Below are 288,358 nucleotides of genomic sequence, written 5' to 3' on the forward strand. Positions count from 1 at the left end.
GGAAACAGGCTGGAGCAGGGGTGGGGTGAGTAGGAGGATGGGGTAACTGGGTGATGGGTATTAAGGAGGGCACGTGATGTAATGAGCACTGGGTGTTACATGCATCTGATGAATCACTAAATTCTACCCCTGAAACTAATAATATATATGTCAACTAAACTGAATTTAAATTAAAAAGCAAAATAAAACGTCTGCCTTCAAGAAAGGGAAGTGCTATGAACTTATTAAACTCAACACCAAAGAAACAAACAATCCAATCATGAAATGGGCAAAAGACATGAACAGAAATCTCACAGAGGAAGACATAGACATGGCCAACATGCACATGAGAAAATGCTCTGCATCACTTGCCATCCAGGAAATACAAATCAAAACCACAATGAGATACCACCTCACACCAGTGAGAATGGGGAAAATTAACAAGGCAGGAAACAACAAATGTTGGAGAGGATGCGGAGAAAAGGGAACCCTCATACACTGTTGGTGGGAATGTGAACTGGTGCAGCCACTCTGGAAAACTGTGTGGAGGTTCCTCAAACAGTTAAAAATATACCTGCCCTACGACCCAGCAATTGCACTGTTGGGGATTTACCCCAAAGATACAAATGCAATGAAACGCCGGGACACCTGCACCCCGATGTTTATAGCAGCAATGGCCACAATAGCCAAACTGTGGAAGGAGCCTCGGTGTCCATCGAAAGATGAATGGATAAAGAAGCTGTGGTTTATGTATACAATGGAATATTACTCAGCTATTAGAAATGACAAATACCCACCATTTGCTTCAACGTGGATGGAACTGGAGGGTATTATGCTGAGTGAAGTAAGTCAGTCGGAGAAGGACAAACATTATATGTTCTCATTCATTTGGGGAATATAAATAATAGTGAAAGGGAATAGAAGGGAAGGGAGAAGAAATGTGTATGAAATATCAGAAAGGGAGACAGAATGTAAAGACTCCTAACTCTGGGAAACGAACTAGGAGTGGTAGAAGGGGAGGAGGGCGGGTGGTGGGAGTGAATAGGTGATGGGCACTAGGGGTTATTCTGTATGTTGGTAAATGGAACACCAATAAAAAATTAACTTTAAAAAAAAAATAAAATAAAATAAAAAAAAAGAAAGGGAAGTGCTGCCTTATGGGGGAAGTGCTGCCTTATGGGGAAAGACTGAATAGTTCCTTCTGGGCCAGTGGACTGGAGCCTCATTGTCTTGCTTGATGTAGGTGAGAGGCGGACCTCAGTTGCTGGTCTTTCCCACACTACTCCTTGCTTTAGCAAAACTTGCAAGTGGAGAAGAAGCTGGCAAGATGGAAGTCATAATCTTATATGATCCAGCATCACCACTGCCACATTTTATTGGTTGGAATATACTCCAAATCCTGCCCACACTCAGTAGGAGGAGATTCTACAAGGCCATGTGGACCAGGAGGTGGAGACCATAGGGTCTTATTATAGATCCATCTGCATGGGATGTTCTAGGTGACAGATGGCAGGAATGGAGGGTACAAGGTCTTTACACTGGATGTGTTTATACATCATCTGCACAGTCACTGAACAAGATAATTATCACTCTGGGCTCCTTGTTGGACAAGATAGTCTGCAGGCTGAGCTGTGTTATCAAAGCAGGGTCCTAGATATGAGAATCATGGCTGTCATTTGCAGAGGTCTGTCTCAACTTTGTGGAACCTGAGAGGTCGTCCTCCCTGAATATTTCCCCCCTTACTTGTTAGACCTTCTAAATATCTAGGAAAGCACGATCACTAAACTAAACCTTTTTTTTTTTTTAACTTAACTGTGTTAGGCTGCCAGGGAAATCCTGGTCTCCCACTATTCCAGCTTGCCTCAGATGGGATCCCACAAAGTCACTTCTTGTGATTCTACTTTGTTGTTTTTTTTCCCTTCATCCAGATGATTTCTTAGTAATTTTCTCTTGTATTGATGAATCAATTACATTAGGAAGTCCATATTCTCTAACTACACCTTTCCACTAAGTTTTGGACCAAATGGGCAAAAGTTCTCTTTCCAAGTCTCAGCTCCTTCCCACTGAGGACAAGTAGGGTTTCTGGAAAGTCATGGATTGGCATGGAACCTCAACAGCATGAGACAGATCACAAAGATGTGTCTGCATCTTCTTTATGTCCTTAGCAGGTGGCACAACACCTGGCACACAGTAGGTACTCAGTAAGTGCCTCAATAAACATCTGGAGGATGTTTCCTCAAAAACAGTTGTACAAAAAAAAAAAACCAAAACAGTTGTACAATTTGTGTGTGTGTGTGTGTGTTTTTTTAAGATTTTATTTATTGGAATCCCTGGGTGGCACAGCGGTTTAGCGCCTGCCTTTGGCCCAGGGCGCGATCCTGGAGACCCGGGATCGAATCCCACGTCGGGCTCCCGGTGCATGGAGCCTGCTTCTCCCTCTGCCTGTGTCTCTGCCTCTCTCTCTCTGTGACTATCATAAATAAATAAAAATTAAAAAAAATACTAAAAAAAAAGATTAAAAAAAAGATTTTATTTATTTATTCATGAGACAGAAAGAGGCAGAGACACAGGCAGAGGGAGAAGCAGGCTCCACGCAGGGAGCCCAACATGGGACTCGATCCCGGGTCTCCAGGATCACACCCTGGGCTGAAGGCGGTGCTAAACCGCTAAGCCACCCAGACTGCACTGTACAATTTATGTTTAGCAAATTATTCACCCCGTGGTGAATTCCTTTATGTTTCTCTCACTAGCAGAGAGCCTGATGTCTACTACTGCTTAATACGTGTCTGTTAAATGGAGGTGGGGCTTGCTATGGCAATTCAAAATTTTCTTCAACTGCTTTGTTCCCAATTAACAAGTTGTTGTGGGATCATCTCACTATTTACATACAAATCTGGTCCAAGTTTGATATTGACGATGACAATTCTGTCGCTGGTGATTTTTTAAACTTTAAGTGAAGCAGAAGTCATCCTTATTCCGTAGTGACAATTTCATGGGAGCACAGTCACTTAGATTAAAAATAGCCTCATTCATTAGCCTCCCTTGAGGCTCCTTTTGTCGGTGTGAATACATTTTGGTCATTCTGGTGTCTGTCGACTGAGGTAGTAGCTGTTGCCCTTAAAGGAGGGAAACTTTTTCTGTTTTCCCTGCCCTGCTCATGGACCACAGACATAGTCTTAAGTCCTCTGGGTCATGCTCATGAGGGCAAGCAACTTCCCAGAGTTATCGTGACCATTGTGTCTGGATAGCCTGTGGTGTAGAGCTGCCCTAGAGCCCCAGACGGCTTGCCTCACACATGGGACACACACACAAGCTGCTGTCCCACTGACACCACCGTTAGCTGGGTTTCTGTTGCACACAACTGAACTACTGCATAGAAAGAGGAAAGGACTTTTGGGATAGGGTGGCCGTAGTGGTCTCTTCTCATGATGAGCAGAGATAGGTATACAGGGGGGACCGCTGTGGGCTCCCTGGGACACTGTTGGAATAAAGGAGAGCTGGGCCCCAGGGGCAGCACAGGGAGACTGGAGACTTCTCTCTGGAACCACGGGGCTACCCTGGGGGCATACATGGGCTCACTAGCTGTTACATTTGGGAGTCTGGATTTCTTCCCTTCTCTTCCCGGCCTTTTCCCAGAATTTCCCTGTTCATTGCAGCCACAATCAGAATCCCTGTTGGTGACCTCTCATCCTTCTGTCCGATGGTGGTGGTAGTGGAAGTTGAGATCTGGAGAACAAATCTCTCAGATGGTAAAGGAATGCAGCATCACTTGGCATGGGGTTCCATCAGAAACCTGCACTTGCCCAACCTGGCTTAGATGGCCCACCTTGAGATAATTGGCCTCAGGCCCCTCATATCTTGTCTCCTGGTGATCCCAGATATTCACTGCATGACTTCACCCTATTTTATTTGTTACCAGCAAGTCCAGCTTCTGTTCCCAAAGTGGGTATCACACAAGGGCATGAATACCAGAGGATGGGAACACTGGAGCCATCTTAGAGTCTGCCTACAACAGGGGTGACTTTGGGAATCACTGGAATGCATGGCCTCTCAATCCTGTGGCTAGAAATGCAGAGACTAGAATAAATGAGTTCAAGTGCAAGGGTGTTGGTGATTACTCCTGAGGAATCCAGATCAAAGCCATGATGTCGAACATCATTGTAGTTCAACACAGGCTGAGGCTCCACCAGTCTGGTGACCACGTGCCAGACTCTGGCTTAGGACCTGGTGACACAGAAGCTGGGACAGTGCTGCATGCATCTGACACAGGTGGGGTGAGTGGCCACAGTGTCATCCAGCTGCAAGGAGCAGCAGCGACAGTAGTCTTGGCCTCAGAGTCCAGTGATGTGAGCTGTGGCATCTGTGCCCAGCAGCAGGGGCAGTGGTTCCTATTTGGCCTTGACCTAGGGTGGGATTGTGTATTCAGTTACTGGTTGTGTAGCCTCAGGCCTGTTCTGTGGCTTTCTCTGAAATAAAATGAGGCCCAATACTCTCTAACTATCTCTATGTGTCTATGTAATCTATCTATAGTATATATTTCCCTATATATATAATTTACATATATTTCATATATTTTAAAATATGCTTTAATATTTATATTTGTTATGGATATTTTATATTTTATGTGTTTATATGTTTATATATAAGAATATATAGTTATATATAGTTCTCTATATATAGTTTTGTGTGTGTGTATATATATATATATATATATATATATATATATATATATATATATAGTTTCAATTAAAACAACTTGGAATCTGTTGTTCAAAATAAGGAACAAGAAATCCATGAGGGAATACTTGCAGAGATCAGGAATTCAGAATTTTTTCCCACTTTCATTGAGAAATAATTGACATATTGTCAGTTTAAGTGTACAGTCTGTTGATTCGATACATTTATATACTGCAAAATGATTACCACCATAACCTTGGCTAACACATGCATCATGATACATAGTTCTTTTTCTTTTTGTGGTGGGAACATTGAAAGTCTACTCTTTTAGCAATGAGAGCTTTTCTTTATGTTGAGCTAATAACCACTTCCTAAATCTTTCATCTAGTTGTATCCCATGGAAGAGAAAATGTTTCTCCCAGCATATCTTGAATTTTTTTCCTACAAAAAAACAATTTAAGTTTGCATGTAAGGGCAGCCTGGGTGGCTCAGTGGTTTGGCGCCGCCTTCGGCCCAGGGCGTGGTCCTGGGGACCTGGGATTGGTCCTGCTTCCGGCTCCCTGCGTGAAGCCTGCTTTTCCCTCTGCCTGTGTCTCTGCCTCTCTGTGTCTCTCATGAATAAGTAAATAAAATCTTAAAAAATGTTCATGTAAGACCCCTTCCCACAATGAGTACTCTCTTCAATGCTTCCCTATCTGGCAAAGCCCCAGGATTGCTTGTGCTTTTGTTACCAAATACTCAGGTCTCTCTGCAGACCTACCATCTTGGAATGTTGGGCATGGGCCCAGGAATCACTTAATAAACCCTACAGAGGAGACTGACGCACAGCCATATGTGCGTAATCCTGCTCTATGTGTTTGTTGCCAAATTTGTGATCTGGAGACCAGCAGCAGCAGCACCTACTTTGTTATCAATCCAGAATCTCATGCTCTACTCCAGCCTGTCTAGGTCTTTGTAAGTCCAGGAAATTCCTGTGCACACTAAAGGTGGGCTTCCCTGGTCTACGTGCTTTCTAGACACAGAACCAGACTGCAGTATGCTCTAGGTGTGCATTCTGATCAGCTTGCTTAGCTCTGAGGAGTCGAGGGTTTGGTTCTGTTTCCTTTTCTTCTATGGGCCTCACCCCCTTAGGGACCTCACCTCTGCTGAAATCTTTTTTTTTTTTTTTTTTCTGCTGAAGGCTTTAAACACAGTTTAAAACACATCACCTCCCACATCTATTTCTCCAACTTAGATATTTCTCCTACCCTGCATTCTATATGTACCTGCCAACCTCACTTGCATTTCCTTATTTTAAAAAGATTTAGGGGCACCTGGGTGGCTCAGTGGTTGAGTGTCTGCCTTGGGCTCAGGTCATGATTCCAGGGTCTTGGGACTGAGTCCCACATTGGGCTCCCCATGGGGAGCTTGGGTCTCCCTCTGCCTATGTTTCTTTCTTTTTTTTTTTTTTAATTTTCTTTTTATTTATTTTTTTAAAATACAGTCTTCATTTTTTTTTTTTTTTAATTTATGATAGTCACAGAGAGAGAGAGAGAGAGAGAGGCAGAGACATAGGCAGAGGGAGAAGCAGGCTCCATGCACCGGGAGCCCGATGTGGGATTCGATCCCGGGTCTCCAGGATCGCACCCTCGGCCAAAGGCAGGCGCTAAACCGCTGCGCCACCCAGGGATCCCCTGTTTCTTTTATATATATATATTTATATATATTTATTTAGTGAAGTTTGATTTGCCAACATATAATACCCAGTGCTCATCCCATCAAGTGCCCCCCTCAGTGCCCATCACCCAGTCACCCCATCCCCCTGCCCACCTCCCCCACCCACTTCCCCTCCACTACCCCTTGTTTGTTTCCCAGAGTTAGGAGTCTCTCATGTTTTGTCACCCTCTCTGATTTTTCCAACTTATTTTCTCTCCTTTCCCCTATAATCCCTTTCACTATTTTTTATATTCCCTGTATGAGTGAAACCATACAATGATTGTCCTTCTCTGATTGACTTACTTCACTCAGCATAATACCCTCCAGTTCCATCCATGTTGAAGCACATGGTGAGTATTTGTCATTTCTAATGGCTGAGTAATATTCCACTATATCTATAGACCACATCTTCTTTATCCATTCATCTTTTGATGGACACTGAGGCTCCTTCCACAGTTTGGCTATTGTGGACATTGCTGCTATAAACATTGGGGTTCTGCCTATGTTTCTGCCTCTCTCTCTGTAGCTCTCATGAAAAAATAAATAAAATCTTAAAGAAGATTTATTTAGTTACTTTTTGGGAGGAAGGGCAAATGGAGAGAGAGAATCCCAAGCAACTCCCCACTGAGCAGGGAGTCTGATACAGGGCTCGATCTCATGGCCCTGAGATCATGACTTGAGCCGAAGTCAGTAGTTGGACACTTAACCGACTGAGCCACCCTGGCACTCCTCACTTGCATTTCTTTTCTTTTCTTTTTTTTTTCATCAATCGACTTTTAATGTCCAAAAGAGGCATGGATGCAGCTCACTTGCATTTCTAATAGACATCTCAGATTAATCATTTCCTAAATTGGATGCTTGTGATGCTGCTTACTCAAATGTGCTACTTCCAGAGTCTTCCCCATTTCCACTGAAGGTACTCCACATTTCTACTTTCTATTTCAAACTTTGAACTAATATGTTAAATGCCTACCTAATTATCGATTATTTCTTAGAACACCCGGAGTAAATGATGAATGTTAGGAAAGCTTGACAGCCTATGCTTTTGAATGTGGTTAATTGTATGTGTAGACAATTACTGACTACAGTAAATGAAAATTTATATACCCAGGAATGTAATTAAAGCATTATTAGTGAATTCAAGTGTAAAATTTTGAGGCTCCTGCTTTAAAGAAATAGCAAGAGAAATCTCAGACATAGCTACTTAGTTCAGATACAGTAAAAGAAAAAATAATGTATTCTCTTCACTTTAGGTGATGGCAGAGGGGTGGGAAATGCAATATAGAGGGAATTTAGGGAATTTTTCCTTTTAGGAGAACTTTAGGAATGTGGTATGTCCATGGATGGTTTAAACAAGTGTAATCTTTTTTTGGAAATGAAAGACTAGGTATTGGATGGCGTCTTCCACTGGCTTATATTGCCACTGCACCTATGGCCAATCTCCATCCCAGCACTTAACACTGTTGTAATTAATAGAGATCCTCCTTTATATTTGCATTGCCAGTGATAAGTAGAGTGTGTTTCATGGTTTGTGTTTGTAATGATTGATGCATGAATATTTGCTTTATATCTGAATTTTCTTGGATTTGACTCTAAATAGGAATACAGAATGTGGTATATATTTTAATGTGGTTTACAGATCTGTAAATGAATGAATAACTTAATGAGTACCGGATTAGATGTGGGAAGGCTACTTGGAAGACTTGTGTAATAGTTTAGATTAAAAAGTGATAGGTGGTAGGCCTAAGTGGAAATGTCTAGTAAGTAGTTGCATATCTGGGGTTCAGGGGAGAGGCCCAAACTAGAGATAGAAATTTCATATTGCATTTAAAATTCTGAGGCTGGGCAGTCCAGGTGGCTCAGCGGTTTAGCGCCGCCTTCAGCCCAGGGCATGATCCTGTAGACCCAGGATCGAGTCCCACATCAGGCTCCCTGCATGGAGCTTGCTTCTCTCTCTGCCTGGGTCTCTGCCTCTCTCCCTCTCTCTTTCTCTTTCTGTGTGTGTGTGTGTGTGTCTCGTGAATGAAAAATAAATAAATAAATAACTCTGAAGCTGAGGGCAATCACCCAGAGAGGGTGAGTCAGTGGAAGGGATCCAGGAGCATGCCCTGAAACCCTCACTGTGTGGAGGTCCAGGAGATGAGGAACTAGACAAAGAGAAGGAAAGAAGTAGCTTGGGTGAGGTTGGAGAAACTAGACATCTGTGTCTTGGGAACCAGTGAAGAAAGTAGCTCGTTGGGGAAAGAGTACAAATCCCATATTGTTAGGACAAAGAAAATGGGACTGAAAATTGACTGTGGGATTATGGAGTTTGGCAACAGGGAGCTCAGTGGTGATGGTGACAAGCATTTTGATGGGGTGGTGGGACAAGAGCCGGCCTGGAGTGGGTCCAGGAGATGACAGGAGTGTAAGATACCTGTAGTGATTCCTTTTGGAGGAGTATGTGGTAAAGAGAGTGCAGAGAGAGCTGCCGGGGGGCAACAGGGTATGAGAGGGGGAGGGCTTTTTTAAAAGATGGGGAACTAACTGCATGCTGGTGGGAATGACTGCACAGAGATTTGACAACAGTTAGGAGGAGGGCCAGTTGCTCGAATGGATGTCACTGCGTTGGTGACAGGGGTGGAGAAGTGAGCTTCCCACAGGAGCATGGATATTTCACAGTCACATTTTCTACTCTATAGAGTAATTAAGTTAACCCAGTTCCCCCAAAACCTATACTTGCAAGCCTCTGTCATTGGCCCCAGCATAGTCCGTCATTGTCTATCTCACCAATTGTGGTAGCTCTTTGATTATCCTTCCAGGTTTTAGGCTCGCTCCCCTTCTCTGCTGGGATTAGTCCTTCCCTGGCTGCAGAATACAGGTACTTCCTAATACACCTTTTAAGGTCTTTAGAATCAGACTCCATGGTGTCATTCACCGTGTTATTTTGTACACCTAAACACATTGCCAAAACACATTGAAGCACTTAGCTATTGCCATCACACACTTAGTGCTTTGAGTGGATTTTGGAGTCAGACCTGGGTTTGAATTTTCCTAATTGTGCAATCTTGGGTAAATTTAGCTAATTTAGTCTCAGTTTGTTTCTTCTTTTATAAAATTGGATAAATGAGTTAAGGTAGTGGGGTAGTGGGTATGCAATAAAGCTGAATTCTCTTCCACCTTTGCTTGTTTACTTGTCATCATTAAAAGCCCCCTGATGTCATACTTGGTTCTGCTCATTTTTCAAGGCATAGGGCCAATACTCTCTCATTTATTGAGCCTTTTGTGATTAAATTTTTGTTAGTGAATTCCATATAGCCCTTACATGATAAACACTCTGAAATATTTCAGAGATAACATCTCCTAAGTACTGTGAGCAGGGTTAAGTAGAACCAATGTGGACTGGAGAATCTCTCCAGAATAATACAGATTCTGTGTCAGGGTTTTCCAGAGTTAGTCCTTTGTATACATGTTGACGGTTCTTGCCTTGTATATGTGCCAGCTATGCTTTAACTTAGATTTTTCCTTTAGTGGACTTCCTTTTTGAATTAACATTTACTTATCCTTAACAGTAATTTCTGAAATCAGGGGTTAGATTTTGCTGGTTCAGTTTTTTTTTCTATTCCATGTTAGAATGAGTACCTAACTCATTCTAGGTAGACTTTAAGTACATCCTGAAATCATCTGTGTGTTCCTTCAGTGTTGGGTCTTTGCTTCTTTACTACATAAGTGTGGCAATTGCTATTCTTTTTTTTAAAAAATTTTTATTGGAGTTCAATTTGCCAACATATAGCGTAACACCCAGTGCTCATCCTGCCAAGTGCCCCCCTCAGTGCCCATCACCCAGTCACCCCAACTCCCCGCCCACCTCCCCTTCCACTACCCCGTGTTCATTTTCCAGAGTTAGGTGTCTCTCATGTTTTGTCACCCTCACTGATATTTTCACTCATTTTTTCCCCTTTCCCTTTATTCCCTTTCACTATTTTTTATATTCTCCAAATGAATGAGACCATATAATGTTTGTCCTTTTGCGATTGACTTATTTTGCTCAGCATAATACCCTCCAGGTCCATCCATGTCGAAGCAAATGGTGGGTATTTGTCGTTTCTAATGGGTGAGTAATATTCCATTGTATACATAGACCACATCTTCTGCTGTTCTTTACTATTGCAAACCTGGAGTAAATTAAGCTGTATTGTATTTTGTTATTATGTTTATTTTAATTATAAAAAGATAGTTTGACATTTATAGTCTCTGCTATGAAGTAGCAAAATATTATGAAAATTACCTCTCAATGCTTGCTGATTTTATCTCCTTTGTGCTACTCCAGAAAATTATTTTTCCCTAAGATTTATTAGTTTTCTAAGATTTGTGAGGCTTTTAATTATTTTAAAAATTTGTAGTAATATTTGATTAAAAAAAACTTACTATTGCAGTGAGATGGAAAATTTTTTTTTAATTTTTTTTAATTGGAGTTCAATTTGCCAACATATAGCCTAACACCAAATGCTCATCCCATCAAGTGCCCTCCTCAGTGCCCGTCACCCAGTCACCCCCACCCCCTGCCCACCTCCCTTTCCACCACCCCTTGTTCGTTTCCCAGAGTTAAGAGTCTCTCATGTTCTATCACCCTCTCTTGATTTTTCCGACTTATTTTCTCTTCTCTCCTCTTTATTCCCTTTCACTATTTTTATATTCCCCAAATGAATGAGACCATATAATGTTTGTCCTTCTCTGATTGACTTATTTCACTCAGCATAATACCCTCCAGTTCCATCCACGTTGAAGCAAATGGTGGGTATTTGTCGTTTCTAATGGCTGAGTAATATTCCATTGTATACATAGACCACATCTTCTTTATCCATTCATCTTTTGATGGACACTGAGGCTCCTTCCACAGTTTGGCTATTGTGGACATTGCTGCTATAAACATCAGGGTGCAGGTGTCCCGGCGTTTCACTGTGAGATGGAAAATTTTTGAGGGGTAACTGAAAAATCATTTCCAAGCTTTTTAAACTATTCATTACTTGGTAATAATGAGATTTTTGAAAATATCACTCCTTGTTCAAGTCTTGGCTTGCCTGTTGCTGTTTCAACACTTGCTAGAAATAGTTCTGGTATTGACAACAGGAAAGAATTGCTTGAACAGATGATTTTTTTGGTAAGATCTAGAAAGCCTGCAATACACACTGATACTTCCTGTAAACATTTCTTGGCCAAAGGGCACCTGGGTGCCTCAATCAGTTAAGAGTCTGACTTTTGGTTTTGGCTCAGGTCATGATCTCAGGATCCTGGGATTGAGCCCCGTGTTGGGCTCTACACTCAGTGGGGAGTTGGCTTGGGAATTCTCTCCCTCACCCCTGCTCACTTGCACGGGTACATGTGCACATTTTCTTTTTCTCTCTCTCTCCCAAATAAATGAATTAAAAAAAATTTCTCAGCCAAGCTTGAGCTTTTGCTTTACATATATTGTATATATAAACATATGATCTGTATGTATATGTCTATTATATATATATTCATATATATAATTATTATAAAACATTTATGTGTTTCCCGCCCGGTTCCATTGCCTTAATCAGTAGTGGGTGGGTGGATTTGGAACTGAGTACCAGTGACCTTTTGGTCTACTAATTGTTTTCTCTGTTCACAGTGTTTTGGATTTGTGTTAGTTCAGTCTTACTGGTGGCTGGTAATTTGAGTTGCATCTCCATATGTAATGTGTACAGTTCATCCATCTTGTATGATGATCTGGAAAGTTTGCCCATGCTTAAATATCTAACTCCTTTCCTGTCTTCCTCCCAACCTAAACATTTGGTGAGAAGCTTTATCTTTATCTTTGGAATGAAGGAGTTAATTCTAAAAACTTTTAGCTTTAAGATTTCTGTGACTTGTTTAATACATATACACATCATTCCTGATACATAGATTTTCAGTGCTTTGCACATGAGATGATGGTTTTGAACATCAGGGGACCTATTTGTTTTTATCCCCTAGCAGTTGGTTTTATAGTCATGAGGCCCTAATGTCATGGTGAATTTTAAATATGCTTAATTTAATTATTAACAAAACAAAATGTTTTTGTGTAGGTATCCTGATAATGAGGCTTCTTATTTAGTAGAAGGGAGGTTTTCCCTTCCATCTGCGTCATCTTCTAGTAGCCAGAGTGAAGCTGAACCAAGAGAGAAGTTACAACTTAGCCTTCAGGATGATAAGTAAGCTCATATCTTTGTTTTGTTTTTGCTATGTAAAAAGCAGGTCTTAGTCTTGTGGGAAATGAAAGTGTGCCTGGGTCTCTGAATAATTCTAAGAATCTCGAAGGGTTTTCTTTATATGATCTTAATCACAAACATTTTTAGTTTTTCAAAATACTTTGTCTCATCCAAAAGTAATATAAGCTCATTTTAAGAAGTAGAAAATACAGTGAACTATAAGGAAGACATTAAGTCTGTTATCTTACTAACTAGAGAATAGTCTTCAGGGAGATTCAGGCAAGATGGCACAGGGGTAGGGTCCTCACCTCACCCGGCCCCACCCACTTACCTGGATAACTTTCAAACCATCCTGAGCACCCCTGAATCCTATCTGAGATTTAAAGAGACAAAAGCCTCAATGCTACAGAGAGAAGGGTTTTCGGTTCTAACAAGGTAGGAAGGTGGAATAAATAAAATAAAAAAGAATCCAGTGGGGGAGGGGCCCTGCCAGGAGCTGGGCTAAAGCCTGCGGGAGCCTGGGGAGGGGGACAGGAAAGCCCAGCTCCTGAGAAGCGGACTTTAGCTCCGCTCTGGATTCTTCCCCGATGGAAAGGCGCTCATCAGGGATACTGGGCAGAAGCACAGGGGTGCAGTGGAGCCTCCAGTCTCCCAGGGTCACTAGCAGAGGAGGGGCACCCGGGGAGAGTGCACCCACACTGCGGCCGAGCTCGGTAAAGGGCTGGAGCTGCACCCGGTGGGGCCTCGGGGAGAAGCCGGTCGGTCAGGTGGGGGCTCTGGGCGGAGAGTGTTTTGCCCTGCTGCCTTCCCAGGGAGCCGCAGCCCAGGGAGCATGATTCTAGCAGCGCAGGCCCCAGATCCTAGAGCGCCGGGGGGAAACAGCCCAGGATCCGGTGCTCCCCCCAGGACAGGTGGAGGCGGGGAGGGCATAGACCCCAAGGACCCTCCTGCCTTCGGGCACCCCCAAGCTGTGCAGGTCAGCACCCCCTGCCCCAGGAGCATCCAGGCCAGTGTGGACTGGGAGACTGTGGGAGTTACTGTGGGAGCTGACTCCAGGGCTGGAGAGCTGGCCGCGGCCAGTGTGGTTGTTCTTCCTGGTGTCACCCTGTGCCTGGGACGGAGCGGGGCCGCCAGGGGACAGAGGCCTCACAGGATAAACAGCTCCCACTGAGCTCAGCACCTGGCAGGAGGCGGGGGATCTTCCCCAGGTGCGGACACCTGAGAATCAGCACAGCAGGCCCCTCTCCCAGAAGACCAGCTGGAAGAACAGGGGAAGAGCAAGCTCTGGACAGAGCAGCACTGGAAAACTCCAGGGAAATTGAAGGATTTACAGTATATAGAACCAGAGGGTCCGCCCCCCTTTTCCCCCTTCTTCCAGTACAACTCACTTTTATATCACACTAAAAATTTCCAATATTTTTTCTCTTTTCCCACCTTAACTACAATATTTTACAACCTCTTCATTTTTAAGTTTTGTCATTGGGGGAATTCCTGGGTGGCTCAGCGGTTTAGCGTCTGCCTTTGGCCCAGGGTGCGATCCTGGAGTCCCGGGATCAAGTCCCACGTCAGGCTCCCTGCATGGAGCCTGCTTCTCCCTCTGCCTGGGTCTCTGCCTCTCTCTCCCCCTATGTCTATCATGAATGAATAAATAAAATCTTAAAAAAAAAGTTTTGTCCTTTTTGACTTTCATGTTTCTACAATTATATATCTTAGATATATTTTCCACTTCTAGATTTCCTTCAACATACTCAATTTGATTTTCGTAGATATACGAGATATATTTTTTTGTTTTGTGTTTTTTGTTTTCTCTGCCTCGTTTTGTTCTACAGTGGTAGAAGTTAATACCTTCTAAAACATGACCAGCATGCACCCAGAACCCAGTGGTATACCGTGCTGGTTCATGCTGTGAGATTATATTCTCTCTTCATTCCCATTCTGCCCCTTTTATCTTGTTTATGTTTTGGTGGTCAGTGTTGGGGCTCTCTACAAGTATTGCTGGGTTATATAAATGTGGGACTGAGCATCTTCTAATCTACAGAATTTAATACACTCAGAACCAAGAGGGTCCCTAGGATCCCTCAGGTAGACTACATTCTCACTCCACTATGACTTCATCACCACCACCATCCCCCAGACCCCCTTATCTTTTATTTTTACTCTTTTCTATTCTTTTCTTTTTTCTTCTTCTTTGTGGTTTTTGGCCTTTTATTTTTACTACTTTGTTTTAAAATTTGTTTTTCACTTTAGGGGTCCTTTTGTTTTATTTTGTTTTGATCTTCTTTTTCATTTTCTGCTCTCTGACCTCTTGGAATCATGTAGGGTATATTTTACTTAGGTCATGGTTGATGTGTTTGACTCAGCCCACTCATACAACCACTCTGCACTGGACAAAATGACTAGAAGGAAGAATTCACCACAAAAGAAAATAAAAAACAGCACTCTCTGCCACAGAGTTATAGGATTTGGATTACAATTTGATGTCAGAAAGCCAATTCAGAAGTACAATTATAAAGCTACTGGTGGCTCTGGAAAAAAAGCATAAAGGATTCTAGAGACTTCATTAGCGCATAATTGAGATCTAATCAGGCTGAAATTAAAAATACTTTAACTAAGATGCAATCCAAGCTGGATGCTCTAACTGCTAAGGTTAATGAGGTGGAAGAGACAGTGAGTGACATAGAAGATAAGTTGATGGAAAGGAAGGAAGCTGAGGAAAAAAGAAAACACAATTAAGAGCCCCTGAGGAAATGCTTAGGAAAATAAATGATAGCCTCAGAAGGAAGAATATGCATCTAATTGGGGTTCTAGAAGAGGCTGAAAGAGAGGACCACAAAGTATATATATATATATATATATATATATATATATATTTTTTTTTTTTTTTTTACAAAGTATATATAAACAAATCATAGCTGAGAAGTTCCCTAATCTGGGGAGGAAAACAGGCATTCAGATCCAGGAGATAGATAAGTCCCCTGCAAAATCAATAGAAAATGTTCAACACCTCGACATTTAATGGTGAAACTTGCAAGTTTCAAAGATAAAGAGAAAATCCTTAAAGCAATGAGAGACAAGATATTCTTTTTTTTTTTTTTTTTTGAGACAAGATATTCTTAACTTATGTGGGGAGAAAGATTAACAGCAGACCTCTCCACAGAGACCTGGCAGGCCAAAAAGGACTGGCAGGATATATTCAGGGTCCTAAATGAGAAGAACATGCAGCCAAGAATCCTTTATCCAGCAAGGCTCTCATTCAGAATAGAAGGAGAGATAAAGAGCTTCCAAGATAGGCAGAAACTGAAAGAATATATGACCACCAAACCAGCTCTGCAAGAAATATTAAGGGGGACCATGTAAAAGAAAGAGGAAGCACAAAGAAATCCACAAAACAGGGACTGAATAGGTATTATGATGACACTAAATTCATATTTTTCAATAGTAACTCTGAACATGAATGGGCATAATGATCCCATCAAAAGATGCAGGGTTTCAGACGGGATAAAAAAGCAAGACCCATCTATTTGCTGTCTACAAGAGACTCATTTTAGACCTAAGGACACCTCCAGCCTGAAAATGAAGGGGTGGAGGACCATTTACCATTCAAATGGTCCTCAAAAGAAAGCAGGGGTAGCAATCCTCATATCAGATAAAGTTTATCCCAAAAACTGTAGTAAGAGATGAAGAGGGACACTATATCATACTTAAAGAATCTATCCAAGAAGAGGACCTAACAATCATGAATATTTATGCCCCTAATGTGAGAGCTGCCAATTATATCAACTAACCAAAGTAAAGAGATACTTAGATAATAATACACTAATAGTAGGAGACTTCAACACGGCACTTACTGCAAATGACAGATAATAAACACAACATCAAAGAAACAAGGGCTTTAAATGATACACTGGACCAGATGGAATTCACAGATATATACAGAACTGTCCAACCAAATGCAACTAAATACACATTCTTCTCAAATGCACATGGAACTTTCACCAGAATAGACCACATCCTGGTCACAAATCAGATTTCAACTGATACCAAAGGATTGGGATTGTCCTCTGCATATTTTAAGACCACAATGCTTTGAAACTGGAACTCAATCAGAAGAGGAAATATGGAAGGAACTCAAACATGTGGAGGTTAAAGAGCATCCTGCTAAAAGATGAATGGGTCAACCAGGAAATTAGAGAAGAATTAAAAACATTCATGGAAACTAATGAAAATGAAGATACAACCATTCAAAATCTTAGGGATGGAGCAAAAGTGGTCCTAAGAGGGAAATACATCGCAAGACAATCATCCCTCAAAAAATTGGTAAAAAAAAAAAAAAAAAAAATTGGTAAAAACTCAAATACACAAGCTAACCTCACACCTAAAGGAACTGGAGAAAGAACAGAGTAAAACCTACACCAAGCAGAAGGAGAGAGATAATAAAGATTCAAGAAGAATTCAATGAAATAGGGATGCCTGGGTGTCTCAGTGGTTTAGCACCTGCCTTTGGCCCAGGCTGTGATTCTGGAGTCCTGGGAATCGAGTCCCGTGTCAGGCTCCTTGTGTGGAGCCTGCTTCTCTCTGCCTATGTCTCTGCCTCTCTCTCTCTCTCTCTCTCTCTCCCTTTCTGTCTCTCATGAATAAATATAAAATCCTAAAAAAAAAAAAAAAAAAAAAGAACTCCATGAAATAGAGACCAGAAGAACTGTAAAACAGTTCAACAAAACCAAGAGCTGGTTCTTTGAAAAAATTAATAAGATAGATAAACCATTAGCCAGCCTTATCAAAAGAGAGAAAAGACTCAAATTAATAAAATCATGAATGAAAAAGGAGAGATAATCACCAATACCAAGGAAATACAAATGATTTTAAAAACATATTATGAGCAGCTTTATGTCAATAAATTAGCAATCTAGAAGTGGATGCATTTCTGGAAACCACAAATTACCAAAACCGGAACAGGAAGAAATAGAAAATCTGAACAGGCCAATAACCAGGGAGGACATTGAAGCAGTCATTAAAAACCTCCCAAGACACAAGAGTCCAGGGCTAGACGGCTTCCCAAGGGAATTCTATCAAACATTTAACGAAGAAATAATACCTATTCTACTAAAGCTGTTCCAAAAGATAGAAAGGGATGGAATATATCCAAACTCATTTTATGGGACCAGCATCACCTTAATTCCAAAAACAAAGACCCCACCAAAAAGAATTATAGACCAATATCCCTGATGAACACAGATGCAAAAATTCTCAACAAGATACTAACCAATAGGATCCAACAGTACAGTGAGAAGATTCTTCACCATGACCAAGTGGGATTTATCCCAGGAATGCAAGGTTGGTTCAACACTCGTAAAACAAGCAGTGTGATAGATCACATCAACAAGATAAAAAACAAGAACCATATGATCCTCTCAATAGATGCAGAGAAAGCATTTGACAAAATACAGCATCCATTCCTGATCAACACTCTTCAGAGTGTAGGTATAGAAGGAACATTCCTCAGCATCCTAAAAGACATCTATGAGAACCCACAGCAAATATCATTCTCAATGGGAAAACACTGGGAGCCTTTCCCCTAAGATCAGGAACAAGACAGGGATGTCCACTCTCACCACTGCTATTCAACATAGTACTAGAAGTCCTAGCCTCAGCAACCAGGCAACAAAAAGAAATAAAAGGCATTCCAATTGGCAAAGAAGTCAAACTCTCCCTCTTTGCAGATGATACCGTACATAGATGTACCATACATACATACCCAACAGCCTCCCCCCCAAGATTGCTAGAACTCATAACGCAATTCAACCATGTGGCAGGATACAAAATCAATGCCCAGAAATCAGTGGCATTTCTATACACTAACAATGAGACTGAAGAAAGAAATTAAGGAATCAATTCCATTTACAATTGCACCCAAAAGCATAAGATACCTAGGAATAAACCTAACCAAAGAGGTAAAGGATCTATACCCTAAAAATTGCAGAACACTTCTGAAAGAAACTGAGGAGAATACAAAGAGATGGAAAAATATTCCATGCTCATGGGTTGGAGGAATTAATGTGGAGAAATTGTCTATGTTACCCAGGGCAATGTACATGTTCAAGGCAATCCCTATCAAAATACTATGGGCTTTCTTCAGAGAGTTGGAACAAACAATCTTAAGATTTGTGTGGAATCAGAAGAGACCCTGAATAGCCAGGGGAATATTGAAAAAGCAAACCAGAGCCGGGGGCATCACAATGCCAGATTTCAGGTTGTACTACAAAGCTGTGATCATGAAGACAATGTGGTACTTGCACAAAGCAGACACATATATCAATGGAACAGAATAGAGAACCCAGAAAATCGGCCCTCAACTCTAGGGTCAACTAATATTTGACAAAGCAGGAAAGACTATCCATTGGAAAAAGGAAAGTCTCTTCAATAAGTGGTGCTGGGAAAATTGGACAGCCACGTGCAGAAGAATGAAACCTGACCATTCTCTTACACCATACACAAAGATAAACTCAAAATGGATGAAAGATCTAAATGTGAGACAAGAATCCATCAAAATCCTAGAGGAGAACACACACAGGCAACACCCTTTTTGAACTTGGCGACAGCAACTTCTTGCAAGATACATCTATGAAGGCAAAGGAAACAAAAGCAAAAATGAATTATTGGGACTTCAAGATAAAAAGCTTCTGCACAGCAAAAGAAACAGTCAACAAAACTAAAAGACAACCTACAGAATGGGAGAAGATATTTGCAAATGACATGTCAGATAAAGGGCTAGTATCCAAGGTCCATAAAGAACTTATTAAACTCAACACTCAAGAAACAAGCAATCCAATCATGAAATGGGCAGAAGACATGAACTGGCATTTCACCAAAGAAGACCTACACAGGGCCAAGAAGCACATGAAAAAATGCTCCGCATCACTGGCCATCAGGGAAATACAAATCAAAATCACAGTGAGATACCACCTCACACCAGTGAGAATGGGGAAAATTAACAAGACATGAAAACACAAATGTTGGAGAGGATGTGGAGAAAGAGGAACCCTCTTACACTGTTGGTGGGAATGTGAACTGGTACAGCCGCTCTGGAAAACTGTGGAGATTCCTCAAAGAGTTAAAAATAGAGCTACCCTACGACCCAGCAATTGCACTGCTAGGGATTTACCCCAAAGATACAGATGCAGTGAAACACCGGGACACCTCACCTCGATGTTTATAGCAGCAATGTCCACAATAGCCAAAGTGTGGAAGGAGCCTCAGTGTCCATCGACAGATGAATGGATAAAGAAGATGTGGTCTATGTATACAATATTCCATTATTAGCAACGACTAATAACGAAGTTCCACATTAGCAACGACTGGAATATTACTCAGCCATTAGAAACAACAAATACCCACAATTTGCTTCAATGTGGATGGAACTGGAGGGTATTATGCTGAGTGAAGCAAGTCAATCGGAGAAGGACAATCATTATATGGTTTCACTCATATGGGGAATATAAAAATTAGTGAAAGGGAATAAAGGGAAAGGAGAGAAACTGAGTGAAAATATCAGGGTGACAGAACATGAGAGACTCCTAACTCTGGAAATGAACAAGGGGCAATGGAAGGGGAGGTGGGCGAGGGATGGGGTGACAGGGTGACAGGCACTGAGGGGGGCCCTGGACAGCTTGAGCACTGGGTGTTATACTATATTTTGGCAAATTGAACTTCAATAAAAAAATTAAATAAAATAACCTCTCACATAAGGAAGTTAGAACCTATCTCAACAGTAGCTGTGTAAGCACAATGGAAATGTGGTATATGAACTGTGAGAAACAAGCATCCATGAAAGCTGTCAGTACTCAGCTCCCAATTCATATATGTGTTAGAAACTATCTCAAAAAAAGGGTGGAGGCTCTACAGAAAAGGGTTGTCCTTCTCTCCATGGAAACAAGCATTCCTCTATGGCAGGTAACAGCTGGCCTCTGACATAAGGGAGTTAGAACCCCTATCAATAATAAATGTGGAGGCTCAATGGAAATGGAATATACTTAACTCTGAGACACAAGAGTTCCTTGAATGCATCTTTTTACAAGCCTGTCACTTAACTCATTTGTATCTATCTCAACAGTAGTTTTGGAAGGGTGATGAAAATCCACTGTATATATCTCCGAGAACGAAGCGTTCCTTGAATGCAATTTCAACTAGCCTCTCACATGTGGGAGTTTGTACGTACGTATCTTCTTACCTGGGGAGGTGCAGTGGAAAAACCATATAACCTTTGAAACACACATAAATATAGTTGATTCCCTTAATCTGCACCAGATACTCTGCAATGTGCTTACAGTACACCCCCCAAGTATATTCCCATGTGAGTTTTTTTAAAATTTTTTAATTTTTAATTATTTTCCTTGGAGTTCAATTTGCCAACATATAGCATAACACCCAGTGCTCATCCCGCCAAGTGCCCCCCTCAGTGCCCATCACCTATTCACCCCAACCCCCCGCCCACCTCCCCTTTCACCACCCCCTGTTCATTTCCCAGAGTTAGGTGTCTCTCATGTTTTGTCCCCATGTGAGTTTTTAAATACAAGTGTGGGTATGAGGTGACTAAGGATGGTGCAAGAAGAGGTTAACAGAGAACAATCAAATAATATTTACCATGGTGGTAGAAGCTACATATAAAGCTTGCCACTCTTTGAAGCCTTTTGAAATCAGGGATTTTAGGAGAGAACAAAGGAGGAGACAGGAAGGAAGAAAGGAAGAAGGGAATGGAAAAAAGGAAAGAGGAAAAATATCTTACACTTTATAAATATTAATTTGACCTTCAGGATGTACAAACATTATCTTATTTAAAATGTTACCAATGTTACAGCAAATGCATTGAGAATAGTGAGGCCATTTTGGAAGTGAAAAACCAATGCTCAGAATCGGGTTTAATGACATGTACACCTATCTCCAGACCCCACTTTGTTTTTAACTTAGTGTATGTGATGGGGGCGGGTGGGAAGAGACTTAGTGAAATTTCTGGTTATCTTTACAAAGTTATTAATTGAATAGCCAGTCTGTAGAATGACATTTAGAATTGTGAGCACTTTTTGGACTTTTAATTTGGAGCACTTTTTGGAGTGTGATGATTTTCTTCTGTTATGTAAAGTCAAAATTTTGTACTTTGGGCATTTCCTGGAGAAATCTGAAATGAGAACATGAATGTTTCCAGATAATTCTTCTCACTTCTGAAAATTTTGCTGATTTGGCCAGATGGTAGTTTCTATAAATAACTCTGTGGGATGGGTAAGTGGACAGTTAGGAGGAACCAGCCTGCTAGAATGACCTGTCATTCGTGACAACACGTAATTCCCTTATAGATTTAAACTAAGCAACCATGTTAGTGAACAACCTTTTCAAGGATATGCTGGATCATCAATGGAGTTTACTTAATTTATTTTGACAACTGTTTCTAATTACTTAATATAACACACTACATGGGTAAGAGAAGTGTGTAATAATTTAACATCTCATTGCTATTTCAGATCAAGCGAGAGGTATGTGCATGTATTTGCCAGGCACTTGTGGGTGTGTCTGCGTAAATGTGTGTGAGTCTTTGTGTGTTTGGAAGGTTCATTCAAAGAAACTTGGTATTTCAGCAGTAAAGAGAGATTAAATTCTATGTTGAATGTGAAAAGACTCTTTAATTAGTAAATACTGCCAATTTTCCGCTTTGAAAAATGATGATGATAGCTAAAATTCATTTAGGTTAAATTATATAATAAAGCTAACTTAAATGTAAATCCTTTTGTCACACATTCTGTTATATGTTAATAAATTTTAATAACAAACTTCGGAAGTCTATATACTATCTTTTGATTTCTAATTCTAAAGGAATATAGCCATTGGATTGTGTCATTATTTTATCTTCTTTCTGTGTGTTGTTGTTCTTTTACACCTCCAAAGGCACACATAATAAAAACTATAGAAAGCAGCAAGACTGAAATTTGCAGGTTTTGTGTTATGCCTATGATGGTCAGTGAACAAAAAACACTTATGAGTCAGGATATTTCTTAAGAAAACCAGATATACTATCAGGAGACAAAGGAAAAATAATTTTGTAATAGAGGACAATTATTTCTCATAGATTCTTGGAGTTTTAGGGAGGAAGAAAATGTAGAGATCTAGTGAGGGACAGAATGTGGTCAGCATTTGCTTTTCCTGTGTAAATGCTGCTGTCACTGTGTGAGGCTGGCAAGGCTGGCGGTGGTGTTGGTGCTTCACACAGAGCAGTCTTCTGACAAATTGCTTTTTAAAAATATCATAAAAAGCATGTAGCATAAAATAAACCATCCTAACCATTTTTAAGTGTGCAGTAGCATTAAATACATGAGCTTTGTTGGGCAATAGATTTCTAGAATTTTCTTATCTTGTGAAACGAAAGCTCTATACCCCCAGAACACCAACCTCTCCTTTGCCCTTCCTGACACTTTTTCTTTTTTCAGAGAATCTCATGTGCCCTTCAGTATGTGGAAAGGGACAAACAGTCTGCACTGATCAGAGGGAAGGTGGGTGGTATCCTGTGTACTGGACCTTCCTCTGGGGAGCTGCTCAGGCTGTGTCCTCTGTGAATTCTTAAACTTCTCAGAACCATGGTTTGATAGCACGGTAACAGATTCTGCTCTTCCCCCCCATGAAGGGTTTAATTGTGCCTTCCCCTGTGCATATATTGAAGCTCTAATCCCAAGTTCTTCAAAGTGTGACTTATTCAGAGATAGGGTCTTCACAGAAATCATCAGGTTGACTTAAGTTCATTGCACTGGGCTCTAATCCAACACAACTGTTGTTCTCATAAAAAGGGGCAATTTGTGAAGATGAAGGCAGAGACTGGGGTGACATACTTGCAAGCCAGGGAACCCCAGAGGTAGCTGGTAAACCACCAGAAGCTAGGGGAGACCTAGAGCAGATTTGTCACAACTGTCAAAAGAACTAACCCTGCTGACACCTTTGGCTTGGACTTCTAGCCTCCAGATGAATCCATTTCTGTTGTGTAAGCCACCTGTTCGTTACTGTAGCCCTAATAAGCTAATGCCTTGAATTAGCTGTGGATTGTTAATGCTGCCCCATGTAGCTCTGCCAGACACAGAGTTCATGAATAGCTTGAGCAACTCAAAATCCGCCTGATGCAGGCAGGCCAGCTCTGAACACTCGGAGGGTGTCTTGCCAGAGCAGCCCAGAGAGTCCTTTGCTTTGCACAGGATGGAAGTTAAAGGCTCAAATGCAAACTGGCAGGAAGTGAGGGCAGAGTTTATGGAAGATATAGAGAGAACAGATACAGACAGAGCATCTGGGAGACTCAGAAACGAAAAGGAGAATGAGTTTTGTCTTTGTTGGCTGTCTGGAGTTGTTACTGAGGACAGTGGTCTGGTGGATGTGTCCTCTCTGGCATCCAGGAACTCATCAAAGATTACTGCTCAGGTGTCCTTCATAAGTCACGTCCTGGAGCCAAGGGTCTTGGCATCAAGATATTTGGAGTCAGTGGTCTTGGAAAATGTTCATGACTACTTCACCTTACTTACTTCATGACACTCCTTAGATGTCATCTAGTGTGATGGAAGACTCCAAAGAAATCATTAACTTCTTGACTTTTACAAGGTGGACATACATTAAGTCATTTGTAAGGTGGGGGTGCAGGTCCTACCAAGGATAGATACAGGAAAAGAAGGATGCAGTCCCTTTGGGTTCCCTGTCTTACTCAGAGATATGACAACTTTGAAATACAGTGCAATTAAATATTCTATTATAGACTGTCATTAGCTCAGTGAAAAACGTGTTTTCAAATTGTCCCTGAAGGGGAGCAGAATATTCCACCCCCAAATATGCCTCTTTGGCATAAGGATTATTTTGAGCTGGTTATTTTGAAGAAACAGACACAGGGAAGCTCTGGAAATGGAGTAGAAGTCACCCTTTTGTAAGGAACACTTACATTATAAAGGAAATTTCCATTTGCAAGGGTGTTTCCCTCTTTGTACCAGAAAAACCATGACTACATTTCTACAAATTCTCATCCAGGCAGAAGGCAAGAACTTAAATCAACAACCATACCCTGTTTACTGTGCTTTGCCCAATAACTTCCCATACACTAGACCCAGAAGCTTTCTGAATATTTATTTTTACATGTAATTGGTTTTTTATTTTTGTTTTTATTTACATTCTAGTTACTTAACATACAATGTAATGTTAGTTTCAGTTGTACAATAGAGTGATTCAGTGCTTCCATACAACACAGGGTGCTCATCACTGCCTAGACATCAAGACATTTTACCGTAAGTACATGAGTTGCATCTTTTAAAAATAAAAGCACTTTCCTGCATAGCTAAAATAACACTTCTTCACTTAAAAACATTGTTTTAAAATCTTGGTACTCAAATAAATAAATAAATAAATAAATAAATAAATAAATAAAATCTTGGTACTCTCTAACAACTAGTCTACATTTTAATTTCCCTACATGTTCCCCAAATCATATATAACTCCGAAACAGGATCCAGTTTGAGACCACGTATTGCATCTGATTGCTAGTTCTTTAAATCTCTTAATCTGGCCAGTCATATATATATTTTTTTTGCCTCCATGTACTTTATTTTATTTTTATTTTTATTTTTTAAAATATTTTTATTTATTTATGATAGTCAGAGAGAGAGAGAGAGAGAGAGAGAGCTGGCCAGTCATATTTTAATGGAATTGTCTTTGACAATTCCAATTCTTAAGACAATGGCTTACAGTGAAGAAAATACCTTGAATTCTGAATTATCTGATTGTTTCCTTGCTGTATCATTTCTTGTTTTCTATTAGTTGTATTTAAATATAAAGGCTCAGTTAGATTCAAACCTTTTTAGCAACAATACATCCTGGATGGTGTGTTTTGCTTTATATTTAATCTCATGAGGGGACTCATGACATCGGACTGTCCACCCATGGGATGCTGAGTAAGACCACTAGGCGTGGCAGCAACATCTTGATCCTTCCATGGCAACCAGAACTAATATCTATGTTATTTTTGTGACCCCATACAGGTGTCCAGTTCTCCACCAATCATTCTTCTAGTGGGGTCAACAAAAGTTCTTGAATCAGTGATTGGATTAAGTGTTGCAAAATGATGATTTCCTACTTTTATCATTTCCTATATATTCTGCTTGTCTTTCTCCTATAAATCTGTTTTTTATTACTGATGGGTGGGCGTGTTTCAGCCAAGAATTGAGAAGGACAGAGGGAAAATTATTTTTTCTCACCTGTAAGAGTTAGTTTAAAAACGGTCTCAAGTGGTAGTGGAAGATTTTTTTAAAGATTTTATTATTTATTTGACACAGAGAGAGCATAAGCAGGGTGAGCAGCAGGCAGATGGAGAGAGAGAAGCAGGCTTCCAGTTGAGCAGGGAGCCCAATGCCGGGCTTGATCCCAGGACCCTGGGATAATGACTAGAGCTGAAGGCAGATGCTTAATTGACTGAGTCACTCAGGGGCCCCTGAAGATTTTTTTTTTTTTTTTACTTTTCTTTTTTTAGGATCAATATGGACTCATGAATTTTTATGTTATTTGGTGAATTTTAGTCAATTACAATCGGAGGAGGGGTGTTCAAATTATCACAAGTATGATTAGTGGAAGACACTTGAAGCTGGCTCCTGGGTCTTTTTTGACATGACTCTCTTAATCTGTGAGTTTTCTTGCTTGCTTTTGGGTACTAAATCTGTGTCCTTGGTGTGAGAGACCAAAATCACTGCTCTGTGAGGGCAAAAGCAGTAACATTACATTTTGGCTATTTCAGTAGAAAAAGTTGGAAAACATATACATACTTAAAATGTGAGTTCACACTGATATTTCCAATTCAATCTGAGCACTACAGCATTTTTACCTAATTTCTTCACCTCTTCTCCCTTATGTTTTATCCTAACAATATAAAGAAATTGCTTTTAAAAACAATACCAGTTTTACTACTAAAAGAAGTTTTAAAAAACTTAAAGTCTTTTTTTTCCCTTAGAATACATCCCAGTAAGAATGTATATAGTTTAGGTACATTGTTTTAAAGTTACTTAAAGTACGTCTTTGCTCTATGTGGAGTGACCCTAGTAATCTAATATACAGCTAGTTCATTTGTTTTGTTTGGCTTTCCATTTCAGCCATTGAGATTGAAACGAAATGCGATTTTTAGTACGTAATGACTCAGAAATCAGATCCAGATGAGAAGTCTCTGTCTTGTTCCTCATTTCTCCCTACCCGAGGCGATCATTTTTTTTACAATAAATTTATTTTTTATTGGTGTTCAATTTACCAACATACAGAATAACACCCAGTGCTCATCCCGTCAAGTGCCCCCCTCAGTGCCCATCACCCATTCACCCCCACCCCCCCACCCTCTTCCCCTTCCACCCCCCCCAGTTCGTTTCCCAGAGTTAGGAGTCTTTATGTTCTGTCTCCCTTTCTGATATTTCCTACCCATTTCTTCTCCCTTCCCTTCTATTCCCTTTCACTATTATTTATATTCCCCAAATGAATGAGAACATATAATGTTTGTCCTTCTCTGATTGACTTACTTCACTCAGCATCATACCCTTCAGTTCCATCCAGTCGAAGCAAATGGTGGGTATTTGTTTTTTCTAATGGCTGAATAATATTCCATTGTATACATAAACCACATCTTCTCCGATTGACTTACTTCACTCAGCATAATACCCTCCAGTTCCGAGGTGATCATTTTTAATGGTTTCTTTATCATCCTCCCAATGTTGATTGTTGCAAGTGCATATTTTTTTTCTTATTGCACTTCTTTCCTGCACAAAGGGTTGCATATTATTTATTTTTCCCCCTTTTTTATTTTTTATTTTTCTCCCTTGCTTTTATACATAACTGTATCCTGGGGATCTCCCCACAGTGGTGTATTTCTACCTTTTTCTAGCTGCAAAGAGTATTGAGTCCCCTAATCCACGATCTTTTGAATAGTCTCATTGTATTTTAGTGAGTATGTAGCCTCATAAGGGTAGATAGAGCCAGAAAAATTGATTCACATGCCCCCATCCCCTTGCAAAATGGCATTTGCATATTTTCTGGGTACTAGTAATGAAGCTGAAGTGGCAGGGAGCACTTGGGAAGAAGATCTGCACAATATCCCTTTGGATGACGTTGGTGGCAGCAGGAGCATGAGACTTTTGAGTGTTTCCAAGATCAGTTTGTGGTGCAGAAGTGGCATGGGTGACTATGTTATTTGCAGATTTGATTAAGTCCACTTGGTGGCAACAGGGCAAACAGCAGCATCTGGTATTCTGTGGGCAGCAATCGCAGTGAGGATCCCTTTGTCAGGCCCCCTCTGCTGTGATGTTTGGAGCCTTGTTCCCAGAGCCTTGAGTCAGTTTTTCCAGCCCATCCAACATTTCTCTGAGCTGCCTGGGATTCTTTAATAAATTCCTTTACTGCTTAATTGGCCAGAGTATGCTTTTTATGCTTACAGCTAGGAACTCTGACCTAAATACTCTTTATGAAAAAGTAGTGATTAAATATAAAGAGTGAGGAAAAAGAATGTACTATCTGTCCTTACTTCATCTGTAATAAATTATCTTGACCCACTCGCTCTCTCTCTCAGCCTGTCCTTGACATTTCTTTTATCCTCATTAGTTTGCTTAAAAAAAAAGAAGATGAAAAGAAAAAGCAACCAAATTTTGAATTCCACATTTTGTTTCTCCCTTGTGCACCAGGATGATAATTGGAGATATTAAATTGAAGTAGTCTTCAACCCAATGCCAGCATTTCCCAGTATCTATATAACTTCTTGCCTGTTCTGGCAGCAAAGACGGCTTTGGGTATGACTGCTCTCAAGACAGGAATGGTACAAAGAGTCATATTGTTGACTTTTGGGTTCCTCTCAATAAGGATGTGTTAAACTTAAGACATGATTTTCAATTCAATTTCAATTCAGATATTTGAGGGTACCCAGAAATTTGATTAGTTGCTTGTTAGAAGTCCCTAAATCTTCTCTTTGAATATCAAGAGCAAACTGGGAGAATTCACACACTAATGTTTATACTAGAAGAGAACATAGAAGATGTCATAAGCAGAGATGTGAGTTTTATCCCACTCTAAAGGAGATGTGGCTGAGGAGGCAGTGGACCTGGAGAAGCCTTAGGATGATACAGAAAGATGGATGAGCTTTGTGGAACTGGCTGCCCAAGAGCAGAGGCAGCCAACAAAAAAACTAAAGAATAATGAATATCAGTGGAAGTGACCACATGACAGACCCTTGCCTGCTCCTGATACCACGATCCTTGTCACATATCACCTAGCTTACTGCCCAGAATATGTGAGTTGGGCACTAATATTGTTCCTGTTGTTATCACCATTAATATGAATAGGAAGGAGTGCTCCTCGGTCACCACTGGAATCAAGCCCCTGACTGAAAAGAGGCACAGGTGGACTTCCAAGAGAAAATCAGTGCACAGTGGCTTCCAGGGCACACTTGGACTTCTGGGGAAGGTCAGAGTTAGGAAGGAAGTGGAAGGCTGGGAAGCCACCTCGCTGGTGCCTCTGATAGGCTCTGGAGTTGAAGGATCTACAGTCTAGCTGCATAGATTCAGGAAGAAGGAATAGGAAGGGGGTGGGTCCTATAAGGCCCATGGTGCAGAGAGAGGATATCACTGAATCCCCAGAGACAGATCTGGGGGATTAAAGCCTAATGTGACTGGGACAAGTCTGGTAACCAGGAACTTACTTTTCCCCTCTTTCTTTTGTGCTCTTTTGTAGCAGAGGTGATCTCAGATGCTCCTCATGATTCCTTACTTTATGCCTAACAAGGAGGGGATCCTCCTTGAGGCTGGGGCCCCTTCTAACTGGCTCCATGAACCTCATTACCTTTGTTTTTCATCTCTGGGTTCCTGCCCACCAGGCCACTTTTTAGGGTTACTATACAAGCTCAAAAATAAAATTGTTTGGGAATGAACACTCTTTCCCCCTGCATAGATTGTAAGCTCCTTTGAGACAGGGAACACACCTTCTACAAGATGCCTTATATCATGAACTATGCAAACAGTGTAGTCAAATCTTAACTGATTGGCATCTTTTCCCTTCACTTTGATGGAAATGTTGACAGTCCTGTCCTCAGCGTCACTGAGGCCAATGCCAAACAGCACTAGATGTTCCTATTGTGTTTGTTTTTCTTTCCCAAGAGGACTACCTTGTCCTTCTTGGAGCAGTTCACCAACTGGCTTACCAAACTACAGCCTTGTCCAATAAAGTTGTCTGGCAAATGACACCATAGATACAGAAGCTAATAATCTTTAGGACAAACCAGGATTCCTGGCTTCACCTGCTGGCTTGAAGTATCTGGAGCCCCCATTCATGTTTTCTTAACTTTGTTCCACATTTACTTTTATTAACAACATTGTATTGATTAGCAAATTAATGAGGTTTAATAAGATACTATATGTAAATACTTAACCCAGCTTCGACACCAATGGAACTCTCCCAATGTGAGCTACTCTGGTTACCTATAATCTTCAGAGAAGTAATTTTATTCATCATTCTTTGACATAGCCATTTACCACACGATATGAGAAGGAATGTCTAAGTTGTTGAACTTTGCTTGATTTGATTTTTTTGTTTGTTTTGCTTGATATATTTTTAGTGTACTCTCCCTCTTATTTCCCTGGCATTTTCTATTTCTAAAATGGTCAGAAATATTAGCACAGTAAGAACTATATGAAAAGAAACTACATTCTCTGTGCCTTATTCATGGCCTTCATTACTCAGAAAGGACTGGCCTAATTTCCTATTTACACAGGGACATTTTGCACAGCCCACAGTCAGAGTGACTGTTAGCAGTCATGGCAGGTAGTACTCTATTCAGACAGATCTAGACAGACACTCTAAAACTTAATAAAAAGCTGAAACCCCTCCTGGGAAATTGATTTACAAGAAATTTACTGTCTGTTTGGGTATGCCTATTCTATGATGGCTCTCTAAAGACCCTGTGAAGGGATCCCTGGGTGGCGCAGCGGTTTGGCGCCTGCCTTTGGCCCAGGGCGTGATCCTGGAGACCCAGGATCGAATCCCACATCAGGCTCCCGGTGCATGGAGCCTGCTTCTCCCTCTGCCTGTGTCTCTGCCTCTCTCTCTCTCTGTGACTATCATAAATAAATAAAAATTAAAAAAAAAAATAAAGACCCTGTGAAGGGATTTAAGTCAGTAAAACATGTAGAGGACATTTCCCTGGATTGAACTTGCTTCTCCTTCCCCGAAAGAGCTAGCATGACCCTTTCCTACCAGGGAGCTCTAAATGATCACTGGTGAGGACAGTGTTAGCCTGGTCCAATGGTTCTCAAATATTCTTCTCTATCCAAGTCACCTGGGAAGTTGATAAAAGTCAGAATCCAGGATCTCTCTACTCCTACCCTAACCATTATGCACAGATTCTAACTCAGTAGGTCAGGGAAATGGTCCCCAAAAATAGCACACCAGGTGACTTGTTGGCAGACAGTGCATAGACCACAATCTGAGAAATGCGAGTAGAGGCCATTCACAGTCTTTTCATTCAATGAGTGTTTACTGAGTGTTCAGGATAAAACTGAGCCTCATGAACAAAAGCAAGGCATTCAGTATATGAGAAAGGGAATACAAAACACTGATGGAATAGAGAGTTTTCTTTTTTTTTTTTTAATTTTTTATTGATTTATTTATGATAGGCACACAGTGAGAGAGAGAGAGGCAGAGACACAGGCAGAGGGAGAAGCAGGCTCCATGCACCGGGAGCCCAATGTGAGATTCGGTCCCGGGTCTCCAGGATCGCGCCCTGGGCCAAAGGCAGGCGCCAAACCGCTTCGCCACCCAGGGATCCCCGCTGCGCCACCCAGGGATCCCGAGAGTTTTCAAAGCATATTCACATCCATTGTTTCCTCTCCATGTCAACTATGTGTGGGGCAGTGATTGGTGTTTCCATTCCACACAAAAAATAATGGAAGCAATTTCCCCAAGTTTCTATGGCTGCTAGATGATGGGCATGGATAATATCCAGGACTTCTGACTATAGGGCCTGGAAGGAAGAAAACACTAATGATAAGTACACTAATCCCCTGAAAGACAAGGACATAAAGGTGTGTTTACACAAAGGTCCATTGCTATGTTTACCACAGGGAAAAATTGGAAATAATTTAAATGTTCATAAATAGGGATTGGTTAAAAAAACCCAAAATATTATGAATCCACACAATGGAATACTGTGTGGATTGCATATATATGGAATATTCTGCAGTTTTTCAAAAGGAAAAGGCAAATCTTTATTAATGGAAATAATATTTGTGATGCATTGTGAAGTTTTAAAAGTAATCACAGAACTCTAAGTAGAGAATGGTTACTTTTATGGAAAAAATGTGCATGAATTTAAAATTCTTTGACGCCATTTCCTTTTACATATCTATACAGAGAGAGAGAGGGCACTGTCAGAGTGCAGATTAAGGTTACATTTTTTGGCACCTTGGTAATCAGGTGCCATTGGAACATCACTAGTCAATAGAGCCTTCACGGGACCCTTAATGGAACAGAGCGCACAAGAGATAATTTCTCTAAATTAAGTTGTAGGTGAATTTGAGATGTATTTGGCATAGAAAGAACTGCATGAGAGGTGGTGGCCTTTGGTTGGGGGCTCTTCTCAGAATCACAACTCTGTTCTTAACTATAATATTATTCCATTTCATCTGACATAACAGTGTAACATTAGTGTATGTACCCAAAAGAGTAATATAATGAAGGTACTAGTTTATAAGAGCCAAACATTATAAAAATAAACTTTAATATTAAAAAATTGTTATACACTTTGCAAAGGGAAATGTGTTTAGCAAGAAGAACTTCTCTTGGAGAAGGTGCATCTTTGAGTCTTGAAGGGCAAGAACAGGCTGGGAGAAAGAAAAAAAAAACATATTTGAAAAATAGCCAAAAAATTTTTCCAATTCACAACTATGGAGTGCCATAAGATCATACTTTATTAATATTTCTTATATGCTTTTCCAGAATTGGGTAGTATGTATCATTATTATTACACTCTCATTCTGCTTAGGGCCAATCATGGTGTGCCTCCCTTGGGCAGGTCCTAGGGGGACAAAGATGACAAGGTCTCTGCCTTGGAGAGTCAACAGTCTTACCTTTTGTTTTTCAACCTGCAGTAAATTCTGTTCAAAGTAAAATAAGCATTGGTAGAACCAAAGATCGGCAAAAGGCTCTTAGGTCAAGAGGTTCATGTCCGTAGTGACTTATTTATTATTTTTAACAAGGTGAAATGCTTTTTATTCTTGTCAATACGGAAATGTATTTTTTTAAACAAAAGATTACTTAAAGAAAAACACAAAACTCTATTCATGGGCACCTGAGCATCTGCCTTTGGTTCAGGTCGTGATCCTAGGATCCTGGGATCAAGTTCCATGTTGGGCTCCCAATGGGGAGCCTCTTTCTCTCTCTGCCTGTGTCTCTGCCTCTCTCTGCGTCTCTAATGAATAAATAAATAAAATCTAAAAAAAACAAAAACAAAAACAAAAAACAAAACAAAAAAAACCCTCAAAACCCTCTATTCACGAGGACTAAGCCTAAAAGGAAATAACACTTAATTCTCATTGTGGTGGCTTGTAACATTTGTAGATCATGGATTCCCCATTCCTGCCCACAGAAGAATCTGATGAAGATAAGGATCTGCCCTTGGAATGCACATAACCCATATGCCCATGAAATACTGCAGATAGTTTCAGGAGCTCAAGAACAACCAAACTCATCCACAGGCACCAGGTAATCCACCCTGTTCTAGAAGTCTGTTCTAGATTTTCAAATGCAAATCTGACACTATTTATTCAGCAAAATATATATTTTTTAAAGATTTTATTATTTATTCATGAGAGACAGAGAGAGAGAGAGAGAGAGGCGGAGACACAGGTAGAGGGAGAAGCAGGTTCCATGCAGGGAGCCCGACATGGGACTGGATTCCAGGTCTCCCGGATCAGGCCCTGGACCCAAGGTGGTGCTAAACTGCTGAGCCAGCAGCAAATATTTTTAGAGCACCTATACTATGAAAAAGCACTATGTTAGATGTAGGGTAGCAATCTAACAAGCTCTCCAGGTCATTCTGATGCATTCTGAAGTTTGATATACACCAGCCATAACCAAAATGTGCCATATGCAGGCCCTACCCCTGGAGGTTTTATTTGGTCTGGTATGGGGGGGCCACTCACTGGTGTTCTTAAAACATGTCCAGGAGAAAGGGGAACCCTCTTGCACTGTTGGTGGGAATGTGAACTGGTGCAGCCACTCTGGAAAACGGTGTGGAGGTTCCTCAAAGAGTTAAAAATAGATCTGCCCTGGACCCAGCAATTGCACTGCTGGGGATTTACCCCAAAGATACAGATGCAGTGAAATGCCAGGACACCTGCACCCCAATGTTTCTAGCAGCAATGTCCACAACAGCCAAACTGTGGAAGGAGCCTTGGTGTCCATCGAAAGATGAATGGATAAAGAAGCTGTGGTCTATGTATACAATGGAATATTCCTCAGCCATTAGAAATGACAAATACCCACCATTTGCTTCAACGTGGATGGAACTGGAGGGTATTATGCTGAGTGAAATAAGTCAATCAGAGAAGGACAAACATTATATGGTCTCATTCATTTGGGGAATATAAAAATTGGTGAAATGGAATAAAGGGGAAAGGAGAAAAAATGAGTGGGAAATATCAGAGAGGGAGACAGAACATGAGAGACTCCTAACTCTGGGAAACGAACAAGGGGTGGTGGAAAGGGAGGTGGGCAGGGGGTTGGGGTGACTGGGTGATGGGCACCGAGGGGAGCACTTGATGGGATGAGCACTGGGTGTTATGCTATATGTTGGCAAATTGAACTCCAATAAAAAAATAAAAAATAAAAAATAAACATGTCCAAGAAACCTGCATATGCAAACATAATTAAGGTTTATTGGTTTAAACCCTGGAAATGTACTTTCTGGTTTCTGATAAACATCTGTATCCCTAAAAGGAAGAAAATCCATTGTCTACACTTGTGCATCTATGGCTCCCAGAATGCACTGTGACTGGGAGCTTTAAAGGACCAGGCAGTCCTGCTTCCATCACCAGGGCACTTTGGAGGCTATGTCCCAATGCTCTGCCTCCCCCCAACTATTCAAAAGCAGAAACTCCAAATCCTCCTTTCTAGTTAATTAATAAATATTAATTTTTCTTTTAGTTTTTTTTTAATGAAAAAAGAATAAAATCTCTGAATTGTTTGGATGAAACTAGAAGATAGGAAATCCATTTTGGAGGTGGAGGCTCTTAACTTCCAATTGCTGTCCCTAGCGACAAATAGATCAATCTTTGTTACTGATCAGCCTCTCTGCTAACACTTTCTGTTAAGATATCTATTTCACAATAAATGGAGAAATCTTTGCTTTGAAGAGATTGTAGGCTTTTGGTTCACAGGAGAAGCAATTTTTGCAAGTCACTGCCCTCTGGAATATCTGCATGGGGTCACAAAAGTCAGATAAAAGACACAGCCCTTCACACTAAATTTAATAAAAACTTAGTGATTTTTTAAATGAAATACATTTATTTAAAAAATAATAATAGTCATATTGAGCATTTAATATAGATAGACATTGTAATGGATATATTACATACATTACTTAATATATTCTTCACAAGAATCATTCAAAGTTATGGTCATCCCCATTTTGTACTTGTTCAAAGTCAAATACTCAGTATTCAGGCCCATACCTATCTGATTCCAGAATCTATGGACTTCTTACCACACTGCACAATCTTCTAACCTGTAATGATGCAGAGAGTGCTAACAGTCATATATTCCACAAACGACTCTGGTGGAAGACTCACAGGATGGAGCTCCAAGCTCCCCTTGCAATGGCACCTTTAAGTTGTTTGAGAAACTAGTTACACACTGCTAACCATCCCCCAACTCTAGCTGCTGAGAGAGCTGCCTCTGTTTTAAGCTGGGAAAACATTCTTATTTGATATTAGATTTATCTTGGCATTTAAAAAAAGATTTTATTTACTTATTCATGAGAGAGAGAGAGAGAGAGAGAGAGAGAGGCAGAGACACAGGCAGGGGGAGAGGCAGGCTCCATGCAGGGAGCTCGACATGGGACTTGATCCCAGGACTCTGGGATCATGCCCTGGGCCGAAGGCGGCGCTAAACCACTGAGCCACCTGGGCTGCCCTATCTTGGCATTTGTATGAGAGCCTGTAGAATGGATGGACTCACACATTCATCTGGACTGCACTGAAGTCACATAGAATAACATGCTACTCTAAGAATTATCTGCTTTCTTTGGTAAGTTGAAGAAAAGTTAACCATATTGTTTAAGCAACAATCTATCCATCTAGGGCCTGTTGAATGCAGTATGTCTTTATATTAATGAAGATAAACAGACATTTGCCCAATCGTCACTTGGCTCAGTTACATGATCCTGACATGACAATGACACATGGGAAGAATTTTAGGTGAGACAGAATTTTGGCACACACTTGCTAATTAACAACCCCATGATTCTTCCAAGTATTAGAAACCATAATGGCTTATTTGGTTTACAACAAAATAGTCATACTGTGTTCTTTAGGCAAAAGCAATAGATGCAAAGTCTTTCTTTTTTTTTTTTTTTTTTTTTTTTTTTAATTTATGATAGTCACAGAGAGAGAGAGAGAGAGAGAGAGAGAGAGGCAGAGACACAGGCAGAGGGAGAAGCAGGCTCCATGCACCGGGAGCCCGATGTGGGATTCGATCCTGGGTCTCCAGGATCACGCCCTAGGCCAAAGGCAGGCGCCAAACCGCTGCGCCACCTAGGGATCCCCAAAGTCTTTCTTTTATAGAACTTCAGATCTATCCATCTATCCTCTCGGAAGCCAGAAGGGCCGCTTGTCAGGCCCCCAAAGAAAGACAGTAGAAGCGCTTTGGTGCCAACAAGTTAATTACTTGTTCAAGTTCACATGTGGTAGACACACAATTATATAGTTCTGCATTCTATCATAAGTCTATTTCATCCCCTAATGTTGCAAATTTGATTTATGAATAATTTTTAACCTTCAGCTTTATCATGTTGGATTACAGAGGTACATTCCACCAGAAGAAAAAATAGAAAATAATAAAATGATCATCTTAGGGAGAAGGGAGTTTTCAAGCAAAAATAATAAAAATAACTTTGGCTCACGTTACTTTTTTTCTCATCATGACCATGGCCTCTAAATACTCATACCTCATGCTGACCTGGAAATGCCAGTTGTTTAAGAAAGAGATGATGTGGGGATCCCTGGGTGGCGCAGTGGTTTGGCGCCTGCCTTTGGCCCAGGGCGCGATCCTGGAGACCTGGGATCAAATCCCACATCAGGCTCCTGGTGCATGGAGCCTGCTTCTCCCTCTGCTTATGTCTCTGCCTCTCTCTCTCTCTGTGACTATCATAAATAAATAAATAAAAATTAAAAAAAATTAAAAAAAAAAGAAAGAGATGATGTTGTGCTTGTTAGGAACATATTGCTTTCTTCAACCACAAATGAATGCTGATTTATTATATCAACATACATTTTCAGAAAATTAGAGTTGTTAATCCATAAAATACTTACTCAGTCAGGAACCAAAGTTCTTGATACAAGTAAAAAGAGAAATGCCCACATTTAGCAGTTATATCAAATACCACTATCATTCATTTATATATTGTTTATAGAAAATCAGATGTTGAAATAACTTAAATTCTCACAGTATTTTTAACAGTAGTGAAGAGTGATACAATCTAAATATTCATCATTCAAATTAATTGTGGTATTTGATAGATTTTTCTTGATAGAATATTGATATCTTTTTAGAAGTATTCTTTGAAGAATTTTTAATAATAAGGGAAATGTTCAGAAAATAATTCCAAGAGAAAAAAGTAAGGTATGAAATTGTTCCCAAAGAACAAAATTGTTCTTTGGTAATATAACAGAATATAAGTAGTATTTACATGAGAGGTAGGATTTTGGGTAATGTTAATTTTCTTCTTTATTTTTTCAGTATTATAGATATTTTGCAATGAACACATATCCATTTTTTAATAAGTAGAAATATTATTTTGGTCCATCACAGTAGGAAGAAAATTAAAATTCTGAAGAATCTCAGAAATCATCTGATGAATAACTAGGAGTTGACTTACTGAAATGATAAATATCCCCAGTTAGTCTCATTAAAAATATTCATGTTTAGATATAAAACTTTTATGAAACCACAAGTTTCTATACAACAGATCTAATGCCTTCCTTGGGAGTTTAGTCTTATGCTGGTTTGTAAATATCCACTGTTTTGATGCTAGAAAGAGTAGAGGTGCCTTGCACAGAGTGTTGTCCATAAGTTTGGACGAAAGGAGGAGTAGGAATGATTACTCAGGTTGTAATGAGTGAAGTGATCACCATTTTCCCACTCCCTTTTACCAATGCAATCTTGGATTCTCTTTTTTTAAAGATTTATTTATTTATTTGAGAGAGAGTAAGTGCATGATCATGTGTGGGCACACTAGTGGCAGGGTGAGTGGAGGGTAGAGGAAGAGGGAGAAAGAAAGAATCCTCAAGCAGACTCTGCTGAGTGTGGAGCTGGGGCAATGACCCAGGGTCTTGACATCATGACCTGAGTTGAAATCGAGAGCTGGCTGCCTAACAGACTGGGCCACCCAGGGGCCCTGGATTCTTCTTTTTTTTTCATTAAGATTTTATTTATTTATTCATGAGAGATATAGAGAGGCAGAGGCACAGGCAGAGGGAGAAGCAGGCCCCCTGCAGGGACCCCAACATGGGACTAGATTCCAGGACCTCAGGATCATGACCTGAGTCAAAGGCAGACGCTCAACCACTGAGTCACCCAGGTGCTCCAACTGGATTCTTTTTTTTTTTTTTTTAATCAGTCATCAAGTATGTTTGTAAGCATTTATTCTATAGATTTTTTAATTGTAGTTTTCTCTAAGTCTTCTTTAGAAGGATTAGCTTTTGTATGCTTATAACAGCAATAGGAATTCAACTAATACTAGAACTACATGTGTCTTAATGAGGGTGTGATTTCTTTTTGTCAATATGAAAGAAAGCATCAGATCTTGAATTTGCATACAATCGTCTTGGGTAGAAACTCCTCCCAGTTTCACAAACTCTCCTACGTGTTCACTTGTAATAGAATTTGGCAACCAAGTCCATGCACGTGGACATGACACAGTAAAGAGCACTCATAGTCCTCCTGCCAACTGCCTTGTTGGCATAAATTTTGTAATTCTGGAGGTACCATGCACAGAAGCTAGACCTCAGTGGGAGTGGAAAGCAATGGATTATTCCTAAATCTGAGAAAAGAGATTAAATTCACCCAATTGAGAAACTACTTATCAAACAAAAGTTGTTTTATTATACTCTTGGCTCTCTGTGGCTATTCATAACTCTCACAAACAATTTAGGGTCTTTTTCTTTTTGTTTCAAAAGATACAATAAATCAACCAATGGCATTTTAAGAAAAAAGTCTATCAAAACGTTTAACATTTAAAATATAATTGCTTTTGTGCGTGTGTGTGTGTGTGTGTTATTTTTTCATGCCTGAGACTATTAAGAATCTGAAGGTGCTTTTAGGCAACACATAAAATATAATAGTCAAAAATAAATTAAAAACCAGGACCAGATAAAATGAAAGTAAAGTGCAAACTTTACATAACATCCCCATGACTTTTGCAAATAGGTAATACTGTTCAACATAATTGGCTACAGGTAGGACACAAGTTTGGCTATGAGCTTCCTGGAAAACACAGCCTGAAAGAAAAGTCAGTTGCATAGTATTTATTTCCCCCATAATAGTTTCTCAGGCCAAGCAAAGACTTTATAGAACTCAGTTCTGAAAGAAATCATCCAGTGGACTGCACGTAAGGAACAGTTCGAGTACATGACGACCTCAGTAATATTCCTGTAGCAAATATAGATAGCAATTTCATAAGGCTGCTTATTGTTATGTCTTCCCCTCAAAGTCAATTTTGTGATAGTAAAAAGCAACTCAGGCAGACTAGTCTCCTGTGAATCAAAGTGGTGACCAAGGTTGTTAGTTTCAGAGATTTTAGTTCAAACTCTGAATAAAACTTGCATCAAAAAATCAGAATTAATGAATTACTTCACCTTAGATCCTTCTCTCTCAACAGGTACAGATATAAAGTTATGTTAATTGACAGAGTTTCCAGCCGAATACATTAAGATCAACCAAGTAGTTGGTGTTAATACTCTTTAATAAAATCAAGGGTTAAACCAATCTATCCTGATGAGCCATTCCACTACAACCCCAGGCCGCACATGTTACAATGTAGGGACTCCATTTGAACCAACTGGTTTAAAATACAGTATTTTAAGAGTGTCAACTTGTAACATCTGGCAATTGCATAAGGTAAATCTGTACCAAATGGGAGAAAATATTTCAAAATTATCTAGTGAGTGATAGCATTTGCTTTGACGTGGATGGGGTATTATGCTGAGTGAAATAAGTCAATCGGAGAAAGACAAACATTATATGGTCTCATTCATTTGGGGAATATAAAAAATAGTGAAAGGGAATAAAGGGGAAAGGAGAAAAAATGAGTGGGAAATATCAGAGAGGGAGATAGAACATAAGAGACTCCTAACTCTGGGAAATGAACTGGGGGTGGTGGAAGGGAGGTGGGCAGGGGGTGGGGGTGACTGGGTGACGGGCATTGAGGGGGGCACTTGACGGGATGAGCACTGGGTGTTATTCTGTATGTTGGTAAATTGAACACCAATAAAAAATAAATTTATAAAAAAAGAAATCTTTTATTAAATCACACAACAGATGGAGTACCATAAAAAAAAAAAAGCATTTAAAGATGTTAACTAATCTCATTTATTGAGAACAAAAGTTGTAATTGGGAAGACATCAAAATTTCTCCTTATAAAAGCACAGGAGAAACTGAATCAATTCAATGATGACAACTGAAAAGTGCACAGAATTTGTTTTTGAAATTTTATAATTTCTCTTTGGAGTATCTTGACATGGGAGAAATATTTTGATACAGTTTCCATATTTACTTGGATATATGTATATTCTTATGATTTTGTAGAAAAATAAAAAAATTTGGCAGAAAATAAAAAAGATTATAAAAAAAAGCATTTGGATTAAAAATAAGTCTGCTTCAAGTTAGCTTCCACCAGTGACAGTAAGGCCTTGGATAAGTTAACCAGTATCTCTGAGTTTATTTCCATTTGGAAAAACAGGAATATATAAACAAAGATCAACGATCAAATGACATAACTAACTTGAAAAGGCACTGTATATTGTAAAACACCAAGGAGATATCTAAGATATTATTACATGTGTTAACGTTTTATTAAGGACCATTAGAACTTTGTTTGGACTAAATGTTCTGATTATAGCCCTAATAGTTTTCCCTTAAAATTCTTTACCTATTCAGTTTAACAAGTATTTATTTGACTACCTATCAAATGCTCTTGGTGGGACAAAATGAAAACATGGTCCCTTAATACACAGGGGGTTAGAATACAATCTCTAGAACATTGTGCTATTTAATGATGCACTAATGTCCCTGCCATGAACTCTGCTAGTTGAGATCTGTCAGAGCTGAGAGCATTCCGGGTTGCCCCAGGGAGCCTCTCAAAGCAAGATACCAGGGAGTGTTTCTCCTTCTCTTCTTTATCAAGCCCTTTGTGATCTTGTCATATAGTTCCCACTAATAAGTACTTAACAACTGATAAAATGTTTTTTTTTTTAATTTATTTTTTTATTGGTGTTCAATTTACTAACATACAGAATAACACCCAGTGCCCGTCACCCATTCACTCCCACCCCCCGCCCTCCTCCCCTTCTACCACCCCTAGTACAACTGATAAAATGTTGAAAGAATTTTTAAAAATTGCCCCTGGGTTGAGAGCTGTATTCCAGTTTCTGTGTGAGATTAAATTTTATTGCCTGAGGCTCAGATCTTAAAAGATAATAAGGTTTAGTTCAGATGTTACATCTATTCAAGAATGATCTTTTCAAGTGTTTTCCAAAAGCAAACATGCACAGCATAGATCATTTTAGGACTCTCTTAGCTCCTTTGCTGTCCCCATTGGCCTCTACAATCCTTCTAATGCAAAGGGCACTTCAAACCAGTTATTTACAGTATAAATTGCTTAATGCTTATTTATGTGTTTCACAGTCATTCCTTAATTGTTAACATCAAATAAATTTAGTTCTAGTGTGTCATGGCCTTACTACAAAAATATGTTTTTACATTTTTCTTTCTGCAACCAGCTCTCACCTAAACAGCACTGAAGGAATAAACCACTAACTCACATAGGTGAAGACCAGATGATAATTATAATGAATGTTTATATGAAGTCCTTCACAACATTATGTCAAGCTATTGATTATTAAAAACAAAAAGTGATGTTCAGTAAGATGCTTTGAAAAATCCAACTAGTACAACTAAATAAATATATAGGTCATAAATCAGTGCATATAATAAATACATATGTAAAATATTTTATTTATGTCTCACTTGATATTTGTAATAATTTTCTGGGCTTATTTGTAGTTGAATAGAAGGTAGGAAAAAAGGAGCTGGCCAAACGTGTGAATACTGTAAATAACATGGTATTTATTAGAATATCTTAATCTAGTTAAGATAATTTAAGGCACAACACTCTAGTAGCATCATCTGATTGTATTCACTTGTGTTTAATGTATCAATTATGTAGGAATTATTTTTAAAAGTTCAACATTTTTTGCATGATTTCATAATTCACACATTTCACTCAGACTGCCCTTTCTCCACGTTAGTGTGGACTGGTGGGCTGTTACCGCATGTGGATTTTTCCATTTATATGGCAGTTGCTAGTCCTAAACCAAAGGGAGTCACTGGGCTTACATGGAAAGTGAAAACCTGCTAAATTCAGCTATTCACCTACAAGAGACATTTAGGTAAAGCTGGTCAGTGCACATTCTTTTCTTCCCCTTTCTCAAGTATATACTTATTTGTAAGAAAGTGAACACCAGTTAATGAATTTAACTTCTTAGAGAAAAGTATTTTTAACTACTATAATGCAAAAACAAAGAAGTAAAGAAAAATATATACATTTGCAACACGATTGAGCAACAAAGGACCAATAGTCTTAATATATAAAAGGAACTTTTGAAAATCGTTGAGGAGAAAAAAAAGAAGGGGTGCCTGGGGGGCTCAGTCAGTTAAGCACTGACTCTTGATTTCAACTCAGGTCACAATCTCAGGGTCATGAGATCGAGCCCTGCATTTGGCTCCATGCTGGGCATGAAGCCTGCCTTAGATTCTCTCTGCCTTTCTCTTCCCCTTCCATTGTCCCCCACCCCCTATCTCCACTCACGTGCATGCATGCTCTCTCTCTCTCTGAAAAAAGAGAGAGAGAAAGGAAAAAGAAGAGATCAAAAGATGGACAAAGAACTTGATGAACTTAAAGAATAAATACATACAGCAAATGAACAAACTGTGGGTAATGAAAGCTAGATTTCTTGCTGTCAGAAAAGGGAGTTACAAATATGGAAAAATAGGTTAGAATGCTTGAAATCTATGGGATTGAATTGGAGCATCAGTACAATCCAGTATATGTCAATTGGTAAACACTTGTGATTTTTTACAGTATTTTCAGCTGGACAGATACAGGAATAGTGTGTGTGTGTGTGTGTGTGTGTGTGTGTGCGCAAGTATATACAGATACTTATTTCTTAGCTCAACGAGCTGAAAGAACACAGAGGAGCAATGATTTCTCAGTACCAATGGGTACTCCTAGCACACATCTTGGTTTTCATATGCCATTCTAAAATAAAAGGACCTGGGGCTCCTTGGATAAATGAGTAGCAGGATAATAGGAAAATACAAAATGAAGTACAAGATAAGCCTGGAATATCTTGTGGTGCCAGAAAGGAAATGCTCAATAAATGTGGGAGTCATGTAAACAAAGGTACAGAAGTCAACTTAAAATGTTGGCTAAATCTGGGGTAATCTGAGCAACAAAATAAATAATAACATCTTAGCTCAGGCAGGTATAACAAAATATCATAGTTTGAGTGGTTTAAACAATATAAATTTATTTCTCACATTCTGAAGTCCAAGGACAAGTAAGGTAGTTTTCATTCTGAGGTTTCTCTTGGCTTTTAGGTGGTTGCCATCTCACTGTGGAGTTACATGACCTCTTTGTGAATGTGTGGCGAGAGAGCAAGCTTTCTGATCTCTCTACTTATAAGGGAAATAATCCACTTATGAGGGCCCCATCCTCATGATCTCATCTAAACCTAGTTACTTCCCTTTTATTTTTTAAAAAAAAACCTTGTTACTTCCAAAGGCTTCTGCCTCCAAATACTATTATATTGGAGAAGAGAATGTCAAAATATGAATTTGGGGGGTACTGCAAACATTCAGCCCATAATCGATAATGGATTATAATCCGTAGAGTAAAATAAGAATCCACGAGTCCATGGTGATATATATAATTGAATAACTGAACAAGTGGGAGATAAATAAAAGCTCTTCCTTAGAGTAGAATTCCAACTAATACATGTAACAAATATGGAAATAAACAATCACCATTTGGCATATCACAGTAATAATTGTTTTAGTCAAGAATCACCAATGGATACTAAACTCTAGTGGGTCAAAGTATGAGAAACAGGATAATTCCATAGTAGCAAAGTTTCATTCCATAAGATTCTTACTAATTACAAAGAGAAAAACAGCAACTTTGCTGTGGAGAGACCTGGCAGATTGCACTTTAACGACTTGGTTAAAGTCAACATCAGTAGTAACAGGACAAATTAACATCACATGTTTTCTACTATGATATATTGGGAAGTACACAATACTACTTTTGTGGTGTTCTTACAAAAATAGACAACTTGAATTTAATCAGAGGAAATCTCAGGCAAAGCTAAAATGAGAGACCCTAAAAGTATGAGGTTCATGAGAGACAAAAACTGAAGAACTTGGGGCAACTGGGTGGCTCAGCAGTTTAGCACCTGCCTTCAGCCCAGGGTATGATCCTGGAGTCCTGGGACGGAGTCCCACATCGGGCTCCCTGAGTGGAGCCTGCTTCTCCCTCTGCCTATGCCTCTGCCTCTCTCTCTCTAGGTGTCTCTCATGAATAAATAACTAAGATCTTAAAAAAAAAAATGACCTGAAGAACTATACCAAATTAAAGGAGATTAAAGACATATGACAAATTCATGCAATCTGTGATCCTAGATTCATCCAGAGTTAAGGGTAGTGTTTATATATTTTACTTGTGGGTCCCAAATAATAAAAAGCATAGAAGCAAGCAATGGTTTTTAGTAAATACTTACAGATTACCATGGAACCTAGATGACTAGAGTCCTCTGCCTTCCTCAGCTCCCCTCTCTCTGAGTAGAAATATGTGCTCTGAACCATCCATAGAGTGTAAGTGTGCATTTAAGACATGTCAGAGGAGATCTGACCTTCACCAGAGAATTTATAGTACATAGGCTTAAAAAAATTGAATAGTTGTCTTGAAACTGCCTAGACTCTGCTAAGTAAAAATGTGACATGATCTCAGGGGTGACTCTGACTCATTTGTTCTTGACTCTAGAGAGCCAGGCCTCCTTGCATGGGTCCTTAGTCCACATATTAGAATGTCTACTGTTCTGTGAAGGAAAGTATATGCAAAACAACCTCCAAAAGTTGAAGAAGCTGTAAGAATGAAGGAAAAGGCCCTTAAGTCCAGCTTGCCAGGAAATAGTTTACTAAAGGGACTTATGGACAGAAGCAGGTCATGGGTGGCTTCAAGATGAGTAGATTTCCATTACCCCAGCTCCTGTAAGATCTTTTTTCAGAGCTGGGAGACCACTGAGGAAATATTTGAGAATCATTGTCGTAACTCCAGATTAGATCAAAGAGCCTGTGCCCCAAAGGTGTTCTTAAGAGTAAACAAAAAGAAATAATGGAATGTGTTCAAGAAGATTTCAGGTCACAGAGTGGTCACCATGGCAGGTTTGTCCAAGATGGCATTAGTTTGTCATACCAGTCTGACTTCCTCGTCAAAGGTAATGAACTGAGCCTGACATCCACACATCTGTCCAGAGAGTGGATAACTTTTCTATTTCCCCTTTTGGAAAATGTCATTGGAAAGATCAAAAATCAAAATTCCCACTTTAATTTGCTTGAGGGCTCTCAAAAAACCACCTGTAGACTTTGTTTTCAAGAATAGTAGGTGAAGTTACTGAGATCATGCCTCTTGATGAAAACAATGAAAAATACTGGGCAAAGCTCACTTAGGAGCAGTGATGACCTAATATGACAGTAAAGAACTATGAGGCTAAAATTCAAAAGGAAAATGGAACCTCCAGGGAGTGAGCTAGAACAGAAGCTGCTTTTGTTCTGGGGCCTTTGACAATTCTGATAAATTTTAACTTTTGTTTTGACAGCCTTGTACAGTGAAGTAGACAGAAATCAAAGCTCAGGTCATATAAAAAGTTCAGAATTGAAGAGGAGAGCTAAAAACAAATAAATCTGTGACCTAAGAAGCTACATCTTTAGAGTAAGATGAACATAAGTTAACCAGCTTTCACAAAGTTTTGCATCCAAGTTTCAATTCACCTGGGTGGTACAGGGAACCTCAGGTTCTAAATTTGATTTATGTTGGTCCATGACTTGTTTTGCCATCACATACCTGGAAACTATGCCCAGAAACAATCTCTGGAGGAAGATACCTTCATTATACCCTTGCATTATTCCTTAAAATATTTTCATGAACAATGACCAGCATAGAAACAAAGATGATTTGGCAACAAAAAAAAGTCACCATAAGAAAGAAACAATAAGAACAAAGAAAAGTCCACAAAGATTTCAAATACTAAAATCACCAGATCCAGGCTACAATCTGACTATGTTAAGTATGCTTAAGGACATAAAAGAGGACTTGAAAATAAGTATAGAAAGAAAGAAATCATACTAAAAAGAAAGAAAGAGAAAAGAATAAAATAACTGAAAAAAAATTTTTAAAAAGGAATAAAATAATTGAAAATGAGAATTCATTGAACAGATTTAGCTGTGGAAAGAATTCTTGAACCAGGGAACAGCTTAGAAGATAGGTCCCAAAAGCAACACAAGAAGACAAAAAGAGCAAGAGATAAGAGAATAAATGGATTATAGGTATTAAGGAGGGCACTTGTGATGAGCACTGAGTGTTGTAAGGGATAAATCACTGAATTCTACTTATGAAACTACTATTACACTATATGTTAACTAAAATTCAAATAAAAACTTGAAATATTAAAAAATGAAAAAAAAAAAAGAGAGAACAAAGTTTAAAAGCCTAACATACTTTTGACTTTAATCTCAGAAGGAGAAAGATACATAAAAATCCACAGTTAGATACAGGACACTGAAATTACAGAAAGCCAAAGTCAAAGAGAAAAGAACCTTGAAAATGACTACATAAACCCACTTTCTTTTTTTTTTAATTTTTTTTTAAATTTATTTATGATAGTCACAGAGAGAGAGAGAGAGAGGCAGAGACATAGGCAGAGGGAAAAGCAGGCTCCATGCACCGGGAGCCCGACGTGGGATTCGATCCCAGGTCTCCAGGATCGTGCCCTGGGCCAAAGGCATGCGCCAAACTGCTGCGCCACCCAGGGATCCCTAAACCCACTTTCCTCCAGAAATGCCTCAATGGATATTTACGTGAGTTAGTTCCCAGAGCTTCAACCCAGATATTTTATTAAACAAAACCCAGATAAAACAAGACAAAAAACCCTTGCCATCTCTTAAATTAGCACATTTTTGGTTTCCTTGAACAATAATAAGAAATTGCTATCCAGTGTCAATTAATATGCAAACATACTAAACTCTTCAGCAGAAAATAAAATTTTGCTTCTGATTTATGTTCAATTTCCAGAGAAGTTAGACTTTGAGGGTATTCATCATTTAAGAGAACAAATAAAAAGAAAGCAAATGCTAAAACATAACATAAAAACTTGAATTGACTCTCTGGATTTGGGTAGAGAACATGATGAATTTTTCTGGAGATTCTTTGTCAATTCTCTGAGACTGTGTTTCACCACTCATTGGATTTAGTGTCTGGAAGAAGCTGAAAATCCCTTTGATACTTTAAAAGCTATAGGGTGACTATCTCATTTACAAGAATGAATAAGTCTTATAGGTGAAGAGAGGTGGCACAGGAGGCAGGAATAGCATTAGAAGAATTTTAAAAATGTGGATTCTAATCTCAGTTTAGACTTAACTAGTTGTGTGGTTTGGACAAGCAACTCTATCTCAAGAGCCACAGTTATTTTATATGTCTGTCATTCTATGTTCTGAATTGTATTTCCCCAAAAGATACGTGAAAGTCTCAACCTCTAGTATCTCACAATGTGGCCCTATTTGGAATACTGTCATTGCAGTTGTAATTAGTGAAGATGATTACCCCATCCTGGAGTAGGAGGAGCCCTTAACCCAGTATGACCTGTGCTCTTATAAAAAGATAGGCATGTGAAAACACAGAGATGCAAGGAGAATGCCATGTCAAGATGGAGGATTAGTGTGATGCATCTACAAAACAAGGAATGGCAAAGATTGCTGGAACACCACCCGAAGCTAGGAAGAGGCAAAGAAGACCTCCCGTATAGGGAAGGAGTATGGTACTGCAACAGCCAGATTGCAGACTTCTAGCTTCCAGAATTGAGACAAGAGATTTCTGCCATCCTTTTTTTTTTTTTTTTATGATAGTCACGCAGAGAGAGAGAGAGAGAGAGAGAGAGAGGCAGAGACACAGGCAGAGGGAGAAGCAGGCTCCATGCACCGGGAGCCCGACGTGGGATTCGATCCCGGGTCTCCAGGATCACGCCCTGGGCCAAAGGCAGGCGCCAAACCGCTGCGCCACCCAGGGATCCCAATTTCTGTCATCTTAAGTCATCCAGTTTGTGGTATTTTATAGCCCTAAGAGACTAAGACGAGTGCACAATGTGCCAAATCTCATCCTAGTGGCTCTGGATCATAGTCAAATAAAATGTGGTCCCACCGTCAGGGAAATACCAGATATGATTTTTTAAAAGAGACAGAAAGAGGTTGTTTAAGAGTTTGTATTGTTAGGAAAAGGGCTTTAACAACACTATATACATAGTGTTGATAAATAAATAAATAAATAATTAAATAAATAATTAAATAATTAAATAAGTAAGTAAGTAAGTAAGTTGGCCTGGAAAAAGTAGAGCTTTGATGGGATGATATACATAAAAGGGCTTCTGTCTTCTTCCTTTAGAGGTCCTGAGATGACAACTTTGGAGACTGAAAAGATCGTTTGTGTTTATAGCAAGAAGGAAGCAGCGATCGCCAGAAGTCGGTCTGTTTTTCAAGAATTGTATCTGTCAGGCTCAGTTCATTACCTTTGACAAGGAAGTCAGACTGGTATGACAAAAGGTAGCAAAGTGTAGCAAGAATTTGTGGACACACTCAGTAATCTTCCTTTTGGTGCCCTTATAGACAAGATGAAGTGGCTGAATGAGCTGAGTAAACAGCTGTACCTATGGATTGATGATTAATTAATGGAGCTATGTCAATCTGAGCTGAGTTTTCTAGTGGAGTGCCAAGGAGCTCTTACATAGGTGCTGTGCCATTCAACATTTTTATCAGTAGCCTGGAAAAGCCAAGCCTTACCAGTTTTGTCTTTGATGGGCCAGATTGATTCTAGATGCCTAGATGTATATATGCACTTGGTTGTAGATGGAACTACATACCAGGAGGGCAGAGGAAGGTCAGAAGACATTTTGAAGTGAGTGACCAGGTGGTAACCTGAAGGAGAATAGTAGTCATGTAACACAAAAAAGCCAAGTAAAGTATTTGGGATATTCAGGGTAACCAACAGAGGACCCAAGAAAGACATGACAGTCAAGAGATAGTATGTTTTACCTGGTTTGAAGCGTTGTGATCAATGGATCAAATAATAGGAAGGTAATCTCAGCTTGATATAAGAGGAACTTTCAGGATGTTAGAGTATAAAAAAAAGCTGACAATGAAATTTGAAAGAAAGCAAATCACTATGGATTAACCTATAAGTTTAGTAAAAATTCTGGCAGAATTCTTTTTTAGGACTCTAATAACTTAATCTAAATATATAGGGGAATAGAAGCCTATAAGTAGCTGAATCAGTTTTGAAAAAGAAGAACAAAAATGTTATTCTTGCCCCCAAAATGGTTAGATGTACCACATACCCATGATAACAAAACAGTGCAGACCTGGTACAGCCACAGGGAAATAAGCCAAAGGAATAGACAAAAGAACTTGGTGACAGATTCATGCTTTCAGGGGAACCTAGTACATGATGGAGATACAATTCAGTGGTGAACCAATGGACCGCACAGCAGAAACTGATGGACTTCATGGGGAAAAATATAGTTGGAGGACTTAAACAGCATAAATGGATGTAGAACTAGGTATGAAAGAAACTCTATAGCAAACAGAAAAAAATATAGAAATACATATTTTTGATATTGGAATAGGAAGGATTTACATGAAATTGCCAAAGACAAAGCATAAGGGGAAATATAGAATTCTCTATTTCAAAATGAAAGATTTTGAGTGATAACATATACAAATTTATCAGATTAAATACTGACAGGTTGGAAAGTTATTTGCAACATGAACACCCTAAGAGGTTAAAAATACCACAAGTAAATATCTATACAGACAAATTCACAAGTGAGAAAAAGGAAGGCTAGTTAGAAAATGGTCCTATGAAAATGGATCTGTGAGTCCTTGGTTTCCTCATTGACTCATTCAATGACTATGTACTGAGTGGGATCATGCACCAGCACTGTTCTCAGCCCTGGGGATAATATAGCAGACACAATTCCCTGCCCTTATGGCATTTAAGTACTCCATCATATTCTCTTCCATCAATAGGAAAAAGACATTAGTTTCTACTAAATGAATTTTCCTTTTTAAATGCCAGTCACTTGAAAGCTGGAGGAATTTTTCAGATGCCTTTCTTTAAAATCCATACTTTTGCATGACAATAAACAACTTCCAGGGACACCCAGTTTTAACAGGCACAGAGAGCTGACATTTCACCTGTGTTAAGGCTGTAGAGCCTACTGGTTAGGCGGATCCAGAAAGCCTAAGACTGAGTCATGGCTTTTCCTCTATAATCCGTGCATGGCATCTGGCAACTTCCCTGAGCTTCAGTTTCTTTACCAGTAAGATAGAACAAATGGGAAGACTTGCTGTACAATTGGTATAGGATTAAATGAGAACAACATCTGGCACATAAAAACTTAATGTTGGCTATTTTTATTGCTATATCTTGATTATATTATGATTCCAAGAATTGTTATCCCTCCACGCCCCCACACACCATATTTCAAAATTTGTATGGTGACATCTTTGGGTTATTAATCAGATACTGCATTATTTTTTTAAGTAATAAGGAGAAAAGGAAATCATATGCTTCCCTTGACACTGTACCATGGTGCTGCATGAGGCGTGTCTCATGGATTAACCATTAATCCTAGTGTGTGAAACCTGTACTCAGGGTTGCAGGGCTGGAAGGCATGCGAGCGACCAACTCTCTAGATCCAGCCCTGTTCCACACAGGAGGATTCAGAGGCCTAAAGGAGGTTAAGTGCCCTGCCCTGCATTTCCACAGCTAGAACCATGACACTACATATGTGGTTATGATTAATTGATTATGATTTGAAATGATTATCATGCTTAGGAAATCGAAGCTGTGGTTAGAAAAGATTCAAGTCATCCAGCTGACTGTAAAATGGGAGTGAACTGGTGTCATGAATAGTCTCATTTAATTAGAGACCTAGACTCAAAGGACTCATGGTTGTTTCTGGTATGAAGAACTTGTGAGACTTCCACTTGACTGTTCTTTGGTGCAGTGGGTGGAGCTAGCCTTCCTCATTAGAATAAGGTAAACAGATTCAACCCAGTTATAAATGGAAAAAATATGTGTCCTCAGTCACTGAGGGTTGTAGAGAGTGGTGCCTGGCTGGAGAACTCAGTGCAGTGGAGAGAAGGGAGCAGAGCATGAGTTCCACGGCAAAATCCATTGGGATCATCGGAGCGCCTTTCTCAAAGGGCCAGGTGAGTAAAAAGTGTGGCCTTGCATAATGAATTCATTACAAAGTTTCAGACTTTAGAATTAGTAAGCTGTTAATGTCTTTTTAGTTCAGTTCCCTGGTACGACGGGCCTGAAATATGGATTTTAAAGTCCTCTTAACCATTTTGCAACATTGGAGAACTGTGGTCACAAACTCAGTTATTCTTGGGACTCCTAATCTCAGCTGCAGCCAATTTTACTTGAATCTACTAAATTTTTCTTTGTATTGTTCAAGAGAATGTATTTTTATTTGAATGGAAATGGGCTATTTCTGTATTATAGCTTTGGGTTTTAGAGTGCCTGTGTAAAGGTGAGAGGATTCTATGAAAACACATTGGTCAGGTCATGTATTCATGCCTAGAAACATTTCATAGATTGGTAGCAATTTTCAGACTTCTTTTATTCTGCAAAACCTAAATGCGATTGCTTTATGTAACTTTGTGAATCATATTATTTGAGAGCTTTAATGATTCTATGAAAGTGTTAGTTCATAGGCTAGGTAGAACGCTTTGTGTATCTCTCTTTGAGGGAAGAAAAAAGAAAAAGGAAAGAAAAGAGAATCCAACTGGAGGTTGGCAACGATGAAAGGACTAATGCATTTATGAAATTCCCAGATAGCCAATACACGCCAGCAACATTGCCCTTTGCAATGTCTTTTCTTCTGCCCAAACACACTCGTCCTGGCAAAGACGGTGTGATTATAGACCTCAGATGTCAGCGTGTGTCTGTGCTTAAAGCAGGGAAAATCAAGAACAAAAACACAAGCCACAAGACAAAGTGTGAGTTGGATCTCCTAGGGTTGGTATGGTGGTCGTTTCAAACAGGGCTTCATTTTCGACATTCTCTTTGCCCACCTGGGCCGCGTTTCTTTGATCTCATGCTTGGCACTCTGGCGTTTTATTGCAAAACAGATTGGGAGAGGTCGAGGGTAGAGACCCGAACTGCATCTGGACTGTCAGTAAACACTGCTGCACTTCCCCCGTCCTCCTTCAAAGTTCTCTCCCAGAACACGGGGACATTTTGCTGACATAGAAGTGTTTCTTCTAGTGCTCGCGTTAATCGCAAAACTGCAATATACTCCCTTATTCTTGGGATGGGCTTTGATGAAGACAGAATTAAAATAACTGAACAAAAGGAAGAAAAGGCGGGAGGGAAAACAAAAAATTTGAGGGAGAGGAGGAGGAAGCGGACAGACAACAGCCTGAACATACTCTGGCCCTTGGATCTCAGCAGATTCAATGCTATGAGAATAATAGCCTTTTGAAGGGATAGTATTTTTGAAATACAGCCTGATGCATTTTCTTTTCTTAGTACTTTTTTTCTTTACTGCTACAGCTCTTCCCCTATTAAAATTTGGCCCCATGAGAATGAAGCTCATTGTCTCCTGATAGTAAGGACTCAGAGAGAGATGTTTCTACACCAAGTCATAGCATAGGAGGAAAATAGTGGCCAGCATATTAGCATCTCTCCTCACCGAAAGGCAATAGAAGTTTACAAATAGACAAAGGAGATTAAGGGTAGATGACTAGAAGGTTGAGTCTAAGAAGACTTCATCCCATCTCACTCCCTTGCAAGGCAGTGAGCAGTGGGGGAGAGTTGATGGCAAAAAATGAGATAAGTATTATACTTAATATACTGTTCACTAAGGCTCAGAGACGTTTAGTAATTTGCTAAATTACTAGCCTTGACTGTGTGATTCCAGACAGGATCATATAATCCCAAAGACTATGTACCTGACTTGTGCCTGTGGATCCACAGCAGACTTGACACTTGTGACCAGTTAGGGCTTGGGGCCCAGCCTCAAAGTCAGTAGAGCTAAAGAGGTGATTCCCAAAGTGAGCAGATAAACCAAGAAATAAGAAGAAAGCAATCGTGAGAAGCAGTTAGAATCAAACAACTAAAAAAGAATCATGGAAAGTATCACTCTGGGAAATTTAACCATGGTGTTAGAGCAAATATAGTGTCAACTAAGAGGTTTTTGAGACTTGTTCTAAAGCTTGAAAGGAAAAGGGAATTGTCCAGGGAGTTTTCTCAAGGTGACAGTTTTTGAGCATCTACTAAGCACTACACCACATATCTCCCTAAGCTGAAAGAACACTGGGCTATAATCTAATAATGGAGGAAAGACCAAGCAAACAAACACAAAATGAAAGGCAAAATTTGAGCCAAGCAGCACTGGATTGAGGGTTTCTTTTCTTTTTTATTTAAAGATTTAATTTATTTATTCATGAAAGACATACATACACAGAGGCAGAGACATGGGCAGAGGGAGAAGCAGGCTCCATGCAGGGAGCCCGATGTGGGACTCGATCCTGGGACTCCAGGATTACACCCTGAGCCAAAGGCAGACACTCAACCACTGAACCACCCAGGGGTCCCTGGATTGAGGTTTAAAGAAGGGGCAATTATATCTGCTCAATGAAGACGGTGTGTGGGGCGGTCATGCAAGAAGGGAACGAAGGAAGAGAGCAGAATGTGTCAGGCAGAGGGGTGGTGGGTGCTTGTTGCCAAGAATGGGAATTTGACATCCAGGATTGGACTGGCAGCCAGGGCAAGTCATCTGTAATTGGAATTAGGTAGAAATATTTGCTTCGTTTGGGGCCACAGCTCCAACCCTAGGGACAGACACATGTGTCTTTTGGTGCATCTTGTCGTTGGGTAATGCAAAATAACTTTCTGTGTGTACAAGCCTAGTTGGAAATTAGAATCAGAGAGGTACATAAAAGAACTGTTTCTTCAGATTTCTATTCTGCCAGGAAATTAGAGAGGATTTATTGCAAGGAAGAAGTGTGCTCACTTCTCTGACATAAAAACAGCAGGGGGAGAATTCTTGTTAGTTGTGCTTAAGCAGGTCAAAACCTGAAATACTGGGTTGATCTTGGATTCAGGTCCCAGGTGATGATGCATTTCTGTTGCCTGTTTCCTTCCTGGGAGCTTGCTAACTCAGCTAATTCACTGCTGTGAGGACCTGCACGTAGGGCTCTCTTATGCCAGGCTCTTTTTTTCTTAGGCTTTTATCCAAGTCATTCCAGGGTTAGCCAAGTTGCTCTACCACTCAATCTGTTTTCCTGAAAACCTGCTCATGTTGCAAGACTCAGCTGAAATGACATCTACTCCATGCAGCCTTGCTTGACACGCTCTGTCCCCAGCAGAATCAGGAGCATCCTGTTTTTGTTACTATGATATCTTGTGTCTACACTGAAGCATATCTCCAAAGTACTGTAATTGGGGTTAAGTATACAAATTCCCTATTAGCTTATGAGTTCCTCAAAAACAGAAGCCCTCTCTTTTTAGTGACTGTATCTCTATCAGAGTGGTTTTGAACAAAATACATGTTCACCATGTTGACAGTGTGGTGTCTGTCATGGGAAGAGGAGATGCAGGTTCTGGAATCCAAAGAACCTGTTATGAACAAAGGCTCTTCCGCTTGTTAGCTGTGTGTCTACAGGAAAATTATATAACCTTTCTGATTCTAGATCCTCATATTTGGCATAGGACTAACTCAATCTAACTCAATCTGCCTTTCTGGGATGCTTCAAGGAGATGGTATAAATTCCTGGCTCTGCCTCGGTGTCCATCGAAAGATGAATGGATAAAGAAGATGTGGTCTATGTATACAATGGAATGGAATGGAATATTACTCAGCCCTTAGAAATGACAAATACCCACCATTTGCTTCAACGTGGATGGAACTGGAGGGTATTATGCTGAGTGAAATAAGTCAATCGGAGAAGGACAAACATTATAGGTCTCATTCATTTGGGGAATATAAATAATAGTGGAAGGGAATGGAAGGGAAGGGAGAAGAAATGGGTAGGAAATATCAGAAAGGGAGACAGAACATGAAGACTCTTAACTCTGGGAAACGAACTAGGGGTGGTGGAAGGGGAGGAGGGCGGGGGGGTGGGGGTGAATGGGTGATGGGCACTAAGGGGGGCACTTGACGGGATGAGCACTGGGTGTTATTCTGTATGTTGGCAAATTGAACACCAATAAAAAATAAATTTATTATTTAAAAAAATTCCTGGCTCTGTAGGAACTAAAAAAATGATAGTTACTATTCACTTGGTTAAAGAATGAAGAGATTTTCTATTGTGGACATCTGATCACGTCTGAATTATTTTATTTCTTTTAATCATTCAGCCACGAGGAGGGGTGGAAAAAGGCCCCACAGCACTGAGGAAGGCTGGCCTGCTGGAGAAACTTAAGGAACAAGGTAATTTTTCCATTGAAAGATGACCAGATGGGATGCCTGGGTGGCTCAGCAGTTGAGCCTCTGCATTTGGACACTGGGGCTGCCCAGTTTGGAAGTTTCTTAAATAAATATACATTTGCCTTTTGGCCCAGAAAATCTACTCCTAGGTATTTACCCGAGAAAAGTGAAAACATATCTATACAAAGACTTGTACTTGAATGCTTCTAGCAGCATTATTTATAATAACCAAAAGAAGGGAAACAACAACATACCTATCAGCTGGTGAAGGGATCCATGACAAGTGGTACGTCCAGACTATGGAACAGTAACCAACAGTAAAAAGGAATAGACCACTGACACAGGCAAAAACATGGATGAACCCCAAAGACAACATGCTAAGCGGAAGAGCCCAGACACAAAAGACTACCTACTGCATGATTGCTTTTACATGAAATTCTAGAAAAGACAGAAGCATAGCAGCAGAAAGCTCATCAGCAGTTGCCTTGGTGTGGGCGCAGGGAATGACCGCAAAGGGGCATTAGGGAATTTTGGGGGGGTAATGAAAGTGTTCTAATCTTGATTATGGTGGCAGTTACAAGACTGTAGATATTTCTAAAACTTACTGACCTGTACACTTAAAATGAATTTTAGTAAGTAAGAATTATGTCATGAAGCTGAAAAAAGGAGGGGGGATAGAGAACAGAAGGGTTGTAGAAATGACTGATCTCATGTCACAGTTTTACATGAAGTCTGTATCTTGAAGCCTCCTAATGCAAGGCCTTCTAGGAAGTCCACCCAGGTCCTTAGGAACTTCAAGTTACCTGTGATTTCTCCTTATTAAAAAGGTATAATAATTAAGCCTTTATTTCCTGAGCTCCCTGACGTGTGATGCTTGTTGCTAATCACACTCTTACTGAATTCTGACAATACTACCATGAGATAGGTGCAGTGCACAGTGGAGGGAGCTGAACTGCTTCAGCAGGTGGCAGATTGGATTGAAACCAAGAATTGTTAATTATAGTCAGAAAATTTAGAAAATACTGGTGTATTTTCTTCTTTAAAAAAATGATTTCTTTATTACAAATAGAAAAACTTGCTTACTGGAGAAGAGTAGAAAGCATATAAGCAGAGAGGGCCATATAGAGATAAAGACAGTGAGGCCACTCGTTAAGCCCAAACCAGAAGATTAGTGCTCTTAGGCTTTGGTGTCCAGCCTCACTGGATTGATTCCAGAAGTATTTACCATGAGCCCAATTTACAGCTGAGATGATGATGTCAGGCAAAAACAGACATGGTTTCTACGTTTGCAACTTTTACAGTCCTTCCAGGTATTTTCTTTGCTTCTACTTATAAAAGTACACTGTTTTGTGAATTTGGAATCTTCCTACATGGACTGTTTTGCAATCTTTGTGTAGTAACCTGAAACTTTTGGTCTTTTTTTTTTTTTTTGGTCTTAATTATAGACTGTGATGTGAAAGATTATGGGGACGTGCCCTTTGTTGATGTCCCTAGTGATCCTCCCTTTCAAATTGTGAAGAATCCAAGGTCTGTGGGCAAGGCGAATGAGCAGCTGGCTGGTGTGGTGGCAGAAGTCAAGAAGAACGGAAGGACTAGCCTGGTGCTGGGTGGAGACCACAGGTCTTGTTTAATGATTCTCTCTGCGAAATCTGGCACAAATGGCATAACCAAAACCGTAAGAAGAGAGAAAATATGAATGGGAAAGCATTGATCAATACTCTGTACCTAATTTTCTGACTTTTTAAATTGTTTTGGTTATTACTTTCTTCTGGAAATAGAGACTTAGCTCTATTTGAAGTCTTGCACTATCTTTATTACAGCAGAAAATATACAACATGAGTGGATTTCAGTAAAATATTCAGTACAAATTCACATTCCTAAATAATTAAGCATGAGGAAGTTCATAGCCATCTTATTGCACTTGATTCCTGATAACAAGAATAACTCATTTAAGTCAACCTTTACAAGTATGTCTCCCGTTATAAAAGTAATAATTTCAAACTTCTGAAATGCACACACAAACACATAAATAAAATAGTAGTAATTGCAGTTTCCTAACCACCATTTCAAGTGAAATTGCAAATTTGGCATATTTCCTTCCTACCGTACTGTTTTCCTTGTACCTGATTTTGTTTAACAATGGTGTTATCCTATGCTTTGTTCTTAATCTAAAGTATAAATTTCCCTGTTACTTCATGATATATACAATATATATATTTTTCGTATGTATACATATATACAATATACAATTCCTGTTGTGTAATTTTTCATCAAGGTGTTAAATCACTATACATGTCCATATTGCTACATATTCAGGTAATTTTCAAATTTTCATGATTATAAATAATGTGGTAAAGACCAGTTTTGTGCATGAGCCTTTTTGATGTCTACTCTCAAGGTCCCTGAATACATTATCAGAAGTCTGATCAGATCAAAAAGTACAAGCATGACAATGGCTCTTGATGCAAGAGTCAATCACTTCAGCTCCCTGTTTGCCTCTAAAGCAGAACATTAGGAGGGCTTCTAGGGCAGCCCCGGTGGCACAGCGGTTTATTGCCGCCTGCAGCCCGGGGCGTGATCCTGGAGACCCTAGAGACCCTAGATCGAGTCCCATGTAGGGCTCCCTGCATGGAGCCTGCTTTTCCCTCTCCCTCTCTCTCTCTGGCTCTATGAATAAATAAATAAAATCTTAAAAAAAAAAAAAAAAGGAGGGCTTCTGTATGATGAAACTGCAGTTGAGAAACCGGGGCTCGGGATCCCTGGGTGGCGCAGCGGTTTGGCGCCTGCCTTTGGCCCAGGGCGCGATCCTGGAGATCCGGGATCGAATCCCACATCGGGCTCCCGGTGCATGGAGCCTGCTTCTCCCTCTGCCTCTCTCTCTCTCTTTCTCTCTCTGTGTGACTATCATAAATAAATAAAGAAAAAAATATTAAAAAAAAAATCTAGAGAAACCGGGGCTCACTTTCTATTTTAAGTGGAAAAAAATTTTTTTTAATATTTTGTGATGTCGAAGATCACTTCTTTTTTTTTTTAATTTTTATTTATTTATGATAGTCACAGAGAGAGAGAGAGAGAGAGAGAGAGACAGAGACACAGGCAGAGGGAGAAGCAGGCTCCATGCACCGGGAGCCCGACGTGGGACTAGATCCCGGGTCTCCAGGATCGCGCCCTGGGCCAAAGGCAGGCGCTAAACCGCTGCGCCACCCAGGGATCCCTAAGTGGAAAAATCTTAAGTGGAAATTTTGAGTGGCAAATAGCCCCAAGACAAAAAATATGAAGGGAAAACAAATATCAAGCTGGATAATCAAGAACTAAACTTCAAGGCAGAGTGCCATCTCTTTGAGAATCTATAAGTTCCACAATTCTCTGAATGATATTTGATCATCTGCAGGTGGGAGAACATGGGCGCTGTATGACAAATCCTAATCTTTGAAATTTTGTGTAAAATACCACTTAGCTCTTCCATTCTGGAAAATTTTCTGGAGCTTGGAGTGTTTGAGCTGAATTTTGAAAGTTCTGGACCTGGCTAAGAGCAGGTCTTTATTTATTTATTTTTTAAAAGATTTATTTATTCATTCATGATAGACATAGAGAGAGAGAGAGAGAGGCAGAGACACAGGCAGAGGGAGAAGCAGGCTCCATGCTGGGAGCCCGACACGGGACTCGATCCTGGGACTCCAGGATCATGCCCTGGGCCAAAGGCAGGCGCCAAACCACGAGCCACCCAGGGATCCCCAAGAGAAGGTCTTTAAATGTATGGCAGGTAGAAAGTTCAAGCAGAGCACCTGAGCGTTGAACAGCAAGTGAGCACCCAGGGTATGTTGGCTGAAGTGGATGCAGGGATTTCTGAGTGATGCTCCCTAATTGTAAAATAATTGGATTTTAAGAAAAATGAGCTCTGTGGTAACTCATTTGAGAGAATGAAGTATTTACCAAGAGAGATGAGAGTACAGAAAATGAGTCTGATTTAGTCTTGAGAATTAAACAGTGTCTCATGCTAAGGAATTTCTTGTGTGGCTACTGTGTTTATACAGATTTAATTTTTGGCTAAAACAATAATTTGCAATTTTATTAGAAGGCGGTTTTCCCCCTAAAATCACATTTAGTAAGGCCATTGATGCAAACTTAACTTATTAGTAATTAAGCATAAGCTGTGCTTTTCTACTGTTGTAATTGCTTAATTGGCATCTCCAATTAAAAACCTATCAGAAATATCAGCCATTTTGACTTAAAGGAAAACCAAGTGAGAGCACTGAGTTCATAATATGATGGATGTAATAATATTGCAAACCTGATGTTCACACAAACTTTTTTTCCTCTAAAGCATGGCTATTGGAAGCATCTCTGGCCATGCCAGGGTCCACCCAGATCTCTGTGTCATTTGGGTGGATGCTCACACTGATATCAACACTCCACTGACAACCACAAGTGGGAACTTGCACGGACAACCTGTGTCTTTCCTCCTGAAGGAACTAAAAGGAAAGGTAAAAGGCTGGTTGGTATTCTATTAGGAAAGAATCAGCTCTTTAGAAGAGGTTCAGGAGTTACAAGGGAAGAACCCTATGCCATCTTATTTTTGGTGTAATCTCAAACCATTTTCTCAGCAGCCAATAAGCTTAAGGGTTGGTGCATGAAGGTAGTGAGGCTCTGTGCCTCTACCTTACATGACAGTTTGCAAACTGACTTTACATCGATCTTTCCTTTTGATTCTTAAACTACACTTTTTAGTGTGTAGGGCAGAGAGTAATCCTTTATAAGCAAGTCAGTAGAGATTCAGAAGTTAACTTGCTCAAGATACATGTCAAGCACATAGCAAGGCAAGGGCCAGAACTGGTCTCCTATAACCTACCTCTTTCTGCTGCCTGCCACACAGGCTCTCATTCTTACCAATCGTCTCCTCCACATCATGGGATCTTTTTCAAAAATGGAGGTTTTTTTTTTAATTTTATTTTTTTTCAAAAATGGAGTTTTAAATGTGAATTACAGTGGTTTATTATTTAACATCTTTACTATGAGAAGTTTGTATCTACATAAGAGGAAGAACTCCTTGCTCCTTAGAAATTTTTCTAAAAGATGTGAGCTGACATTCCGGATTAAGATTTAACATTGTGGTTCATATTCATTGATATTCTGTAGCCTATCAATAAAACAATTTTTACTGATGTAGCTGTAGAATATGGGTCTTTACAATAATACTTGGGGATTCAAATCCCCTTGTTAAATGCTCAGAAGTAACTTTTAAAATTTATTTTATTTTATTTTTATTTATTTTTTTAGTAACTTTTTTAAAAAAAGATTTTATTTACTTATTCATAGAGACACAGAGAGAGAGAGAGATAGAGAGGCAGAGACACAGAGGTAGAAGCAGGCTCCAGGCAGGGAGCCCGACGTGGGACTCGATCCCGGGTCTCCAGGATCACACCCCAGGCTGCAGGTGGCACTAAACCATTGTGCCACCGGGGCTGCCCCAATTTTTTTTTTTTAAGATTATTTATTTATTCGAGAGAGAGAGAGAGAGACAGAGAGAGAGAGAGAGGCAGAGACAAGCAGAGGGAGAAGCAGGCTCCATGCAGGGAGCCCAATGTGGGACTTGATCCCAGGATTCCAGGATCATGCCCTGGGCTGAAGGCAGGCTCTAAACCACTGAGCCACCCAGGCATCCCTGAAGTAACACTTTCTGAACTGATGACCAAGTGATAGGTTTATAAAATTGCAGTGTAGTTAGCACATGGCAATAGCCACTCTTGGCTCTAGGACATTTGGAGAGCCACCAAAGGTCTACTTCAAAATTTCCCCTAGTCACTCTAAACCATCCTTGGGATTAAGTCCTTACTGAGAAGAGAAATAAAGAAGCTATGAAAAATTATAAAAGCACACTGAGTTCTTTATAGCAGAGTTTTGGAAAAGCAGGGCCCAGTGGAATGGGGGCACAGAGCAGGCAAATGCTGACAAATGATTCAGGTCGGGTCTGAGTCACAGGCTGAAGGTAGCCCTATACATGTCATCTATAGAGTACCACAAGCAGAGGTAGGCAGTGTCTTCTCAATTTTGTATCTTCTTTTAATGATTGCCTTGAAATTTATGTTCTAAATATAAGATATGTGCAACTTAACTTTAAATGTAAGATTTGCTCAAGAATCACATGTATTAACCAAATGGAAATACTGCAATTTTAGATACCCGATGTACCAGGATTCTCTTGGGTGACTCCTTGCCTATCTGCCAAAGATATTGTGTATATTGGCCTAAGAGATGTGGACCCTGGGGAACAGTAAGTTTATTCCTTGATGTGAATTATCTTCATTTTCTCTTTTGCATGCTAGGCATGCTGGTCAAAGCTATGAGAAAAAAATGATTATAAGCACCAGGTATATATGTCAATATCTATATACCCATATAAATATTTATGTATATAAATCAGGTGATTTTTTACATTAATTGACCTGCTATTAAAAATACATTTATATATACATATAGTTCATAGAATTTAAATATTTTGTGAATCTTACCACAATGATCTTTTTTTAAAAGAATGGGAAAGGAAATGAGGGCATAGAGTTATACTCTTTATTAATTGTAGGATTATCTTACTATCTCCTCTTTCATAGCTACATTTTGAAAACTCTGGGTATTAAATATTTTTCAATGACTGAAGTGGATAAACTGGGAATTGGCAAGGTGATGGAAGAAGCACTCAGCTATCTACTAGGAAGGTATGATTCTTGTGTGGGTGTAATGTAAATATTATTAAAAGGATTTCCTACTGATGCTAATCAATGTAAATTATTAATAAAGCCCTCATGTAAAATATGGAACTTCACTGGATTGTTACTTTTTATAAAGCAAGGTAAGAACTATATTTATGTACTGTATATTAAGCCACCAACTTATTTTTTTTTTGAAGTTACTTAATTTTTATTTTGAATCCTGCTAACTGTAGTTCTTATGGTTTTGTTTCTTTTCAGTTATTTTTTTTTAATTTATTTTTTATTTTTCAATTTGCCAACATATAGAATAACACCCAGTGCTCATTCCATCAAGTGCCCCCCTCAGTGCCTGTCACTCAGTCACCCCCACCCCACCCCCACCTCCCCTTCCACCACCCCTAGTTCATTTCCCAGAGTTAGGAGTCTCTCATGTTCTGTCTCCCTTTCTGATATTTCCCACTCCTTTTTCCTCCTTTCCCCTTTATTCCCTTTCACTATTTTTTATATTCCCCAAATGAATGAGAGCATATAATGTTTGTCCTTCTCCGACTGACTTCTTTCACTCAGTGTAATACCCTCCAGTTCCATCCATGTCGAAGCAAATGGTGGGTATTTGTCGTTTCTAATGGCTGAGTAATATTCCATTTAAACCACAACTTTAAATGGAATTTCTTTCCTACCTCTTAAAAGAAAAAAAAGACCAATTCATCTGAGCTTTGATGTTGATGGATTGGACCCATCCTTCACACCAGCTACGGGCACACCAGTCACGGGAGGTCTGTCTTACAGAGAAGGTCTCTACATTACAGAAGAAATTTACAAAACAGGTAGGTGAAAATTGGGATGAATAGAGAAGCAAGTATATAAACATAGCCAGTATATAACTATACCTTCCCCCCCTCCCCCAATCTGAAAATCAAGTCCTCCTGGACACTTCCAGAATGCCGATCACATGAGGCAATCACCACCTATTTATACTCCTAGATAATATTTCAAGGCAGGGTACTGAATTAAACATGTCAATTGTCTAACAAATTACATTATTTTCAATTGTTGTTACAGGGCTACTCTCAGGATTAGATATAATGGAAGTGAACCCATCTCTGGGGAAGACACCAGAAGAAATAACTCGAACAGTGAACACAGCAGTAGCAATAACCCTGGCTTGCTTCGGAGTTGCTCGGGAGGGTAATCATAAGCCTATTGACTACCTTAACCCACCTAAGTAAATGTGGAAACATCTGTAAAAATCTCACAGCTAATGTCATAATTAGCTAATCTAATAATTTACTTAAGCTTACAGTTATCCTCCCAAAGATTTGGTCTTTCTGAAAAATGTTCTGCCTTGTAAAGTATTAGTATAATTAATATGAGCTACCAATTCCCTCTTGGTGTGAAATTCAAGACTTGGAAATCCTAACTTTTGTGTAATTAAAAAGACACATAGGGTGGGACTCTTGATATCAGGAGATAAAGATACCCCACCTGAAAAGAGACCATATTCCCAGGTTGTTCAAAAGATGTGATTTTTATAATAAACTCTTTATATTAAGGTTCTATTATGTCTGTATGTTTCTAAACACATAGATTTACTAAGGGTTTAAACAGCCACAGTGAAATCATCATCCCCCCAAAATTGTAGGACTGCTGAGATGAAACTCTGGCTCTGGTTTCTTCAATTGTAAAATGGGTAATGGTTAGGCCTCGTGAATCTCTAAGTTCATTAATGTTAAATGATCACATTTTGCTTTGTCTAAAACTCAGACATGATATTGATTTATATTTTAAGCAAGGCTGCTATTCTGGTAGCCTTTTTGGAGGTAGAAAAAGAAATCAAACTGCTGTTTCTAAGATCTTTTTTTTTTTCTTTTTTTCTTTTGTTTCTAAGATCTTCTAATTCAGATGGGAATTTCACATAGAATTATCTGTGGCTTCTAAACACTCCCCCCACCCTCAACTTCACCCACTGAAATTATAGTATGTCTCATTAGCTGAAATCCTCAAACAACCCAAACACTCATCTTGGCTCAGGCATATAGTGAGGGAAGTGGAATAAAATAAATAAGAGTAAACTACAATTGATCCTTGAACAAGGGTTTGAATTGCATGTGCCCACTTATAGAAATATTTTTTTTTTTTTTTGATACAGCACAGCAACATAAAATACATGTTCTCTTTCTTAGGATTTTCTTAGTAACATTTTTTCTCTAGCTTTACTGTAAGAATATAGTATATAATGCATATAACATATAAAATATGTGTTGAATGGCTGCTAATGTTATCAGTAAGGCTTTCAGTCATTAATAGGCCATCAGTAGTTAAGCTTTTGGGGAGTCAAAAGTTGTAAATTTCCTACCCTTGCATGGTTTAAGGGTCAGGTGTATAATCAAAACCAGGGAAGCGAAGTCTTCCCCTTCTCCTTCCTCAACTTCTATAGAACTTGAGTGGATCTGTAATGAAGTCCATCCCATGAAAGGATTTTTATTGCTGTAATAGCTATGTGTTAAAGAGCCTCTATCACCTGATTTTTCACATGCAACCTAGAATTTTAGACCTGTAGACACTACAGGCTCTGTAAGATAAGTATTTTACTGAATTACTTTTAGATAAGAGCAGTTGTGATGGATCTTAAAGTATAATGTTCAATACTGTAGGCACATAGGGTCATTTAAAAGATTAAAGCTTAATAAAATTCATTTCTGCATTTCAAGTGCTCAGTAGGCACATGTAGCTTCTGACTCTGTATTGGACAGCACAGATTGAGAATATTTCTACCACTGTAGAAAGTCCTGTTGGACACAGCCACTCTAAAATTACTCTTAACTTTCAGAAAGAAAAACTTTCAGGATACAATGAATATATAGGCATTATTATTTTCCCCTCAGGTGCATTCTAAAACCAAATAAATCTATCTTCTTCTAATGCCTGATTAACAATTCTTTCAAAAGCCTATTTCAGGAAAATCACATCCCTGTATTTTTAGTTGGAGAGGAAAAAATGGAATTTTTAATAAATTAACTGGAATGTATTTGTCCTTAAGAAAGTGACACTGATTTTCACTTCCTTTATTGTGGGTATAATATCAGCGTCACAATTATTTCCATTCTACGATCTCAAGACATATTCTTCAAGACAGTGAGAACATACTGAAACTATGTTAAAAGCAATACTTGAATTCATTTCTAGCTTAAAATTTCTGGAGAATTTTAAGGATATTATTAACCTAGAAAAATTATTTATACAATTAAAGAAATTTTAAGCTGGACTTACATGGCAAATAAAGATTTAATGATTAGAAAAATATGAACCACAAGGAATATAAAGGTCTAAGAGGAATGTATTTGGAAATAAAGATCTGAAGTATGGTTTGTCAAACTTCTCTGATTCTTTATAAAAAAAAAAACCCAACAAAAAGCAGTAACTCTTAATTCCTAGGCCAATGTCAGTCACCAACTATAGTGCACAACCCATAGAAACAGCCCAGTTCTCTGTTGTAACCCAGTCAGCATACTGCCTGGAACACAGCAGACACTTGTTCAGACTGAATAAATAATCAAACCGTTTATTTATCCAACAGATTTTACTGATTATTTTTCAAGTCTTTTACAATCTTAATGCCATTCTCTCTCTGCCCAAATTAACAGTTTGTCTTTCAAAATCTGATAAACCCTAAAGAACCAAAAACTATGCTATATTTAAAAATACAAATACTTAAAAATTTTAAGATTTTTTATAAAAATTTAAAGAATCGCATCATAGGCCAGGTCAAAGTGTCAAACTTGGAAAGCAATTAATTTGTTTTAAATAACAGAGATTGGAGAATCACCATTTAAGCATGATTTTATTAAGTGTATGCATTTCTATGTTATTTATTTTTTAAAGATTTTATTTATTTATTTATTCATGAGAGACAGAAAGAGAGAGAGAGGCAGAGACACAGGCAGAGGGAGAAGCAGGCTCCACGCAGAGAGCTTGATGTGGGACTCGATCCTGGGACCCCACGGTCATGCCCTGAACCAAAGGCAGATGCTCAACCACTGAGCCACCCAGGTGTCCCTCTATGTTATTTTCTTACATGGCTTCCAACTCATTTCATACAATAAGTTCAAGTCCACAGCAAAGGCAACTAACTTGCCAATCTACGTTGATAGAACCATTAACCCATTTATTTGGAAGCCTATGGTAAAAATTTTAAGCCATTTTTAAAAGAATATGCAACTGTGTTTGGTCCTGAGATGCAATGAAATCTAGAGGCCTTCACTTGACAAAAAAAAAATCTCTTATCCCAAACATACACCAAAAGAGACTTATGTATAAAATCATTTGAGAACTCTTTTCCAATATATTTGAACACTGAAGTCATTAACAATAAAAATTAAAAATAAAACCAGTGGCTAGAATAAGAAAGACTGGAAGTATCTAATGAAACTCATTTGACCACAGATACCCTCCGTATTACTAGGTAGCACTAACAGTTATAGATATGGCCAACATGTAGCTTACTTGATCTCTTAGAGACAAAAATATAGATAGAGAGGTGGGAGTCATAAAGTATCAGTAGATTCATCGTTTGAATCAAAATAAGACAATCTGAACATCACTGCTTCTACTACACCACTATGTAGCCTGATTATGTTCAGATTTAATAGATTAGAGTCCATTTTCAAAGACAAATGTATTTCCATTGTCAACACCGTACATGAGAGGACTTCACTGAGTTACTGGTAATGACACTGGCACCTGATTAGACTGAGGAGCTGGAGACCCACTATTTATGGCTTGTGGAGGCACTGCAGGTGGTTCCATCTTGCTAATGTGTGTGATGAATCGAAGACGAAGTTTTAAAGCTGGTTTTAAATTACAAATAATCTTCTCTACCTAAGAAATAAACACATTAAAAAGTATTTTAACCAGAGAATTTCAACCTCCCACCCTTAAAAAAGTGCTTTATACACATATGGAGGCAATAAACTAGGGAGTGGATGAGAAGTTTCTTTATGTGTTTTATGTTTTAACAAAAGCAAATAAAATCATTTCTCTCTTACATGAGGAAAAAAATTGTGTTCTCCCTCAAACACATTATGTATGTGCATATGAGTATGTACATATAGTCTATATATGTATCAACTTACAAAAACATACTCACTTACCTAGCCAGCCAGTCATCCCACTGTGAAAAGTTAATATAGCTTACACTAGAAATTAAAAAAAAATTTTTTTTAAATTTTATTTATGATAGTCATACAGAGAGAGAGAGAGAGGCAGAGACACAGGCAGAGGGAGAAGCAGGTTCCATGCACCAGGAGCCCGATGTGGGTGGGACTCGATCCTGAGTCTCCAGGATCGTGCCCTGGGCCAAAGGCAGGAGTCAAACCGCTGTGCCACCCAGGGATCCCCTACACTAGAAATTTTATGCATCCAACCAGCTCACCATCCTTTTCTTTTTCAAATATATATTTTTAAGATTTATCTATTTAGGGATGCCTGCATGGCTCAGCAATTGAGCATCTGCCTTTTGGCTCAGGTCGTGATCCTGAGATCTGAGGATCGAGTCCCACATCGGGCTCCCTGCATGGAGCCTGTTTCTCCCTCTGCCTATGTCTCTGCCTCTCTCTGCGTCTCTCATGAATAAATAAATAAATCTCTCTAAAAAAAAAAAAAGATATTTATTTATTTATTTACTTGTGAGAGAGAGCGAGCAAGTATAAGTGGGAGGGGCAGAGGGAGAGGAAGAATCTCAAGCAGACTCCGAATTGAGCACGGAGCCTGACACAGGTCTCCATCTCATGACTGCAAGATCACAACCTAAGCTGAAACCAAGAGTCAGACACTTAACCAACTATACCACCCAGGCCCCCAGTTCACCACCCTTTTCAAATGCCATCATCACAGAAGCATGATTAAACTTTGAAGTTATATGAATAACTTATATCTGTAACATTTATCTATAAATTAATGTTTTGGTTTTGATTTATACTTGGAATTCAAACAAAATAATATTAGATCTACTTTTACTTAAAATATTTTAAAGAAATAAAAAACATCAAGCAGTTCCATGGTTTTCTTAGCTTTATTCAAATGTTCTTTGACCTTACCAGAAGAGATTGCCCAATAATTTTTCTTTTCTGTATTCCCTGTGTCAAAGTTTCTCAGGTCCAGATATAAAAGATATGCTAAATAAAACATTTCTGTATTGGTTCCCACTCAACTGTGACAATCTTGCTGAGGCAATAAGGGAGTCAATATCCTCCCCACCCCATGTCCCTAGCTCCAAGTCAAGAATCCAGTAGACTAGGATTCATAGGTTTAAATATCAGTTTACCTTCCTTTCCTACCAGAGAAAAAATTAACGTTAAGCTATGGAGGGGAGGTCATTTCACCTACCTGACCTACCTCTTCCCTCTGAAAGAGCCAAGCTTCTGTTTCCTATAGATAGGAAACTCAGTTATGATTCAAGGACATCCTTTCCATTTTCAGATCACTTTACTAGGAACTGGCTCTTTACATGCTGAGCAGAATGTGCCTCCCTTTAACTTTACTGGAGTTTATACGCCTTTTGAAGTGACACAGAACAAATCTAATGCCTATTCTGAATGGCAACCTTCCAAATAATGAGAACACGAACAATTCCCTAGGACTTTGAAAATTCAATCTAAGTACCTCCAGTTCCTTCAAATACCCTTTATGAATTATTCCCTTGATCTTCCTGGCTTCAGTCTTCAAGTCATGCTGCAATCTGTCCAATGTCCTCATAGTGCATACCCTAGTCACTGTGGCGAAAAGTAGAATCTCCTTCACTCATTACACAGCACCTCTCTGGTCTTTAAAAAGTAGCCATTCTGTATTGTTTCTTCCTAATGAGAGTACTATTTATCAACTACCTAGGTCTTTTCCAGATGTCCTGTTGCAAATATCAAGGGGAAAAGTATGAGAAATTATAACATGTATTCACTATTACTGGAATTACATATGTAGAATAATGTGCTCATAGCCTTAAAAAGGTCTGATAATATTAACCTTTTCCCCTTAAAAGAAAAAACATAACAAAAATACTCAAACAAAAGTATATCAACATATGTTCAAGTTTTCTAAAGTAAACATCATTAAAAGATAAAGTTAACTTACTTGTTCTTTTACGCTGTCACCAGTAAACATATACTTCATATGATATAGGAAGTCACAGATGGGATCCATGTAATTTAAGTGGGTGCTACACTGGTCTACATTCAGTAACATGTCATAAAATGCCACGCCAATCTATTTAACAAATAATATAAAATTATTTAAGTGGGCAAAAATGGTTCAATAATTTAGAATGATGCAGCTGGACTCCATTATAAGACTAACACAGAAAGACAGCACATTTGTTGAAGAATTGTCACTGATCATACAAACCTCTATGTGCATGGGATATATGATATGGTCTGCATCTTTTTTAAGATTTATCTATTTCTTTGACAGAGAGTTATATGTGTGTGAGAGCGTGCACATGAATGGGGGGAAGGGCAGAGGGAAAGAATCTCAAGTAGACTCCCCAGTGAGCAGGGAGCCCAAAGTAAAGCTCAATCCCACCACCCTTAGATCATGACCTGAGCCGAAATCAAGAGTTGGATGCTTAACCGATTAAGCCATCCAGGTGCCCTGATATGGTCTTCATTTACAAAGGAATCAAAGTGCTACAAAATGCTCCTTACTAGGGCTTAAATGCAATTTCTCTTCATATTTCAGTAATGTTCCTTAAAATAAAGAGATAGGGGATCCCTGGGTGGCGCAGCGGTTTAGCGCCTGCCTTTGGCCCAGGGCGCGATCCTGGAGACCCGGGATCGAATCCCACGTCGGGCTCCTGGTGCATGGAGCCTGCTTCTCCCTCTGCCTCTCTCTCTCTCTCTCTCTCTGTGACTACCATAAATAAATAAAAAAAAAAAAATTTAAGAGATAGATAATCTCCTTTCTAGAAACTATTTCTTAATGTCTGAGATAATTGCAGCTTCAGAGATACTTTAGGTTGTACCTCCTTAGTTCCATTTGGTGGCTCATACTTTAAGGTTCTACTTATCTCATTTTCTTTTCTCTATACTCTTGTTAGAGGTGACTGACTTCATCCATTCCCATGATTTTAATTAATTCCTCTGTCCTATAGTGCAGACTCTCAAATGTACTTCTCCATCCTTAACTTTCTGTTTAACTTTGAAAATGAGCATTTCCCCTGCATTTCTAATTCAATACATCCCACATCAAACTTGTTATAGGCATACTAAGTTATGGGTACACTAAATGCTCTAAAATTGTTCTTAGATCCTACTAAGCTAATTTCATTACTAATGGTTAGAATATATATTTTGGAAAACACTGGAAAAGAAACATTGATAGATTTTATCACAGGAAACTCATATTACAGTTTACCTCTATCATACACCGAGTTCTCTCTTGCTGAAATCTTTGTAAAAATGGTCCCACAAGATGGTACACATAAAGCAACTGGAATTCAGTCTTCACTACAGGAAGAAGGACTTCAGTGAGAAACCTAAAATTTGAAGATTAAAAATACAAATTTCTTGTGACTTCCAATCAGCTGAATTGTTTGAACTTGCTGATATGGCCTACCCACGTATTTGTATAATTTGTTACTTTTTGTAAAGTTTCTTTTTCTAAAATCTCATACTCTCATTGGCTATTATTCTTATTTGATTATCAAAATAAATTACTTCAGATTTAGGGGTCATTCTCAGCAGTAAAATTACTGAATGAATTACAGTATCCCCTACCTGAAAACTTGTGTTTTCCTGAAAACTTGTGTCAAGCCACTTTACTTTTACAAAAGACCTACATTATTAAAACAATAGCTTTTTGGTAAAAGCAAAAATTCTCTTTAGTTTTCTTTTGGGTAGCAAAAATAGGTACTAATGTAGGTTTTCTGTAAAAGTGTATTGGCGTAACATGAACTTTCAGAAAGGGGGACACACTTCACTCTATGTCATTTTGGCTTATGGAAGGTTTCTTAGGAATGCTCTACTTTTGAATAGCAGTAAAAAACTGTATTTGAAATAAAAAGAAAATAACCAATCTAATATAAATGCCATCCTCAAGAAATCTGAATCTAATTATACCAATTTTATAGTCAAGAAAAATAATCAGAAAATAGGCTAATATGAGTTATTCAGTTCAAAATGCAGCTTTTGGCCTCGGTGTCCATCGAAAGATGAATGGATAAAGACGATATGGTTTATGTATACAATGGAATATTACTCAGCCATTAGAAATGACAAATACCCACCATTTGCTTTGACGTGGGTGGAACTGGAGGGTATTATGCTGAGTGAAGTAAGTCAATTGGAGAAGGACAAACATTGTATGGTCTCATTCATTTGGGGAATATAAATAATAGTGAAAGGGAATAGAAGGAAAGGGAGAAGAAATGGGTAGGAAATATCAGAAAGGGAGACAGAACATGAAGACTCCTAACTCTGGGAAACGAACTAGGGGTGGTGGAAGGGGAGGAGGGTGGGGGGTGAGGGTGAATGGGTGATGGGCACTGAGGGGGGCACTTGACGGGATGAGCACTGGGTGTTATTCTGTATGTTGGCAAATTGAACACCAATAAAAATAAATTTGTTATTAAAAAAAAATGCAGCTTTTGGGATATATTCTGGAAAAAGCATGCACTTGACTAAACCTCTTGAAACTGTAATAGAAAATTAGATAGCAGATTATTTCTTGCACAAATTAATTTTTTCAAACAATTCTGAAATAAAGGAGCTTTTTCATTATCTAGAAACTCTAATTAAAACTCACTTTGCAAGTTAGTCTGTTGAATGAGACACACACCTCATGTGTAAATGAGATTAAAAAACACAAAATAAAAAAAGCAAAGTTTATTTAAGAAATCATAATACCTACTTGGGAATGAGAGAAAGTTGCCCAATGCTAGAATGGTGCCACACAGCATGTGCAAGAGCTAATGTATAGCTGCAGCTCATCTCGGAGTAGGACTGATGACAAGCAGTGAAATCAAAGAGGCGGAATGGATAGCCAACCCACTCTGACTCGGATGTCAAGCTGGGACTGCTGATAACACTCACAATTCGATCATGCAGGACAATCCAATATGGCTCCTTTAAAATCACAGGAAAGCCTCATGAAAAATTATCACTTATCCAGTATTCCACCCCATTTCCAATATCCACTCCAAAACCTAAAATAATGGCACTTTCTCATTCTTTAGTTTTTTTTTTTTTTTTTTAAACTTATCTAGCTTGTGTTTTGTGTAATGGAGATTTTGAAGGCAAAAGTGTGTGGCTTCATAGTAAGTCAAATTAATCAGTAAGAACCTGGGGATAAGCGTCTGAGTTAGAAGGCTCTGTCCAGGGATGCCTGGGTGGCTCAGTGGTTGAGCGTTTGCCTTTGGCCCAGGGCCTGATCCTGGAGACCCAGGATCGAGTCCCACATCGGGCTCCCTGCATGGAGCCTGCTTCTCCCTCTTCCTGTGTCTCTGCCTCTCTATCTCTCATGAATAAATAAATAAAATCTTAAAAAAAAAAAAAAAAGGCTCTGTCCAGTTCATTTAGTATCTGATATTTACTACACAGTAAATTGCTCTTACCAATACCTGTTATATAGACAACACTAGTAACTATATATAACTCAGAAGTCAATATATATATTTATATATAAATATTAGGAGGTGTGCAAGGAAAAAAACGATTGATTCAGAGAGGTGAATAATCAAACACGTCTGGAGAACACAGGATTAGACAATGTTATTGACACTGAAAGATCCCACAACAGACAACTGTGTGTCACAGAAGGGAGACCTCACATGAGGGACAGTCAAGGAAAGGTTCACTGAAGAAGCAGGACCTAAGCTGGCAAAGAATGAAGAGGCTTTTGAGAAGCCACCGAAAGGAAGAGAGGTTCTATATAATGTCTCATGCTGCAACACATTAGAAGTACTTAAAAGATACCTTAACAAGTATTATTTGCACAAAGGCTCTAGATAGATTAACATGTTAAGTGGTCAAAAGTAGATGAGATTTTAACATTTTTTATAAAAGATTTTATTTATACATGATAGACAGGGAGAGAGAAAGAGAGAGAGAGAGAGGCAGAGACACAGGCAGAGGGAGAAGCAGGCTCCATGCAGGGAGCCTGACATGGGACTTGATCCTGGGACTGCAGGATCATGCCCTTGGCCAAAGGCAGGTGCTAAACCGCTGAGCCACCCAGGGATCCCCTAGATTAGATTTTAATGTAAAAGTAAGGCTGGATAGACAAAGTGGGACCAAAGGATGCAGGGACCCACAGCTCAGGCAGATTTTTAGATCTGAAGCAAAAGACAAAACAGTCACTGTAGGTTTCTGAAGCAATAAGAATACAGAAATTTTAAAAATATGAAACACTTCCTTAATTGTGTGATGTCCTTATGCAGGGCATCTTATTTTTTTTTTTTTTTTTAGGGCATCTTAAATGTATCTTATTCTTGTGGAGACAAAGAACAACTGCATTCCATTACTACGTACAAATCATAGATATTAACTCACTGGTAGTGCAGTGATGATCAGTCCAATTGCATTCATCCATGCTGTAATATTCTCTCTTGGTACTAATGGCTGACTATAAGTGAAGAGAAAATAATAAAAATGTGAAATTATAAAAATATGTTTGATAATGGATCTTATTTTGAGAACACATACAATTCAGGGTTAACAACTAACCTACTCCAATAAAAGTACAATGGATTTTTATTGAGGAAAAATTTAATATACCCAAAAGCTAAATAAGGCTTTTCTTAGTTGCTTCCTTTAACAATGGCTGCTGGGATGAAAGACAATTTCCACATATTTATACTTCTCCAATCATTATCCCCTACTTAATATTGATCTTCAAGAAAGGAATCTTCGAAGATTATCTTTTTTCTTTTTTAAAGATTTTATTTATTTATTCATGAGAGAGAGAGAGAGAGAGAGAGAGATGGGGGGGAGGGGGTGGAAGGGTGGCAGAGACACAGGCAGAGGGAGAAGCAGGCTCCATGCAGGGAGCCTGACGTGGGACTTGATCCCGGGTCTCCAGGATCACACCCTGGGCTGAAGGCTGAGCCACTGGGGCTGCCCAAGACTACCTTCAGTGAGATGTTAACATTATTCCTAACTTACATGTCAAACAGCTACTAAAGAGTAGAGGTGGGAACAAACCCAGGTTTTCTGACCCCGTCCAGGACTCACTCCATTACATCTATATTACAAAGACAAAATCTGGGAACACAAGACAGTTACCATCCCATGTGCATCAGCCTTGGGACAACAGGTTTGTTTAACACTTTCAAATAAAATACCATTCTCTTTACAAATAAACAATGACTCTTATTGCATGAAACAGGATACACACCTTTTCAGGACAACATTTAGAAGAGCGTTTCCAACATCTTCGCCTGAAACAGCCAAGGCCATGAGCTCCACACAGGTAACATGTAGTGCATGGGCAGCTGGGTTGGGAAACTCATTGAATCTCCAGTCACAGTTTGGGAATGGACCAGGAGATTTGCCAGCCATTGGTGCAGATGGTTAAAGCAATAACTGTTTATGTTGAGATGAATGGCTCGAATTTATAGTGCTTTACAGTTCTCAAAGTGTTTCACATGTAAGTATCTCATTTTATTATCAACTTATCTGATTGTGAGCCCCCAAGAAGTGAAGAACAGAAAGTAAGAGGCAAATGATACGAACCAAATACACATTAAGTTTGACATTAACTGAAATGTACTGAGAGCAACCATAGGATTAACCACAAAGTATAATGGTTACTCTTAAACAGATGTGCTTTTGAAACTGTGACATGATAGCTAGAGATGCAACCAGAGTATCCCCAGGCTTCCTCCATCTATTTCTTTTAATAGTTATATGACAGTTGGTAAGAACATTACTTTATAATGAGTAATTCTTTTACTTCAAGAAACAAATGCTTTTGTATAGGAAAATAACTTACACCCATTTATGTAAAACTGCTCTACTTAGTAAATAGTGGCACGGTGTACAGAGTAAGCATAATGTGCTAATAACTTAAAACATGAAATTAAAATAAAGAACTATAATACAAAAACAGCATCCTTTTCATTAAAATGAGAGGAAAAAATAAGTTTTACTATTACCTATTAATATTTTAAAAAAGCATTTAAAGATTTACTTAAAGCAACAAAATTCTATGTTCTCCTGTAGGAAACAGATGTATTTACTACAATACATAGTTCCTTTTTTTTAGGAACTGAATTTTTTTCTTTGAAATAAACTTCATAAGGTCTGTTTTTTAGATATAAAATTTAATGGAGTAAATGCCTATCTGGCAACTAATTTGATGCTGCTAATTTAAGATTTCAAAACCTTTAACAAAAGTAAAAATAAAAATGATCATGAAAAAGTTGAAGTTTTGGAATATATAAAAGTATTACCTTGAAAAGATAATGTGTTCTCACAAATTAATATACAGTTATTTCTGAGGAGTCTAAAAAAATCACAATGAAAAGGATATTATCTACTAGTCTGCCAATCAATCTGCAATAGTAGGAGTCATCTGGGACCCACGGATTTTCTTCTCGAGCATTCATGCCACACTTCAGATATGTGTCACTTAGACACCAGCCTTGTGGCCGATTATCCTTGAGTGAGCCAATGATGGCATGGACAAGCTTTCGCTTGAGATGTGGGCGGTCTCTCAGGTGCATTTCGTAATAGTGTAGAGTATTATACAAATAAGTCACAGGGCGATCTGAGGAGAAGAAAACAGATCATCATAATGTTTATCTGTTTACCCACAATGAAAAACTAGCCCTCTGCTTTCAAGATTTCAAGAAACTCATGAAACTTTCACATGCAGAGCTATTGCATATAATAAATATTTTTATTTTAGGACAAGGCAGGTGGCTTCTAATAATATATACATGGTAGGTAAAGGAATATTCACTACAGTGCTGTTTACACTAGCAAAAAGATTAGAAGAGCCTAAATGGTCAAAACATGGCATATGTGGCATGAATGAGTTTTTTATGTACTGATACAAAATAGTCAATCCTAACACATTATGAAGGCATTAAAAACAAGGTGCAAAACAAAACAAAACAAAACAAAAACAGGTGCAGAACAATGTATATATATATTCTATATTATTTGTGGGGGAAAAAAATAACCCCAGAATATCTTTGGAAGGTACACAGGAAACTGGTAACAGTGGTCTCCTACAGAGAAAGAAACTGGCCAGCTGAAGGTTAGGATGGGGTTAACTACTTTTCACTGCATACCCCTCTGTACCATGTGGATATGTTACCTAATTTAAAAAAATGTTTTTTAAAGGAATGTTTGTTTGAACTTCATACCTATTCTGTAGTGCTAAAATTAAATTCAGATTTCTGGTTAGGAAGAAGGCATCTTAGATAAAGGACTGAGGAGAACTGCCCGCCCTGCCTGGAAAAAAACACTTTGTCCCCACAGTGGCTGCTCTAGGACTTTCACACTCCTATTGCTAACTCCACCATTCTCTGATCACCTGGTTTAAAACTTTAAAGTTGTCTTTGATTTTTTTTTTTCTGTATTCTCCTCACAAGCAGCAAATCATGTTCTGTTCCTTCCTCCTTGACTATTTGTCCCTTCTTTCTCATTTCCAATACTATCATAGTTGTCTAGGTACTAACCATATAACTGAAATTTTTGACTTAAGTCTTTGAAATGGCTTTCTCCTTCCAAAACGCTACCAATTACAACTACATTTATCTTTCTAAAATAATGCTTTCTATGCAATGACCTTACTCAATAGCTTCTTGATTACCTGCAGGTTATAAGATCAAAACTTCTCAGCCTGGCACTTACAGCGATCTACTGTCAGGTACAATGTTTAAATTCTCAATTTAGCCAATGAGGAGACTGTTTTCAGAATGCTGTGATTTTTCCAAAGGACTCCTGCCTAGGATGTTCTATTCTCCTTCCTACTTATATAAGCCACATATACCACAGATCGAATCCTATCATCCAGGAAGCCTGCCAAGACCTGTTAGTTCATAGTAACATCAGTCTGTTCTGAACTCATATCATACCCTTCTTCTCTACTCATTTGGCAATTAATCACACTGTAAAAGGGGGCATCTGTTGCACCTCACTTTTATTTCTGCTATTTAATACAATTGCCATGATCTACCTATTCATATTTTATGTCATTTGTTTTATATTTCATGGCATCATGACACAGCACTTATTCTCTCTTTTTTTTTTTACATTTTTTTAATTATGAGAGAGAGAGACGAGGAGGGAGAAGCAGGCTCCATGCAGGGAGCCCAACATGGGACTTGATCCCGGGACTCCAGGATCGCGCCCCGGGCCAAAGGCAGGTGCTAAACCGTTGAGCCACTCAGGGATCCCCCACAGCACTTATTCTCAAAACACTTTTATTAAAAAACAATTAAAATTCTTAGAATCATGATTACCCATATGGTCATGCCCAAACTACTTCTGTTAATTGAACTATAAGATAGAATTAAAATTTGAAAAAGCTTACCATGAAATTTATATAAGCCACCAAGGTGATCTAGTAGAGTCTCCAGTGATTTGGAAACTGGAAGCAATTCTAAAAATCTGTGGATTACTATATCAAATACTGGGAGAAATCGAAGACACACATTTCCAAAATAGATGGGTAGATAGGGAGACTGGATCTGCACAGGAGGATCAACCTGCTCTGCCAGGCCCTCAAAATATAGTTTCTCAGGGTATTTCTGTGGAAGTAAGAAAACAGCAAATGTTCAGGATATCCTTTTTTGTTTTCTTAAAAAAAAAATTAACCTATTTAAATTTGTCATCTTTAAAAGAATATGAAACCATGTTTATTTTTTGCAATGCAATGAAATAAATCTAGAGTCTTTTACTTGACAAAAATCTCTATTATCCCAAAGATATATCAAGAAATTTATGTATAAAGGAATTTGTAATAACCCTTTCATTTAGTATGTAAGTACTCAATCTACTAAAACCATAGTCTCGATAAATTCCTAACAGTAGAGATACTCTAACAGAATCTTGAGAAAGTTTAGAGAGTTAATTTCCTTTTCTATAGAGAGAAAACAATAGAACCACACAGAGAAAACAGCCAAACCAATTAGCCAAATACCCAAGAAGAGCTTAAAAAAGATTCACTAAAGCACTGATTTGAATTAGTACCTTGTGATAATTCATATGCTTGGTGTGCCAGTCGTTCTGTAGCCAGTGCTCTGGAGAATTTTCCTTCACAAAGTCACTTACTCGATTTCTAAAATCATTTGGTTTGAGTAACAGCAACTGAATTATGAAATAACAAACCTGGGCTTCATTTCCTTCATGACTACGCATGGCCTTTGGAAAACAACAGAAAAATGATATTATAATGTTTGAACTGTGCAAAAGCATGGCTTTGCTACTAGACAGTCTATGTTTGAATACACTAATATCCCACTACTATTAGAATTTCATTATATGTCTAATTTACCCTTAACTGTTCAGAATTCCCCCAAACATATTTAACTTTCATTTTTAATTTTTTGACTTAAATTTATTTTTTATTGGTGTTCAATTTGCCAACATATAGAATAATACCCAGTGCTCATCCCGTCAAGTGTCCACCTCAGTGCCCGTCACCCAGTCACCCCCACCCCCCACCCACCTCCCCTTCCACCATCCCTAGTTCATTTCCCAGTTAGGAGTCTCTCATGTTGTCTCCCTTTCTGATATTTCCCACTGCTTTTTTCTCCTTTCCCCTTTATTCCCTTTCACTATTTTTTATATTCCCCAAATGAATGAGACCATATAATGTTTGTCCTTCTCTGATTGACTTATTTCACTCAGCATAATACCCTCCAGTTCCATCCACATCAAAGCAAATGGTGGGTATTTGTCGTTTCTAATGGCTGAGTAATATTCCATTGTCGTATTTAACTTTCTTGCCCATTTTTGGTTCTCATCATTCCTTCTGCCCAAAGTGTCCTTCTTATTTCTTTTGTTGAAATCTAATCCACTGTCAAAATCTCTCACCTAGATAGATGTGGTTTCTCATTGTTGCCTGGTGATATTTTCCTTATATCTCTATCTTACCTTTGTATTTTACCAATTTATAGACAGCTCATTTCTCCTACTATATCATAACCATATTTATATTTATATTCCATAGCTAAGAGGTTAATGTTAACCAATTAAGCCACCCTAAATATCACCACTATAGTATTTTTTAAAAAGTAGCATTTTCCAGCCTGGCTCAGTGTCTTCTCTTAAAATTCTTCCTGAAATAGATATCAAGTCAAGAGGAAAAATCATTTGGGGAATACTGAGTGGCTATCAGAAATACTCAGTTCTGACTCTGACTGTCAAAGTATACAGAAATGATTATTAGCACTCTGCAAAGAAATAAAATGACTTTTTACCAGTTCCTGCCTCTAATGAGAGCCTTTGGGAATCAACTCAAGGCCTAATTGCTTGTACTTTTTACAGCATCACAAGGCCAGATCATGTCTGCCTTATTTACTTCTATATTTTCTGTGCATAGAACACAGCAGATATTTAATACACACTTGCTGAATGAGACAATGGGAAATCTCTAGTTCCTTAGGGAAGTGATAACAATGCTTGATTATAGTATAATTGCCTTAAATCCTTATAGATCATCAGCACAAGATCCATCAATCACACACCATGATCTAAAAGAGAGTGAAGTAGCTTAGAAACTTGTTCTTATAAGCATATTCTTACCAAGCAGAGAATCAATCTGTCCAATGTAACAATGTTATACTTCCATACCATGTCATTAAGAATTTCAATGCATTTGTTGAGTTGCTGACCTCCAGCTGATGTAGAGAACTCATATACTAAGAAATCTGCAAATGTTCTCACATGGGCTACCAAGGCCCTGGCTCCAATTCTTTCTAATACTCTGGAAAGCAGAGAGTAAAAACCAAGTTATATTGCTATGTGGTATAACAGCTTGTTAAATAGAATGCAGATCTAGGTTTCTGGCTTACCTATAGCCAATCTGATTAATATGATCTGTTTCCAAGAGCATTTTCCAGAGAAGACAAAGGAAGAGCGGAGGAGAGCCTTGCATAGAGAAGTGGGTAATGATGTCATTTTCATTGGTCATTGACTTCCACTTCCTATATTCCTCCTCCACATTTTTTTTCAGATTAAAACGGCTTTCCTGAGGTACATTATTCTGCTTGAAGAATGCCTAAAAAAAAAAGATCAAAAGTTTACTTTTATACTAAAATGAAGAGCAATGGCCAGAGTCAAGAAATCAGTTCTGGACTTGATTCTGACACTAATAAACTCTATGTGACCTCAGGTAATTAAGTAATCAAGGTGTGAATTTCTTTTTTTTTTTTTTTTTCAAGGTGTGAATTTCTATAATGGGAAAATATAAAGGCTTGACTAGATAATCTCTAAGATTCCTTTCTTAGATTTCCTAAATAGATATTCCAAGCAAGCCTGAATTCAAAGCTTCCTCAAACATCTGTTGATATTTCTGTTTGTCTTTGGGAAAAAGAAAAAAAAAAAAAAGAAAGAAATTATGCGCCTTTTGGTTAAAGATTTTAGTATCTCTAAAAGGAAAATCCATTATACTAAACCAATGGGTCTCAGACCTCCTGTTTTGGAAGTTCAGCAGTCTGTATCTGATCAAGCCCTCTAGATAATTCTACCAAGTTTGAGAGTTACTTGCCCTAGCCCTGTTGGAAGTTCTATAAAGCAGATATTCATTATGCTTAAACTTTTCTCTGAAAAGTAGAGGACAGCTTTGCGCAGTGGCAGTATTGCAGCCAATGAGGTCTATCCGAGGCACGATTATTGCTAATTGAAAAGTAGAGGACAGATGAGGTTTTCCTTTTTCCATAGTATAAAAGCCAAGTTTGTAGTTTTTCTCTCTGTATGATTAAAAAAAAATTCAGTCAAGTGCAACAATGTGTATTCTATGAAGCTCTGTTAAGTTGTATCTCTCCCCATTTCAGTTCTAAAAAAGAGAAAGAATTTTTCAGGTAATGTGTTAATTCTCACAACATTCTAAAATTGTTAACTAATAACATGAAACCATAATTAAATTTTTAGGAACGTATCCAGGCCTAGAGTAAGTCAGGGAACAACTCAAGAGACTTTGGAATAGTACAGGTTTTTAAAAAAAGAAACAGAAGCTAATTTCCTTTGGATATCGCTAAAACCAGCTCTCTAGAATTAATGGGAAGAAATGAATTAATGGGAAATTAATGGGAAGAAATGAATTAATGGGAAAAAATGATTTCATATATACTAAATGGAAGAATGATTTTGTATATATTCAATATGTAATTCAAGACCAAATTACCTGTAGTGGGCCTGGAAAACAGCTAAGAGTGTGTGATGCCCAATTATGAGGAGTAAAACTCATGATGGTCTGAAGTATGTCTTTACACCAAGTTCCCTGAATTGAATCAGAGCCTGTAAAAAAATCTAAACATAAACAAACAGAGGTAATCCAGATATAAATGATCATACCCATAATTCATAAATGGTATCATAGAAAAAGTTATGTACACGCATTGAATTCCATGGCAATACACTCACTGCTTAACTAGTTATATTCAGTTTAGACCTAAATTTTCTTAGTTTATGAATGATTTGAATGATTACATTAGTAAACATGAACACAATTAGTGAAAAGAAGACATTTCAATCTATTTTTTTTTTTTAAGTAGGCTCCATGCTCAGCATGCCTCGGGCCTTGAACTCATGATCCTAAGATCAAGACCTGAGCTGAGATCAAGAGTTGGACATTTAACAGACTCTCAGGAGCCTCTGTAATCTTTTTTTTTTTTTTTTAAGGTTACAGAGCACCAATGATCTAATAGTGACATAGGCCCACCATGATCGCTCATGTAGTTCAGTCTGACAATGAGGTATCAACACTTTATTGAGCCAAGGAAACAGAATTGAGAAAATATATCTTTTCCAGTGGTTGAAATAGCTATAGACTATAACTCTCTAAATCAAGAAGGTTAATTTATTGGGACACCTGGGTTGCTCAGCGGTTGAGTGTCTGCCTTTGGCTTGGGTCGTGATCCCGGGGTCCTGGGATAGAGTCCTGCATCGGGTTCCCTGCAAAGGAGCCTGCTTCTCCCTCTGCTTGTGTCTGCTTCTCTTTGTGTCTCTCATGAATAAATAAATACATAAATAAATCTTAAAAAAAGGGTTAATTTATGTAAAATAAGACAGTTTACACAGATGTATCTGAGGTTGCAAATTCAGTAACTATTTCTTTAAAACAGCAGTTCTCAAAGTGTGGTCTGTGGACTCTGTGGGTCCCCAATATCCTTCCAAGGATTTGATGAGGTCAAAACTATTAAAATAGTAATACTAAGATAGTACTAAACTTTTTACTGTGTTCATATGTGTACCAATGGGGCAAAGGTAATGGTAGGGAAAACTGCTGGCCCTCAGAACAAGTCAAACAGTGGCACCAGACTATACTAATAGCCACTGTAATCTTCACTATACTCTCACTAGGCAGCAGGGCGGGGTGGGAGGGGGCCCAGGTTGGGAGAAAATGCAGGTTTTACTCTAGAATATCCCTGAAGTAGTGAAAAGGACTGTATCTTAGCCCTTAAATACATCTAATTTTGTTGTGATAAAAATGGAAGTATGCAGTGTCCTAGCTACACACTGAAGTATGATGGGCATCTAAAGGAAAAGTACTTGTGCAATTGTCTGAATATCGAATTAAATTAGCTCTTTTTTTTAAATGGAATTCCATTTTTACTTGAAAGAACATCTGACAGAAAAACTACAGTTATTCAGACTTGGGCAATAAGCAGCATTTTCTTGAACAAAGGGAACCTATTACTTCAAGGAAAACAAATGACCACATCTTTTGCCAATGATAAAATTTGACTTTTCAAATGAAAAATCAAAGTTTTGGAAAACTTCTATCCACTACTATAAGCCTGATAGTAATCCAAAACTTAAAGATTTTCCTAATGAAATTTGCAGTGATATTAACAAATGTAATTTTATGATATTGCATAATGAAGTGTGCCAACACTTATGAGATCTACGTAACTCATTGAATCAATGTTTTCCAAAAACTAATTCATGAAGTTATAAAATATGCCTGGATAAAAAAAAATCCATTAGGTATGCAAAATAGACCAAAGGATTATAATGTAATAGAGTACAAAAAGTTTACTGAATAGAATTTTGGATCTACACTGCAACTAACATTTAAGAAACCATCACTTGTCCAATTTTGTGTGACATCAAAGAACATTGGCAATTATCTGAAAAGGCTATTAAGATACTCCTCCCCTTTCCAACCTCTTACCTGTGTGAGGATATATTTTTTTCAGTTCTAAAATAACATATTTCAATAGATGAAATGTAGAAGTAAATATGAGTATCCAGCAAAGCTTCCTTTACATTAGATATTAAAGAGAGATGCAAAAAATGTGAAACAATGGTGCCTTTTCTCACTAAAATTTTGTTTTGAAGAATATATAGCTTATTTTTCACAAAAAAAGCCATTATGCTAATATGTAACAAGTTTAATATTAAGTGAATCAAAAAATATTTAAAAAGCATCTAATAACTCAGTATATATTAACTAAATTGAATTCAAATAAAAAATTTTAAAAGCATCAATCTTGATAACTAATAAAGTAAATATTGATATAATCCATATAAATGGAAAATCTTTGGGAATTTCTTTTTTTATTTTTATGAGTATAAAGTGGTCCTGAGACCAAAAACCTCAAGTACTACTATTTAAAAATGATGTAAAAAAAAAAAAAAAATGATGTAAAAAAGCTGAAAACTGAAGCTCAACGTAGTTAAAGTGATAGTACACAGAAGAACCTATATTAATGGTTGAAATGGTGAAAGTCTTAACACAACTTTTTTTTTTTAAACAAATGAAATGGATCTTTTGAGTATATTATCCTCTTAATAATCAGTAGGGACATAGCATACTTTAATTCATCTGTTTTTGTTGTTGGTGGTTGCATGTTCACTGTACCTGTTACGTGAGTTGCTCTAGCTAAGGTCAGTATCAAGGCTCGGTTTAGCTCTTCAGATTCTGCAGACAGCACTGTTTTGGGATCACTCAGGAAGCGTGTGAACTGTGGCTGTACCTCTGAGCTCCCTAATGCTGTTATAAGCCTAAGTGCAGTGCTCTCAACACTGAAAGAAGAACAAAAAGAAATGTGAAAAAGTTGCATATAAAATTTCACAATTATAGAATTAAATCTAAATCTAGGTTAATTAAACTGGAAAAAAATATGCAAACTATGAATTCCTCTTCTTTGATTAAACACACACACACACACACACACACACACACACACTTCTCCTTTATGTGAGAATGAGCTTTGTTTAATATGTTTTAAAAACCTGAGTGCCAAATTTTATAACAAAACCGTCTGACAATATTTACACACTTGAAAAAGACAGCTTGTAGCTTATAGGACTAAACAATTTCACCTGGATATACAGCACTTCAAAAATTCTATTTTTCAATCTGAAATATATTTTCACTTAGAGCAAAATTAAAGGAACATAATAATTTAATGGTAATCTGAAGTGTATTTAAATCCAACATTCAAAAGGGCTAAATTAGAACATTTTGTCAAAGGCCTTGGAAGTAATTATTCTCAGGCCAAAGATCACTAGGCAAGGACTAAACTACCTTAATAACTTTCTATTTATTTATTTTAAGATTTTATTTATTTGAGAAAGAGAGAGTGACAAAGAGTACGAGTAGGGGGGTGAAGAGAGGGAGAAGCAGACTCCCTACTGAGCAGGGAGCCCGTCTTGGGGGTCGATCAGAGGACACTGGGGTCATGACCTGAGCCGAAGGCAGATGCTTAACCAACTGAGCCACCCAGGCACCCCATTAACTTTCTATTTAAAGAGCTACCCTCAGGGCACCTGAGTGGCTCAGTTGGTAAGCATCTGCCTTCTGCTCAGGTCATGATCCCAGAGTCCCCAGATCAAGCCTCATGATGGGCTCCCTGCCCAGCAGAGAGTCTGCTTTTTCCTCTCCCTCTGCCACTCCCCACACTCATGCTCATGCTCTCTTGTTCCTTGCACTCTCTCACAAAGAAATAAATAACAGATCTTTAAAAAATTAAAAAATAGGGATCCCTGGGTGGCTCAGTGGTTTAGCGCCTGCCTTCGGCCCAGGGCGTGATCCTGGAGTCCCAGGATCGAGTCCCATATCGGGCTCCCTGCATGGAGCCTGCTTCTCCCTCTGTCTGTGTCTCTGCCTCTCTCTCTATGTCTCTCATGAATAAATAAATAAAATCTTAAAAAAAAAAATTAAAAAATAAAAAGCTGTCCTCTACTTCTTCTGTATTGGAAATAAAATACTCTAGAAGCAGAGGAAATTTATGACAAATGAATACAAATACTATAAAGGATTAAATTTCCCGTGTCCAACAAAGTTTCTAAGAAATCTAAAGGAAAGATCATCATCCAATAGCTCACCAGAGATGGAGCTGGTTCTGGTTTGTTTGTGCAACTGCGGCTAGAGTATGAAGATGGCTCAAGAGCTGCACTCTGTAATGAGGCTGGATGTGGTGCATCCGGTAGCTAAACATCTCAAGAAGTGTGTGTAAGATCCCCCAGGCATGGGACTTGAAAACAGTTGGCAAAAGTTGACCTTCAGGAACAAGACAATTTAAGGCACCAATTATAAAAGCTGTGAATTCAAAGACATTGAAGAAAAGTCACAGGCAATAAAATCTATGTAAGACTTGATCATGAACACATACACACACACGCGCGCACACACACACACACTTTCCAAAATTTTTCCATAATTCCTTCTTTAACGTTAAGGAAAAAAAAATCCATACCCTAATCAGAATATCAAGTTAATGGTTATAAACACCAGAAAGTCCTGTCTTACTGATAAATCCTTTGATGCCCAAAGACTCTATTTCCATATAGACCAATAAACGACTGTACGTTTCCACTAGGGCTGGAGCCAAGGCCACACTGGATTTTGCATGAGCAAGTTTTATCACTCTGGTAGCGATGCTATGGATAAGGCTGAGGAAAAACAAAGAAAATCCATATATATATATTTTTTTTCCATATATATTTAAAAAATATTTATTTATTTATTCATGAAAGACACAGAGAGAGAGAGAGAGGCAGAGATAGAGGCAGAGGGACAAACAGGCTCCATGCAGGGAACCTGATGTGGGACTTGATCCCAGGTCTCCAGGATCACACCCTGGGCTGAAGGCTGTGCTAAGCCAGTGAGCCACCCTACCCGGGGTTGCCCAGAAAATCCATATTTTTGACATAGATATAGCAGTTACTTTACTTATATATAGGGAGCTTGGTATAAATCTAAACTTATATAAATGAAATGAATGAGCTCCATTTTAATCATTTAAGTTGTATAGGACACTTGGTAGTGATGCACTGTATAATCTGAGATTAATTCTGGTTTCCATGGTGCTTTCAATGTGCATCAGGATCCCTTGCTCATTGAAAAGCAAATTTGGGTATGACTCATAAGAACACACTGGAATTGAAAAAAAAAAAAAAAAAAAAGACTAAAACAAAAACCAAAAAAAAACCCCAAAATAATTTAAACAAAAAGAACATGTGTGAATGGTTTTAGTCTGTTTTTCTTTTTCAAATATGTAACTAAAACTATTTGAGAAATTAAATGACTTTTATTATAGAATTACTTAAAAGAGTGCTAGGATCTAAACATTGAGTCCTAACAGGGCTTTCCTCAACTCTGTCACACAAGCAGGCAAAGCACGCATATGATGCTATGATAATGTTTCCCACTAGAAAAAGAGCATGGCTCTTCTAGCACTGATGCCCCACAGATACATTCTTTTTTACCTAAACAGTGTCTGAAGTTTGAGCCAATACTTAAGAGCTAATGGACTAGATATAAAAATCTGGAATTCTAGCCCTTCTCAAAAAAAACTGAGAAGATATCTTCTAGATATACTAGTCTACAGTCTTACATTATAGAAATTAGCTAAAATGGCAGCACCATGAGGTAAGGCCTGCAATGCTTCAGTAAGCCTCAAGTCCTTCTACATATGCATACGTGCATGTGCATGAATATCTGGCTCTCTCACTCAGCAGCATGTGGCACTCACTCATATAGTCAGCTTGGCTCCTACGGGTACTTGAGGCTCTAGAATCACATCCAACAGAGCCATTTCTGTCTTTCAGAAGCCATAATGTCAATTCTAAAAGCATCCTATTAATAATCAATTCAGTACAGGCATTATAATTTTCATATTCCTGGACTCAGCTTTTCTACTTCCAGCAAATTATTTAATAGAAGTAGATTATGAGTAGGTGCAAAGACAGCCATAAAGGTAGTTTTCATAGCCATCATTAGAATACTAAGATACTGCAAATAATTCATGTCCAACAATGTGGAACTGGCTAACCAATCAAATATAGCCACACAAAAGACTTCTTTGTAGCAATTAAAATAGATGTTTTTAAAAAACTCTAGACCAAAAGAGGTGTTTGATAGATTATTATGGGGAAAAGTTGGTTACAAAAGACTATTGCAGTTAAGAATCCATTTTGTTAAGAGAAAAACCCAACCCATAAATACATATATTTATACACAGGAAAAAAGACTGAGAACATATACCAAAAAATTTTTATAATGCTTATTTTTCATTAAGAGATTATGGCAATACTTTCTTGAGGTTTATTTGTGTATTCTAGAATTCTTATAATAAATAATATCATTTTTAAATAAAATAAACCTAATCATTAAAAAAATGTACCTGACCATAAAACATGCACATACATAATCATGAAATAATCCCTATACTATGCTGATATCAATTCCCCAACACAGGACCAAATAAGTAAAAAGAACATACCTCATTTTGGCATGAACTGTCAGTGAATCCAGCAGATTCATGGGTAAGGGAGTAATCGATGCTGAAGCCAAGCAGCTCGTTCCAGGAAGAGGTACTCTCATAATCCCATTTCCATAAATAGTTTCTACCAGAGCTCCCATGGGCAATGTAAAACATTCTGAATTTGTAGAGTATGCATTACACAGCAAGGCAATCTTATAATCATTCATTTGTAAACTTTTATTTCTGAGACTCTGCTGTAGGAACCTAAAATTTCAAGGACCATTAAACAGTAAAAAATGCAAATAATTCCCAGAAAGTTACCTCTGCATTTTTAAAAAAAGATTTACTTATTTATTTATTATAGAGAGAGAGAGAGAGAGAGAGAGAGAGGCAGAGACACAGGAGGAGGGAGAAGCAGGCTCCATGCAGGGAGCCCGACGTGGGACTCAATTCAATCCCAGGACTCCAGGATCGCGCCCTGGGCCAAAGGCAGGTAGGTGCCAAACTGCTGAGCCACCCAGGGATCCTTTAACTCTGCATTTTAAAAAAAATTTATTTTCATAAAATGATTTACTAATACTACCTTTATTCCTATGGGTATTACAGTTTCTGCCCAAAATGTAGAGTGGAAATATATAAAAGTTTGAGCAGCATTTTAAAAAGAACTTAAGTAATCACAAGATATCAATTAACGGATATTTGTTAAGTATTACTACATTATAGCACTAAGGTTCAGATAATGAAGAAATAACTCATGAATTCATGATCTAGATTTCTATTTATTATCTATCTGGTTAAGCACAACAAGGTGGCTTCATTAAAGACGTCACTGTGAAAGACGATTAAGGAATGCCTCCTAAAGGGAAAGTCAAATAAAATGTGAAGTCTGCCTACCCTATACTCTCCTATGAAGAGACTTGACAGTCGTAGTCAGAAGTTCTAGGTGGGAAGTTCTGGTGTTCTTAACACCTGTGACTATCTAAAGCCAAGTCCCATCTAATAAGGGCATCTTCTCTGAGTAATCACAGCTCTGGATATGATGTAAGGAGGCACACCAGCCAGATCAGCTCAAATAGTCTGGTGGCCCAGGGAGTGAAGACATATGTCAGATCATGCTCAGATCCTGAATACCTAAGAAATTTTGAAACATTTTCACATGCTTTTGGAAATTAAAAATTTTAATTAAGGGGCGCCTGGGTGGCTCAGTGTTTGAGCATCTGCCTTTGGTTCAGAGTGTGGTCCTGGCATCTGGGATCAAGTCCTGCATCTGGCTCCTTGCGGGGTGCCTCCTTCTCCTCCCTCTGCCTATGTCTCTGACTCTCTCTGTGTCTCTCATGAATAAATAAATAAAACCTTTAAAGAAAAAAAAAACTTTAAGGTAAAGCATGTAAAAGCAAAAATTAGACTCGGAAATTAAATATAAATATAAATATATATATATATTTTATATAAACACACATATAAACAGAATTAATTTTCTAGTTGTTTTCTGGATACAAGTATTGGCTAGTTTCTCTTGGTAGGCCGTTTGCACATTAAATATTCACCTTTATCCTTAGTGGGTGTGGGGAGATTTCCATACTTCATACAAATACTGACACTAACATTTGTCCACACCACACCACTTATTAATTAAAAAAATCAACTGTTAAGCTATGAATTACTTACTCATGGTGAAGCTTTAGGGAATGAGGTATTGGAATCTGTAGCTTGGAGTTGTCATTTTGGGCTTTTCTATTGAGATGAATCCAAATGCAAGTCATTGCAAAGGCATGAGTTGACTGGGGTTTGTTAATATCAGGAACTGGAATATACTGAAACATAACAATTTGCATATTATGAGAAAGAGAATTAACTAATTATATGTATTCTAATAAATATGTATTCTAATAATCCTTTGCTGATATACCTCTTTTTTTGATATACCTCTTTTTAAAAATACACTTTATTAATTTAGCATTGATTGTTCTTTGACTATTCAAGAATACAAATCAGAAGATCTAACAGCTATCAAATACTGAAATTATTACAAGATTGTTTTTACTTGTGCTCACTTTGGCAGCACATATACTAAATAAAATAAGATTGTTTTTACGTGCCAAGAAATTAACAGAAATTCACTCGTGCTTAGTTGGGTTTTTTCTACTGTCACAGGGCATTCAAAAACATTAAAAAATTTATATTATTATTTTTTTAAATTTATATTATTAAAAAAATAAGCACATTATGAAATCTTACTAAATGTCGATGAATATACTGAAAACTTAGAATTTCTGAAAGTCACATATATGCTTTTCAAGAACATATTACAATTCAGAATACATAATCTAAATAAGCACTAATAATATACATCATCACACTTACACATATATTGTATATTGATAGGAGAAATGACATGGATGTCTAGAACTTGCTTTAAAATTATCTAGTGTTAACAAAAAAGATGAGTGGAAAGATGAAGCAAGGATATTTCCTAAAACTATAATGAGATATCCCCTCATGCCTATCAGAATGGCTGAACTCAAGAAACACAAGAAATGAGTTTTGGTGAGGATGTGGAAAAAAAGGAACCCTCTTGCACTGTTGGTGGGGATGCTATCTGGTGCAGCCAGCCACTGTGGAAAACAGTATGGAAGTCCCTCAGAAAGTTAAAAATAGAACTACCCTACGATCCAGTAATCAATTGCAATACTGGGTAGTAAAATACAAAAACACAAATTCAAAGGGATACATGCATTCTTATGATCACTGCCACAGTGATTATCACTGTAGATAATCTACAATAACCAAATTATGGAAGCAGTCCAAGGGTCCATTGAGATATGAATGAAGAAGATATGATGTGTGTGTATATATACATAATGGAAAATTATTCAGTCATAAAGAAGAATGAAATCTTGCCATTTACAACAACATGGATGGAGCTAGAGATTATAATATTAAGTGAAATAAGTCAGAGAAAGACAAATACCATATGATTTCACTCCTTTGCAGAATCTGAGAAACAAAACAAGTGAGCAAAGAAAAAGAAAAAAAAAGAGAGAGAGAAACAAACCAAGAAACAGACTCTAGGGCAGCCTGGGTGGCTCAGTGGTTTAGCGCTGCCTTCAGCCCAGGGTCTGATCCTGGAGACCCAGGATTGAGTCCCATAGGCTCCGTGCGTGGAGCCTGCTTCTCCCTCTGCCTGTGTCTCTGCCTCTCTCTCTAGGTCTCTCACAAATAAATAAATAAAATCTTAAAAAAAAAAAAAAAAAGAAACAGACCTAAAACTATAGAGAACAAACTGACAGTTCCCAGAGTGGAGGTGGGTGGGAGGGATGGTTGAAATAGGTGAAGAGGATTAAAGAGTACACTTATGATGAGCACTGAGTAATGTATAGAACTGTCAAATCATCATATTGTATACCTGAAATTAACAGAAAACTAAAACAAAAAAGTCTTTCTTGGTGATGAGTACACAGGAGTTTATTTTTCTATGTACTCTACCTTTTTTGTGCATTTAAAAATTTCCATAATAAAATGTATTTTTAAAAATGGCAATCATTAATATGTATCACATTTTACTCAAATACTCATAATAAAATAGGGAGAACATACTCAATTGAAAAAAGATATTAACAGATACTAATGTTATTTGGTCACTAGATGATATGTATGGATTAAAAGAGCTTAATGCTTTTAAAAACTGTAAACCTAGTTAGAATACAGAGAAAGAGCTTGCTATACAAGATGTTTAACTTTTTTTTTAAGATTTATTTATTCATTTATGATAGACATAGAGAGAGGCAGAGACACAAGAGGAGGGAGAAGCAGGCTCCATGCTGGGAGCCCGACGCGGGACTCGATCCCGGGACTCCAGGATCGCGCCCTGGGCCAAAGGCAGGTGCTAAACCGCTGAGCCACCCAGGGATCCCAAGATGTTTAACTTTGATTTAAGATAAGCTTCAGAAACAATCCAGTTCAATTTCTTCACTTTACATATGAGTAAATAATGTCAAAAGGGACTGATGTCCATCCTGATTATGGTTAGTCACAGAATTGGGAAAGAACTCAAGTTTTCAACTTCCAAATCTAGTGATCTTTTCACAAAATCACACTAAAATTCTTTAACATAAATTAGACATAATCCATCACATTATTAACTATTTTGTAAAACTTACTTCTTTTTCTGGGTATAGAAGGTCAAAGAGCTTCATGACAGGGAGAAAATCAGCTAGTGCATTTTTCTGAATACTTCCAGAAATGAATTGCAGGAGAACCCACATTAGATGATCTCTGCCTTTAATCAGTCCTCGCCCTGCTAACTGTAAAAGATGTTTAAATACATGTCTACACAGCTGGCTAAAGAAATGGATATAATAAAGTTTAAAGAAAAACAAACCAAAACCAAAACCAGAAAAAACCCTGTCCTCCAAAAGTTAGCATCTAACTTTGGCATTTACAAAATACTTAGTCTCAACTCAAGACATACCAAGCAAAGCCTTTTAAATTATTTTAATATTTTATATGTTTCCTTCTTGACCCCCAAAACAGGTATGAATATCAAAAGTTAAATGTTTTAGAACATAACTAAGTTGACCACATATACAAGAGAATCAAGTTTAATATTAGATAATGACTACAAATAACTCATCAAAACACAAAGAATACTTCATGATACCAAAAGGATTTTTAATTTAAAATCTTCAAGTTGTTATCAAAAAACACTTCTAATTTCCTGCAGACTGTAACAGAGATCAATGGTGGTGGAAGTGGCAATGGGGGGTAACTGGTGGTTAAAAGGATTTTAACAATATTTACAAAAAAGTTTCCCCAAAATAATCCATGCTGTAGAGATGTTACAGATATAACAACATTTATTTCCATTCAATGCATCTAAAATCTTATGATAAAACCAACTCTTCTACTTGTATTCCCTATTTTGTTTTTTTTTTGTTTTTTTTTTTTTTTTTAATTTTATTTATTTATGATAGTCACAGAGAAAGAGAGAGAGGCAGAGACACAGGCAGAGGGAGAAGCAGGCTCCATGCACCGGGAGCCCGACGTGGGATTCGATCCCAGGTCTCCAGGATCAGGTCCTGGGCCAAAGGCAGGCGCCAAACTGCTGCGCCACCCAGGGATCCCGTATTCCCTATTTTGGACTCATTGTTCCACTTTTTCATTCACTGCCAAAATAGAAACCAGAGAGTGATTCTAGACTCCTGTTACTCCCTCTGTTACCTACCCATGGCCAAGTCATTTTCTCAGCACACCTGTCTTAGCACACCTGGTCTTAGGCTCCTCCTCTCTGTTGTCCTGGTTTGACCTGTCAGCATCTGCCACCCAGATCAGTGCAAAGGCTCCCTTACCAATTTTCATGCCTCTGATTTTGGCTCTCTCCATCTTTATGTCACCATCTTTCTACATGTAGCAATTAGCAGTAATCTTTCCCACTTCTATAATGATGAGGTCATTCCCTTCCTCATTTACCTCCCAAAGAGATCTAAATGCCTTAGAACAAACACTTGCCCATATAAAGTTTTCCATGTCTGGTCTTGCCTTCCTGCCTTCCTAATCTCACCAACACTTTTTGTTTATATTTTTCTTTCCAGTTCTCACACACATTTATCCTTTCCCAAATGATCACCTTATTGCTACAGAAACACTTTCCTATCTTTTCCTCTTGGCAAATTTCTACTTGTCCATCAAGTGCCTTCGAGATCTCTTTGATAAAGCCATTCCTGATGTTTTTAATAGGGACTATTCTCCTTCATTCCTATTGCAGGAAAACATGCTTCCATTATGTGAACTATTAAATTATAATCATATTGTTTATTCCTTTATCTTTCCACTAGTAAGGAGCTCCTTGAGGGTACCACAGTGCCTTTTCATTTTGTATCTGCCGGTTCCTTGCACTATGAATATATGGAATGAATGACTGAAACCAGTATCTACAGTGACAAGAAAGTGAAAAGTTTAGAAACCATAAAAGCACTGTGCAAAACAGAAATTGGGGCGCAGAACTTCTGCCATTGCCGAAATCACTAGGCAAAGTCCATGGTAGTCTAAAACATACTAATCAACAGGTGATGTGGCTCTCACAAAAGATTTAGCACTTACCTTCTGATGAAGAGAAAGGACCATATGTGGAAAACTTGCAAACTGGAAAAGCACAAAGAAAATGAGCTGACTCGAGAGGTGCTGCCACAGGAGTTGGCTTGTTCCCCCATCGTCAAATTTCTCCTCAGTCTCGGACCGCTCCATGGCATAAACCACCAGATCCACCAACTGGTCCTCCAGCACAGGGCAGCGCTGCTTGTGCTGTAGGGCAGAGATTAGATACAGTATTCCAAAAGCCTCCCTGTTAGTTTCAGGAGTTACTGGTTAATGGGCATTAATTGTAACAAGAGGCTGAGAAGCATGGAATGAAGTTGAACTTAGAAAGTTAAGGTTAGGTTTAGTCTATTAAAGCTGCATCATGTTACACTATCATAGAGGATGAGTTCCAAAAAAAATTATTTTTCAGATCTCATAGAAAACAGACTTCTTACTAACTTCTGACTTTCACTATACATGTCATTGTTTCAACTTGACAAAGGGTATTTATTTGTACAGTAGAAAATTTTGTTACTTCTCTTTTGAAAAAAAAAAGATAATTTAAGAAGCATAAGAAATGAGGATAGCACTATTAATTTTGCATTCTAACTCAAAATGTAAAAACCTTGAATTTTCAAGAGTCAAACATTGTGATGAGAGCAAATGAAGCAATGAGAATCTAAAGCAACCACCACAAGTTTATGCTAACTTTACATGCAGAGGTGTAACTGAATAACTGCCAGATTACTCAGTATCTATTTTTCAATGTGTAACGTTGATCCTGATATGGAAAATTCAGGAAATGGAAACTTCCTCAAACAAAACAAAACAAAACAACCCTCAAAGTTAATCTCTGCTCCTCCTTCTTAGAAGACAAACATAATGCAGCTTTAATTTTAAATTAGACTGTTTTAAAATCTAAAACAAGAAAAATAATTGAATTTAAACACTAAAAATGAAAATGCAACTTCCCTTTCTAGAGGCAAAAAGATTTATGTTTTTAAAAGTGATTTAAAAAATATACTTTTACCAAAAGAAATATGTAAGCCATATTTTAAGCCATTTTCGTACTTCTTTTATAAAATATGTTATATGACTTAATAGCCAGGCAGTTGGAAGCCTTTCTAGTGAATACAATTACTAATACAGATGCCTTTCCTCTAAACTTTAGACATAATTATTAGTCTTTTGCCATGAAAAAGGGATATGATTTCTTTAAATTTAGGGAAAAAATGCAAAATGGGGACAGATTTGGAAAAAACAAAACATAATGAACAGCATCCCCTCTTTTGCATGCTTTTTGCCAGCTCCAAACTTGTAAAGCTCCAATATAGCTGCACTTTCTTAAAGCATGCAAATAAAACAAACATTTATCCAAAACAGTAAGCATCAATGGTTGTTTCATAGTTTTTCCAAAAACACAATGCCATGATCACAGTTCAACCACATTACAGGTTTACAAATAGCAATATTAACACCACCAGTTGAGACTACAGTACTTTCCCTCCAAATGTAATTATCATTATGAAGCAGAGCAAAGTGCAACAGACAACACTACAAACTATTTCTTATATCAGCATGCAAAACTACTGTGTACAGGGCTTGAAATTCACTAGTTCTGCCAACCACCAACAACCTAAGAAATATGTCAGACAACACAAATTTAGAGTGAAATCATTCAAAGTATACAAGAGTCAGAAAAATTTGAAAAGAAGTAAAGCCAGGATTTCCAGTAGGAATTTTTCATTAGTGATGGGAATTTGCTTCTAGTTTGGAAACTAACCAATTTATCATCTATTCCTCCAACCATGATGGTCTTTCATTGGTCCACTTCAGGAAAAAAGAACAAACTAAATAAAATTGGTTTTTAGCACCTGAGTCATTTTGGAATATCCCTTTTTAGTATTAGCCATTTATTTTTAAAAACTGGATTTTTACCTACATATCTTTAACAGTGTTGTAATGGTCATACATTAATGATTTAAAGAGGAAAACCAAAAATGTTACAATTTTTGACAAAGTAAGAACAACTAGGAAATTTATAGTTAAAGCTGATGATCTTTCAATACACACCACAACTCAAATTACCTCTACATTTAGTGTTAAGAATGACATTAGTCTGGAATTTCTATGGCATCCAGCGCCCTGGCAACTGAGCGTGGCTGAACATCCATCAGGATTAACTCTACGTTTTCCAGGTGTTTTGGTTAAAGCCAAGGATATTTCTCAAACCGAATTTTGGGATAGCTTAGTTCCTTTATTTATTTGCCAATTTCATTAATACCATAAAAACCCTCCACTGAAATATAAAATGATCTGTGTAAACTACTTAGAATAAGTTTAGCTTTAGCTTTCATTACTAAAATATAAGTACATTAAAACTAATACTCTCCACCTTGTAGACTATTTTACAAAGTGGAACAAACAAAAGCAGTTTAATGATCTGATAAAGATTAATTATCAATCACTAGGCTTTGGTAAGTTGGTAAGCCACTGGAGGCTTTATCTATGGCTATTCACAAAGTGCTTTTTGAAAGCTTTTGTAAATTTAAGTCAAGATATAGGCATATAAGTTGAATTAGCTAGTTTACATCATATCTATAGGCAGATTTAGTTAAAACCTGTTTAAATAAGAACCTAAGTTCTGTATTTTAACAATCAAATTTCTGCATAATAGTTCAAACTGCATTGGAAACATAGGGACAAGGTATTAATAGAAACACATTAACTTCTACTCATGCCCCTGATCCTTTCCCACCAGTATTTCAAATGACAAATGGTAATGCTTTTCAGTCTAAGAAACCATATCGTATATTAAATAGTCCCTGACACTTTTGATACAACAGTTCTGGTACTGTTTTTGTTGTAAAATTTTAACATATACTTAGATGGGCTTACATTAATTTCAAATCATTATTTCAGTGCTAGAAATCAATTTTAAAGCAATACCTATTCAGGACAAGTTGGGAAGAGAAATCCCTTTGTATTACATTTATCATATTCTTTGCTGATCAGAATTGAATCCTATGCCAGTTAATACCACTTTCAGTGGTGCCTTTCAAAGATAATTGAGTGATTAGTCAATACTTCACTATCTCAGGGTACTCAGAGTTCACACACTACCACATAGCAGCTAGAGGAGTGTATCTGGTTGTAATGTTCTTATTCAGCAGAAAGAACACAAAGTGGTGTAAACACACAAAATAGGATTCTTCCACCGTTGAACACTTCACCCTGCTGGTCACCGAGCTGGGCTATTATTTATGACTTTCTGAATGTGACCGACTTCAGGATAAAATATAGCCCAATTCCTACTGGAAAATGCAATATGGACAGCTCTTAAAAGGTTTCAAGCTTTAAGTAAATTATTGCTAGAGAAAGGACAAGAAAGTATAGTGCAGGATATAGTTCTGTAATGATAAAAGATGTGATAAGATAACTTGTTTATTTTTAATCATATGTTTATACTTTGTATTTTCATTTTCTACTCTACTTTCCAGGTGGTAAAAATAATATCAAGTCAGTTCAGCATATATCTTCCATCTACAAGTCCATTCACTACAGAGTTTTCTACCAAAACAATTACTGATGAATTGTGAACTTTTGACAATGTTTACACTGGGACCAATATTAATGTTCTGTCAGCATTTCCATTATAAACTTTATTTTTTATGGATTTATGTCTCAGTCATAAACTTTTTTTAGGTTGAAACTTGTTATTAAAATAATCAAATAAAAAAAAACTCTTCCATGAATTGTTTTGTCAATTTCTACTTTGAGAAGAGCTGCATCCCAAGAGCAAAAAGCTCATGATAACTAAGGCTATCTGGGGAAAGGTACTTGCAGCTCGAATGACCATGGGTACATTTATCCACCAAACTGTAAGAAAAACTGAGTCAAGTATGACTTAAAGTTCATTGCAAAAAGTAGTTTTAAGACAGCATGAAGCATTCTTTCAAAGTTGACTGAATACTTACCTCTAACTCAAGTGGAAGTTGATCAGAATTAATAACTTGGTATTTAAGATAGTAAATTGACGGGTTATATGAAGTAACTGTCAGATACTGTAGTGTGAAGCAGTTTCAGGTTCACATGTACATAGGCTTGTCCAAACAAGGAAAACTTGGTAAATTTTTCAGAAGAAAAAAACTTAAAATAATAAAAGAGATACTGCTACTAGGGTGAGGTTTGGCATGCAAAGTTTCAACACTGAGCAAGTTTTATGGCCAAGCTATATGTCCTTAAAAATAGGGCTTTATAAATGGAAGCACTGGCACAACCTTCACTATAGTATTGCAAACAGGAACGCTATTTTATATAACCTAGACAAGAATGTCTTTATAAAATAAAAAAAGCTGGTCTATTTTAATATGTTGGGCTCAAAAATTTTTAACAAAAATAACTGGAACCACTATTTTGCTTAAAATCTCAAAGGTGAAAAGTCCTGGAATAGACTTGGGACTGTATAAGAGTTTGGTTTATAAAGTTTGGCCACAGTGTTTTTCTCCCACCGCAGGTAAACTTCAACTGCGAGGAGCCCACTCTAGGAGGAGGACACTTCTGGCAAAGACTGACAAAGAAGGGTGTTTGTCGAGCAGGTGTGGGGTCACCTAAGAGTGTGACATTTCTTAGTCAATCCCCATGTTTCCAAAAAAAACCTTCCCTGCATAAAGTTTACCACTCCAACTCTTAAAATAACGTCTCTATTAAAGTGCTTTTTCCTCTTTTTGGTTTTGTTTTTAATTTTTGTTTTAAGGCAAAGCAACATAAGTAGTTTTTACAGATGTTATTTATTTATGTTTTAATCATCTGGAAAGATAAAGGCCACCACAAATCTTTCCATCTCTGAAAATTCCACAAGGCAAGCTTTAGCCCTAAAGTATTTAAAAAAACAAAAACAAAAACAAAAACAAAAAACAGTAAAATGGAGTGGGAAGGAAAAACAACACATCAAAAAGTGACAGGCATTATTGTGTGCCCGGTGTTGTCTCTTAGTTTAAAAAAAAAAGAAAAAGAAAAAGGCAAAAAGAAAAAAAAAGAATATATATATAAAAAAAAAACCACCAAAAACCAAAACCAAAAACAATCCACCAAAAACAACTCTCATATCCCAAGAAGAAATTCATTTTAGTGGCCTTGGTCTCAGCATGGTCCTGCCAATTTCAAGCCCCGACCATACATGTATTCTCTAAATGGAATCAGTGGCTACAAAGCGGCCAGCGTATCGTTAGTCACAATACAACAGTAAGGTTGTGAACATACCTGAGCAATGTTCAAGGTCTAGAGCATTGGAGGATGGGCAGGACAAGACAGGACAGAACAAAAATAAAGGAAGAAAAAAAGAAAAGACAAAACAGTGACTATGAGGCCAGCCTCAAGGAACCCAGAGTCAGCACAAACCCTCCCACATGTTAAACCACCAGACACAAACATACACTGAAAAGGGGGAAAAAAATCAGCAGTCAGGCCACGCTGAAGATACCAAGGGTTATAAAAAGAGCCATCCAAACAAAAAAGTAAAAAAATTATGGTTAAGTCATGTGTAGGTTTCTCTGGCAAAAGGTATACTTGAAACTGGCCTTATAGAAAAAAAAGCAATGCAAAAATAAACCAACTTTTAAAATATCTCCTTTTTAATTTAAACATTTTTAAAGTAATATATAAATGATAGGAATAATACATTGTTTAATAAACCATATATTTAAAAAAAATCACCAAATAGTTCTTAACTGTTTTGCTCAGTTAGCTCTAGCAAAGAAAAGAGAAAAGAACAGTGCAGATTCTATGCAGAATTTACTTGGTTTCCAGCATAGTACAGTACCTGCTTATTTAAACCTAGCATATTGCAGACCATATCCCTGGAATAAGGCTGCTCCAATACATATCTCAACAAAGCAGTCTGGGGTTCAAACAGATCCTTTAAAGAAAATAAAAAAAATTATTGCTTCAAGATCAAAGTAAATGTTAATTCAAATAATTTGAAATTGGGATAAAAAAATCTGCTAAAGGCACTTGTTACCTTCACACAGTAGGCAGTATCTAGTGGAAAAAAATCATAGGATTTTAGTGCTTAGAGTTTGTCTGATCCCACCCCTCATTTGATAGGTGATATAACTGAGGTGAAGGGACTTGCCCAAGGTCATACAGAGGCTAAAATTTTGAAAGATTTCAGTTACAGTCAAAGGAGAGTCTTAAGCATCACTGTAAGGAAAGGATTTTCTGCCCAGATGTCTAATCAAAGAGGATGGAGGCAGTTTCCAATCATTTTCATACAAGTGTGAACACACACTACTTCCAAATTTGGAGAGGACAAATGACTTGGTAATACAGGGGTTAATAGTGTAGATCCTGGAATCAGATTGTCTGAGTTCAAATCGGTGATTGGTTACAATTCCTAAACATGGGGTCTTAGTCAAGTAACCAGCCCACTCTGGGTCTCAGTGTCATCATCTGTATAATGGGGATACTAAAAAAATAGTTGAGAATAAGAGTTATTGCAAAAAAGTTCTCAGAACACTCTTTGGCATATAGTAAGTATGTAATGAACTGATCTGTTCTCAATATTACTGTTACCGTGATAACTGTAAATTCCATTTAGTTTACCACTTTTTCACATTCCCAAGTTTTGCTGACAAGAGTCCAGGATTGTGACCCTAGTTTGACTATTTCCCTCTCCACACTTTTGGACTAGTCTTCTAATCACGCTGTAGATTATTTTTTACATGAAACATTTACATGAAAAATCTGTAGTCCTCCTCATACCCTGCTCTGTAACCATTTCAACTCCCAAGATAGTATAATGAATCTATCATATTTCATTCTAGCTTTTTATCTATATCTCACGCTTCATTTTACTGATACTTGTAGATTTTTTTCTTTAGAGAATATTCTACTCCACTTTTGTCCTCTCCAACCCATTAAAAAAAAAAATCTAACACAGGTAGGGGTAAAGGGGTGCTTGGCTGGGTCAGCTGGAAGAGCATGTGACTCTTGATCTTGGGGTCCCCAAGTTCAAGCCCCATGGTGGCATAGATTACTTAAATAAATTTTTTAAACACTAAAAACAAAAAAAAACCACAAAAAATAAAAATAAAAAAAATCTAACAAAGGAGAGGCTCACTCTTCAAATTTTAAGAAAAGTACAAATTCATTTTTGGTCCTTACTTTGTAAAGGAGGAATAAAAGCAAGGATTCCATTATAAAGATTCAGCTTCCTTAGCCTAAGTGCTCTGTTGGGGGCCCACTGGAATATAAACACCCAATATTACAAACCACAAACCACTTGGATACTAGAATTACATGATAAACCATAAACTACTTTTCATTAGATATATACTTCAGTCTATGAAGAGATAATGTAGCATAATACATCATATAATGCAGGATGAAGAATATTAGGTGGACCAAAAGTTCCACTGTATTTATCAACATACCTTATCATATGGCAAAAGGCCTTTCAAAGGAAAACGAAGAGTTGCAGGGTCCAATTTCCATGAATTACAAATGGCTCCTGAGTTATTTACAACTGGCAGAAGGCTGCAGCGGCCTATGTATCACAAAAAATGTTTTAAAGTAAATGTGAACACAGAAATGCCTGGTCCCTCATTCACACTAAGAATATTTAATAAATATCTATGTTGAATCAGGAACTGATTTTAAAAAGGTTGTAATTAGGGACACCTGGGTGGCTCAGTGGTTACGCATCTGCCTTCAGAGCAGGGTGTGATCCCGGGTCTCACATAAGGCTTCCTGCTAAGAGCCTGCTTCTCCCTCTGCCTATGTCTGCCTCTCTCTCTCTCATGAATAAATAAATAAAATCTTAAAAAAAAAAAAAAAAAAGATTGTCATTAGATAGAAATTTTGGGGATTCTCTTTGATTATTTTTAGTCCAGATGGCTGGAGACCAATTAACTGTACAGGCCTTCCAAACTAAAAAATGTTACATTTGTGCAAATATATAAAGATCAGCAAACTATAATCCATGGGCCAGATGCAGCTTGCCCTGTTTCTATAAAGTTTTATTGTAACACTGATGCTTTCCTACAACAGCAGAGTTGAGTAGCTGCAACAGACTTTATAGCTCATAAAGCTAAAATATTTACTCTATCATCATTTATAGAAAAAGTTTGCAGATCTCTAGCCTAGGGTCAACATGATTAACTTTATGCATGATGTTCCTAGAGGCCTTAGATGTAGCATATGACCATCAACTCACATATCCAACTGCCTAATGACTATTGTCACTTGGATGTCTCTCAGACACCTCAAGCTTAACGAATCTTTAATTGAATTCATCACTTCTCAAACCCTCACCACTTTCAGAATTTATGAAATGATATTAATATCCACTTAGTACAAAAGCTAGAAATCTGAGAATTATCTGTCTAGTGTCTGCTTGCTTTATTTTTGTATTTCCAATCTAGAATAGCACCCAATTCACAAGAAGTGCTCAAAATTTGGTGTCACTAGATAATATTCTATATACTCAGTGTTAGGCACTGCACAAATTGCCAAATCACACACTTGTTCTTAAAAGCAAATTCTAAGAATGTAACAAAACATGAAAATATGAAAAAATAAATGAAGTACAGAGCAAAAGTGTGAAGTGGAATGGGCTTAAAGAGCCTGATAGTCTTGTGTATCACAGACACAGAAGGATAGGTGGTTGAGACTTCTAGTTGTCTGAAGATTCCCTGGTGTTTTACTAGAAGTTCCCTACGGTCACCAGGAAACGTATCTTCTAGAACAATTCTATCTGGAGCTCAGACCAAGTCTAGGTAGTTGCTTTTCCCTCCCTACATTCAGCCAACAAAGTACCTAAAAACAAGTAAATGGCTATCATTAAGCTTTTACGTAATTACCAAAATGACAAACCACCAAGACATATATAAGATACCATCTGCCAATTCTGTTGAAAAGTTCACTAAAAATCAGGTACTATTTAGTCCATTTTAAATTATAATCTTACCACAAATGGAGTTTATTCTTGCTGTGGGTCTGAAGGTATCCACAAAGTCTGATACCAGGTTTCCAAGTAACTAAAACAAAAACAAAAACAAGAATAAAAAATAAAATCAAGATTGTTTTGAATATAACCATCATTTACGTAAAATGAGACAATATATAAAGATTTAATACAATACCTGACATATAAAAATTACTCAAAAGTCAGTTCTCTTTTACTTCCTTTCAAACAATTACTTCCGAGTTCATCTGTCCCTGATTATTCCTAATTATACCATCATGTCTTTGGCTATTTCATGAAGCTGGTATATTTTAACAGATGATACAGAAACTAAGGTGCCTGGGTGGCTCAGTTGCTTAAGCGTCCAACTCTTGATTTTGGCTCTGGTCATGATCTCAGGGTTGTAAGATCAAGTCTTATGTCAGGCCCTGTGCTCAATGGAGAATCTGTGTGAGGTTCTCTCTCCCCAACTCCCTCTGGCCACCCACCCCCACCCTGGGCACATTCTGTCTTTCTCTCTAAAATAAAGAAATAAATCTTAAAAAAAAAAAGAAAAAGAAACTGTCTCAGTAGGATAGCAGAGAAATACATTATAATGATAAAAAATATATAGTTTATCTCAGGATAAGTACCCATTTTAAAAGTAAGCACACAAAAATGAGATTAATATAACTATTTTTTATTAAAATTTCTGTTAAAAAACTTGGAAAATACCAGATTTACCCAGTGTGGAAGTTTTCCCTCAGGATATAGTTTCCTGATCTCTGTAACTGCAAAGTAGGCTGGTAATAAACAAGCATTTCTTTCCAGGATATATGCTATAACCTAAGAAAAATAAAAGAACAATGTTATTCTTGATTAGTTCCACAGATAAGCCCTTTAAATGCAACAGTGGCAATAACAAAGATATTAAAAGATATTATTTCATGGACTCATTGGGTTTCATCTACAGCATAAAGGAATTTACTTACATGTAAAGAATCTCTAAAAAATGAAGACTAATGAAAAATGAAATGGATGTTGCTAAGTAACTGCTTTAAATATTGGTAGACTCTAATAGGAAAGCAATAGACCAAAGTAATAATTCTTGCAACATTAATTACAAAATACAAATATCTTTTAAATGGTCCATAGGCTAAAGTCTTATAACCGTTTAAAATACTGTAATGTCTATATTACTGTTTTCTTAATTAAAAGCCATGTCTTGGGATCCCTGGGTGGCGCAGCGGTTTGGCGCCTGCCTTTGGCCCAGGGCGTGATCCTGGAGACCCGGGATCGAGTCCCACGTCGGGCTCCCTGCATGGAGCCTGCTTCTCCCTCTGCCTATGTCTCTGCCTCTCTCTCTCTCTGTGTGTGACTATCATGAATAAATAAATAAAATCTTTAAAAAAAAAAAAAAAAAAAGCCATGTCTTAATTAAACTTAATTTTTTCTTTTGAAATATAATAAAACAGCATCTTTAAAACTAGAAGTGATTTTTATAGAAGTATCCAAATGGAAGTCTATAACTACCATACATTTGAAAGGCATAGAACTACAGAAAACTACACTTTTTTCAGGTTATGAATTACAGACATGTCTAAATTACCTCTCTTGCTGCTAGAAGTTGCTGTACAACAGCTGAGCTCACTGTATTGGGAATTGTCAAGATTTTCTCCAAAATCACTTTTAAGAGATCCCGAACACCCTGATAGAAGAAGAAACCCATAGGTTAAAGCCAAGTAATGCCCCCTGTGCTAGTTAAAGCATTTAAAGATTTCAACATTATATACTCAGAAAAAAATGTTACCTTCAAGGTCACATTTTCAATTTTTCTGAATCAGAGCTAACACTCGAGTCCCTAACATTAGCCCAAAAGAAGAGTCATGTTCCAAAATAGAATTCTAAAGAATAAAAATTTGAATGAACAAAGAAAGTCCTTACGAATAAAAATTAATCTTTCTACACTGTGCTAAGCTTTCTGGACCCTACTGTTACCCTATTGTATTGTTATCCTATTGTAACAATAGAAATATTTGTAATTTCTTGTCCAAAAAGCATATAGAGAAGAAATTCCATTCAATATGCATTTACTGAGTATAAATTGTGTGACCAATCTTATAGAAAAGACAAAAACATACACATAAAAGGAATTAGAAACAATTCTAAAACACCCTACAAATAAAAAGGTAAAAACTGCATGTTAACCTTCTAAGGGAAATGAAGAGAGAGAGAGAGAAAAAAACTTCTTAGTTTTAGTTTTCTATTAAATCATGATTCAAATCAATAATTACCACTTAAGTCATTTTAGATTAGAGAAAATACAGACATAAAACACAGGGTTAGGTAATGATAATTCTTTCAAACAGAACAGTAACAAAAGTGGTTTGAATGCAGGAGAATGGTTGTGAAGCAAGGGAGATCTCAAGCTGTATAAAGATACACAGGGAGTATATGCTTTTATTTTTGGGTCAAGAGATAAGTGCTGAAGGATGTGTGTTCAAAGGTGGTCAAAGTGGAGGTGAAGCAGGACTTGCTCACTTATCAGTTGATGCCTACATCCCTTCACAGTTCCACACAGCCCTGCTCTGTGCTCTTTCATTTGAAAGGGGCTGCAACAATCATAAGATCTGTGGGCTGAAGGAGCCCAGAGTTTGCTTGGTGACTTCCCTATTCATCATATAGCCACATGCATTTTTAAGAATGTTGAGAGGAAAGCAAAGAAGCTGTAGGAAACATTGAGTAATTTTAAATCCCTTTAGGAAATACAACAAAATATTGATTTTGTAAATGCTTCTACTTCATTTCCCCTGTCAGATTTTAAGATATACACACTGAAAAATTATTCATGTCTGAAAGTAATTACTTTCTATAATTAGGAAAAAATACCTTGTAATCCACTCCCCCAATTATTTTCCGGACCAGCTTAAATGTTAGGGCCCAAAGTTGTGTTCTTTCCCATTCAAGTGTGTCAGAGTTTATCAGGCATTCACAAACCATTCTAGAAAATAAAAATACTCATTCCAGTTACAAGACAGAATTTTGCAAGTCTCTAATAGCCAGGGTCCATGTACTCTGGACATTACATTTGTCAGTGTTCTTCAGAAAGATACATTACTATTCAAGAATACTCTTTACAAAATTACAAATATGTTACATTTTTTACTTGTGTGAAAGACAGAACACAAAATAGAACAAAATAATATGATATTATATTTTTACTAGAAAGAAATCCAACAAAAGCTATTGATTAAATGTTTACCATCTTCAGTTTGTGGTAGGTTGTATTTTTCCAAGATGGCTGCAATAAGATTTTCAATCCCACATGCTCTTCTGAAGGGGGACACTGACACTCCTCCCATGAACAGGTGGGAGAAGGGACTAGATTCTTTTCCCCTAAATGTGGGCAGGCCTAAGATTATGACAAAAAGGACATTTACAACCCCAAGGCAAGGTATTACAACTTCTGCCTAGTCTTCTTTTGAATGCTTGATCTTGGACACCATCATGCTGTGAGAAAGTCCAGGTCACATGGACAGGACCTACATAGATTCCACCAATAGCTCCAGCTAAGATCCTAGATGACAGCCAGGCATCAACCACCAGACATATGAATGGGGAAACCTTCGTGATAACTATAGCTATAGCCACCATCTAATTGCAATCACGAGACCCTGAGATAAAAGTGCCTACTGAGCTCAGTCCACCACCATAACCATGAGTGTTAATAAAATATTAAGTGATCCTAGCCCCTGGGCTGAAAGACAAAGTCTATCTGGGTTTGAGCCTTTAAGTATACAATTCTAAGAACACTACGTCCTAGAAACTAAAATCTGAGATTTTATGAAGGATTACTTATTGAGCCTAACTTTCTTCTTCATTCCTTCATGTTTTTATAAGAATCTTGGCCAATTTCCAAACATTAAAAAATCTTGAGATTCTTTGGATTGCTCATATCCACCATTAAACATACCTGGGTGGAAGGAGACCAGTCTCTACTGCCATTGCTAAACAGTCATAGAGAAAAGAAATTCTTTTAGGACTATGCTGGCCATGAATAAATTTAACAATCCACTGGATGCACTGTTCATGAGATTCCTGGAAAATTAGAAAATGATTGCATTTTAGGTCCAAAGTGATATTTTATAACTGACAGATAACTAATACTATACCTGAGAGTATATCAAAACTATGAATGAAATACTCCATTATAAACATTCATGATGAAAACAATTTAAAAAAATGGAAAAATTCAGATTTAGTATTTCAGTTATATTAAGCTTAAAATAATAAAATTCTATCAATTCCCATCATTTTTATTACATGAGACCTCCAAAAGGAGGAAGATTTTATTAATGTACACATAGTCAATAGAAAACTCTAAAAAGGACTGTGTATGGCATTGTAAGAAGTGCCCTAAATGGCAGATTCAAACATTCCTGTCACTGGGGGAAAAATCCATTGTGAGTTAGTACATCAGCCTCACGAGAACTGTGTGACTCTAATCCTCAGCTGCCCAATTGTGAATCCAATGACATATTAAATTTCTAGACTTGTATAACTTTAAATCTGATATCAAAATATAGTACCCATATCAATTTGTCTTCTAGGATTCCCTCAAGAGGAACCTACATGTCCTCTTCTCTGCACTACCACTGTGCCTCATACACACTTCTATTGGAATGTATAATGCCGATTTAGAAAGATCTATTTTTTTTTCTGGCTCCTCTATTAGAATACAAATTTCTGAAAAACAAGGGTCATCCTTAATTCATAAATTGTTTAACGAATTATTAAAATATGCTGAAAGCATGTTCAACACCAAAGAAGTACAAAACAAACCATAATGAGATAGAATTTCTCATTTTAGATCAGCAAACATCAAAAAAATTTATTAACAACCTACTGTGAGGCCCTAGGGAACAGATACTTTTACACATTCCTAGAGGAGTACAAATTGGTATAACTCTTATGGAAAGCTATCAGGAAATTTCTATAAAAATTTTAAGTAGACATACCCTCTAACCCAGCAATACTACTTCCAGGAATTTATTCAGTGTCCTGTGCACAATATTGTCCATTGTAGTATTGTTTAAAGTGGAGTAGTTAAGAAGTAACCTAAATAACCTAAACTGGAGTAGTTAAGAAAAACCAGGGGACTGGTTAAAGGAAGGTGCAATCATATAATAGATTATGTTGCTGTAAAAAAGAAAGGCAGAAATAACGTTCAATGGATTGACGTGGAATTATTTTCAGATTTTAAGAGTAAGAGGAAAAGGGCTAATGAACAGTGAACACATTATGTGAATGTTCTATAAAAGTTGATCCTATATGTGTAAAATACCTCCAGAAGGCAACAAACTGAGAATACCAGCTACTGATACGAAAAAGAGCAGGTGTAAGCTAAGAGAGATGGAAGGCAGACTATTCATTGGGTCCCCTTTTTGGTACTTTTTGCATTTGGAGCCATATGAATAGATTACCTATTCGAAGACAATTAAAACAAGATTTAAGGGACGCCTGGGTGGCTCAGTGGTGGAGCATGTGCCTTTGGCTCAGGGCGTGATCCCGGAGTTCTGGGATGTAGTTCTCCAACGGGCTCCCTGCACGGAGCCTGCTTCTCCCTCTGCCTGTGTCTCTGCCTCCCTCTCTCTCTCTGCGTCTCTCATGAATAAATAAACAAAATCTTATATAAAAAAAACAAAACCCACAAGATTTATGCCTATGTAACCCCATGTTTGGGAAGTAAGTCTTACCACCAGTGGTCAAATATAAACAGTTCTCATTTTCCTACCAATAATGCAGCATCAGAAGATAATACATTCCTGGAACACCAGCTCTTTAAGGATCACACATTTTGTCTTTTTCATGGATACATTTTCTGGTGACTGTTCTTTGTTACTAAGTTCTACTGCTCCTTTCCTCATTTTTCTTAGAAGATCTGTGTATCTTTATTATAGTATCCTTATTGTGGCATCTTTGTTATCTTTACTATGGTATCTTTATTTATTTATTTTTTAAAGATTTTATTTATTTATTCATGAGAAACACACGGGCGGGGGGGGGGGGGGCGGGGGCAGAGACACAGGCAAAGGGAGAAGCAGGCTCCACTCCGGGAGCCGGATGTGGAACTTGATCCTGGGTCTCCAGGATCACGCCCTGGGCGGAAGGCAGATGCTAAGCCACTGAGCCACCCAGGGATCCCCTTACTATGGTATCTTTAATCATAGCATCTCTGTATCAATGTTTTGCTAGTTCCTTCTGTTGAATAAATGAATGAAATTTGTATCTTTTACAATTGCTACCAGAGCTGTTTCCACATGTACCAAATAAATCAGAGTAGGATGAAGTGTTTTATATAATCTAACATGGGGGAGATTTTTATAGGTGTCTCACAATGTGCCATCATCAGTTTGATTTCTTAATACTGGTTCTCCACTGGAAGAATACAAAATGAAACAAATGGAAACCAGAATACACATATAACAAATGATGACACTAATGTCTCCCTTTCCAAAAGAACCTTAGCAGCAACATCAAAGTAGTGTAAAAAAGGAGGCATCAAAAATCATGACCTGGATGTAGTAAAAAAATGCAGTGCTCACCTGAGAAAGACCACCCCAAAACTGTCTGAAGGCTCCCAGACAGCTAATTAGTTTTGTCTTTTCATCTTCAGGGGTGTCCATGAACATTCTAAAAAGCAAAAATCACAGATTTGCTACTAGTTCTTGAGGGGGAATTAATTCAACATAACCAGAATCTTACAGATCTCGCGTGCCTCCAAGGCAAACCTGAGTCACATCTTCCAAAGACACTCAAGTAAAAACACAAAAATCTGCCATGCATATACGTATACACTCACCCAGGAAAAGCCTCTTCTATAATTTCCGTTTTCTGTAAAAAAAGAAAAATAAGCGGTGTAAAAAAGTAAAAAAAATAAAAATAAAAAAAGGGGGGGACGCCCCTAAGACGACATTACAGTGTAACACAGGACAAGTCACCTTGACCCGCCACACGCACAAAATACCCCCGCCCCCCCCCCCCCCCCCGGCCGGGCCTGTCACAAAGGGTGCTGGGGATTTCAGTGCAGACTGAATCTGACAGCATGCTGGGACGCGCTAGACCCCTGCAGACGTACGAGAGGCCACAACAGGAGAGGTGGGGGGCGCTGGCCGGGGCGGCTGCTGGGTGCCCCTCCCTCCCCCAGACGCCGCCCCGGCGCCCGGCGGCTCCACTCACCACCACATCCTCAAAAATGCTCTGCAGTTGCGTCTCCATCTGCACCATCGCCCCGGCTCGTCCTGGACGCTGGGCGCGCGGCCCGGTGAGGCCCAAGCTCCGGGAATTGACCGGCCGAGGGGCGGAAGCCCGCAAGAAACCTCAGCTGGCGGGGTAAGCTTTCTTTTCTCTGAAGCGCTCGGCCGAGTGGACCCCCGTCCCCGTCCAGCAAACCGCGGCGCTTGCACGGAAGCTGGGAAGCGTCGGGTGCGTGTGGATTAGCAACCCTGCGGAAACCAGGCCCCCAGCTAGTTGGTTCCGCCGGGGGAGAAGGGCGGCCAGCCGAGCCAGACGAGACTGCCACCAAGTGGAGCCTTGACCCCAAGTCACCCTGAGGCGTCGTCGGCTGCAGGCCGCCACCTCCCGGCTGGAACGGGAGTTCCTTCCTGCTCCAGGCTGATGCTTCTGCCTACTGGCAAGGAAAGAAGCTTGAAGCCCGGGGAATGGCAGCCAGGGAGAAGGGCTCCACCTGCAACCTAGGTCAACCTGTTGTCTGTGAGAGCTGCTGATCTTCTGGAGCCAAGAGTCGAAACCACACTTTTCTTGACGACAGGGACCGTGTCTTCTCAAGTATGGTAACCCCAGTGCCTTGCACAGTGCCTGACACATAGCAAGCTTTTAACATAAAGGTCGGGGGGTAAAAAAAAATGAATGCATTATTACTGAATTTTAATTAGAATAATAAAATAATTATGTCTGCCGTTTTAGTTATAATCATCTAAAATAATATTTATCAATTTCTGAATACCTAGAGCTTCTTTGGTGAGGGTAGAAGTGGAGAAACCTTGGTAGATAGGAAGGCTGATCCATCTGCAGTGTCAGAGCCGTGGCTAAGTGCGCTGTGGGGTGTGCCCCTCCACCGCTGTGTTCTTCCAAGCACTAGTTTGACTCTTTCCTGGATGCCTGCCCTCCTCGCTCAAGCTGATGTAGGGTCTCTTCTTTATCCTCATGTAACACCTTTGTGCATAAGTAGTACAGTACTTCATTTATGAAATATTTGTTCACTCTTTGCTCAGCACTAGCCACAATATTAGGTATACTTAATGAACCATATTGCAGGAATCAATTTTGTAGGATGTCCAAGCTAGAAGGATGACAGGGCCAGAATTATTAAAATCTAAGCAGCGTAACAATCTATTATTCTTTTTTGTATGCTAAACATATTATCTTATTTTGGACTATCTTTAGTCAGGTAGACTTGTAAGAGTTTTCAGTTGGCAGATTTCCATGCTTCCACTCTGTTTCCTCTCTCTCTCTCTCTGTATATATATATAGACTCAATATGATTTACATAGCAATTATCCCCAGATTACTCTATAGATTAAATTTAATCCCAATAAAAATTCCAGCATTTTTTGGTCAAATAGACAAGCTGATTCTAAAATTTATATGGAGCACTTGATGGGATGAGCACTGGGTGTTATTCTGTATGTTGGCAAATTGAACACCAATAAAAAGTAAATGTATTATTAAAAAATACATAAATAAAATTTATATGGAAATACAAAGGATTTAGAATAGCCAAAATAAGCTTGAAAAAAAATTGGAGAACTTAAGCTATTCTACTTTGAGACTTGCTAATAAGCTACAGCAATTGAAACAATATGATATTATCATAACAATTGGAACTCTCACACATTTGTAGTATTGGAGTATAAAAATGGTAAACACGGGGAGGCCTGGGTGGCTCAGCGGTTGAGCATCTGCTTTCTGCCCCGGGCATGATCCTGGGAGTCCCACATCAAGCTCCCTGTATGGAGTCTGCTTCTCTCTCTGCTTATGTCTCTTCCTCTTTCTCTGTGTCTCTCATGAATAAATAAATTTTTAAAAATTATAAAAAAGAAAAGGTAAACACCAGTTTGGGGAACTCCTTGACATTTTTTAATAAAGTTAAACATATACTTACCATATGACCCCAGAATTCTGCTCCTAGGCATTTACCCAGCAGAGACGGTAACATATATCTGGAGAAAGACCTGTTCATGACTATTCATAGCAACCTTACTTACATTACTCAAAAACTGAGAATAATCTAAATGTCCACCAACAGGTGAATTGATAAACAATCTCTAGTATACTCATAAAATAGAATGATACACATGGATAGATCTCAAAATATAAAGTTGCGTGAAAGAAGCTAGATGCAAAAGAGTACATACTGTGTGATTCCAATTATATAAACCTCAAGAACATGCAAATAAATAGGTGGTTACATAAAACAGTGTTTGCCTCGACTGCAAAGGAACACCAGGAATTTCCCGTATGAAGAAAATACTTCTTGACTGAAGTGGTAGTTAAACCAGTGTAAATATTTGCCAATATTCATGGATCTGTACACATAAACTTTAGGTATTTCATTGTTTATATATTATTTGCCAATTGAATAAATGAACATTGGGGGAAAACACATTTAAATTGTATTTGGTTATGAAAAAGATCTAATTCTTTCCTGACCATTCTACCTTTTGAACTGTACAAGTCCTGGCAGATATTAAGATTTGCTAGCATTTGGGCAGCCCTGGTGGCTCAGTGGTTTAGCGCCGCCTTCAGCCCAGGGTGTGAACCTGGAGACCTGGGATTGAGTCCCACGTCGGGCTCCCTGTGTGGAGCCTGCTCCTCCCTCTGCCTGTGTCTGTGCCTCTCTCTCTCTCTGTGTCTCTCATGAATAAATAGGATCTTAAAAAATATATGCTTCTAAATCCTTACCTTGAAATTTCTATAATATGGAATATAATTGCCACAGCAGAAAGTGTCAAACCACTGAATATTCACTAGAAGGAAGAAAAAAAAAGTATAAGGAAAGGACTGGTTGGAGATATCCTTGAATGTGTAATGTATCAACTATTTTAGCTTTCCTTAAAAATGACCAAGCCTTCAGCAGGAAGAATAATTACCTGGCACAGATCAAAGCAGACTGAGCAAAAGGGTAAACACAAAACTGTACCCAAGGGAAGTGTGCTAATGGTCAAACCAATGCAACTGAATTGGTTGGTTCAAGGTGGAGGCTTGGTGCTGGGAACAGGAACTAAATCAGAAGCTCAGGAAATAAGTAAAGGCAGAAATGCAAGCAGAGATGATTAATAAGACTGGAACACCCAGGATGTCTCTGTGAAAAAGGCTGGTACATTCAGATCACTGTTAGCACTGGACTCAAGACAAATAGTTGGATCAGCCTGGAAAGTGAGGCCAGCGTAGACACTCTGAAAGCCTGGGTGAGTAGTCTGAGTCAGAAGCTAATCGTATGATTGCTTTGGGTTTGTAAATAATGGACTGAGCGATAAGAAAGACAAAAAATAAAATAAAATACAACAAAATAAAGTAAAATATAAAAACAGCACATGGCATAGAATGAATACTAGGCTAGATTTAAGGGTCCAGGGAATATACCTACATCCGTAAAGAATAGGATATAGCAAAAAAAAAAAAAAAAAAAAAAAAAAAGGAAGCTGGAAACCCTAGATTTTGAAGGTGGAGATGAAGCAGTTTAGGGCTATTGGGGAAAGGGAGGAGAGAAGAGGCATATCCCATCAACATGGTATCTTTTGTATCTTCATGTTTTCTATTCCAAATTCTAATATAATGTCATAAGTGAATGAATGATGAATGAAAGAATATTGAGTTTGTAAAGGAAGGTGTGGAGAGTAAGCTGGGTTTTAGGTTCCAAGCATATAAGTTATTTCATGGACTCATCAGTGAAATGAAAATCCCACTGGCTACCACCATAAGAATCCCATTGGTGAGGGAATCAGGATTCAATGGTTTTTTTTTTCTTTTAAGTAGGCTCTATGCCCAGCATGTAGCCCAACTTGGAGCTTTAACTACAACCCCAAGATCAAGACCTGAACTGAGATTAAGAGTCAGATGCTTAACTGACTGAGCTACCCAGGAACCCCATAGAAAACTAATCTAAATGCCTAAGCATCAATATTGGCTACCTAAGAGAGATGGGAGAGATAGATTATTTATTATAAAGTAACACTTTTGAAAAAAAGTAGAGTGGAGATATTCTCTTCACTTTTGATGCTGAAGAATTCAACATGTGTGTTCCATAAATAATTCAACATTATTAGGTCCCAGACCTAACTTGTCATCTTTCTAGAAAACTAGACTCTTCTCCTGGTGCCCCCTCTCTCTGCTAAAGACACCTCCCTGCTCCTAGTCATCTGAGTTTAGAATCAGTCTTTCAAGCCCAGAGGTACATGCTGTCATGTTTCTCCAGGTGAGCACTTACCTGTTTCCACTGGCTTCATTTAGCTTGTCACCTCTCTCTAGGACTGCAATAGCTGCACCTACGTGGTCCACTCTATTCTTGAGAGCCAGGTAAATATTCTAAAAGTGCATCTTCTATCATGTTACTCTCTGACTTTAGATCCTTCTTTGGCTTTTCCTTTCCTACAGACTTACATTTAAATTTCTTCAATCCAAGCTACTTCATTTCTTTTTTTCTTTCTTTCTTTGGAAAGAATGGCTTTTTAACTCCAAATTTATTATTTTAAAAATCTTACAACATAGATTTCACAGCCCAAAGAAGATTTATGATTTTTATAATTTATTCTGCCTTGTAAAAACCTCATTTTTTGGATTTCATTTGTATAGAGGTATTTTGATTCATATAGTACTTTAACTCATACCAATAGTTTCTTTGTGTAGTCCAGAATTTAAAACTTTGGGGATGCCTGGTTGATTCAGGCAGTTATGCATCTGCCTTCTGCTCAAGTCATGATCCTGGGGTCCTGGGATTAAGCCCTGCATCAGGCTCCCAGCTCACTGGGGAGTCTGCTTCTCCCTTTCCTTCTGCCTCTCCTCCTTGCTCTTGCTCTCTCTCTCTCAAATAAATAAATAAAAACTTAAAAAAAGAATGTTAAATGTTAATTTTCATGGTATACGCTGTGAAACCAATTGATAATACTATTAATATAATTCTTTTTGTTACTATTTTTCAAAGCACTGTATGTAAATATTTCAAAGAGTTCTCTAAAGCTTATATTGAAAAAATAAATGTTCAACCAAACTCCTCCCCACCTTCAACTCTTTTCCCAGAAGCTAGCCATGTTCAATTCTTTTTCTAAATAACATGATTTATTCTATTATTTTTTGCTATTTCTGTTTAAATATTACATTTCAACTTCTTACTTTGAAAGAGTATGTAGTGTTCCCTGATATGCCTCACATTTCCTCCTTCTCCAACCTACTCATGTAGTTTTTTGTTAAGTAAATAATTACAGACCATTCATTCCAATCTGACTCTGTAGCTATTACATATAATTTAGCAACACAGTGCATTGTAATTACATTCCCTTTTCTTTCTTTCTTTTTCTTTCTTTCTTTCTTTCTTTCTTTCTTTCTTTCTTTCTTTCTTTCTTTCTTTCTTTCTTTCTTTCTTTTCTTCTTTCTTATGAGAGAGAGAGAGAGAGAGGCAGAGACCTAGGCAGAGGGAGAAGCAGGCTCCATGCACCGGGAGCCCGACGCGGGACTCGATCCCGGGTCTCCAGGATCGCGCCCTGGGCCAAAGGCAGGCGCTAAACCGCTGCGCCACCCAGGGATCCCACATTCCCTTTTCTATACCACATTTTGTTTTGTTTTGAGAGTTAATAATTGTCTTGTGTTTTTCTTTGCTTAGTTTTGGATGTGCCTATCACTAATTCATCCAGAAACCTCTGTCTGAGATGTAAATCTCTCAGGAACCAGACACATAAAGTATTTACCAATTTATCTTCCTCTTGGGCACATCCAGTCCTGGAGATTCTTTTTTGCCCTCTCCGACCTCACTACTATGTACTCAGCTTCACGCCTTTCTCCTCCTCAATTTATTACCTTGTTTGCAGAATGGAGAAAGAATACAACCTCCATTAGCTTTCTCAAAAGAGTATTTATTTTCCCTGAACTATTTTGAAAAATTTAAAACCTAGAGAAAAATCGCAAAAAGTTTACAATCAACATACATATTTCAAACATTTTACCACATTTACTATTCCTTTTTCTCTTCCTCTCTGGCTCTCTTTTCTCTATCTCCCAATCTAATTATATCTTTGTGAACTATTTGAGAATTATTTACAAACATCATAACTTCACTCTGAAATATTTCACCGTGTGCCTTCTGAAAGTCAATGCACTAAGGACCTGACTTTCCTAACCACCATATACTTATCACACTCAGGAAATTAAACATCAATATACTACTGTTGGGACCCCTGGGTGGGTTAGTGGTTGAGCATCTGCCTTTGGCTGAGGGTGTGATCCTGGAGTTCCTGGATGGAGTCCCACATCAGGCTCCTTGCATGGAGCTTGCTTCTCCTTCTGCCTCTCTCTCTGTGTCTCTCATGAATAAATAAATAAAATCTTAAAAAAAATATATACTACTGTTATCTAGAATACATATACTGACATTTCCTCAATTGTCTCAGTAGTGTCCTTCAATCATCATTTTTTTCTTCCATTTTTACTCCATTTTATTTATCCAGGATCCAGAGATCTTGTATTGCATTTAGTTGTAAGGTTTCTCCTTTCAGATTACAGTTCTGTAGTCCTTCCTGTCCCCACTTCATAAAATTGACATTTTTAAAGATTCCACATAAGCTGTTTTACAGAATGTCCCTCAGTTTGGATTGTGTTCATTAGTGGCAGCCTTTGAAAGTTGGAAGAAATTAGAGATAGATTAGGGATTAGCAATACTATATGCCATATTGGTCCTGTTACATCCTTTATTTTTTTATTTTATTTTTTTTCTGTTACATCCTTTAAAGTGTTGTTTTTTAGAAGGTGTAGCTCTGATGTAAGCTTTAGAGAAAACATACGTAAATACCCATATACACGTACATACACATATTCACAAAATCAAGTTTGTGTAATTTTTTTTTAAGTTTGTGTAATTTCAAGTGGCTCACAGAACTTCCCTTGAAGCCTATACATGCAAGTACATGAAACTGTGACAAAGATTGTGCTCTAAACATAATCGGCATGGGTGATGGGACTTATGATCCCGCTACTTAGCCATAGTGCTTGAGTTACATTTTAAGTTACATAATGTGTATTAGAAATGTTACCTATTTTTTATTTTTGAAAAGATTTTATTTATTTATTCATGAGAGACACAGAGAGAGGAAGAGGCAGAGACACAGGCAGAGGGAGAAGCAAGCTCCATGCAGGGAGCTCGATGTGGGACTTGATCCCCAGACCCCAAGATCACGCCCTGAGCTGAAGGCAGATGCGCAACTGCTGAGCCACCCAGGCGTCCCAGAAATGCTAACTCTTACCTTATGGAATTGTTTCCCTAAAATTCATATGGTGAAGTACTACTACTGCAGAACACGACTGTCTTTAAAAAGTCTTTAAATAGAGTCATATTGAGAGAATATGAGGTCATTAGAGTAGGCCTTAATCAATATGGCTACTATCCTTATAAGAAGAGAGTATTGGAATGCAGACAGAGCCACCAGACAGGTGCACGCACAGAGAGCCAACCATGTGAAGTTACAGGGAGAAGGCGCCTATCTGCAAGCTTAAAGAGAGGCTGTAGGAGCAGCCAACTCTGCATCACCTTGATTTTGGACTTCCAGTTTCCATTATTATGAAAACAATAAATTTCTGTTGCTAAGCCACCCAGTCTAGGGTATCTTTCATGGCAGCCCTAACAAACTAATGTTTGTACCTTTCTGAATTCTCTTAGGAAAGTTTAATTATTTCAACCTCTATTCCCCTGGTATTTCATAATATCTGGCCTTTGTGATAGATACTGGACCAAATGGCAAACCAAAACTGACCTTCTTCCTATACATGGTAGAAGCTGGACATGCCAGAGAGATTCTGAAGTTTTGGGAAATAATCCAGGTCCTGCCTGGCTTCAAGGAAGTAGAATGAAACCACAGCCTATACTTTCATTGACCTTGGAGAGCCTTGGAGAACTCAGGTAGCATGATAACACTCTGGCTTTAGGATATCTTTTCTGGAGAGGTCTCTAGAATTTCTGTCCTAAATGAGGTCCACTGGAGAACACTGAAAACAAGAAGAGCCTACTAAAGCTTAGAAAAGTTTTGACAGTAAAATTATTTCTGAGTTTTGAAATGAATAAGAAAGAGTTTTAAAATTCTAACATTACTAGGGCATATTTCTTCACTTGAGGCAAAGCAAGAGGAACAGTGCTCCAGGACCCAAAGACAACCTTAGAAATGGTGGTTGTTCAGTAGAAAACAACTGCAATGCTATAGGAGGCATCAGATCAGGTTTCTGACTTCTGAATCATAAGAGGTAGTAATTGGTGGTTCAAGTGACCAGCTGTTGCAAGTCTCTCTGGTCAAGTACATTAGTGGCAGCCTTTGAAAGTTGGAAGAAATTGGAGATAGATTGGGGGTTAGCAATACTACAAAGGGCCATTAGTAAATATTTTAAGCTTTGTGGGCCAAGAAGCAAAACTAAACATATTATATAGTTATGTGTATAAAATCAGAGCTGTGTATGTATTTATATAATACATTATATATTAAAGATTGCTTTTCCCTTTAGCAAGGCATTAACATTCCTTCCTTGTTAGCAAGACATTAACATTAGAACAACTGGAAGCTTCCTGAGGTAGTCACACACATCCCACCCTGGGTGGGGTTGTTTGTGGGATATCAGCTGTGCTTTGTCCTCAGCTAGCCCAGCTCCCTCATCAATTATAGAGTACCTTTTTTTTTTTTTTTGGTAATACAGGTTTACTGATAAGTATGGAACTCCTTCCCCCCCACCCCACCCCCAGGGTTGGAAGAAAATTTTTGTTTAACTGAGGTTCAAAATGACAGTTCTCTACCTCCAAGTTGATTATAAATGTTCAGCTATATTGATTAGCAATGAGATTCTATTTTCCATCTTGGAAAATGTCTTTTCACACACAAAGGTACTATAAAATACTGATATCAATCTACAGGCACTGATTCTACTTTATTATTGTGATTGTCTGAATGTCTAGTAACCCAGTCACTTGACTTTATTTCAGTTTCCAGAACTATAACACATGCTGAGCTTTTGCCTTGACCCTCATGTAAAACGTTGCCTCTCAGTCCTGGTTCAGCATTGCTAACACCAATCTCACCGGGACTGCTAGTCCCAGAATCAGCTCCAATATTGGATCTTTATTTACCAAGGACTAACATCTGCCTTACCTGTACTAACTGCTTATCAGGGTAGTTTTCTGTTTGCTAGGCATGCTTGTCAATCTCTTTGTATGTTTTTCTGCCTTTTCCTTATGACAGACCCTCCTTGATGTTGGCCACCTCTCCCTTGTTATGTCATGTTATTTGAGATCTTTCAACTTTGACAGACTCCTTCCTGCTGCTTGGCCTGAGCCTAGTATTTGCCTTATCTCCACCACTTCTCTCAGTGTATCTAGTTTCTTTGGACCTTCCCAGTCTGGCTTGTCTAAGTACTGCTCAAGCTCTAGTGCTGGAACCAGAAAGGGCAGGTTTATGTGACTTAAGAAAAATTGATTTTGGCAGGCCATGGGACTTTCCCAAGACAGCGGCAAGTAGGTTTTCTGTGATTTTTAGAAAAGTTCTCAGAGTTCTGTATGATGACCTTGTCGAGTGTGAGAAATATTTATGATTGGTGGGAGATGAAATGCTAGCTGCCTATCGGAGCACAAATGTTCTAGGCCATTAAGCATTACAATATGCAGAGTGAAGCTTTCAGAACCCAGAAGGTGCAGACTGTTCTAAAGTTTGAAGGGGAAAAGAATAGCAGTGCTTCCAAAGTTCAAGTAACTTAAAGAGCACAGAATCCAGTCAAGCTAACTAGACAGTCTATTCCAAAGTCTAAGTTGTATGGAGGGTGTGGATTTGGCCAGTGTCCAATGCCCAGGTGAACTGTTGGGAATAAGTTTCTAAGACTTGACACACTCAAAAGAGGTTGGAGTTTAGAGCTCATTTAGGAGAATTGCTATAGTGGAAAATATGACTAGACACTGGACTGTGCTAACATCTTTACCATACCTGCCATGTGTATGCCCCAGGTAGATTTCCCGAGGTTTACTCACCTCAGGACTTGAGGGACTAAGATATTTTTCCATTAATTTGGTAATTTAGAGATAATTTGAGGTCACCTTAAAAGTGAATAATTTGATGTCGAGTCAATTAACTTGCAAATGAAAGAGACAAGATTTTATCAGAGGCCTCTTGACTTTCTTATCTAGTGCTTTTGTGTTCTCAGGGTTGAAAGAGGGAGAAGGATGAGGGAGGAAGAAGAGGAAGGATGTTCTGACAGTGGGGGGAGGTAAGGAATTACATAATAAAAATATGGAGCCAGAGTCAGTGGTATTCTGGTGAACAAAGCTGATATAGAATCAAGTGGCGCCATGGAGAGTACCAGGAAAGAGCATCTGAATGCAACTGGGGTATTAATACCAGGTTAGCATCCTGGAGTCAAGGTATACAAATTATTATAGCAGACAGAGGGGTGCCTAGGTGGCTTAGTTGGTTAAGCATCTGCCTTTGGTTCAGGTCATGCTCTCAGGGTCCTGGGATAGAGCCTGCCCAGTGGGGAGTCTGCTTCTCCCTCACCCTTTATTCCTCCCTCCCATCCCACTCCACCCCACTCCCACTTATGCATGCACTCATGCCCTATTGCTCCCTATATATCAAATAAATATAATCTTTAAAAAAAATTGAGAAGGCAGAAACCAAGATAACAGATTCTGGAGTTCCAAATGAGAGGTTAAAATAGGGCAAAGTCTTAAGAAGAAAGAAAAATATGAGAAGATGCTCAAAATATGTATCAGAGCAAAGTCTTTTAGAGGGAGGGAGGGAGAGAGAGAAAGGAATTAACTCATTTGATTGTGGGGACTGGCAAGTCTGAAATCCATAGGGCAGAGCAAGCTGACAGGTTGGAAACCTGGGCTAATGGTGTAGTCTTGCAGGAAAATTTCTTGTTCTTTTAGCCTTAAACTGATTGAATGAAACCCACCAACATTATTGAGGGTAATTTCCTTTATTTAAAAGTCAAATGATTGTAGATGTTACCACATTTACAAAATAGCATTGTGGCAACACCCTAGATTAGATTTTGATTAAATAACTAGATACTATAGTTTAGCAAATCAACACAAAACTACCATCACTGACTGGAAGATAAAAGTAGGAGAACTGTTCATGAAAGTCAAGGCAGATTAGATAGATTGTCATAAATGCAAATAGAAAAGTTGAAGCTAGATGTCAGATGACTAGATAAAAGCCATGATTCCTAGGAATCTAATTTTGATGCCAACTGTGATGTAGACTTGATTTTTTTTTCTTACTTTCTGTTTGTCACAACAGCAATGATAACAGTACTCCCTGAAGTGGGAATCTCAAGACCAGGTGGAATCTCACTTCTGAGATAGCAGTAATCAAGGTGACCTTGGGCAGACAGTCAAGCTCTAGAGATCCTCTAGTCTTATCTGTAAAATAGGCAGTTTAAGCAAATCCAGAGAATGTTTGCAGAAAAAGAATTCAAAAGTGCATGCACTGCTCAAAGCAAAGTGTTTACACTGATGTTGGCTGCATATAAAATGGCTAGGAGGGATAATTTAGCCCAAAATCCAGTAGATTCTAATTCAATTGATGTGGAACCTGGGCCTCAGAATTTCAAAAATTAAAATTAAAAGACTATTCTGGTTGTTTCTAATTTTATCTAGTGCAGAGAACTGTTTGCCAAAGTTATTCAAATATGTTTTTATTCACTTCTGATTTTTAAAGACCTGGTATTGGGGATCCCTGGGTGGCTCAGTGGTTTAGTGCCTGCCTTCAGCCCAGGGCATGATCCTGGAGACCTGGGATTGAGTCCCACATCAGGCTCCCTGCATGGAGCCTGCTTCTCCCTCTGTCTGTGTCTCTGCCTCTCTCTCTGTGTCTGTCTCTTATGAAAAAAAAAAAAAATCTAAAAAATAAAAAATAAAAAAATAAAGACCTGTTATCCACCGTGGTCCATAGAAGTCTTCAGAGCTTGGTTTAGGTTATCCTTATGGCATCTTCTTCTAAAACTAATTCCTTCTATTCTAGCAATGCATACAGATGCTTCCACTGGGTAGGCCTGAAGGTGAAGTTGGAGGTATACTAGAATGAGAAGAATAGCACAAATCCTTAATTTTTTTTTTTTTATTTTTTATTTTTTTTTAAATTTTTATTTATTTATGATAGTTACAGAGAGAGAGAGAGAGAGAGAGAGGCAGAGACACAGGCAGAGGGAGAAGCAGGCTCCATGCACCGGGAGCCTGACGTGGGATTCGATCCCGGGTCTCCAGGATCGCGCCCTGGGCCAAAGGCAGGCGCCAAACCGCTGCGCCACCCAGGGATCCCAGCACAAATCCTTAAAAGGAAACAAGGCTCTTCTTCTTCTTCTTCTTCTTCTTTTAGATTAGAGAATAAATTTATTTCTCACAGTTTGGAAGGCTGGGAAGTCCAAGATCAGTTGCCAGCATGATCAGGTGTTGGTAAGAGCCCTCTTCCTGGTTTTCAGATGACCATCTTTTTGCTGTCCTCACATGGTGCAAAGAGAGAGGTCTCTGGTCTCTTTCTTTTTTTATAAGTGTAAGAGGCCCATTATGGAGGCTCTATCCTCATGACCTCATCTGAACCTAATTACCTCCAAATATCATAATGGAGATTATAGATTCCACATATGAATTTGGAGGAGACACAAACATTCATAGCATTCTGCCCTTCTTTAAAAATTCAGCATGGCTCTTATTCTGAAGAGCTTTCCTTAAGGGAGTGGGCTCTAATAATACAATCAGGGATTTAGCCATGACTTTCAGAAATAATCTTCACGTTTATAAGTCATTGCATATTAGGATAGATTTCCTATTTTTTTCACCGCTTTTAGGGTTGTAATAGTTTAGGTTAGTGTTTTCCAAAGAATATACTGCAACCTACAGGATTTTTATAATCTTTATGTCAGAAAAGGGTTCTCAAGTTTTTATTGACCAAGGAAGTTATCTTAGGACTAATGTTTCATGGAATTACACTTTGAGAATTACTCCCTTGGAGTCATTTATACTGGAAGAGTTTATGCCCACCATTTACTATAACTCTCTTTGGCTACATTTGCTATTAATTGAGCTTCTTTCGTCATAACCTGTACTCCCTTTTCTTAGGGAGAGGTGTGTATTAGGATGCTCTGGTCTATATAAATAAGGAAAGAGTAAGTTTATTTGGTTAGGGAAATTGCCTTGAATTTGGGGGAATTAGAAGACTCAGATTTCAGTTCCACTTCTGGCATCTGGAACATACATGACTTGGAACAAGAAAGTCATAGATCTTAATTTGAATAATCAGACCTTTACTCAACTACAAAATAGGAATAAAATGTTTGTAAGGGATATTGTTAACTTTGACATGAGATAAAACGTATGAAAACATACCAAACTTTTAACCTCTGTGAAATAAAAGATATAATTATTATATAATTAAATACTTTATATAAATTCAACAGAGTTTGGGGATTCCTATATGGTTAAAGCACATTTTTAATATGTTGGTTTTCAGCTGTGCTATGAAGTTTATACAAATGAGAAGCTCCCTGGAATTTCTGTAACAAGGCCTTTTGTTCCAGATTATTTTTGAAGAAAACAAATGGTCAGATTGTATTAAAACTTGATTATAGTCTTATGATCTCTTTTTATGTATATATTGATCAGTATTTAATATTTGTCTACAGTGTCCTGGAAAAGGACTTTTATCTCTTTTTTAAAGATTTTTATTTATTCATGAGAGACACACACACACACAGGGAGAGAGTAGTGAGAGAGAGGCAGAGACACAGGCAGAGGGAGAAGCAGGGTCCACGCAGGGAGCCCGATGTGGGACTCAATCCCAGGACTCCAGGATCACACCCTGAGTCAAAGACACACACCCAACTGCTGAGCCACCCAGGTGTCCAATGAACTTTTATCTCTTGACACTGTTGTTATTACAACTTTCTTCCTCTCCTTTCATTGTCCAATCACTGAAGAGGTATAATCTCTCCAAACATTTGAAAGTTAGTCACAGCCGTGTAACTCATTCAGTTTTTCTTTGCTGGACTAGAAAAAGGAAGGAGTTCTACTGTCTTCTAGTAAAACGGGTTTATACAATAATGGAGTCTATGCTGGTTTTACCAATGGAAGAAACTGTTAAGAGGAACACTGCTACGAAATACAAAATAATCTGTATTGTAAGTACAGTTTTTCATTTTAATCTTTGTAGCTTTATGACAAATGTTAAATGTATGACTCCCATTTCTATTTGTGTTGCTATTTAAGTGTAAAGTTTTAAGTGCATGTATTCAGTTTTATCCCCTCTGACAACCCTGATGCCAAATTAATATTTTAATCATGTTTTGCCTAAAAAAATGTGAGTAACAAACTAATATTTGCTCAATCTAAAAAGTTGGGATCTGTGGTAAAACACTTTATAGCATTGACTTTAGCATGATTATAATCACCCCCTTCCAAGACACCATTTTACTGCATGAATATTTTTAAGACCAGAGAGTGAGAAATTAAAATCACTGTATCTTATATTCTTATGTTGGACTATAGCTTTTATCTTAGATTACTTCATTTCTTTTTATTTTATTTTATTTTATTTTATTTTAGATTACTTCACTTCTAAAGATGGTTTCACCATTCAACCACTCCGTTTTCCTGCTTGTTTTTACTGTCCTGAATCATCTTGAAAGTCAGTCCTTCTCTACTGTCCTGCTGCATCTATAACAGTAATACTATTGTATATTATTATTATTATTATTTTCTCTTGAATTCTCTCCCCTTGCTTCCATGATGGTATTGGCATCCTAATTTTTATAACTTCTGTTTATCTGCATTCTTGGCTGATTTATCTTTTCATTGCACATTGCACATGGTGTTTCAACTGAACCCTGTCTAAAGATCATTTCTTTAGGCAATCTCATCTTTTTATGATCTTAAAAGTCACATTGTCAACCAAGAATTTCAAGTAAGCCAGTAGGTCTGACTTCATGGTGAGTTTCTGCCACACAATTGTTTTTTTTTAAGATTGTATTTATTCATGAGACGTGCTTGCTTAGGCAGCACATATATTCATGAGAGACGCAGAGAGAGAGAGGCAGAGACATAGGCAGAGGGAGAAGCTGACTCCCAGGACCCCAGGATCACGATCTGAGCCAATTACAGTCAGTCACTGAGCCACCTAGGTGCTCCCTCTGCCACACAATTTCATTTTTTTTAATTTATTTTTTATTGGTGTTCAATTTACTAACATACAGAATAACCCCCAGTGCCCGTCACCCATTCACTCCCACCCCCCGCCCTCCTCCCCTTCTACCACCCCTAGTTCGTTTCCCAGAGTTAGCAGTCTTTACGTTCTGTCTCCCTTTCTGATATTTCCCACACATTTCTTCTCCCTTCCCTTATATTCCCTTTCACTATTATTTATATTCCCCAAATAAATGAGAACATATAATGTTTGTCCTTCTCCGACTGACTTACTTCACTCAGCATAATACCCTCCAGTTCCATCCACGTTGAAGCAAATGGTGGGTATTTGTCATTTCTAATAGCTGAGTAATATTCCATTGTATACATAAACCACATCTTCTTTATCCATTCATCTTTCGTTGGACACCGAGGCTCCTTCCACAGTTTGGCTATCATAGCCATTGCTGCTATAAACATCGGGGTGCAGGTGTCCCGGCGTTTCATTGCATTTGTATCTTTGGGGTAAATCCCCAACAGTGCAATTGCTGGGTCGTAGGGCAGGTATATTTTTAACTGTTTGAGGAACCTCCACACAGTTTTCCAGAGTGGCTGCACCAGTTCACATTCCCACCAACAGTGTATGAGGGTTCCCTTTTCTCCGCATCCTCTCCAACATTTGTTGTTTCCTGCCTTGTTAATTTTCCCCATTCTCACTGGTGTGAGGTGGTATCTCATTGTGGTTTTGATTTGTATTTCCCTGATGGCAAGTGATGCAGAGCATTTTCTCATATGCATGTTGGCCATGTCTATGTCTTCCTCTGTGAGATTTCTGTTCATGTCTTTTGCCCATTTCATGATTGGATTGTTTGTTTCTTTGGTGTTGAGTTTAATAAGTTCTTTATAGATCTTGGAAACTAGCCCTTTATCTGATATGTCATTTGCAAATATCTTCTCCCATTCTGTAGGTTGTCTTTTAGTTTTGTTGACTGTATCCTTTGCTGTGCAAAAGCTTCTTATCTTGATGAAGTCCCAATAGTTCATTTTTGCTTTTGTTTCTTTTGCCTTCGTGGATGTATCTTGCAAGAAGTTACTATGGCCGAGTTCAAAAAGGGTGTTGCCTGTGTTCTTCTCCAGGATTTTGATGGAATCTTGTCTCACATTTAGATCTTTCATCCATTTTGAGTTTATCTTTGTGTATGGTGAAAGAGAGTGGTCTAGTTTCATTCTTCTGCATGTGGATGTCCAATTTTCCCAGCACCATTTATTGAAGAGACTGTCTTTCTTCCAATGGATAGTCTTTCCTCCTTTATCGAATATTGTTGCCCATAAAGTTCAGGGTCCACTTCTGGATTCTCTATTCTGTTCCATTGATCTATGTGTCTGTTTTTGTGCCAGTACCACACTGTCTTGATGACCACAGCTTTGTAGTACAACCTGAAATCTGGCATTGTGATGCCCCCAGATATGGTTTTCTTTTTTAAAATTCCCCTGGCTATTTGGGGTCTTTTCTGATTCCACACAAATCTTAAAATAATTTGTTCTAACTCTCTGAAGAAAGTCCATGATATTTTGATAGGGATTGCATTAAACGTGTATATTGCCCTGGGTAACATTGACATTTTCACAATATTAATTCTGCCGATCCATGAGCATGGAATATTTTTCCATCTCTTTGTGTCTTCCTCAATTTCTTTCAGAAGTGTTCTATAGTTTTGAGGGTATAGATCCTTTACATCTTTGGTTAGGTTTATTCCTAGGTATCTTATGCTTTTGGGTGCAATTGTAAATGGGATTGACTCCTTAATTTCTCTTTCTTCAGTCTCATTGTTAGTGTATAGAAATGCCACTGACTTCTGGGCATTGATTTTGTATCCTGCCACGCTACCGAATTGCTGTATGAGTTCTAGCAATCTTGGGGTGGAGGCTTTTGGGTTTTCTATGTAGAGTATCATGTCATCGGCGAAGAGGGAGAGTTTGACTTCTTCTTTGCCAATTTGAATGCATTTAATGTCTTTTTGTTGCCTGATTGCTGAGGCTAGGACTTCCAGTACTATGTTGAATAGCAGCGGTGAGAGTGGACATCCCTGTCTTGTTCCTGATCTTAGGGGAAAGGCTCCAGTGCTTCCCCATTGAGAATGATATTTGCTGTGCCACACAATTTCAAATGCCTTCTTACTGGCTCCTCATCGAGTATCTCAAGGCAAAACCAATTATGTAATTTCTCATACCTATCCTGCCGTAATTTTCTCCCAAATTCCCTACTTTAGTTAAAGTCACCATCATTTTGTCACTCAAGCATTATTTCTAGAAGTAAATGAAATAATGTAAGCATTGAGCCCAGGAACTAGGGCAAAGTAAATTGTCATGATATTCTATTCATTAAATATCCTTCTGGGAACTTTGGAGTGCTCTTTTAACTTCTATGCTATTTATTATATTTATCCCATCTTATGAATTCAAGACATTATAACTCCTTGAAAGCAAAATTTTGTACAACATTTATTTTTCTTCCTTGTATCCTTCTAATGGTTTCTGGTATGTATAAGAGAAGCTGAGGGCAGTCCGGGTGGCTCAGCGGTTTAGCGCGGACTTCAGCCCAGGATCAAGTCCCGCAGGCTCCCAGCAGGGAGAGAGAGAGAGAGAGAGAGAGAGAGAGAGAGAGGGACGCAGAGACACAGGCAGAGGGAGAAGCAGGCTCTATGCAGGGAGCCCGACATGGGACTCGATGCTGGGTCTCCAGGATCATGCCCTGGGCCAAAGGCAGCGCTAAACCACTGAGCCACCCGGGCTGCCCTTAACAAAAGTTTCATTTAAAAAACTTTAAATGTATCTGCTGTGTCTTTAGCACTCTTCATTCACCCATCTAAAGCCAAATATTGGATTTTCAGAGGTTTTTGGAGTTGAGTCCTCCCCTCTCCACTTTTTAAGATACATATGCACCTCAATATCAAGAAGCTGATTCAGAATTACAGATTTAGAGGAAATGATTATGTGAGATTAAAAATGAACCTTCTCGAGGAACTTACAGAATAATGCAGGGATCAAGCCAAAAATATATGGAACAAGTAGAGTCATGAAGAAACAGACACTGAGATTTAACGGGAGAATGTCCTAGAATATCCTGATCACACCTAGATGCTGTTTATTTTCCTAACAAATTTGAATGGCAAAAGGACCAAAGATAAAAATGTAAAATCAAAAATATCAATTTGTAAATCTATGATGCATGAGGTTTGTTGCAGTATTATTCCCCAGTGTTTCACTGCTTTGTATTCCTAGTCTTGGTCTCCTGTGGCTTTTTTTTTTTTTTTTTTTAGCAAGCATTTCTATTTATTTCAGAGTATAATGTATGCTTCAGAACCATGGAGGATACTAAATTTATAACTATTTAATATCCATAGGGTATTTTATTGTTGTAAAGATGGGTTCTAAAAACCATAAAACTGAATAGATTAGTAATACAACACACATCAAAATTAGATTTAAAAAGGAGGTTGTGGCTCTCAGTAGCTCTATCCTGGTGTTAAAGATGTCATACTTACTTAGAATACCACCAAGTACTTTAATATTTATAAATGCAGGTGTTATCTCTGATTCTAGCAAAAAAAAAAAACCACTGAAATTTTATTCTTTATATCACAGACATGCTTTAACCATATCACTTTGGCACGTGGTTATTGCTATTTTTCCTACTGTAGCAAATCCTAGTTCTCCCAAGACCTTTCCTCTGACTATTCTGGAAATAAAATAAATTTATCATATATTTCAAATCTTCAAATTAGAATGTTATTCTTATAAATGTATTTCCCAGGTTGGTATATTCACATACATCCTTCATCCTTTCTGATTTTAGGCTATGCAAAAGACATGCCCTGAGAGCTGTATTAATGTATTAAAGCAAAAAGACAATCCATCTTATTATTAAGAGAAACTGTGATCCTTCCATGTAGTATCTGATAGAGAAAACACTGATTTTGATACATTATCTTATTTTATTCAAATACCAGTCTGATCACATATAAGTGTCCAAGAACACTCAAATTATAAGCCACATAGAAAGAGATGTTAAAGATTGGTCTTCAAACATTATAGCCAATGATGCCATGCTTGCCTATGATCTCGCCGACATAAAACCACATCCACACGTCGGTGGCCACCAAACCATTCAGCAGAGCTTCCTTAACTGTGAGCTGTTTGAAGCTACCAGTTTGAGCACTCTTGACTATTTTTTTCAAGCTCTGAATAGCTGTAGGGATCTCAGCAGGGGTTGGAGGAACCAGCTCAACCCTGGCATAGTGCCAAAATGTGGCCAATCGAGGCTTCGAGTAAGTCACAGCAGCGTTCAGCAGAGCCGGAGCCTTCTCGGCGAGGTTACGGACGAACTGGGCCATGGCTCCAAGAGGGACGTCCCGTCGCCCCGCACGGCCGCTGAATCCTCCTGTGGCTTTTGAGCATCTTAACGAGGGACTAAGTGCTAGTAATGCTGCTTAATAACTGTTTACATTCACTTTTCCCTCTCCATTCTCTCCACTGAATGCATGCCTGTTGGAAAATCACTCAAACGTGGGCTAACTTTCAGACTTCATTAAAGAATTATTATACTATTCTAATGTATTTGCCCAATTGTTGAATCCACTTCTATAGTAAAAGTTATAGGTTTATTTTCCAGTTGATTTTCAGAATGAAAACAAACGCAATCAATGCTTATGTAGATCTTTATTATCTAAGCAGATTTTGATGCTTTTTTATGAAAGATTTTTTTAAAAGCAAAGGTTATAAGTGTTGTAAAATACATTTTTAAGGATTTGTGTGTCGTTGCATTCATATTTTATGGTTATACATTATTCAAGCTCTATCATCCTGCATACTTACATTGGACTCACTGGGTAGGGAAAAAGTGGGAAGAATTCTCTTTAAGTATATTTTAGTTTGGGACGCCTGGGTGGCTGAGCTCAGGTCGTGATCCTGGAGATCCGGGATCGAATCCCACATTGGGCTCCCTGCAGGCAGCCTGCTTCTCCCTCTGCCTGGGTCTCTGCCTCTCTCTCTCTCTCTTTCTCTCTCTCTCTCTGTGTCTCTCATGAATAAATAAATAAAATCTTTAAAAATTTATATCTTAGTTTAATTCCAGACATCGCATAAAGTCCACTATACTGTAGAGCCTTGTCAGCAGTAGTGATAATGAATGACACACACAATCTTTGGTCACAGAGCTTCCACGTCATTTGTCTGAGCTGTAGATCAAAGTGGATCATTTGCCAGTGAATTATTTGGACACTATATTTTTACATGTGCTAAGCATTTTCATTTCCATCCATAAGACAGAGCTAGGAGGGAGGGGGAACCTCTGTTCCCTAAGAGTGAAGTAGTTAAAGATATCATAGTTCAGGAATGCTTTTAGGTAAATGATCTTGAAACAAGTATCTAGTTAAGAATGGGAAATGGACAAAGGTAAATGACTCCCATGGTTTCATTCATACTTTAAATAAATTTGGGGTTAAGCTAACCAGGACCCATGAATTTGAATTTGAAGATCTATAATAAATATTACTTTAAAATTCTTCCCAAAGCTTTATTATTTTCAGGCATTTTTTTAAAAAGTACATTTCTCGGGATCCCTGGGTGGCGCAGCGGTTTGGCGCCTGCCTTTGGCCCAGGGCGCGATCCTGGAGATCCGGGATCGAATCCCACGTCAGGCTCCCGGTGCATGGAGCCTGCTTCTCCCTCTGCCTGTGTCTCTGCCTCTCTCTCTCTCTCTCTCTCTCTCTCTGTGGGACTATCATAAATAAATAAAAAAAAATTAAAAAAAAAGTACATTTCTCTTTCAGGCATTTTTTTTGAAAAGTACATTTCTCTATCATTGTTGGATCTGGTGTTATGCATAATTAGCAAGCTGTGTGCCTTTAATTTTCAGTGAGAGGGAGGTAGGGAGGGATCTTTGTTCCTTTTTATGTTTTAAGAAAATTGTAAAGGTCACTTCTCCTTTTTTTTGTACTAGGTTCTTCTTGCTTTGTTGGTGATTGTGTCACTTGGATTGGGCCTGGGGCTTGGACTCAGGAGACAAGAAGAGCAAGGTATATCCCTTAGTGTTTTCTCAACACAGTTTCTTATTTCTCCTTTCTTCTTACCTTTACCCCTTGAAACTTGTCTCTCCTCCTGAACCCCCTGTCTCCTGCATGGAGCGCTCTCCTCCTAGGCTTCTTGTCCTACCACACCACACTAATTAGGAGCCCATGTGTGTGGTAAGCATTATCCAGACATTTTGGACTTTAGTCTTTTGCCCTCACCCCCTGTTCCTTTGAGATTCATATCGTTCCTGTTTGTTCCCTGTATTTGTCCTTACCTTTGTAGAGGACTTTGATAACTGGATCAAAGGCTTCTTCTGTCTTGGCACCTACTCTACTCATTCCTTTCTGCTGATAAACTTGGTGAACTTGGTCTTGAAAGTCTTGGTTGCTTACATCCCAGGACCTCCTGTGATGATGTTAGTACTGCTCCTTCCCTGAAATTTCACTATTTCTTGGCCAGGCAGTGCTCCATTCTTGAAGTGTAGTGCAGAGTAAATACTTGATGTTGATTTATTTTTCCTCATAAGAAGCGAAAAGAAATGCGATATTGATTTTTATCAGAATATCAAACCCCCAAACTGCCATATCCATTCAGTATGTACAGTCAACAACCATTTACATGTGACTATATGAAAAGCATTTTCTATATCTTGTGATTCATTGTTTTGGTACTTTTACAAAGGGGAAGTATGAAGTCGAATGTTAGATAATTTATTCGCCTTTTTAATCTGGCTGGTGAATTTCTGATTTGACTCTCTTGGGGAAGGTCTTGTTGCTTCTTTGTTAGGGGGACTCTTGGTGAGATTAACAGACAAATTTACAGTTATGCTTTCCCTTAAGGATTAACAAACCCCGGGGCAGTCTGGGTGGCTCAGCGGTTTAGCACTGCCTTCAGCCCAGGGCGTGATCCTGGAGACCCTGGGATCAAGTCCTACCTCAGGTTCCCTGCAGGGAACCTGCTTCTCCCTCTGCCTGTGCCTCTGCCTCTCTCTGTGTCTCTCATGAATAAATAAATAAAATCTTTAAAAAAAGGAATTAACAAACACCTAATTAACACCTAAGTGGCTGAGCGGTTGAGGGTCTGCCTCCAGCTCAGGGTGTGATCCCAGGGTCCGGGATTGAGTCCCGTATCGGGCTCCCTGTATGGAACCTGCTTCTCCTTCTGCCTGTGTCTCTGCCTCTCTCTCTGTGTGTCTCTCATAAATGAATAAAGTCTTTAAAAAAAAGAAATAACAAACTTTCAGTACATCCATTGTAACATGGAAACTGGAAAGGTGGACTTTACTTGGAAAATTACTGTCTTTTTTGGGGTCACTTGGCTGTTGTGTTTCTGAACTACTGTACCAGTCCTAGATCTAACAAATGTAGGTGGGCCACTTTGGTTATTTTATCCTGGTGTTAGTATGCACAGGTGTGCCTCACTTCTTGGTTCTTTTTTTTTAAGATTTTATTTAATCGAGAGAGAGGGAGAGAGAGAGAGAGAGAAGCAGAGACACAGGCAGAGGGAGAAGCAGGCTCCATGCAGGGAGCCTGTTGCGGGACTCAATCCCAGTTCTCCAGGATCACGCCCTGGGCTGAAGGTGGCGCTAAACCGCTGAGCCACCTGGGCTGCCCTTCTTGGTTCTTTTATGGCCAATTCACATAAATTAATTGCAAGAGACATACACTAATCTTTGAACACAATCTCCAATTATTTTGGCTCTTTCCTTTCCTTACATTAGTACACCTACTGGCTCATTTCCCAGTGTCATAGTTCCTTTTTCTTGTCCTTTCTTTTTTTTTTTTTTTATAAGTATTTTTGTTTTTTTTTTTTAAAATTTTTATTTATCTATGATAGTCACAGAGAAAGAGAGAGAAGCAGAGACATAGGCAGAGGGAGAAGCAGGCTCCATGCACTGGGAGCCCGACGTGGGATTCGATCCCGGGTCTCCAGGATCACGCCCTGGGCCAAAGGCAGGCGCCAAACCGCTGCACCACCCAGGGATCCCTTTCTTGTCCTTTCATCTCAGTCTATAAGTCCTTGTGTGACATCACCCCCTCCACCTCCCATCCTGGGCTTTGGTACTTTACTCCAGCTCCTCCTTTGCCAGAGTTGTTAAAATGTTCATCCCCTCATTCTTCCACAATTGATTCCTAATCCCTAACCCTGGGCCATTTTTACCATTTTCCACTCCAATTAGCCCACTTTTCATAGGCAAAGTACTGTTTTTTTCTAGTGTGAGTTCTTAAAACAGCTTTTTCTGGTTTGAGTTTGTATGTGTTCTTATAAATTTGTCCCTTAATGTGCGTGTTGTTTTTACTCATTCTTCAACAATTTTGCACTAACTATATGCTATGTACTATTCTAATTGCTGGGAATATAGTGGTGAAGAAAATAGACTCATCCTTCAGAGAATTTACAGTCTAGCATGGAAGATAGACAATAAAAATATAAATAAACCAAATATATATAATATGATCAGGAAAATGCTAAGGGATAAGTAAAACTGAAAAGGAGATTATAAGATATACAGTGGGATGGGGGATGTATGTGAAATAATCGTTGTAAAGGGCTAAAAGTGAGGGAGAAATAGGGATATTTGGGGGAAGAACATTCCAGGAAAGAGAAAGCAAGTGCAAAGGCCTAAGGCAGGAGCTTGCCTGGCAAGTTCATTTAAAGAATAACGAGGTTGGTGAACTAGAAGAGAAGAGGGAGGGAAGTCATAAAATGAGTCAACCAAAAGACCTAAAAGAAGCCAAGTCAATCAGGTTGTTCAGTCAAATCTGGCTGTAGGCTTTCATTCTGAGAGTGATGGGAAGTGATTGGAGGTTTTGAGTAGAGAAATGACACACCCTGGTTTGCTTTTCAACGCACTCATTCAGACTGTTGTGTTATGAATAAATGGCAGGGTGCAATGAGATGCAGAGACACCAATTAGGAAATTATTACAATAATCCACACAAGCTCTATGTCTTGAATTAGGGTGGTAACATTGTCGCTGATGAAAAGTATTTGGATCCTGGTTATCTTTTGATGTGGTATATAGATTTTACTGACAGTGGATATGGAGAAAGAGAGAAGTCAAGAATGACTTCAAAATCTTTGGTATGGACATCTGAAATACAGAATTTCTGCAAGTGAGATGGGGAACACTAGAAGAAGCTGGTTTGGGGAGAATGATCAGAAGCTCATTTCGGACATGTTAAATTTGAAATGTCTATGAAATGCCCAACTGGAAAAGCCAGAAGATAGCTGATTATATGAGGCTGGCTTTCCAAGGGAAGTACAAATAGACATGCAATATGGTGGTTATCAGTATCATACATACGTGGATTTACAGCAATGTGACTGGAACACACTAGCCTTAAAAAATTGGTATGATGAGGAGGGGGAAGAACCATGGATGAAGTCTAGGAAGAATTGGTCAGGGATGTGGGAGGAAAGCCAGGTGGTTGTTGTCCTGCCCGGAAGCCAGGTGCAGAAAATGTTTCAAAGTAGGAGAGCGGACATACAAATATAAAAGCCATTTGTGGGATCCCTGGGTGGTGCAGTGGTTTAGCGCCTGCCTTTGGCCCAGGGCGTGATCCTGGAGACCCGGGATCGAATCCCATGTCGGGCTCCCGGTGCATGGAGCCTGCTTCTCCCTCTGCCTATGTCTCTGCCTCTCTCTCTCTGTGTGACTATCATAAAAAAATAAAAGCCATCTGTATAAATGGTATATAAACTTTTTTTGGTTACTTTTTAACCAAATGTTTCTTAAGATCCATATAAATTGTTACACGTACATCTATTCTTATGCATCTATCTACTTACTACTTAGCATGTATCGCAATATGCTATCTGACCTGTGCCCTCCCTCAGTGCTGGATACTCAGGTTGACTTTTGTTCCTTTACACTACATAAATCCTGCAGGTTCCCTTATGGACCTAGGGGAGATTGCTTCATCATCAACCCAGGAATTGAATTCCTGGGTCTTAGGGTCTGTATTTTAGCTTGGGTGAGTAACCCCAGATTGATTTCTAGAATAGCTGCCACAGCCTGCTCTGTCTTTACCATGCATCCCCAGCAACCCTTGGCATTATCTGGCTCTCTCATTTTTGGCAGTGTAAATGTAGGCATAGAGTGATATCTTTTATATTTAACTGTTGATTCTCTGCCCCGCTGCTCCAAATTGTGTTGGTTACTCTCTCTCAATTTGTTTGACATATGGTTGGTGTTCCCCTAGACCATTGAATTGGAACTCATATTTATTTGATCTCTTTGTTTTACTTTTTCATTTTCTAAAAAACATACTTTAGTAGCTTCTTAAAATAGGACACATACAAGCTATAACTTGAGTTCTCATCTTTGTCTTAAGAACCTAACACTTGATAATTTGGCTAGATACTGAATTCCAAGATGAACGTAATTTTCCTCTAGAAATATGAAACATTGCTTTCTTATCTTCTAGCTTTCAGTGTTGCGTTTAAGAAACTTGATACCATTCTGACTTGTGATGTTTTATAGATTGCTCATGATCTTTCTCTGGGAACTTTCTTTTTTTTTAAGATTTTATTTATTTGTTCATGAAAGACACAGAGAGGCAGAGACACAGGCAGAGGGAGAAGCAGGCTCCATGCAGGGAGCCCGATGTGGGACTCGATCCCGGAACTCTGGGATCAGGCCCCAAGCCAAAGGCAGATGCCTAACTGCTGAGCCACTCAGGCGGCCCTACTATCTTCCTTTTTTTTTTTTTTTGCACTTCGAAGCAAGCTTTAAAAAACCAGACTGTTGACATTTTATGAACTTAATGGCAAAAAGTGCATGCACTAAAAATAATTTACATTCTCTGATTATATATGTCAGATCCTTAAATATATATATATTTAATAATAAATTTATTTTTTATTGGTGTTCAATTTGCCAACATACAGAATAACACCCAGTGCTCATCCTGTCAAGTGCCCCCCCTCAGTGCCTGTCACCCATTCACCCCCACCCCCCGCCCTCCTCCCCTTCCATCACCCCTAGTTCGTTACCCAGAGTTAGGAGTCTTTATGTTCTGTCTCCCTTTCTGATATTTGCCACACATTTCTTCTCCCTTCCCTTATATTCCCTTTCACTATTTTTTATATTCCCCAAATGAATGAGAACATATAATGTTTGTCCTTCTCGGATTGACTTATTTCACTCAGCATAATACCCTCCAGTTCCATCCACGTTGAAGCAAATGGTGGGTATTTGTCGTTTCTAATGACTAATATTCCATTGTATACATAGACCACATCTTCTTTATCCGTTCATCTTTTGATGGACACCGAGGCTCCTTCCACAGTTTGGCTATTGTGGACATTGCTGCTATAAACATCAGGGTGCAGGTGTCCCGGCGTTTCACTGCATCTGAAAATTTGGGGTAAATCCCCAACAGTGCAATTGCTGGGTCGTAGGGCAGGTCTATTTTTAACTGTTTGAGGAACCTCCACACAGTTTTCCAGAGTGGCTGCACCAGTTCACATTCCCACCAACAGTGTAAGAGGGTTCCCTTTTCTGCGCATCCTCTCCAACATTTGTTGTTTCCTGCCTTGTTAATTTTCCCCATTCTCACTGGTGTGAGGTGGTATCTCATCGTGGTTTTGATTTGTATTTCCCTGATGGCAAGTGATGCAGAGCATTTTCATGTGCATGTTGGCCATGTCTATGTCTTCCTCTGTGAGATTTCTCTTGATGTCTTTTGCCCATTTCATGATTGGATTGTTTGTTTCTTTGGTGTTGAGTTGAATAAGTCCTTTATAGATCTTGGAAACTAGCCCTTTATCTGATACGTCATTTGCAAATATCTTCTCCCATTCTGTAGGTTGTATTTTACTTTTTTTTTAAAAATTTTTTTTATTATTTTTTTATTTATTTATGATAGTCACAGAGAGAGAGAGAGAGGCAGAGACACAGGCAGAGGGAGAAGCAGGCTCCATGCACCGGGAGCCCGACGTGGGATTCGATCCCGGGTCTCCAGGATCATGCCCTGGGCCAAAGGCAGGCGCCAAACCGCTACGCCACCCAGGGATCCCATGTATTTTACTTTTGTTGACTGTATCCTTTGCTGTGCAAAAGCTTCTTATCTTGATGAAGTCCCAATAGTTCATTTTTGCTTTTGTTTCTTTTGCCTTCGTGGATGTATCTTGCAAGAAGTTACTGTGGCCGAGTTCAAAAAGGGTGTTGCCTGTGTTCTTCTCTAGGATATTGATGGAATCTTGTCTCACATTTAGATCTTTCATCCATTTTGAGTTTATCTTTGTGTATGGTAAAAGAGAGGGGTCTAGTTTCATTCTTCTGCATGTGGATGTCCAATTTTCCCAGCACCATTTATTGAAGAGACTGTCTTTCTTCCAATGGAGAGTCTTTCCTCCTTTATCGAATATTAGTTGACCATAAAGTTGAGGGTCCACTTCTGGGTTCTCTATTCTGTTCCATTGATCTATTGTGTCTGTTTTTGTGCCAGTACCACACTGTCTTAATGACCAAGCTTTGTAGTACAACCTGAAATCTGGCATTGTGATGCCCCCAGATATGGTTTTCTTTTTTAAAATTCCCCTGGCTATTCGGGGTCTTTTCTGATTCCACACAAATCTTAAAATAATTTGTTCTAACTCTCTGAAGAAAGTCCATGGTATTTTGATAGGGATTGCATTAAACGTGTATATTGCCCTGGGTAACATTGACATTTTCACAATATTAATTCTGCCAATCCATGAGCATGGAATATTTTTCCATCTCTTTGTGTCTTCCTCAATTTCTTTCAGAAGTGTTCTATAGGTTTTACGGTATAGATCCTTTACATCTTTGGTTAGGTTTATTCCTAGGTATCTTATGCTTTTGGTTGCAATTGTAAATGGGATTGACTCCTTAATTTCTCTTTCTTCGTCTCATTGTTAGCGTATAGAAATGCCATTGATTTCTGGGCATTGATTTTGTATCCTGCCACGCTGCCAAATTGCTCTATGAGTTCTAGCAATCTTGGGGTGGAGGCTTTTGGGTTTTCTAGCCCCACCCCCGAGCTGTTCCCGCCCCGCAGCCCCCTCCGCGGAGCCGCCCCCGAGCCCCCCCCCCCCCCCCCCCCCCCCCCCGAGCTGATCCGGGTCCGGCCGTGCGCTGCAGCCCTTAGGGAGCTCGGCGCACTCTCCGGGGCACAGGTGCCTGTTAGTGTCCCCGGGAGCCCGAGGGCATCCCCGCCCTCCTGGGTCCTGCTCCACCTCCCTGCCGGCCCCTTTCCCCCGGGAAGGTTGGTGCAGCTCCTGCTCCTCCGGGACGGGGCTCTCCAGTCCTGGGGACACTCGCCCCGGCCTCAGCCCGGCTCCTCGCGGGGCCCCTCCCCCTTGGAGGCCTTTTGTTTCTTTATTTCTTTTTCCCCATCTTCCTACCTTGATAGATGCGCGAACTCTTCTCACTGTAGCGTTCCAGCTGGTCTCTCTTTAAATCTCAGGCCGAATTCGTAGATTTTCAGGATGATTTGAAGGTGATCTAGGTAATTTGGTGGGGACGGGTGACTTGGGGGACCCTACTCTTCCGCCATCGTGCCCCTCCCCCCATCTTTTTAAAGGTCAACTCTGTAGTATCCTTAATTATGTCTGCAATGTCTCTTTGCCATGTAAAACAGTATAGCATATTCAGTTTCGGAGATTAGGGTGTAAAACTTCTCTAAAACCATTTCAAACTATTTGATACATGCATCGTCCTTTCTGAAGATCACAGTATTAGCTATGTGTGTGTGTATATAACTCTTCTGTTCCTTGCATTGTTTCCTTTTCAATCAAGTCTTTTTCTTTCTTTCTTTTTTTTTCTTATTTGTTTTGGTCTTTGTTTTTTTGTTGGATATTATCTTGCTGCCCTCAAATGTCTGGTAACTATCTGTTTACGTTCATGAGTACAGCTTGTTCATCTTTTCTCAACATAGCCATCCTGTATGTTTTCCTCTGTGATAAAAGCTGCTTTTCCTAAATTCCTCCAGATATGAGCCTTCTACCTGGAATGGGAGGTGGGGTATATTGTTGCTGTTCTATCTCCAGACTTTAAATCCATTTCACTTTATTTAGCTTCTGCCTGTCCCTCTGATCTTCCCTTAATGGTGCCTGGTGTTTTTGCGTCTGGGACCTCTCTGGAGTCCTGGGGAAAAATCACTTATTACTTACCACTTCACACTGATATACAGCACAATTCAAAAGTATCTATTTGTCTGACCTGGTCTGTGCTAGGTACCTCTTCTGTATGCTTCTACCATCTAGTTCCGAGATATCAGAGAACTTCTTTTATTTTTTTTAAGACTTATTTACTTATTTTATTTATTTATTTTTTATTTTAAAGATTTTATTTATTTATTTATGAGAGAAAGAGAGCGAGGCAGAGACACAGGCAGAGGGAGAAGCAGGCTCCATGCAGGGAGCCTGACATGGGACTCGATCCCAGAACCCCAGGATCATGCCCTGGGCTGAAGGTGGCACTAAACCGCTGAGCCACCCTTGGTGCCCCTTCTTATCTTAGAAAGAGAGAGTGAGCATGGGAAGGAAGGGCAGAGAGAGAGGGAGAGAATCTCAAGCAGACTCCCTGTTGAGTGTGGAGCCTGACGCCAGGCTCCATTAAATGACCCTGAGATCATGACCTGATCTGTAATCAAGAGTAAAATGGTCAACTGACTGGGGTACCTGGATGTCCCTCATATAACTTCTAAGCACTGGTTTCCTTATTTCCTCCACTCCTGCAGGCAGTTGCAGGAAGAAATGCTTTGATTCTTCATTCAGAGGATTGGAGAACTGCCGGTGTGATATGGAATGCAAGCAGAGAGGCGACTGCTGTTGGGATTTTGAAGACACTTGTGTGGAATCCAGTATGGGTTCTGAGGATAAGTTCATTATAGCTTGTGGTTGTGCTGACATTAACACATGTCCAAATGCTTACCATACACCTCATGTATTGCTTTGCTAGGGCTGCCAGGACATAAAAAGTGAGGGGCTTATGTAACAGAAATCCATGTTCTCGGTTCTAGAGGCGAGAAATCCAAGATGCAAGTTTAATCAGGGCTAATTCTTTCTAAGGGTTGTGAGGGAAATCCCTTCTTTGCCCTTCTCCTAGCTTCTTGTGGGTTACAAGTCATTGTAAATGGTTGGCTTTTGGCAGCATAACCCCAGATTCTGCTTTTGTCTTCACAGAGATTTTTCTTATGTCATCACAATCTTTCCTGTGTGTCTGGGGGTTCATGTCCAAATTTCCCCTTTTAATAAGAATATCAGTTACACTGGATAGGGACCACTCTAATGCTATTGGATACTTAACAATAAGTTAAATGCTGGGAACTGAATTGTGTGATTTTACAGCTCGAATATGGACATGCAATAGATTTCGTTGTGGGGAGACCAGACTAGAGTCCAGCCTCTGCTCTTGTTCGGATGATTGTCTGCAGAGGAAAGACTGCTGTACTGACTACAAGAGTGTCTGCCAAGGTAAGCAGAGGAAGTTGACCCATTTACCTCTGTGTGTTCAGTGACCCCTGAGCTGGCATAAATTAAAACAAATGAGAGTTTCTTGACCTACTCTGTCAGAATAGGTCTTCTTCTGTGTAGAAGAAATGGCAATGTGTTTACTATGGGAAGAAATGTAGCTCATGCACCATACAGAGAGGGAACTAATAGCATAGATACTATGAAAAGAAGAGAAAGATTAAAGTTCCATATTGGTTGTTGAGGCATTCTCCAGACCAATGACTATGCTAGAAATATCTGTGGTTTGAGACACTGGATGGCAGATCCTAAAGTTAAAATATGACTAAAGTGGTTATCCGGTCCTTCTATCAGTCCGTTAAACCAAAGTTACCGTTGAAATGACTGGTGTCCTGAGTGTTTAAATTACTGATAAGGACCTTCAGAGAGTTAATGCGGAACCAAGATTAGGATGTGGTTATTCAACTCCTGGTTCCAACTCTGAGTTACTGTAGATTTTTTTTTTAGAAAGTGCCATCCTCTGAACATCTAATGAAATTTATGAAAAATGCGTATAAACACAAAGCAACACAATTGCTTCAAGCTATCAACCCCCTTTTCATAATGCCATATCCAGGAAAGGTTTACTAATTTAAAATTTTAATGATTCTAGACAAAAAAAAAGATTAAGTTGAACTTGATTTTTTTAATAGTAGGAAAATGTTATGGTCGAAACATTAACTATAAACTCTTTGTAGAAAATAGATTTCACACCAATGGATGAATCCATTTTTATTACAAAATATAATTGAAAATCAACTAAAAAGAGCTATCAAAAAGGAAAAATAAAAGCCTGAAATGGTAACTTATTTTTCAAATAATTATTGTTGGACATTTAATATTTCATCATTAAAAATTCTGCTACCTTTAGGAAGGCAAGCATAATTTCTTGTAAGTTCACTGACCACACTGCCTCTGATCATTCTATTTTCCTATCTTCTACCTCAAAGTTATAACTCTCAATTTTCTATATCAAGACTGATCCTTATAAGGCTCATATGGTAAATTTTCCCACTGAATCCATTGCACATTGCTGGAATTTAATAGAAACAACAGGAATTGTTAAAGCAGTTTTGACACTTACCACCACCACTTACTGGGTACTTTGATGGAATTAATTTTACCATTTCAGTTTATTTTTCAAAATAAATGCAAATGTTTTCTCTAATGATTTAACACTTTGTTTAAAGATGTTACATGATTTTTTGCCAAAATTAAAACTTCAGATAGTAGTTTGAAGGTATGTGAATAATTTTTTTAAAGCTTTTATTTATTTATTCATGAGAGAGACACACACACACACACACAGAGGCAGAGACACAGGCAGAGGGAGAAGCAGGGTCCATGCAGGGAGCCTGATGTGGGACTCAATCCGGGGTCTCCAGGATCACACCCTGGGCCAAAGGCAGGCGCTAAACCACTGAACCACCCAGGGATTCCCAACATTTGAATACTTTTTGTACAAGAAACCAGATAGTCACTTTTACATTTTAAAAATTTAACATACATAAAGGAGAGAATTGTATGATGATTTCCCTATATGTCCAGCACCTATCTTCAACAATTATCAACGCCTGGCCAGTCTAGATTATTCAACTCCTGGTTCCAACTCTCCTCTTGGCAAAATATAATTTTCAAAAACACAAAAATATGACTCTCATATAAATGTAACATGAACATATGAAAGAGTAATTAGGTCATTCCTGAGATAACCACCTGGAATGTCCAGCGGACTCAAAGAGAGTGAAAGAGACTATGTATACAACTGAAAGAATGTTGGAATGAATCATAAATATTGTAACTACTAGTGGAACAGAAAGGATTTGCATTTCTATGTGACAATTTCTTTGCTGTTAGACAAGAATCAGTGATGTTGCTATTACTTTTCTACCAATTAACTGCTACTGTTACTATGTTATAAAATGAACAGTAAGGAATAAGCTAGATAAAGGTATATACTCCCAGGTAATTACATAATCCATATGTGGGCTGGGAATGAATATATTGCTCTTAATATGTTCTGGAAGAATTTAATCATTGGAAAAATATGAACAAAGTAGTTTGGAAAGATCATGTTCATTGAACATATTTCTTTTCTGTGGTGCAATTGTCTAAGGATTATAATCTTGTTTTTCAGGAGAAACACCATGGGTGAAAGAAGAGTGTGGCACAGCCCAGCAGTCTGAGTGTCCAGAAGGGTGAGAAAACAGGGAGTTTTAATCCTCCATTAACAAATAGCTGAGAAGCAGGGTGGAATTCTCTCCACTTTATATATATATATATATTTTTCTTACTTTCATTTTTTTATTGGAGTTCAATTTGCCAACATAAAGCATGACACCCAGTGCTCATCCCACCAAGTGCCCCCTTCAGTGCCTGTCACCCAGTCACCCCCAACCCCCGCCCACCTCCCTTTCCACTACCCCTTGTTCACTTCCCAGAATTAGGAGTCTCTCATGTTCTGTCTCCCTATCTGATATTTCCCACTCATTTTTTCTCCTTTCACCTTTATTCCCTTTCACTATTTTTTATATTCCCCTAATGAATGAGACCATATAATGTTTGTCTTTCTCTGATTGACTTATTTCACTCAGCATAATACCCTCCAGCTCCATCCACGTCGAAACAAATGGTGGGTATTTGTCATTTCTAATGGCTGAGTAATATTCCATTGTATACATAAACCACATTTTCTTTATCCATTCATCTTTTCATGGACATTCACCTTTTGATGCACATCTTTTGATGTGGTTTCCAGGATTGTTTTCTTGCTGTACTTTCTAAGCATTTTCTGATTTAGGGAATTGTAACTAGTAGAGGAGTGTATCTTTATTGTTTTGACAATCAAAATAACAGACTAATATTTTGTTTTCCATTTTCAGATTTGAACTGCCACCAGTTATTTTGTTCTCCATGGATGGATTTAGAGCTGAATATTTGCAGACATGGGATGCCCTCATACCTAATATTAATAAACTGAGTAAGTCTTCCACAACCACAGGCACACAAAGATTAAGGACACCTATTTAGCCAATCCGTAGATGGGTATCTTTCTTCCTGACCTTCCATATTAGTAGTTTGCCCTCTCCCAGGTCCTCCAAAAATCCTGAGGATTTTACCAATTGTGATACCTATTTCCATACTTTTTTGGTAGCAGGGTTCATATTTTTGATTGTTTATTGTGATTTGTTTTGTATTTAAATATTATTTCCATCCTGTGGAAATCTGCTCACATACACTGTCTTGAAAGTGGTGTTTGTCAGACTTGAATTCTGGGTTGTAGCAAAAAGAATGTACCAGCAAGGACAGGATTCCTGAAGGAGACTGAGTGGCAAAACAGACTGCAAAAAGTCCATCTGGTATCTATGTCTGGTTTTGCAATTAAACTGCATGGAACCTGTCTCCACTGCTTATTAGCTGGAGACCTTGGGCAAGCCGACCTCACCTACTGTTGCCCATTTTCTTCAGTTGTAAAATAGTCCCTTCCTATCTGATAGGAATATTATGAGAACATAAATGTAATACACACTGAATGATTTTAAGCTATTATTATAATTATTGATTTTATTATCATGTTTATCAGGATGTTACACTTCTATTTAGGACACTTGGCCTTCATACACTTTTATAAAGTTATTTTAAAAAGCAATTAAATACCTAAGGACGTAGAGCCAAGATGTATCAGAGCATAGTTAGAACCAGAGGGTTGGGGATCCCTGGGTGGCGCAGCGGTTTGGCGCCTGCCTTTGGCCCAGGGCGCGATCCTGGGGACCCGGGATCGAATCCCACGTCGGGCTCCCAGTGCATGGAGCCTGTTTCTCCCCCTGCCTGTGTCTCTGCCTTTCTCTCTCTCTGTGTGTGACTATCATAAATAAATAAAAATTAAAAAAAAAATGAATCCTCAGAGGTAGAAATCAATTAAAAAAAAAAAAAAAAGAACCAGAGGATTGGCTCCAGGGTCTATATTCTTTACTGCCCTACAATGCTTTCTTTTTTCCCCTTCTGCCTGGCCCTCTTGACTTCTCAGATTTGATTACGGTTTTACTGGTGTGCTTTTTATTTTTTTTCTAAATTGCTAAAAAAATACCTGTTTGAGCCTAAGTAACTCATTTCCCTTGTCTGGGTCTTAATTTCCTCATTTGTAAAATGAGAGGATTAGCTCTAATGATTTCTACTGTTTATTCCAGCTCTAAAATCCAATGACTATAGAAAGATGGACTGTGTCCCCCTCTAACACAAGGTGCCATTTATACTGTATTTTATTAATGTGTGTCCAGTGATATCTCCTTTTTCTCTCACTCTCTGTGGCAGATCCTTTGCAAAAACAGTGAGAGTTTGGGGTTCTGACAGAATTGATTCCAAATTCAGGACATGTCATTGAAGCACTGAGTTACTTTGGCCAATTTCTATTTCCTTATCTGCATTTTCTTTGGTAATCTGGGTATCAAGTTCTGTATCTGAAAGGGAATTTAGCTAGCCAGGCTGAACTGAACCCCACTTGAAGTGGAATTATTTGATTTGCTCATCCCACCCAGAGTTGGAAATGACACCAGCGAAATATTGGGACATTGAGAATTTTCCCTTTCTAAGGTTTAATGTGTATTTTTAAAGTTACACAGACAATACTTTGATCCTTTATTTTATTTTTTTTAAGATTTATTTATTTATTCAGGGGAGGGGGCAGACACACAGACAGAGGGAAAAACAGGCTCCATGCAGGAAGCCTGACATGGGACTTGATCCCGGGTCTCCAGGATCATGCCCTAGGCTGCAGGCGGCACTAAACTGCTGCACCACTGGGGCTGCCCTACTTTGATCCTTTAATGTGTAGACATCACTAATTATGTCTACAAAGCAAAATGGGCTGTTTGTTTTCAGGAGGTCTGATTAAGAGTAGATGTGACAAGACTTAGGATTAGGACCTCCTGGGAAGAGTAGGCTTGAGGTGAGGTATGTGACCACAGGCATTACTTACTTTAGGGAAGACTAGAGCCCCCTGTTCCTTTATCCCATCAAGCTACCTTGGTTGGGTAACTGATAGTGGTCACAGAAACTGAGAAAGAACTAATACCGCAGTACTATGAGTCATATCTCTGATGGTTAAAAGGACTCAGACTCAACTCAACCTAAAAACTGAGCAAGTTAGGTTTTTGTCTTATCTGAGTGTGGGTGGAAGCAGAAAAAAAGGGCTCAGGCCCAAGAACAGGAATCTGTCAGGTAAGAAAGAAGTGATTTGGCTTGAACTACAAGTCATGTTACCTGGAAAGTTGGGTGGGAAACTGAGGGTAAAGTAAGACTAGTAGTAACAGGTATATCTGGCAGGCAACATTTGCAGACTTTTAAAGATTAGACTTAGCAAGGTTTGCATTAATGAACAATAGAACTCTTAGATTCTCCACAGCGGATGCCATTTGCTGTCTGCCTCCTCCTTCTTCTTAATTTTATTGTGGTAAAAACACTTTACATGAAACATAAACACTTAATAGACTTTTAAGTATATAATGCAATATCATTATCTCCAGGCCCAATAGTGGACAGCAGGTCTCTAGAATTTATTCATTTCATGTAAATTAAATTTTATACCCATGGATGAGCAGATCTCCACTATATTCTCCCTACAGAACCTCGCAACCACCATTGTATTCTTTGCTCTGATCAGTTTGAATCTCTTAGATGTCTCATATAAGTGTAATTGTGGGGATCCCTGGGTGGCGCAGCGGTTTGGCGCCTGCCTTTGGCCCAGGGCACAATCCTGGAGACCCCGGGATCGAATCCCACGTCGGGCTCCCGGTACATGGAGCCTGCTTCTCCCTCTGCTTGTGTCTCTGCCTCTCTCTCTCTCTCTCTCTGTGACTATCATAAATAAATTTAAAAAAATAAAAAAAATAAGTGAAATTGTGTAGTATTTGTCTTTCTGTGACAGGATTATTTTATTTAATATCCTCAAGGTTCATCCATATGGTTGCATTTTGTAGGAGTTCCTTCTTTTAAAAGAATTATTTTTTTAACAAGTATATATATATATATTTTATTGGAGTTCAATTTGCCAACATATAGTATAACACCCAGGACTCATCCCGTCAAGTGCCTCCTTCAGTGCCCGTCACCCAGTCACCCCATCCCCCTTTCCACTACACCTTGTTCGGTTCCCAGAGTTAGGAGTCTTTCATGTATTGTCACCCTCTCTGATTTTTCCCACTTATTTTCTCTCCTTTACCCTATAATCCCTTTCACTATTTTTTATATTACCCAAATGAAGGAGATCATATAATGTTTGTCCTCCTCCTACTGACTTACTTGACTCAGCATAATACCCTCCAGTTCCATCCACGTTGAAACAAATGGTGGGTATTTTTTGTTTCTAATGGCTAAGTAATATTCCACTGCATACATAAACCACATATTCTTTATCCATTCATCTTATTTTTTTTATTTAAATTTATTTTTTATTGGTGTTCAATTTGACAACATATAGAATAACAACCAGTGCTCAGCCTGTCAAGTGCCCACCTCAGTGCCCATCACCCAGTCACCCCCACCCTCCGCCTACCTCCCCTTCCACCCCCCCTAGTTCATTTCCCAGAGTTAGGAGTCTTTATGTTCTGTCTCCCTTTCTGATATTTCCTACCCATTTCTTCTCCCTTCCCTTCTATATTTTTGTCCCATTCTGTAGGCTGCCTTTTCATTTTTTTATAATAAATTTATTTTTTATTGGTGTTCAATTTGCAAACATACAGAATAACACCCAGTGCTCATCCCACCAAGTGCCCCCCTCAGTGCCTGTCACCCATTCACCCCCACTCCCCGCCCTCCTCCCTTTCTACCACCCCTTGTTCGTTTCCCAGAAAAAGGTGTCTCTCATGTTCTGTCTCCTTCTCTGATATTTCCCACTCATATTTTTCTCCTTTCCCCTTTATTCCCTTTCACTATTTTTTATATTCCCCAAATGAATGAGAGCACATAATGTTTGTCCTTCTCTGACTGACTTATTTCACTCAGCATAATACCCTCCAGTTCCATCCACGCTGAAGCAAAAGGTGGGTATTTGTCATTTCTAATGGCTGAGTAATATTCCATTGTATACATATACCAAATCTTCTTTATCCATTCGTCTATCAATGGACACCGAGGCTCCTGCCACTGTTTGGCTATTGTGGACATTGCTGCTAGAAACATCAGGGTGCAGGTGTCCCGGCATTTCACTGCATCTGTATCTTTGGGGTAAATCCCCAGCAGTTCAATTGCAGGTCTTTTTGGAACTCTTTGAGGAACCTCCACACAGTTTTCCAGAGTGGCTTCACCAGTTCACATTCCCACCAACACTGCAAGAGGGTTCCCCTTTCTCCACATCCTCTCCAACAATTGTGGTTTCCTGCCTTGTTAATTTTCCCCATTCTCACACGTGTGAGGTGGTATCACATTGTGATTTTGATTTGTATTTCCCTCATGGCCAGGGATGTGGAGCATATTCTCATGTGCTTGTTGGTCATGTGTATGTCTTCTTCTGTGAGATTTCTGTTCATGTCTTTTGCCAATTTCATGATTGGATTGTTTGTTTCTTTGCTGTTGAATTTAATAAGTTCTTTATAGATCTTGGAAACTAGCCCTTTATCTGATAAATCATTGCAAATATCTTCTCCAATTTTGTAGGTTTTCTTAGTTTTGTTGACTCTTTCATTGGCTGTGCAAAAGCTTCTGATCTTGATGAAGTCCCAACAATTTATTTTTACTTTTGTTTCTCTTGCCTTCATGGATGTATCTTGCTAGAAGTTATTGTGGTCAAGTTCAAAAAGGGTGTTGCCTGTGTTCTATAGGATTTTGATGGAATCTTGTCTCACATTTAGATCTTTCATCCATTTTGAGTTTATCTTTGTGTATGGTGTAAGAGAATGGTCTAGTTTCATTCTTCTGCATGTGGATTCCAAATTTCCTAGCACCATTTATTGAAGAGACTGTCTTTTTTCCAGGGGATAGTCTTTCCTCATTTGTCAAACATTAGTTGACCATAGAGTTGAGGACAACTTCTGGATTCTCTATTCTGTTCCATTGATCTATGTGTCTGTTTTTGTGCCAGTACCACACTGTCTTGATGACCACAGCTTTGTAGAGCAACCTAAAATCTGGCATTGTGATGCCCCCAGATATGGTTTTCTTTTTTAAAATTCCCCTGGCTATTCGGGGTCTTTTCTGACTCCACACAAATCTTAAAATAATTTGTTCTAACTCTCTGAAGAAAGTCCATGGTATTTTGATAGGGATTGCATTAAACATGTAAATTGCCCTGGGTAACATTGACATTTTCACAATATTAATTCTGCCAATCCATGAGCATGGAATATTTTTCCATCTCTTTGTGTCTTCCTCAATTTCTTTCAGAAGTGTTCTATAGTTTTGAGGGTATAGATCCTTTACCTCTTTGGTTAGGTTTATTCCTAGGTATCTTATGATTTTGGGTGCAATTATAAATGGGACTGACTCCTTGATTTCTCTTTCTTCAGCCTCATTGTTAGTGTATAGAAATACCACTGATTTCTGGGCATTGATTTTGTATCCTGTAACGCTGCCAAATTGCTGTATGAGTTCTAGCAATCTTGAGGTGGAGGCTTTTGGGTTTTCTATGTAGAGAATCATGTCATCGATGAAGAGGGAGGGAGAGTTTGACTTCTTCTTTGCCAATTTGTTTTTTTAAAAATTTTTAAAAATTTTTATTTATTTATGGTAGTCAGAGAGAGAGAGAGAGAGAGAGGCAGAGACATAGGCAGAGGGAGAAGCAGACTCCATGCACTGGGAGCCCGACGTGGGATTCGATCCCGGGTCTCCAGGGTCGCACCCTGGGCCAAAGGCAGGCGCTAAACCACTGCGCCACCCAGGGATCCCTTCTTTGCCAATTTGAATGCTTTTAATGTCTTTTTGTTGTCTGATTGCTGAGGCTAGGACTTCCAGTAGTATGTTGAATTGCAGTGGTGAGAGTGGACATCCCTGTCTTGTTCCTGATCTTAGGGGAAAGGCTCCCAGTGCTTCCCCATTGAGAATGATATTTGCTGTGGGCTTTTCGTAGATGGCTTTTAAGATGTTGAGGAATGTTCCCTCTATCCCTACACTCTGAAGAGTTTTGATCAGGAATGGATGCTGTATTTTGTCAAATGTTTTCTCTGCATCTATTGAGAGGATCATATGGGTCTTGTTTTTCTCTTGCTGATATGATCAATCACATGGGTTGTTTTATGAGCATTGAACCAGCCTTGCATCGCGGGGATAAATCCTACTTGGTCATGGTAAATAATCTTCTTAATGTATTGTTGTATCCTATTGGCTAGTATCTTGTTGAGAATTTTTGCATCCATGTTCATCAGGGATATTGGTCTATAATTCTCCTTTCTGGTGGGGTCTTGGTCTGGTTTTGCAATTAAGGTGATGCTGGCCTCATAGAATGAGTTTGGAAGTATTCCATCCACTTCCATGAGTTTGTAAGTACTCCATCTCTTACTATCTTTCTGAACAGCTTTAGTAGAATAGGTATGGTTTCTTCTTTAAACGTTTGATAGAATTCCCCAGGAAAGCCATCTGGCCCTGGACTTTTGTGTCTTGGGAGGTTTTTGATGGCTGCTTCAATTTCCTCCCTGGTTATTGGCCTGTTCAGGTTTCCTATTTCTTCCAGTTCCAGTTTTGGTGTTTGTGGCTTTCCAGGAATGCGTCCATTTCTTCTAGATTGCCTAATTTATTGGCGTATAGCTGCTCATAATGTTTTTAAAATCGTTTGTATTTCCTTGGTGTTGGTAGTGATCTCTTCTTTCTCATTCATGATTTTATTAATTTGAGTCTTTTCTCTTCTTTTTAATAAGGCTGGCTAATGGTTTATCTATCTTATTAATTCTTTCAAAGAACCAATTCCTGGTTTTGTTGATCTGTTCTACAGTTCTTCTGGTCTCTATTTCATTGAGTTCTGTTCGAATCTTTATTAACTCTCCTCTTCTACTGGGTGTAGGATCTATTTGCTGTTTTTTTCTCCAGCTCCTTTAGGTACACAATTAGCTTTAGGTACACGATTAGTATTTGAGTTCTTTCCAGTTTTTGGATGGATGCTGTATTGTGATGTATTTCCCCCTCAGGACTGCTTTTGCTGTATCCCAAAGATTTTGAACAGTTGTATCTTCATTCTCATTAGTTTCCATGAATATTTTTAATTCTTCTCTAATTTCCTGGTTGACCCTTTCATCTTTTAGCAGGATGGTCCTTAACCTTCACGTGTTTGAAATCCTTCCAAACTTCTTCTTGTGATTTGGTTTTAATTTCAAAGCATTATGGTCTGAAAACCTGCAGGGGACGATCCCAGTCTTTCGGTATTGGTTAAGACCTGATTTATTACCCAGTATGTGGTCTATTTTGGAGAAAGTTCGATGTGCACTTGAGAAGAAAGTGTATTCAGTTGCGTTTGGATGTAAAGTTCTGTAAATATCTGTGAAATCTATCTGGTCCAATGTATCTTTTAAAGCTCTTGTCTTTTGAGATGTTGTGCTTAGAAGATCTGTCAGTTGTAGAAAGTGCCATGTTCAAGTCTCCAAGTATAAGTGTATTATCATCTAAGTATGTCTTAACTTTGGTCATTAATTGATTGATATACTTGGCAGCTCCCTCAATCGGAGCATAAATATTCATGATTGTTAGGTCCTCTTGTTGGATAGATCCTTTAAGTATGATATCATGTCCCTCTTCATCTCTTACTACAGTCTTTGGGATAAACTTTATCTGATATGAGATGGCTACCCCTGCTTTCTTTTGAGGAACATTTGAATGGTAAATGGTTCTCCAACCTTTTATTTTCAGGCTGTTGGTGTCCTTAGGTCTAAAATGAGTCTCTTTTAGACAGTAAATAGATGGGCTTGTTTTTTTATCCAGTCTGAAACCCTGGGCCTTTTGATGGGATCATTAAACCCATTCACATTCAGAGTTACTATTGAAAGATAGGAATTTAGTGCCATCCTGATACCTCTTCAGTCCCTGTTTTTGTGGATTATTGCCTTGGACTTGCTCTTTCTTTTACAGAGTCCCCTTCAATATTTCTTGCAGAGCTGGTTTGGTGGTCATATATTCTATCAGTTTCTGCCAATCTTGGAAGCTCTTTATCTCTCCTTGTTTTCTGAAGGAGACCCTTGCTGGGTAAAGTATTCTTGGCTGCATGTTCTTCTCATTTAGGACCCTGAATATATCCTGCCAGCCCTTTCTGGCCTGCCAGGTCTCTGTGGAGAGGTCTGCTGTTAATAGAATACTTCTCCCCATAAGGGTTAGGGATCTCTTGTCTCTTGCTGCTTTAAGGATCTTCTCTTTATCTTTGGAATTTGCAAGTTTCACTATTAAATGTTGGGGGGTGAACTTTTTTTTTATTTTCGGGGGGGATCTTTCTATCTCCTGGATCTGAATGCCTGTTTCCCTTCCCAAGTTAGGGAAGTTCTCAGCTGTCATTTGTTCAAATACAGTTCCTGGTCCTCTGTCCCTTTCGGGTCCCTCAGGAACCCCAATTAAAGTAGATTTTTCTTTCTGAGGCTGACATTTATTTCCCTTAACTTATCCTCATGATCTTTTAATTGTTTTTCTCCTTTTTCATCAGTTTCCTTCCTTGCCATCCACTTGTCTTCTATGGTGCTCACTCGTTCTTTTACCTCGTTAACCCTCTCCCTTAGGACCTCCAGTTTGGATTGCATCTCATTTATTTGATTTTTAATTTCTGCCTGATTAGATCTAAATTATGCAGTCATAAAGTCTTTGAATCCTTTATGCTTTTTTCTAGAGCCACCAGTAGCTTTATAATTTTTGCTTCTGAATTGTCTTTCTGACATTGAATTGTAATCCAAATTCTGTAACTCTGTGGGATCGAGTACTGTTTCTGATTCTTTCTTTTGTGGTTTTTCCTTCTAGTCATTTTGCTCAGTGCAGAGTGGCCAAAAACAAGTTGTACTGGAAAAAGGCGAAAAAGAGAAAAAAAACAAAAAAGAAACAAAAGAAAAGAAACCAAGCTGACTTTATATTTCTGTTTATTTTTTGTTTTTTCCCCTTACTTAAATTCTTTCATTGTATAAGTAAAGTTTGTCTCACTTTGTTTTCTTATCATATGACTTCTTAATAATAATAAATGTAACTTTCTCTGATTAAGGATGAGATATATTTATTGGTAGTATTGACTAAAAAAATAAAAAGTTATGTTAATTTTTAATTATACTTAGGAATATAAGTACCAGACAGGCCTCACACTTAGGTTTGTCAGTACCACATGAGAATATTGCCACAGATGGAAACTTTACTGAAAATACTAAGTAGTAAACTTAGCTCATTTTGTAAATGTTAATACGTGAGATGGGCTTATGCTCTCATTCAAGTCAAATTCCTTTTCAGTTACCTAGATGGTTGTGTTGACTTTTTTTCTTTTGGATACTATCATATGAGAACTCTTAGCTGGGATTCAAATGTGATATAGAACTTCTCATCACCATAATGACCAGACCTGGGTCAGAAAGAGAGGAGCAGCAAAAACAAAGGTGGTGGTAGTCTATAATTTAGGGTATGCTTAGCTTAAAGGTCAGCAAGCTGTGGCCCAGGGACAAAATGTGGCCTACTTTGTGTATGAGTGGCCTACTAAATCTAAGAATTGTTTACATTCTTAAATGGTTGGGGAAAAAAAGAAGAGAATATTTTGTGATGTACAAATTATGTGAAATTGAAATTTCAACATCAATAAATAAAACTTTTATTGGAGGACAGCCATTCTCATTTGTACACATAGTGTCTATGGATGCTTTGGGACCTCAATAGATGATAGATGAGTCGAGCTGTTATAACAGAGACCATTTGGATTTACAAAGCCTAACATATTTGTTACCTGGCCTTTACAGAAAAATTTAGACCCTTGATTTGGCTCACTTCTCTACTCAAAACTGACATACTTTCAGATGGAGGAATTGTGGGCATCAGAATTTCAACCTCTTTCCATCCTTATTCCACTCTTTAGTTAGTATTTAATTTCTCTGGAAAATTTTTAGGTTTAAGTTTTTATTTATAAAGAAAACTTATGGAAAAACAATCAACATAATTTCTCACTGTGCTTTGTTGCAGAAACATGTGGAATTCATTCAAAATACATGAGAGCTGTCTATCCAACGAAAACCTTCCCAAATCATTATACTATTGTCACGGTAAGTGCTTGGCCCAGTAGCAAGACTGACAGGCCATCGACAGGCAACTGCCTGTGACAGACATGCTGAGGCAGGAAGTGGCTGAACCCCATGCCACACATTTCAGCACATGTGGTGACAGTTCATGGCTTAATTCAGGGTAAGAAGTAGCATGTCATTGCAAGGACAATCTAGTGCTCTGAGGTGTTAAGTATGAATGAATGTCCCAGCAGCAGGCTAATTCACATGTGTGACAGGCCAGCAGAGCTTCTTGTATGTGAGAAATACCATTCTTTGATGTTTTGATTTGCTTCCGCTTATCTGGAGGTCTGTTGGGAATGGCCCGTTATGTGTGAGGACAACCACTTTGATATAGGAAATTTCTTTTTTTCCTAATCTTTTCATTGTATTTAACTTGACAAGGCCCTCTGATTCATAAATCAATTCATGCTGGCTATATCTCTTTTAGATAAAACAAATGAAGGAAGTGAATTCTCATGTATAATAAGACATAAGTGATCAAAATGAACTGAAAGGAAAAGAAAATTATTTAACACTTATTTATTTATTTATTTAATTTATGATAGTCACACACACACACACACACACACACACACACACACACACACAGAGAAGCAGAGACACAGGCAGAGGGAGAAACGGGCTCCATGCACCGGAAGCCTAACGTGGGACTCGATCCCGGGTCTCCAGGATCGCGCCCTGGGCCAAAGACAGGCGCCAAACTGCTGCGCCATCCAGGGATCCCCACTTATGGATTTAGAACACATCTTAGGGAGTCCTTTATCTCAGCCTCTATTGCCAAAGGATATTGTGTCTTTACCGCACTGCATTTATTCTTTCATTACTATGGAACAGTAACTATAACTTACTGAAACTTTAACTCTTAAGTAATAGTACGTAATGTATGTACGTATGCTTGTATGTGTATGTATATATTTATGTATACATAAATTTTATACATGAATATATGTATATATATACATGCAGATATATGTGTATGTGTGTGTGTGTGTGTGTGTGTATATATACATGCAGATTTCCCTAAATATTCAGGTTGTGCTGCTCATGTATTTCCAACAGGTCTACCAAGGTGACACTCTGCCTTTCATGTTGTAGCTTTCTTACAGTAAAAAAAAGATGTCTTCACAGTGTATTGCATATTTGGTGTCATATTTTTAACATTTGTGCTTTTTTATGATTTTTAAATTGCTGTTTAAAATAACCCTCAAGTGTAGCACCAAAATGCTCTCTAGTGTTCCTAAAAACAAGATAGCTGTGATGTGCCTCATGGAGAAGACATGTGTGTGTTAGATAAGTTTCATTCAGGCATGAGTTAAATGATTTGCATGATTTGCATGATTGAGCAAATCAACAATATATGTTAAATACAGTATATGTAAACAGAAGCAGACAAAAACAAGATTATATATTGATCAGCAGACAGAAGTGTTGTGACTAGAGGCTTGTAGGAACCTATTCCTGTATTTTCCTTAGGAGTAGTGGTCAGTATTCACTAATTCAGTATTTGCATCAACTTTATAGAACATAATTATCACAGATATAAGGGAAATGTAAATGAACACTGCAATGAGATCATTGCCTTACACCTGCCAGAATAGCTAATATCAAAAAGAAAAAGAAGCCTTCATGTGCTATTGGTAGGAATGTAGATTGGTGCAATCACTGTGGGAAATATGGACAGTTAAAAATAGAAATATCATATGATCAAGAAAGAAAGAAAGAAAACTAAAGCACAAAATTGAAAAGACACAAACACCCCTATGTTTATTGCAGTATTATCTAGAACAGGCAAGTTATAGAAGCAACCTAAGTGTCCATTGATAGATAAATGTATAAAGAAGATGTGGTATATATGGAATATTTCATTTTTTAAATTTAAATTCAATTAATTAACATATATACTATTATTAATTTCAGAGGTAGAGTTCAATGATTCATCAGTTGTATGTAATGCCCAGTGCTCATTGTATCAAGTGCCCTCCTTAATGACCATCCCCCAGTTACCCCATCCCCCGACCCTCCTCCCCTCCAGCAACCCTCAGTTTGTTTTCTATAATTGTCTCCCTCTGATTTCATATTTTATTTTTTCCTCCCTTCCTCTATGTTCCTCTGTTTTGTTTCTTAAATTCCACATTGGAGTAAAATCATGATAATTGTCTTTCTCTGACTGACTTATTTTGCATAACATAATACTCTCTAGTTCCATCCAGGTTGTTGCAAATGCCATAATTTCTTTCTTTTTTTTTTGATGGCTGAGTGATATTCCATTGTATGTGGTATATATATGGAATATTACTCGTCTATAAAAAAGAATGATATCTTGCCACTTCAGACAACATGGGTGGACCCAGAAGGTATTAGGCTAAGTGAAATAAGTTAGACAGAGAAACACAAATACCCTATGATTTCATTTATATGTGGAATCTAAAAAACAAAACAAATGAACAGGCTAACAATCAAAAGCCAAAATAACAAACAAAATCATAAATACAGAGAACAAACTGGTGGTTGCCAGAGGAGAAGTACTTGTGAGGATGAACAAAATCAGTTAGGGGGTTAGGATATACAAACTTCAAGGAAGTCTGGGTGGCTCAGCCATTTGAGTGTCTGCCTTTGGCTCCGGGCGTGATCCCGGAGTTCTGGGATTGAGTCCCCTATCCGGCTCTCTGCATGGAGCCTGCTTATCCCTCTGCCTGTGTCTCTGCCTCTGTGTGTGTGTGTGTCTTTCATGAAGAAATAAATAAAATATTTTTAAAAAGAGAAACACAAACTTCCAGTTATAAATAAATAAGCATCAGGGATGAAGAGCACAGCATAAGTCAACAGTAATATCATGAGGTTGTATGGTGACGGTAACTGCACTTACCGTGGCGAACATAGTGTAATGTATAGAGTTGTCAAATCGCTGTGTTGTACACCTGAAACTACTATAATATTGTATGTCAAATATCCTTCAATAAAAAAGAATTGACTATATATGTGTTTGTACATAAATATACATACCCTATATATATAATACACATATATAACATGTATATATAAACAAAGAGTTATACATAAGTGCTATTAATTTGCTGTATCTATGAATATGTGTTCCTAGTCATATATATAGTTCTGGAGTAATGACTCTAAAATATTTACAAATGCATGGGACATCATGGGCATGCATTCAATGAAATGTATAGAATAAATATATGTGATCAGATTAAAGGAATGATTAGATTGATTGATGGGTGGAGGGACGATTGTTAGAGATGAGGCAGGTTCCCTTCTAAAATGGTGGTAACACACTTTAACCCCTTTACCTACGACATTTCATGCTTAAAGGCTTTAAAGTAGCACATTTCTTGCTATTTATGCCAATATAACCAGTGGCTGATCATTATTATAATATAGGAAACTTTAATAGTAATTAATCACATAAGAGTGATATTAACATCATCAGCACAAGCCATATGCCTAATGTCATTCATTTGCTGCTCTAGACTATGGTGGAGCCAGAATACCTACGCATTTATAAATCTATACTTATACCTACGCCTATGTATATACATATACACATATATGCATTTGGTATTTGGGTTCAAACTCAGGGCTTTTATTTTGAAAGGTATATGACATCTTTCCAAGATAGGAATTATAGATCTTATACTATTTCAATTTAAATGTTTTATTGAGGGGCACCTGAGTGGCTCAGTGGTTGAGCGTCTGCCTTTGGCTCAGGTCATGATCTGGGGTCCTGGGAACTCGTCCAACATCAACCTACTTGCATGGAACCTGCTTCTCCCTCTGCCCGAGTCTCTGCCTCTCTCTCTGTGTCTCTCATGAATAAATAAACAAAATCTTTAGAAAAAGTTTTATTGATATTATTTTATTCTAAATCTTTTTTGAAATTATCGTTTTTAGGGATTATATCCAGAATCCCATGGCATCATTGACAATAATATGTATGATGTAAACCTCAACTTGAATTTTTCACTTTCATCAAAGGAGAAAAATAATCCAGCCTGGTGGAAAGGGCAACCAGTATGTAGCATTCTACATGTGACCCCAAAATAATCTCCATTTTTCAGCGTGATAGTGGATTATTCTTCTCTATTTTTACATTATCTTTCTAATTTCCAGGGGTGGAGGGTGGTGGGAAGGTGTTTCACCACTTATAATTTAAGTCTTCTAAATATTTATGATTGCTTTACCTAACTTGGCCTTCTGTTGATACTTGGATGTAGTATTCTAAACATATCAATGTAAAAACTTCTCAGAAAGATGTTCTGTTTTTCCCCCCTCACTCTGTTTTATAATTCTTTAAAAGGGAAAGAGGAACTATACAATTTTACTATTTTGAAAAAAAAAAGATCTTTTTTACTACTTTACTGTGTTTTTTATTTTTAAATTAGATCCGGGTAATTAAAATTTTCCACTATTAATATTGTTTAGTTTCTTAAAAATGGCACTATTTCTACCAGTTCTACACAGACTGATGATTCTCTTGACATCCACTTATCTTAAATTTTCTCTTATAGATCTGGCTGACAGCAATGTATCAAGGTTTAAAAGCTGGTAGTTTCTTTTGGCCTGGATCAGACGTGGCCATCAACGGATCCTTTCCTTCCAAATATATCCATTACAACAGGTAGTGAAGCACTTGCAGATATGACCCTATCTAGGCAGGCATGGTTAGGATGTTTTGGGTCTTAATCTTGGAGTAATTCTATTTTTCCAGTTATTTGGGTCAAAAATCTTGAAGTCCTCATGATTCCTCTTTCTTACAACCCTAATCTGGTCTGTCAGTAAATGCTTTTGGCTCTAATTCAAAATATATGCAGTCTGAGAACTTTTTGTTATTTCTGTCGTTATTGCTGTGGTTGGAGATACAATCATCTTTTGTCTATATTACTGCACTTCCCTCTTTACACGTGTCCCTGTTTCTATTCTTGTCTTTTATCTATTAATCTACCAATTAGAATGGTAATTTAAAAAAACAAGTCCAAGTTATGATACTCCTTTGCACCAAAAACTTTCATAGCTCCCTGTTCCACTCACAGTTGAAGCCTGCAGAGCCCTATTGGTATTGGTGACCCTAATCACCCCACTGTGTCTCAGACCCCCTCTTGCATTACTCCACCATGCTCTGATCCCCTGGGTGGGCTGCAACACACCTGGCTTGCTCTGTTTAGGGCCGTTGTGCAGGCTGTTTCCTCTCCCTGAGATAACTCACTCCATGTACCTGCACAGCCCACTCCCTCACTCCCTTCAGGCTGTTGCTCAAAACTTACTTTCCCAATGTTGTCTTAGCCTGATCAAACTAAGATTTCAAATTGCAAACCATCCCCACCCTAATCTTACTGTGCCCTAGTCTTCCTTTTCTCCATAGCATTTGTCACCTTGTGATACACTATGTAATTTATCAGATCTCTTATTTGTTTATATAATTTATCAGATCTCTTGTTTGTTTGTCTTCACTGGAATATCATCTCTAGAAAGGAATGCATCTTTGGTTTGCTCAATGTTAAATTTTGTTTAAAATGAACTCAGCGTGTGGCAATAGATGCTCGATATGACATAAATGTATAAATGAATGAAATAAATAAACCGAATGAATGGATAATAATTAATGGTCTTTTATTTCAGTTCAGGGAACGATTGAAGGAGGGAAGGATAAGAAGGAAAGAAAACAATATACCTTTACTTTGTATTGAGACAAATGTATCTCTATATAAGTATTGAAAACAGGAGTCCCTCTGAGTAATATTGAATCCCCTCCAGTATTCTGATCACATATCAACGTGAGATTTTTATCTAAAAGTACCAACCTCTCTTCCAGAGTGGGAATATAATAGAATTACTTTTGATTGGATTAATTTTTGAAAAATTATTTTTCCTCTTTTCAGGAGTATCCCATATGAAGAAAGGATCTCTACACTGTTAAAATGGCTGGACCTGCCCAAAGCTGAAAGGTATTATCTAGTATCAGAAAAGTGCTGGTACACTGGGGTATTCGTGGGTATAAAATGAAATTATTTCTTTGCTTGAGATGACCATTGCAGAAAGAAACTAGGCTTTTTTTTTCTTTTGTGATTTTCAAGAATGATTGGCTCTTGAGAAGGTGATGGGCAGTATGGGGCAATAGAGATAGAGACAGTGCCACAGAGTAGAGGCAAGTATCACAGAACCAGATATAGACTGGAGGCAGAATGGAGAGCGGATTGGAAGCCAGAGGTGCTAGAGCAAGGCCCTGCCAGAGCCTCCCTGCCTGGAGTCAGAGCATCCTGAAAGAGCAACCAGTCAACAGAAACCAGACATTTAAAGAAAGAAGTAGAACAGCAGAACAGTGAGCTGAAAGGCAGAGACTGGGAAATAGAAAGGACTGGGCATACCAAGAGGACTTAGCTGCAAGAGCCAGGCAGATTTTCTAAAATGAGTCAGACCAAGTTCACACCCAGGAAGGTCTTATTTCCTGTTAGGAGAACCTCTGGACTTAGGGCCAAGTAGAATCCCGGGGCTCCAATAAAGAGAAGGAGGCAGGAGAAAAAGAAGGAAACTGTCACCACATTCCAAACCTATACATTTCCCAGATCCAACCTGCAGGCTTATTCCAAATGGATCATGTCTTTCTCTGTTTCCATTTTACCTGTAGACCTGATTTTTATACCATCTATGTGGAAGAGCCTGATTCTGCGGGACATGAAAGTGGGCCAGTCAGTGCCACAGTAAGTTTGTTTGAACAAATGTGAAGTCATCTAGCCTTAACCCGTAAAATAAAATATTATTTAATTCCCACTGAATAAAATGTACTTGATATAAACATGAAGACATTAAAATCATGAACAGTCTAAATGAATATCTACCTTATTAAACCACAAAACAGTAAAAGTCTAAAAGAGATACCTGTTTTATTAACTACATCTTGATTCATTTGCTCAACATTTGCTGAATACTTGGGTGCAACACTATTATCATACAGTGGAAACATCAAGGCTAGATCCTGCCAGCCAGTTCAGCATGCCAATGTAGCTTATCCCAAGCTAAGTCACCTGCAGGTCTGTTGTGGACTCTCCAGCTGTCGTTTATGCACTGTGTTTTATTCATAAGATCCTTTTCCTTGGACTTCATACGCTAGTTCCTAAGAGTTCTTCCTCTCTTCCTGGGCCTTCAATATAATGGAAGTAGACCCCTAAATATTACCTTTGTCAGTCTCTAAACCATTATATTACATTTTTACTATGGAAATATAAGCCTTAAATATTACTTAAAAAGAATCGTCGGTGTTCTGAAGTCCACTGAAGCTTATATTGTCCTGGAGGTCATGAAAAGCTATGAAGGCCTCCATGAGTATGGCATTTTCCTGCCTCGTGGAAACTTATTTATTCTGGCACCCTGACTTTGCAGTTTATCAGAAGTGCCCTTCTTATTTTTTTCCCATTAAGCCAAAAAATTCATTATACAAGGCCTGCTCCCTACCGCTTTTAACCCTTTCATCCTTCACATTCCAATACCGCTCTGGTCTAGATCCCAGAGTTTAACACTTAATCAGGCTATTTCAAGGGTGAGTGGCATAATAACTATCTGCCATAAATTAACTTCTTTTCTATTTTAATTTTTTTGAGAGAGGGACAGACAGAGGGAGGGAGAGAGAGAATCTCAAGCAGACACTCCCCCTGCTGAGTGGGGAGCCTGACATGGGGCTCAATCTCATGATCCTGAGATCATGACCTGAGCCAAAATCAAAAGCTGGATGCTCAATCAACTGAGTCACCCAGACACCCTTCTATTTTAATTGTTATCCATACTCGATATGATTAATTGTTGGAGAGGGAACACTATAATCTGCATTTACCCAACTCCTACTGCTGACTTTATATTAGGCACTATATCTTTTTCTTCTATTCAGTGCTCTAGTTTGGACCCCTAATAAATTTTAAGTATAGTTTGTAAGGTGCCACAATAGAAAAAATCAGGGTGCCCCGAGAGGTGATTAAGGAGGTTCTAATCTAGTCTGTGGCAGAGTGGGGACTGGGGGTGGTTAGAAAGTTCTCTGAATAACAAAAAGGAAGGAAGTTCACAAATGATCTGGTTGAGGAAGGAGCTCAGTGAGGTAGAGGAATGAACAAATGGATAGGCAAATGAACAAATGGATAGGCCAATGGACTGATGGTTAGATCAATGGACTGCATAATAATGGTAAGAATAATAATAACAGTTAATCCTTCTTGTGTGCTCCTCTGTGCCGGGTATTGCTGGAATTGCTGTGTGGGGATAATCTCCCACCCACATCTGGAGCACTGTGGCCCAGAGACAGGGGCTAAGAGGAAGCCTAGAGGAGGACACAGGCACCAAATTATGCAAGTCCTTGTTGGCCATGTAATGAGTAATGGAAGCACTGAGGCATTTTAATTGGGGAAGTGACATGATCAGACATGCCTGTATTTAAGGATCCATTTAACTGTATGAGAGGAATGGGTTAGAGGAAATGGGGGAAGGTGAGATGAGTTTGCTTTTGCAACATTCCCAAAAAGAGATCATTGTGTCTTGGACTAGGGTAGTGGCAACTACCATGGAAGGAAGGAGATGCATTTGAGATTCGTTTGGGAGATATAGTTGGTAGGGCTTGGTAGAAGTTGGGTGATAAAGTGGGGGATCAAGGACAATTGTCTGGTTTCTATCGTGAGCTGTTGCAGCAGTTTCCATTTACATCAGTGAGGTGACAGAAATTTTGGAGAGAAAGAGCATGTTGTGGATAAGGTGCTTGTAATATTCAAATGAAGATGCCCAGAAGGCAATTGAACGTGGATTTATAGCTCAGAGGAGATGAAGATTGGGCAGCATGGCAGCATGTACATGGTGCATGGAAATGAAGATGTCCTAGGGAGAGAGGAAAGAAAGAAGATAGAAAGATTAAGACCACACCATATTTAAAACTTCAGAAGAGGCAAAATGCATGGAGAAACTAGAAGCCTGTTATTGTTTTTAACCACATACTTTATTCAGAGTTAATATGACATAATTTGAAAGCAAAAAGGTTATTTTAGTTTGTTTGCTGACTCATGCTGTTGAAAGCTTAGTAACTTCTCGATTTTTAGCTCCTGCTCTGCTATCTCTTTAAGGTCTACTTTGAACAGTTTCTGGTGCGCCTAACCTTGTGGTAGGCATTCTTAAGGGTGAAGAATGAGGCTGTTACCCAGAAACCGTGTTGAAGGGGCAAATAAATGAAATCTGAATTAATGTATTATGAGTTTTTATTTTAAGAAACCTTAATAATGTGATAGCTTAAACAGTGTTTAAATGGGAAGCTGATTGTGGCCTGGTATAGGTGGGGAAGGCTTTAAGAAAATAGGGAAGGTGGTTGGAGAGATATTTAAAGTCTGGTGAAACCAGCAATTTCTTGATACCAAATTTGTTCCAATGATTTTCTAGTATTGAAGTTGAATTAGTCACAGAGTGTTCTGACTGGTCCTGAGTAACTTTAGCTATTGGTCTAACTTGAATAAAATTCAGCTGTTAATTCATTTTTGAAAAACAAATGACTACATCTTAGAATGAAAAGTTGAAAAGAAAAATTCAAGTTGGAAAAGAAAATTGAAATTAAGTACAGATTAATTTAAATTGTTGATGATGCTCATGTACATGATGGAGTGACTCTAGAGCACTGAGGGCTTCCACTTTTGGGGAAGCATGTGGAGGTTCAATACATGGGAAGAGTGTGGTACCCATTGAAAAGCCATGTTTTTTTTTTTTATTGGTGTTCAATTTACCAACATACAGAATAACCCCCAGTGCCCGTCACCCAATCACTCCCACCCCCCGCCCTCCTCCCCTTCTACCTCCCCTAGTTTGTTTCCCAGAGTTAGCAGTCTCCCTTTCTGATATTTCCCACACATTTCTTCTCCCTTCCCTTATATTGCCTTTCACTATTATTTATATTCCCCACATGAATGAGAACATATAATGTTTGTTCTTCTCCGACCGACTTACTTCACTCAGCATAATACCCTCCAGTTCCATCCAATTTGAAGCAAATGGTGGGTATTTGTCATTTCTAATAGCTGAGTAGCATTCCATTGTATACATAAACCACATCTTCTTTATCTACTCATCTTTCGTTGGACACCGAGGCTCCTTCCACAGTTTGGCTATTGTGGCCATTGCTGCTATAAACATCGGGGTGCAGGTGTCCCGGCGTTTCATTGCATCTGTATCTTTGGGGTAAATCCCCAACAGTGCAATTGCTGGGTCGTAGGGCAGGTCTATTTTTAACTCTTTGCGGAACCTCCACACAGTTTTCCAGAGTGGCTGCACCAGTTCACATTCCCACCAACAGTGTAAGAGGGTTCCCTTTTCTCCGCATCCTCTCCAACATTTGTTGTTTCCTGCCTTGTTAATTTTCCCCATTCTCACTGGGGTGAGGTGGTATCTCATTGTAGTTTTGATTTGTATTTCCCTGATGGCAAGTGATGTAGAGCATTTTCTCATGTGCATGTTTGCCATGTCTATGTCTTCCTCTGTGAGATTTCTGTTCATGTCTTTTGCCCATTTCATGATTGGATTGTTTGTTTCTTTGCTGTTGAGTTTAATAAGTTCTTTATAGATCTTGGAAACTAGCCCTTTATCTGATACGTCATTTGCAAATATCTTCTCCCATTCTGTAGGTTGTCTTTTAGTTTTGTTGACTGTTTCTTTTGCTGTGCAGAAGCTTTTTATCTTGATTAAGTCCAATAATTCACTTTTGCTTTTGTTTCCCTTGCCTTCATACATGTATCTTGCAAGAAGTTGCTGTGGCCAAGTTCAAAAAGGGTGTTGCCTGTGTTCTCTTCTAGGGTTTTGATGGAATCTTGTCTCACATTTAGATCTTTCATCCATTTTGAGTTTATCTTTGTGTCTGGTTAAAGAGAGTGGTCTAGTTTCATTCCTCTGCATGTGGATGTCCAATTTTCCCAGGACTATCTATTGAAGAGACTGTCTTTCTTCCAGTGGATAGTCTTTCCTCCTTTATCGAATATTAGTTGACCATAAAATTGAGGGTCCACTTCTGGGTTCTCTATTCTGTTCCATTGATCTATGTGTCTGTTTTTGTGCCAGTACCACACTGTCTTGATGACCACAGCTTTGTAGTACAACCTGAAATCTGGCATTGTGATGCCCCCAGATATGGTTTTCTTTTCTAAAATTCCCCTGGCTATTTGGGTCTTTTCTGATTCCACACAAATCTTAAAATAATTTGTTCTAACTCTCTGAAGAAAGTCCATGGTATTTTGATAGGGATTGCATTAAACGTGTAAATTGCCCTGGGTAACATTGACATTTTCACAATATTAATTCTGCCAATCCATGAGCATGGAATATTTTTCCATCTCTTTGTGTCTTCCTCAATTTCTTTCAGAAGTGTTCTATAGTTTTGAGGGTATAGATCCTTTACATCTTTGGTTAGGTTTATTCCTAGGTATCTTATGCTTTTGGGTGCAATTGTAAATGGGATTGACTCCTCAATTTCTCTTTCTTCAGTCTCATTGGTAGTGTATAGAAATGTCACTGACTTCTGGGCATTGATTTTGTATCCTGAGACACTGCCAAATTGCTGTATGAGTTCTAGCAATCTTGGGGTGGAGACTTTTGGGTTTTCTATGTAGAGTATCATGTCATCGGCAAAGAGGGAGAGTTTGACTTCTTTGCCAATTTGAATGCCTTTAATGTCTTTTTGTTGTCTGATTGCTGAGGCTAGGACTTCTAGTACTATGTTGAATAGCAGTGGTGAGAGTGGACATCCCTGTCTTGTTCCTGATCTTAGGGGAAAGTCTCCCAGTGCTTCCCCATTGAGAATGATATTTGCTGTGGGCTTTTCATAGGCGGCTTTTAAGATGTTGAGGAATGTTCCTTCTATCCCTACACTCTGAATAGTTTTGATCAGGAATGGATGCTGTATTTTGTCAAATGCTTTCTCTGCATCTATTGAGAGGATCACACGGTTCTTGGTTTTTCTCTTGCTGATATGATAAATCACATTGATTGTTTTACGAGTTTGAACCAGCCTTGTGTCCCGGGAATAAATCCTACTTGGTGAATAATTTTCTTAATGTACTACTCGATCCTATTGGCTAGTATCTTGTTGAGAATTTTTGCATCCATGTTCATCAGGGATATTGGTCTATAATTCTCCTTTTTGGTGGGGTCTTGGTCTGGTTTTGCAATTATGGCGATGCTGGCCTCATAGAATGAGTTTGGAAGTATTCCATCTCTTACTATCTTTCCGAACAGCTTTAGTAGAATAGGTATGGTTTCTTCTTTAAACATTTGATAGAATTCCCCAGGAAAGCCATCTGGCCCTGGACTTTTGTGTCTTGGGAGGTTTTTGATGGCTGCTTCAATTTCCTCCCTGGTTATTGGCCTGTTCAGGTTTTCTGTTTCTTCCAGTTCCAGTTTTGGTGTTTGTGGCTTTCCAGAAATGCATCCATTTCTTCTAGATTGCCTAATTTATTGGCGTATAGCTGCTCATAATATGTTTTTAAAATCGTTTGTATTTCCTTGGTGTTGGTAGTGATCTCTCCTTTTTCATTCATGATTGTATTAATTTGAGTCTTCTTTCTCTTCTGGCTGGCTAATGATTTATCTACAGAGATAACCACTGTTAATAGTACCTTGATATATTTCCTTTTCGTTTTCTGCGCATGTGTGTTTACTGAGAAACGCTAAGTATATTTGAAAATGAGGGCACCACCTGGTGGCTGAGTTGATTAAGTATCTGCCTTTGGCTCAGTTCATGATCCCTGGGTCTTGGGATCGAGCCCTGCACCCGGCTTCCTACTCAGCGAGAAGTCTGCTTATACCCCTCACTCTCCCTTTGTGTTCTCTCTCTCTCTCTTAAATGAATAAATAAATAAAATCTTGGAAAAAATGCAACCAGGACAAGATAGGTATGGGTACATACATGGGTTGGTTTTAATCTTTTATGTTTGACATTGTATTGTGAGCAGTCCCCCATGCCATGGTTCTTTAAAATACTTTTAAAAATGTTCACTACAGTAGGTAAGTATATTGATGTTTACTTGTATTGAAATTATTAATTCATGAATAGCCTTAGGTATAAATCTCCATTTGTACTATAAATGTTTGTGAGGACAAATTCTCAGAAGTTAGCTGTTAGGTCATAGGGTATGCCCCTTTTAAATTCCTGGTTAGGCATTGTCATGTGGTCTGTAACCATGCAGACTTCTATAGAAGTGCCTGTGAATACCCCTGCCTAACACTGGACATTACCATGAAAGCCTTTGCAGCTGAATAACATTGTTGAGGTTGAATGTTTTTTTCAGATATTTATTGGCCAGTAGTTTGTCCTCCTTTGAAAATATGGTTTAAGTTTTTGGTAAATGTGGTAGCACAGATGCTGGGCTCTGATGTCCTACTTCAAATTCCAGAAATTTTAGAGAAGGAAATGTATTTGTTTTTGCCTTCCTTAGTGATTTCAGTAATTAAAATTTAAATCATGAAAACAGTCTTAACTCCATTGTTTTTCTCCCTTAGGTAATTCAAGCCTTACAGTTGGTAGATAAAGCTTTTGGAATGTTGATGGAAGGCCTCAAACAGCGGAACTTACACAACTGTGTCAATATAATCCTTTTGGCTGACCATGGTATACTTTTCTTCTTAAACATATTTTATCATTGATTATATCTTATCACTTCAAGGGGTGTGCAAAAAGAGTGATATTTTTAAAGTCTGTACTTCAGACCTTTCAGAAGACTTAGAATAAGCAAAGAGCAAGGTTTGTTGGTAGGCTGTGATGAATAGAGTACTAAAACAATTTATTCTACATTCATTCTGCATATCCATCTCTATTCTTATTTTTCAGTAAAAAGGATATTAATAGTACTTAACAGGGATATGATGGGGTTGTTGTTCAATCAATATTTTTTGAGTGCCTATGCAATGTCAAGTACTTTACTAGATATGGTGTGTTTGGAGGTACATGAAGCATAAACGGGCTCTTCCAGATGGGGTGGAAGGTTAGTCAAGCTAAGCTCCAAAGGCTATGAAGGAACCAGGCATGGACAAGAGGAGGAAAAGAACTATGTCTGCAGAACTTTTGTTTGTATTTTAGGACATCAAGAAAACGAGAAACAGTAATTTACTTAAAATATTTCTAAAATGTCTTCTTAACATGTCCTATTATTTTAAAATTAAAATATCAGAAAGGGAGACAGAACATAAAGACTCCTAACTCTAGGAAATGAACTAGGAGTGGTGGAAGGGGAGGAGGGCGGGGGATGGGTGTGAATGGGTGACTGGCACTGAGGGGGCACTTGACGGGATGAGCACTGGGTGTTATTCTGTATGTTGGCAAATTGAACACCAATAAAAAATAAATTTATTATTAAAATTTTCTAAAAAATTTGTTTATTAGAGACAGAGAGAGAGAGAGAGAGGCAGAGACACAGGCAGAGGGAGAAGCAGGCTTCATGCAGGGAGCCTGATGTGGGACTCAATCCCAGGTCTCCAGGATCAAGCCCTGGGCTAAAGGCGGCACTAAACCACTGAGCCACCTGAGCTGCCCAAAGAGAACCATTTTAACGTCTACTTTGTTTAAAAGAAATTATAAAACATAAAATGTATGAATGAATATGAATAAATATGAAAATATTTATTATTTATCCACGTCGAAGCAAATGGCGGGTATTTGTCATTTCTAATGGTTAAGTAATATTCCATTGTATACACAAACCACATCTTCTTTATCTGATGGATTATTTTTTTTAAATTCAGGAATGGATCAGACTTACTGTGACAAGAGGGAATATATGACTGATTATTTTCCTCGAATAAACTTCTACATGTATGAAGGGCCTGCCCCTCGTATCAGGGCTCGTAATATACCTCATGACTTTTATAGTTGTAAGTATGAAGACATCTGTCTGAAAAAAAAAAAGGTAAAATCAAAAGTGAATTACCCTGCTTCCAGATTCTGTAGGATGTAGGGATTGCCAGTCCCCTCTTCTGACTTTTTGGGAGAACTACACAGAAGCAAATGAGAAATCCCCTTCCTAGTTTAAATATAGTTAGTCTGTAAAGTCTATGGTAACATTGAATATTGTTAGCTTAAAATCTATTCTAGGCAATCACATTAATATTGAAAAATTATTAATTAATAAATACAATGCTAATATTAATAAACTATTAACATACTCAGTTGGTAAATTACTTAATAATTTAGGTTAAAATATATTCTGCTTATATCCATATCATTAGATATATAACAATACATAATGAAATATATTCTACTTATATTAATAAATCCTAGTTATATTAAAACATCAATTAATTGAATTAAAATGTTAATATTAGTAAAATTCGATATATTCTATTGATTGTTAGGTTAGAATGTATTCTACTTATAGGTTAAAATATATTCTTAAATTCTAAAATAATTCTTCGCTTAAAATTTCTTATTTAATCTTACCAGATTATCATCATTAATAAATTTTTATGTCAAATTCAACCTGAGTTGTTCACAATTTCAATGTGATTTATTATTATTTTCCTTTTGAAACAGTTAATTCTGAAGAAATTGTTAGGAACCTCAGTGTAAGTATACAGTCTCCTAATACATATATGTAAGTTAATATAATGTCCTTAAAATCTGGGATGAAATAAATTTATATTCTGTAATTCTGAGCCCAAGCCACTTGTAAATTATTTTTGCAGCCCTCTGTTGACATTACATAGGTGCGTATTAGTTGCTTTTGTCTTAGGTGTTTCCATTTGCAGTTGCCACCTGCAGAAGATTAGTTTGTGGGGGACAATGGCACTGGCTCTGGTTTTCAGAGTGGGCTGAAGTCCCATGCAAAAGGGCCATGCCAAGGAGCTTCAGGCAGCATCACCTGTTACATGTTTTGCATGACTTAATATCATGCAAGAAAACGTGAATCATGAACTCACAGATCTTTTCGTACAGGTCGGAAAAATCATCTCTTTACCCTCTAAGTATAATTGCAGCTGCTTTTGATTGGTTCCTATGCTCCAGGTTGTGAGTAAAGGAGCAGAGCAAATTTCATATAAGTAGCTGAAAGATATCTGGGTGTTTCAAAGTGGAGTTCACTACTCCTAGAGAAACTGGATATGTTCTTATGTGTAGTTTTAATAATTCTGTATTTAAGGTATATTCACAAGTACATTACCTATTATATGGAATTCATGAGTTTATCATTGCTTAAGATGGGGGCTGTTTATGTATAGGTGGCATGCAATATAGTAAAAAAAATGTTATGATAAAATGTGAATGATCGAAGGTGAGAAAACACAGGGTAAGGAATGTTACTGTAACCTGGGATAGACCAGCAATTCTTTAGAGTCTTAATCACTCCTTTTTTTTCTCTCTTAAACCTTCTGATATTATGATCTTGAGTACTCATGATAGGCAATCTCACCCCCTGCTGGTGAAGGGTGTATAGGCAATGTGTTCATGCTAACTGGATGGGTGCTTCAGAATTTTCAACGTGTGGATTCTCTAAAACCACAAGTTTTTGTTCTTTTTCCCCATCACCTCATGAGCCATAGAGCTGAAGCCTCGTTGGTGAGGAAGGGCAAATCTCCAACAATTCCGGTGGTGGAGGGGATTGGATACCACAGGCTTTGGAAATCTATTATGGTAGTCCACTATTCCCAGGAAATATTTCATGTGGTGTACAGTATCAACCAGTAATGCTGTTCCATGGGCTTGTATTGAGCTTATATTGGACAAACATAACCAAACACGAACAGGTGACTCATTCTGGCTATATGTCAGACAACAGCATCTGTGTTCTTCAATAAAATGACCCCAAATTTTCCCAGCTTTAGGGTCCTCAGCCTCAATCCTCAAATGCAGAGTATAACCCCATACTTCTACAGAAGTTGGCAGTAGTTTCCTCTGGATTTACTCTGGCTACACACCGACTAGGAAATTGTGACTATCACGTGACCTCTGGTCCTCAAGGACACATTCTGCTCCCTTGTATCTTTGAGGAGGCCACATATCCAATAGCTGCTGTCATGTTTTTGTCTGGATATTGCAAAAATATTGGCTTCTGAAGGAAATCATAATGAATTAAAAAGAAAAAGGGGAAGACTGGTAAAGATACCAAAAAAGGCAAGAAGAAACCTGGCCAACATATCTGTGCAAGAAATAATTTCTCTTCCTCTTCATATTCTATAACTATCCTTGCTCTATTGTCCATACATCCTTTTACATTTTTTGTTCAATTTCATTGTGCCTTTTTTTCTTATACAAATTGAGCACAAAATAGTAGTGACAGCCTTAACATAGGAGATTATTGAGACTTAAAATAAGAATGAGGAAGTAGGAAAAAATTTAATTTTCCCAGATTCTTCTTTGTATTTTTTTCTTAGAAAGGTCATAAGGGAGAAAAAGTCCCTTTGTACCTCTAGTTCTCATTTCCTCACTTTCTTTTTAGATGACCGTGAGTTGCATTTTGACACAGTTTAAAGTTATGTCATCAAGTTACCACAGTAATTATTAAAGAAATAACATGTCACTCCAGTTTGTAAGAGATCCATGATTTTTTCACAAATAAGGAGCCTGTAGTAGGTCTCAAGAACTTTTGACTTGATTTGACAATTAAGCATATGTAGGTTATTTCTTTTTTTTTAAACATTTTATTTATGTATTCATAGAGACAGAAAGAGAGATGCAGAGACACAGGCAGAGGGAGAAGCAGGCTCCATGCAGGGAGCCTGATGTGGGACTCCATCCCGGGTCTCCGGGATCACACCCTGGACTGACAGTGGCGCCAAACCCACTGAGCCACCAGGGCTTCCCTTTGTAGGTTATTTCAAGGGTAAATTGAATCCATGGTAAAAGGATTTTGGTGCAATTAAACTGATTTAAAAAATTTTTGCTGGTATTTACTAATGTGTTAATATACTTTTCATACATAATTTAAATTCAAGATTTGTAATTGCCACTCAAAATCTAGACATATCTACTGTCTGTCAAAAGAGGAGGGGGGGTTTATGGTGGTTTAAGATATGTACACAGGAATAAAAATTTAGAATGTCAAACACCAAATCATAATTTAAATCATATTTTTAATTGCAATTTAAATATTGTTGCAACAATAAAAACAACATAACTGGGGAATTTGACCACATTGATGCTAAGTTTAATATCCTTATTTTATTAGCCAGGCTTAAACCCTCTTACTTTTAAAAAGTGCTTAGTTGTCTTAGAAGATGAAATTGTTGAATTAGCTTGCATATTTTACAACATACACGGAGAAAGAATTTACTTATTTTTAGTGCCGGAAACCTGACCAGCATTTCAAACCCTATCTGACTCCCGATTTGCCAAAACGACTACACTTTGCCAAAAATGTCAGAATTGATAAAGCTCATCTTTTGGTGGATCGGCAGTGGCTGGCTGTGAGGTTTGTGCCTATATTTACTTGTCTCCTAATACTTTTAACAACCGTCTTTCATTATAAATTACCTTAATTTTACCCTGCTATTATGATCCTGTAATTTTTCCTGATCCTGTAAATTTTCCTAATACTAATAATTCCTTGACTTTTTATATACTACCTAGCACTTCTGTGTTTGAAACCCCTGTTACTAGGGGGCCAATCTTAGCTTCCTAATCCTAACAATATAGAGGAGCGGGAGGAAGAAGCTTGATACTGTTTATAGACCATTCCAGAAACTGTCATAACCAGCCCATTGCTAACCCCTATGGGGTCTTTTTCCAGTAGTAGACAGGATGTAAAGACGATATCAGTTGTCTTCCAGGTTGGTAGTAAGTAATTGATTAGATGGCTCTTTGAGATCTTTGTCCTTTTTGTGGTTTTTATGAAAGAGCACCTTTATGGCTCTAGGGACAAGCTAACCAATTAGGTATTAACATTTCTTTCTTTTTGTCTAGTTATAATTCATGTTGATTGTTGACATTTGCAAATGATAATTGTGTGTAGAGAAAATAAAAACCATTCTGAATTGGTTCATTCCAAAATAACCAATTAATTCACTGGTTTCACAAAATCATAGCGGTGTTATGGTATATGCTGGGCTTTGTTCTAGGCATTTGGGATACAGGCAGGGTTCTTGCCAAATGAAGAAGACTGAAGATAAACCAGCAAACAAATACATATACACTTTCTGGAAGTTTAACTAATGTTTCCTATTTTTATATTTCATTCCAGTGGGTATTTTTTTCCTTGTACATAAGTGGCTTTAAATGGAATCAAGATTCTAACTGTTTTTTGGCCTTGCTTGTATGCTATGTAATGCCGGAAGATACAGGGGAAAATAGGAATACAGAGTCTGAAAGATATTTTTCACAAAGAGGAGGCAAAAAAACAAAAAACAAAAAACAAACGAGGTAGTTGGGCTCTAATATAAGTGCTTGCCGGATGAGGAACTGGGATTTTGGTAGAGCCTGTTGTATGAGACAACCCAGAAACCCAAGCAGTACCCGGCTGACCCAGAGAGTGTGCACGTTGACCCCTGGCCTCTAGATGGCTCTGGCCTCTCTTCTTGGGATTGGAGTTTCATAACCATTCTCTGGAAGGTCAGTAGCTTTCGGTGTGACTCAACGTAGCATTTTCTAGAAGAATTAAAAAGACTAAGCTTGACTAATATTAAGTATATAAGGTTTTTACTAATCTAGGTGCATCATATATGAACAAATGATATGTCCAAATGTCGGTGAATTTCCCAAATATTTACTGTTGAGGGTATAAGATTGAAGAAGTTAGGAGGCCACTAGTGCAAAATGAGGAAGTGCGCATCCATCTTACAACATGGCTTATGGGTTATAGAAGGAGAGTCCAGCCGCCACAATACATCTGGGTATTTATTATACATTAATTAATATCTAGGCTCAAATTATGAGCCTTGTATGTTCTATAGCTAGCGGTGAGATGTAAAAAGAACAGCAGGCTGAGAGTTCAAGACCCACCCAACTTAGGGGGAACTGAAACAAATTCATGTCTCAGGGCTTCATTTTCATCATATGTAATACAAAATGAGCTTCGTTTTATTACTCCCTTGATATTAAAGTAAACTGATTTACATCAAGGGAAATGTTGACTACAGCTCTAACCAGAGCAATCAAGGCGTCTCACTGATTAAGTCCTGGGTTCACTCGACTCTTATAACACATGAGCGTCAGGCTACCTAGTTTCTACATTAAAGTATGCTGTCTTTAGTTAAAATGTCCGATATTTGATAACTAGATTACATTTCCTTTTTCAGAATTATAGAAAATTCCATCATTTAGTGTAATCTATCACCACCATTATCATCCTTATTTTGCTTAAAATGTTTAGATTTTGCTAATGTGCGGAAACTCAATTATTTGAACAACAGCTGAAAAATTGTTAAAGTGCCCCCCTTAAAGAAAATGAATAATAACTTTATTTTATGATCGGAACATTACAAATACTCCCCAGGCACTTTTCTAAGAAACGGGGATAGGCACAGTCCCCACCCTAATGATCTTTGTGCAGGCAGGGAGGAAGACAACAATTATAACCAGGTGTAACAAATGCTGAGCTAGGATCAAGTACAAGGTACAAGAAAACAAAAAGAGCGATGACACAGCCCAGGTATGGACGTCAAAGAAGGTCAGATGAGACTTCCTGGTAGGTGTGGTTCCCGCTCTGGACTTTGAAGAGTCAGGATGGGTTAGGCTAAGTACTGTCACATACAGCAGGTCTGTCCCAAGCATTGTGCAGTCTGTGCATTGTCCAGAGGCACTCAGCCAAGAAGATGTGAGGCAGTGGACGCATAACCCTTGCTCAGGTCACTGAGCTCTGACTGGAGGCTCTGTCTGCAGTAGGAAACGGACCACTTTTCTTTGCTGGAAGACATCCATCTGCTGACCAAGCCTTGAGCACTGTCAGGCTGTATCATCTCAGAAGTGCTTCTGTCTTGAAATAGACAGATGTCCCAGAGCACTGGGGCATCTTTTTTAAAGTCAGCAGCTGCCCTGGGACAAGGAAGTATAGAAATAGATTTGCAGGCAGAAGGAAAGTTTCCGGTGGTGAAGGAAGCTGCTCTCCTCTTGAAGGATCCTACTGTCATGTCTACATAGTGTGATTTTGATTGTAAAGAAAATTCACATTGGTGGATACAATGTGGCTGGAGGTGAATATGTGGATGTATGGATTTGCATTTCAGAGAGTTCACAACGTTCAATAATAGTAGGTGGGTATGATCTATGAAGGCAAGGGAAATAAAAGCAAAACCGAACTATTGGGAATTAAGATAAGAAGCTTCTGCACAGCAAAAGAAACAGTCAACAAAACTAAATACAACCTACAGAATGGGAGAGGATATTTGCAAATGACGTATCAGATAAAAGGCTAGTATCCAAGATCTATAAAGAACTTATTAAACTCAACAGTAAAGAAATAAACAATCCAATCATGAAATGGGCAAAAGACATGAACAGCAATTTCACCAAAGAAGACATACGTATGGCCAACAAGCACATGAGAAAATGCTAAGCATCACTTGCCATCAGGGAAATACAAATCAAAACCAAAATGAGATACCACCTCACACCAGTGAGAATGGGGATAATTAACAAGGCAGGAAACAACAAATGTTGGAATTATTGGAATTAACTAAGGTAATGAACTGGCACCTTTGAGTAACTGAATTTAAAACCCTTAAATAGGAGTCCTTAAATAGGACTCCTCTTGCTTTCCCCATTCTAGCTAGTCCTTAGCCTTTCCTTTCTTCCCTCTGTTGGGTAGCATTGAGTGTAGCCTGCTCAGTGTTGTGATTTATTTTTCATTTTGTGATTTATTTTTATTTAAGCTGAGTGAGAGTCAGTTATGAATGTTTTGAAAGTTGATTTTTTTTAAGACACTAAAGTCCTGCCTACAGTGTGAAAACAAGAAAAACGTGTGTGCATATGTGTGTATTTGCCTGAGGAGTGGGAGGTGGGTAGTGGGAAAGTAAATGAGACAAATCTCTTAAGGCCAACTGTTGGGCAGGGGACTCTTTTTCCGTTAGAGACTTAATTTGTTTTTTTTTTTATAAGTTATAAATTTACTTTTTATTGGTGTTTAATTTGCCAACATGCAGAATAACACCCAGTGCTCATCCCGTCAAGTGCCCCCCTCAGTGCTCATCACCCATTCACCCCCACCCCCCCGCCCTCCTCCCCTTCCACCACCCCTAGTTCGTTTCCCAGAGTTAGGAGTTTTCATGTTCTGTAGAGACTTAATTTGAACCAGTATGACGGTTTTACTTTAAAAAAACAAATCTAGGTTTATTGATATTTTGTTTTGTTTGTTTTCATGTATAAAAACCAACTATGTACAAAATTGCTAATATTGCGCAATTACAATGCTAAAATAAGAGGAGATAGGCAAAAGACTCATTACATGTTGAAAAGTCATTCAAGTAATACAGCAACCCCAAAATTAAAAATAAACTGAATTTATGAGAATGTACTAGCCTTTTCTTACCAAGTGTTATAGTTAACTTTCTATCTTCTTTATATTTTATGCTATTTTCCTAGATATGTCTTGTGTAAAATAGGAACCAATATTTTTTTCCCAGTTTCAAAGACTTGTTTCTAAAGTACTGAAATGCTTAAAGTAGTATATTAGTTAAACTATTCTTAATCACACGGATATTAACTAATATCCAAAAAGATACAGGTAAGCTTGAAGACAATTATTTTAACATTTTAATTAATTTTTAATTGATGTATAGCTGACATATATTATATTCAAATTCTTTTTTTTTAAAATACGTGCTTCTGTTATTGTGCTATTAATGTCTAAGTCAAGGGCTTTTAAATTATATTTATAGAATCTATATTCTCCTTCCTTCTCTCCTACCATTCTGTTTGTTCCTCTAGTTATTAATTTGAATTGAAAAATAATTATATTTATGCCATTGACAGAAAAAAATACTTCTACAAAAGAGAAGCTACATGAAAATCTATTAAAGCTCAGTATACTGTAAGATCTCATATCGATGTACTGATTGCAATGTAATATTATTTCTTTAAAGGAGTAAAGCATATTCATTCTGTGGAGGAGGCAATCATGGTTATAACAATGAATTTAAGAGCATGAAGGTAACCTACTGCTTTATTATTTTTTTAACAAATATTTATTGAGCACCTGCTTTTTTTTTTTGAAGATTTTATTTATTCATTCATGAGAGACACAGAAAGAGAGGCAGAGACATAGGCAGAAGGAGGAGGAGTCTCCCTGCAAGGAGCCTGATGAGGGACTCAATCCCGGGACTCTAGGATCACACCCCGAGCCAAAGGCAGGCTCAACTGCTGAGCTACCCAGGCTTCCAGAGCACCTACTTTGTGATAGGCAATCTTTAGGACTCTTGTATACAGCACTGAATGAAACAGATAAGGATCTCTGCTCTCATGAAGCTTTCATTCTATCAGAGGAATATAGACAATTGGCATAATTAGGAAATACATTATTTGGTATGTAAGGAGATAAGTGCTATGGGAAATAAAAGTAAAGCATAGTAGGTAGAAACTGGGTGTGTTTCAGGGTACCAGAGGGGTAGTATGCGGTTTTACATAAGGTGGAGAAGATAAGATTCATTGAGAGGATGTTTGAACAGAGACTCAAAGACGGTGAAAAAAAATCGACCTTTCAAATATTCAGGGGACAAGTGTCCCGGGCTGAGGAAAGAGCCAGTGCAAAGGCCCAAGGGGGCAAACCTGCCTGATAACGCTGGGGATGAGAGAGCCTTCATAGACTATGACTGGCTGATGCAACAGGAAGGACCAAGGGTTCAAGTGGGTATCTTAAGTTCAAAATATGTATTAGACATGCAAGTAGAGATGTTATATAGACACCTAAAGAGAATCCATCTACACAGAGATTAAAACTTGGGTTTTAGGAATGTAAATTATTTAAAAGATATGCAACTAGATAAGACCCTCAGAAACTGAGTGTAAGTAGAAAGGAAGACCAAGTACTGAGTTCTAAGCAATTCTACTTGAAGAGGTTGAAAGAAAGAGAATCACTGGCAAATACACCTCTAAGTATGGTCAGTAAGGAAGGAAGAAAACCAGGAGCATAGTATGTCATAGAAGCCCAGGGAAGAGACTATTTGGAAGAGTCCATGAGTAAAGTGTAGCTGATATTCCCCCATAGGTAAAGCTTTATGATTTTTGCAGCCTGGTTGTCTTATCTATTTCCATTAATACACACACACCTCTTCCCAAATAGAGAAAATGTGTGGGGCTCTTTTTGAATATAGTGCATTTCAACATTGTCATGCTGAGCTATATATCCTTGTAAAAATTTGGAAAGTCTCTGGAGACAGAGTGCTTCTCTATTATATAGAGTATTATTTGATAATTAAGCTAATCACTATCAGGAAAACTTATGCCTTAGGTTTTTGCTAGAAAAATTATATAGCCGTGTTACTGCAAAATAATTTGGAAAATAAATATATATGGCCATGTTACTGCAAAATAATTATTTATGTTTGACACTTTTCTTCTTGTTCTTTACAACCTGGAAGTATTAAATGTGTTATGAATAATATAATTAAGTTAAACATGAGTTAATTCAATGTAAATAAAAATATTTAGGTTTCTTCACCCTAAAAGTAAAGGGGAGATATATTTGAGAAATCAGTGGGTTAATATAAGTTGTGAGAAAACTTAGTGTTTAGAAACATCAACAGTTTTTGGCCATGTGTTAACATATTTGAACAATGATATGAAATGACTATGAAAAGGGCATCTGATGTTATATGATGAATTTATAATTTATACTGTCTAGATATAGAAGAACTATGCTTACATTGGTTGTCTACCGTTGTTTGTTTCTCCTCATCTGTAGACATAAGAGGTGCTGTGGAAGCAGGTACATTTAGAGAAAGTAAACACAACACAGATGATATTTGATTGTACTGTTGAGATCCCAATCATAGGTGCAAATGATATAAAAATCACTTTCAAATCTGAAAAGAAATCTTTACAATAGCCTCAGACATAACTGGAGAGCTATGACAGAAGGAAAATTGTGTCTCTTCCAACATCTGTTTTTGAGTTGAGATGGTATCTAATAACAGTAGGACTTTTACCACCTAGGCTATCTTCTTGGCACATGGATCCAGTTTTAAAGAGAAAGCTGAAATTGAACCATTCGAAAATATTGAAGTCTATAACCTTATATGTGGTGAGTACATCTATATAAATTTAACATCAAAATGTGGCTATGGAAAAAAATGTGGCTATGGTTTTAGTAATATGTATTTTGAAATTGGTAGTAAACTGAATCCCCGAGGTGGATGCTCTGTACTAAGAAAGTAGAAAAGATGGGAATGAGTCCTCATTCAGAATGTAAGAGTGAATTCTTTGTTTCCTGATAATGATAAACATTAGATGTCAGGAGACCAGCTTTCCCATCAGTTACTTAGTATTTGAAAATTTCATAAAACTTAGACAAATAAAATTACATTTCTAATTTTTCAAAGCAGGATAAAAAACAACCCTATAAGCTCAAGTCTTTTTATCTATCTATCTATCTATCTATTTATTTTGTAATTACAGAGAAAAAGCTTCTGGCATAAAAGGATGATAGAAAGTCCTATTATGGGCAGATGCTTGGGATTATGCCCAGTGTTTTTTAAAAAAAAAAACAAACACCAAAACCACCTTAAAGAATTAGAGTCCTCAGGGATCTCCTCTACCTTTCCGCCTACATGCTTACTTCAGACCATTGTAGTAATAAATCATTATCTAGGCAAGGCAAATGGATAAGTTGCAATTACGCCTTGCACTTTAGGAGTTCTGACATAAATACACTCATAGTTGTCATTGCTAATCTTGCCAAAGGCCTGTGGTGATTGAATATGGCTTAGAAACCAAAAAGCATCCATTTGAAAACAATGTGTTGTTTCAACTTAGACTCTTGGTTACCAAGCTGAGTTTGTGGTCAGGGATGCTGGCCCTTTATGGGGAGGCTTAGAAGGAACTAGATGGGATTTCAGTTCTAAGTGAGATCTATTTGGTGGTATTCAGCAGGAGCCACTTAAAGAACTGTGTTTGTAAACTATTTATATATTGTGTTGTTGTAGAAAAAAACAGAAAAAGCTATCTAAATATTACACAAAATTTACGAGTTTAATATTTTAAAGATATTTGTCCTTAGAGAAGTTTCATATAACCAAGTGAATATATCACAACTAAGATTGTAAATTATTTAAGTTCTTCAAAATTGTTTTTGATAAAAGTATAGCTTTGTATGCTAGAGAACCGGGATATGCTTAAGGAACAAAGTGATCATTTAAGCGATGATACTTTTCTCTGGAGGAGCAGAAATAGTTCCTGGAAATGCCTGTAGCTTCTATAACAAATGCTGGCACTCTCTAGAAAGAGGGGGTGATAGAAATCCTGTTGGAGAGGGCAGTGGCGCCTGGGTGGCAGTTAAGAGTTTGACTCTTGGTTTCAGCTCAGGTCATGGTCTTGGGGTAGTGGGATTGAACCCCACATCAGGCTCTGCTCAGTGGGGAGTCTGCTTGGGGATTTTCTCTCTCTCCCTCTCCTTCTGCTCCATCCCCAGGCCACCCCTCTCTAAAAAAAAAAAAAAACCACTCCCCCCAAAACCACCAAAAAACAAAACCAGGGGGGAAGAGTCACTAACTTGAATGGCAGATATAGTACAAGACCATGTTACAGGAGAATTTATTAAAGGCAGTTTTGTTTTCTTCCATCTTCTATATAAATGCTGTTGCCTTTTAATTTAAAATTACTTTGAACTTATTTTAAAAACAGATCTTCTACACATTCAACCAGCACCAAACAATGGCACCCACGGTAGTTTAAACCATCTTCTGAAGGTACCTTTTTATGAGCCATCCCATGCAGAGGAAGTGTCAAAGTTTTCTGTTTGTGGCTTTACTGTTCCGTTGCCCACAGATGCTCTAGATTGTTCATGCTCTGAGCTACAAAATGTAAGTAATAACTTAACATATCCATAAGAATGTAAAGGGGCAAGTAAATCTATAACCGGGCTTAAAACCAGGGTAGCTGACCACCAGGTTTGTGTTCTAGCTTAGGTATTTACTAAGTAAATGTATGTGGTTTTTCCAAAACTTGTCTGGAAATGAGAGATGCATTGTAAGATTGAGTGTGTGAATATGCTTTGTAAACTGGAAAGCACTATCTGGAAATTATTAGTTACCTTGTGAGCTAAGTGTCAAGCCTTCAAAACAGTAGAATCTTGGAGCTCTCTCGGATTTCTTTTGTTTTTTCTCTGACAAACACTTTTATTATTATTACTTTTTAATTATTTTTTTATTGGAGTTCAGTTTACCAACATATAGCGTAACACCCAGTGCTCATCCCACCAACTGCCCCCTCAGTGCCCGTCACCCAGTCTCTTGGATTTCTTTCATCAACATAAACCTCTTTCAGCTGCAAGACCTCATACAGGTCTTTTTAGTGGTTCAGGCACGTGGCTGAGTTCAGGGGCTTGACTTCAGATCCCAAGAGACTCAGTAAGGTGATATTCCAGTGGTAGGAGCCCTCACCCCCACCCCCCAAAGACAAGGAGTCAGAACAGAAGCTCCAAATTTAAGGACCAACCCTACCCATGAGAACTGCAACACAAGGATGTGGGCTGGGATTTCGGAATGGAGTTGGAGCCCAGTTATCAAGAGTCCATCAAGTTAAAACCAATGTCAAGGTGCATTTGATGCCAAATTTAAAATGTTGTGGAATTCAATAAGTATCTGCTGTCTCAGGTAAGAATTATTCCTTGTAGCCAGGGGTCAGCAAAGACTTGATTTTTCTCTAATCCTCATGGTAACATTACAACACATAGATCAATAAGTATTTATAAATAAATGCTGACCAAGAGTCTTGAATGGACAAAAGTCCAGTCAAGATTTCCAATAAAAATCAAAACCACAGCCAAGATCAGGGTAGGGGTGTGGATTCCTTATCTATAGCTTACCTCGATGAAACTGCCATTGAAAATAATCATCTTATCATAATAAAACATTACAATGTGGATGTTTTTAATCTCTGTTTTAGGAGCAAAGAAGGGTCAGAGAGGCTAGGTAAACTGCCCAAAGTCACAGAAATTTGGTCTACCTGACTACAAATGTCCAAATTGTTCTCTGTAAAGAATGCCCTTTGCTGTTCAAAATGTGGTCACAGGATCAGCATCTGCTTCACTTGCAAGCTGATCAGAGGTCCAGAATCTCAGGGCCCACTGGGCTCAGGTTTAGTAATTGAAATCTGCATTTTAATAAGAGCCTCAGTGAGTTGTACTCATACTAGCTTGAGAGCCCAGGGATGTTGTCCTGCCAATTTAGTAGTTGATTCTAGCTGTGGTCAAAATGCTTTGCCCCATTATCTTGTATCTTTGCAGACTCCCACACAAAGCATCCCAAGCAGTAGTAGTATGTCTGTATTTCTGAGCGTGGCAGAATGGGAATTTAAACTCAAGTTAGGGGGATCTCTGGGTGGCTCAGTGGTTTAGCACCTGCCTTTGGCTCAGGGCGCAATCCTGGAGTTCCGGGATCGAGTCCTGCGTCGGGCTCCTGGTATGGAGCCTGCTTCTCCCTCGTCCTGTCTGCCTCTCTCTCTCTCTCTCTCTGTCTACCATAAATAAATAAATCTTTTTTTAATTTTTACTTATTTATGATAGTCAGAGAGAGAGAGAGAGAGAGGCAGAGACACAGGCAGAGGGAGAAGCAGGCTCCATGCACCGGGAGCCCGACGTGGGATTCGATCCCGGGTCTCCAGGATCGCGCCCTGGGCCAAAGGCAGGCGCCAAACCGCTGCGCCACCCAGGGATCCCTAAATAAATAAATCTTAAAAAAATAAACTCAAGTTAGTTTGGTTTCTTTGTTGGGTAGTACATTTGGGTGTGACTGCAGAAATAATCCTGATGGCCTTTTACACGTGTTATCACTTTGACTTACTTTCTCTTTCCCACGTTGTTTTTGCAGAATATTTCTCTAGAACACGTGAATCAAATGCTAAATCTCCCTCAAGACCAAAGTAAGTCAATAGAAAATATGTTAAGCCTTTAGTGTGTAGGCCTAACAAAACACAATATTGTCTTTTGGGGATTCTTTATAATAAGCTCCCAGAGGCTTTTGAACATAAAGATTGTATTGCTGATATACAGCAAGAAAAAACCTCCACAAAACCGTATCTAATAACAACAATTGTAAGCCTGGGGCACTTGCAGTGGTTCCAGGAAATTTCTTCAAATGGTTTTGGCTGTTCTTTTTGTTACATGTGAATGGCCCAAACTGCCTACCCCTGCAGCTTCTTGGCTGTGTGACTGGGCCAAATCACTTAACCTTTCTGTGCCTCAGTCTCCTTATCTATAATCATGGTACCCACCTCATGTCATTGTAAAGACTGAAAGAGTTAATCCATGGAAAGAATCTAGAACAGTGCCTGGCCCATAACAACATTCTTATTACCTATAATCTTTTAAATGTTCTTGTGTTAAACTCACTAGGCCTGTTGCATCATTTATAAAATGGGAGTACCTTCTTTATAGAGCTTTTGTGAAAATTAAATGAGTTAATATAGGTGTGTACTTGGTGCCTGGCACAGAAGAGTTCAGTAAATATCTTTGTTTATAATCTTTTTATAGTCTGTAGGCATGACATGAATACCTTGTAGGTTTTTAAACCATCAATAACTGATGGATTTTTAAAATATAATAACAGGAATATAAAAATAATCATATTAGGACATACTTTTCTTTATAAAATGGCAATATCAAAAAAAAATAAAATGGCAATATCTTTCCTATGATAATTATTAAGGTGGATCATCTTTGTTACAAAGTATGTCCTTTGGTTTTGAGGTTTCATCTCTTCAAATATGTCCTGTGAGCGGTTAGCTGCTTGGCCAAATTACTTTTCTAAGCCCTAGTTTTGTAATATACAGAATGGAACAGTAACACTTAGCCTCAGAGTTGTAAGGATTAAGAAGTTAAGTATGGGGGATCCCTGGGTGGCTCAGCAGTTTGGCGCCTGCCTTTGGCCCAGGGCGCGATCCTGGAGACCCGGGATCGAATCCCACGTCGGGCTCCCGGTGCATGGAGCCTGCTTCTTCCTCTGCCTGTGTCTCTGCCTCTCTCTCTCTCTCTCTCTCTCTCTCTGTGTGACTATCATAAATAAATAAAAATTAAAAAAAAAAGAAGTTAAGTATGTAAAATATTTATCAGAGAAACTGGTGCATTATAAACCATCAGAGAATAATGACGCTTTTATGCATGGAAGCATTTGCTAATTTTACAAGCATTTTTATTTTATGTTATTTTTACTCTAGTAACAGCAACAGAGAAACTAAATTTACCATTTGGGAGGCCCAGGGTTATGCAGAAGAACAAGGAACACTGTCTTCTATATCACAGGGAATATGTCAGTGGATTTGGAAAAGCTATCAAGATGCCCTTGTGGAGCTCATATACAGTACCCAAACCAGTAAGTACCTGTGTCCCTTGATCCATGAAGACTGGAAAAAAAATCTGTGGTTCCCTAATATTCTAAGAACTGAAGTTTGATTTTTTCAGTAGAGATCCCAAAGGGAGTTCACAGTGTCCCAGTTATTTCTCAAAAGAATTTGTGGGTGCTATGTGGGTGCAAAAGGGGAACACGTGTTCTGCCCGGAGAAATTAAAAGATGTGTATGGGCCAATTGTAAGGCAATTAGAAAAGAAGCTTTTGAAGAGTGGCATCAGAAAACAGAGGCACACTATCTGTTTTGTATATCCTAAGTACACAGTGGGTGCACCTAAAAGGTGATGCCGAGTAGATTATAAAGGGCTTTACATTTACTTGGTTGTTTACTGCATACTTTACTCTCTGCTGTGTATTATGGTAGGCACAAAGAACATAATGTGAATAAGCAGTAATCCTTCCCTTTAGAATCTACTGCTCCAATAGGTCAGGCTAGACTTACATGTATAGATGTGCTATATCATAAATCTCTTGAGGCTGAGGTTGAGAATGCAATTATTGATATTCTCTTCTTTTTTCACTGTCTAGCAATCTCTCTTTCAATAAGTGACCCAGGGACATTTGGCTACCAAAAGGAAGAAAATGTCAGATCTCTGGCTCACACCATATACAAAATTAAATTGCTGGTGGATTTATAGACCTAAATTTGAAGAGCAAATCCATATTTTCCTTTGAGTGTATCTTTATGACCTTGGGATAGAGATGATTTCCTTAGGACCCAACAACAACAAATACAGAGGGAATTGGTTAATTTGGCCATATTAATGTTAATGTGTGACAAAAAGAAAGTTATGGATGAGACAATATATTTGTGTTGTATGTGAGGAACAAGAGGTGAATATCCAGAATGGTAATTAAGATCCAGAATAGCTAATAAATTTCCAATAAACGAGAAAACTACAAATGTCTTAGTTAATAAATAGGCAATAAGTATGAGCCAAGCAATTGAACCTCATTAGCAACCAGGGAAATGTAAAGGAAAGCAAAAATTAAAGTCTGCCAAAAATCAGTCAAAACACCCCTTCAGGGCAGGGATGGTTCTGTTTGATGTATCCTCACACAATACAGCTGCCCAGTAAATGTTTCCTGAATGAATGTGTTGGCTACATTAATCCAGCCATTATTTTTAAGGACTGAAGGACAAAGCAGTACTTTCAACTAGAAGGGTAAATAAATAATCAAGAAGCTGTTTTTGTAAAGAAAACTGTGATATCTTAGGTCCAAGACTGATGACAAACCTCAACCTATTACTATTCTTGCTTAGGGGAGAGATACTTTTTTTTTTTATGGCAAGAAAGTGATTGGTTGTATCTGATTTATTTACTCTTCTTGTATTTTATTTACTCTTCTTGTTCTAATTCAAGATTTCTGGAGAAAAAGAAGCATATTTTCCCTATTAATTGAAGATTGAAGCTTTGTGTGTTCTGAACACCAACTCTGTTGCTGAAAATGGTTTAATTGTGGTCAGTAGTAGGAGAGCACTGATGTTTCCCAATATTTTTACCAACAGTTACCTGAGCTCATGTGTATGGTTAATGGCAATGTCACTTTCCTATCATGCAAAAAGTTCAGTTTGTGATTTTCTTCAACATACTGTGGAACAACAATGTGAAGTTATTGATTCCTTAAAATAATTTGTTTTTGTTTTTGAGAAGGGCAGTATGATTCAAGGCCAATCAGATGATTTAGTTCTCTATTTGGAAAGTCCATGTATCAGGGATTGTGTGGAGTTAAGGGGAATGTTTGTATTTTTCATACTTTCCCCTGCTGTCTTCCATTCCTGAATTTATATGAGCTAAAGCAGAAACCAGAGGCAGGGAGATTTTAAGGGTACTCAGACCAAGGATTTAGTAAAATTCTTTTTTGTTATTGTCTTAAAACTTGCTTCTTTGTTACCAAAAGTTCCTGTCATTTAACTGATCCCACAGAACATACACAAGTATGTGTATTTCTCCCTCCATGTGACAGGATAGAATTCTAGCAATTTTCTGCTTTCTAATTCAAAAATCACTGTGTCAGTATATTGTGGTTCAAGAAAAATATGTACAAGGATGTTCTGAGATTCACATAAAAGTGTTTTAAATCAAGAAAACCCAAAAGACTTCACCCCAAGATTGATAGAGCTCATACAGCAATTTAACAGTGTGTCAGGATACAAAATCAATGCCCAGAAGTCAGTGTCATTTCTATACACTAACAATGAGACGAAGAAAGAGAAATTAAGGAGTCAATCCCATTTACAATTGCACCCAAAAGCATAAGATACCTAGGAATCAACCTAACCAAAGAGGTAAAGGATCTATACCCTAAAAACTACAGAACACTTCTGAAAGAAACGGAGGAAGACACAAGGAGACGGAAAAATATTCCATGCTCATGGATTGGCAGAATTAATATTGTGAAAATGTCAATGTTACCCAGGGCAATATACACGTTTAATGCAATCCCTATCAAAATACCATGGACTTTCTTCAGAGAGTTAGAATAAATTATTTTAAGATTTGTGTGGAATCAGAAAAGACCCCGAATAGCCAGGGGAATTTAAAAAAAGAAAACCACACCTGGGGGCATCACAATGCCAGATTTCATGTTGTACTACAAAGCTGTGGTCATCAAGACAGTGTGATACTGGCACAAAAACAGACACATAGATCAATGGAACAGAATAGAGAACCCAGAAGTGGACCCTCAACTTTATGGTCAACTAATATTCGATAAAGGAGAAGAACACAGGCAACACCCTTTTTGAACTCGGCCACAGTAACTTCTTGCAAGATACATCCACGAAGGCAAAAGAAACAAAAGCAAAAATGAACTATTGGGACTTCATCAAGATAAGAAGCTTTTGCACAGCAAAGGATACAGTCAACAAAACTCAAAGACAACCTACAGAATGGGAGAAGATATTTGCAAATGACGTATCAGATAAAGGGCTAGTTTCCAAGATCTATAAAGGACTTATTCAACTCAACACCAAAGAAACAAACAATCAAATCATGAAATGGGCAAAAGACATGAAGAGAAATCTCACAGAGGAAGACATAGACATGGCCAACACTCACATGAGAAAATGCTCTGCATCACTGGCCATCATATGGGGATGGGGTTGACTGGGTGATGGGCACTGAGGTGGGCACTTGACAGGATGAGCACTGGCTGTTATTTTGAATGTTGACAAATTGAACACCAATAAAAAATAAATTGATTAAAAATATAAAAAATGTTTTAAATCAGCCCTGTGTTTGAAAAGTCAGAGTTTAAATAAGCAATTTTTGGAGCATGGGCCCAGTTGGCTTATGCCTTGAAGTTTTATGGAGCTGTTGTTTTTCTATGGTTTTGATGGTTTTTCTAATTTTTGTTAATGTTATCTCAGAAGAGTTCTGGAGAAGTAGCTGTGATTTGAAATCATGGTCCTGCTACAATAACTTCAAAACTATTAGGGTTGAGTAGATTGTATATAGGTTTTGCTTCTGGGGCCACACAGTAGGATTATGTGAACTGCTTTTTCAGTTGCTGGGTGAAAATTTAGCGCAATAAATTTGATTATGTTACAATTACCTTATAAATTTGATGTAAATCAAAGAACGTTTTCTGAGAGGAAAATCTAGCACTCTTGAAAAATGTTTCCATTTCTCTCGATATATATGTGTATATATGTACCATATCATTGAATTTTTATTTATTTTTTAAGATTTTATTTATTTATTCATGATAGTCACACACACACAGAGAGAGAGAGAGAGAGAGAGAGAGAGGGCAGAGACACAGGCAGAGGGAGAAGCAGGCTCCGTGCACCGGGAGCCGACGTGGGATTCGATCCCGGGTCTCCAAGATCACGCCCTGGGCCAAAGGCAGGCGCCAAACTGCTGCGCCACCCAGGGATCCCTCATTGAATTTTTAATAGCCTTCTCTTGTTTCCAAAGCTTGTTAGCACTAATATAAATTATGACCCAATCATGTCTTATGATTCTTCAAAAAACTAGGAACATTATTCATATCACACTTTTTTGAACTATAAAAATTCCCTGTAGGAAAAAACTGTGACTAGAAGAAGAATTTTATTTATTTCATTATATATATATATATATTTTTTTTAAATTTTTATTTATTTATGATAGTCACACAGAAAGAGAGAGAGAGAGAGAGAGAGAGAGAGAGAGAGAGAGGCAGAAACACAGGCAGAGGGAGAAGCAGGCTCCATGCACTGGGAGCCCGACGTGGGATTCAATCCCGGGTCTCCAGGATCGTGCCCTGGGCCAAAGGCAGGCGCCAAACCGCTGCGCCACCCAGGGATCCCTATATATATATATTTTTTATTGAGGTTTTTTTGCCATCATATTGTATAACACCAAGTACTCATCCTGTCAAGTGCCCCCGTCAGTGCCCGTCACCCAGTCACTCCAACCCCCGCCCAATTTCCTTTTCACCACCCCTTGTTCGTTTCCCAGAGTTAGGTGTCTCTCATGTTTTGTCTCCCTCTCTGATATTTCTCACTCATTTTCTCTCCTTTCCACTTTATTCTTTTTCACTATTTTTTATATTCCCCAAATGAATGAAATCATAATGTTTGTCTTTCTCCAACTGACTGACTTCACTCAGCATAATACCCTCCAGTTCCATCCATGTCGAAGCACATGGTGGGTATTCGTCGTTTCTAATGGCTGAGTAATATTCCATTATATACAAAATCCACATCTTCTTTATCCAATCATCTTTTGATGGACACCAAGGCTTCTTCCACAGTTTGGCTATTGTGAACATTGCTGCTATAAACATGTAAGTGTCTGGCGTTTCACTGCATCTGTATCTTTGGGGTAAATCCCCTGCAGTGCAATTGCTGGGTTGTAGGGTAAGCTGTATGATTAACTCTTTGAGGAACCTCCCCCACGGTTTTCCAGAGTGGCTGTACCAGTTCACATTCCCACCAACAGTGCAAGAGCGTTCCCCTTTCTCCACATCCTCTCCAACATTTGTGTTTTCCTGTCTAGGATTTTGATGGATTCTTGTCTCGTATTTAGATCTTTCATCCATTTTGAGTGTATCTTTGTGTCTGCTGTAAGATAATGGTCTAGTTTCATTCTTCTGCACGTGTTTGTCCAATTTCCCCAGCACCATTTACTGAAGAGAATGTCCTTTTTCTGTGGATCGTCTTTCCTGCTTTGTCAAATATTAGTTTACCATACAATTGAGGGCCCATTTCTGGATTCTCTATTATGTTACATTGATCTATGTGTCTGTCTTTGTGCCAGTCCCACACTGTCTTGATGATCACAGCTTTGTAGTACAGCTTGAGATCCAGCATTGTGATGCCCCCAGGCACGGTTTTCTTTTTCAATATTCCCCTGGCAATTCGGAGTCTTTTCTGATTCCACACTGATTGTTTGTTCCAACTGTGTGTAGAAAGCCCATGGTATTAGGACAGGGATTGCATTGAACGTGTACATTGCCCTGGGTAGCATAGACAAGTTCACCATATTAATTCTTTTAATCCATGAGCATGGAATATTTTTCCATCTCTTTGTGTCTTCCTCAATTTCTTTCAGAAGTATTCTGTAGTTTTTAGTGTATAGATCCTTTACCTCCTTGGTTAGGTTTATTCCTAGGTATCTTAAGCTTTTGGGTGCAATTGTAAATGGGATTGACTCCTTAATTTCTCTTTCTTCCATCTCATTGTTAGTATATCGAAATGCCACTGATTTTTGGGCATTGATTGTGTATCTTGCCAGATGGCTGAATTGCTGTATGAGTTCTAGCAATCTTGGGGTGGAGTTTTTTGGGTTTTCTTTTCTTTTTTTTTTTTTTTTTGGGGTTTTCTATGTACAGTATCAGGTCATCTGCGAAGAGGGAGAGTTTGACAATTGGAATGTCTCTTATTTCTTTTTGTTGTCTGATTGCTGAGGCTAGCACCTCTAGTACTATGTTAACTAGCAGTGGTGAGAGTGGACATCCTTGTCTTGTTCCTGATCTTAGGGGAAGGGCTCCCAGTGTTTACCCATTGAGAATGATATTTGCTGCAGGCTTTTAAGATGTTGCAGAATGTTCCCTTTATCCCTACAATTTGAAGCATTTTGATCAGGAATGTATGCTGTATTTTGTCAAATGCTTTTTCTGCATCTTTTGAGAGGGTCCTGTGGTTTTTGTTTTTTCTCTTGTTGATGTGATATATCAGATTGATTGTTTTACGAGTGTTGAACCAACTTTGCATCCCAGAGATAAATCCCACATGGTCATGGTGAAGAATCTTCTTTTTTTCCTTCTTTTTTTTCTTCTTTTTTTTTATTATTATAAATATAGTTTTTATTGGTGTTCAATTTGCCAACATGTAGAGTAACACCCAGTGCTCATCCCGTCAAGTGTGCACCTCAGTGCCTGTCAACCAGTCACCCCCACCCCCGCCCACCTCCTCTTCCACTACCCCTAGTTCATTTCCCAGAGTTAGGAGTCTTTCATGTTCTGTCTCCCTTTCTTTTTTCTTTAATAAATTTTTTATTGGTGTTCAATTTACCAACATATAGAATAACACCCAGTGCTCATCCCGTCAAGTGTCCCCCTCAGTGCCCGTCACCCACTTACCCCCACCCCCCGCCCTCCTCCCCTTCCACCACCCCTAGTTCGTTTCCCAGAGTTAGCAGTCTTTATGTTCTGTCTCCCTTTCTGATATTTCCCATATTTCTTCTCCCTTCCCTTCTATTCCCTTTCACTATTATTTATATTCCCCAAATGAATGAGAACATACACTGTTTGTCCTTCTCTGATTGACTTACTTCACTCAGCATAATACCCTCCAGTTCCATCCACGTTGAAGCAAATGGTGGGTATTTGTCGTTTCTAATGGCTGAGGAATATTCCATTGTATACATTCTGTCTCCCTTTCTGATATTTCCCACTTATTTTTTCCTCCTTTCCCCTTTATTCCCTTTCACTATTTTTTTTAATTTTTTTTATTTATTTATGATAGTCACACAGGAGAGAGAGAGAGGCAGAGACATAGGCAGAGGGAGAAGCGGGCTCCATGCACCGGGAGGCTGATGTGGGATTCGATCCCGGGTCTCCAGGATCGCGCCCTGGGCCAAAGGCAGGCACCAAACCGCTGCGCCACCCAGGGATCCCCCTTTCACTATTTTTTTATATTCCCCAAATGAATGAGACCATAAAATGTTTGTCCTTCTCTGATTGACTTATTTCACTCAGCATAATACCCTCCAGTTCTATCCACAATATGTGAAGTTTTAGAGTAAAAGGATAAAGACCTGTGGTAGGAAACATCAACTCACAATATTCTTTTTGTCTCTGGGGCTCACAATTGATACTGTTGGTTCTTCTATTTTATGACATCTTCACATGCCCCTTTGTCATTCAGAACTGTTTACCGTGATATGTTTTTGAAACAATATAAACAAATGTTTTTAGCTTTCCAGTGTCTGCAACTAGGAGAGTGAAATAAATGGTGGGAGCTAATCCATGCCTCTAATACAAATATCATCATATTTCTTGGTTTATTTTTGGGTTTGGTGGGTTCTATCACTCAGGAACTTCCTGAGAAAGGAAGAAGGAAAGGTATATTTTTGAAACTTTATGCATCTTAAATATTCTTGTTCTATCTGTATAGTTATTGGATGGTTTAGCTTTAGAATTTTAGAGATAATTTTTCTTCAAGTTACTAGGACATAACATTTCCTGCACTGACTAATATTTTTATATGTTCCCTAATTTTTTCGATCTTTTGTCTTTAATTTTACTTTTGAAAGATATTTGCAACTTCATCTTACAAATATTACTGATTATTTTATTTCTGTTGCCATATTTTCTTTTAAATCCAAAGAGCTGGGATCCCTGGGTGGCGCAGCAGTTTAGCGCCTGCCTTTGGCCCAGGGCGCGATCCTGGAGACCCGGGATCGAATCCCACGTCGGGCTCCCGGTGCATGGAGCCTGCTTCTCCCTCTGCCTGTGTCTCTGCCTCTCTCTCTCTCTCTGACTGTCATAAATAAATAAAAATTAAAAAAAAATAAATCCAAAGAGCTGTTTCTGCTTTTCTATAGCTTTCTCTTCTTTCTATATTGATGGCCTTTTATACTCTCTATACTCTCTTCTCACCAAGGAGCAAGTTTTCTCTTCTTTCTGCGTTGTCTGCTTTTTATCTTGGTTCTTCCTCAACCCTGACAAAATGTTTGGTAATCCTTGGTTATAATTTTATATGTTAAGGGAGAGATGCTAAGCTTCATGGCTGAGGCTGGGCTAGTGATAGACTGATAGGTTGTTCAGGATAAGAACCAGCCATTTTTTGGGAAAAATTCCAATTATAAGCATCTAGTTTTCCTTTTAGGCTGGTTTGTTTCCCAAAGGAAAGATACTTAAAAAAAATAAATTTATTTTTTATTGGTGTTCAATTTGTCAACATACAGAATAATACCCAGTGCTCATCCCGTCAAGTGCCCACCTCAGTGCCTGCCACCCAGTCACCCCCACCCCCCACCCACCTTCCCTTCCACACCCCTAGTTCGTTTCCCAGAGTTAGGAGTCTTTCATGTAGAAAAGACACTTTTAATCTGACCCAGCATATAGAATCAGGCAGCATTCCTGTGAGCAATGAGAATGGGAGGAGTCTTACCATCCAGTATATACATTTGTATTTAATCCCATTGCTTTCAATATGGTGCACCTGCTCTCTGGCCTGTCTTGTGTCCATAGACTGAACATTTCTCTGGTTCAAATTCTCCAGGGAGTAAATTTTCTATCTTCAATCTGGTCTCTTCTTTCTGGCCCTATGTACATTGCTTGTCTTTAGGAAACTCCCAAGTATTTGGTAGTAGGAATCCACTCTGTTGTGCCTTCCCCAGTCATGGTTTTTTGTTGTCAGTATTTAGTGGCCTACTAAGTCATGTTACAATAGTGAACAAATATGTTGATCTGATTTCCAGCTTTTGAAAATTTCTTATTATCCATTATGTGTTTCCATCATTAACGTTCTTTTAGTGGGATTTTGGAAGGGAGCAGAGATAAATGTGTTCAATCAAGTTGAAGAATCTACTCAACTTCAATATGGTGTTTTTTTTCCGACTGGGGTGTTGTAATTTGTTAGGGAGTACATTCTCTGGCTGGCTTTCCACAGACTTCCCTCATCCTCATCTCCTACCTATTCTATACCTCATCATGGTACTCTCCTGCTTATGGATATAGTGCAGTGTTTTTTGCCTTTTTCTTTGTGAATTCATCTTTTACATTTTATGTTTCTCCAGCTTTATTTGATATAATAGGCATAAAAATGGTATAGACTTAAAATATACCATGTGATGATTTCATACGTGAATATATTATCAAATGATTATACGTTTAGACAGCAGGTAATTTTTGCTTTTACTACAATGCAGTAAATAGGGGAAGGATATCCTAATTTAATTAAACCTTTTTTTTTGTTCTTGTTAAGAAATATATACATTATGGGGAGTATTGGGCATATGAATCAATTAAAATTAAATGGAAAAATTACATGAATAGCAAAATGTTTATTTACGATTATATGCTAATTGAAATATAATTTAAAACTATAGTGCCTTAAACATTTGGGTTAGGCAGCCTATTTATAGGATGTCTGCTAATGGATTAATTATTGTTTTAGTGTTTAAATGGAGTCACAAAAAAATAAATGGAGTTACAAGGAAAATTGCAAAAAATAATATTCCTATATTACATAATGACATAGCTACAATTTAAGTCCCCAAATAAGTAAGTTCAGAAAACTGTGGCTTCTTTGAATTATATGTTCTCAGATTCCCCAACAGTTTGTATGTGTATTTTATTTTTTAATTTTTTAATATATATTTTTAAAGATTTTATTTACTCATTCATGAGAGACACAGAGAGAGGCAGAGACACAGGCAGAGGGAGAAGTAGGCTCCCTGCAGGAGCCCAATGTGGGACTTGATCCCAGTTCCTGGGATCATATCCTGAGTCGAAGGCAGATGCTCAAACCACCCAGGCATCCCTCGTATGTGTATTTTTAAAAGGAATTATTTTCATTTTACTTTCAATATTTACTTGTAAGTACACCATATGTCATTACCACCTAAAAATTAGATCCTGAAAAGAATTTTTGTTTTTTAGCAGGAGCTCTCATTATTCATTTGCTCTTAATTTAGGATTTTATTCTGCAAATATTCCTTTCCAGGATGTTTTTGATTTGCCCTCCCACTGTCCCTAACCAGAAGGGAACCACAGAAGAAAACATTGAATACACTTCATTTCCATTGCTTGCGTAGACCTGATTCAGTAAGAAAAAAGGATAGGAAAAGGTTAAATGAAAAACATTCTAGGGAAGTTACAAACCATATAAGGTGTAGGTTTGCCACAACTGTGGGCATAACTTTTTTTTTTCTTTTTCTCTTTTTCTTTTTCTTTTTCTTTTTTTTTTTTTTTTTTTTTTTTTTTATTGGTGTTCAATTTACTAACATACAGAATAACACCCAGTGCCCGTCACCCATTCACTCCCACCCCCCGCCCTCCTCCCCTTCTACCACCCCTAGTTCGTTTCCCAGAGTTAGCAGTCTTTATGTTCTGTCTCCCTTTCTGATATTTCCCACACATTTCTTCTCCCTTCCCTTATTTTCCCTTTCACTATTATTTATATTCCCCAAATGAATGAGAACATATAATGTTTGTCCTTCTCCGACTGACTTACTTCACTCAGCATAATACCCTCCAGTTCCATCCACATTGAAGCAAATGCTGGGTATTTGTCATTTCTAATAGCTGAGTAATATTCCATTGTATACATAAACCACATCTTCTTTATCCATTCATCTTTCGTTGGACACCGAGGCTCCTTCCACAGTTTGGCTATCGTGGCCATTGCTGCTAGAAACATCGGGGTGCAGGTGTCCCAGCGTTTCATTGCATTTGTATCTTTGGGGTAAATCCCCAACAGTGCAATTGCTGGGTCGTAGGGCAGGTATATTTTTAACTGTTTGAGGAACCTCCACACAGTTTTCCACAGTGGCTGCACCAGTTCACATTCCCACCAACAGTGTAAGAGGGTTCCCTTTTCTCCACATCCTCTCCAACATTTGTTGTTTCCTGCCTTGTTAATTTTTCCCATTCTCACTGGTGTGAGGTGGTATCTCATTGTGGTTTTGATTTGTATTTCCCTGATGGCAAGTGATGCAGAGCATTTTCTCATGTGCATGTTGGCCATGTCTATGTCTTCTTCTGTGAGATTTCTGTTCATGTCTTTTGCCCATTTCATGATTGGATTGTTTGTTTCTTTGGTGTTGAGTTTAATAAGTTCTTTATAGATCTTGGAAACTAGCCCTTTATCTGATATGTCATTTGCAAATATCTTCTCCCATTCTGTAGGTTGTCTTTGAGTTTTGTTGACTGTATCCTTTGCTGTGCAAAAGCTTCTTATCTTGATGAAGTCACAATAGTTCATTTTTGCTTTTGTTTCTTTTGCCTTCGTGGATGTATCTTGCAAGAAGTTACTATGGCCGAGTTCAAAAAGGGTGTTGCCTGTGTTCTTCTCTAGGATTTTGATGGAATCTTGTCTCACATTTAGATCTTTCATCCATTTTGAGTTTATCTTTGTGTATGGTGAAAGAGAGTGGTCTAGTTTCATTCTTCTGCATGTGGATGTCCAATTTTCCCAGCACCATTTATTGAAGAGACTGTCTTTCTTCCAATGGATAGTCTTTCCTCCTTTATCGAATATTAGTTGCCCATAAAGTTCAGGGTCCACTTCTGGATTCTCTATTCTGTTCCACTGATCTATGTGTCTGTTTTTGTGCCAGTACCACACTGTCTTGATGACCACAGCTTTGTAGTACAACCTGAAATCTGGCATTGTGATGCCCCCAGATATGGTTTTCTTTTTTAAAATTCCCCTGGCTATTCGGGGTCTTTTCTGATTCCACACAAATCTTAAAATAATTTGTTCTAACTCTCTGAAGAAAGTCCATGGTATTTTGATAGGGATTGCATTAAACGTGTATATTGCCCTGGGTAACATTGACATTTTCACAATATTAATTCTGCCAATCCATGAGCATGGAATATTTTTCCATCTCTTTGTGTCTTCCTCAATTTCTTTCAGAAGTGTTCTATAGTTTTGAGGGTATAGATCCTTTACATCTTTGGTGAGGTTTATTCCTAGGTATCTTATGCTTTTGGGTGCAATTGTAAATGGGATTGACTCCTTAATTTCTCTTTCTTCAGTCTCATTGTTAGTGTATAGAAATGCCACTGACTTCTGGGCATTGATTTTGTATCCTGCCACGCTACCGAATTGCTGTATGAGTTCTAGCAATCTTGGGGTGGAGACTTTTGGGTTTTCTATGTAGAGTATCATGTCATCGGCGAAGAGGGAGAGTTTGACTTCTTCTTTGCCAATTTGAATGCCTTTAATGTCTTTTTGTTGTCTGATTGCTGAGGCTAGGACTTCCAGTACTATGTTGAATAGCAGTGGTGAGAGTGGACATCCCTGTCTTGTTCCTGATCTTAGGGGAAAGGCTCCCAGTGCTTCCCCATTGAGAATGATATTTGCTGTGGGCTTTTCATAGATGGCTTTTAAGATGTCGAGGAATGTTCCCTCTATCCCTACACTCTGAAGAGTTTTGATCAGGAATGGATGCTGTATTTTGTCAAATGCTTTCTCTGCATCCAATGAGAGGATCATATGGTTCTTGGTTTTTCTCTTGCTGATATGATGAATCACATTGATTGTTTTACGGGTGTTGAACCAGCCTTGTGTCCCAGGGATAAATCCTACTTGGTCAGGGTGAATAATTTTCTTAATGTACTGTTGGATCCTATTGGCCAGTATCTTGTTGAGAATTTTTGCATCCATGTTCATCAGGGATATTGGTCTGTAATTCTCCTTTTTGGCGGGGTCTTTGTCTGGCTTTGGAATTAAGGTGATGCTGGCTTCATAGAACGAATTTGGAAGTACTCCATCTCTTTCTATCTTTCCAAACAGCTTTAGGAGAATAGGTATGGTTTCTTCTTTAAACGTTTGATAAAATTCTCCTGGGAAGCCATCTGGCCCTGGACTCTTGTGTCTTGGGAGGTTTTTGATGACTGCTTCAATTTCCTCCCTGGTTATTGGCCTGTTCAGGTTTTCTATTTCTTCCTGTTCCAGTTTTGGTAGTTTGTGGCTTTCCAGGAATGCGTCCATTTCTTCTAGATTGCCTAATTTATTGGCGTATAGCTGTTCATAATAGGTTTTTAAAATCGTTTGTATTTCCTTGGTGTTGGTAGTGATCTCTCCTTTCTCATTCATGATTTTATTAATTTGAGTCTTCTCTCTCTTCTTTTTAATAAGGCTGGCTAATGGTTTATCTATCTTATTAATTCTTTCAAAGAACCAACTCCTGGTTCTGTTGATCTGTTCCACAGTTCTTCTGGTCTCAATTTCGTTGAGTTCTGCTCGAATCTTTATTAGCTCCCTTCTTCTCTTGGGTGTAGGATCTATTTGCTGTTTTTTCTCTAGCTCCTTTATGTGTAAGGTTAGCTTTTGTATTTGAGTTCTTTCCAGTTTTTGAATGGATGCTTGTATTGCGATGTATTTCCCCCTTAGGACTGCTTTTGCTGCATCCCAAAGATTTTGAACGGTTGTATCTTCATTCTCATTAGTTTCCATGAATCTTTTTAATTCTTCCTTAATTTCCTGGTTGACCCTTTTATCTTTTAGCAGGATGGTCCTTAACCTCCATGTGTTTGAGGTCCTTCCAAACTTCTTGTTGTGATTTAGTTCTAATTTCAAGGCATTATGGTCCGAGAATATGCAGGGGACAATCCCAATCTTTTGGTATCGGTTCAGACCCGATTTGTGACCCAATATGTGGTCTATTCTGGAGAAAGTTCCATGTGCGCTTGAGAAGAATGTGTATTCAGTTGAGTTTGGATGTAAAGTTCTGTAGATATCTGTGAAATCCATCTGGTCCAGTGTATCATTTAAAGCTCTCGTTTCTTTGGAGATGTTTTGCTTAGAAGACCTATCGAGTATAGAAAGAGCTAGATTGAAGTCACCAAGTATAAGTGTATTATTATCTAAGTATTTCTTCACTTTGGTTAATAATTGATTTATATATTTGGCAGCTCCCACATTTGGAGCATATATATTGAGGATTGTTAAGTCCTCTTGTTGAATAGATCCTTTAAGTATGATATAGTGTCCCTCTTCATCTCTCACTACAGTCTTTGGGGTAAATTTTAGTTTATCTGATATAAGGATGGCTACCCCTGCTTTCTTTTGAGGACCATTCGAATGGTAAATGGTTCTCCAACCTTTTATTTTCAGGCTGTAGGTGTCCTTCTGTCTAAAATGAGTCTCTTGTAGACAGCAAATAGATGGGTCCTGCTTTTTTATCCAGTCTGAAACCCTGCGCCTTTTGATGGGGTCATTAAGCCCGTTCACATTCAGAGTTACTATTGAGAGATATGAGTTTAGTGTCATCATGATATCTATTCAGTCTTTGTTTTTGTGGACTGTTCCACTGAACTTCTTCTTAAAGGGGAATTTTAAGAGGCCCCCTTAAAATTTCTTGCAGAGCTGGTTTGGAGGTCACATATTCTTTTAGTTGCTGCCTGTCTTGGAAGCTCTTTATCTCTCCTTCCATTTTGAATGAGAGCCTTGCTGGATAAAGTATTCTTGGTTGCATGTTCTTTTCATTTAGGACCCTGAATATATCCTGCCAGCCCTTTCTGGCCTGCCAGGTCTCTGTGGAGAGGTCTGCTGTTACCCTAATACTCCTCCCCATAAAAGTCAGGGATTTCTTGTCTCTTGCTGCTTTAAGGATCTTCTCCTTATCTTTGGAATTTGCAAGCTTCACAATTAAATGTCGAGGTGTTGAACGGTTTTTATTGATTTTAGGGGGGGATCTCTCTATTTCCTGGATCTGAATGCCTGTTTCCCTTCCCAGATTAGGAAAGTTTTCAGCTAGAATTTGTTCAAATACATATTCTGGCCCTCTGTCCCTTTCGGCGCCCTCGGGAACCCCAATTAAACGTAGGTTTTTCTTCCTCAGGCTGTCGTTTATTTCCCTTAATCTATCTTCATGGTCTTTTAATTGTTTGTCTCTTTTTTCCTCAGTTTCCCTCTTTGCTGTCAACTTGTCTTCTAGGTCACTCACTCGTTCTTCCACCTCGTTAACCCTCGTCGTTAGGACTTCTAGTTTGGATTGCATCTCATTCAATTGGTTTTTAATTTCTGCCTGATTAGCTCTAAATTCTGCAGTCATGAAGTCTCTTGAGTCCTTTATACTTTTTTCTAGAGCCACCAGTAGCTGTATAATAGTGCTTCTGAATTGGCTTTCTGACATTGAATTGTAATCCAGATTTTGTAACTCTGTGGGAGAGAGGACTGTTTCTGATTCTTTCTTTTGAGGTGAGGTTTTCCTTCTAGTCATTTTGCTCAGTGCAGAGTGGCCAAAAGCAAGTTGTATTGGGAAAAAGAGAAAAAGAGAGGAGAGAAAGAAGGAAAGAAAAGAGAAAGAGAAAAAAAAAGGGGGAGGAAAAAGAAAAAAAAACGAAAAAAAAAAAGAAAAAAAAAAGAAGAAAAAGAGAAAGAAAAAGAAAGGAGAAAAAAAGGGGGTGGGGGAAGGAAACAAATCAAAAAGCAAAACAAAACAAAAACAAAAACAAAAACAAAAACAAACAAACAAAAAAAGAACCACCGGGGAGTATCTTCTGATTCTGTGTTCTTTAAGTCCCTTGGCTTCTCCTGGAAGTTGTCAGTCTAGCTGGTGTTCTGGGGGAGGGGCCTGTTGTGCTGATTTTCAGGTGTGAGCAGTTGGGGGAGCTGCTCTGCCCCTGCCTGGTGCAGGGCTCGGTGGGGGTTGTTTACCCCGTGAGGCCGCAGGAGGAACAGCCCCAGTGGCGGGGCAGCTCTGGAAACCTGGAGTCAGCTCCGGCAGGAACTCCTTCTGCAGGGCCTGGAGGCTCCGGGGCGGGGCCGCTGATGTGCTCAGCTGGGGCAGGAGCGTCCTTGCTGTCCTGGGCCCTCCCGGCCTCTGCCTGTCCCGGGGGAGGCCGGATCCTGGGCTGTGTCCCGGCGCCCTGTGCTCCGGAGCCTGCGCTGGTGGATTCGCGCTCCCCGGCCGCGCAGCCCCCTCCGCGGAGCTGCCGCCCGAGCCCCTCCGAGCTGCTCCTGGAACCGCGCAGCCCCCTCCGCACGGAGCCTCTTCTTCTGCCCGAGCCCCTCCGAGCTGCTCCCGGGGCCGCGCAGCCCCCTCCGCGGAGCCGCCCCCGAGCCCCTTCAGCTGCTCCGGGTCCCGCCGGGTCCCGCCGTGCGCGCTGCAGCCCTTAGGGAGCTCGGCGCACTCTCCTGGGCGCGCAGTTGCTCTGTTACTGTCCCCGGGAGCCCGAGGGCCTCCTCGCCCTCCTGGTCCTGCTCCACCTCCCCACGAGCCCCTTTCCGCCCGGGAAGGTCGGTGCAGCTCCTGCTCCTCCGGGACGGGGCTCTCCTGTCCTGACTTTTTCTCTTTTTCAACAGGGAGACACATCGCCTCTTCCTCCCACTGTCCCAGACTGTCTGCGGGCTGATGTCAGAGTTGCTCCTTCTGAAAGCCAAAAGTGTTCCTTTTATTTAGCAGACCAGAATATCACCCATGGCTTCCTCTATCCTCCCGGTTAGTATGACTGTTTTTTAGGGCAGCACTTTAGAAAGCCCTCATCAGCTGGATGTGGGCGTGTGCCTTAAACATATTCTCCCCCCACCAAAACTACCTGCTTGGGGAAAACTAGCTGCCCAGGCGGCTTCCAGTGGTTGTAGGGTGACCTATAGCCAAGCAACAGCTATAAGAAAGACTAATAAATTTTGCAGTGGGAACCACACATCAGCTCTAATCTGGCTGAGACGTTCAGAGAATTTGGCAGGTTTAGGTTTAATTTTAAAACTGAATGAAGATTCTTTGGAAAGGGACACAAGGCATCTAAAAAAAACCATTTTTTTCTGTCTGCTACCCAAGGTAAAGTCTGCATGGAGCATGCAGCTGTGCCTGTAGCAAGAAATCAGGCTGGAATTTGGGCCTGTGACACATGGAGCATGCATATGTCCATCAATTTCATACCGTAGATTAAGCAGCTGAATGAACTTCACATTTATTTATTATTTTTAGAAAACATCTCTCTTGGGAACATGCAAAAGCCAGTGTCATTTTTTCTGAACTCAAATCTCTTCCTTATTCAGCAGGAAATGCCATTTTTATTAACTCACTCAATGAGATTTTAAGCAATTTCAGCTTCTGGGAATGGATTTACTCCTGATATTTGGCTTTATTTTTCTGGAAGCCATGACCTAAGAGGTCAATTTAGAGATTTTTAACTTAGGGATTTTTAGAGTGGGGGGAAAAAAAGCTTGGTGAAAGTAAGTAGTATATCAATTTAAATACCTAACACAGACTTACGATAAATAAACTGATATATCTTATTAAAACACCTACAGATGGGACACCTGGGTGGCTCAGTAGTTGAGTGTCTACTTCGGCTCAGGGCATGATCCCAGGATCCTGGATAAATCCAATCAATCCAAGATAAATCTCATCTTGAGACCCATAACTCTGTGTAAAGACCCAATTTTCCTATGTATCACATTCACGGGTACAGGGGATTAGGACTTGGATATATCTTTCTGAAGGTCACCATTCAACCTATAGGTATCAAATGTATGAAACTGCTGGCCTTATTTATAACCTTTACTGGAGAGTACTTAGTACTCCTATATTTCAACTGCTAATAAATTTTCATTGGTATGTAATAGTATTTTGCTAATTACGTATTTTGTTATATTTTCTCTTCTAGCTAGAGTTAATCAAATCCATTTGTTTTACAGCAAACAACAGGACTTCTGATAGTCAATATGATGCTTTAATCACAAGTAATTTGGTCCCTATGTATAAAGCATTTAAAAGTAAGTACACATTTAGATTATTAATTTAAAAACATCTAAATGGCTTTATGAGCTTATAAACTAAACACATCTTTTTGATGTTGTTTGCAATCTGTCCCTGATATTGAGTCATTTGTTCTAATGCTTTAATATAGAAATAGGAAGGATCTCTGAAATAGTTTTCTTTCTTTCAACTTACTTCAATTTTGGATGCCTTGTCACTAGAACTTCAATGATTTGTTTTTAATCTAATTTAGCTGTAAATGGCTAGTCACAAAACAAAATTTTACTGACACTTACCATAAGTATGTGAAATGTGTTTGTCCCTAGAATCGTAATTAATAAAGTAGTGTGTATATTCTGACCACTATTTAATATCACTGTCCCCAAAGCACCTCAGCACTAGGAAACATATTTTACTTGGGATAACTGGGTAGCTCAGTGGATGAGCGTCTGCCTTCGGTTCAGGGTGTGATCCCAGGGTCCTGGGATTGAGTCTTGCATCAGGCTCCTGCTTCTTCCTCTCTCTATGTCTCTGCCTCTCTCTCTCTCCTGAATAAATAAATAATCTTTTTAAAAGGAAATATTTTACTTAATTTCAAGACTGCAACTACATCAGCAACAGGAAGTGTCATCAATGTGACTATTTTTTTAAGATTTTGTTTATTTACTTATTAGAGAGAGAGAAAAAAAATACAAGGAGTGGAGGGGCTGAGGGAGGAGCAGATTCCTTGCTGAGCAGGGAGCCCAAAGCAGGGCTTGATCCCAGGACCCTGAGATCATGACCTGAGCTGAAGGCAGACACACAACCAACTGAGCCACCCAGGCACCCCCATCAAGGTGACTATTATTTTTGTTACATGGACTGTTTTGCAGAATTACCTAATCACCACTGACAATTATTAAAATACAATTTGATGCTATTTAAATGTACCTACCTATTATAGAAAATATTTCCATGTTCAACAAAGGTAGATATTTTTGAGGACCATTTGAATGGTAAATGGTTCTCCAACCTTTTATTTTCAGGCTGTAGGTGTCCTTGTGTCTAAAATGAGTCTCTTGGAGACAGCAAATAGATGGGTCCTGCTTTTTTATCCAGTCTGACACCCTGCGCCTTTTGATGGGGTCATTAAGCTCGTTCACGTTCAGAGTTACTATTGAAAGATATGAGTTCAGTGTCATCCTGATATCTATTCAGTCCTTGTTTTTGTGGATTGTTCCACTGAACTTCTTCTTAAAGGGGAATTTTAAGAGTCCCCCTTAAAATTTCTTGCAGAGCCGGTTTGGAGGTCACATATTCTTTCAGTTGCTGCCTGTCTTGGAAGCTCTTTATCTCTCCTTCCATTTTGAATGAGAGCCTTGCTGGATAAAGTATTCTTGGTTGCATGTTCTTCTCATTTAGGACCCTGAATATGTCCTGCCAGCCTTTTCTGGCCTGCCAGGTCTCTGTGGAGAGGTCTGCTGTTACCCTAATATTCCTGCCCATAAAGGTCAGGGATTTCTTGTCTCTTGCTGCTTTAAGGATCTTCTCTTTATTTTGGAATTTGCAAGCTTAACTATTAGATGTCGAGGTGTTGAACGGTTTTTATTGATTTTAGGGGGAGATCTCTCTATTTCCTGGATCTGAAAAGGTAGATATTTTTAACGTCTTATTCTATTATTTTTAGAAATGTGGGATTACTTCCACAGTTTTCTTCTTGTAAAACTCTCCATGGAAAGAAATGGAGTAAATGTGGTTAGTGGACCAGTATTTGATTATAATTATGATGGTCATTTTGATGCTCCAAATGAAATCACAGGGTAAGTAATTTGCAAACAAATGAATTTTTTGATTTAGCAATAGGGTATTATGAGGGGAAACCTCAGTATTCTAAATAAAAGCTTAGTCTTCTAAATATTACACAATATATTTACATAGGGATGTTATTATTGACTATCTTCAACTGGTCTATAAATATTGCAAAATATTTATATGGCAAATATCTAGACTAATGTGCAAAGAAAAAATTAGCAAAATTTTTATTTAGGAAATTTCTAAATAAATGGGCACAGGGAAAATGTGATTTTGTAAAGGTTAAAGAGATAAGAAAGACTCACTGTACTATCAATAAATATAGAGCCAGTACATAAATTAATTAAAAAAAACAATTAGTGATGATTCATAATATTGTCCATAGTGGATAATAAACTATCTCCCAGGAGAGGGTAGAGGTTTCCCCTAGAAAATCAGTTGTGTTAACTTGTATGTCTTTGTACCAAACCTGGTCATAATACATTGCTAAGAATTACCTTTGAATGCAGCACACAGGAATAGAGAGGTTTAGAAGTTTTATCCATTATTTCTTTTATTATCAAAGTATATGAAGGACCAAACTAAAGAATTATGCTGTCTGAGCCTAGATTGTGTAATGCAATGGTTTCTACCTATACCTTTTTTTTTAAAAAATGATTTTTATTTACTCATGAGAGACAAGAGAGAGGCTGAGATATAGGCAGAGGGAGAAGCAGGCTCCCTGGGGGGAGCCTGATGTGGGACTCGATCCCAGGACCCTGGGATCATGCCCTGAGCCAAGGCCAGATACCCAACCACAGAGCCACCCAGGTGTTCCTCTACCTATAGCTTTTGATAGAGGAACATTTATGACAACTCAGTGTATGGCCTTTATCTATTTCATTTGTCTTGTTCTTGTTTTAGTGCTTATTAATCCTTCATTTCACCATTTAATAATTCTAGCAAACACTTTGATAGCACTTTACTACATAAGTATCTTTTTAAACACATACATGTCATTTAGTCCACAAAACATTCCTATGTTAGATTCTGTTAGCCTCCCTATTTAGAGATGGAGAAACTGAGATATAGAGAGGTTAAGTATCTTATTTATGTTCCACAGCTAATAAGTGGGAAAGCCAGAATACAAACCTTCTGAGTTCATGTAGAAATCCTAAAATCACTATCATATCACTACTTATAGCAGTCATATTTCTTTTCTTTTTTGTAAGATTTATTTATTCAGGGATCCCTGGGTGGCGCAGCGGTTTGGCGCCTGCCTTTGGCCCAGGGCACGATCCTGGAGACCCAGGATCGAATCCCATGTCGGGCTCCCGGTGCATGGAGCCTGCTTCTCCCTCTGCCTGTGTCTCTGCCTCTCTCTCTCTGTGTGACTATCATAAATAAATAAAAATTTATAAAAAAAAAGATTTATTTATTCATTTATGATAGACATAGAGAGAGAAAGGCAGAGACACAGGAGGAGGGAGAAGTAGGCTCCGTGCAGGGAGCCCGACGTGGGACTCAATCCCGGGACTCCAGGATCGCGCCCTGGGCCAAAGGCAGTGGCTAAACCACTGAGCCACCCAGGGATCCCCAGCAGTCATATTTCTTTTAGTGGCTCGTAATTGGCACTTAAAACTTTTAAAAGCACTTTCATGTTCATTATCTAAAACTAAAGGACTGTCATATCGGTTGTATGATCTATCCCCATGTCTGCACTGTGAAGTTGGTAGTACAGGATCACCTCCATGTTAAACTTGAGGAAACTTACAAAGTCTTAGAATGTGAGAGGATTAGCACTAGCCCAAACATCTTGCAGAAGTGCTACAGTTGGAATTTGTGCTTCTTTGTTTCCAGTCCTTGCTCTACTGTAAAATGTCACTCTGTCACTATAGAGTCAACAAAACTAGGAAACACAGGAGGCGTAATATCATGGTCTGCTTTCCTTAATATTCTCATATTTTACCATAATATTATAATGACCAAGTTTGAACTTCTATAAAGTTCTGTTCTGGCTTATGGAAGTCTAAAGTCATGTGATAAGATTTTGTACTTTCTATTTCATTTACTTTCTTAACTATATTTTTACTATAGCATTTCTTTAAAAATGTGTGACAACATTTATTAGTTTTAGAAGCAAAAGTATAATAACATGAGATCTTTTCCATTGTGTTTTTAGATACCTAACGAACACTAGTGTTCCCATCCCAACGCACTACTTTGTGATGCTGACGAGTTGCAAAAACCGGAGCCACACCCCTAATGCCTGCCCTGGGTGGTTGGATGTCCTACCTTTTATTATCCCTCACCGACCTACCAATGTTGAGAGCTGTCCGGTGAGTCTGCTCCTGGAGAGTCCTCAGGAACTGAGAAAATGATTAGTCTCAGCTCCTCCAAGCTTTCATCAAAGTGGCTTTGACTGCAACATATTTTTTAGTTGTTTTGTGGGTAGAGTTGTACTAAAGATTAAGAGAGGCAGAGACACAGGCAGAGGCAGAAGCAGGCTCCACACCGGGAGCCCGATGTGGGTGGGACTTGATCCCAGGTCTCCAGGATCAGGCCCTGGGCTGAAGGTGGCACTAATCCGCTGAGCCACCCAGGCTGCCCAAATTACCTCATTCTTAAACTTTTCCTTAGACTATTACTATCTTTATGTAATTGATGTCAATTTAAATATGTATATCCCTACATGAACAAGTGTTTATATATGCATATCTTATGTATTAAATTTATATATACTTTATTCATATTCATAAGGGAAGGGGTGATATTGTATTAATATTTTTATTCTTAATACAGAAAATTGAGAGTTCTGTGCCAAAGTTGGCACTCAAAGTTTACTGAATGAATATGTAAATACAAAAACTCCATCAACTTGGAACATGAGGTCTGAGATTAATTATGGACAATGAGTAACACTTTTTAAAAACATCATGTGTTAGTCTACTTCAGTATCTTTATGGATTAAGGAAAATGGTATGTAAATAGTTACTTAAACTTGCATATATTTGAGTTACTTAAACTTGCACATATTTGATTGAGTCCCATGTCAGGCTCCCTGCATAAAGCCTGCTTCTCCCTCTGCCTGTGTCTTGGAAACTAGCCCTTTATCTGATACGTCATTTGCAAATATCTTCTCCTATTCTGTAGGTTGTCTTTTAGTTTTGTTGACTGTATCCTTTGCTGTGCAAAAGCTTCTTATCTTGATGAAGTCCCAATAGTTCATTTTTGCTTTTGTTTCTTTTGCCTTCGTGGATGTATCTTGCAAGAAGTTACTGTGGCCGAGTTCAAAAAGGGTGTTGCCTGTGTTCTCCTCTAGGATTTTGATGGAATCTTGTCTCACATTTAGATCTTTCATCCATTTTGAGTTTATCTTTGTGTATGGTGTAAGAGAGTGGTCTAGTTTCATTCTTCTGCATGTGGATGTCCAATTTTCCCAGCACCATTTATTGAAGAGATTGTCTTTCTTCCAATGGATAGTCTTTCCTTCCTCCGTTATCGAATATTAGTTGACCATAAAGTTGAGGGTCCACTTCTGGGCTCTCTATTCTGTTCCATTGATCTATGTGTCTGTTTTGTGCCAGTCTTAAATAGCTTCATTGTCTCTTGTCCTCCTTCTATTCACCTCTGTGCACCAGTACTGACTACTTTAAATTTTAGGTTTTCCTTGTGACATCCTTTCTCATCCAAAAACTTTATCTACTCTAAATAAAAAATAAAACCAAGCAAACAAGAACATCTAGGCCTGTACTTTAGGCTCTTCACAATTTACCTTTTGTTGACCTTACAAACCCAAGCTCTGGGCCCACTGAAGTCCTTAAAATGACTTGTTTCATCTTGAATTTTCCTACTTCAGCATTATTGCTCCTACTTCTTTTTCTTAGAATGCCCTTCTTTTCCATCTGCTTAAAATTCTACCTTCACTATAGAAGGTAAAATACAAGATAGAAGGCTTTAAGGTAAAATACAAATGATTTGAGGCCTCTGACATCCAAAGAAAGTAAAGATCTCAATTAATAGGTATCATCTTCGTTGAAGAAGACATCAACACTAATGAGTTGGACATTATTTAAGATATTGAGGATTTTGCAGTATAGTAATAAGAATATAACATTTATAAGGATTATGGTGAGTGCGAAGCAAACTTAAATGAAACTATGATTATAAGTGATTATGAATAGGATGTGGCAGGATGAGAAAGGGTTAAAAGTAACTGAAAATTTAGGCATGACTGACTAGGAAATGTATGAGACAATCAGTTGTCATGTGAAGAATGAATTTGCTCTTGGCGGTCTTCAATTTGTGAAACTACTTGAACACCTGGGAGGATACATGAGAAACAGTGTAGAATAGATACTAAATGCATAGATTTTTGAGTTGGACATCCTGTGCTCAGTTATTGAGATTGCCTCTTTGGGTAAATAACTGAATGTCAATCTCCTCAAGTATATACAAAAATTCACCTTCCCTCATAAAATTACTGTGAGCATTAGTATTTCATATAAAATCCTAAGACTTCTCAATAAATAGTAAGCAAATTGTGGCCATTTTAAAGAAATCACATCTTATGTTAGAGTTACACGTTCTACAGTCAACATAGAGTGAGACTGTATACAAGCAAAATCCTCTATAATCAAATCACCCAATAGTACAGTCAGTTGTAGAAATGTTAGATTAGTTATTCTACCTCACACTTGGTCTAGGGAACTGATTCATATAGCTTTATTTATTTTCTTCCTCCCATTCTTTCCATATTTTCTGTGCTTCTTTTCCTTTTCTTTTACCCCCTTCAACTTTGTATTGTTAAATTCCTGTCAGATAAGAGAATTGTCAGGAGTCCAACTGACAATCATTATTGCAGCTTGTTCAGAAGATAATGGAAGATACAGGTATGGAACTTGGGAGAGATATCAGAACTGTAGAGACAGATTTGATATTAAGTTATGAGAATGATATAAGGTTGCCAAAGGGAAGAAAGTGGAAAGAAGAGATCCAAAAATTGAATTGAGGGAAATGTATATACTTCCAGGATGGAAAATACTATTATCAGTTGAGGAAGCAGAAGGTGTCCTGAACAAGTAAGCAGTTAGAAAAAAGAAGAAATTTTAGAAGCTTGGGATCAACTAAGTAGAAGGTCTTAAAAAAATCCACTCAGGTTATCCTTGCCAAAGCAATTTCATTAGTGTGGTAGCAGCAATAACCAGACTGTATGTGGTTAAGGGGAGAAAACAAGGAAGTAGTTAGGGTAGAAAAATACTGAAACTGATAATGCCTCAAACATGTAACAGTGAGTTGTTTTAGGGGTATATAATACTTGCAACACATACACAGTTAAGTCTTTTTCTTTTTTTTTTTTAAATATTTTATTTATTTATTTATGACAGACACAGAGAGAGAGAGCCAGAGACCTAGGCAGAAGGAGGAGGCGGCTCCATGCAGGGAGCCCAGTGTGGGACTCAATCCCGGGACTCCAGGATCTCCCTGAGCCGAAGGCAGACGCTCAACCACTGAGCCACCCAGGCATCCCCACAGTTAACTCTTGAACAATATGGGGGCTAGGGGTACTGACCCCCGCACAGTTGAAAATCCATGCATAACTTTTAACTTCCTCAAAATCTACCTACTAATAGCCTACTATTGACTGGAAGCCTTACAATACCATAACAGCTGATAACCACATATTTTCTATGTCTCATATATTGTATTCTTAAAATAAAGTAAGCTACAGAAAAGAAAATATTATTAAGAAAATCATAAGGAGGAGTACCTGGGTGGCTCAGTCAGTCAAACATCTGCCTTCAAAAAAAAAAAAAAAAAAAAAAAACATCTGCCTTCAGCTCAGGTCATGATCTCAGAGTCCTGGGATCCCACCCCGTATCAGGTTCCCTACTTAGCAGGGAATCTGCTTCTCCCTCTTCCTTTGTCTGCTGTTCCTCCTGCTTGTGAAGGAGGAAGAAAAAGGAAGGAAGGAAGGAAGGAAGGAAGGAAGGAAGGAAGGAAGGAAGGAAGGAAGGAAGGAAGGAAGGAAGGAAGGAAGGAAATCATAAGCAGAAGACCATTGTAGTTCTGCACTGTATTTATTGAAATAAATCTGCATGTATGTGGATCCCCACAGCTCAAGCTTGTGTTGTTCAAGGATCAATTGTATTTAAATACAGCCCATAAAAACTGTATGTATGCAAGGCTGCTCTCCTGTTGGGATGCACGAGCATAGTAAGAGTTGACTCTTGCTGGCGTCTGTTCAGGTTGGTGGTACAGGTGGACTAGCTGATATTAAAGGACTTGAGTACCACCCCCCTGCCTAGATATAATTTTGTGTTGTGCTTTAGGTATATTGAATCGCAATTTTAAAAGAGGGTAGACCGAGTCAGATGTTGAGTAAATATTTAGTTGGCTAAATACCAAATAAGCCACGAGAGAACAGAGCAATATAAATCAAGTGGGAGAGAACTTTACAAAAAACATGATAAAAATATTAAATGCAGCTGAAATGGGATATAGTAAAAGCAGGAGAAAAGAATTAATTTGATTCCCATTGGAAATATGAGCTCAAATTAGTACACAGCATATCTGTTTTACAAAATTAACACACATCGTGAATCCCACACAGAAGTGCTTGAGAGGTTATACACAAGCAGTACTTTCCTCTTAAACTTCCTCTAGGTCAAATAATAGCTGCCTTTTTAAAGCCTGCATATGTAAAAAATAACTACGCTGAAGTCACATGACAGTCATAAAACACTCATCTAATTAAACAAATTTTAGATTTTCTTACTTTAAAAGAATCTAAATGAAAATAAACAATACCATGTGAATATAAGAAAATTACTATATAAAGAATAAGAAAATATGTAGAAATCCATGGCTTTAAATGACCAACTTAACTTTTATGTAGTAAAAAGCCTATTAAAAGTCAGGTGGCCAAGAAATGCCTGAAAAGATACTCTGCTATTATGATACTTGGGGTAATAAAATCAAACAGAGATGGGACAGTATTTCGCATCATAATATGGCAAGGATGTGGGTAAACAGGTATTATCCTCCACTGTCAAGGCAAGTGTAAATTGATATGAACGAAAAAAAAAAAAAAAAAAAAAAAAAAAAAAAAAAGATATGAACGCCTTGAGGAATGGAGAGTTTAAATTTGGTAAAATTAAAATTGCATGTACTCGATGATCTAGCAAGTCCATTTATAGATCTTAGGAACTCATATTCTTTTTTTAAAATTTTTTTATTGGAGTTCAATTTGCCAACATATAGCATAACACCCAGTGCTCATCCTGCCAAGTGCCCCCCTCAGTGCCCATTACCCAGTCACCCCAACCCCCCACCCACCTCCCCTTCCACTACTCCTTGTTCATTTCTCAGAGTTAGGTGTCTCTCATGTTTTGTCACCCTCACTGATTTTTCACTCATAGAAACTCATATTCTTGAATATAGGAGACATGTGCCAAGTTATTCATCACCATTTAATTTGTAATGCCAAAAATACTATCACTACGGCAATGAAAAAAAAACACTATCATAAGCCACAGCTAATAACAAATGATTTAACTAGCTCTAGATATATCACTATGGATAGATTGCAAACATAATACTGACCAAGAAAGTAATTATACACTATCACTTATAATCACATAACCTTGAAAACTCTGAAGTCAATACTATGTAGTATATATTGATGTGCAGTAAAAGAAAACAGGCTGAATTCACATGGACTCGTGATAATGATTAGTGCTGAATTGGGGATTTAACTTCATCTATAAGATCTTATTTCTTTTCTACCTGAAGTATATATTAAAATAGATGAATTTTATGACTTTGTGGTGGTCTGTATTTGCTACAGTATACTTTTGCTTTCCTTTTATTTTAGTAAACCACAAAATTAAGCTATATCAAGTTAAGATTTAAGGCAATAAAAATCCCAGGCAAACTCTGGAAAACTGTGGAAGTTCCTCAAGAGTTAAAAATATATCTGCCCTATGACCCAGCAATTGCACTGCTGGGGATTTACCCCAAAGATACAGATGCAGTGAAACGCTGGGACACCTGCACCCCGATGTTTATAGCAGCAATGTCCACAATAGCCAAAGTGTGGAAGGCGCCTCGGTGTCCATCGAAAGATGAATGGATAAAGCAGAGGTGGTTTATGTATACAATGGAATATTCCTCAGCCATTAGAAACGACAAATACCCACCATTTGCTTTGATGTGGATGGAACTAGAGGGTATTATGCTGAGTGAAATAAATCAATTGGGGAAGGACAAACATTATGTGCTCTCATTCATTTGGGGAATATAAAAAATAGTGAAAGGGAATAAAGGGGAAAGGAGAAAAAATAAGTGGGAAATATCAGAAAGGGAGACGGAACGTGAAAGACTCCTAACTCTGGGAAACGAACTAGGGGTGCAAGGGGAGGTGGGTGGGGGGTGGGGGTGACTGGGTGATGGGCACTGAGGTGGGCACTTGACAGGATGAGCACTGGGTGTTATTTTATATGTTGCCAAATTGAACACCAATAAAAAATAAATTAAAAAAACTCCCAGGCAAAAGGAAACTTTCTAAATGATAAAAAGATTTTTCTGTGAATGAAAAATAATGCCCCATGAAAAACAGTCTTTTGTTTCTCTTTTATAGGAAGGTAAACCAGAAGCCGTTTGGATTGAAGAAAGATGGCAAGCCCATGTTGCTCGGGTCCGTGATGTGGAACTTCTTACTGGGCTGGACTTTTACCAGGAAAAAGCACAGCCTGTCTCTGAAATTTTGCAACTAAAGACATATTTACCCACATTTGAAACTATAATTTAACCTAATATATAAATGAATTCTGGGAGAATATAAATGATTCTTTCCTGTTAAATAATCACAAAATAAAACTTTCTATTTTTCCTTAACTCCTTAAAAAAGCCATGTGGTGTGATTTCATTCCTTTTCACTTTTTCATCTATGCAAATGTGAACTTTATTTTGAAGTCATTTTTTTTTGTTTTGCAGAGATTGTGCTGTGTTATACCTACCTTATTAGATTTCTTTTTTTTAACTTATTTTTTTATTGGTGTTCAATTTACTAACATACAGAATAACACCCAGTGCCCGTCACCCATTCACTCCCACCCCCCGCCCTCCTCCCCTTCTACCACCCCTAGTTCGTTTCCCAGAGTTAGCAGTCTTTACGTTCTGTCTCCCTTTCTGATATTTCCCACACATTTCTTCTCCCTTCCCTTATTTTCCTTTCACTATTATTTATATTCCCCAAATGAATGAGAACATATAATGTTTGTCCTTCTCCGACTGACTTACTTCACTCAGCATAATACCCTCCAGTTCCATCCACGTTGAAGCAAATGGTGGGTATTTGTCATTTCTAATAGCTGAGTAATATTCCATTGTATACATAAACCACATCTTCTTTATCCATTCATCTTTCGTTGGACACCGAGGCTCCACAGTTTGGCTATCGTGGCCATTGCTGCTATAAACATCGGGGTGCAGGTGTCCCGGCGTTTCATTGCATTTGTATCTTTGGGGTAAATCCCCAACAGGGCAATTGCTGGGTCGTAGGGCAGGTATATTTTTAACTGTTTGAGGAACCTCCACACAGTTTTCCAGAGTGGCTGCACCAGTTCACATTCCCACCAACAGTGTAAGAGGGTTCCCTTTTCTCCGCATCCTCTCCAACATTTGTTGTTTCCTGCCTTGTTAATTTTCCCCATTCTCACTGGTGTGAGGTGGTATCTCATTGTAGTTTTGATTTGTATTTCCCTGATGGCAAGTGATGCAGAGCATTTTCTCATATGCATGTTGGCCATGTCTGTCTTCCTCTGTGAGATTTCTGTTCATGTCTTTTGCCCATTTCATGATTGGATTGTTTGTTTCTTTGGTGTTGAGTTTAATAAGTTCTTTATAGATCTTGGAAACTAGCCCTTTATCTGATATGTCATTTGCAAATATCTTCTCCCATTCTGTAGGTTGTCTTTGAGTTTTGTTGACTGTATCCTTTGCTGTGCAAAAGCTTCTTATCTTGATGAAGTCACAATAGTTCATTTTTGCTTTTGTTTCTTTTGCCTTCGTGGATGTATCTTGCAAGAAGTTACTATGGCCGAGTTCAAAAAGGGTGTTGCCTGTGTTCTTCTCTAGGATTTTGATGGAATCTTGTCTCACATTTAGATCTTTCATCCATTTTGAGTTTATCTTTGTGTATGGTGAAAGAGAGTGGTCTAGTTTCATTCTTCTGCATGTGGATGTCCAATTTTCCCAGCACCATTTATTGAAGAGACTGTCTTTCTTCCAATGGATAGTCTTTCCTCCTTTATCGAATATTAGTTGCCCATAAAGTTCAGGGTCCACTTCTGGATTCTCTATTCTGTTCCACTGATCTATGTGTCTGTTTTTGTGCCAGTACCACACTGTCTTGATGACCACAGCTTTGTAGTACAACCTGAAATCTGGCATTGTGATGCCCCCAGATATGGTTTTCTTTTTTAAAATTCCCCTGGTTATTTGGGTCTTTTCTGATTCCACACAAATCTTAAAATAATTTGTTCTAACTCTCTGAAGAAAGTCCATGGTATTTTGATAGGGATTGCATTAAACGTGTATATTGCCCTGGGTAACATTGACATTTTCACAATATTAATTCTGCCAATCCATGAGCATGGAATATTTTTCCATCTCTTTGTGTCTTCCTCAATTTCTTTCAGAAGTGTTCTATAGTTTTGAGGGTATAGATCCTTTACATCTTTGGTGAGGTTTATTCCTAAGTATCTTATGCTTTTGGGTGCAATTGTAATGGGATTGACTCCTTAATTTCTCTTTCTTCAGTCTCATTGTTAGTGTATAGAAATGCCACTGACTTCTGGGCATTGATTTTGTATCCTGCCACGCTACCGAATTGCTGTATGAGTTCTAGCAATCTTGGGGTGGAGACTTTTGGGTTTTCTATGTAGAGTATCATGTCATCGGCGAAGAGGGACAGTTTGACTTCTTCTTTGCCAATTTGAATGCCTTTAATGTCTTTTTGTTGTCTGATTGCTGAGGCTAGGACTTCCAGTACTATGTTGAACAGCAGTGGTGAGAGTGGACATCCCTGTCTTGTTCCTGATCTTAGGGGAAAGGCTCCTAGTGCTTCCCCATTGAGAATGATATTTGCTGTGGGCTTTTCATAGATGGCTTTTAAGATGTTGAGGAATGTTCCTTCTATCCCTACACTCTGAAGAGTTTTGATCAGGAATGGATGCTGTATTTTGTCAAATGCTTTCTCTGCATCCAATGAGAGGATCATATGGTTCTTGGTTTTTCTCTTGCTGATATGATGAATCACATTGATTGTTTTACGGGTCTTGAACCAGCCTTGTGTCCCAGGGATAAATCCTACTTGGTCATGGTGAATAATTTTCTTAATGTACTGTTGGATCCTATTGGCCAGTATCTTGTTGAGAATTTTTGCATCCATGTTCATCAGGGATATTGGTCTGTAATTCTCCTTTTTGGCGGGGTCTTTGTCTGGCTTTGGAATTAAGGTGATGCTGGCTTCATAGAACGAATTTGGAAGTACTCCATCTCTTTCTATCTTTCCAAACAGCTTTAGGAGAATAGGTATGGTTTCTTCTTTAAACGTTTGATAAAATTCCCCTGGGAAGCCATCTGGCCCTGGACTCTTGTGTCTTGGGAGGTTTTTGATGACTGCTTCAATTTCCTCCCTGGTTATTGGCCTGTTCAGGTTTTCTATTTCTTCCTGTTCCCGTTTTGGTAGTTTGTGGCTTTCCAGGAATGCGTCCATTTCTTCTAGATTGCCTAATTTATTGGCGTATAGCTGTTCATAATATGTTTTTAAAATCGTTTGTATTTCCTTGGTGTTGGTAGTGATCTCTCCTTTCTCATTCATGATTTTATTAATTTGAGTCTTCTCTCTCTTCTTTTTAATAAGGCTGGCTAATGGTTTATCTATCTTATTAATTCTTTCAAAGAACCAACTCCTGGTTCTGTTGATCTGTTCCACAGTTCTTCTGGTCTCGATTTCGTTGAGTTCTGCTCGAATCTTTATTAACTCCCTTCTTCTCTTGGGTGTAGGATCTATTTGCTGTTTTTTCTCTAGCTCCTTTATGTGTAAGGTTAGCTTTTGTATTTGAGTTCTTTCCAGTTTTTGAATGGATGCTTGTATTGCGATGTATTTCCCCCTTAGGACTGCTTTTGCTGCATCCCAAAGATTTTGAACGGTTGTATCTTCATTCTCATTAGTTTCCATGAATCTTTTTAATTCTTCCTTAATTTCCTGGTTGACCCTTTTATCTTTTAGCAGGATGGTCCTTAACCTCCACGTGTTTGAGGTCCTTCCAAACTTCTTGTTGTGATTTAGTTCTAATTTCAAGGCATTATGGTCCGAGAATATGCAGGGGACAATCCCAATCTTTTGGTATTGGTTCAGACCCGATTTGTGACCCAATATGTGGTCTATTCTGGAGAAAGTTCCATGTGCGCTTGAGAAGAATGTGTATTCAGTTGAGTTTGGATGTAAAGTTCTGTAGATATCTGTGAAATCCATCTGGTCCAGTGTATCATTTAAAGCTCTCGTTTCTTTGGAGATGTTGTGCTTAGAAGACCTATCGAGTATAGAAAGAGCTAGATTGAAGTCACCAAGTATAAGTGTATTATTATCTAAGTATTTCTTCACTTTGGTTAATAATTGATTTATATATTTGGCAGCTCCCACATTCGGAGCATATATATTGAGGATTGTTAAGTCCTCTTGTTGAATAGATCCTTTAAGTATGATATAGTGTCCCTCTTCATCTCTCACTACAGTCTTTGGGGTAAATTTTAGTTTATCTGATATAAGGATGGCTACCCCTGCTTTCTTTTGAGGACCATTCGAATGGTAAATGGTTCTCCAACCTTTTATTTTCAGGCTGTAGGTGTCCTTCTGTCTAAAATGAGTCTCTTGTAGACAGCAAATAGATGGGTCCTGCTTTTTTATCCAGTCTGAAACCCTGCGCTTTTGATGGGGTCATTAAGCCTGTTTACATTCAGAGTTACTATTGAGAGATATGAGTTTAGTGTCATCATGATATCTATTCAGTCTTTGTTTTTGTGGACTGTTCCACTGAACTTCTTCTTAAAGGGGAATTTTAAGAGTCCCCCTTAAAATTTCTTGCAGAGCTGGTTTGGAGGTCACATATTCTTTTAGTTGCTGCCTGTCTTGGAAGCTCTTTATCTCTCCTTCCATTTTGAATGAGAGCCTTGCTGGATAAAGTATTCTTGGTTGCATGTTCTTCTCATTTAGGACCCTGAATATATCCTGCCAGCCCTTTCTGGCCTGCCAGGTCTCTGTGGAGAGGTCTGCTGTTACCCTAATACTCCTCCCCATAAAAGTCAGGGATTTCTTGTCTCTTGCTGCTTTAAGGATCTTCTCCTTATCTTTGGAATTTGCAAGCTTCACAATTAAATGTCGAGGTGTTGAACGGTTTTTATTGATTTTAGGGGGGGATCTCTCTATTTCCTGGATCTGAATGCCTGTTTCCCTTCCCAGATTAGGAAAGTTTTCAGCTAGAATTTGTTCAAATACATATTCTGGCCCTCTGTCCCTTTCGGCGCCCTCGGGAACCCCAATTAAACGTAGGTTTTTCTTCCTCAGGCTGTCGTTTATTTCCCTTAATCTATCTTCATGGTCTTTTAATTGTTTGTCTCTTTTTTCCTCAGTTTCCCTCTTTGCTATCAACTTGTCTTCTATGTCACTCACTCGTTCTTCCACCTCGTTAACCCTCGTCGTTAGGACTTCTAGTTTGGATTGCATCTCATTCAATTGATTTTTAATTTCTGCCTGATTAGCTCTAAATTCTGCAGTCATGAAGTCTCTTGAGTCCTTTATGCTTTTTTTCTAGAGCCACCAGTAGCTGTATAATAGTGCTTCTGAATTGGCTTTCTGACATTGAATTGTAATCCAGATTTTGTAACTCTGTGGGAGAGAGGACTGTTTCTGATTCTTTCTTTTGAGGTGAGGTTTTCCTTCTAGTCATTTCGCTCAGTGCAGAGTGGCCAAAAGCAAGTTGTATTGGGAAAAAGACAAAAAGAGAGGAGAGAAAGAAGGAAAGAAAAGAGAAAGAGAAAAAAAGGGAAGAAAAAGAAAAAAAAACGAAAAAAAAAAGAAGAAGAAAAAGAGAAAGAAAAAGAAAGGAGAAAAAAAAGGGGGTGGGGGAAGGAAACAAATCAAAAAGCAAAACAAAACAAAACAAAAACAAAAAAAAAAGAACCACCGGGGAGTATCTTCTGATTCTGTGTACTTTAAGTCCCTTGGCTTCTCCTGGAAGTTGTCAGTCTAGCTGGTGTTCTGGGGGAGGGGCCTGTTGTGCTGATTTTCAGGTGTTAGCAGTTGGGGGAGCTGCTGTGCCCCTGCCTGGTGCAGGGCTCAGTGGGGGTTGTTTACCCCGTGAGGCCGCAGGAGGAACAGCCCCAGTGGCGGGGCAGCTCTGGAAACCTGGATTCAGCTCCGGCAGGAACTCCGTCTGCAGGGCCTGGAGGCTCCGGGGCGGGGCCGCTGATCTGCTCAGCTGGGGCAGGAGCGTCCTTGCTGTCCTGGGCCCTCCCGGCCTCTGCCTGTCCCGGGGGAGGCCGGATCCTGGGCTGTGTCCCGGCGCCCTGTGCTCCGGAGCCTGCGCTGGTGGATTCGCGCTCCCGCCCCGCAGCCCCCTCCGCGGAGCCGCCGCCCGAGCCCTCCGAGCTGCTCCGGTCCCGCCGGGTCCCGCCGCCCGCGCTGCAGCCCTTAGGGAGCTCGGCGCACTCTCCCGGGCGCAGGTGCTGTTAGTGTCCCCGGGAGCCCGAGGGCATCCCCGCCCTCCTGGGTCCTGCTCCAACCCCCTGCGAGCCCCTTTCCGCCCCGGAAGGTTGGTGCAGCTCCTGCGTCTCCGGGACGGGGCTCTCCTGTCCTGGGGACACTCGCCCCGGCCTCAGCCCGGCTCCTCGCGGGGCCCCTCCCCCTTGGAGGCCTTTGTTCCTTTATTTCTTTTTCCCCCCGTCTTCCTACCTTGATAGATGCGCGAACTCTTCTCACTGTAGCATTCCAGCTGGTCTCTCTTTAAATCTCAGGCCGAATTCGTAGATTTTCAGGATAATTTGAAGGTTTTCTAGGTAGTTTGGTGGAGACAGGTGATTTGGGGACCCTACTCTTCAGCCATCTTGCTCCTCCCTCTCCCTTATTAGATTTCTTATCTCATTTATAATCTTTGGCTATATTTCTCTGTCCAGCATGATCTAAACAGAAGGGAGAGCAAGAGAAATGTCACTTTGGTGAAGGTTGTATAAGATGTTAGATTTGATGATTAGACAATATTTATTAAAAGAAACACATTACCTCATTCAATAATTTTACTTGTAAAAACTGTCAACAGATCTTTTACAGTAGGAAAGACCAGAAAACAACCTCAAAGACTGGTTGAACAAATTATGGTATTTGTTTAAACAATGGAATGGAATAATGCTATTCCAATACTATGAAGAAAGAAGTAGACCTCTATATTGAATGTATGTCTACTGTTAAAAGAACTAGGTAAAATAGCATGCTGTCATGTCTTGGGGGTCAGCTCTTTTTCTTTAAGGGAGCATCTGGGTGGCTTAGTCAGTTAAGCATCCGACTTTGGCTCAGGTCATGATCTCAGGGTCCTAGGATGGAGAACTGTGTCCAGGTTCCCCATTCAGTGGGGTGTCTGCCGCTCCCTCTCCATTGCTTCCCCTCCTTCATGATCTCTCTTTCTCTCATAAATGAACAAAATAAAAAAAGGGGTGGCAGATGATAAAATGTCTTAGGCCATACAGTCCCCTACAGTCAACTCTGCCATTAAATCAAGGAAGAAGTCATAGATAAAAGAAGTTGGAGTGGCTGGGTTTAAATAAAACTTTATTTACAAAAAAGAAGCAGAGGGCTAGATTTGGTTCCAATAAACTTTATTTAAAGAAATAAGCAAACAAACCACAGATGGGCTATCATTCGTCAATCCCTGATTTTATAATAAAGCTGGGTAGGGGAGAGGTAGGAATTAATGGTAATAAAAAAGAGAGGGAGATAAATTTTTTATTTTGTGACCTTTTGGTATTATCTAAAACTTTTAAAAATCACTCTGTTTATCTTTAATTTTTCAAAACGTATTAATCAAGGAGATCCGATACTTTTTGAGAGGAAATACCATTGATCAGATTTTTGGATTGCTAGACTAGTAATCCAGATGATTGTCATCCAGGGGACAGAGGCTTTGGTTAGTTTAAGTGCCACTCACTTTTTGTTTTGTTTTTAACATTTTTTTCCACTTATAGGATTTAGTTTAAAAAATTGTGCAGTGAAAACTGTAAGACACAAATTAAACTATTTATAATTACCTGGAACATTAAATCAGAAACATTAAAACCCTGAATATACATAGAATTCCTCCAGTTCATGTTCCTCTGCCTCATCACCGCCAGGAAATTAAATAAGATCACCTGAATTTAGACTGCACCGTGAGGAGACGAATGCAGCAGGATGGTTGCAATCCTGAACTGAATTTAACTCTGAATGTCCTTATTGTTTCTGAATTTCTCTGAAAGTGACTGGATCATTTTCTATCATTAGATCAAATGAGTACTCAACACAAATACAAATTTCAGTCAGAAAAACTGAAGGTTTTTGCATAGAGATTTGTGATATTATATCTTTTTTTTAATTTTACTTATGATAGTCACACAGAGAGAGAGAGGCAGAGACGCACACAGGCAGAGGGAGAAGCAGGCTCCATGCACCGGGGGCCCGACGTGGGATTCGATCCCGGGTCTCCAGGATCACGCCCCGGGCCAAAGGCAGGCGCTAAACCGCTGCGCCACCCAGGGATCCCTGATATTATACCTTTTGAATAACCATTATCCTATTAAAAAGAAGTGCGTATGTGTGAAATCATTTTGAAGGAAGGATATCAATTATTTGACAGATCATGGAATCACAGGGGCTTTGAAATTGCTACTTTACAACTTTATGTAGTCAAGTTTTTACAATGAGCTTGTTTTATTTTTTTAAAAATCTGAAAATGTAGACAATAAAGCTAGTTGCATTTGGAAAACATTTTTAGAATTTCCAAGATACAGAAAGTTTACAAGATTGTTATAAAGAACTCTTGTATAACCTTCACCCAGCTTTACCAATTGTTAATATCCTCACTATATATATATGCATATATACATATACTATACTATACATATAGTCTCCCCCCCCCCAAAGTTTATGAGAGTACATGCTAGTTATCACACTTATTTATCCCTAAAACTTCAATTTGTATTTCCTAAGATCAAGCTGTAGTTGGGAGGTTTAATGTTTGTAGAATGACATTATTTAATTTATAGGTCTAATCCAAATTTTCTTGTATTTTCAGTAATGTCCTTTATATTATTTTCTGGGATCCAAAACAGAATTGTTCAATGCTTTGTTTTCTTTCCACTTTGGTCTATTCTAATGTAAAATCAGGCTTTACCAAATAATGTTGACAATTTTGATGAGTCTAGGTCATTTATTTTGTAGGCTGTCCCTCAAATTGGGTTTTCTGACATTGCCTCACAATTGGATCAATGTTTTGCATCTTTGGCAGGAACACTACATCAGTGATGGTGTGTTCCCAACGCTTTGTATCAAGAAGCACAAGATGTTCAATTATGCCAGTTACTGATGCCAAATTTGATCAGTTGGTTAAGTTGGTGTTCACCTGGCTTCCCTTCTGTGAAGATAGTATTTTCCCCTCTATAATTTATAAGTTATTTGTTGGGGATACCTGAGACCCTATAAACTTCCTGGTTCATTAAATCACCCACTGTCTTTAATAATTATTTAATACTTAATAATTCTTTCTGATTAATTTTTTGCTATGATAGTTGCAAAAGGGTTCTTAAACTGCCACTACTCCTTCTACATTTATTAGCATTCTACTGTAAGGAAAAGTGTTCCTTTCTTATGTGTTCATTTGGCCATTATTTGTTTATTTGTACAGACTCCTAGATTCTTTTTATTCCCATGAAGTAAAATACACTATAATCATTACTTTTTGTTTTTTTAAAGATTTATTTATTTATTCATGAGAGACACAGAGAGAGAAAGTCAGAGACCTAGGCAGAGGGAGAAGCAGGCTCCTCACAGGGAGTGCGATGTAGGACTCAATCCCAGGACTCCAGAATCATGCCCTGAACTGAAGGCAGATGCTCAACTCAACAGTTGGATATGCACCTGTGCTGGATTGTCACACAGCTCACATTGCTTGCAGGTTTGCTGAGCTGAAAGAAAAGATAGATCATCGTTCTGGAAAGAAGCTGGAAGATGGTCCCAAGTTCTTGAAATCTGGGGATGCTGCCATTGTTGATATGGTTCCTGGCAAACCTATGTGTGTTGAGAGCTTCTCTGACTATCCTCCTCTGGGTCGTTTTGCTGTTCGTGACATGAGACAGACGGTTGCTGTGGGTGTCATCAAAGCAGTGGACAAGAAGGCAGCTGGAGCTGGCAAAGTCACCAAGTCTGCCCAGAAAGCTCAGAAGGCTAAATGAATATTATCCCCAATACCTGCCACCCCAGTATTTTCTTCTTTTTTTTTAAGATTTATTTATTCAGAGAGAGCGAGAGAGAGGCAGAGACACAGGCAGAGGGAGAAGCAGGCTCCATGCAGGAAGCCTGATGTGGGACTCAATCCCGGGACTCCAGGATCACACCCCGGGCTTCAGGAGGCACTAAACCGCTGCGCCACCGCCACCGGGGCTGCCCTGCCACCCCAGTCTTAATCAGTGGTGGAAGAATGGTCTCAGAACTGTTTGTGTCAATTGGCCATTTAAGTTTAATAGTAAAAGACTGGTTAATGATAACAATGCATCGTAAAACCTTCAGAAGGAAAGGAGAATGTTTTGTGGACCATTTTTTTTTTTTTGTGCATGTGTGGCAGTTTTAAGTTATTAGTTTTTAAAATCAGTACTTTTTAATGGAAACAACTTGACCAAAAATCTGTCACAGAATTTTGAGACCCATTATAACAAAAGTTTAATGAGAAAAAAATGCCACCCAGGCATCCCTAATTGTTACTTATTTTAGTACTCAAATTGCCCCAGATTTGGCCTGTGGGAGCTCCATTAAGGGAACTCTTGTGTTCTTTGACATATCTTCATCATTTTTCGAGCACCTCCTTATTTTTTGATACAAAAAAGGTATAGGCTCCTCTTATACTTCCCTGTGCTAACTCTGGAGTCAGCCATTTCTCCAAGGAGCTCTGATTCCATTTAGTGAGTGCTGGTGCCCTAATTACTTCTGGAGTATCACTGCATCTATACCCCTTTGTCAACAAAAGTGCAATCTATATCTACATATTTTTGTCTAGGATATCTCTATTTGTATCTCTACTCATATTTATAACTACATGTACAAAAAAAAGTGAGTCCATTGTCTGGATATACTCATCTGTTCATTCATTCACCTATTGAAAGATACCTTGGTTGCTTCTAAGCTTGGGCAATTATGAATAAAGCTGCTATAAACATTCATATATAGGTTTTTGTGTGGGCATGAATTTTAAGTTCCTTTGGGTAAATACCAAAAAGCACAATTATTGGATCATATGGTAAGAGCATATTGAGTTCTTTAAGATCTTATTTTTTTACTGGAGAGAGAGAGAGCATAAAGGGAGGGAGCAGAGTGAGAGGGAGAAGCAGACTCCCCACTGAATGGGGAGCCTACCTGGAAGCTCAATCCCAGGACCCTGAGATCATGACCTGAGCCAAAGGCAAATGCTTAACCAACTGAGCCACCCAGGTGCCCCTGTTTAGTTTTGTAAGAAACTGCCAAACCGTCTTCCAAAGTGGTTCTACTATTTTGCATTCCTATGACAAAACAACAACAACAACAACAACAACAAAACCCAAAAAACAAAGTTCCTGTCATTCCACATCCTTGCTAGCTTTTGATGTTGTTAGCATTCTGGCTGGATTTTGGCCATTCCAATAGGTGTGTAGTGGTATATCGTTGCTTTAATTTGCATTTCTCTGATTATATATGATGTGGAGAACCTTCATATGCTTATTTGCTATAGTCTTTGGTGAGGCGTCTGTTAAGGTCTTTTTTTTTTTTTAATTTTTATTTATTTATGATAGTTACAGAGAGAGAGAGAGAGGCAGAGACACAGGCAGAGGGAGAAGCAGGCTCCATGCGCCGGGAGCCCGATGTGGGATTCGATCCCGGGTCTCCAGGATCGCGCCCTGGGCCAAAGGCAGGCGCCAAACCGCTGCGCCACCCAGGGATCCCCGTCTGTTAAGGTCTTAAATCTATTTTTAAATAAGATTTTTTTTTAAAAAATTTATTTTCTCCTAGTCTGTGGCTTGTTTTCTAATTCTTTTGATATTGTCTTTTGCAGAGCAAAATTTTTTAATTTTACTGAAGTCTAGCTATTATTTTTTTTGTGGATTGGGACTTTCGTACTGTATCTAAAAAGTCATCACCAAATTCAATACCGTCTAGATTTTCTCCTATGTTATCTTTTAAAAGTATTATAGTTTTTCATTTTACATTTAGGAATATGATCCATTTTGAGTTAATTTTTTATAAAGCGTGTAAGGTCTGTATCTAGATTCATTTTTCTGCATGTGAGTGTCCACTTGTTCCAGGACTGTTAAAGTGGAAAAAAACTATCTTTGTTCCATTGTATTGCCTTTGCTCCTTTGTCAAAGATCAGTTGACTATATATCTGTGAGTTTATTTCTGGGCTCTCTATTATGTTCCATTAATCTATTTGTGTGTTCTTGCAGCAGTACCACTCTTTTTATTACCCCAGCTTTCTAATAAATCTTGAAGTTGGGTAGCAACAATCCTCCAACTCTGTTCTTTTCTTTCAGTATCATATTGGCTGTTCTGGATCTTCTGCCTCTCTATAAACTTAGAATGAGTTTGTTAATATCCATAAAAGATTTGCTGGGATTTTGACTGAGATTGCTTTGAATCTATAGATCAAGACTAACACTCTAACAATATTGAAACCTCTTCATGAACATGGAGTATCTCTCCATTTATTTAGTTCTTTGTTTTGTTCACCACTTTAGTTTTCCTCATTTAGATCTTGTAAATATTTTGTTAGATTTATATTTAAGTATGTCATTTTGGGGGTTGCTAATGTAAGTGATACAAATCCCACTTATTCATTGCAGGCATAAAGAAAAGTGATTGACTTTTGAAAATTAATATCGTATCTTGCAACTTTACTAAAATCACTTATTAGTTCCAAGCATTGACTGAACATCAGACACTTGAAGTGTTTTCTTTTTTCTTTTTTAAAGATTTTATTTATTCATTCATGAGAGACACAGAGAGAAAGAGAGAGAGAGAGAGAGAGAGGCAGAGGGAGAAGCAGGCTCCATGCAGGGAGCCCCACGTAGGACTCGATCCGGATTCCAGGACCAAGCCCTGGGCTGAAGGCAGGCGCTAAACCGCTGAGCCACCCAGGGATCCCCTTGAAGTGTTTTCTTTCAAGGGAATCCTTCCTCAGTTGGCTAAACTATGTGCATTATGGGTATTTTCTCCACTCTGAGGGCATCTGAGCAGAAGGCTGCTCAGCAGGAGAGAGGTCACAGGTGAAGACCTCATGTTGGTTTTTCAAGGGCACGTATTGCAGGGCACCTGGCTGTGGTTCGGTCAGAGGAGCCTGTGCCTCCTCACAGGATTGGCGTGTGTCCCGAGTGCCAGAACTGCGTCAGATGGGTGTACACATGACCTCAACAAGCTAGAAGATTCAGAGACCAGCGGCGGCGCTCCGCTATCGCCTCCTCTGGGTTCCCCGGGACTGATTCCCAGGAGTGGGATTGCTGGGTCCTTTTGTAAGAGTGTGTGTCCCTCGCAAAGGCATTGCCCCTCTCCAGGACCTTCCTGGAGATGGCGGCTTTCAGCCGGTGGGGCAGCACCCCGAAGGGAGCGAGCAAGGCCACGAAGGAGGTCCAAACCAAAGACACCGGAAAGGATGGCGTCTCTGGGGCACCACCTTGACCTCCCCCAATCAGCGCCTGGGGCCCGACCCAGAGGACGACCTTGACGTCAGACCGATGAACAAGGAAAAGGGATGGACGAGTTTGTCCCCAACAAACTTCATGTGGCACAGCCCTCCTGAGCAAACGAAGGCCCTAGGAGTGGCAAACCCTACATGCTTGTCTATTGGATTGAACGAGGAGGAGAGATTGGAAGAGGAACTCAACTATGTGGGGAGGCTAAAAGAACATAAGGATTTTCTTTTTTCTTTTCTTTCTTTTCTTTTCTTTTCTTTCTTTTCTTTTCTTTTCTTTTCTTTTCTTTTCTTTTCTTTTCTTTTCTTTTTTAATAACAAGAACTGTCTGTCCAGAATTCTCATGCTCATACTCAACGTCCTGTCCTTGAAGACAAGAATGTCATTCATCCCCTCCTGGCACCTCCTCCAAGACACCTTCCAGGGGCATGGGAGGGGGTGTGCTTCTCGGGATGAAAGGGAGGGGAGTCAGCACACCCTCCTTCCACCTGTTGGGGGTGGGGGTTGCATGGGTTTCTTTTCTGTTGCCGCTACTTCTTAAAAGTGTCTATAGTTTGAGACACCGGGGTGGCTCAGTGCTTTAGTGCCTGCCTTCAGCCCACGGTGTGATCCCGGGGTCCTGGGATCGAGTCCCACATCAAGTTCCCTGCATGGAATCTGCTTCTCCCTCTGTCTGTGTCTGTGTCTGTGTCTCTGTCTCTTTCTCTGTGTGTGTCTCCCATGAATAAATAAACAAAATCTTTGATAAATAAATAAATATATAAATAAATAAGTCCATATTCCAAAAATGTATTTCAGATTCCTTTATATCCAAGTCTTATCTCAGATTTGACTTTTGGCAGGAGGAGGGCGGGCGCGCACATTTTCTTCTGCCACCGTGGAGAAGCGTAAGATGGGTGCAGACCTGTGCATATTCTTTTCTGTCTGGGGGGTGAGCAGAGGATTCAAATTCAGCTCTTGCAGGATGGGATCTAATTTCTCTGTGAACAATTGGGCAAAATAACAGGCGAACAGAGAGAGAGTGTGGGTGAGAAGAACATGGACAAGATCGGCTATAAATGCTGGAGTTTCCAGAGCAATGATTTCAGCAAAGGAATGTGAATGTCAAGGATTTCTGGGGACCATGTTTATGGGCACCTTGGTGTGTAGGTCACTTTAGCATATTGTCTCCAGCTCCCGTGAGCAGTGTGGTCTTGCAATTATCATATGGGCCCAATGGGGGATGGAACTGTGCCAGAGAAAGGGAGACAGCATCAAGTCATTGAGCCTAAGGCATGTTTAAGACAATGACTCTCTACAGTAGATTGAGGCAGAAGGAGGCCAGCTGGATTTCTGTTTTGTGGGTTGCATATCTGTGGCAATGGGTGGGTGTGGGTGGCTGTTGTTTTCTGGATGAGGTGAAAGAACTCTTCCAGTGAAAGTATTTGAACAAGGGGTCTGGTGGGATGGGAGGGTATGGGTCAGTCCATTCACCAAGAAAACAGGAAAATCAGGTTTTTTAAGAACTAAGCAATGGGAGGAGTTTAGCTTTGCTCATTGCAAAAGCTATGCAATACTTGCAATGCACTATGCAATGCAATGCACTTGCAATACAAGTGGCAAAAGCAGAAACAACAGAACATTCCCTGAATGAATTGAGCCAAAGTGAGCATGCTCCACCACCCTCAGCGGGTGCATACATATTAACACATGTGCGCATGCACACACACATCCAGTCTTCCATTCCCAAATCCACTGGAGGACTCAGGGTTGGGGGGTACGGTTGAGGGTGGCTGGCAGCTGAAGGGAGGTTCAGGATGATCCATTCCAATGGGCCTCATTCAGTCATTTCATTTAAATGCACAAGGCTGTCTGTTATAGTCACAGCCTGGGACTTCTCTCCATTGAATGGCTTTCTTCAACTCCCCCAACCCTCAGGCAGCAGCTTCCAAACTGTGTGTGTGGGGGGGGGCGGGGAACCAGGGAAAGGGAAGGAGAAAGAGGATGTCTGAAGAACTCCCCTTGTCTGGGTGCCAAAAGAGAGTCCCCTCCTGGTTTCGTAACCCAGGAAACCACGATAAACCCTTTGGGAATCTATCCTGGATGTGGAGGATGACATCTCACTCTAATGCCTTCCAGGAGTGGGGATGCATCTGGGAGGGCATGAAGGGCATGGCATGGTGTGGCCTGCTCAGTCTTAGGGGGACTTAAACACATGACAGTGGTGCCTTAGGGTTCAGAGGTCAAACACAGGCATGGAGGGGTAAAGGCGAAGGACTAAGGGAAGCCTGGCTATGGACAGTTCTGACTCATCCACCTTGGGTAGAGGGCCCAGCAAGCACACTCTTTCCTCTAAAACAATACCAATAGTTTCCTGGTTCTACATTGAATTGTCTTCCCTCTCGCACCCATTTCCCAAGAAAATCCTCAGTCTCATTCGACATAGTCACTGGCTGTTTCACAAGCCACCTTCTGTCTACTAAAAGGAGGAAGGAAGATGGACAAACATGAACCAGCCCGAGAGATGTCACCTCCGCATGGAGGGGTGGGGAGGGTGGGCCTCACCGGACAAATGGTGACTCTGAAGCCATGATCTCAGGGTTCTTGAAAAAATGAAATGGCAGGAGCACTTGGGCAGCTCAGTCTGAAGAGCACTGAACTCTGAATCTCAGGCAGGGTCGTGAGTTCGAGCCCTCCGTTGGGTCTAGAGATAATGAAAAATGAATGAATGAACTTTTAAAAAATTAAGTATGTATGGGGCGCCTGGGTGGCTCAGGACTTGAGCGTCTACCTTTAGCTTGGGGAGTCATCCCAGGGTCTTGTGGAGGTCGAGAAAATTAGGGCCATTCAAGTTTAACATTGGCACAAGTACAGCCATTGTAGCTTCGGCAGCCATCTCAGGCCACTGTGACCAGGCCACTGTGACCAGGTACTGAACTTTACCTTACCTCTGCTACAGGCAAAATCACAAAGCACACCCTTATCAGAATAAGGAAGCAAGAGCTTGTGAGACCTCTTTACTGGAGATTCTCACACCACCACCCTTACTGAAAAACCCCACCTTACCCCTAAGCCAGCCCATAAAAACCCAGCTGGAAGCCACCTCAGGGTCCAAGTCCCTGATCCACTGTGTCAGGTATACTTGGACCCAAGCTCGATCTTGTTAATAAACCCTCATGTACTTGCATTGGTGTTGGCTCTGTGGAGGCCGAGAAAATTAAGGCCATTCCACCTTAAGTTCAGCGTTAGCACAAGTATAGCCATTTCAGGCCCCTGTGAATAAGAGCTGAACTTTACCTTACTTCAGTTACAGGAAAAAACACCTTAACAACCCAGAAAGCCCCATATTAGAATGAGAACAGTTCAACACCAGTGGCAGAAAGTCCCATATCAGAATGAGAACAGACCTCAATGTCCTTGAAAGCCCCATATCAGAATATAAACAGAACTTGAGAAATTCCTCCCCCCCTTCCAGAGATCCCCTAGACCAGCCCCTAAAACTAAGCTGGAATCCACCTCTGCGTCCAAGTCCCTGCTCCGCTGTGTCGGGTATACTTGGACCCAAGCTTGAGCTTGTAAATAAATCCTCATGTACTTGCATTGGTGTCGGCTCCTTGGTGGTTTCTCAAATTCGCAATCTTGGGCACAACAGTTATGAGGTCCTGCATTGGGTTCCTTGCGGAAAGCCTGCTTTTCCCTCTGCCTGTGTCTCTGCCTCTCTCTCTTTCTGTGTATCTCTCATGAGGAAAATAAAATTTTTAAAAAATTTAAATTTAAATTTAAAAAATGGAATGGAAAGATAACGTGGCGAGGAAGGTGTGAACGTATCTAATACTGCTGAACTCTAGGCTTAGAAATGGCTAAAATGCTCCATTGTAGGTGATGTCTATTTTTAACCACATTTTAAAAACAAAACAAGACCCCCTGTCCTTGGCTCAGAATTAGGGAGTTCCTGGGTCATGTTGGAGGGGGTCCTGTTGTCCACAGTGTGGAAAACCAGGGTTCAGCAATCTGGAATATTTTCTTCCTCTCTAGGTAGACAGACGTGGCTGACATCAACCCTATAAAAGCAAGGCAAGAAGGAAGAACTTCAGCCTTTGAAAGCACCTTTTAGGGGCACCTGGGAGGCTTGGTCCCCTTAAGCATCTGACTCTTGGTTTCATCCGCCAGGAGGTGGCACTCTGGACTCACCTGGTCAGGCTGTGGGGAACTCTGGAAGGAAGGTATCAGGCCTAATTTCCAAGGGGCTTGATTGGCTCCAGAAAGTCGATCTGAGTTTCTCCAAGTTGTCTCATCCTATCTGAGTCTATGCTGTTGTGCCCAAGATTGTGAATCCGAGAAACCACCAAGGAGCCGACACGGATGCAAACACACGAGGGTTTATTTACAAGCTTGAGCTTGGGTCCAAGTATACCCGACACAGCGGAGCAGGGACTTGGACCCCGAGGTGGGTTTTAGCTTAGTTTTAAGGGCTGGTCTCAGGGACCTCCAGAAGGGCTGGAGCAATTCCTCAAGTTCTGTTTACATTCTGATATGGGGCTTTCAAGGGCATTGAGCTCTGTTCTCATTCTAATATGGGGTTTCCTTCCCCTGGCTTGGGCTCTGTTCTTATTCTAATAGGGGCTTTCTAGGACGTTAAGCTGTAAGCTGTTTTTTTTTTAATAATAAGTTTATTTTTTATTGGTGTTCAATTTGCCAACATACAGAATAACACCCAGTGCTCATCCCGTCAAGTGCCCCCCTCAGTGCTCATCACCCATTCACCCCCACCCCCCGCCGTCCTCCCCTTCCACCACCCCTAGTTCGTTTCCCAGAGTTAGCAGTCTTTTTTTTTTTTCAGAGTTAGCAGTCTTTACGTTCTGTCTCCCTTTCTGATATTTCCTACCCATTTCTTCTCCCTTCCCCTCTATTCCCTTTCACTAATATTTATATTCCCCAAATGAATGAGAACATATAATGTTCGTCCTTCTCCGATTGACTTGTTTCACTCAGCATAATACCCTCCAGTTCCATCCACATGGAAGCAAATGGTGGGTATTTGTCGTTTCTAATGGCTGAGGAATATTCCATTGTATACATAAACCACATCTTTATCCATTCATCTTTCGATTGACACCGAGGTTCCTTCCACAGTTTGGCTATTGTGGACATTGCTGCTAGAAACATCGGGGTGCAGGTGTCCCAGCGTTTCACTGCATCTGTGTCTTTGGGGTAAATCCCCAACAGTGCAATTGCTGGGTCGTAGGGCAGGTCTATTTTTAACTCTTTGCGGAACCTCCACACAGTTTTCCAGAGTGGCTGCACCAGTTCACATTCCCACCAACAGTGTAAGAGGGTTCCCTTTTCTCCGCATCCTCTCCAACATTTGTTGTTTCCTGCCTTGTTAATTTTCCCCATTCTCACTGGTGTGAGGTGGTATCTCATTGTAGTTTTGATTTGTATTTCCCTGATGGCAAGTGATGCAGAGCATTTTCTCATATGCATGTTGGCCATGTCTATGTCTTCCTCTGTGAGATTTCTGTTCATGTCTTTTGCCCATTTCATGATTGGATTGTTTGTTTCTTTGGTGTTGAGTTTAATAAGTTCTTTATAGATCTTGGAAACTAGCCCTTTATCTGATATGTCATTTGTAAATATCTTCTCCCATTCTGTAGGTTGTCTTTTAGTTTTGTTGACTGTATCCTTTGCTGTGCAAAAGCTTCTTATCTTGATGAAGTCCCAATAGTTCATTTTTGCTTTTGTTTCTTTTGCCTTCGTGGATGTATCTTGCAAGAAGTTACTATGGCCGAGTTCGAAAAGGGTGTTGCCTGTGTTCTCCTCTAGAATTTTGATGGAATCTTGTCTCACATTTAGATCTTTCATCCATTTTGAGTTTATCTTTGTGTATGGTGAAAGAGAGTGGTCTAGTTTCATTCTTCTGCATGTGGATGTCCAATTTTCCCAGCACCATTTATTGAAGAGACTGTCTTTCTTCCAATGGATAGTCTTTCCTCCTTTATCGAATATTAGTTGCCCATAAAGTTCAGGGTCCACTTCTGGATTCTCTATTCTGTTCCATTGATCTATGTGTCTGTTTTTGTGCCAGTACCACACTGTCTTCATGACCACAGCTTTGTAGTACAACCTGAAATCTGGCATTGTGATGCCCCCAGATATGGTTTTCTTTTTTAAAATTCCCCTGGCTATTCGGGGTCTTTTCTGATTCCACACAAATCTTAAAATAATTTGTTCTAACTCTCTGAAGAAAGTCCATGGTATTTTGATAGGGATTGCATTAAACGTGTATATTGCCCTGGGTAACATTGACATTTTCACAATATTAATTCTGCCAATCCATGAGCATGGAATATTTTTCCATCTCTTTGTGTCTTCCTCAATTTCTTTCAGAAGTGTTCTATAGTTTTGAGGGTATAGATCCTTTACATCTTTGGTTAGGTTTATTCCTAGGTATCTTATGCTTTTGGGTGCAATTGTAAATGGGATTGACTCCTTAATTTCTCTTTCTTCAGTCTCATTGTTAGTGTATAGAAATGCCACTGACTTCTGGGCATTGATTTTGTATCCTGCCACACTACCGAATTGCTGTATGAGTTCTAGCAATCTTGGGGTGGAGACTTTTGGGTTTTCTATGTAGAGTATCATGTCATCGGCGAAGAGGGAGAGTTTGACTTCTTCTTTGCCAATTTGAATGCCTTTAATGTCTTTTTGTTGTCTGATTGCTGAGGCTAGGACTTCCAGTACTATGTTGAACAGCAGTGGTGAGAGTGGACATCCCTGTCTTGTTCCTGATCTTAGGGGAAAGGCTCCTAGTGCTTCCCCATTGAGAATGATATTTGCTGTGGGCTTTTCATAGATGGCTTTTAAGATGTCGAGGAATGTTCCCTCTATCCCTACACTCTGAAGAGTTTTGATCAGGAATGGATGCTGTATTTTGTCAAATGCTTTCTCTGCATCCAATGAGAGGATCATATGGTTCTTGGTTTTTCTCTTGCTGATATGATGAATCACATTGATTGTTTTACGGGTGTTGAACCAGCCTTGTGTCCCAGGGATAAATCCTACTTGGTCATGGTGAATAATTTTCTTAATGTATTGTTGGATCCTATTGGCCAGTATCTTGTTGAGAATTTTTGCATCCATGTTCATCAGGGATATTGGTCTGTAATTCTCCTTTTTGGCGGGGTCTTTGTCTGGCTTTGGAATTAAGGTGATGCTGGCTTCATAGAACGAATTTGGAAGTACTCCATCTCTTTCTATCTTTCCAAACAGCTTAGGAGAATAGGTATGATTTCTTCTTTAAACGTTTGATAAAATTCCCCTGGGAAGCCATCTGGCCCTGGACTCCTGTGTCTTGGGAGGTTTTTGATGACTGCTTCAATTTCCTCCCTGGTTATTGGCCTGTTCAGGTTTTCTATTTCTTCCTGTTCCCGTTTTGGTAGTTTGTGGCTTTCCAGGAATGCGTCCATTTCTTCTAGATTGCCTAATTTATTGGCGTATAGCTGTTCATAATATGTTTTTAAAATCGTTTGTATTTCCTTGGTGTTGGTAGTGATCTCTCCTTTCTCATTCATGATTTTATTAATTTGAGTCTTCTCTCTCTTCTTTTTAATAAGGCTGGCTAATGGTTTATCTATCTTATTAATTCTTTCAAAGAACCAACTCCTGGTTCTGTTGATCTGTTCCACAGTTCTTCTGGTCTCGATTTCGTTGAGTTCTGCTCGAATCTTTATTAACTCCCTTCTTCTCTTGGGTGTAGGATCTATTTGCTGTTTTTTCTCTAGCTCCTTTATGTGTAAGGTTAGCTTTTGTATTTGAGTTCTTTCCAGTTTTTGAATGGATGCTTGTATTGCGATGTATTTCCCCCTTAGGACTGCTTTTGCTGCATCCCAAAGATTTTGAACGGTTGTATCTTCATTCTCATTAGTTTCCATGAATCTTTTTAATTCTTCCTTAATTTCCTGGTTGACCCTTTTATCTTTTAGCAGGATGGTCCTTAACCTCCACGTGTTTGAGGTCCTTCCAAACTTCTTGTTGTGATTTAGTTCTAATTTCAAGGCATTATGGTCCGAGAATATGCAGGGGACAATCCCAATCTTTTGGTATCGGTTCAGACCCGATTTGTGTCCCAATATGTGGTCTATTCTGGAGAAAGTTCCATGTGCGCTTGAGAAGAATGTGTATTCAGTTGAGTTTGGATGTAAAGTTCTGTAGATATCTGTGAAATCCATCTGGTCCAGTGTATCATTTAAAGCTCTCGTTTCTTTGGAGATGTTGTGCTTAGAAGACCTATCGAGTATAGAAAGAGCTAGATTGAAGTCACCAAGTATAAGTGTATTATTATCTAAGTATTTCTTCACTTTGGTTAATAATTGATTTATATATTTGGCAGCTCCCACATTCGGAGCATATATATTGAGGATTGTTAAGTCCTCTTGTTGAATAGATCCTTTAAGTATGATATAGTGTCCCTCTTCATCTCTCACTACAGTCTTTGGGGTAAATTTTAGTTTATCTGATATAAGGATGGCTACCCCTGCTTTCTTTTGAGGACCATTCGAATGGTAAATGGTTCTCCAACCTTTTATTTTCAGGCTGTAGGTGTCCTTCTGTCTAAAATGAGTCTCTTGTAGACAGCAAATAGATGGGTCCTGCTTTTTTATCCAGTCTGAAACCCTGCGCCTTTTGATGGGGTCATTAAGCCCGTTCACATTCAGAGTTACTATTGAGAGATATGAGTTTAGTGTCATCATGATATCTATTCAGTCTTTGTTTTTGTGCATTGTTCCACTGAACTTCTTCTTAAAGGGGAATTTTAAGAGTCCCCCTTAAAATTTCTTGCAGAGCTGGTTTGGAGGTCACATATTCTTTTAGTTGCTGCCTGTCTTGGAAGCTCTTTATCTCTCCTTCCATTTTGAATGAGAGCCTTCCTGGATAGAGTATTCTTGGTTGCATGTTCTTCTCCTTTAGGACCCTGAATATATCCTGCCAGCCCTTTCTGGCCTGCCAGGTCTCTGTGGAGAGGTCTGCTGTTACCCTAATACTCCTCCCCATAAAAGTCAGGGATTTCTTGTCTCTTGCTGCTTTAAGGATCTTCTCCTTATCTTTGGAATTTGCAAGCTTCACAATTAAATGTCGAGGTGTTGAACGGTTTTTATTGATTTTAGGGGGGGATCTCTCTATTTCCTGGATCTGAATGCCTGTTTCCCTTCCCAGATTAGGAAAGTTTTCAGCTAGAATTTGTTCAAATACATATTCTGGCCCTCTGTCCCTTTCGGCGCCCTCTGGAACCCCAATTAAATGTAGGTTTTTCTTCCTCAGGCTGTCGTTTATTTCCCTTAATCTATCTTCATGGTCTTTTAATTGTTTGTCTCTTTTTTCCTCAGTTTCCCTCTTTGCTATCAACTTGTCTTCTATGTCACTCACTCGTTCTTCCACCTCGTTAACCCTCGTCGTTAGGACTTCTAGTTTGGATTGCATCTCATTCAATTGATTTTTAATTTCTGCCTGATTAGCTCTAAATTCTGCAGTCATGAAGTCTCTTGAGTCCTTTATACTTTTTTCTAGAGCCACCAGTAGCTGTATAATAGTGCTTCTGAATTGGCTTTCTGACATTGAATTGTAATCCAGATTTTGTAACTCTGTGGGAGAGAGGACTGTTTCTGATTCTTTCTTTTGAGGTGAGGTTTTCCTTCTAGTCATTTTGCTCAGTGCAGAGTGGCCAAAAGCAAGTTGTATTGGGAAAAAGAGAAAAAAAGAGAGGAGAGAAAGAAGGAAAGAAAAGAGAAAGAGAAAAAAAAGGGAAGAGAAAAAAAAACGAAAGAAAAGAAAAAAAAAGAAAAAGAGAAAGAAAAAGAAAGGAGAAAAAAAAGGGGGTGGGGGAAGGAAACAAATCAAAAAGCAAAACAAAACAAAACAAAAAAACAAAAAACAAACAAACAAACAAAAGAACCACAGGGGAGTATCTTCTGATTCTGTGTACTTTAAGTCCCTTGGCTTCTCCTGGAAGTTGTCAGTCTAGCTGGTGTTCTGGGGGAGGGGCCTGTTGTGCTGATTTTCAGGTGTTAGCAGTTGGGGGAGCTGCTGTGCCCCTGCCTGGTGCAGGGCTCAGTGGGGGTTGTTTACCCCCTGAGGCCGCAGGAGGAACAGCCCCAGTGGTGGGGCAGTTCTGGAAACCTGGATTCAGCTCCGGCAGGAACTCCGTCTGCAGGGCCTGGAGGCTCCGGGGCGGGGCCGCTGATCTCAGCTCGGGGCAGGAGCTTCCTCGCTGTCCTGGGCCCTCCCGGCCTCTGCCTGTCCCGGGGGAGGCCGGATCCTGGGCTGTGTCCCGGCGCCCTGTGCTCCGGAGCCTGCGCTGGTGGATTCGCGCTCCCGCCCCGCAGCCCCCTCCGCGGAGCCGCCCCCGAGCCCCTCCGAGCTGCTCCTGGAACCGCGCAGCCCCCTCCGCACGGAGCCTCTTCCTCTGCCCGAGCCCCTCCGAGCTGCTCCTGGAACCGCGCAGGCCCCTCCGCACGGAGCCTCTTCCTCCGCCCGAGCCCCCCGAGCTGCTCCCAGGGCCGCGCAGCCCCCTCCGCGGAGCCGCCGCCCGAGCCCCCCGAGCTGCTCCGGGTCCCGCCGTGCGCGCTGCAGCCCTTAGGGGAGCTCGGCGCACTCTCCTGGGCGCGCAGTTGCTCTGTTACTGTCTCAGGGAACCCGAGGGCATCCCCGCCCTCCTGGGTCCTGCTCCACCTCCCTGCGAGCCCCTTTCCCCCGGGAAGGTCGGTGCAGCTCCTGCGTCTCCGGGACGGGGCTCTCCTGTCCTGGGGACACTCGCCCCGGCCTCAGCCCGGCTCCTCGCGGGGCCCCTCCCCCTTGGAGGCCTTTGTTTCTTTACTTCTTTTTCCCGGTCTTCCTACCTTGATAGAAGCGCGAGCTCTTCTCACTGTTGCATTCCAGCTGGTCTCTCTTTAAATCTCAGGCCGAATTCATAGATTTTCAGGATAATTTGAAGGTTTTCTAGGTAGTTTGGTGGAGACAGGTGATTTGGAGACCCTACTCTTTCGCCATCTTGCTTCTGGGTGCACATTTTAAAATGGCTAACAGGGAAGCAACATTAGTGGGGTAAGTGAGAACAGCACAGTCTAACTTTAGGGGATTGTCCTTGTCCGGTTGGCTTTTTCATTCTGGAACAAAGTCCTTGAGAACAGTGTGCAGATCAGCTGGCCAGATGGATCAGCCAGATGTGGCCACCAGATCAGGCCAGATGTGGGTGTAGTGGACCCAGGGAGTAATCCTGTCGACCTTGAGAGCGGTGGGAGTGGTCAGGATCACGATGTAGGGTCCCTTTCAGCGAGGTTGAAGTGTCTGGTGTCGGTATCTCTGCACGTACACCCGGTCACCCAGCTGGTATCAATGGGGGTCCGGGGGTAGCCCAGTCTGGTAGAGAGCCCTCAGCTTAGGCCACACCTGCTCATGAGTTTGTTGTGACATTTGGAGGAAGAAAAGAAGTTGGTGATCATCAAACTCAGCAAGCACCTCAGGTTTTAAATTGGGGATAATATGTGGAGGAAAACCATACATGATCTCGTAGAGAGTCAGTCCCATCTTATATGGGGAGTTCCTCACCCTATAAAGGGTGAAGGGGAGAAGAGTCACCCAGTCCCCGCCAGTCTCCAGGGCTAATTTAGTTAAGGTCTCCTTTAATGTTCTGTTCATCCTCTCTACCTGTCCTGAGCTCTGGGGCCTATATGCACAATGTAATTTCCAATCTGCCCCAAGTACTAGTGCCACTCCCTGTGTTACCTTAGAGAGGAATCCTGGGCCGTTGTCTGATCCAATTTTAACAGGAAAACCATACCTCAGTAAGATGTCTTCAGCAGTTTCTTGGTCACGGTCTGTGCTGTTTCATGTTTGGTGAGAAATGCCTCTGTCCATCATGAAGAAGTATCTACAAACACTAGTAAATACCTGTATCCGTATTTTCCAGGTCTTACCTCAGTGAAGTCCACTTCCCAGTAGGCTCCTGGGCAGTCCCCTCTGAGCCGGGTTCCCGGGTTAGATCCATGGGCGGTGGCATTAGTTAACTGGCATGCATGGCAGCTCGCCACAATCTGCTGGATCTTTGCTCAAGAGTCTTTAATAGTGATCTTTGCGTGTCGTATGAGGTCTTCCATCTTCCTTGCTCCCATATGAGTACTCCGATGCACTCTGGACAGGACTCGCCGTCCTAGTTCCTTTGGCAGGATGATGCTGGAGTCTGCGGCCCTCCACCAACCACGCAAGCACTGGGTCTTAGGCAAGCGTTTGATCCGGTGTAAGTCAGCATCAGTGTAGTTGGGGGTGTCCGGCAGGGTCAGTGCTCCCCGGATTGGGTCTCCGTTTCCATGGTTACGGCTGCCCTCACGTATCTGATTCCTTCTTGGATGAAACTGCTGCTGTCCATGTACCAGGTGGCATCCGCGTTCAGCAGTGGCTGGTCCTGGAGATCAGCTCTGATTCCATGCACCTGTGCCAAAATTTCTTGACAGTCATGCAGAGGAGGGTCCCAGTCTGGGTTAGGGAGATGAGGGGCATGGGGTATTGGCGGACCCTGACAGGGTCTGCCCCCGGCTTTAGTTCTATGTATATGGCTGGTCAGTGCCAGGCCAGCCCAATTCCCCCAGTTTCTGCCCACGCTTGGGGAAATTCCTGCAGCCAATGGTCATTGTCAGTCATTGGGGCTGAGGGCATTTGGTGGAGACAATATTTGTCTTCTAAACTCAGGACAAGCACCTGAATTGGGTGCTCCTCCTTGCTTAGGATTTTTGCCTCTTCGGGGTGGAAGCAAATTTGTGCCCCCATCTTGGTAGCAAATCCCGACCTAACAACAGGTAGGGACACTCAGGGATGACCATGAAGGAGTGGGATACCCGGCCCATGCCGAGATCCACAGTTCTTCGGGTAGTCCATGAGTACTGTTTGGTGCCCGTGGCCCCTTGCACCCATGAAGTGTTGTTTGCCAATTTTCCTTGGGGTTGTAATAAAACCGAATGTTGTGCCCCAGTGTCCACTAGGAATTTGACAGGTTGCCCCTCCACTCTAAGAGTTACCCTGGGCTCAGGGAGGGGTGCCGAACCCCAATTCCCCTAATCGTCTGGGTCCTCCATTTCCAGGATCTTGGCAGGGGCCTTAGATCTTTTGTTAGGGCAGTTTTTCACCCAGTGGCCCTCTTCTTTGCAATAAGCACATTGGTTTTTGTTCAGCTTAGGGCGCTCCCGATGGGGACAGGGCCATCCTCTTTACCTATCCCGGAAGCCAGCTTCTTGAGGTGCTTCCATCTTTCCTGTGGGTCGTCCATGGTTGTGGCCAGCAGGATCTTGGCCAGGTTTCGGGTCTGCAGGTCACTTAGTTGGTTTGTTGTTCTTCCAGACTTTCTCTATTATTATATATTCCTTCTGCTACTATTACTAAGTCCTGCAAGCTCTTATCTCTCAGTGTCTCTACTCTTTGCAATTTCTTTTTAATGTCTGGAGCAGCCTGGTTAACAAAAGCCATGATAATTGCGGCCTTTATTTCTGGGGCTTCTGGGTTCATAGGAGTGTGCTGCCTAAAAGCCTCTATGACTCTCTCTAAGAAGTCTCCTGGACTCTCATCCTTACCCTGTCTCACATCATATACCTTGGTCAGATTGGTAGGCTTGCACGTGGCAGCCTGGAGACCTAACCTTAGAGTCTGGCGGTGGACCAGGAGTCTCTCCTTACCTTCAGCCGAGTTGTGCACTTTGGGGGGTAAAAAGGGTTTTAGCCAAGGAAGGGAGTTCTCGGTCATGTCCTGCCAGGCCAGGATGTAGGGCACCTGGTCAGGGTGGCCATCCAGTTTGTCCCTGAAGATCACGGCCTTAACCTGTAAGATAATAGGTAGGTGGAAAGTTCCTTCTCGGGGCCATCCCACATCAAAGGTTGGCCATTCTGATATGCAATAAATTTGAAATCTCCCTCTCCTTATGTAAACAGTTATGACAGTTAACAAAGACACAGTAACACAAATGCACAAACAGTTAACAAGGACATTGTAACACAGACAAATGTTTCCGTGTGGCTGCAGAGACAAAACAAAGTAATCCGAAGGGCTGGCAGCCGGCCCTCCTTACAGATGAGGACCCCATCCTCCTTACAGATGAGGACCTCTGTCCTCCTTACAGATGAGGACCCTGTCCTCCAAGCAGGGGCAAGGAAGTCTCCTCAAGATCCCCAGTCGAGGGCCCACCAGCGTGTCTGTCTAAGCCAATGTCGACCCAATACAGATTGGAATTCCTACAGGTAAAAGTACAGTTTAGAGCTCTCAGAGAATATGTACGCAAAAGGTAGAAAAAGTTGAGCGCACTCACCACACGTGAAACCCTCTGGATGGGGTCCTGGGGGTTTCTCGGATCCTGGACGAGCTCCCAAATGTTGTGCTCAAGATTGCGAATCTGAGAAACCACCAAGGAGCCAACACTGATGCAAACACACGAAGGTTTATTTACAAGCTCGAGCTTGGGTCCAAGTATACCTGACACAGCAGAGCAGGGACTTGGACCCCGAGGTGGGTTTCAGCTTAGTTTTAAGGGCTGGTCTAGGGGACCTCCAGAAGGGGTGGAGGAATTTCTAAAGTTCTGTTTACATTCTGATATGGGGCTTTCTTTTTTTTTTTTAAAGATTTTATTTATTTATTCATAGAGACAGAGAGAGAGGCAGAGACACAGGCAGAGGAGAAGCAGGCATCATACAGAGAGCCTGATGTGGAACTCGATCCAGGGTCTCCAGGATCACGCCCTGGGCTGCAGGTGGCGCTAAACCGCTGCGCCACCAGGGCTGTCCTGATATGGGGCTTTCAAGCGCATTGAGCTCTGTTCTTATTCTTTTTTAAAAAATAAATTTATTTTTTATTGGTGTTCAATATGTCAACATACAGAATAACACCCAGTGCTCATCCCGTCAAGTGCTCACCTCAGTACCCACCACCCAGTCACCTCCACCTCCTGCCCACCTCCCCTTCCACCACCCCTAGTTCATTTCCCAGAGTTAGGAGTCTTTCATGTTCTGTCTCCCTTTCTGATATTTCCCACTTATATTTTCTCCTTTCCCCTTTATTCCCTTTCACTATTTTTTATATTCCCCAAATGAATGAGACCATATAATGTTTGTCCTTCTCCGATTGACTTATTTCACTCAGCATAGTACCCTCCAGTTCCATCCACTCGAAGCAAATGGTGGGTATTTGTCATTTCTAATGGCTGAGTAATATTCCATTGTATATATAAACCACATCTTCTTTATCCATTCCATCTTGCTCTTATTCTAATAGTGGCTTCCTGCCCTTGGCTTGGGCTCTGTTCTTATTCTAATAGGGGCTTTCTAGGACGTTAAGCTGTAAGCTGTTTTCTTCCTGTAACTGAAGTAATGTAAAGTTCAGCTCTTATTCACAGGGGCTTGGGATGGCTGTACTTGTGCTAACGCTAAACTTGAGGTGGGATGGCCTTGATTTTTCTCTGCCTCCACATATGCATGTGTCTTTAGGATGGGATTTCAGGGGCATATGGCCTGCTCAGTCAGTGGAGAGCATGACTCTTGACCTTAAGGTTGTGAGTTTGACCCCTACATTGGATGTAGAGATTACATTGAAAAATGAAATGGCTGGAGGTGGAGGGGCGGTGGCTAGGGAGGCAGGAAAGAAGAAAAAAAAAGAGGTGCTATTCTGTTCAAGGCCTTGATAATACAACCAATTCTTCCAATGGTGTCTGATTACAATGAGAACAGATTCCCACTGAACTTCTGCAGATGATTTACAATTGCCATAAATGAAAGATTACTCACTGACAGTTTCTGAAATCTGGAGGGTCACAGGTAGGGAGAAAAGATTAATATTTTAATTTGTTTACAATTGTAAATATCGGTTTGTAAACCTGGGTGGCTGAGCGGTTTGGCGCCTGCCTTCAGCTTGGTGCATGATCCTGGAGACTCACTATTGAGTCCCACCTGGGGCTCCCTGCATGGAGTCTGCTTGTCTCTCTGCCTGTGTCTCTGCCTCTCTCTGCACCTCTCATGAATAAATAAATAAAATCTTAAAAAAAAATGTTTATAAAATTTCTGTAAGTTATACATATCTCTAGAGACAAAATTTCCTTCAATATGGAAGAGCAAACATGAAGGGAGCAACAAGATTTTGAACAAGAGTTGTTACAAACGGTCATTATTCTCCTTCGCTCACTCAGGTCCATGTTGTTCCTTAATGTTCTGTTTAAGTGCAGCATTTTTATTAGTTCTGGCAATTCATACTGTAGTTTCATGATCTCAGGATGACCAGAAACCAGTATTTTTCAAAATTCCTCTTCGTGAATCTTCTGGAAGCTAGACCATATTTTTGCAAGAGCATCAGAACAACACCAGTAAATGATAGGGCGGTCAACAATGGATGTGGTTCAAGACCAAATGAGAGTTCATTAGAATGCAGTGGAGAAGAAAATTTGATTACATTTTGTAACACACAGCATTTTAGCAATTTGAATGTTGAGTGATGGCACTGTACCAGGGCATGTTGCAACTTTAGGAATTTCATTTTGTATTTGGAACACCGACAGCATTCATGCACCCAATATAATAATCTAAGAGGGCTAATTGTTATTTGACAATGGTTCTCATGTGACTTCACATAGCAGGTAAAATACATATATATAGAGTCAAGAGACTAAATGGGTTTGACTCTCTGGGAATCTGTTGAAAATCAATGACATAATGACCAAAAAGCTAATAGGCAGCAAACCAGCCAGCCAGCCAAACCAACCAACTAACCAACCAACCAACATCTCAGAAGGTTTCAAGGCATGTGGCTACAAGGGATCCCAGGTCATTACAAAACTGAAAACGTCATTATCTGCTTCGCTAAGGTGTCCCTAGGAGATTCTACAGGATGTTACAGTTGTCACCAAAACGTAGCTCCTTGAATATTGAGAAGTTTTCACTGTCTTCCATAGGTAAAGATTGGATAAAAACAAATATAAATACAATGGAATATTACATGGAACATTCCTCAGCCGTTAGAAACGACAAATACCCACCATTTGCTTTGACGTGGATGGAACTGGAGGGTATTATGCTGAGTGAAATAAGTCAATCGGAGAAGGACAAACATTATATAGTCTCATTCATTTGGGGAATATAAAAAATAGTGAAAGGGAATAAAGGGGAAAGGAGAAAAAATGAGTGGGAAATATCAGAGAGGGAGACAGAACATGAGAAACTCCTAACTCTGGGAAACGAACTAGGGGTGGTGGAAAGGGAGGTTGGCGGGTGGTGGGGGTGACTGGGTGATGGGCACTGAGGTGCGCTCTTGACAGGATGAGCACTGGGTGTTATTCTGTATGTTGGCAAATTGAACACCAATAAAAAACAAATTTATATAAAAAAATAAAATCCTATAGACAATGGAAAAAAATATAAAAACCTTGCTGTTCTGGGTAGGGGAAGAAAAAAAATTGTCTTTTTTTCTCTGTTCACAATCTCTTATCAATCTCTCTCAGGATGCCAGGTAGTATTGCCGGCACTCTCCCCTCCTCTCACGGGACACTGGGTGGTGTTGGCCACACTGTCCCCTCCTCTCTGGGGAACCTGGCCAGTGTTGGTCCTGCTATCCTCTCTTCTCTTGGGACACTGGGTGGGTCAGTAGTGCTGTCCCCTCCTCTAAGGGACCACAGGCAGTGTCAGCCGCGCTGTTCCCTCCTCTCTGGGGGCACCGGGTGGTGTTGGCCACTCTCCTCTCCTCTCTGGGGACACCAGGCAGTGTTGCCAGTGCTGTCCCCTCCTCTCCCGGGACACTGGGGTGTGTTGGCTGTGACGACCCTCATCTCCAGGTATCCCCAGTGGGGTCCACTGCGATATGTCCCCTCCTCTCCGAGGACCACATGCGGGGTCGTCCATGACATCCCTTCCCTTCCCGGGTCCCTGGTATGGGTTGGACGTGATGTCTCATCCCTTCCTGGGACCCTGGTCGGGGTAGTCCCTTTCCATGTAACCTCCTCACCTAGAGCAGAGATAGCTTCTAATTCCCATAGCAGAGAAGCTAGTTGAAAGCTTAGTTCAAGGCATACCTAATTCTGACAGTTGAGCATAGGGTCTGTCCTCACGGCTCCACACTGCCTGTGAACTTGGCTTCTAACTCCCTTAGGTTAGATGCCTGATGGAAGTTGTGTGAGACGCAAGTGGCAGGCTGCAGACCAGGAAGGGTTGTGTCCCAAGTTCAATACAGCACTTTCCATGGAATCTCTTCACGTAGACTGGAGTTAGATTCTAATTCTTATAGGAGACAGGCTAGTTGAAAGCTGGCTTTTGGCATACTGATTGCTCTAAGTTGAGTACAGGGCCTGTCACTAGTGGCTACACACTGCCTGTGGACTTAGCTTCTAAATCCCTTATATTAGATGCTTGTCAGAAGCTGTGTGAGAGGTAAATGGGAACCCGCAGGTCCAGAAAACTTGTGTTTCTGTGTTCAATACAGCAATTTCCCCTGAACCGCCTCACCCAGAGTGGAGCTAGCTTCTAATTCCCATAGGAGAAAGTCTAGTTGAAAGCTATGCTCAAGGAACACTTATTTCAGAGAGTTGAACGCAGGGCCTGTCCCTTGTGGCTCCAAACTGCTGTGGACTCAGCTTCTAACTCCCTTATATTAGATGCCTGACAATAGTTGTGTGAGAGGCAAGTGACAAGCTGCAGACCAGGAAGGTTTGTGACTCCAAGTTCAATACAGTGCTTTCCATGGTCCATCCTCGCATAGAGTGGAGCTAGCTTCTAAGTTTTTGGAGAGAGGCTAGTTGAAAGCTGGTTTCAAGACATATTTTTGAGAGTGAGCAACTTGCCTGTCCCTTGACACTCCACACTGCTGGTGGACTTAGCTTCTAAAACACTTATTTTATTTTTATTTATTTATTATTTATTTATTTGTTTGTTTAAATTTTTATTTTTTATAAATTTATTTTTTTATTGGTGTTCAATTTGCCAACATATAGAATAACACCTAGTGCTCATCCCGTCAAGAGCCCTCCTCAGTGCCCATCACTCAGTCACCCCCACCACCCGCCCACCTCCCCTTCCACCACCCCTAGTTCGTTTCCCAGAGTTAGGAGTTTCTCATGTTCTTTCTCCCTCTCTGATATTTCCCACTCATTTTTTCTCTTTTCCCCTTTATTCCCTTTCACTATTTTTTATATTCCTCAAATGAATGAGACCATATAATGTTTGTCCTTCTCTGATTGACTTATTTCACTCAGCATAATACCCTTCAGTTCCATCCACATCGAAGCAAATGGTGGGTATTTGTCGTTTCTAATGGCTGAATAATATTCCATTGTATACATATACCACATCTTCTTTATCCATTCATCTTTCGATAGACACCGAGGCTCCTTCCACAGTTTGGCTACTGTGGACATTGCTGCTATAAATATTGGGGTGCAGGTGTCCCGACGTTTCATTGCATCTGTATCTTTGCGGTAAATCCCCAGCAGTGCAATTGCTGAGTTGTAGGGCAGATCTTTTTTTTTTTTTTTAAGGGTTGGCAAAGTCAGAACTTTATTCTTTGGGAAGTTTTAAACCACTTAAATTTGACTAATTTTCTTAATTAAAAAATCAAAAAACAATGATTTTATATGGCAATTTTGCTTGCTCTATTGGACCCAAATACTAAAGCTTCAAACAAAATAAGTACTGATAAGGTGCTCTGTCACTAACATGAATATCCTGTCAGGGTGCCCTTCTCATTCCTCAGCTTCTGTGTTCTCCTGACTTCTTGTACACTGGTCCACAGAAGCTGCCACCAGGAGGCCACGTTTCACTGCAGAGCACAGGGGCAGAGCCAAGGTTTGGGATCAGAGTTCACCACTCCTCTCTGGGTGCTGACTGTTCCTACCCCTTCCTGAACCTGTGTCCACCCCTCAGTGAAGAAGAAGTCACCATGTTGAAGAGCTGTAGTGAGGACCAATGAGAAACTGCATACATGTCCTAGTCTAATGCCAAGCATAGAACAGGTACTAGGCAAATGATGATTATTTTTGCTACTGTCCACTTGAGCTTGGATATTAATGTATTTATTTGCTATTGAGCACTGGGCATGCTTTTCTCCGTTCACACAGTTTGCTAGGTATTTCTCATGCTTGGTCATGGTACGGATAAAGGCACACTGGAGGTAGCTATCCCCCCCTAAAAGAACAAGCACACTGGGTGAGTGATTAGATAATATGAATTATATGAGAATAAACACCCACTGAATAAGCAAGAGTGATACAAACTGAACACATTAAATGGAAAGTAAGAAGTGATGATTTTTTGGGGGGGCCAAAACATAGCTGTTCTGTACATGCCACATGTTCCATGTGGAAGTATGCTTGACAGATTCTTTTAACATATGTTCCTTTAACTAAAGAGAAATACATGGAAATTATGGAACAGGACAAGAACCAGAAGAAGTAGAACATTTAAACGACAAGCTAACAGATTGGGAAATACAACCATGAAAATCATTTGAAAAAAATTGGATTTATGCCATGTATAATATTGATAAAAAGTTTTAAACAACAATGCTATTAATCACTGAAACCCATATGTGCATCTAGTCTAAGTCAGGTACTAATAGTTAGCCTGGCGCATGGTCCACAGAGATGAATCTGGCATAATCTGCATCTGCATCAAAACAGCAAAGATCTTCATAAGGCTGAGAGGGAAAACACATAAACCAAAACACGCAAACTCAGATGCCGTAGGTAACAAAGTGGGTGAAGTATTTCAGGTTTATAAAATAAACATATAAAATATTGTTACATTCATAAAAAGATGATCTCCTCCCATATCCTTGATATACGCAGTCTTTTCTTTCTTTCTTTTTTTAATAATAAATTTATTTTTTATTGGTGTTCAATTTGCCAACATACAGAATAACACCCAGTGCTCATCCCGTCAAGTGCCCACCTCAGTGCCCGCCACCCAGTCATCCCCACCCCCACCCTCCTCCCCTTCCACCATCCCTAGTTTGTTTCCCAGAGTTAGGAGTCTCTCATGTTCTGTCTCCCTTTCTGATATTTCCCACTCATTTTTTCTCCTTTCACCTTTATTCCCTTTCACTATTTTTTATATTCCCCAAATGAATGAGACCATATAATCTTTTTTTTTTAAAGACTTATTTATTTATTCATGATAGACATAGAGAGAGAGAAAGAGGCAGAGACACAGGCAGAGGGAGAAGCAGGCTCCATGCACCGGAAGCCCGACGTGGGATTCGATCCCGGGTCTCCAGGATCGCGCCCTGGGCCAAAGGCAGGCGCCAAACCGCTGCGCCACCCAGGGATCCCGAGACCATATAATCTTTGTCCTTCTCCGGTTAACTTATTTCACTCAGCATCATACCCTCCAGTTCCATCCACATCGAAGCAAATGGTGGGTATTTGTCGTTTTTAATGGCTGAGTAATATTCCATTGTATACATAAACCACATCTTCTTTATCCATTCATCTTTCAATGGACACCGAAGTTCCTTCCACAGTTTGGCTATTGTGGACATTGCTGCTAGAAACATCGGGGTGCAGGTGTCCCAGCATTTCATTGCATCTGTATCTTTGGGGTAAATCCCCAACAGTGCAATTGCTGGGTCGTAGGGCAGGTCTATTTTTTACTTTTTGAGGAACCTCCACACAGTTTTCCAGAGTGGCTGCACCATTTCATGTTCCCACCAACAGTACAAGAGAGTTCCTTTTTCTCCGCATCCTCTCCAACATTTGTGGTTTCCTGCCTTGTTAATTGTCCTCATTCTCACTAGTGTGAGGTGGTATCTCATTGTGGTTTTGATTTGTATTTCCCTGATGGCAAGTGATGCAGAGCATTTTCTCATGTGCATGTTGGCCATGTCTATGTCTTCCCCTGTGAGATTTCTGTTCATGTCTTTTGCCCATTTCATGATTGGATTGTTTGTTTCTTTGGTGTTGAGTTGAATAAGTCCTTTATAGATCTTGGAAACTAGCCCTTTATCTGATACGTCATTTGCAAATATCTTCTCCTATTCTGTAGGTTGTCTTTTAGTTTTGTTGACTGTATCCTTTGCTGTGCAAAAGCTTCTTATCTTGATGAAGTCCCAATAGTTCATTTTTGCTTTTGTTTCTTTTGCCTTCGTGGATGTATCTTGCAAGAAGTTACTGTGGCCGAGTTCAAAAAGGGTGTTGCCTGTGTTCTCCTCTAGGATTTTGATGGAATCTTGTCTCACATTTAGATCTTTCATCCATTTTGAGTTTATCTTTGTGTATGGTGTAAGAGAGTGGTCTAGTTTCATTCTTCTGCATGTGGATGTCCAATTTTCCCAGCACCATTTATTGAAGAGGTTTTCTTTCTTCCAGTGGATAGTATTTCCTCCTTTATCAAATATTAGTTGACCATAAAGTTGAGGGTCCCCTTCTGGATTCTCTATTCTGTTCCATTGATCTATGTGTCTGTTTTTGTGCCAGGACCACACTGTCTTGATGACCACAGCTTTGTAGTACAACCTGAAATCTGGCATTGTGATGCCCCCAGGTGTGGTTTTCTTTTTTTAAATTCCCCTGGCTATTCGGGGTCTTTTCTGATTCCACACAAATCTTAAAATAATTTGTTCTAACTCTCTGAAGAAAGTCCATGGTATTTTGATAGGGATTGCATTAAATGTGTAAATTGCCCTGGGTAACATTGATTTTCTCTCTTCTTTTTAATAAGGCTGGGTAATGGTTTACCCATCTTATTAATTCTTTCAAAGAACCAACTACTGGTTTTGTTAATCTGTTTCAAATTCTTCTGAACTCTATTTCATTGAGTTCTGCTCGAGTCTCTATTAACTCTCTTATTCTGCTGGGTGTAGGATCTATTTGCTGTTTTTTCTCTAGCTCTTTTTGGTGCAAGGTTGGCTTTTGTATTTGAGTTCTTTCCAGTTTTTGAATGGATGCTTGTATTGCAATGTATTTCCCCCTCAGGACTGCTTTTACTGTATCCCAAAGATTTTGAATGGTTGTATCTTCATTCTCATTAGTTTCCATGAATCTTTTTAATTCTTCCATAATTTCCTGGTTGACCCTTTCATCTTTTAGGAGGATGGTCCTTAACTTCCATGTGTTTGAAACCCTTCCAAACTCTTTCTTGTGATTTAGTTCTAGTTTCAAAGCATTATGGTCTGACAATATGTAGGGGACAATCCCAATCTTTTGGTGTCCGTGAAGACCTGATTTGTGACCCAGAACGTGGTCTATTTTGGATAAAGTTCCATGTGCACTTGAGAAGAATGTGTATTCAGTTGAGTTTGGATGTAAAGTTCTGTAAATACCTGTGAAATCCATCTGGTACAGTGTATCATTTAAAGCTCTTGTTTCTTCAGAGATGTTGTGCTTAGAAAACCTGTTGATTGTAGAATGCGCTGCATTTAAGTCACCAAGTATAAGTGTATTATGTCTTAACTTTGGTTATTAATTGATTGATATGATTGATATACTTGGCAGCTCCCACATTCGGGGCATAAATATTGATGATTGTTAGGTCCCTTGTTGGATAGATCCTTTAAGTATGATATAGTGTCCCTCTTCATCTCTCACTACCATCTTCAGGATAAGCTTTAGTTTATCTGATATCAGGATGGTTACCCCTGCTTTCTTCTGAGGACCAGTTGAATGGTACATGGTTTTCCAACCTTTTATTTTTAGGCTGTAGGTGTCCTTATGTCTAAAATGAGTCTCTTGTAGACAGTAAATAGATGGATCTTGCTTTTTTATCTAGTCTGAAACCCTGCACTTTTTGATGAGGTCATTAAGCCCATTCACGTTCAGAGTTACTATTGAAAGATATGAGTTTAGTGTCATCATGATATCTATTCAGTCCTTGTTTTTGCAGATTGTTTCCTTGGACTTCCTTTATTACAGAATCCCCCTTAGTATTTCTTGCAGTGCTGGCTTCGTGGTCACATAGTCTTTCAGTTTCTGCCTATCTTAGAAGCTCTTTATCTCTCCTTCTATTCTGAATGAGAGCCTTGTTGGATAGAGTATTCTTGGCTGCATGTTCTTCTCATTTAGGACCCTGAATATATCCTGCCAGCCCTTTCTGGCCTGCCAGGTCTCTGTGGAGAGGTCTGCTGTTAATCTAATATTTCTCCCCATAAAATATAGAGATTTCTTGTCTCTTGCTGCCTTAAGGATCTTCTCTTTATTTTTGGAATTTGCAAGTTTCACTATTAAGTGTCAAGGTGTTGAGCGGTTTTTATTGATTTTAGGGGGGGGGTCTCTCTATTTCCTGAATCTGAATGCCTGTTTCCCTTCCCAGATTAGGGAAGTTTTCAGCTATGATTTGTTCAAATACATATTCTGGACCTCTGTCCCTTTAGGCACCCTCGGGAACCCCAATTAAACATAGATTTTTCCTTCTGAGGCTGTCATTTATTTCCCTTAATTTATCCTCATGATCTTTTAATTGTTTTTCTCTTTTTTCCTCAGTTTCCCTCTTTGCCATCAACTTGTCTTCTAGGTCACTCACTTGTTCTTCTACCTCATTAACCCTCATCGTTAGGACCTCTAGTTTGGATTGCATCTCATTTAATTGATTTTTAATTTCTGCTTGATTAGCTCTAAATTCTGCAGTCATGAAGTCTGTTGAGTCCTTTATGCTTTTTTTCTAGAGCTTTATAATAGTGCTTCTGAATTGGCTTTCTGACATTGAATTGTAATCTAAATTTTGTATCTCTGTGGGAGAGAGGACTGTTTCTGATTTCTTTCTTTTGAGGTAAGGTTTTTCTTCTTGTCATTTTGCTCAGTGCGGAGTGGCCAAAAAGTAGTTGTACTGGGAAAAAGAGAAAAAGAGAGAACAGAAAATAGATAAGATAAAAAAAAATAAGTAGGAAAAAAAAGGAGGAAAGAAAAAAAGGGGGGCAAGCAAACAGAAAACAAAAAACAAGGGGGTGTATCATCTGATTCTATATACTGTAAATCCCTTGTCTTTCCCTGGAACTCTCCAGTGTTGCTTGGTTAATAACTTGCTTTTCCCCTCTCCTTCTAGCTGGTTTTCTGGGGGAGGGGCCTGCTGTGCTGATTCTTGGGTGTGAGCACCGGGGGGAGCTTCTTAGCACCCTTGCCTGGTGCCCGGCTCAGTGGGAGTTGTTTATCCTGTTTATCCTGTGAGGCCACTGTGAGGCTCAATGGGGGTTGTTTATCCTGTGAGGTCCCAGGAGGAACAACAACAGTGGCGGCCAGCTCTCCTGCTCTGGAGTCAGCTCCTGCAATAACTACTGCAGCTCCCAGTCTGCAGGGGCCTGAATGCTCTGGGGGCAGGGCTGCAGATCTGCCCAGCTTGCCGCTGCCCAGCGTCAGGAGCGTCCTTGCTGTCCTTTGCCCTCCCGTCCTCTGCCTGTCCCAGGAGGAGCGCCAAATCCTGCGCTGTGTCCCCCAGCGCCCTGGGCTCCGGGACCTTCACTGCTGGAATCCCACTCTCCGGGCTGTTAGCTCTCTCCGGGCAGAGTTGCCTCTGTGCTGCTCCCGAGCTCAGCCGGGCTCGCACTGCAGCCCTTTAGGGAGCTGGGCCTTGGGTTGTGGTGTGCTCTCTCCTGGGGCCAGGTCCTCTGTTTATGCCCCTGGGAACCTGAGGGCATCCCCGCCCCTCCTGGGTTCCTGCCCCAACTCCCTGGGAGCGCCTTTCCATCCGGGACGTTTTGTGAAGCTCCTGCTTCTCCGGGACGGGGCTTTCCTGTCCTGGGGGCACTTGCCACCCGGCCTTATCCCTGCTCCTCATGGGGGCCCTTCCCCCTTGGATGCTTTTTCTTTCTTTCTTTTTTTTCTGTCTTCCTACTTTGATAGAAGCGTGAACTCTTCTCACTGTAGCATTCTAGCTGTTCTCTCTTTAAATATCAGGCCAAATTCTCAGGTTTTCAGGATGATTTGAAAGTTTTCTAGGTAATTTGGTGGGGACAGGTAACTTGGGGACCCTTCTCTTCAGCCATCTTGCCCCCTCCCCCCATTCATCTTTTAGTAGGATGCTCTTTTACCTCCACATGTCTGAGTTACTTCCATATTATTTCTTGTCATTGAGTTCTAGTTTCAAAGTGCTGTGGTCTGAAAATATGCAGGGGACAATCCCAATCTTTTGGTATCAGTTGAGACCTGATTTGTGACCCAGTATGTGGTCTATTCTGGAGAATGTTCCATGTACACTTGAGTAGAATGTGTATTTAGTTGCATTTGGATGGAGAGTTCTATATGTATTAGTGAAATCCATGTGGTTCTGTGTATCATTCAAAGCCATTGTTTCTTTGGTGACATTGTGCTTAGAATATGTGTCATTTGCAGAAAGTCTCGTGTTGAAGTCTCCTACTATTAGTGTATTATTATCTAAATATATATATATTTTTGGTTATTAATTGTTTGATATTCTTGGCAGCTCCCAAATTCAGGGCATAAACATTCATGATTGTTAGGGTGGTGACAGGGAGACCTTGGTGGTGAAGAAGTTGTAGTGGAGGGAGAATATAATCTACCTGAGGGTTTCCAGAATGTGACCCTCTTGTTTCTGAGTATATTAAGTCTATGTGTTAGAAGATGCTCAGTCCCCAGTTTATAGAAGCCAGAAATACTTGTAAAGAACCACAAGATTGACCACCAAAACATAAATGAGATAAAAGCGGGGGACAGAATGGGAATGAGGAATCTCACAGAATTGAACATAGTATACCACTTGTTTCTGGATGCATACTGCTCATGTTTTGGAAGGTATTAACTTCTGCCATTGTAGAACAAAATAAGACAGAGGAAACAAAAAACACAAAACAAAAAAACATATCTTGTATATCTCCCAAAATTAAGTTGAGTATTTTGAAAGGAATCTAGAAGTGGAAAAAATATATAGGACCTGTATTTGTATAAATATCAAAGCCAAAAAGGAAGAGACTGAAAAATGAAGAGGTGGTAAAATATTGTACTTAAGGTTGAAAAAGAGAAAAAATTGAAAACTTACAGTCTGTTATAAAAAGGAGTTGTACTGGAAAAAAAATAGGAGGGGTATCCTCTGGTTCTATATACTGCAAATTTCTTGAATTTCCCTGGAACTTTCCAGTGCTGCTTGGTCCAGAACTTAATCTTCCCCTGTTCTTCCAGCTGGTCTTCTGGTGGAGGGTTTGCTTTGCTGATTCTCTGGCATGTTTAGCTGAGGGAGATGCCCTGCCCCCTGCGGGGTGCTGAGCTCAGTGGGAGCTGTTTCCCTGTGAGGCCTCTGTCCCCTGGTGGCCCCTCCTCTCCCAGGCACAGGGTGACACAAAGAGGAAAACAATACTAGTGACGGCCAGCTCTCCAGCTCTAGAGTCAGCTCCCGCAGTAACTATTGCATTCTCCCAGTCCACACTGACCTGGATGCTCCCGGGGCTGAGGCTCCCAAAAGCAGCAGGGCATAGACCCCTCCTTCTGGATCCCCTGTTTGACCGACTGGCTTCTCCCCGAGGCCCTACCGGCAGCGCCCTCCAGCCCTTTACTGAGATTGGCTCACAGTGTGTGGTGTGGTTTCCCCGGGGTGCACCTCCTCAATTAGTGACTCCAGGAACCTGGAGGCTCCATTGCCCCTCCTGTGATTCTGCTGGATTTCTGCTAAGTGACTTTCTGTCCAGGAAGAATCCAATGTGGATTTTTGAAAGTACCCACTTCTCCAGGGCTGGGTTTTCCTGTCCTGGAGGCTATCTCTACATACTTTAGTCTGGCTCCTTGAAGTGCTCCTCCCCCAGTAGATTCTTTTCTTTTTTAATTTTTTTCTGCCTTCCTACCTTGTTAGATGCGAAACCCCTTCTTTATGTAGCGTTCCAGCTGTTCTCTCTTTAAATCTCAGGTTGAATCTGAAGGTTTTCAGGGTGTTTTGAAAGTTATCTAGGTATGTTGGGGGGACCAGGTGAGTTGAGGACCCTACTCCACCGTCATCTTTCTGGCAGCCAGGCATCTCTCATTGATTTTTCAAGCATATCCTATAATGATGTAATCAGAGGTTCATTAATAGCTACAAGGTAGCTTTCCAGAATATATTTAATTTGTATAATTGAAACTTTGTACCCTATTACAAAAATTTCCCCATTTTGTCCCTCCTTCCAACCCCTATTCTACTCTCAGCTTCTATGTCTTTGACAATTTTGCTCCACATATAATTGACCTTATGCATTATTTGTATTCCTATGCCTGGCTTATTTCTATTAACCTTATGGTTCCCAGGGCCATCTGTGTTGTTACAAATATTGAGATTTCCTTCCTTTTAAGGAGGGTAATATCCCATGATATGGATAGACACCATTTTCTTTATCCATTTGCTCATCTGTGGACAAGAATTTGTTTCTGTATTTTTGGCTTCTGGGAATAGTGCTGCAGAACATGTGCTGACATTTCTCTGAAGGTCAGATTTCAAATCTTTGAGCCCTATTTGCCAAAATCAAGTTATATGGATTACATGGTAGTTCTATTTCAAATTTTTTGAGGGACTTTCATATTGTTTGTCATAGTGACTTGCATCAGTTGACATTCTCTGTTTTATATTTTATGTAGCAACTCCAGGTCCTTTATAAATCCACTCTGACTCAATTGGCTCTACTAGCTAAATGCTGAAGAATGGAATCAAAACTTTCAAGTCTGATAATGGTATCACTCATTTTCCTATGGAATTTGGACAGCAAGATGTCAACAGCTCTTTCAATGGCAATGCATTTCCCAGGGTCAACCATCAAAGTCCTTGGGAGAAAGAGGTTTATGAAATAAGTGGATCTCTCTGAATGTAAAAGTGGGTTAGATAAGTTCATGCTTGGGGAAAAAATAAATATCCAGCAACAGAATCAATTGAAAGTACCATGGAAATTCTATCCTTCAGTTTATTTAAGAATAAATATTGTATTTGCACTTGGGTGACTCAGTTAAATGTCCAACTCTTGATTTTGATTCAGTTCATGTTCTCAGGGTCATGAGATGTAACCTTGGGTTTGGCTCTGTACTGGTTATCTAACCTGTTAAGATTCTCTCCCCCTTTCCCTCTGCCCTGCCCATGCTCACACACTCTCTTTATCTCTCTTAAAAGAAAAAGCATCATTACTCTAGACTGCATATTCTTTATCCATGTGCTCATCAATGGATATGAATTTGTTTGTGTTTCGTGGCAGTTTTGAATTGTGCTTTAGAACATAAATATCTCTCTCAAGTCCAGGTGTGAGGACTTTGGGATGTATTTCCCAAAATTGGGATTGCTGGATCAATGGTAGTGCTTTTTCCAGTCTTTTGAGGATTCCCTATTGTTTTTCATACTAAAGTCAGCAGTTACATTGTTGGGTAGTTTATTAAAAAATTTTTTTATATCATAATTCTATTCTATTTTATTTTATTGTATATTTTTTTAATTGGAGTTCTGTTGGGTAGTTTAAATGTGTGTCAGTGGTCCGTGTGAGGCAGCTGGCAGTGTGAATGCTGGGGAAAGCTGACCACAGTTGGGGTCCCATTGCCATTCCAGAGCTTGACTTGGGAGCAACTCTTTGTGTTTTGAGTCAGTGATTGAAACCAAGTGGTTGATGGCTGGGTTAGGATGTGAACTTTTCTCTTGGCTCAGGCAATCCTTCATGTTATGAAATGTCTTGCACAGGGAACTTAGGGCAGGAGGATTTGAGAAAGAGAATGAGAGAGCCCCAGGTTCAGGGGTGCAGAACATGATCTCCAGAACCCTAGGCATGTCTCAGGTATAGAGGGACCTCTCTCCACAGGGAACCAACTCCAGTCCTGTCCTAGACCTTCCAACCTCATTGTATTGTAACTCTTGGCAAGTCATCAAAACCGTGCTTTCAACTCTCAAAGACGCTGTTGTTCTGTCTTTCTGTATTGTCTCACCTAAAGAAAGGTATGTCCCCACACAGTGTCTGCTACCCATTTTCTTGTTTTTCTTTGAAAGTAAGTGCATTTGATATCATCTAACATCTTCCTGATTTTCAAGCATATAATACATTGTTGTTTATTGTAGGAACTTGGTTGCAGATAAAATTCCAGAACACATTGAATTTGTATCATTGAAGCTTTGTACCATACCTGCAACATTTCCCCCTTTGTCCCTCCTTCTAGCTGCTATTCTATTCTCTGATGCTGTGTGTTGACTATTCTAGGTTCCACATATATGTGCCATCATGCAGTATTTGTGTTACACTGCCTGGCTTATTTCTCTTAACATAATGGCCTCTAGGGCCACCCATGTCATCACAATTGTTGAGATTTCCTTCCTCTTAACGTGGGATAATATTTCATTGTAGAGATACACTAATTTTTTATCCTTTTGTTCATCAATGAACATGAAGTCGTTTCTTTGTTCCTGGGTGTTCTGAATGGTGCTGCAGAACATGCACAGATATCTCTGTGAAATTCAGATTTCAACACTTTGCGAACTATTTGCCAAAACTCATATTGCTAGATTATTCAACAGATCTTTTTAAATATTGGGGGTGGGGGGTGGGGAACAACTCCTTGTTTTTCATTGTGACTTTTTCAGTTTATAGTTTCTATTGACTACTTTAAGAATATGACAACTCCAAGGCCTTTCTACAGATCACTATGACTCAGGTGGCTCTGGAAAGCAAATTACCAGTAATGGGATCATATTTTGAACTCTGATATTTTGGAAGATGTCAAGAAGGTAGGAACATTTAGCTGGGCTTTACAACAAGCTCTATGAGTGAAGGGAATCTATCAGTGGAATTGATGAGCACATCAGTTCTATTTTACATTGATTATTTCATGCTTAAAGTTACCATTGTCCTTTTTAAAGTTCTTATTTATTTGAGAGAGAGAGAGAGAGAGAGAGAGAGAGAGATGGAGAGACAGAAAGAGAGAGCATATGCAAAGGGAGGGCAGAGGGAAAGGGAGAAGGACAACCCCACTGAGCAGGATGCCCAAGGAGGAGATGGATCACAGGACTTGGGACCTTGGCCTGAACTGAAGGTTTTTCCTCATTCACCAATGAGGATGGCCTAGCAGTATCTCCCTTTATGCTTATTACCCTGTCATTACCATCCAGTCTTCCCCTGTATTGATATAAACACTGATCTCACTAATACCTGAGCACCACATCCAATGCACTGATAGTTATCCTGTGTCCTCCTAGATGTTGCCAAGGCTGTGGTGCCAGATTTTGTCAACCAAAACTCAGTGAATGACTCTTCACCCACTTCTATGGTAAGCCTGCCCCATTTTGCCTGAATTAGAAATGCTGCTCTATTGGTTTTTCTCTTTTTGAAGTGAATATATATAAGATAAGGAACAGTGTATTTTTTTTTGGTGTAAGGACAATTTTGGTGGGGTTTTGGAAGGGGAGGATGTTAACTGTGTGGTAGGGGACATTTACTCAGAAGCACTTTCTCAGCCTTGAATTCTCAATTTGGAATTGCTGCTTCAGGCAACTTGAGAGAAAAGCCTATACTTTTTCCATGGGTGCAATCTGTGCTTCATTTGCAGGCCTTTGACATTACTATTGTTGCTCATTTGGTGTTCAATACTCACCAGCAGAATGAATGACAAAGTACACACATGAACTGACCCCCATCTTATCTTCTTTTGTGTAACTGCAGGTCATCTCATAAACTGGTATGTATTCTGGAATCAGTCTCTTGCTGGGAAAAAATCTAAATAGTAAGGCAGATGGGGCTACCTTGCTGCACTTAGTCTGGACATATACCAAGATTTCATATTTCTGAAGCTTCAGAGTGTGTGAGATAAGCAGCTTTTCTAGGTGAGAAAATAGGTCCATGTTTCTACACTCCTTGGAAGCCAATGTATTCTCTGTGCGTGGAGTGGGTATGAGTGCAACAGGCTTGGTGGAGGTGACTTGTTAACTCTATGCAGTGTGTGAGAGTGTGAGTGTGTGTGTGTGAGAGAGGGACAGAGGAGATTGAAACAGAGAGAGAAAATAAAGACAAATAGAGACACAGAGAAATACAGAGAAATGGAGAAGGAGAGAGAAAGTGGGAGGTAGATTCTCCAGCAGATATGTCCCACTGACACCACACGATGGACTCAGTCAATATTCTTGAAAAAACAAAAAACAAAACAAAACCCTCATTACACAGCACATTTTAGAGTCCTAAGTTCATGGGTGGCCCAACAATGCAGATCAGCCCATGCTTCATAACCACATGCCTCTGTATTCTCTAGCCTTCCATTTATAATGAGCAACAGTCCCAAAGTTAATCTCTAATTTTCTTCAAGACTTAATTTATGTATTTGAGAGAAAGAGAGCAGATTAGGGTGAAAGGTGCAGAAGGAGAGAGAAAAACACAGCATTTGCTGAGCAGGAAGCCCCACACTAGGCTTTGTTTCAGGTCCCAGAGAGCTGACCTGCACTGAAGGCAGACTCAAATGAGCAACTCAGGCACCCCTACTTCAGTTATTCTTGAGTGGCATTAAATGTACTGACGGGTACTCTGTGTTCTTCTAGATTCACTCTATGATCCTTTGGTCATTACACTCTCCCAGATGATCAGAATGGAAGTGATCATTAATATTGTCAAGATGCGCTTGAGTATCTTGGACCGAGGAATGAATGTCAAAGATACTTGGTTGCTTTCTTGGTTGCTTTCCACACAAATTCCAATGAAAATCAGACAGTGTCCAATTGAGATGAAAAACATAATCTTCCTGCTGGGAAGAGTGCTGAGTGGTTGCCTCTTGCCAAGCATTACCTTATTTGAGAGGATATTTAGTGTTGGCGATACCAAAGCTGGAAATAAACAGCGTGATGGGGTAGTTTCCCTCAGCAAGAGTTTCTCCTTATTGGTTCAGGTTTGTTGTAGTCACCATCCTGAATGAGCTGAAGAGACACATCCTTCAGGAAAAGCAACTTCCTTCAGGCATCCTGTCATTTATTTGGGCACCAACATCTCAAACCTGATGTTCCATCTGGCTTCCTTAAGTGATAGCTTTAAAATAAGTGCAGACAGACAGTGTAACAGAGAGATGAGCCTTATGGTGTCCTCTCTCCTGTACCTGCAGGTGGCTTCAGGAACTTGTGAAAGTGGTACGTATTCTGGAAGAAGTCTCTTCCTGTCTTTAGTCAGGAGCAACAATCTGATTCTAGGTTCTCAATGGAATGAGGATCACAAGTGTGAGAAAAACAAAAACAAAAACAAAAAAAAGAGTGGGAAAAATCACAGAGGGTGACAAAATATGAAATACTCCTTCCCTGGGAAATGAAAAGGGGGTAGTGGAATGGGAGTTGGGCGGGAGGATGGGGTGACTGGGTGGTAGGCACTGAGGGGGGCACTTGATGGGATGATTACTGGGTGTTATACTATATGTTGGCAAATCAAACTCTAATAAAAAATATATATACAAAAAAGAAACACCAGATAACCTGTCTTCCAGGTGAAGACCCATGGTCATGTTTTTACAAGCAAATATATAGCATTCAGGTAAAGAGTTAGTGTCCATGGAGATAGGGGGAAGTGGAGGGACATGGACTCCAGTGCTCAGTGAGCTCAGCAAAGAGATAGATGCTTATTCCAGAGTCAATGTGCTCTTTGCAGCTCCCTTTTATGGCCCGCAGGACATCCGTTTGAGGGTTTCCCTGAAATGGTCTTAGATTCATAAGGTCCAAACTCTATCTCCTCTTACTCAAGGTGACAGGATCAGTGACTCCTAGTGGTCACTGCAAAGTCATAGACAAAACCTTCCTCATTTCTTGTCCCCACAGTATTCAACCCTGAGCAGCCCCAGTTCTAAAACCCTGGGCTGGGATCCAGTTCCAGGTTGGAAAGGTCCCTGTTCAGTTTGTCTGGGGTGTGTAGCCCCACACTAAACTAGGTACCTACCCCGGCTCTAGCGTCCATCGAGAAGGAAAGACTGTGGTCAATATCTTGTTGAAAGGCTCTAACTCCAAGAGCCCAGGGAAGGTGTGAGGAGCAGAGAAAGAGCAGGTGTTGACAGGTGTTCCCAAAGTGGCCTCAGCTGGAGTAGCAGGAACACGGGGCCCCACTCTCTAATCACCTCACCCTCATGCTTGTGTCTCTAAAGATTGGGTGGTGGAGAATATTAGGGACGGAATTACTGAAGATGAAGAATCCACAGGTAGGAAACTACAATGAGTCGGGAATCAACTGGAGAGGGTCCCTGGAAGCAGTGGATTATACCAGCTAGTTTGAAGACTGAGAGTGGCAGGATGAAATAAAAGGCGAAGTATAGGAATGTGATTGTCTTTTTGTTTTATTTATATTATTTGTTTATTTACTTATTCATTTATTTGAGAGAGAGAGAGAGAGAAAGAGAGAGAGAGAGAGGAGAACGGGAAGGGCAGAGGGAGAGGGATATTCAGACCCTGCACTGAACAGGGAGCCTGACACAGGCCTACTCCTGGGATCTTGGGATAATGATCCAAGCTGCAGTCAGACACTTAACCTACTGAGCCAGGAAGGTGCTCTTCTTTGGTCTATTCTATCATAAATAGTAGGGTTATTTGGATAAAATAGTAAGAAGCATTCTGACCTGGGATTGGGTTATGCAATTGGTCATATTCTCCTTTTATTTTTATTCAATTATCATTGCTGAAGTCCAGTTCCTGCTCCCTTTGTCACTGGAAAGCATCAAAGGCCTTGTTTATGTTTGGATATAATCTCCTGGGAATAGAGCAGGAGAGGTTTTGGTTCGGGTTACTGCCTTTGGTCTTGGATGGAGCCAATCTCTTGAGATACAGCTCTGCCATGCACATCTGAACTTGCACAGACTCCTTCTGTTGTCTCCAGGTGCTCGTGCAGCTGGGGATCTACTCCCTCTGCACACATATGTGACACAGTAGCAGTGCTGGGCTACCCTCGGTTCTGTCCACAGGTGGAAGGGCACTCTAGGGATGGGCATCACAGAAATGGCCCTCTCAGAACCTGCTCCTGGGTCCAGCAGATGTGAGGTGGGAGGGATGGCCGGGAGCACAGTTCCCTCCTCCCATCCTTTCACAATCCTCAGTCCTGGGACAAGAATAAAATCTGTCCTTGCCTCCATATGAGACAGGCTTGAGTGCAGTGACTGAAGACCTTCACTAGGTGCAGGGAATCTAGAGGAATGTTTGAGAGCAGCTGGGCTGGTAGCACACACTTGGGTTCAAGGTCCTGCAGAGCTAGTCTCCTTGTCTGACCAGGCCTAGGACACAGTTTCTAGACAGGGCAACCAGCATTTCTACTCCTGTCCAATCTCACTGCTGGGCCTGCTCACCACACAGTGCTGGGCCTGCTCCCCAGACCAGAGTCTTAGCCCAGCCTAGGACTTTCCCTCATGCCTGCCTGGAGCCCATGTCCCAGCCCTTCTAGGGATCAGGGCAAATGCTGGCTTGAGCTCGTATTGATGAGGCCTCACCTGCTGTAGAAAACCCATCATCCCAGTTTTAGCTTAAAGGAAGTTGGGCAAGATTCTTTACCTCTATCATTACGTTCATCTCCACTATGGGCTACGATATGCATGGGCTGTTCTAAAGATTCAGTGTGTCCCAGATATAGAAGTCTCTCATGCTTTGTCTAACTCTCTAATTTTTCCCACTCAATTCCACTCCTTTCCCTCATAATCATCTAAACCTGAACCCTCTCCTCTACATGAAAAAAAATGTCTGTTTTGCCTATGTCTGCTTCTCACGATCTTAATTCTTGTTCCCACCACTTCACCAATGATGATTTGGGACTTCAAGGTCATTTCTGGATCACTGGAAATGAACAAATTCATTCCCTAGAGAAATCTCTTAGAAAAGAAGGAAGATGAATGGGGAGCACCGTCTGTTGATACACTGAGGCCTCCCAAAGAATTTGGCATCAAAAGTATCATTAACAAATTTTTTGGCCAAAGCTAAAGAACAATTCGACAGCGCTAGGCAAGAATAAACTAGACCCACCTGTTTAGTAAATGCTCCCTCTCCCTTTTTCCAGCTGTGTGTCTGTCTGCAATTCTCCTCTTTTGTCCTGGTGTCTCTACCTCCTGCACCTCCTTTCCACTCCTTCCCTTCTCCAGATGCCTCATTTTTCCCCTGACAATTCACCTGAAGCACCAAAGTGCCACTTGCCTGTAAAAATCGACCCCTCCCATAGCCAGTTGTGCAGGCAAGAGTATACAGTTGAAACCTTGAATCTGAGATTAATGAAGAGATGCACTTAAACTTTTTCCAAACCCAAAGAAAGCCAAGACATATTCTTATGCTATTTAAAATTCTTTTAGGTGCACATATGACCCAGTGTTAACTGACCAATGTCAGCTTATACACACACATGGTTTGGACACTCAGATGATCCATTTTGAATGGCAAAGCTGATTGGATTGATCTGGAAAGACGCCTACAAGATCCCTTTTTCTACAGTAAATGAATGGTCAAAGACTTATACAGAGGACAGGGGAGTTGGCCAGACACTTGATTTTGATTTAGGTCATGATCTCAGGCTCCTGAGTTCAAGCCCCTCCTCAGGCTCCATGCTGAGCAAGGATCCTGCTTAAGTTTATCTTCTTCCTCATCTACATCTTCCCCCCACCCCCATCCACACTTACACTCTTTCCTTCTCTCAAGAATGAAATAAAAATAATGGAGCTTTCAGGCCATCCAAAGGAACTCAGTGAATGGTATGTGTATTCATCAAAGTGAAAGAAGTGAGTCTGAAAAATCAATATGGTTTATGATCCCAAATATATGACATTTTCAAAAAAAGAAAGATGTAGAATGTGAAATGGATCCATGTATTTGCTTCCAATCTTCACAAAAAGTAATATAGAGTTCAAAAGAAATTACAATTTTGCTAGACCACAGTTCATTATTTAAGATATAACCTATTTAAAAAGGGGAAAATATTTTCATCCATCCATTAGAAAAGGAAAAACTTTCAGAAACCTGTGAGTTCCCTTGGTGCAAGTTTCCCTTGGAGAAACAGACACTAGCAAGAATGGCTAACCAGTCCATTCCCTTCATTACATAGTGGTTCTTCCATTGTAAATTAGGATCTGGAAGATCCACATCCAGGATCTAGGAATATCAGCACCCAGACTACATGCAGCAATGGTAACTTCTTAAAGAAATCTTAGGCTATTACCCAAGTTTTTCACCACCAAGTTAAGGCAAATGTTCCTTAAATTTTCCTAGCAATCTTTTTCCTATTCTTCAATAGGAAATGTTTCTGAAGGAAAAGAAAAATGAAAAAATGCCCGAACACATCACTGAAAGGGAACTTATCAGGCCTATGTAAAAAGAGCAATGAAACTCTAGGAGGTTGAAATTTTCACTAACTTTAAACATACTCAGAATTGGAAAAAAATATGAAGGCTACTCAAACAGGCACCTCAGACATCTTCTGGAATCAGTCAGTCATTGGAAAAGGGCATTGACCCAAGACTTTCAGAACAGGCAAATATGATAGATAGTGGGCAGCTTCCACCCAAGATAATGGGTCAAGATTCTCATCTAATTCATTTTCCATTTTCTATTAGCTCAGTTAAAATAATTCTTCTCACTTTTCACAGACCCCTTGTGGCCCTTCACCCAGAATGACCCCTTTTACCCTTTTCTTCTTCTTATACTTGTTATACTAATTATAATCATTGTTAGGTTGGGACATAGCAAAAAAAAAAAAAAAGGCCATCACTCTCTTTCTGACTACTGGATATGCCATCCATTAACGAAGCTCATGGTAAATCCCTCTGGGAAATGTAGATTTCATCCAAAGAAATAAATCACCAAGGCTGGAATTTCCAACTTATATGTGAGTTCCACTTAAGATCACTTTTGTTTGTTTAGGCACATTACTTGGAGGAATTACTATTTATACCAAAGATTAGAAAACTGTTCCCATGGGTGGAAATTGCACAAATCAGAAAGCCATAAATACAGCTACCTCTAATTTTGGCAAATGTTAATGATAATACAATGTATGTCCTAGATGGAATACGGATCAATCAAATCCTATTGGTATGAATGGTGTTAGACTGGCACATTACCCTAGATTTCTTGGTGCCTGGATGTGGAGTATCTGTGGCATCGTTAACAACTTTTGTGCTGGGCCAATAAAGTCGTGTGGGCAGAACAAGCTGTGAGGTGCCTTAAGGAAGAATCTGTCTGGCTTTCAGGTTGTTTCTCATGGTTCCAGGATTTGTTCTCTTGGTCTGGCTTGGGCAAATGGGGTTCTTGGTTTTGAGGCACTTTTTATGGACTCTTAACGTGTTCCTTGTTTGTTTGCTTGCTTTCATAGTGGTCATAGTCCTGGCTGATTGCATTCTATCTGAAGCCTTAATGGCTTCTATAGAGATGAACTTGCATGACACAAATAGACAAGAAGATCTTCCAATTCAGTTGAATATGAAGATGATTAGACCATATGAGGCAGCACAGCTGGGATCTCTGTTTTCTCTTTTATTTTATTTTTATTTATTTATGATAGGCACACAGTGAGAGAGAGAGAGAGAGAGAGACAGAGAGAGACAGAGACACAGGCAGAGGGAGAAGCAGGCTCCATGCACCGGGAGCCCGACGTGGGACTCGATCCCAGGTCTCCAGGATCGCGCCCTGGGCCAAAGGCAGGCGCCAAACCGCTGCGCCACCCAGGGATCCATCTGTTTTCTCTGAGTGGATCTACCTCTCCCAAGTAAGACAAGGATAGAAATGGAGGACTGCAAATGGAAGACACAAATGGGCCTTGGCATGATCATAGATAAACTTGGGCTCTGGCATGAAGGCATCAGCAACCCGCCAATGAAACCAACCAATTATCTAGGTTTTCCTACTTACAGGAAGCCATAACAGTATCTTGGGCAAGCAGCCCAGGGAGCTAACCAATAACCCTTGTCATAATTGATCCCAAAAGGTCAAGACATAGTTTGTTCCTGAGCCAGTAGGAATTACTATTTATGCCATTTTTTCCCTTGGCAACAAACCACCAGCAGATAAAAGAGCCCAAACCATGACATGCAATACCTTACCAAAAGGGTGGAAAGAATTTTTACACTGGGGAGCTGAGAGGTGACACCTTCTTCCCATGACACAGGGCAAGGAGTCTGAGAAGATGAGGCAGCAAGAAGACAGAAGAGATGGAATTGGAGAGCATGATGGAAGAAGAGGAAAGTGAGAGTGAGAGACGGAGTGTAAGAAGTTCAATTACCATTTTTGCTATTTAGGTTCCTAGTGTGGATGAGAGAGAGAGGCAATCTGGTCAGTCCCACATTTTCCAGACAGTGTATGTAGAACAGAATATTTGCCAGAGATGGTTGACATATGGTGCCAACAGTAAGAAAAAAGGTAAAAAATGAGCACTCAGATATACCATGCTCTGTTCCCAAATTAGCTACTTAAGTCCCCACAGGATGTTGGACATGTTGTGACTGGAACTCCATTCCCAAAACTCAGATTCCAGAGACTTGACCACCACGCTGACTCACTGTCCAAGGAAATTGCATTTATTAGTCTCCTAGTATGTATAAGAAAATCCATTATATGGACAGCTTCTCATGGGTCCTCACCACTGGCAAACTAGCATACAACCAACATGGCCCCATCGTCTAATAGAGCATGGCACACAGTAAGATCACATTTGGTGTGGGCTGAATAAATGCATCTGCATGTACCCTTGGTTGTTATACTGCTTTCATTCCAAACTCTTCAGATTTCTTCTAGGTTGTCTTTGCTCCACTCTGTTTTTTCTGCTCCTTCTCTTGAATAGTATACTAGGGGACTTCTTTACACCAGAAAAGAAGCGAAGAATGAGACATTCCAGAGCCAAAAAGGGAAGGAAAGCCCTCCAGTGGAGAGAGCTCGGCAGAGTCTGACTTTGGAGGACTGGCCACCTGTGTGTGTGTGTGGGGTGGGGGGTACTCAGGCCCTTCGGACTCCCAACTCTGCTCCCTTAACACCACTCCTGACTGATCGGTGACATTCAGTGGTCCAAACACAGGTCAGGAGTCAGGATGACACCACCAGCAGATTAGGTGAATCCTGCAGGGTCACATATATTATAGAAACTGGAGGAGGAGGGGCAAGATGGCGGAAGAGTAGGGTCTCCAAATCACCTGTCTCCACCAAATTACCTAGAAAACCTTCAAATTATCCTGAAAATCTATGAATTCGGCCTGAGAATTAAAGAGAGAACACCTGGAATGCTTCAGTGAGAAGAGTTCGCGCTTCTATCAAGGTAGGAAGACGGGGAAAAAAAGAAATAAAGAAACAAAAGGCCTCCAAGGGGGAGGGGCCCCACGAGGAGCCGGGCTAAGGCCGGGGCGAGTGTCCCCAGGACAGGAGAGCCCCGTCCCGGAGATGCAGGAGCTACACCAACCTTCCCGGGCGGAAAGGGGCCCGCAGGGAGTTGGAGCAGGACCCAGGGGGGCGGGGATGCCCTCAGGCTCCCTGGGATGTAACAGAGCAACTGCACACCCAGGAGAGTGCGCCGAGCTCCCTAAGGGCTGCAGCGCGCACGGCAGGACCCGGAGCAGCTTGGAGGGGCTCCGGGGTGGCTCCGCGGAGGGGGCTGCGGGGCGGGAGCAGCTCGGGGGGCTCGGGGGCGGCTCCGCGGAGGGGGCTGCGGGGCGGGAGCGTGAATCCAACAGCTCAGGTTCCAGAGCACAGGGCGCCGGGACACAGCCCAGGATCCGGCCTCCCCCCGGGACAGGCAGAGGCCGGGAGGGCCCAGGACAGCAAGGACTCTCCTGCCCCGAGCTGAGCAGATCAGCGGCCCGCCCGGAGCCTCCAGGCCCTGCAGACGGAGAGCTCCGGAGTTACTGCGGGGGCTGAATCCAGGTTTCCAGAGCTGGCCCCGCCACTGGGGTTGTTCCTCCTGGGGCCTCATGGGGTGAACAACCCCCACTGAGCCCTGCACCAGGCAGGGGTCAGAGCAGCTCCCCCAAGTGCTAACACCTGAAAATCAGCACAACAGGCCCCTCCCCCAGAAGATCAGCTAGACGGACAAGTTCCAGGGGAAGCCAAGGGACTTAAAGTGCACAGAATCAGAAGATACTCCCCCATGGTTCTTTTTTTTTCTTTTCTTTTCTTTTTTTTGTTGTTGTTTTGTTTTGTTTTCCTTTTTTATTTGTTTCCTACCCCACCCCTTTTTTTCCTTTCTTTTTCTTTCTCTTTTTCTTTTTTCTTTTTTTTTTCTCTTTCTCTTTTCTTTCCTTCTTTCTCTCTTCTCTTTTTCTCCTTTTCCCAATACAACTTGCTTTTGGCCACTCTGCACTGAGCAAAATGACTAGAAGGAAAACCTCACCTCAACAGAAAGAATCAGAAACAGTCCTCTCTCCCACAGAGTTACAAAATCTGGATTACAATTCAATGTCAGAAAGCCAATTCAGAAGCACTATTATACAGCTACTGGTGGCTCTAGAAAAAAAGCATAAAGGACTCAAGAGACTTCATGACTGCAGAATTTAGATCTAATCAGGCAGAAATTAAAAATCAATTGAATGAGATGGAATCCAAACTAGAAGTCCTAACGACAAGGGCTAATGAGGTGGAAGAACAAGTGAGTGACATAGAAGACAAGTTGATAGCAAAGAGGGAAACTGAGGAAAAAAGAGACAAACAATTAAAAGAACATGAAGATAGATTAAGGGAAATAAACAACAGCCTGAGGAAGAAAAACCTACGTTTAATTGGTGTTCCCGAGGGCACCGAAAGGGACAGAGGTCCAGAATATGTATTTGAACAAATCATAGCTGAAAACTTTCCTAATCTGGGAAGGGAAACAGGCATTCAGATCCAGGAAATAGAGAGATCCCCCCCTAAAATCAATAAAAACCGTTCAACACCTCGACATTTAATAGTGAAGCTTGCAAATTCCAAAGATAAAGAGAAGATCCTTAAAGCAGCAAGAGACAAGAAATCCCTGACTTTTATGGGGAGGAGTATTAGGGTAACAGCAGACCTCTCCACAGAGACCTGGCAGGCCAGAAAGGGCTGGCAGGATATATTCAGGGTCCTAAATGAGAAGAACATGCAACCAAGAATACTTTATCCAGCAAGGCTCTCATTCAAAATGGAAGGAGAGATGAAGAGCTTCCAAGACAGGCAGCAACTGAAAGAGTATGTGACCTCCAAACCAGCTCTGCAAGAAATTTTAAGGGGGACTCTAAAAATTCCCCTTTAAGAAGTTCAGTGGAACAATCCACAAAAACAAGGACTGAATAGATATCAGGATGACACTAAACTCATATCTCTCAATAGTAACTCTGAACGTGAACGAGCTTAATGACCCCATCAAAAGGCGCAGGGTGTCAGACTGGATAAAAAAGCAGGACCCATCTATTTGCTGTCTCCAAGAGACTCATTTTAGACACAAGGACACCTACAGCCTGAAAATAAAAGGTTGGAGAACCATTTACCATTCAAATGGTCCTCAAAAGAAAGCAGGGGTAGCCATCCTTATATCAGATAAACTAAAATTTACCCCGAAGACTGTAGTGAGAGATGAAGAGGGACACTATATCATACTTAAAGGATCCATGCAACAAGAGGACTTAACAATCCTCAATATATATGCCCCGAATGTGGGAGCTGCCAAATATATAAATCAATTATTAACCAAAGTGAAGAAATACTTAGATAATAATACACTTATACTTGGTGACTTCAATCTAGCTCTTTCTATACTTGATAGGTCTTCTAAGCACAGCATCTCCAAAGAAACAAGAGCTTTAAATGATACACTGGACCAGATGGATTTCACAGATATCTACAGAACTTTACATCCAAACTCAACTGAATACACATTCTTTTCAAGTGCACATGGAACTTTCTCCAGAATAGACCATATACTGGGTCACAAATCAGGTCTGAACCGATACCAAAAGATTTGGATCGTCCCCTGCATATTCTCAGACCATAATGCCTTGAAATTAGAACTAAATCACAACAAGAAGTTTGGAAGGACCTTAAACATGTGGAGGTTAAGGACCATCCTGCTAAAAGATGAAAGGGTCAACCAAGAAATTAAGGAAGAATTAAAAAGATTCATGGAAACGAATGAGAATGAAGATACAACCGTCCAAAATCTTTGGGATGCAGCAAAAGCAGTCCTAAGGGGGAAATACATCGCAATACAAGCATCCATTCAAAAACTGGAAAGAACTCAAATACAAAAGCTAACCTTACACATAAAGGAGCTAGAGAAAAAACAGCAGATAGATCCTACACCCAGGAGAAGACGAGAGTTAATAAAGATTCGAGCAGAACTCAACGAAATCGAGACCAGAAGAACTGTGGAATAGATCAACAAAACCAGGAGTTGGTTCTTTGAAAGAATTAATAAGATAGATAAACCATTAGCCAGCCTTATTAAAAAGAAGAGAGAGAAGACTCAAATTAATAAAATCATGAATGAGAAAGGAGAGATCACTGCCAACACCAAGGAAATACAAACGATTTTAAAAACATATTATGAACAGCTATACGCCAATAAATTAGGCAATCTAGAAGAAATGGACGCATTCCTGGAAAGCCACAAACTACCAAAACTGGAACAGGAAGAAATAGAAAACCTGAACAGGCCAATAACCAGGGAGGAAATTGAAGCAGTCATCAAAAACCTCCCAAGACACAAGAGTCCAGGGCCAGATGGCTTCCCAGGGGAATTCTATGAAACGTCTAAAGAGGAAATCATACCTATTCTCCTAAAGCTGTTTGGAAAGATAGAAAGAGATGGAGTACTTCCAAATTCGTTCTATGAGGCCAGCATCACCTTAATTCCAAAACCAGACAAAGACCCCACCAAAAAGGAGAATTACAGACCAATATCCCTGATGAACATGGATGCAAAAATTCTCAACAAGATACTGGCCAATAGGATCCAAGAGTACATTAAGAAAATTATTCACCATGTCCAAGTAGAATTTATCCCCGGGACACAAGGCTGGTTCAACACCCGTAAAACAATCAATGTGATTCATCATATCAGCAAGAGAAAAATCAAGAACCAGAACCATATGATCCTCTCATTAGATGCAGAGAAAGCATTTGACAAAATACAGCATCCATTCCTGATCAAAACTCTTCAGAGTATAGGGATAGAGGGAACATTCCTCAACATCTTAAAAGCCATCTATGAAAAGCCCACAGCAAATATCATTCTCACTGGGGAAGCACTGGGAGCCTTTCCCCTAAGATCAGGAACAAGACAGGGATGTCCACTCTCACCACTGCTATTCAACATAGTACTGGAAGTCCTAGCCTCAGCAATCAGACAACAAAAAGACATTAAAGGCATTCAAATTGGCAAAGAAGTCAAACTCTCCCTCTTCACTGATGAAATGATACTCTACATAGAAAACCCAAAAGTCTCCACCCCAAGATTGCTAGAACTCATACAGCAATTCGGTAGCGTGGCAGGATACAAAATCAATGCCCAGAAATCAGTGGCATTTCTATACACTAACAATGAGACTGAAGAAAGAGAAATTATGGAGTCAATCCCATTTACAATTGCACCCAAAAGCATAAGATACCTAGGAATAAACCTAACCAAAGATGTAAAGGATCTATACCCTCAAAACTATAGAACATTTCTGAAAGAAATTGAGGAAGACACAAAGAGATGGAAAAATAGTCCATGCTCATGGATTGGCAGAATTAATATTGTGAAAATGTCAATGTTACCCAGGGCAATATACACGTTTAATGCAATCCCTATCAAAATACCATGGACTTTCTTCAGAGAGTTAGAACAAATTATTTTAAGATTTGTGTGGAATCAGAAAAGACCCCGAATAGCCAGAGGAATTTTAAAAAAGAAAACCATATCTGGGGGCATCACAATGCCAGATTTCATGTTGTACTACATATCTGTGGTCATCAAGACAGTGTGGTACTGGCACAAAAACAGACACATAGATCAATGGAACAGAATAGAGAACCCAGAAGTGGACCCTCAACTTTATGGGCAACTAATATTCGATAAAGGAGGAAAGACTCTCCATTGGAAGAAAGACAGCCTCTTCAATAAATGGTGCTAGGAAAATTGGACATCCACATGCAGAAGAATGAAACTAGACCACTCTCTTTCACCATACACAAAGATAAACTCAAAATGGATGAAAGATCTAAATGTGAGACAAGATTCCATCAAAATCCTAGAGAAGAACACAGGCAACACCCTTTTTGAATTCGGCCACAGTAACTTCTTGCAAGATACATCCACGAAGGCAAAAGAAACAAAAGCAAAAATGAACTATTGGGACTTCATCAAGATAAGAAGCTTTTGCACAGCAAAGGATACAGTCAACAAAACTAAAAGACAACCTACAGAATGGGAGAAGATATTTGCAAATGACGTATCAGATAAAGGGCTAGTTTCCAAGATCTATAAAGGACTTATTCAACTCAACACCAAAGAAACAAACAATCCAATCATGAAATGGGCGAAAGACATGAACGGAAGTCTTACAGAGGAAGACATAGACATGGCCAACATGCATATGAGAAAATGCTCTGCATCACTTGCCATCAGGGAAATACAAATCAAAACCACAATGAGATACCACCTCACACCAGTGAGAATGGGGCAAATTAACAAGGCAGGAAACAACAAATGTTTGAGAGGATGCGGAGAAAAGGGAACCCTCTTACACTGTTGGTGGGAATGTGAACTGGTGCAGCCACTCTGGAAAACTGTGTGGAGGTTCCTCAAAGAGTCAAAAATAGACCTGCCCTACGACCCAGCAATTGCACTGTTGGGGATTTACCCCAAAGATACAGATGCAATGAAACGCCGGGACACCTGCACCCCGATGTTATAGCAGCAATGGCCACAGTAGCCGAACTGTGGAAGGAGCCTCGGTGTCCATGGAATATGAGTGGATAAAGAAGATGTGGTTTATGTATACAATGGAATATTACTCAGCTATTAGAATTGACAAATACCCACCATTTGCTTCAACGTGGATGGAACTGGAGGGTATTATGCTGAGTGAAGTAAGTCAGTCGGAGAAGGACAAACATTATATGTTCTCATTCATTTGGGGAATATAAATAATAGTGAAAGGGAATAGAAGGGAAGGGAGAAGAAATGTGTATGAAATATCAGAAAGGGAGACAGAATGTAAAGACTCCTAACTCTGGGAAACGAACTAGGAGTGGTAGAAGGGGAGGAGGGCGGGTGGTGGGAGTGATAGGTGATGGGCACTAGGGGTTATTCTGTATGTTGGTAAATGGAACACCAATAAAAAAAATAAATTAAAAAAAGACAAAAAAAAAAAAAAAGAAACTCGAGATGCAAGCGGGCAAAGCGTCAGTTTGGGACCATGTTCTCCAGAATGATAATCATCCATGAGAGGCACAGAGAGAGAGAGAGAAGAGAGAGAGAGAGAGAGAGAGAGAGAGAGAGAGAGAAGCAGAGATACAGGCAGATGGAGAAGCATGCTCCATGCAAGAAGCCCAATGTGGAACTTAATCACTGTTTCTGGGATCTCGCCCTGAGATGAAGAAAGATACAACTGCTGAGCCACTCAGGCATCCCCAGAATGATAATCATCCAAATGTAGGACAGGGTAGAGGCACAGAGGGAACTTATTGTTAAGCAAGAAATAGAAGAAAGAATTGCTAGCAGCCAGGTGTAAGTGTCATGCATATGGCTGGGGCCTGTGTCCTAATCCTCAGGATTTGTAAGACAGGCTTCTGTGTGCATTGGGGCAGTGACAGACAGAATGGCCTTGGGAAAGAGAGAATGGAGTCACAGGTGACGAGAGAACTTGGGTCACTGTTCCTGGGATTGTGTCCCTGAACCTGGAATACCACTATGTCCTCAGTACTGCATTCCTCCAGGGACCAGGGTCTGTTCTCCTGGGAAAGGGAGGAGAGGATCCATATCTCGGGATCATTTTCTCTCTCAGATTTCATAACTGAGTCCAGAGAGCAGACCCTGAGACATCCTGTCCATCCAAGAAGCAGTCACTCTCCCCATGACATCATGTTGGGCATATTTACTGCCTCCTTATTCAACCCCCTTCCATGAACACATTCCTGTCATCTGCTTCCTGCCCATTTCTTTTTCTGAGTTGGTCTACACCTTTGCGTTTCTCTCCAATATCAGAAAAGTAGAGAGGGGTTGTCATGGTTATGTTGACACACTCCCTTACCAAACAATTGATTAATGAATGAACCTTACCAAATCCAGGGGCACCGTCATGGTTTGCAAGACTCCTTGGAGAAGTAAAACAACTCTGCACAACCTGTCACCAGCCTGTGCCTTCCCTGACCTCAGAATCTTGGGAGACAAGGAGCTACACCCAGCCCTTTCTATCCCATGGCACCTCTGGCCACATAGAAAGGTGAATATTAGAAGTAATCTATCTTGTTCAAAGCCCCCCAGTCTATAGGTGAAGTGAGGGAAATGAACAGCCTTTTCTCCTATCCCTGGGAGGGCTACCAGCCTTTCACCCCAGGATTGGAAGGATTGGAGAGACCATTTGCAGGCTGGAGGGATGGTCCCAGGGTAGGACAATGACCCTGATGTTGGGAACAGACCTGTCACTCAGTAGCTAGGCTAGCAGAATCACATGGGAGCAGAGAACCTGGCCCTTCAGCCCAGAGTCTCAGTCCTCAATGTGGTCGATCCTAGGAAACCAGCTCTGTGGGAACATGAGAGGGAGTGTCTGTGGCTACATAAGTAGGGTCACACAGGCCTCTAGAATTCCCAACACAGGGAGGATCTCGAGAGGCTATACTCAGATCTGTCTAGAAAGCAAGATGTAAAGCTACTGCATACTTAACAGGTTACAGTATAGTGCAAATGTAACTCTTCTATACACTGTAAACAAACTAGAAATTCATTTGACCCACTTTATTGGGACATTTGGTTTATTATGTTAGTCTCAACAGAACCTACTCTTTCTCAGACATTTTCCTGTATCATTGTACAGACCACCATGACTGGCCTTGAGTGAGGATGCTGTTCTCTTGAACTTAAAACATTGGAATTGGTCACCCTCTATCCTCATATGGCCTGCTTGCTCTCTTTGGCATCCTTTGCCAAAGCCCTCTGCCACAGCCCCCTGTGTCTTTTTCCTCTTAAAGTTCAGCCCATGGCTCTGAACACCTTGGTCTCCCATGTAATCCACGGGGCAGCTGTCTCTGGATCCCTAGAATTCTCTCTCATGGTATCACTCATTTTAACAATCACATGAAGCCTAGGTCCCCTGAAAGCACCACTGGGAAACTAGGATGTAGAGATTAAGGATGTCTTGTGACAAGAAGTATGATTCTGAGGAAAATAATTGCTGTTTTCAATGAAGCAGCCCATCTCTTTCTCCATGGAAATATCAACATCAGTAGTGCAATCCAGTTCAATTTCAAGAGTATGTGTTTCATACAGGAGTCATATTGCAAAAGGATACTCAAATAATAAATCACAATTACTTGATATTATTATTAATCTTCCTTTTTAATGTTTTGCAGTGCTTTATTTTTTTAAATTGAAATATTCTTTATATAGTCTGTATGCTTATTTGCATATCAGTTCACATTTCTTAAAGTCTATGTCATTTTTTATATTTTTTATAAATTTATTTTTCATTGGTGTTCAATTTGCCAACACACAGAATAACACCCAGCGCTCATCCTGTCAAGTGCCCACCTCAGTGCCCATCACCCAGTCACCCTCACCCCCCACCCACCTCCCCTTCCCTACCAGCACTAGTTTGTTTCCCAGAGTTAGGAGTCTTCCATGTTCTCTCTCCCTTTCTGATATTTCCCACCCACATTTTCTCCTTTCCCTTTATTCCCTTTCACTATTTTTTATATTCCCCAAATGAAAGACCATATAATGTTTGTCCTTCTCTGATTGACTTACTTCACTCAGCATAATATCCTTAACAAATACCATGAGTTGTTTCCTTGTAATGGTCTCCAGGATAAACCAAGAATCTGATTCATTCCCTAGATCTTCCAGGAATGTGAACAGCTATCCTGTTATCACGTACTGAGTTTCTCTGGGCCTTGCAACATACTGCCTTCCATCTGCACTCCTAGGTGGGAACCCAACTGCCTACCCTGACTCTCAGACCATGGACAAGACCTTGTGCTTCTCTTCATTTGGCAGAATGTTTCTTTTCCAATCACCCAGAAACCATGACTGACTTGGTGTGATGGCAGGCCAACTTCCACAAGGGAAGCCATTTCTGACTTTTGGCAGCTTTTTCTGAAGCAGAATATTAGACCGTAGTGGGTGAAATGTGGACAGAAATTACACCAAGTCCGTCCTGATAGCCTTCCTCCTCTTTGGAGCCCTCCAGAGCTGGGCATGGTATGTAGCTGCATGGGGCCTGCACTTGCCACAGCCCTCTGGCTAAGAGAGAGGATTCATTCTCAGGTTTGGGAACAGGAGGAGGGTCAGGAGGGAAGTATCAGTGGGGAAATATCACTTTTATCCTGAAGGAACTGATGAAGCAAGGATTCTGGGATCAGTGAGTCTCCAGTGTGCAGAGTCTCACATGTGGAGGAATAGGAACAAGGCTTAAAAGTATTACTGATACCAAACATAATGTAGAGTTTTAGAGTCTCCCCTGCAGAAAGTAGAAATGTGGACAAGGTGCATTGGATTTTGGTTAAATGGTCGCGTCCCAGAGACTGATTCCCCATCTGCTAGTCAAGTGCCTTTTCATGATTCACCACCATTCGCAAGCCTGCTTTTCTCATAAGTCCAATAAAAACAGCCCGTGTCTTTATTGTGATGTAATCAACCATACAGCCCCAGGGGGACCATAAAGGCCGATTCAGTCTTGAGTTTTATGATCCCATGAAGTGCTTATTGACACAGTAGAAACATGGGTATGTGATAAATGGAATCCTCACTTGAGATGGAATTGGTGAGCCAGAAGAGGAAGCTCTCCTTGCACTCTTTTGCAGACCCAGGAGGAAAAGAAATAGATCTAGCAGCATGAAGAAAAAAATGTCTTCTTATCATAACAACAGAGCTATGGGACACTGTCATGACTAGGCAACAAAAAGCAAATATACTTGAAGCACCCAGGTCACTCTAGTGGGGTTTTTTTCCCAAGAGCCTGCCTACCCCATGCACCCACCTCATAAGGGGGGGAGATCCTCTTCTCTTTTCTCCCTGCTTGCCCATAGCTTCCCTGTTATTTTTGTAAATAATAAATTTATTTTTATTGGTATTCAATTTGCCAACATACAGAATAACACCCAGTGCTCATCCCATCAAGTGCCCACCTCAGTGCCTGCCACCCAGTCACCCCCACTCCCCGCCCTCCTCCCCTTCCACCACCCCTAGTTCGTTTCCCCGAGTTAGGAGTCTTCCATGGTCTGTCTCCCTTTCTGATATTTCCCATTTATTTTTCCTCCTTTCCCCTTTATTCCCTTTCACTATTATTTATTTTTTAGGGTTAATTATTTATTTATTCATGAGAGATACACAGAGAGAGATAGAGGCAGAGACACAGGCAGAGGGAGAAGTAATCTCTATGTAGGGAGCCCGATGCGGGACTCAATCCCAGGACTCCAGGATCACGCCCTGGGCTGAAGGCGGGAGCTAAACCACTGAGCCACCCAGGGATGCCCAGCTTCCCTGTTCTTAAGTATGCAATCCCTTGGTAATGATTATTGCTAGTAGCTAAAAGGAACTGGAAACAGAACGCTGGGTCGGATCTCAAGGTCAGACAAAGCTCAGACTTCTCTCATTCTCAAAGCTTCCCTTCAAGGTAATAATACACTTGGACAACATAGAGCACCTCTGAGACCTCTGGGCTGCTAAAGGCATTCCAGTTTGGGGGGATGATCAAACCAAGAAATTACTGAGAGGAGGAGGTAGAGTGTGATGAAGATGTATCATTTGAAGCATGGGCATCTTCAGCTCCCTGACAACATTTATTAAAATGGGATGTGAGAGTGATTCATTTGGGGGCTGTCCTCAGTTTTGAATGCAAGAGTGGAAGGGAATGTTTGCATCCATACATTACCTACACCTCACTATGGAAAAATCACAGGTGGCTGTACAAGATCCGTACATACTGCAGGTTACTCCTAAGGAAACTAGGCAGCCTGGGGACTGAACAAAAGGCACTGTTGGTTATGAGTATTCTGAGGAGTTGGGGGCTGATCTCAGGGCACCACAGTGGACAGAAGAGGGCTATCCACCCTTCCCTCCGGGACAGGTGGACTCTGGAATGGCTCGAGGCAGCAAAAACTCTCATGCTGCTAGGCACCCTTCAGTTTGAAAAATAGTGCCCCAAGGTGGCCTCCAGAAGGTCTAAGCCAGTGTACACTTGGAGCCTACAGTTCAGGACATATGGAGAGCTCCTGGCTTGGGGGTTGGAAATGTGGTCACCGCCAATTTTTTCTTCTCTCCTTTCACCTGGGAGAAGCAAAGCCTTGAGGGAACGAAGGCATCACAAGACACACAGCTCTACGTGAAACCTGCCACCTGGCAAGAGACAGGGCATCTCCCCCCAGGCACAGACACATGAGAGTCACTGCAGCAGGACCTTCCCCCAGATAGACAGCTGGGATAACAGGGGAACAGAAAGTTTACCGACCAGCACTAGAAAACAATAGCGCTGAGGCAAAATAGTAGAGAGAGCTTAAATATTTTCCTTATGATTCAATTACCTGTCATATTAAAACTTCCCAATATTATTTCTCATTTCCTGCCTTACCTACAACATAATAACAACTCTTTGTTTTAAGATTTTTCCTTTTTGACTAATATTCGACAAAGCAGGAAAGACTATCCACTGGAAAAAAGACTTTCATATTTCTACATTTACCTGTCTTAGAAATATTCTTCATTTTCAGATTCCTTTCAATGTACCTAATGGAATTTCATAGATATATGAGTTATGGGTTTGGGTGGGTTTTCTTGTTTCATTTCATAGTTGTGGAAGTTAGCACCTTCTAACATACTGACCAAAATACACTCAGAGCCATGTGGAGCCCTGTGGTTGCTATTCTGCGATATTATATTCTCTCTCCCTTTCCATTTTACCCCTCTTATATCTTGGTTCTGCCTTTGTGGTTGCTGTTGTGTCTCTATACATGTTTTGCTGGATTCTTTAATTTTGGATTTAGCACCTCCTGAAATAAAGGCCCAAATACACTCAACAGAAGAGATCGACCTCTGGGTCCACTCTGTGAGACTATATTTTCTCCCACGAACCCTGTCCTCCCCACCCTTTCTTTTTTGTTTTATACTATTTTTTTAATAAATTTATTTTTTATTGGTGTTCAATTTGCCAACATATAGAATAACACCCAGTGTTCATCCCATTAAGTGCCCATCTCAGTGCTTGTCACACAGTCACCCGCACCCCCCTCCCAACTCCCCTTCCACCCCCCTAGTTCATTTCCCAGAGGTAGGAGTCTCTCATGTTCTGTCTCCCCCTCTGACAATTACCACTCACTTTTTCTCCCTTCCCCTCTTTCCCTATCACTATTATTTATATTCCCCAAATGAATTAGAACATATAATGTTTGTCCTTCTCCAATTGATTCATTTCACTCAGCATAATACCCTCCAGTTCGATCCATGTCGAAGCAAATGGTGGGTATACTATTTTTTAAATTTGTTTTTCCCTTTGTGTTCTTTATTTTTTTATTTTATTTTTAATTATAAATTTATTTTTTATTGGTGTTCAATTTGCCAACAACAGAAAAACACCCAGTGCTCATCCCGTCAAGTGCCCCCATTATTGCCCATAAACCTATCACCCCACCCCCGCCCTCCTCCCATTCCACCACCCCTAGTTCGTTTCCCAGAGTTAGCAGTCTTTACGTTCTGTCTACCTTTCTGATATTTCCTACCCATTTCTTCTCCCTTCCCTTCTATTCCCTTTCACTATTATTTATATTCCCCAAATGAATGAGAACATACAATGTTTGTCCTCCAACTGACTTACTTTACTCAGCATAATACCCTCCAGTTCCATCCACATTGAAGCAAATGCTGGGTATTTGTCATTTCTAATGGCTGAGTAATATTCCATTGTATACATAGACCACATCTTCTTTATCCATTCATCTTTCGATGGACACTGAGGCTCCTTTCACACTTTGGCTATTGTGGATATTGCTGCTATAAAGATCGGGGTGCAGGTGTCCCGGCGTTTCATTGCATCTGTATCTTTGGGGTAAATCCCCAACAGTGCAATTGCTGGGTCATAGGGCAGGTCTATTTTTAACTCTTTGAGGAACCTCCACACAGTTTTCCAGAGTGGCTGCACCAGTTCACATTCCCACCAACAGTGTAAGAGGGTTCCCTTTTCTCCGCATCCTCTCCAACATTTGTTGTTTCCTGCCTTGTTAATTTGCCCATTCTCACTGGTGTGAGGTGGTATCTCATTGTGGTTTTGATTTGTATTTCCCTGATGGCAAGTGATGCAGAGCATTTTCTCATATGCATGTTGGCCATGTCTATGTCTTCCTCTGTGAGACTTCCGTTCATGTCTTTCGCCCATTTCATGATTGGATTGTCTGTTTCTTTGGTGTTGAGTTGAATAAGTCCTTTATAGATCTTGGAAACTAGCCCTTTATCTGATACGTCATTTGCAAATATCTTCTCCCATTCTGTAGGTTGTCTTTTAGTTTTGTTGACTGTATCCTTTGCTGTGCAAAAGCTTCTTATCTTGATGAAGTCCCAATAGTTCTTTTTTTGCTTTTGTTTCTTTGTGGATATATCTTGTAAGAAGTTACTGTGGCCGAGTTCAAAAAGGGTGTTGCCTGTGTTCTTCTCTAGGATTTTGATGGAATCTTGTCTCACATTTAGATCTTTCATCCATTTTGAGTTTATCTTTGTGTATGGTGAAAGAGAGTGGTCTAGTTTCATTCTTCTGCATGTGGATGTCCAATTTTCCCAGCACCATTTATTGAAGAGGCTGTCTTTCTTCCAATGGAGAGTCTTTCCTTCTTTATCGAATATTAGTTGACCATAAAGTTGAGGGTCCACTTCTGGGTTCTCTATTCTGTTCCATTGATCTATGTGTCTGTTTTTGTGCCAGTACCACACTGTCTTGATGACCACAGCTTTGTAGTACAACATGAAATCTGGCATTGTGATGCCCCCAGATATGGTTTTCTTTTTTAAAATTCCCCTGGTTATTTGGGTCTTTTCTTGGTCTTTTCTTTATTTGGGTCCACACAAATCTTAAAATAATTTGTTCTAACTCTCTGAAGAAAGTCCATGGTATTTTGATAGGGATTGCATTAAATGTGTAAATTGCCCTGGGTAACATTGATTTTCACAATATTAATGCTGCCAATCCATGAGCATGGAATATTTTTCCATCTCTTTGTGTCTTCCTCAATTTCTTTCAGAAGTGTTCTATAGTTTTGAGGGTATAGATCCTTTACATCTTTGGTTAGGTTTATTCCTAGGTATCTTATGCTTTTGGTTGCAATTGTAAATGGGATTGACTCCATAATTTCTCTTTCTTCAGTCTCATTGTTAGTGTATAGAAATGCCACTGATTTCTGGGCATTGATTTTGTATCCTGCCACACTGCCAAGTTGCTGTATGAGTTCTAGCAATCTTGGGGTGGAGTCTTTTGGGTTTTCTATGTAGAGAATCATGTCATCGGTGAAGAGGGAGAGTTTGATTCTTCTTTGCCAATTTGAATGCCTTTAATGTCTTTTTGTTGTCTGATTGCTGAGGCTAGGACTTCCAGTACTATGTTGAATAGCAGTGGTGAGAGTGGACATCCCTGTCTTGTTCCTGATCTTAGGGGAAAGGCTCCCAGTGCTTCCCCAGTGAGAATGATATTTGCTGTGGGCTTTTCATAGATGGCTTTTAAGATGTTGAGGAATGTTCCCTCTATCCCTATACTCTGAAGAGTTTTGATCAGGAATGGATGCTGTATTTTGTCAAATGCTTTCTCTGCATCTAATGAGAGGATCATATGGTTTTGGTTCTTGATTTTTCTCTTGCTGATATGATGAATCACATTGATTGTTTTACGGGTGTTGAACCAGCCTTTTGTCCCAGGGATAATCCTACTTGGTCATGGTGAATAATTTTCTTAATGTACTCTTGGATCCTATTGGCCAGTATCTTGTTGAGAATTTTTGCATCCATGTTCATCAGGGATATTGGTCTGTAATTCTCCTTTTTGGTGGGGTCTTTGTCTGGTTTTGGAATTAAGGTGATGCTGGCCTCATAGAACGAATTTGGAAGTACTCCATCTCTTTCTATCTTTCCAAAAGCTTTAGGAGAATAGGTCTGGTTTCTTCTTTAAACGTTTGATAGAATTCCCCTGGGAAGCCATCTGGCCCTGGACTTTTATGTCTTGGGAGGTTTTTGATGACTGCTTCAATTTCCTCCCTGGTTATTGGCCTGTTCAGGTTTTCTATTTCTTCCTGTTCCAGTTTTGGTAGTTTGTGGCTTTCCAGGAATGCGTCCATTTCTTCTAGATTGCCTAATTTATTGGCGTATAGCTGTTCATAATATGTTTTTAAAATCGTTTGTATTTCCTTGGTGTTGGTAGTGATCTCTCCTTTCTCATTCATGATTTTATTAATTTGAGTCTTCTCTCTCTTCTTTTTAATAAGGCTGGCTAATGGTTTATCTATCTTATTAATTCTTTCAAAGAACCAACTCCTGGTTTTGTTGATCTGTTCCACAGTTCTTCTGGTCTCGATTTCGTTGAATTCTGCTCGAATCTTTATTAACTCTCGTCTTCTCCTGGGTGTAGGATCTATCTGCTGTTTTTTCTCTAGCTCCTTTATGTGTAAGGTTAGCTTTTGTATTTGAGTTCTTTCCAGTTTTTGAATGGATGCTTGTATTGCGATGTATTTCCCCCTTAGGACTGCTTTTGCTGCGTCCCAAAGATTTTGAACGGTTGTATCTTCATTCTCATTAGTTTCCATGAATCTTTTTAATTCTTCCTTAATTTCCTGGTTGCCCCTTTCATCTTTTAGTCGGATGGTCCTTAACCTCCACGTGTTTTGAGTCCTTCCAAACTTCTTGTTGTGATTTAGTTCTAATTTCAAGGCATTATGGTCTGAGAATACGCAGGGGATGATCCCAATCTTTTGGTATCGGTTCAGACCCGATTTGTGACCCAGTATGTGGTCTATTCTGGAGAAAGTTCCATGTGCACTTGAGAAGAATGTGTATTCAGTTGAGTTTGGATGTAAAGTTCTGTAGATATCTGTGAAATCCATCTGGTCCAGTGTATCATTTAAAGCTCTCGTTTCTTTGGAGATGTTGTGCTTAGAAGACCTATTGAGTGTAGAAGGCGCTAGATTGAAGTCACCAAGTATAAGTCTATTATTATCAAAGTATGTCTTCACTTTGGTTATTAATTGATTATTTTGCAGCTCCCACATTCGAGGCATATATATTGAGGATTGTTAAGTCCTCTTGTTGCATGGATCCTTTAAGTATGATATAGTGTCCCTCTTCATCTCTCACTACAGTCTTCGGGGTAAATTTTAGTTTATCTGATATAAGGATGGCTACCCCTGCTTTCTTTTGAGGACCATTTGAATGGTAAATAGTTCTCCAACCTTTTATTTTCAGGCTGTAGGTGTCCTTGTGTCTAAAATGAGTCTCTTGGAGACAGCAAATAGATGGGTCCTGCTTTTTTATCCAGTCTGACACCCTGCGCCTTTTGATGGGGTCATTAAGCTCGTTCACATTCAGAGTTACTATTGAAAGATATGAGTTCAGTGTCATCCTGATATCTATTCAGTCCTTGTTTTTGTGCATTGTTCCACTGAACTTCTTCTTAAAGGGGAATTTTAAGAGTCCCCTTTAAAATTTCTTGCAGAGCTGGTTTGGAGGTCACATATTCTTTCAGTTGTTGCCTGTCTTGGAAGCTCTTTAACTCTCCTTCCATTCTGAATGAGAGCCTTGATGGACAAAGTATTCTTGGTTGCATGTTCTTCTCATTTAGAACCCTGAATATATCCTGCCAGCCCATTCTGGCCTGCCAGGTCTCTGTGGAGAGGTCTGCTGTTACCCTAATACTCCTCCCCATAAAGGTCAGGGATTTCTTGTCTCTTGCTGCTTTAAGGATCTTCTCTTTATCTTTGGAATTTGCAAGCTTCACTATTAAATGTCGAGGTGTTGAACGGTTTTTATTGATTTTAGGGGGGGATCTCTCTATTTCCTGGATCTGAATGCCTGTTTCCCTTCCCAGATTAGGAAAGTTTTCAGCTATGATTTGTTCAAATACATATTCTGGACCTCTGTCCCTTTAGGCACCCTCAGGAACCTGGGGTTTTTCTTCCTCAGGCTGTCATTTATTTCCTTTTTCCTCATGTTCTTTTAATTGTTTGTCTCTTTTATCCTCAGTTTCCGTCTTTGCCATCAACTTCTCTCTATGTCACTCACTTGTTCTTCCACCTCATTAGCCCTTGTCGTTAGGACTTCTAGTTTGGATTGAATCTCATTCAATTGATTTTTAATTTCTGCCTGATTAGCTCTAAATTCTGCAGTCATGAAGTCTCTTGAGTCCTTTATGATTTTTTCTAGAGCCACCAGTAGCTTTATAATAGTGCTTCTGAATTGGCTTTCTGACATTGAATTGTAATCCAAATTTTGTAACTCTGTAGGAGACTCTTCCCCTGGAACTTGTCCCTCTTGCTGGTCTCTGGGGGAGGGGCCTGTTGTGCTGTTTTTCAGGTGTTAGCACCTGGGGGAGCTGCTCAGCCCCCTGACTGGTGCAGGGGTTGTTTACCCCGTGAAGCCCCAGGAGGAACAATCACAGTGGCGGGGGCCAGCTCTGGAGCCCTGGATTCAGCTCCCACAGTAACTACAGGGTTCTCTGTCTGCAGAGGCCTGGATGCTCTGGTGCGGGGCCGCTGATCTGCTCAGCTCCGGGCAGGAGCGTCCTTGCTGTCCTGGGCCCTCCTGGCCTCTGCCTGTCCCGAGGGAAGGTCCGATCCTGGGCTGTGGCCCGGCGCCCTGTGCTCCCAGGCCTGCGCTGTTGGATTCGTGCTCCCGGCCGCGGCGCAGTCCCCTCTCCACGGCTCTGTGGAGCCGCCCCCTGAGCCCCTCAGAGCTGCTCCTGGGGCTGCGCAGCCCCCTCCATGCAAAGCCTCCACCTGAGCCCCTCTGAGCTGTCCCGGGTCCAGCCGTTTGCGTGCTGCAGCCCTTTAGGGAGCTCGGCGCATTCTCCACGGGTCGCAGGTGTCTGTTAGTGTCCCAAGGAGCCTGAGGGCATCCCCGCCCTCCTGGGGTCCTGCTCTAACTCCCTGCGAGCCCCTTTCTATCCCGGAAGATTGGTGAAGCTCCTGCTTTCTGGAACGGAGTTTTCCTGTCATGGGGGCACTCGCCCGGCCTTAGCCTGGCTCCTCGCAGGGCCGCTCCCCCTTGGCTCCCTTTTGTTTCTTTTTTATTCCCGCCCCATCTTCCTACCTTGAGAGAAACGCGAACTCTTCTCACTATAGCATTCCAGCTGTTCTCTCTTTAAATCTCAGGCCGAATTTGTAGATTCTCAGGATGATATGAAGGTGATCTAGGTAATTTGGTGGGGACAGATGATTTGGGGACCCTACTCTTCTGCCATCTTGCCCCTCCTCACTGATCATAGCTCTGTTCTAAGTGTCTTGTAGCCACCATCCAAGGACCCTAGCTCCTATGGGAGTTCCAAGCATTCACAATCCCTCTATAGGAATTTCCATTGGAAATGGTGTCTTCAACTCGGAGATACTAGCCCATGTCTGCAGGTTGCCTCTTACCTCACACGCAGGTACTGACAAGCATTTCCCTGAGGATGTTAGAAACTGAATCCACAGGCAGTGTGGACCTCCGAGGGACAACACGTGCGGTCAACTATCAGAAGTAATTATGACTTGAAGCTAGTTTTTCACTAGCCTCACATTGGTGTTTGTTGGAATCTAGCTCCATTCTAAGTGACTATGTTCCCAGAAATTGGCTGTATTGTACAGAGAGATACCAGACAGCTAGGTAAGAAATGTTTACTTGCCTCTCAAACAACTTGGTACAGGCATCCGATGTAGGATTTGAGTAGCTGACTGTCTAGGCAGTCAGGAAGAGGGACGTACAGGTCATGAGCTAATCCCCCAGAGGTAAGTAGGCCTTGCATCCAGCTTACAGCTACATTCGCTCTTATGGGAGTTAGTGGCTAACTTCATTGTGCGGTAGGATTGACCTGGCGAAAGCTGTCTTGACCGCGCAGAACCAAGCCTTCCTGGCCGGCAGTTTTCCATTGACCTTGCGTGCACTTCTGTCAGATATCTAAGGAGGATGCATGGAAATCAATCCACAGGCACTGTGGAACTGGGAGCGACGGCATCTTGGCTCAGCTCTCAGAAGGAAGTCGGCCTTCAAGCCAGATTTCAGCTACTTTCTCATTTATTCGAGTTAGCCCCTGGATGCATTCCAATCACGCCTGGTACTGGGAAATCACCGTCCTGCATCGAAATACCACAGACACTTAGGCCTGCAACCTCCACACACTTTTCACGCAACTTCAGCCGGCATGGAACACAAGGATGTTGAAAGCAGGCCACAAGCAGTCAAGATGCAGGAGGGTCCTGCAAGCAGCTCACCTCCCACAGGTAAGCAGGTGTTGATGTCAGCTTTCAACTAGCTTCTTTCTTCTCGGAGTTAGAACTTAGCCTCTTTCTTGGTGTGGAGGTTCTAGGGAAGCGCTCTACTCGTCCCGGAGAACAATTTTTCCAGGCCCGCGACTTGCCGCTGAGTTCTCTCGCAGCATCCCACAGTCCTCAAAGATGGGATGCTAGCAATTACAGCCTCAGGCAGCGAGCAGGTGCCAGGTACAGCAGTTGTGTTCAACTCTCTGGAGTACAGATGTCTTGTAGCCAGCTTCGAAGGACACTAGCTCCTATGAGAGTTCCAACCATACAGCATCCTACTGTCGGAATTTCCATTGCAAACAGTGTCTTCAACTCGGAGACACTAGCCCCCCAAGCCTGCAGCTTGTCTCTTGCCTCACACGAAGCTACTGACAAGCCTTTCTGTTGAGGGTGTTAGAAACTGATTCCACAGGCAGTGTGGACCTGGGAGGGGTAACACGTGTGCTCAGCTCTCAGAAGTAAGTATGAATTTAAGCTAGTTTTTCACTAGCCTCGCATTGGTGTCTGTTCAAATCTAGCTGCATTCTAAGTGACAATGTTCCTAGGAAGTCAATGTATTGAACAGGGAGATACCAGACTGCTATGCCTGCAACGTTCACTTGCCTCTCAAACAACTTGGTACAGGCATACGATGTAGGATTTGAGAAGCTGACTGTCCAGGCAGTCAGGAAGGGGGACATACAGGTCATGAGCTGAACCCCCAGAGGTAAGTAGGCCTCGCATCCAGCTTATAGCTAGACTCGCTCCTATGGGAGTTAGTGGCTAACTTCATTGTGCGGTAGGATTGACCTGACGAAATCTGTCTTGACCGCGCAGAACCAAGCCTTCCTGGCCGGCAGCTTTCCATTGACCTTGCGTGCACTTCTGTCAGATATCTAAGGAGGATGCGTGGAAATCAATCCACAGGCACTGTGGAACTGGGGGCGATGGCATCTTGGCTCAGCTCTCAGAAGGAAGTTGGCCTTCAGATGTGGCTCTGAGAAAAGGTGCACTAAGAAACATTGTCACAGTTTCAATATTCCCTCCCCACGATTTGTGAGACCCAATTACTTCCAAACTCCTTTTTCCTCCTTTTTGTTTTGGATGGCAATGCTGCTCTGTGACTGACCTACACAATCAAGGACTCAGTAAGTATCACAACAGTTCAACTCTGTAGAGAGAACCCAAGGGTCTGCTGGGGAAGTATGAAAGAGAACTGTGAACTTGCTTGTTTTGCTTTCAGAAATCAGCATTAAGGCTCCTGATATGAAGTTCAAAAGACTGCAGGTAGTACTCTGGGAACATAGATCGAAACCCGGTGGGGACGGAGCCTGTCTCTGTGCCTGCCATATAGAAGGCCGAATAGATGTCTTTTTGGAATGAATGGGTGTTGAATAAATAGGAGAATCTGTGTATGCTGGGTCTATTTCAGGTCACTGATTCATACTTAGGGAGAGACATTAATCCAGGGAATGGTTCTCTGAACAAGTCCTGGGAAAATGTATCCTATGTTTTTTTTTTAAGATTTATTTATTTATTCATTCAGAGAGAGTGAGAGAGAGGCAGAGACACAGGCAGAGGGAGAAGCAGGCTCCATGCAGGAAGCCCGATGTGGGACTGGATCCCCGGTCTCCAGGATCACACCCTGGGCTGCAGGTGGCGCTAAACCGCTGCGCCACCAGGGCTACCCTTTTTTTTTTTAAGAGTTATTTAGTATCCTAAGTTATTTGAAAAGGAATAGTATGATAGATAAGGAGTTCAGAATTGAGAAAAATATTAAAATCGTTTGAGGAAAGTAAAGATGTTGATCACGGAAGTGGGTTTCTTGCAATTTACTCACTTATAGCTTGTATATTCTGAACAGAAAAAAAGAAAGGGAAGGAACCCCATGTGCTTGAGGTCATCAATTTCATCTGTAAAAAGGAAATAATACCGCCTGTCCTGCAACACTGTTGTGAGGACTAGAAGTGATGGTTGTTGATGTAAAGAGTTGCTAGGTCCAGTCACCATAAAATGTAAAAACAACACATTTTATTAATATAGCTACAATATACTTT

At 39.7% G+C, this 288,358-nt stretch overlaps 3 protein-coding genes, 1 non-coding gene and 1 pseudogene across 29 annotated transcripts; 3 read left to right on the forward strand and 2 right to left on the reverse strand.

The window, feature by feature from the left end:
* Positions 1-51,107: 51,107 nt before the first annotated feature.
* ARG1 (arginase 1) lies at positions 51,108-64,144 on the forward strand. Its single transcript, XM_072833913.1, has 8 exons — positions 51,108-51,651; positions 55,811-55,883; positions 57,326-57,500; positions 60,205-60,364; positions 62,057-62,151; positions 62,489-62,593; positions 63,278-63,414; positions 63,650-64,144. The coding sequence occupies exons 1-8, from the start codon at positions 51,595-51,597 to the stop codon at positions 63,814-63,816; spliced, it is 969 nt and encodes a 322-aa protein (XP_072690014.1). The 5' UTR covers positions 51,108-51,594; the 3' UTR covers positions 63,817-64,144.
* A 1,989-nt stretch (positions 64,145-66,133) lies between these two features.
* Positions 66,134-110,983, reverse strand: MED23 (mediator complex subunit 23). 13 transcript variants are annotated; one of them, XM_072833891.1, is made up of 32 exons: positions 110,725-110,983; positions 110,348-110,379; positions 110,091-110,178; positions 107,459-107,583; positions 106,375-106,486; positions 105,095-105,193; positions 104,230-104,331; positions 103,510-103,579; positions 101,975-102,087; positions 100,363-100,458; positions 99,804-99,821; positions 94,566-94,766; positions 92,627-92,770; positions 90,135-90,280; positions 88,485-88,730; positions 86,510-86,652; positions 86,086-86,299; positions 84,617-84,780; positions 82,622-82,756; positions 81,935-82,059; positions 80,604-80,809; positions 80,335-80,515; positions 78,778-78,948; positions 78,119-78,335; positions 76,106-76,342; positions 74,969-75,134; positions 74,125-74,197; positions 72,485-72,699; positions 70,991-71,111; positions 69,713-69,844; positions 67,738-67,782; positions 67,248-67,465 (listed from the first exon to the last, which is right to left on the reverse strand). In XM_072833891.1, exons 1-31 carry the CDS (start codon positions 110,770-110,772, stop codon positions 67,768-67,770), a joined length of 4,155 nt encoding a protein of 1,384 aa, XP_072689992.1. In that variant the 5' UTR covers positions 110,773-110,983; the 3' UTR covers positions 67,248-67,465; positions 67,738-67,767. The 13 variants fall into 13 exon arrangements, with proteins under 13 accessions (XP_072689982.1, XP_072689985.1, XP_072689987.1 ...); XM_072833881.1 differs by lacking the exon at positions 67,738-67,782 and having other exon boundaries at positions 66,134-67,465; positions 110,725-110,982; XM_072833884.1 differs by lacking the exon at positions 67,738-67,782 and having other exon boundaries at positions 66,134-67,465; positions 86,086-86,260; positions 110,725-110,981.
* Positions 81,370-81,516, forward strand: LOC140637456 (U4 spliceosomal RNA). The gene has a single exon (XR_012034568.1). It is a non-coding gene; the product is annotated as a U4 spliceosomal RNA (small nuclear RNA).
* ENPP3 (ectonucleotide pyrophosphatase/phosphodiesterase 3) lies at positions 110,588-213,715 on the forward strand. Of its 14 annotated transcripts, none has more exons than XM_072833896.1 (26): positions 110,588-110,877; positions 124,794-124,920; positions 131,922-131,997; positions 140,704-140,826; positions 141,314-141,439; positions 143,613-143,673; positions 144,358-144,455; positions 154,580-154,659; positions 158,587-158,706; positions 159,204-159,313; positions 160,572-160,637; positions 161,318-161,390; positions 168,193-168,301; positions 169,432-169,594; positions 170,217-170,250; positions 172,963-173,090; positions 177,694-177,760; positions 179,762-179,849; positions 181,448-181,626; positions 183,634-183,685; positions 184,979-185,133; positions 201,649-201,784; positions 202,987-203,064; positions 204,714-204,846; positions 207,000-207,156; positions 213,459-213,715. In XM_072833896.1, exons 1-26 carry the CDS (start codon positions 110,591-110,593, stop codon positions 213,627-213,629), a joined length of 2,997 nt encoding a protein of 998 aa, XP_072689997.1. In that variant the 5' UTR covers positions 110,588-110,590; the 3' UTR covers positions 213,630-213,715. The 14 variants fall into 14 exon arrangements, with proteins under 14 accessions (XP_072689997.1, XP_072689998.1, XP_072690000.1 ...); XM_072833897.1 differs by having other exon boundaries at positions 169,432-169,560; positions 170,219-170,250; XM_072833902.1 differs by having other exon boundaries at positions 110,739-111,333.
* Positions 129,896-130,354, reverse strand: LOC140637372 (ATP synthase subunit g, mitochondrial pseudogene; annotated as a pseudogene).
* Positions 213,716-288,358: the final 74,643 nt, after the last annotated feature.

This window comes from Canis lupus, chromosome 7 (assembly GCF_048164855.1).
Source record: "Canis lupus baileyi chromosome 7, mCanLup2.hap1, whole genome shotgun sequence".
Classification (NCBI taxonomy): Eukaryota; Metazoa; Chordata; class Mammalia; order Carnivora; family Canidae; genus Canis; species Canis lupus.

Excerpts from the sequence above, each read along its gene's own strand:
- ARG1 (XM_072833913.1), top strand. The coding sequence starts at position 51,595 with ATGAGTTCCACGGCAAAATCCATTGGGATCATCGGAGCGCCTTTCTCA. Across the intron at positions 55,884-57,325 it reads GGAGAAACTTAAGGAACAAG|ACTGTGATGTGAAAGATTAT; the intron begins GTAATTTTTCCA and ends TCTTAATTATAG. Across the intron at positions 63,415-63,649 it reads AGAAGAAATTTACAAAACAG|GGCTACTCTCAGGATTAGAT; the intron begins GTAGGTGAAAAT and ends TTGTTGTTACAG.
- ENPP3 (XM_072833896.1), top strand. The coding sequence starts at position 110,591 with ATGCTGGGACGCGCTAGACCCCTGCAGACGTACGAGAGGCCACAACAG. Across the intron at positions 161,391-168,192 it reads GTGGGCCAGTCAGTGCCACA|GTAATTCAAGCCTTACAGTT; the intron begins GTAAGTTTGTTT and ends TTTCTCCCTTAG. Across the intron at positions 185,134-201,648 it reads CATATACAGTACCCAAACCA|GGAGACACATCGCCTCTTCC; the intron begins GTAAGTACCTGT and ends CTTTTTCAACAG.
- MED23 (XM_072833881.1), bottom strand. The coding sequence starts at position 110,772 with ATGGTGCAGATGGAGACGCAACTGCAGAGCATTTTTGAGGATGTGGTG. Across the intron at positions 110,179-110,347 it reads ATAGAAGAGGCTTTTCCTGG|AATGTTCATGGACACCCCTG; the intron begins GTGAGTGTATAC and ends TTTGCTTTTTAG. Across the intron at positions 76,343-78,118 it reads TGGCTTATATAAATTTCATG|ATCGCCCTGTGACTTATTTG; the intron begins GTAAGCTTTTTC and ends TCTTCTCCTCAG.